This window comes from Mytilus californianus, unplaced genomic scaffold, assembly GCF_021869535.1.
Source record: "Mytilus californianus isolate M0D057914Y unplaced genomic scaffold, xbMytCali1.0.p SCAF_11, whole genome shotgun sequence".
Lineage (NCBI taxonomy): Eukaryota > Metazoa > Mollusca > Bivalvia > Mytilida > Mytilidae > Mytilus > Mytilus californianus.
The window spans coordinates 13,018,991-13,226,715 of NW_026262593.1; the positions used below are offsets into that span (position 1 = coordinate 13,018,991).

At 32.2% G+C, this 207,725-nt stretch overlaps 4 protein-coding genes and 2 long non-coding RNA genes across 10 annotated transcripts; 1 reads left to right on the top strand and 5 right to left on the bottom strand.

Annotated features, from left to right (window-relative positions):
* Nucleotides 1-29,469: 29,469 nt before the first annotated feature.
* LOC127719586 (phospholipid scramblase 1-like) lies at nt 29,470-52,511 on the top strand. Its single transcript, XM_052225806.1, has 10 exons — nt 29,470-29,610; nt 33,400-33,474; nt 37,074-37,199; nt 38,178-38,255; nt 42,040-42,116; nt 42,484-42,614; nt 45,037-45,151; nt 45,888-45,984; nt 46,803-46,861; nt 49,471-52,511. The coding sequence occupies exons 1-10, from the start codon at nt 29,592-29,594 to the stop codon at nt 49,516-49,518; spliced, it is 825 nt and encodes a 274-aa protein (XP_052081766.1). The 5' UTR covers nt 29,470-29,591; the 3' UTR covers nt 49,519-52,511.
* A 19,113-nt stretch (nt 52,512-71,624) lies between these two features.
* LOC127720959 (uncharacterized) lies at nt 71,625-75,993 on the bottom strand. Its single transcript, XM_052227686.1, has 2 exons — nt 75,947-75,993; nt 71,625-73,347 (listed from the first exon to the last, which is right to left on the bottom strand). Exon 2 carries the CDS (start codon nt 73,340-73,342, stop codon nt 71,654-71,656), a length of 1,689 nt encoding a protein of 562 aa, XP_052083646.1. The 5' UTR covers nt 73,343-73,347; nt 75,947-75,993; the 3' UTR covers nt 71,625-71,653.
* A 6,230-nt stretch (nt 75,994-82,223) lies between these two features.
* On the bottom strand, nt 82,224-170,768 carry LOC127719589 (uncharacterized). Of its 2 annotated transcripts, XM_052225809.1 has the most exons (11): nt 170,393-170,768; nt 154,285-154,365; nt 153,316-153,390; nt 150,998-151,144; nt 139,730-140,026; nt 137,821-137,847; nt 130,322-131,143; nt 123,680-124,131; nt 90,383-90,469; nt 87,448-87,619; nt 82,224-85,406 (listed from the first exon to the last, which is right to left on the bottom strand). In XM_052225809.1, the coding sequence occupies exons 1-11, from the start codon at nt 170,657-170,659 to the stop codon at nt 85,203-85,205; spliced, it is 2,631 nt and encodes an 876-aa protein (XP_052081769.1). In that variant the 5' UTR covers nt 170,660-170,768; the 3' UTR covers nt 82,224-85,202. The 2 variants fall into 2 exon arrangements, with proteins under 2 accessions (XP_052081769.1, XP_052081770.1); XM_052225810.1 differs by lacking the exon at nt 137,821-137,847.
* Nucleotides 109,445-112,308, bottom strand: LOC127719604 (uncharacterized). Its single transcript, XR_007990425.1, has 2 exons — nt 110,876-112,308; nt 109,445-109,723 (listed from the first exon to the last, which is right to left on the bottom strand). It is a non-coding gene; the product is annotated as an uncharacterized LOC127719604 (long non-coding RNA).
* On the bottom strand, nt 131,983-135,770 carry LOC127719602 (uncharacterized). 4 transcript variants are annotated; one of them, XR_007990423.1, is made up of 3 exons: nt 135,308-135,770; nt 132,525-132,627; nt 131,983-132,009 (listed from the first exon to the last, which is right to left on the bottom strand). It is a non-coding gene; the product is annotated as an uncharacterized LOC127719602 (long non-coding RNA). The 4 variants fall into 4 exon arrangements; XR_007990421.1 differs by lacking the exon at nt 131,983-132,009 and adding an exon at nt 132,018-132,112; XR_007990420.1 differs by lacking the exon at nt 131,983-132,009 and adding an exon at nt 132,018-132,215.
* A 9,923-nt stretch (nt 170,769-180,691) lies between the features above and the next one.
* On the bottom strand, nt 180,692-188,562 carry LOC127719593 (histamine H2 receptor-like). The gene is made up of 2 exons (XM_052225817.1): nt 187,783-188,562; nt 180,692-182,934 (listed from the first exon to the last, which is right to left on the bottom strand). Exons 1-2 carry the CDS (start codon nt 188,021-188,023, stop codon nt 181,424-181,426), a joined length of 1,752 nt encoding a protein of 583 aa, XP_052081777.1. The 5' UTR covers nt 188,024-188,562; the 3' UTR covers nt 180,692-181,423.
* Between the last annotated feature and the right edge of the window lie 19,163 nt (nt 188,563-207,725).

A 207,725-nucleotide genomic window follows, 5' to 3' on the forward strand; every position in this document is an offset into this window, starting at 1 on the left:
AGTAGTCAGTGCTCCGATACCAGTAAGATCGAAATGAACCATGTTTTGTGTCAAAAATTATGAACCATGTACTTAAACTAACGTGACAATTCCTTGGTGTAAAATTGACACAAGATTGTTTAGGCCCTGTTGCAGAGAAGCTCACAAACAAACTTAAATTTCATTAAAATATCATTCGTCTTGGTAAGATTTTCCGGAGTCAAAATATGGGTTTTATGCCTGTTACTACCTAACTAGTGTAAATAATGCTTGTATGACCCATTGTGGGAATAAAGGCTGAAGACCTCAACCAACATCAACCATACTGACTGTTTTATGCCTATAAATAAAAAACTAACTATTGTATATCTTATTTTTATGAACCTTTCAACTAAAATGTACTGAATGAATATTCCTTTTGAAGAAATGATTTCAAAATTGAATTCCCACATGTAACGAACAATATATGTATTTAGTTTCCCAAACTTATAGTTAGATTTGATTAGACATGTTTTATTTCGTGTCTCATATGTATGACTTTAAGTGTGTTATCAATGTTTTTAAGGAATTCGAACCTGAAGAGTAATATAGTTGATCTATATATGTGTACATTTAAATAAATGTTATAACCCCGTTATTAGACGAACCAAGATGCCAGATGACCTTGCCTTGATGATAACAAACCAATTGGTTTTTTTATATTACTTAAGAAACCAGGAACGTAAGGAAGACGTATACAAGATCATCAATTGTCATACAATAAACTTATGATATAGACCATCAGTACCTCACCATGTGCCTGTAGTACAGAACTTCCAGTATAAACATCACCGTTTATGGATCACACCACATAATCACCAAACAATTCTTAATTACTATTTATCCTGATGCATTTGTAGTTTTAGGCAGATTATTCTTATGCGCGCACTCGTATGCACATAGACATTTAAGCTTCGTATTATTTTAATGCGTTGCATTAAATGATTATCAAATAACAAGAGGATTTGCAATGAAATATTCAGATTTTATTTCATACTATTTTAATGACGTTTGTTGATATTTTGTTTCTCTTCATACGAGTCTTTCTACTGTATTAATGGTTACACTGTAATTCAATAATTCAGAATGGTCCTATTTAAATGTTGAATGGGGTTTCCCTAAAGATTATCTTTGTGTTGGCCGAAAAAAAGAGGACCAGATCATTCTATCTCCAACATCCTGCCCATCGTGATATTGTTTCTGTTCATTTTTTGTCCACATTTATTCAATGTCTTTTTTCGACTTTCCTTTGCAATTAGCTGTGTTGGGAATATAAAATAGATAATTTCCCTTTTTCGTGATATGATATATCGGATTAAACTGCATTGATTTAAAAATAGATTTTTATATGTTGACTATAGGACCTAACTATGATAAAATAGAACAGTCGAAGACCAGGGCAAACTTCAAAGGAACCAAAACTTACTTTTAAATGCAGAATTTTTTTGTTCACATGGAAGTATTATTTTAGAACACATGACTTCCACTGACCTAGTTATATCAACGTTTGGCGGCGTTGAAACTGAAATAGCAATTTAATTGCTGATTAAGCTTTTGGGAATTCGAAATCTTTGTTTTGAAAAAAGGGAATAACCATCCCATATGCCTTGAAGTGAGGTCACCAATTATACTTAAATGCTTCGCGACCATGCTTGTACATTTTTTCGTGTGCCGTCAAAACATTTTGTCGTTATAATCTAATTGATATATATAAGCTAAGTAATATACTTCAATCCTTATATAATTAAGTGTTTAGAAATAAGATCCAGGTGGATACAAAATATATAAAATAATATTTAATTATTATGAAATTATTGTTATAGTTATGTAAGACACATGATGTGTTAGGCTCTGATCCTGTCCATAATATGATAGTATTATATTAGGATCTAGTTTTCTTTTTTCCAATCATATTGTGCTTAATATTGTTGTAAATGATGCCCTTTATGGGTTCTTGATTAGATTAATAAAATTCTTATAGTTATAAATTAATTAATAGATAAGCTAACTGATATATTTCCAAACATAAAGACACCTACATAAAATTCATTGCATGTAAATCAGTTGATCTGAAATATATTTAATAATAGTACGGAAGCACATGTATATGTTTTGGTAAAACACGTATGTTTGTTTACATCAACACATGTTTTTAGAATACCTGTAATGTTTACAATGTATTCCATTGGATGAAATTCGTCGCATTGCGAATTTAAAACAGGTATTCTATGTATCGTATGATTTTGGCTCGTGTTTCTCGTGCTTGCTGTTTGATATAAATTAAATGTAATTTATAATGTTATTATTCGAAGTTCTGCCTTACGCTGAGTAGCATACGCCGTACTACTGCCTTGCCTGTATTAAGCCCCCCCTCACCCCCACCATCATCAAGACCATCTATTGTTTTTATGTGGAAAGTAATGTTTTACTTATAATGATTTATTTAAGTTGTATTTCTTGTTTTGTAGATTGGTGTATATTTGTATGTATTAATGGTTGGCTGACTGTGATCGAGCCTGTATGACTGTTTTTATACCTAATTAATAACGACTGAGATTAAGCGATAAGGGGTCAACAGCTAATCATCGCTGGGGACGTCATCGCTGAGCACGTTAGTCCACGGAGAGGACGCCAAGGAGAGATAACTGTGTCTGTATTGTATATTTGAGATGTGTCATAGTTATCTCGCTTTAGATAAGTTTAAGGTTGACGGCTTATAACAAGAGATTTTAACATGTGTGAAGTAACATGAGGTTTTATAACATTTTTTAAATAACTCTCTAAATAAAGTTTCCATGAGACAGCAACCAAAATGTAATCGAAAAAGATGTTATGTAATATTTAAAATTACAAAGAAAGAAAACAAATATATACTGTACTTACACTTGACAGCGATTTCAGCATAAATATGCAAGCCTTTGTAAATCTTCTTCTTCTTCTAAAACAATTATAAATCTCAATATAATTTTTAAATGTATATTTTGAAATCGTCCTTTGGCAAAAATATCTGAACAATCTTATAGTATGTCCTCATATACCATATACAATGTACAAACAACTATACCTTCTCGATCATCTATTTTCTATGCCAAAAAAATCAATCAGGGTAGACAAAATTATGACTTTTTTCTACAAGTATTTGAAACATTCCTGAGCTTGATTTCTTTTTTTTTTAAATTTCGACTGAAAGGTCAATACCGCTAATAGAAGGTATAACCAACGTCTTCAGCATAGATTTATTTTGATTTTCACTAAACACTCCATAAATGTTCATCATATGTATACTATTCAAACGTCCTGAGGGTGGGTTTATTGAGAGGACTACTGTTTTTTTGTTATAATTTTAAGTAATAGAATGTTCATAGCAGGGATGCATATTCAACATCCTGAGTTCTGATTTTTCTGATGTCCACTGAAAAGTCCTGTTATGACCATAAAAGGTGCGCCTTTCCAACGTCATGAGCGTGGATTTATTCTGATGTACTTTAAAAATTGACTATAAAGTCATATACTGTGAATATAAAAAAGAAGATGTGGTATGATTGCCAATGAGAAAACTCTCCACAAGAGACCAAATGACATAGAAATAGGTCATCGTAAAGCCTTAAACAATGACAAAAAGCCCATACATTAATTCTGATGTCCACTAAAAAGTCATATAATGGTCATAGAAGATTGCCACATCCAACGTCCTGAGCGTGGATTAATTCTGATGGCCTCTGAAAATTCATATAATGGTCATAGAAGATTGGCACATCCGACGTCCTGAGCGTGGATTAATTCTGATGTCCAATAAAAAGTCATATAATTATCATTGAAGTATGGCACATCCAACGTCTTGAGCGTGGATTAATTCTAATGGCCACTAAAAAGTCATATAATGGTTATAGCAGATTGGCACATCCAACGTCCTGAGCGTGGATTAATTCTGATGGCCTCTGAAAATTCATATAATGGTCATAGAAGATTGGCACATCCAACGTCCTGAGCGTGGATTAATTCTGGTGTCCAATAAAAAGTCATAAAATGGTCATAGAAGATTGGCACATCCAACGTCCTGAGCGTGGATTAATTCTGGTGTCCACTAAAAAGTCATATAATGGTCATAGAACATTGGCACATCCAACGTCCGGAGCGTGGATTAATTCTGGTGTCCACTAAAAAGTCATATAATGGTCATAGAACATTGGCACATCCAACGTCCTGAGCGTGGATTAATTCTGATGGCCACTAAAAAGTCATATAATGGTCAGAGAAGATTGGCACATCCAACGTCCTGAGCGTGGATTAATTCTGATGGCCTCTGAAAATTCATATAATGGTCATAGAAGATTGGCACATCCAACGTCCTGAGCGTGGATTAATTCTGGTGTCCAATAAAAAGTCATAAAATGGTCATAGAAGATTGGCACATCCAACGTCCTGAGCGTGGATTAATTCTGGTGTCCACTAAAAAGTCATATAATGGTTATAGCAGATTGGCACATCCAACGTCCTGAGTGTGGATTAATTCTGATGGCCACCAAAAAGTCATGTAATTGTCATAGAAGATTGGCACATCCAACGTCCTGAGCGTGGATTTATTTTGTTATCGAAAAGTCGTATTAATATGCTCATAGAAGGTATGTATATCCAACGTCCTAAGCTTGGATTGATTCTGATGTCCACTAAAAAGTCATATAATGGTCATAGAAGATTGGTACATCTAACGTCCTGGGCGTATATTATTTCTGATGTCCAATAAAAGTCATATGGTGGTCATAAAAGATTGGCAAATCCAACGTCCTGAGCGTGGATTAATTCTGATGTCCACTAAAAAGTCATATAATAGTCATAGAAGATTGGCACATCCAACGTTCTGAGCGTGGATTAATTCTAATGGCCACTAAAAAGTCATATAATGGTCATAGAAGATTGGCACATCCAACGTCCTGAGCGTGGATTAATTCTGGTGGCCTCTGAAAATTCATATAATGGTCATAGAACATTGGCACATCCAACGTCCTGAGCGTGGATTAATTCTGATGGCCACTAAAAAGTCATATAATGGTCATAGAAGATTGGCACATCCAACGTCCTGAGCGTGGATTAATTCTGGTGGCCTCTGAAAATTCATATAATGGTCATAGAACAATGGCACATCCAACGTCCTGAGCGTGGATGAATTCTGGTGTCCACTAAAAAGTCATATACTGGTCATAGAAGATTGGCACATCCAACGTCCTGAGCGTGGATTAATTCTGATGGCCACTAAAAAGTCATATAATGGTCATAGAAGATTGCCACATCCAACGTCCTGAGCCTGGATTAATTCTGATGGCCTCTGAAAATTCATATAATGGTCATAGAAGATTGGCACATCCAACGTCCTGAGCGTGGATTAATTCTGGTGTCCACTAAAAAGTCATACAATGGTCATAGAACATTGGCACATCCAGCGTCCTGAGCGTGGATTAATTCTGATGTCCAATAAAAAGTCATATAATTATCATTGAAGTATGGCACATCCAACGTCTTGAGCGTGGATTAATTCTAATGGCCACTAAAAAGTCATATAATGGTTATAGCAGATTGGCACATCCAACGTCCTGAGCGTAGATTAATTCTGATGGCCTCTGAAAATTCATATAATGGTCATAGAATATTGGCACATCCAACGTCCTGAGCGTGGATTAATTCTGGTGTCCAATAAAAAGTCATAAAATGGTCATAGAAGATTGGCACATCCAACGTCCTGAGCGTGGATTAATTCTGGTGTCCACTAAAAAGTCATATAATGGTCATAGAACATTGGCACATCCAACGTCCGGAGCGTGGATTAATTCTGATGTCCACTAAAAAGTCATATAATGGTCATAGAACATTGGCACATCCAACGTCCTGAGCGTGGATTAATTCTGATGGCCACTAAAAAGTCATATAATGGTCATAGAAGATTGGCACATCCAACGTCCTGAGCGTGGATTAATTCTGATGGCCTCTGAAAATTCATATAATGGTCATAGAAGATTGGCACATCCAACGTCCTGAGCGTGGATTAATTCTGGTGGCCTCTGAAAATTCATATAATGGTCATAGAACATTGGCACATCCAACGTCCTGAGCGTGGATTAATTCTGGTGTCCACTAAAAAGTCATATAATGGTCATAGAACATTGGCACATCCAACGTCCTGAGCGTGGATTAATTCTGGTGTCCACTAAAAAGTCATATAATGGTCATAGAACATTGGCACATCCAACGTCCTGAGCGTGGATTAATTCTAATGGCTACTAAAAAGTCATATAATGGTCATAGAAGATTGGCACATCCAACGTCCTGAGCGTGGATTAATTCTGATGGTCACTAAAAAGTCATATAATGGTTATAGCAGATTGGCACAACCAACGTCCTGAGCGAGGATTAATTCTGATGGCCACTAAAAAGTCATATAATGGTTATAGAAGATTGGCAAATCCAACGTCCTGAGCGTGGATTAATTCTGGTGGCCTCTGAAAATTCATATAATGGTCATAGAAGATTGGCACATCTAACGTCCTGAGCGTGGATTAATTCTGGTGTCCACTAAAAAGTCATATAATGGTCATAGAACATTGGCACATCCAACGTCCTGAGCGTGGATTAATTCTGATGGCCACTAAAAAATCATATAATGGTCATAGAAGATTGGCACATCCAACGTCCTGAGCGTGGATTAATTCTAATGGCCACTAAAAAGTCATATAATGGTCATAGAAGATTGACACATCCAACGTCCTGACCGTGGATTAATTCTGATGGTCACTAAAAAGTCATATAATGGTCATAGAACATTGGCACATCCAACGTCCTGAGCGTGGAATAATTCTGATGGCCTCTGAAAATTCATATAATGGTCATAGAAGATTGGCACATCCAACGTCCTGAGCGTGGATTAATTCTGGTGTCCACTAAAAAGTCATATAATGGTCATAGAACATTGGCACATCCAACGTCCTGAACGTGGATTAATTCTGATGTCCACTAAAAAGTCATGTAATTATCATAGAAGATTGGCACATCCAACGTCCTGAGCGTGGATTAATTCTGGTGGCCTCTGAAAATTCATATAATGGTCATAGAAGATTGGCACATCTAACGTCCTGAGCGTGGATTAATTCTGGTGTTCACTAAAAAGTCATATAATGGTCATAGAACATTGGCACATCCAACGTCCTGAGCGTGGATTAATTCTGATGGCCACTAAAAAATCATATAATGGTCATAGAAGATTGGCACATCCAACGTCCTGAGCGTGGATTAATTCTAATGGCCACTAAAAAGTCATATAATGGTCATAGAAGATTGACACATCCAACGTCCTGAGCTTGGATTAATTCTGATGGTCACTAAAAAGTCATATAATGGTCATAGAACATTGGCACATCCAACGTCCTGAGCGTGGAATAATTCTGATGGCCTCTGAAAATTCATATAATGGTCATAGAAGATTGGCACATCCAACGTCCTGAGCGTGGATTAATTCTGGTGTCCACTAAAAAGTCATATAATGGTCATAGAACATTGGCACATCCAACGTCCTGAACATGGATTAATTCTGATGGCCACTAAAAAGTCATGTAATTATCATAGAAGATTGGCACATCCAACGTCCTGAGCGTGGATTAATTCTAATGGCCACTAAAAAGTCATATAATGGTTATAGCAGATTGGCACAACCAACGTCCTGAGCGAGGATTAATTCTGATGGCCACTAAAAAGTCATATAATGGTCATAGAACATTGGCACATCCAACGTCCTGAGCGTGGATTAATTCTGATGGCCACTAAAAAATCATATAATGGTCATAGAAGATTGGCACATCCAACGTCCTGAGCGTGGATTAATTCTAATGGCCACTAAAAAGTCATATAATGGTCATAGAAGATTGACACATCCAACGTCCTGAGCTTGGATTAATTCTGATGGTCACTAAAAAGTCATATAATGGTCATAGAACATTGGCACATCCAACGTCCTGAGCGTGGAATAATTCTGATGGCCTCTGAAAATTCATATAATGGTCATAGAAGATTGTCACATCCAACGTCCTGAGCGTGGATTAATTCTGGTGTCCACTAAAAAGTCATATAATGGTCATAGAACATTGGCACATCCAACGTCCTGAACATGGATTAATTCTGATGGCCACTAAAAAGTCATGTAATTATCATAGAAGATTGGCACATCCAACGTCCTGAGCGTGGATTAATTCTAATGGCCACTAAAAAGTCATATAATGGTTATAGCAGATTGGCACAACCAACGTCCTGAGCGAGGATTAATTCTGATGGCCACTAAAAAGTCATATAATGGTCATAGAAGATTGGCACATCCAACGTCCTGAGCGTGGATTAATTCTGGTGGCCTCTGAAAATTCATATAATGGTCATTGACGATTGGCACATCTAACGTCCTGAGCGTGGATTAATTCTGGTGTCCACTTAAACGTCATATAATGGTCATAGAACATTGGCACATCCAACGTCCTGAGCGTGGATTAATTCTGATGGCCACTAAAAAATCATATAATGGTCATAGAAGATTGGCACATCCAACGTCCTCAGCGTGGATTAATTCTAATGGCCACTAAAAAGTGTTATAATGGTTATAGCAGATTGGAACATCCAACGTCCTGAGCGTGGATTAATTCTGATGGCCACTAAAAGGTCATATAATGGTCATAGAAGATTGGCACATCCAACGTCCTGAGCGTGGATTAATTCTGGTGGCCTCTGAAAATTCATATTATGGTCATAGAAGATTGGCACATCCAACGTCCTGAGCGTGGATTAATTCTGGTGTCCACTAAAAAGTCATATAATAGTCATAGAACATTGGCACATCCAACGTCCTGAGCGTGGATTAATTCTGAAGACCACTACAAAGTACAAAGTCATATAATTATCATTGAAGATTGGCACATCCAACGTCCTGAGCATGGATTAATTCTAATGGCCACTAAAAAGTGATATAATGTTATAGCAGATTGGCACATCCAACGTCCTGAGCGTGGATTAATTCTGATGGCCACTGAAAATTCATATAATAGTCATAGAACATTGGCACATCCAACGTCCTCAGCGTGGATTAATTCTGATGGCCACTTAAAAATCATATAATGGTCAGAGAAGATTGGCACATCCAACGTTTTGAGCGTGGATTAATTCTAATGGCCACTAAAAAGTCATATAATGGTTATAGCAGATTGGCACATCTAACGTCTTGAGCGTGGTTTAATTCTGATGGTCACTAAAAATTCATATAATTATCATTGAAGATTGGCACATCCAACGTCCTGAGCGTGGACTAATTCTGATGGCCTCTGAAAATTCATATAACGGTCATAGAAGATTGGCACTTCCAACGTCCTGAGCGTGGATTAATTCTGGTGTCCACAAAAAAGTCATATAATGGTCATAGAACATTGGCACATCCAACGTCCTGAGCGTGGATTAATTCTGATGGCCACTAAAAAATCATATAATGGTCAGAGAAGATTGGCACATCCAACGTTTTGAGCGTGGATTAATTCTAATGGCCACTAAAAAGTCATATAATGGTTATAGCAGATTGGCACATCTAACGTCCTGAGCGTGGATTAATTCTGATGGTCACTAAAAAGTCATATAATGGTCATAGAAGATTGGCACATCTAACGTCCTGAGCGTGGACTAATTCTGATGGCCTCTGAAAATTCATATAATGGTCATAGAAGATTGGCACATCCAACGTCCTGAGCGTGGATTAATTCTGGTGTCCACTAAAAAGTCATAAAATGGTCATAGAACATTGGCACATCTAACGTCCTGAGCGTGGATTAATTCTGATGTCCACTAAAAAGTCATGTAATTATCATAGAAGATTGGAACATCCAACGTCCTGAGCGTGGATTAATTCTGATGTCCACTAAAAAGTCATATAATGGTCATAGAAGATTGGCACATCCAACGTCCTGGGCGTGGATTAATTCTGGTGGCCTCTGAAAATTCATATAATGGTCAAAGAAGATTGTCACATCCAACGTCCTGAGCGTGGATTAATTCTGGTGTCCACTAAAAAGTCATATAATGGTCATAGATCATTGGCACATCCAACGTCCTGAGCGTGGATTAATTCTGATGGCCTCTGAAAATTCATATAATGGTCATAGAAGATTGGCACATCCAACGTCCTGAGCGTGGATTAATTCTGGTGTCCACTAAAAAGTCATATAATGGTCATAGAACATTGGCACATCCAACGTCCTGAACATGGATTAATTCTGATGGCCACTAAAAAATCATATAATGGTCATAGAAGATTGGCACATCCAACGTCCTCAGCGTGGATTAATTCTAATGGCCACTAAAAAGTGTTATAATGGTTATAGCAGATTGGAACATCCAACGTCCTGAGCGTGGATTAATTCTGATGGCCACTAAAAGGTCATATAATGGTCATAGAAGATTGGCACATCCAACGTCCTGAGCGTGGATTAATTCTGGTGGCCTCTGAAAATTCATATTATGGTCATAGAAGATTGGCACATCCAACGTCCTGAGCGTGGATTAATTCTGGTGTCCACTAAAAAGTCATATAATAGTCATAGAACATTGGCACATCCAACGTCCTGAGCGTGGATTAATTCTGAAGACCACTACAAAGTACAAAGTCATATAATTATCATTGAAGATTGGCACATCCAACGTCCTGAGCATGGATTAATTCTAATGGCCACTAAAAAGTGATATAATGTTATAGCAGATTGGCACATCCAACGTCCTGAGCGTGGATTAATTCTGATGGCCACTGAAAATTCATATAATAGTCATAGAACATTGGCACATCCAACGTCCTCAGCGTGGATTAATTCTGATGGCCACTTAAAAATCATATAATGGTCAGAGAAGATTGGCACATCCAACGTTTTGAGCGTGGATTAATTCTAATGGCCACTAAAAAGTCATATAATGGTTATAGCAGATTGGCACATCTAACGTCTTGAGCGTGGTTTAATTCTGATGGTCACTAAAAATTCATATAATTATCATTGAAGATTGGCACATCCAACGTCCTGAGCGTGGACTAATTCTGATGGCCTCTGAAAATTCATATAACGGTCATAGAAGATTGGCACTTCCAACGTCCTGAGCGTGGATTAATTCTGGTGTCCACAAAAAAGTCATATAATGGTCATAGAACATTGGCACATCCAACGTCCTGAGCGTGGATTAATTCTGATGGCCACTAAAAAATCATATAATGGTCAGAGAAGATTGGCACATCCAACGTTTTGAGCGTGGATTAATTCTAATGGCCACTAAAAAGTCATATAATGGTTATAGCAGATTGGCACATCTAACGTCCTGAGCGTGGATTAATTCTGATGGTCACTAAAAAGTCATATAATGGTCATAGAAGATTGGCACATCTAACGTCCTGAGCGTGGACTAATTCTGATGGCCTCTGAAAATTCATATAATGGTCATAGAAGATTGGCACATCCAACGTCCTGAGCGTGGATTAATTCTGGTGTCCACTAAAAAGTCATAAAATGGTCATAGAACATTGGCACATCTAACGTCCTGAGCGTGGATTAATTCTGATGTCCACTAAAAAAGTCATGTAATTATCATAGAAGATTGGAACATCCAACGTCCTGAGCGTGGATTAATTCTGATGTCCACTAAAAAGTCATATAATGGTCATAGAAGATTGGCACATCCAACGTCCTGGGCGTGGATTAATTCTGGTGGCCTCTGAAAATTCATATAATGGTCATAGAAGATTGTCACATCCAACGTCCTGAGCGTGGATTAATTCTGGTGTCCACTAAAAAGTCATATAATGGTCATAGATCATTGGCACATCCAACGTCCTGAGCGTGGATTAATTCTGATGTCCACTAAAAAGTCATATAATTATCATTGAAGATTGGCACATCCAACGTCCTGAGCGTGGATTAATTCTAATGGTCACTAAAAAGTGATATAATGGTTATAGCAGATTGGCACATCCAACGTCCTGAGCGTGGATTAATTCTGATGGCCACTGAAAATTCATATTATGGTCATAAAACATTGGCACATCCTACGTCCTGAGCGTGGATTAATTCTGGTGTCCACTTAAAAGTCATATAATGGTCATACAACATTGGCACATCAAACGTCCTGAGCGTGGATTAATTCTAATGGCCACTAAAAAGTCATATAATGGTTATAGCAGATTGGCACAACTAACGTCCTGAGCGAGGATTAATTCTGATGGCCACTGAAAATTCATATAATAGTCATAGAACATTGGCACATCCAACGTCCTGAGCGTGGATTAATTCTGATGGCCACTAAAAAATCATATAATGGTCAGAGAAGATTGGCACATCCAACGTTTTGAGCGTGGATTAATTCTAATGGCCACTAAAAAGTCATGTAATTATCATAGAAGATTGGCACATTCAACGTCCTGAGCGTGGATTAATTATAATGGCCACTAAAAAGTCATATAATGGTTATAGCAGATTGGCACAACCAACGTCCTGAGCGAGGATTAATTCTGATGGCCACTAAAAAGTCATATAATGGTCATAGAAGATTGGCACATCCAACTTCCTGAGCGTGGATTAATTCTGGTGGCCTCTGAAAATTCATATAATGGTCATAGAAGATTGGCACATCCAACGTCCTGAGCGTGGATTAATTCTGATGTCCACTAAAAAGTCATATAATGGTCATAGAACATTGGCACATCCAACGTCCTGAGCGTGGATTAATTCTGATGGCCACTAAAAATCATATAATGGTCATAGAAGATTGGCACATCCAACGTCCTGAGCGTGGATTAATTCTAATGGCCACTAAAAAGTCATATAATGGTCATAGAAGATTGACACATCCAACGTCCTGAGCTTGGATTAATTCTGATGGTCACTAAAAAGTCATATAATGGTCATAGAAGATTGGCACATCCAACGTCCTGAGCGTGGAATAATTCTGATGGCCTCTGAAAATTCATATAATGGTCATAGAAGATTGGCACATCCAACGTCCTGAACGTGGATTAATTCTGGTGTCCACTAAAAAGTCATATAATGGTCATAGAACATTGGCACATCCAACATCCTGAACGTGGATTAATTCTGATGTCCACTAAAAAGTCATGTAATTATCATAGAAGATTGGCACATCCAACGTCCTGAGCGTGGATTAATTCTAATGGCCACTAAAAAGTCATATAATGGTTATAGCAGATTGGCACAACCAACGTCCTGAGCGAGGATTAATTCTGATGGCCACTGAAAATTCATATAATAGTCATAGAACATTGGCACATCCAACGTCCTGAGCGTGGATTAATTCTGATGGCAACTAAAAAATCATATAATGGTCAGAGAAGATTGGCACATCCAACGTTTTGAGCGTGGATTAATTCTAATGGCCACTAAAAAGTCATGTAATTATCATAGAAGATTGGCACATTCAACGTCCTGAGAGTTGATTAATTATAATGGCCACTAAAAAGTCATATAATGGTTATAGCAGATTGGCACAACCAACGTCCTGAGCGAGGATTAATTCTGATGGCCACTAAAAAGTCATATAATTATCATTGAAGATTGGCACATCCAACGTCCTGAGCGTGGATTAATTCTAATGGTCACTAAAAAGTGATATAATGGTTATAGCAGATTGGCACATCCAACGTCCTGAGCGTGGATTAATTCTGATGGCCACTGAAAATTCATATTATGGTCATAAAACATTGGCACATCCAACGTCCTGATCGTGGATTAATTCTGGTGTCCACTAAAAAGTCATATAATGGTCATAGAACATTGGCACATCAAACGTCCTGAGCGTGGATTAATTCTGATGGCCACTAAAAAGTCATATAATGGTCATAGAAGATTGGCACATCCAACGTCCTGAGCGTGGATATATTCTGATGTTCCATGAGAAGTAATGCGTATTGATCCTCAATTTTTTATCCAAACTCATAGACAAGGTAATTTCTGCTCAAAATGGTCTAAAATATATATTTCTCCTTCGTCAAAAGTTTCATTTCTGCAAATTTGTTGGTCAGTTTAAGTAAACAATAACATCAAAAGCACTATTTTGTGTCAGAGTAGGGCTACTTTTACATACGTTCTAAATTGGAGCGTGAATTGGCGGTTTATCAGAAGTCTTTTGTTTTTCTTTATTATTAATCCTTGGTCATTTTGTAAAAAAAAACTATCTGAGCATAATTCGACTTGACAGCTCAATTTAAACTGGCTGTAATGTTTGACTTTAATAGAAAATACACGAAATTAATATCAGACTACAGCAATAGAAACTTTCAATCAAGATCAATTTTGGTTGATTTTTCCTTGTTTGTTTTACTGATTTAAAGACTTTACACAACCTTAACAATGACTTTAGTAAAAAAAAATAAAGGTATTTAAGTGTCAAGGAATTTTGACCCCCCTTTTTTCATCAGGTGTCAGTAAAGGACTTTTAATGTATCATTAATTCAGTTATGACAATGAAACAATTTTTATTACATATCGGTCAATAATTTTAAGTAGAAAACTTTCATTTAAGACAATTTATGGGATTGGGGTGTTTATGCACTATTTACATTAGGCTATGGTATTTACCACATACATGGAATGATGCAAAGATAAAACGGGTAAAAATCAAATAATTTCATTAAATCTTCATTGCGACAATTTTTTGGGGGTAGTACACAAGCTTTGTTTTAATGTTTAATACCACAGAAACAACTTTGGAGGGAGTGAATTTGGGGGTCTGACACCTAAACAGTCAAAATGAATAAAACACAATCGGTAACAATCATTATATATTTTTGAGTGAGTTTAATTCGAAATGTCACGGTTTTATATTTTACAGAGTTCAAAGGCAAATCTCGTGCATCTTTCATAAAAAAAATGGAATACATAAATTATTTCATTACGGATCACATCTGCTATGAGAATGGACCCCTTTTTCTGAACTTTTTTTTAAAGTAAATATTCTTTAACATTTAACAATTTCCATTTATTTAATGTGTTTTATATATATATATATATATATATATATATGTTAGCGGCAATAAGTGAAATTAGGCATTAGGCTTAAATCCTAGGCAATAAGCTAACGCCTAGGCAGAAAGCCTATTGCCTAAAAATGTTAGGTATTAGTCTTAAATCCGAGGATTTAAACTTAAATCCTGAAAATGATTTCCAGGCATTAATGTTAAATTTATTGAAAGTTAAAATTCATTTGGTACATGATAAAATAATAAGAACTAAAGTTTTTAAATGTCAATTACTTGAAATAAAATCATCAGTAAAATATTGATAACAAAAGTCATTGAATAAATCTCTTAAAATATATGTAAACTTGTTGGAAAGTTGTTTCATTGGCAATCATACCACATCTCTTTATTTTAATATGGATAGAAAATTGTCTGGGAATTTATTTGTTATTAGCATTAATTCGGATATAGCCAAAGCTGTAAATTCACGACCTTAATTAATGACTTTGTTGTTTATGTTGCACATCAAATATTGTGGAAACATCAATTAAAGAAAATAGAAGCTCCCTTTGAAAAGCACATTTTGACGTTTAAGAGCTCTTACAATATAAAATTTTGTTATGTGATCTTTGTTCACTATAAAACAATATAGTTTCCATATGACTTTGATTGAAAATCCATTAAATCAACCCATCCTCTTTTGTATAACTCCGGTGCTTTGCTTTTGCGCCAATTGGCATTTCATTTGCGCCAAAATATTATTTCATTTGCGGCACAAACCATATTTTATATGCGCCAAAATAAAAACATTTCATTTGCGCCAATAATAAAGGTAAATACAGGTAAATAGTAGAAAAAATAGTTTTATTCAAAAGAGAATTTTAAGAATAACTTTAAAACACAGTTTTTGATTGCATAATAAAACATATTCATCCGAAATCAGTTATAGTAACCATAATGAAAACAATATAAAATGAAACGTTCTTATAAAAGACTTTTCATAATAATGTTAGAACACAAATTCACGAGATCATAAAACCTAAAAGAAAGCACTATTTACACTGGGATAAAACCAAAAGTTTGTTCTGACACAAGACTTGTTAGAAACGGCTCGGATGTACTCCTTTACGTTGGATAACCGATATGTGTGGTTATAAAAATGTGTTTTCTCTTGATGATTGCCAATGAGACAACTATCCACCAAAGTTAAAATGAAGTTGATGAAAGCAACGATAGGCAACCGTATGGCCTTCAAAAATGAAAAAAAACATACCGTATAGTCGGCTAGAAACAGCCCCGACATGAAAAAAATGAAACAATCCAATTGAGAAAACTAACGGCCTTCTTGTCTCAGAATTGGCAATGTCCATCTTGACACCTAGCTTAAACACGTGAACACTATATAGTTTTAAACCTAAGTTACTCTCAGTTTCATATTAGAAATGAGTATGAACTTACTTAGTTACACAGGGGGAATACTCTAAAAAAAATCTGTTTTACATACTTTAAACTTTACCTGTATATGTTACCTGTAAAATGGCGCAAATGTAATCTATATTTTTTTGGCGCAAATGAAATATAACCTTGTGGCGCAAATGAAAGATTGGATTTTGTAAAAATTGGCGCAAATGCAATGCGCTCGTATAACTCTTTAGATAAAATGGGTTTTACTACTACCCCCTTCCCTTTGCACTTTTAATCGTGTTACAATTTTAACAAAATGGAAGAAATAGTACAATGGAATCATGGCAATGGTTTACAAAGCAATTATTAGCGGTTTTCTTTACCTTTTTCTTTGTGTGTTTTCCCAAAATACCATACAGCTCCTTTAGAAAAAACATATCTTATATAGTTTAAAAGATATCTCATATAATTTATAAGATAACTTATAAAGAAAATTATATGAGATATCTTATAAACTATATAAGATTTCTTATAAAATATATAAGATATCTTATAAACTATATAATATATATCATAAATTATATTAGATATCTTATAAATTATATAAGATATCTAATAAAGTTTATGAGGTATCTTGAAGTTAGAATAAATAGTAAAACGGCTTGCCATAAGTATGTCTATTGTATTAAGGATGATGGGAAAAACTGTGATTGTTCACTTTTGGAAAATGGAAATACAAAATAATTGATTTGAAAGTATATTTTAACACAATTTTTTTTTGAATTTAACTTTTAATGTATAATCACAGGATCACAGTCCTAAAATTAATTAAAGCAACTGAATCCATAATATTGATTACTGAAGGCGATTCATTTTAACTATAAATGCGATCATTTTTGGAGATGCAATGAATTTTCATTGTTATTTTGTATGATAATTCGACATGCAACAACTGAAAATAGTTTTTTAATGACTTTAATATTGATGATATTTACAATTTGAAATGCAATCTAGTCGTAGATGCTTACTTGAATATACACGGGTAAAACCAACGTAAGGTTTGGTTGTCTTGATTGCTTTGTTTGTATAAATATTTGCTCAATCTTAATTACAATGTTTAAGCAAACATTTATACAAACAAAGCTAGCAAGCCAATCACACCTTTAAACTACAAGCATTAGGAAAATAGCTCTGATGGCGTTTTATTAGTATGTGATGTAGATTAAGACTGGAACCGAAAACTTTGTTTTTTAGGTGACGTTGATTAGCTTAACTGTCCAAGATATATGTATTTAATGACATCAATGATGGTGTGTCATAGGAAAGGATAAATTTTATCCTACATATAGATCTAGATCTGGACAAATTATTAGAGAAAATAGAATTCACTACTAGTATATGAGCAATAAATGCTATTTTTATAAACTACCTCAGACTTTCACTCACAAAGTATGCATATATAATCAATCCTTCTAAATTCATAAATTTTGTTAGACAGTCGGCTGAATTAAGACTTTATATGATGAAAATTAATTAATTTCCTTCTGTGAAAATGCATCGCATGTACAATAGAAATGAATCGCCCCTACAATGAAAATGAAAATCTAGTATCATTATTCGACAGTTTACATGAATCGCATAAAGACACAGCATAGTGGAATTTAATTAAATATCAACAAGGTGAATAACAAAATCTGTTTTAAGTTATATCAATTATGCGGTATGGTTTTTGTTCATTTTTGAAGACCATATGGTGACCTATAGTTGTTAACTTCTATGTCATTTGATCTCTGGTGGAGAATTATCTCATTGACAATTATACCACATCTCCTTATTCATATTGTCAACATAAACTACTCATATAGTTAAATATTATAAGATAACAGTAACAGTATTTGAGATACATATAATCTTGGACTGTTATACTAGTACATTGTATTATAATAGTCCTAAATATAATCGTTAAAATCATTTATTAGTCAAAGTGAAAATAAAGACGATTTTTTTTTAAAGACCTGACTACCCATGAGGGTCTTGCACGATCGGCTTGAAATAAGGAAATTGTTAAAAGAAATAAAAATAAAATTATTGAGCATCGATTTGTATCAGTGAAATCGTATAAAAACATGTAGTTCATGTCTAAATAACTTCTAAAATCAGTCACTGTCTAATGATACATGTATGCATAAAAATAAAATCTCAGATTTTTTAACAGTATATTGTAAAAATAAAATAGAAGTTAAAAATCGCATTGCATATAAATTTGATAACACATGATACAATCTAACAAAATTAGTCAAAAATATTTCAATTAAAGTAGATTTTGAAATAAGAATCAGTTCTTTGAATTGCATATCTGTAAACTAAATCATTTTTAGTGCTTGTCCGACTATTAGTGTCCCCACAAATAAAACTTATTCCTTTTGTTGAGTAATTTTCTAAGACGGATTCAAGATCTTCAAACAAATCATTTACATCGTACTGTTTGTAGAAAATCGATTTATACGGCGGAATATATACAAATACTAGGTATCTATCTTCATCATTTTTCAAAAAAATTGATTTGTCGATTTTTATAACTATTATAGAGTCTTGTATAATTTCACATACAGAGATTTTCAGTTCTAAATGTTTCTTATACAGGAAAACCATTCCCCCACCTTGAGTACTTTTCGAACGCATACGCGGTACAATTACTGGACAACTGAATTGGTCCATAGTAAAATTGAATTGTTTCTTCACCCAACATTCACTTAAAAACACTTAGTGTTTTGATATAATATATCATATGTATTCAGAAAGTTAACAAATTGTTCGTTTTCAAGTTTTTCACCTAGACCACCGTTTATGTTCCAAGATAAGATTTTGGTGGAGGAAACAGTTTTGTCATTCCCTAGTCGTTCCTAGTTCCATACGCCTTTGACTTCAGTGTTGCCCCCGATGTCATTCACGGTTTCTTCCGCAAAAACTCTTTCCCCGTCAATGTAAAGTTTATCATTAATAAGGACGGCTTTCTTTTTTGCAATTTCGCTTCCTTTTTATCCACATAGCACCATTACGATCCTTATATGCCAGTTGTATTTTAAAAGACAAATGTATCTACTATCTATTGGGCATCATTTAATGTACTTTTCTGCATTCAGTCAACTTAAAATTATTGTCTGATCGGAATAACCCTAGATAACACACACAAAAAATGAAGTTTTTTGAAGTTATGCATTTTTAAGATCCAGTTGTAAAGTCTGTCGTCAAGTACTTTTAGTAAAAATTTGTAATACGAACCCACCTACTCTGTTGTTATGACTCATTAGAAAGGTATTTCACTTGACCCATATATTTCATTCTTTAGTACTGTGAATTTTAAATTTTATTAAATCAACCTGTAGCTTAAATATATAAAAATAATAGAATATGAAGCGAGATGATGTAGCAAATATTTTTGCTTCAAACGTTTTCAAGACAGTTGAATCAAACATGCCCAAACATAAAAAGATGCAATCGACTTTCTCTTTTTAATGCAACTACTGTCCATTTTGGGGATTTTCCCCCAAACAACTATCGCCGGGGGCAGAGATGCAAATTAATGCTTTAAAAAGATGAATCTATTATCTATTTATGGATTTTTTTTCGGCGGAATTTAATATGCTTATGCACAAAAAGGATCCACTTGGATTTGAACCTACCATAATCGACTGTTTTATGAAAATTTGTCTATAATTTAAAAGTTTACAACTATCTCGAAGCTCCATACTATAATTTAAGTCAAAACATGTATATAAGATGCAAAAAATCCTAAATTATGCACTTTTATTTAACTTTTAAAGCCCATAGAAACAGACGTAAACAATTCAAATAAACCAATTTGGCTTTTTTCTCCTTCTCTAACAAAGAGTTCCATTTCTTTTGTTTGATTTCAACTGGATTTCCTCCTGGTCAGCAATTGAATACACCAAATCAGGCAGGATTCTACTTCGTCAAAATTATCTCCCCATTACGCCAGTCAATTTTTATACGCCCGTCAAATTTTTGACGGGACGTATTATGGTATACAAATGTCCGGCGTCCGTCCGTCTGTCTGTCCGTCTGTCTGTCCGTCTGTCTGTCTGTCCGTCTGTCTGTCCGGCGTAAACATGTCGCACCGTAACTTGAGAATGACTTATCCAAATTTCATGAAACTTAATATAGTTGTTTCTTATGATGGTCAAACGATCTGTATACTTTTTGGTGAAAATAAGATTAAAACTTTGTGAGTTACGGGACTTAGTAACTAAAACAGGTGTGTGTGTTTTTTTTTCACATGTCGCGCCGTATCTCAAAAACAATTTATGATTATTGCTTAAAACTTTACACACTTCTTAGTTATATTAATTTTAAGATCTGTATACTTTTTGGTGATGATTCAAAATTTTATTTTAGAGATATTGAGTATTTTGTTAAAAAAGGGGGAGGGGTTTTTCACATGTCGCGCTGTATCTCAAAAACAGTTTATGCTTATTGCTTAAAACTTTACACACTTTTAGTTATATTAACCTTAAGATCTGTATACTTTTTGGTGATGATTCAAAATTTTATTTTTGAGTTATTGAGTATTTTGTAAAAAAAAGGGGGAGGGGTTTTTCACATGTCGCGCCGTAATTCAAAAACGATTTATGGTTATTGCTTAAAACTTTACACACTTCTTAGTTATATTAATCTAAAGATCTGTATACTTTTTGGTTTTGATTCAAAATTTTATTTTAGAGATATTGAGTTTTTTGTAAAAAAAAAGGGGGGTTTTCGCATGTCACGCCGTATGTCAGAAACTATTTATGCTTATTGCATAAAAATTCACACACAAGACGACGGGCGTATCATGCGCTCATGGCGCAGCTGTTTATTACAATCGTAAAACTGGCAGCCATTGTACGGATGACGCGCTGTCAATTTAGCTCTTGATAATTGATAAATTTATCCACATAGCACCATTACGATCCTTGTATGCCAGTTGTATTTTATAAGACAAATGTATCTACTAGCTATTGAGTATCATTTTATGTACTTTTCTGCATTCAATCTATTTAAAACTATTGTCTGAACGGTTGTCTGGTGGAATTTTCGAAAGTTCAAAAACATTTAAAAAAATTCTAATTAAATATTTCGTGGAAGGCAGACTAAAAAAAATCAGAGATTGAAGACAAATAACCGTAGAAAACACACACATAAAATGAAGTTTTTTTGAAGTTATGCATTTTTAAGATCCAGTTGAAAAGTCCAACGTCAAGTACTTTTAGTAAAAAATTGTTATTCGAACACACCTACTCTGTTTTTATGACTCTTCACTTGACCCATATATTTTATTTTTTATTACTGGGAATTTTTAATGTTATTTAATCAATCTGTAGCCTAAATATATAACAATAATAGAATCTGAAGCGAGATGATGTTTCAATTGCATTATACGTTTTCAAGAAAGAAGCCCGAACATGAAAAGGTGCACCCGACTTTCTTTTTTTCGATGCAATTATTGCCCATTTTGGGGATTTTTTTCCAAAAAAAATCTATCGCCGGGGGCAGAGATGCAAATTAATGCTTTAGAAAGATCAATCTATAATCTCTCTGTGGATTTTTTTTCGACGAAATTTATGCTTATGCACAAAATAGATCCACTTCGTTTTGAACCTGCCAAAATCGCCTGTTTAATTAAAATTTGTCAATGATATAAAACTTTAGGGAGCAACCATTTAACTTCAAAAGGGGGGGTTATGGTTTTTTTTTTATTAATCAGAAATAAATATATTTAGTTTTTCGACGAGATCAATCAGATTATTTTTTTTCAAAATTTAACACTATAAGATATGGGGGAATTTGCATTCAGAATCAATTTTTTTTGTCATCTGCTTGACCAGAATATTTTTTTCACCGAATTAGGGATCAGAATATTTTTTTTTAGAAAAAAACCATAACCTAATTTCAGAGGCAGATTCAAGGGGGTCATGCAATACTACTGGGATACCAATATCCAAATGATTTGTCACTCGTTCTGATTATTATAAGCATCTTAAAATATTTAGCCACCCATATGAATTTTATTCAAATTTTGATTTCTTATCCGTTTTAAACTCTTATCTTCATGAAAAAAACCCCACAAAAACAGCTTCAATCTGAAGAACCCATGACTCTTAATAGCCTAACATTATAATGGGCTTTGTTCTCTAGGATGTGGATATCAAGAACCCCGACAAATTCAGTATTTCTTGATTTTTGTTAGCCGAACTTGTTTAGTCCGAGTGAACTATCATTCAAAAATAAAGTGTGGTTGTATTTGTGGTGAAATACAAATTCAATGTTACAACAGTTAGCAACTACAAGCATTTAGAAACACAAAAAGTGACTTTCCAAACATTTGCCATTTTTAAAGTTGTCAGCAAGATAAGAATGTTCGCATTTAAATAGGAAGCTCAAGTTCCTGCATATTTTTTTAACTTAAAAAATAGGACAGAAATGACTAAATGGACTGACTGATGCACGTGCAATATGATTAATTGTTGGTTTCCTAGCGTCATATGGCAAATATTTCATGCATGTACATTATTAATTAATTAACAATAAATACAATATGTAGGTCCTATGATAAAGGTTGATCGGGTTGAGCTGGGAACAGTATATCTAATGTCAATATATATGTTCCTGGGATGAGATGGTGGTGGTGGTTGGGGAGGATTAAAACTGGCATTGAAAAATAAAATTAAGCCTTGCAAAATGCCACCTGTGGGCCCCTCAAAGAGTTGTTGCAATGGTTCATAACGTGCAGACGGCATGGCATTCTATACACGAGGCATCGGAGTGAACGTCCAAAATCTGACCGGCATGACCGCTAATTAAGACACTCAACACAACCAAACGGACGCGACACTTGAGCGGGAGTCTTACTACCGATATCCATGTTCCCCAGTTACCCTTGGGGTCATCGGTACATAATGCGGTTGGGTAAACCATCAATCATCTGCCTAATCGTAGACATTTGGTTTGTTGATGCTATCATGTCTTTATAATTATCAATAAAATATGAAACGTTTTCAAAGTTCGTATTGGTGAAAATTTTCTGGAGCCCTCTTTGTCAATGACACCGGTACGTAATGGTTAAATGTTGGTTGCTTAACGTCCACATGAGCACAATTTAACAATGTATACACTAGGTATAGGTTCTGTAATGGTGGGCTGTCCAGAATTACGTCGGGGAAGTTTGGACTGCCACTGGATAAAAGGAGGGTATTTTGGATAGAGACACACATTTTGCCTTGCAACAGGCCACTTCGGACCTCTCATAGAGTTGTTGTAAGGGTTCTTTAAGTACAGAGAGCGTGGCACTCTCTCTACACGAGGCATTATATATAACATTCCCATTCTGACTAGACGATGCTGCGTACTTGTACATCTCGCACAGGTTTCCCTGCCGGTCGGAAGAAGACCAAAGTGACCATATCTGTATTCCCAATTCATTATTTGGGGTCATCAGTACATTATGCGGTTGGTTTAACATGTTTGCAAGTCAATCATCTGCTTAAACTAAGACAGTGGTGTTAAAATACAAGAAGAAAATAGACCTTACCAAATTCTTTCATATATAATAAAGATTTGGTAAGAAAGTTTGGTTGTACCTGTCGAATACTTCTTAAAAAACGAAATATCATACCCCAATTTTTACGGAGATGTTGTTTAAATAGCCCGTAAATTTAGACAAGATCCGAGTAAACTAATTAATCTTTAGAATATTCTTAAAGGAAAGTTTATCAACAGTAGTAAACTCTTTACATATAGTTTTATCGGTACTAACATTGAATTTGTGTTTGAAAAATCAAAGCATAACTAAATAAATATTACTAAATATGCACACTTATGAGAACTCATGAGCTCGTACATCCTCTCGATACTGTTTACTTTTTTTTTTGGCATTGCAAAAGTTTATGCGTTGCTATGACGTCTTTGGTCTAAATCCATTGGACATATACTGATTGATACTTTAGTCTTGAACATGATTGATCTTTTAGTTGTAATTGGCTCCGAAATAACTATCAGTAACTACAAGTACTCTTATTTCGGTTCTTCATGTGTATTGTTTTATATTAGATGTTTTTGTGCCTCGTATCGAATTTTGAGTCAAACCAATTGCAACTGATTTGTGCAGTGTTTTTTTTTATCATTTTGTGAAGTTACACCAGTGTCCCAGGTTAGAATGAGGGTTGAGAGTTCACATGTATAACCCCGCCGCATTATTTATTTACCTCTCCAAAGTTAGGAGCCTGTGGTACAAAGGTATGTCTGTCATATTTGTTTTTCGTTAACTGTTTAGCTATACATTAGGCCGTTAGTTGTCTCATTTTAATTGTTTCACTTTTTTTTTTATATCGGAGCCTTTTATAGCCGACTATCAGTCGGAAAGCTGACCCCGGTTTGACCCCATTTCTTAAAGCAACAATGGAAGTCATGTGATTACCATATATGGGCATTTTTTTACCAAAAAAAGTGAAGCCCGTTTTTTGGAATTTGTAGTTTTTTGCATGAATTAAAACTAATTTGCTTTTAAGTGAACATTCTTGAGTATATAAGAAATATATTGATCCACTCAATTATGGATTAAACTATTTTTTTCTCTCAAAATGTGTCTTCAAAGTCTAGGTGTTGACCAAAAAAATCGGTCACTGGAAATTAAAATCATAATTTTCTTTCTTAACTTCTCGGGAAGCTATGCTGAATTTAAATTATGTTATGTAACATAACTTTGACTATGATATGTCAAATTTGTGCCACTTAATACGCTGTAATACGCAAATGTGCCACTTCGATGTGTCGATATTTCTGACGAAGCGGGGCCGATAGTAATTTACGAGTTACGTCCCTTTGTTTGACACTGTGCAAAAAAATTAGCGAAACACATTTTATCACTTTTCAGAACTCAGTCTCAGTGAAAGACTCAACTAGGCCCTATATGTCAGTATGTGCCATAATATTATTATTACAAGAGTTAATTTAATATTTATATTTTGGTAAGTATTTATACTGCTGTAACCAAATTATTTCAACACAGAAATAAATTTCTACTTTAATCATACAAGGGTTAGCCAAAGTATTCATGAATAATGGATCAAGACAGGATTAAAATGATCAAATACAGGAACTCCTTTTCATTACTGATACCTGATCCTACCTTTTTCATTTAAACTTAAACGAGACCATAATGAAAGTATTCTGTATGTAAATTCTTCATTATTTGAAACAAAAGGAAATTAGTTTGCAATTCTTGTATGAACAAACTAAATATAACAATAAATTTTGTCTCACTGATTCCATGCAGATTCTAATGAATGGACTCAAATTATAAAAAAAAAACACTAAACCAATAAATAAATGGTTCTAATCATGAACTTGAAAATAGATAAGAACAAAAAAAGACTGGGTCTAATATTTTTCTTCTTCTATTTATTTTTTTTTTAACAATTATGCATTTTTATATTTATATAAAAGTATTTCAGAGCAGATTCTGAGTGCTAAGTCAACAATATTATATTTTAGATCACAAGTCATAAGTCAGTATGAACATGCTTTGAATAAGAGTGATTAAAATGCTAGTCTGAAAGAGATTGTTTTAAGTTCATATTTAGGACAAGACTTTTTCATTTACCTTTGGCAGTTTTGGCTTTTGCAGGATTACTTCATCACAAATTTTTTTATAATATTATAAACGATGAATGAGTTTTGGTTAAAGTTGTGTAAAGACAGTATACGATTTCCTTACCTTGTTTTAGTTAAGTCAAACAATTCACTGACTTATAGAGAATAATTAATCCAGTCAAATATTCACAGCTCGCCATTGCTTTTTCAAACAAACACACTAAATGTGTGTACATTGTGTAAAGATGCAAGTTGACATCGATGTGTAAGATAAAAAAAAACTACAATGTCAAAAAATGTCTTTCGTTTGGAATAAACGGGGTTTCCTAAGGGGTGATAGAACGTTAGACTTGATTTTTGTTTTAACTTTGAGATACTTATTATTAATTTTTTATATAGTTTGTATATTCTTTGTTTATCTGGGGAAAAAAAGAAGAAAAAAATAACAGACAATTTCGCATAATTCTTAAACGACGATCAAAGGCATTACGTTATTTTTAAAAGACGGACAATTTATAACATGTTTAAGTATTATTTTCTTTGATAATAAGAACCATGCTTGAAAAATCGAAAGAAATCTATTTCTGACCCTAATGGCAAGTAAGAAACAGAAAAAAGAAAAAATTCCAAATTGGAGCCAAATTATTTTTCCCGCGAAATTAACGCAATTTCAGAATGGCGGGTTTTAATATCAGTTCCATTGTTGTCTTAAGAAAGTAGCAACAACGGTCGTTTCTAAGGGCTTGCTTTCCGACTGTATACGGTATAGGGTTTCTCATTGTTGAATGCCGTACGATGGACTATGATTGCTTACATCCACTTCATTTTAACTTTGGTGGATAGTTGTCTCATTGGCCATCACACCACATCTACATTTTTATATATATATATAAAAATAAAACAGTTGGAATATGATCTAATTCATTTGACATACAATATTCATCGAGATCCTATGGCTGCTTTCGTTTTTTTAGCTAACTTTGACCAAAATCTGCATTTGAAAGGGCCTCAAATTGTGAAAAGTAAGAGTTATAGAACTTTTATTGGCTATTATATATTTCTTGAAACTTTTTTTTCATCTGGAATAACATTGAAATTCCTAGTTCTTCATTTGAAAAATTGCCGTCAGATGTGTGCTTTTCAATGTTGGCCTTGAAAGACTGATAATTTTATTGTCTACTATTTCGACAAAGTTAACAAATAAAATTTACAATAAAACACAGAAAAAGGGTCGCTGATGCCATCTCGAATACCTTAAAAAGTAAGGGATTTGTGACGGTTTTTGTCAACGAATTGTACATTGATTATTTATAAAAGAGCAACGAACATGACACACTCGGTGAAACGAATGATACAGTAAGAGGAAACTTTAGTATGATATCGTTTATATTATGTGTGTATATACAACAGTTGAATGCACCTAGTAATTTAACGTGTAGTTATTTATTATTGCTTAAAGTATTGCTACGCAAAAGTTTATGTAAGAACAGATATTCAACATTGTTTTCCTCATAAAGCTTAGAAAATTGCACCATGTCTGTGCGTTTTGCGTCTAGCAGTTTTATCAAACGTTCTATACACAATCTGAAACATGCAACAACTGTATAATTGATAAGATAAACTACCATGTACATAGACACATTGAGAGATTCCCACATAAGTTCTAGAAAGGCATTCGAAATTGTTGTCATCCCAATTGTTGTACTGATTATCACTTCGAACGCATCAACGTCCGGATTCATTTGTATCGGGGTAGACTGGTTCCCGATCGCAATATTCAGTATGTTACACATATACCAATATTATGTGGTATGAGTGCCAAAGACAAATCAAGTGACCCTGGTAAATGGCTATTGTAAAATTTTGGGCTACCATCCCTTCCCCCAGATGAATCTATTCGCACCACCCTAACATATATGTCTTTATGGATGTCATCAAGAAAATCCAGACCGTTACTAATGTCAACAGTAGAACTTTTGAAATGCCCACGTCTGTACGCAAACCAGAGAAAGAAAAGATGGATTTCGTCAACAGTTGGCAATTACAACAAATAGAAGAGATGACATTTCAAGGAAGGAATACATCAGATGTGTAGCATATAAGTACTTGGCAAGACCAGATATATACCGGTAATTCATTGTATTCCGTTCTTAAGGATTTTAATGTTGTGCTTTTGAAACCTGTGAATAGATTTTTGAACCATGATTTGAGTGGATGTAGCAGGGTGCTTTCATCTTTGAAATTTACTTATCCTGCTCGAAATCCTAATTTTGCCGAAGTATGCATAAACGGTCAAGGCCCCCGACCCGTACTACCGCGCGCGTATTACATGGGATCCCAAGAAAATTAATATATTTGATTGACTAATATGAATGTAATACCAGTTTTCCCAGCAACTGTTGACATAACATTCGCTTGATTTCTTTTTTAATATGGAGGGTCAGCTTGTGTACACTAGATAGAGATCTGTCTCTGTTCTACTTGTTTTCGTGTTCAATCTCGTTTTCTTGTGAATTATGGTGATTGTAGATTGTTGTCAGGGTGGATTTAGGCGGTTTTAGCTACTTTTACCACAAAATATTTCTCGCCACGCTTCGCTTGGCGAGATATCTACATTACACCCACTCAAGAAGAATATTTCGATAACCCCACCCCCTCCAACGTAAAAGAATCCGCCTCTGTTCTATCGTTTTGATATTTAAAATCCTGGATATTTTAAGCAAATAAAGACACATTTATGTCATGTTTGGTTTAGGTTTACATAGAAAGATAGTTTCTATTTCACTTTTAATTATTAAAACGTTAATTACTAGCTTTTTTGATATTACAATGTTCAAGTAGAATTTCTGTAATCAAACAAAATTATATTCACAAGTTTTTTTCTTTTGGTTTTTTTTTTGGTTTTTATTTTTTCTCGCCCAATGCCCAATTAAATAATTAAATGCTTCCCTCAATTGTTTTGATATTTATATATATGTATATATATAATTTGTTTTAGATAGGAACTAAGATTTGTTTTTACAGAAGCGAACTATCAAGATTGTGGTAGGCGAGATAACTCGACCTATAAACACGATGATAAATGTATTTATAGTAGCAAATCATTAATTTCTTTATTGAATAGAGTTAGTCACGGACCAATCAAATAATGTTTTATTGAACGTGCCCAATGTGCTGAAAATGAACTTTGAAACGAACTGTTTGATTTATATTATACATTGGTTAATAAAAAGTATGCTACCCTCACAAGGAGAGCTCATTTCTGATACATGTGTTGAGTTTTATTGCATAAATAATTTATGTTCGTTTAAGTCTGGCGAATTAGAACATAAATGGTGTGACACGCAAAAATAATCTTATTTATATGTACACGTACTGTCCACAGGTAATACAATGGAAATCCAATAATTCGCATTTGGTTTCTAACGTAAACAGCGGTAAATAGCTACAATAAATGACTTTACGGTACAGGTAAAAAGGGCGACACATAAAGGTTGTTTATAAAATGTCTCAACAAAATAAAGGTAAGGAAGCCTGTTAATGATATGTATAAACAAATGGATTTATTTGCTTCAGTATTTAGTCGACGAATCGAAACTTTCAATTCTTTTCAAATGTCAACTCTACTATGCCCTAATGACTTAAACGGTTTTGAATTCATAATGACACATATAAAGATCATAAACTTTAAAATGTCATTCGAATGGGCATTGCTTACAATTCATAACTTTCCAATTGTGCATGGCATGCATTTAACTTGCATATTATATATCCTTCATTACAGTGACATGTTTGATAGTGTTTTTAAATGATCTTTGATGTGTTATGCACAATTATTTCATTAGGGCAAATGCATACAGCCAGTGCAGTTTTTTTTAAAAAGGGGGGGGGGGGGGGGGTAGAGGGCGTACGCACCTTCTTTTGTCGGTTAAAACCGTTTTCAGCTCCGCCCTGCTTTATATTTTTTTAAATTTTAATTACGCCACTTTTCCTCTCTCTGATAAACCCCTGCAGTGTATCTATTTATGTTGGCTCATTAGGCTAGAACCTATACTTTCCTCGGTTTGCCTTCTCATTGATGTATACATATCTTTCATCTCATTTTATTTACATGTCAGGAATATAATGCACAAAACCAAATCATTATATAGCATTAAATACATCATTAAAATGTTATATGCAAACATGCCATATGAGTAACTATGCTGGGGATAAAGTAAATCGTCTTATTGTCTTCAATATGATGTAAACTCATCATAGATAACAGGATTAAAATTTTGTACGCCAGAAGCGCGATTCATCTACAAAAGTACGAAATTGAAGACCATTAAGGACCCAATTCTAGTTTTATTTTATCAAATAAAATGATTGCATGAGAGTTTTACCGTTGTTTTATTGACATTTTATGAATTTTGCTTTTTTTTACTATAACTTGTTAACTGATGGTCCGAAACAGATTGCCAATTTATGTGCACACGGCCGATTCTGCATAGTAATTGTATGCATGAGGAGTCAACCTTTTAAATTAAAGACAAATGAAAATAAGCATGACCTTTGTTTCACTCTACCAGTGTCTATACTAAATTCTAAGTAAACACGCAGTGTGAATAAAAGTGAAAAGCTTTTATTTCCTCGACCTTTCGAAAAAAACGTTCCTTCGGTGTTTGTTGTTTGACTTTCAAATATTTTGGCCACGAGCATCACTAAGAAGACATTATAAATTGTCAAAATGCGCAGCTGGTTAATTAAAACTGGTACCGTTAATGTTATTAAACATTTTGTAAAAAAAGTCGTATTTGTGCTGATTTTTTTTAAAATGTGTCACATGTTAAACTGTTCGCCAAGATAAAAAAAAGTCGTCTCTCTGAAAAATTAAGTAATATTGTATTTATAGTGTTTACGTTAGTTGGAAACAGCTTTATTGCTATCACCCTCAATTAAGTTTTCAAACGTAAATTTTTAAATCATGTTGACGTATTATATTACACAAAATTTGCATCGTCATTTTTCCTGCGAAATATCTATTTTACCATAATATATTTTCAAAACAATGAAAGATTTTAATCAATCTGTCCTCATATCCGGGCCGCGAAATATCTTTCTTTACCATATATATGAAAAATAATAAATTTGTCCAATCTTTTTTCTATTTATTCCACATCCAGCATAAAAACCATGAATTTCTATTTGTAACTATACTATGTAGTCTGTAACATGAATTAAAACCTTATTCATTTTTGTATGTATAATGCAAATGTTTGTGAAGCTTCCTTATAATTCCAACCGGTATCCTTGATAAGTCTTGGAATCAGGTTTACGACCCCTTTATTTCCTTACAATTTAATATCAATAGATGATTTATCAAGGGTGTTGATAGTGATCAACCCAAGCAAAATATCCGCTTATTTATTGTTCAAACCGGTATTGTTTTTTTTTTCTGTAAGGAATGTACAGGAGCATGCTATTTATACTAGATATATAATAAAGTGGGAAATATATCATCGTGAAAAATGAAGAGATGTGTTACGTTGGTGTGTGGTACCTCATGGAAAAGATAAAATGTATGTCACGTGTCTTTAATAGGTTTGTTACGCGCACGTGTGGCTCTTGAAGGATATCATTAAAATTTTTGGCTTCATCATTGAACATGATCGTTTTACATATTTTTGTCATTCTTAAGTTAAGCACATCTGATCATTCCAGTATTTAACTTTGGTGATTAAATCATAGTTAAATATATAGGTCTTGTATTTTATGAATAGGTATATTCACAGTGATTTTTATTTGAACAAGGTATTTAATAGTCAATTCGTTGAATAGGGAGTATTTGGAAATAGACCACATGCCGGAATACTGTAATAGATTAAATCAAATTGCACCGCTTCGAGATTTTGAATCTTCAAAAATATAATAATCTGATTCAGACTAATTTTTCTTAAAAAAAATCGGACCTTGGAAAAAAAACTAAACAAAAAATAAAATATATCAATAAAACTGAATGATAGCCTTTACATCTGTTGTTGAAATCCAGTTAGTGACTTTGAATTGACTTTGTTTTTGTTCTGTATGTTTATATAAAAATAAGAAGATGTGGTATGATTGACAATGAGACAACTCTCCACAAGAAACGAAATGACACAGAAATTAACAACTATAGGTCACCGTACGACCTTCAACAATTAGTAAAACCTTTACTTCATTTTGTTTTCTCAACGAATACACATAAACGAGTTACATGATTACATTGAAACTTCTGCAGATATCCTAAGACTCCTAAGTACTTATAGGTTTTGCCCATCTGAATATATGCATTTTATCTAAAATATCTTAAAGTGTGTTTCCAATGGTAAATCGCGGATCCTTTAAAAAGGATATTCGTTCTGTATTCGTCAACCCCTCCAAAACAACTGCTTTGATTTCAGCGACTTACACAAATCTCGTTTACATAGTGCCATGGTGTAACTCCTCCTATTCGGTATTTTATTTGAATGATTTCTACAGTTCCGAAACCAAAACGTGAATTGTACAAATTGGCAGAGTATACGAATTTTACGACCTGTTTTAAAATTGTTTTTGAGTAAGAATCATGGATCTTTATTTTTTTGTATTATAATTTTTATACGTCGTATATATTTCAATCGTTGTAACTACAATCCCGTCCTCCGTCTCTCCCATGCAGAATGAGACCTACCGAATTAGACTTATCACCGGATTTGTACTTACATGAGCAACACGACGGGTGCCACATGTGGAGCAAGATATGCTTACCATTCCGGAGCAAATGAGATCACCTCCGGTTTTTGGTTAGGGTTCGTGTTGCTCAGTCTTTAGTTTTCTATTTTGTGTTTTGAATACTGTTGTTGGTCTTTTGGTCTTTGTTTTTTTTTTGTCATGGCATTATCAGTTTATTTTTTCGACTTATGAGTTTGAATGTCCCTTTGGTATCTTTCGCCTCTCTTTTAAGACATCCTGGTAATGTTGGGATAATTCAAATTTATTAAAGATGTAGTCTGATTCATGCACAATGTTCCTAAATAATGCATCACACGATGTATGATGCAAATGTCCATAGTTATTTACTGTGAATAAATTATGAATATGAAAATAAGCAGATGTGGTATGATAATGAATACATTACTATGAAGATAATTGTTTTACATTTTAAAATCTTGAAGCCCGATTGTCATAAAACGGCATCACGATTTAGTTATATATTATACTGATAAATTATGATGACGACGACAACGACGCTGATGATGATGATAAGGTTGGACATTCAGTAATATTTTTTTCTTCCTTTCTTTTTTTTTTAGTAAATCCTGTGGATGGACAACCGCCAGCCTATGGAATGCAACCAGGCTATGGAAACCAACCTGGCCCTCCACCAGGTAATTGTTTTGTGAGAAGGAAATTTTATTTGACATCAAGGTCAAAGACGCATATACAACTACCTTTTTTAAAATGTTTGTTACGTTCTGTTAAAAAATTAAACTTTTCAATAGGTAATCAAAGCATACTCAGTGCACGCAAACCTGCCGATTGCCATTCTGAAAATTCGTAGATAGATTTCATCAAAATCAAAGAGCGTGACATTGTTTCAAAGTGTTCCATGTAATATCTTTTTTTATAAAAATAATTCATCAATATAATGTGTGGAATAGTTATACATAGAAAACCTGAATATTCCCTGTTTAGATGTTTGTATTTGTGATTTTCATGTGATTCTATAGTATGTACCAAACCAGGAATATAACAGTTGTTTTCCATTCGTTTAATGTGTTTGAGTTTTTGATTTTGCTATTTGATAAGGGACTTCCCGTTTTGAATTTTCCTTGGAGTTCGGTATTTTTGTTATTTTACTTTTTGTTTCGAAATAGTAATGTACTGCAAATTCTATTGATTGATGAACTAATTTAACAGTGTCATATTTGATTTGTTGAATTTTGTCTCGTCAAAGAAGCACGAAATATATGTAACGCATACATGTACTATATATTTCCCCTTAAATCTATTGACCGAAATTTGTTTAATACATTTTTAGTATTGCGAAACAGGAATATAATAATCAGACCGATGCATATTTTTTTCTGAGTCTCTTTAAATATATCGATTTCCGATAAAAAAATACGGCAAATAAAGCACTTTAGACGTCACAATGTAACAAATTATACATGTATTGGCAAATTGTAAGAATTTGACAGACTGAGCGCATTTAAATTTTTAAAAAGTTGATTAAATACCGTATTGTTTGTATTAAATGTATTGTACTACAAACAGGTAATGCAATGATAGAGGTAATTTGAAGAGAAAGGCCAGATATAGTATTGGTCTTGTGTCAACAGTGAACGTTAAATATATTATACCTATAGAGGTCACTTGATTGACAACATGATATATACATTACAGAATGTTTGAACTTAAACGAAATAATAATATAATAGCAGTAAAGGTAATTTGAAGAAGTTTATCGAGGTGTTAACTCGGTCAACTCATTCGTGAGATTAATATAAAACGAAGTACTTAATATAGATTTGTCAGTGAAAGGATGAGTTTGAACATAAATAAGCTCTTTTGATTAAAACAAACACAATTTTTAAACAAACAAAAAATAATACGAAGAGCCTAGTAAGCTAAGTATAGTCAGAGATCGAAAGTGTTTTACACCCGTGAAATAACATGCATTGCTTACAATTCCATTTCATCTTGTTGTATATTTTCATGTTTTATCAGCATCGCAGCATAAATGTTAAGAAATCTAAATATGCTGTGTTCATCAAAATGATAATTTGTCAATACTGCGATTGTTATCTTGTAAAAAATAATGTTAGATCTGTGAGTCAAGCCATAGTTGACCTTACTAGGCAATAGCTGTGGCTATCTCAGCTAGCTTCCTGTAGTATTTTGACCCTATTTTTTGCTGTTATTATATTTTTGTTTGTACGGCAATTTCTTTTCGGGAGAGTCGGGTATTGGTGGTTGTACTGTCTGTTTTTCTGTCAAATATTTTTAGCAATTCCTTTTTATCCGTTTTATGTATTACTGTCGTAATTCAAACAATTTATAACTTCTGTATAGATATAGGAAGATGTGGTATGAGTGCCAATGAGACAACTCTCCATCCAAGTTACAATTTATAAAAGTAAACCATTATAGGTCAAGGTGCGGCCTTCAACACGGAGCATTGGCTCACACCGAACAGCAAGCTATAAAGGGACCCAAAAAATTACTAGTATAAAACCATTCAAACGGAAAAATCAACGGTCTAATCTATATAAAAACGAGAAAAGAGAAACGCGTATGAACTACATAAACAGACGACAACTACTGTAATCAGATTCCTGACTTAGGACAGGTACAAACATTTGCAGCGGGATTAAACGTTTTAATGGTACCAAACCTTCTCCCTTTTCTGAAACAATAGTATAACATCACAACATAGAAAAACACACTATAAAATATCAATTGGAAGGCTGAACTCAATCAAAAAACGTAAATTAACACACAATGAACTAATAAATTTGACCTGTGACACCTGAATGCAAATACACAGTTAATAAAAAATTACAAGGGATAAATAATTAAAGTCAAAAGTAAATAAACAGGTTTAAACAAAGTTAAAGTATGATATCACTGTGAAATTTCAAACAATTTTTAGAAAATCATCACTTTTGAAGAAACCTGCGTCATATTATACACAGGTAAATGAAAATAATTTTGTTGTTAAGTATATAGTCTACATTTTTAACAATGCAAGAAAAATAAAGAAATTTGCCGACTTGGTAACCTACCCACATAAAGGTTTTTCCAGAGAACCGTTTAATATAAACTGTATGCAATGATTTTTAATAACGCTTCAATGAAACAATATTTGACTAAAACAAACAAGTAATGTTTAAACAAACACAAAATAACACGAAAAGCCTAGTAAGTTAAATATAGTCAGAGATCAAAAGTTTTTAACACCTGTCGGATATTGCGCTATTTATATCCTTTAGAAATGTCAAAAACTTCAGGTTCGATTTTGATAACAGTTTAACCGTTAAACTCATAATTTTTTGCAGTTTTGATGAAATATCATTATGACGTGTCATTACAGAGAAAACATGATTTAATAACCAATTTTCGACCGGGATGAATGGCGGGAAAAGAGGGTATATTGGATCGGGACAAAAATGTAGCGTTAACACTTGCCACATACGGACTCCTCAAAGTGTTGTTGCTAGGTTAACGTACAGAGAGCCTGACACTCTATCGGATTTAAATGCTCCATTCTGACCGGATGTGATTGCGAATTTATACATCCCGCACAGAAAACGGAAGACCCACTCTTGCAAGCTTTTTACTGTCGGTCGGAAGAAGGATGACCATATTTCTATTCCCCAGTCAAACCTTGCTGTATGTTTTTATCTGAAATATATAAAGTGTAATTTTCGAGGTGTGAAATACGTTTGACCTCTGACTGCTGAACTAATATGAATATCACACCCTTTCCCTTGCCTTTTCCTGTTTCAAACAATCTAACTTTCAGAAATGAATCATGCATCATATATATTGGTTCTATTAATTTACAACTGCATAAAGTTAATATCAACTTTACAAAAGAAAAGAGTTTTCATTTAAATTTGATTGATTACGCCAACATAAAACCTTTGTAAATTTCTTTTTTAATAATGTGAAAAGAGGCGGAATTATTCAATCCATATATAGTTTTATTTGAGAGAGCTCGAAAATTCCAGATTCACAATTTTATAAAAAAGGAATAATTTAAATTATTTTAAAAGTAAAAACATACTTTTGGAACACAATTGCAGCGATTCTTCTTTGGTTCTCTATTTACATATAACCAGGCAGTACTGTTGCCTATAATTGCTTACATCCGAACTTACATTTGATTTGAAATCAGGTGGATAGTTGTTTCATTGGTAATCATATTATATCTCCTTATTTTTATATTCTTAGAAAACATATGAGTTAAACTTGTTTTTAGGTTTAGCGAACGTTCAACAGCAATGGGCTCCAGCTGTACAAAGTATGCCAGGATGTCCTCCAGGTTTAGAATACCTGACAACATTAGATCAAGTTTTAATCAAACAACAAATTGAGCTTTTAGAAGGTAAATCTCTCTCTCTTTCTCTTTCTCAAGACTTTTGAATATGTACGGTAACCTTTAGTTGTTAACTTCTATGTCACTTGGTCTCTGGTGGAGAGTTGTCTCATTGGCAATTATACCACATCTCCTTATTTTTATATTGAAACTACAATGAAATTTGATAGATTTGTTATTTTCTTTTTCTTATTTCCATTAATAAAAAATCCAGTTCAATTTAGACCTAGTTACGCTGTCAGCATGACTGTTTCTTAAAAATTTGGCAAAAAACTTATGGAAATTAAACTGTAGATATTTCTGGGTATGAACATCGTATACTTATCTTTTAAAAACTTAAACTTGAATACGTAAAGCATAAAATGTCTACTACCAGTAATAAACCTCACATAGCTCGTTATGTAGAATGATTTTCCTAATTCAATTTAACCACGCTATTATAATGTAAAGGGTGCACGAAAACAATTTCTTATTCAATAAAAGAATCGACTGTAGAACTCTTCAAACAATTGATTCTGTTAATACTGGAGTTTAGAGTTAATTCCAGCGATAGAAAAATAAGATGTGGTATGATTGCTAATAAGACAAAGCTGCACCAGAGACCATATGACGTAATCAGCAAATAGGTCACCGTACGGTCTTCAATAATGAGCAAAACCAACACAGCATAGCAAGCTATAAAAAGTCCCGAAATAACAATGTAAAACAATTCAAACTACAAAACTAACATCCTGATGTATGTACAAAACAATAAACGAAAACAAATATTATATACAGCAACAAACGACAACTACTATACAGGCTCCTGACTAGGGACAGGCACATGCAGAATATGGCGGGGTAAACTTGTTAGTAAGCGTCCAACCCTCCCCTAGACATGGAAAAGTGGTGCAACAGAACAACACAAGAGCAAACTGTACAAAACAATAAACGAAAAACAAATATGATAAACAGTATGTATATATAGTTCTTTTCTTTTTATTGTAGCATTTACAGGCTGGGAACAAAACAACAAATACAAAATAATGAACAATCAAGGACAACAGGTTTATTTTGCAGCGGAAGGTAAGCTATAAAATGTCTTAGATATTGTGTTTGATATTGAACTGGGGAAAAAGACTGTATACAATATGCAAAGATAAAAACAGACGGTGCATACAATAAGCAAGGATGAAAAAAGACCGCGCATACAATATGCAAAGATAAAAACAGACTGTGCATACAATATGCAAAGATAAAAACAGACTGTGCATACAATATGCAAAGATAAAAACAGACTGTGCATACAATATGCAAAGATAAAAACAGACTGTGCATACAATATGTAAAGATAAACACAGACTGTGCATACAATATGCAAGGGTGAAAGAAGACTGTGCATACAATATGCAAAGATAAAAACAGACTGTGCATACAATATGCAAGGGTGAAAAAAGACTGTGTATACAATATGCAAAGATAAAAACAGACTGTGCATACAATATGCAAAGATAAAAACATACTGTGCATACAATATGCAAAGATAAAAAAGACTGTGCATACAATATGCAAAGATAAAAACAGACTGTGCATACAATATGCAAAGGTTTAAGTTCAAAGTTTATGTTTTCCTTTGTATTATTTATATACATGATCTATCACAAATAGATACACGAATATGAAGTAAGCTTCTGGGGAAAACAATCAATACGTACCTGTATTACTCCCGAGTTATTACGATTATATAATAGGATGTTTGATTTGTCCTTTACTTTTGGCTTCCGCTATTAGTATAATGAGCTTTCTTTAAGAAATGACAGTTTAGTTTTCTCCCAAAGACTTAGACGTTAAAGACGCTCTTGAAACAACATCTAATCTGATAGAGCTTATACATTTTCTGTATTGCCACAAAAGACATTTTGATCTATCGAATGGTTATGTTTTGTTTGCCAATAGTAAAAGTGTATTCGATTATGTTGGATTTATAATGTAGTTTTGGTGTTATGGAAGAACAGATATTTAATTACCAACACTTTTGCATAAATAAGTTAACATATTCAACATGGTTGTCTGTACACTCGTCTTAAAAATTATTAAAATATGTGAATCATATATAGTTTGAAATGGTAAGGACAGCAAACAAAGAGTTTTATAAAAAAAAATGATATTGAAAATATTTGTTAGACATGTTTTCGTAGTACGAAATTTGCATACAAAACCGCTACATTATCTGTATTTTTGTAAAATTTATATTGATAACAGGAATTTTATAAAATCAGCACTTATTTTACAATATTCGGAATCAGTTATTCAACTGATTTGGTGCAGCTAGTATTTTGGTTTTGAAAGTAAAATACAATGACTTTCACTTTTTTTTTTTCATAAAAGCAAACATTTACGTTAATTATTGAAATATATATATGATGTATGTATGTCTATTATCTCTAAATGTTTACATAGCTAAGAACTGTCCAAAACAAACAACGCATCTTTAAACAAATCTCACTTTATTACCGTCATTACAACGTTTACAGCACGGACATTTGAATGGGTCAAAAATTTACTACATTTTATCACAAATATACAGATTTATCGTGGAAGTATGATTCCACATACAGGAATTTTATTTAAAAAAAGAGGGGTTGTACAGTCTTTTTATTTATAAAACTAGCAATTTTAGGAATTGTCCTACACAACTGTCTCATTAATAAACTTATTATTAGATAGTTATGATACTGTTGATCAATCCCTATGTCCCATTAATGTTAGGATAAATATCAAGTCGCTAATTATAGTTTGAAGCAATACTAATTTTTTTTTCTGTAAATTTTGTTTTTAGCATTAAACAATATCCTGGCCTCATGGAACCTTGCTGTGTGAAAAGGAAAAGCATCTTGCCAAGTTAATTTCACGTTTAGATATATACTGATGATGTCCTGTCACTCAATGACATTTAAGCGAATGCTTGCACCTCATCTATTCCCTTGAACTTCAAATTAAAGATACGTCTGAAACTAGAAGGTCTGTTTCATATCTGTTCCTGAAATTGACTTAGATTGCAACTTCAAAGTATGATCAATGACAAAAGTGACTATTCAAGGTTTTACATTGTGATCTTCCCATTTCTAAGTAGTAACATGCCCTCTGTCCTATGGTATTGTCTAAACCTATCCCAATTGATACTTTTCGTACGTGCATGTTCACATTATATGGACTTCATTAAGGATGTTCGCTCCTCTTGTTTTTGACTTTTTTGTCAGATATTCGGAATCCTCTAGTTTTATCCATGTAGTACCAATGAAAAAAATTCCCACTAACCCTCACTTTTCTGTTCATATTTTTATTACATATAGTTTAACTTGTAATTTATGAAAATCTTATAAAATCCTTGTTATTTTTTCATAGTGTTTGAAAGAAAAAAGGTGCCAATGTTAAATGTATGAACAATCTAGAGAGAATCATTTCCCGCCAAATTTTCAATTGATTATATCTCAAAAACAAAATCTCGGACCTATCATTTTTTTCTGCTTTTTAAGTTCAGTTATTTATATACTATCGATTTATAACAGTCGATTAAAAAGTTAGTTATTTTTAAAAGCGAACATCCTTAAGAGGACGTGCTTTGGTCAACACTTATGTTTTTGTTTTTTTTAACAAATTTAAACATCGGACAACTACTGTTAATTTAAACCCATATATTTTCGGTTGGTATTCAATTCATACAAATACCGATTTTTTATTGGCGTATGCGAATTACTTCATGCCTTCATAAATTTCCAATTCTGTATGGAAGCAGCCCAAGAATTATAAACCTAACCCTTCTAATTAACAGCACTACTTTTACTCATTGTTCGTGTACTTTGTATTAATGGTAATGTCTGAACAAACATGGTTGTAAATTTGAAATTGACATTATATATTGTAAATATAAATGATCAATTGAAATTTGTAACAATAATAAGTTAGTATCCTATTATATACACGACTTATAATTATTGACATTGATTAATATTTTATAAGATATCAACTTTGAAACCAACCTTTTCCTTTTGCAAATTTCAGCTTTATGACGTATTATTGATTTCACGTGGTACCGTATTATATTGCTCTCATCTCTCTAGACAATGTCTGCCGAAGATTTGTGTTTAAAGTTTTACTTTAAGATTCAAAATGTTAATAACATATTATATATTTCATTTCAAAGGTCTGTATGTATAAGAATTGCATGCTCTTTTTTAATAGGCGAAATGAAAGCAAGTGACGATCACATTTTAGCGCTTCATGCAAAATGTGAAAGTCACTTGCTTTCATTTTGTTATAAATTTTCCAAAATAACAGCATTCAATTTTATAATGAAACAACGAAGAGAAGCATTCAATACTTCAAGCTACAAAAATCTTTAATGATTTATATACATTTTATATTTTAAGTATACTCTGTTGTTGTATATCAAGAATTGAACCACTCTATTGCCTATGTTGTAAATTAGTGTCAAAATTTGGGGTTTACTTTGCAAATACAACTTCACAATATTGTAAATAACTAAATGATGTAATGAATATCAATAATTATAGAAAATATTGAAGAATCTATTTGGTGTTTTGCATTCTAATTTCAAGAATTTCTTACCAGAGATCAGCCCTGATTTTTGGTGGGGTTCGTGTAGCTTTCTATGTTTTGTTTTGTATACTGTTGTTTGTCTTTTGGTCGTTTTTCGGTTTTTGCCATGGCATTGTCAGTTTATTTTCGACTTATGAGTTTGAATGTCCCTTCGGTATCTTTTGCCTCTTTTTTACAACTCCCCCTTTTAATGATTTGAATAAAAGAAGTTTATGTTCACAGATTAAGTTAATATTGTATATGTTTTCAGATACAGACATGTGTATGAGACAATGTTGTGGGCCTCAAAGAAGTTTTGTGATACACATCACAGACAACATGAATCAGGTAAGAAGTACCAAAAGCAGACCGACGTAAAGCCTTTGTTAATGTCAAACACCTGAAAGCTTTATATCCGCCATTAATGGATAATAGACGTTCCTTTAAATTTTGACGTCACAAGTCTAAATATTTGACGACACAGGACAAGAGTGTTTCATGTGTGACGTCAATGGTTTTAGTGTCGCAAAATCTCTGCACAAATATATCAGGTCAAGTGTCACAAAATGCTTTATTAATAGATCGTAATCTATGACTTTGCGGTTGATTGTCACTAGACGCAAAGCAAGCAAAAATCAATCATTACGTTCTTAGCAATAAAAGAAAAGCTCCACATTTGGTGGTTTATGACTTTAAAAAAAATTTTTTTTGACAGGAAGTTATTCGTCTGTCAAGGGACTTTAAATGTTGTGCAGGATGTTGCTGGTGTGCAAACGCTGAGGCATGCGCACACGAGGTAATGATAGAAGCTCCTGTTGGACAGGTAGTTGGATACGCAAGACAAGAGTAAGTAAAGTAATATACGTTGCATGCTGAACCCGGACAAGGAGTCTTCAGCCTCCGTAAATCTTCAACCACAATCTTTACAATTTAAAAAAAACGTATGGTTTTTCTACGCTTTAAACTATTATTCCCCATACCAAATGTAAAGATCGGCTGCATCGTCTTATTAAACAGTTTTTTTCGACAAAAATGGAAACGTACCTACAAATTCCTTGTTTTAGGTCAAGAAACTTACTTTTTGAAAAACCACACTGATTTCCACATCAAATACACCGAAGATGATATCATTAAAACCCTAGACTTTTTGATCGATTTATGAGTTTATATTCAGCAGACAGTCGGTATTCCAATCACATTACTCAGTCACGTCTCAGTCATTACAACTGAACGGACGTGCTGGGTCAGCTCTCCTTTACCCGCTATCTTCGATGAGGGTTTACTGTTAGATGGATCAACGACTTACTACTTTCGATGACAGAAACCAATCCAACGCTGTACAGACTACGTTAGGCTATAATCCGTGTAGGGCTAATTCCCGCGTCAACATACACTCCAAAACCCATTATGGATGGGGGAGTGGTATGCCGAGTGACGTCCGAGGGCTGTATCCTAGGTGTTAGATGATGGACCACCATTTCACTGTCTCACAACTTTGGTCCTGATAATGCTTCCTGTCATCGTTAATACTACGTCCGAGACTCATCTACCAGTACTCCATCATCGAGGTTAGCGGGCTGCCAAGCTGACCAATCTGGCCCTGAAAGCAGCCGTTGTGAAGACATAACATCAAAATAGTCAACAAAAGAAAAACCAAAACAACTCACAAAACCAAGATGGCGGCCTACCAAAATGGCGTCCTCCACCTGTTCCTGACCGATGGCACAAAATTATTTAAACGCTCACCAAACGCCTTCGGGCACCGAGCCGACCGTGCGAGGGATGTATATCCAGTCAAGGTCGTTAAAAACTTCCATTTGTTTGTATTCCAATAGGCACTCATTGTGCACCATTACCGGCCGACTTGTTTTTCTACTCATATGAAGCAGATTTTATACAGAACCTTTCTGACTCTCGTACATGTTCACACTATTCGAACTTCATCAAGAGGGTTGTGCTCCTTACACAAATACTGCCCCAACAGAGTAATTAGGAGGAAAAACTGAAATAGCAACTGCATACGTTTTACGATTAACATCACGATTGTTTCACTGATACGATTTGATAATGTCTCAACTCACTAGCGACATGATTTCGCAGTCTCGGACCTATAGACACTAGTATAGTTGTCTGATCTGTATTTTTTTCGAAAGTGTCCTATTCCGGATTGTGACATTTTGCATGGCAAGTGATGCGTACACATGTAGAAGGAGATGCTAACCCTAGCGAAGCGCCCAGTCTCGGTCCGTTGGTAGTTCATGCGATTCCCTCAGTTTTGGTTTGTTACCTTGGTTTGTCTCTCTCTCAAACTAGTAGTCAGCACTGTCATCAATTTTCATTGATATGATCATATTTATAAATTAACTGTTCACAAAATTTGAATTGTTCGAAATACTAAGGCTTTTCTATCCCAGGAATATATTACCATAACAGTATTTTTGGCGAAACCATTCGTTTTCTCAATGCTCTTCAACTTTATACTTTATTTGGAATTCTAACTTATTTGATTCGAGCGTCACTGGTTTGTCTTTAATAGACGGAATGCGCGTTTGGTGTTCACAAAATTATAAACCTGGCATCTGTGATGAGTTTTTTCCATCGATTTACGCCTTATTTTTGCATGCAAGTATAAAAGTATAAAACCCGATGCAAACACTAAAAAGATATCATAAACGTACAGAACTCAAAACAATAACCTGGACAATATCCAGATATGTGCACGAGGAAGATAAATTCCTTTTTTCTAAGATTTATCTTCCTCCAACTATGTTATAATGTTTATCTCAGGGAAAAAATCTATTATTGCATCGTTATTGTTAATACATTTTCTAGATTGTATATGCATCTGTCTTTATTTTATTGATCAGCCATTGAGCTGCAAAACAAAAATGAAAATAACACCTTCTAAATTTCATTCGTCCGAAGCGCTTTTCAAAGTTAGACTATAGATAAATTCTAACAATTTCATCACATTTAATCCGCAGAATATTTTGACCAAAATGACATTATTGAAACTATTCATATATAAATTGAATCACCACACAATGGACAAACTCAACTGTGATGTGAACGAAACAAAACCAAATGTATGATGCTGATTACATTTCTAAATCTGTTTCAAATATTTAAAGCTAATACCACCCTAAAATCGTTCTTAAACGCACGTGGGTTCTTATTGATGATGATATAACTGAGATACTTTATATAATCTAATATTTTGATCTTATTTGATTTGTATTATCTACATGTTCTTTTTGTTTATAAATAGGTACAGTAGTTGGTCGCCGAATTTCACGTTGAGAGATGCTGAACGAAATCCAATTTTAAGAATTCATGGTCCATGTTGTGTTCTCAATATGCCATGCTGTGAAGATACATTTAATGTAAGCTGACTGTACACATTGTTTATTGGAATAACCTTAGAATTTAAATGTGTTTACCAAGAAATAGGAAACAATATCTAAAGTAAAGGCGCGTATACTAAATGGCACTAGTTCTATTTGGTTTACTTCTACAAAAAATTTCATATATGAAAAACCATCAATTCATTTAAATTTTTTTTTTAATATTAATAGAATTAGACAAATACATGTTTTTCTTTTGACAAATCTTTATCAGTTTATGATTAAAAAAAAGATACAGGCTGGCAATTAAAAACTACAAGTCGACTACAAACAGGCAAAATCATAGCCAAAAGAAAAAGACTGACAACAGCCCACAAATGACATACAACAGCCCACAAAAGACGTGCAACAGCCCACAAAAGAAATACAACAGCCCACAAACATACGACACAGATTACCAAAGATGTAATTTTAATACCGAAAGTGAACGCAGTATAAGTAAGCAGTTCCTGCTCCACTAGTGACACCCGTTGCATTACTCAAATTCCTATGTTATGTAACGGATAACCGATGAATTGTTCTGAATAGCTAATCGTTTAATCGTTGTATGAATAATGTCAGTATTCTTGATCTTTTCCTTCAACAATTAATTAATGTGAAATGTAGATTATTGATCTGTATTAAAACAATTCGTAGTGGTTGCAAACGTAAATGTTTTCAATACATAATATTGATTATTGTGCACCTTTGATAAAAATTGCAATAATTCATTCAGGTATGGTCAAATGATGACACAAAAGAAGTTGGAACAATCTGCAAACAAAGAGGTTTACAAGAATTTTTTGTGGATGCTAACACATTTGGAGCAACATGTAAGCATTATATTATTGCCATTAACAAATGTACTCAAACTAATAAAATATAATAGAAGAATGGCTATTTTAGGTTGATTGCAATAGCAGTACTACATGTACAGTTTATTTCATTAAAATGTCCATGTGCAAAGTCATAAAATTGTAGAACAAATCCCAAAGGATATGATAATCGTGAAACAAGACGTGTATTCTGAATAATCTTTGTCAGGCACGCTCATGACTAAACGTATGGAAAGAAAAAATATACAAAATGTTGACAGCAGAAAGGAGATTCATTCCCTGTCGAGGCACATGGTCTCATTGAAAAAAAAAATGTTTGATTGCGTTGAACTTTTTCACTGCCACCTTCGTCTGGTCGTATCCGACTATATTAGAATCGATCCGACTAAGATGTTCTTCCTAATATGCTATCCATTCTAAACCGACAACTGATAAAAATAATTAATTCTTTACTGTTTCAAACGGATACAAATCTAACAACAATATCTGAATGATTTCGACATTTTAACAAATTAAGGCTACAGTAGTTTATCGATGTTCAAATCTCGTAAATCGACAAAGGGGAGACAAATCAAGGTAAAAACAAAAACAAACAAAAAACGGAGGGATTCACATGACCTCGAAAAAGAGCAAGATCAGGTGCGTCCACATGTCAAATCATAGTCGATGTAAAAAAAAAAAATGCGAAATCGTTCTGTTCTCTTCTATTATGTAAGATCGGATCTTAAATTTTGACCAGACAGGATTTTTGCTACATGTTTGCAAAAGTGTTTCACCTAAAGCATGGGCCTAATCGTATTTATTCTATATTGTAGTTCCACAAGACCTTGATGTGAAGGTGAAAGCAGCAATGCTTGGAGCAGTATTTTTAATTGTAAGTAAACCGACATTGCTTGTTAATTCTCTTAATTGTTTGGTTTATGTTTTTTTATCGAAATTTGATAAAGTCTCTGAAGGTAAATCGATTCATATAAAAGAAAAATTAAAAACATGCCGTTAGTTTTCTCGTTTGAATAGTTTCATATTTTTCATGTCGGGGCTTTTTTAGCTTACTATACTGCATGGATTTTTCTCACAGTTGAATGCCGTACGGTGACATATAACTGCTTACTTCAAAGTCATTTGAACTCTAATGACTAATTGTCTCATTGGTGATCATACTAAATAGCCTTAGTACAATTGAATTTATTTAATGCGCGTCTGGTGTACAAAATTATAAGTTGGGTATCTTAGATGATTTTTTTTTTCTAATCATTCCATTGTATTTAATCATACTATATAAGCTAGTACGCTTTTCTGTGGAAATAGATAAAACTGTATCGAAAGATACTTTAAAAATACAATTCCTATTCCGGAAATTGTTTTAGAGATAGGAACATACATATCTGAAACCCCATACTTATCCACAAGAATGCACAGCTATATTAGAAAACTAAAAACTTTGTGTACTCTATGTATCACGTTTGATATGAAGACCATTTGCTAATATCAATGTTTTTGCAGGACTTTATGTACTTCGAGAAATCAGGAGGACAACGTTAATATGTATATATACATTTATATCACATAATTGTATTTGAGTAAATCCATTTATCCTACACACCTATATGTGCTTTGTGTATTATGTTGGGATATTTGTATATGAGCATTTATAATTTATCATTACAAAGTTATTTCATTTTTTTAACCATCTGTATATATTTTATTTTTCTATTTGGGCTGCTTTCGTAAATTTTTTGTTTTAAAATCAGCATTTACGTGCACAATGTTATGTTTATAGTCAATTGCATTTAACGTTCGCATGTTTCATTTGATATATGTTCCTTATTATTGTATATGTGCTTGTATTGTGTTTGTAGCTAGTCAGCAGGAAACCTTACCAATTCGACCATGTGAAGCCATTTCAGTTGGTCTCACTTTATTAATATCTATGCTGCTACGGTCCGCTTATTTTCATTATTGTTTAACATCCGTTAACATGAATCAGAAATCAGTGCATGATCATTTAAGAATCCTGGTGGTTTATCTCGATATGCGGAATACTGATACTTTTGATTTAAGAGAGCTTTTTCAAATAAAATACGGAAAAAATTACGATTTGTTTGTGAAGAACACTAGCATGTGTATGCTACAGTACACATTGGAGTTCAGGAAAACCCAGAATCCTTCAAGTATAAATTGGAATACATTAAGATCCAGAACACTCCTAGTACAAATGCAATTGTAATATTTACTAGTAAAAGAAATTGAAATTATGATTTATTCTAATTAAAATTCTGAAATTTACTGGTAAAAACTTGTGATATCCAGATTTGAACTAAGATGATCCTGGATTGTACCAGAGGAATACTAAAAAAGTCACCATAAAAGAATTTTTTGATTTTCTTCACAATAAAACTTATAATCAAAAAGAAAAGAGGTAGGACTAAATTCCTATAAATCTATTTCCAAGCAGGGCATTTTTCTTAACGTCCTCATTACTAAAATTCACAGTATCATAAGTATATATCAGGTACGTTAATGTATTGATATTGAAATTCCAATTTTTACTTGGATAGTTCGGGATCCTACTGAATTCTTATTTGTACTGTAACGTGTATGTTACTTGATGTGGTTTAAAGAGAGCAACACTATGAGAATTTGCAATAGAACAAAGGGTAAAGACATTAAGATAACAAAAGTAGAGTCATTGCAATTAATGAGATAGAAACTGTTGCATTGATTAAAAGGTACTAATATCATCATCAACCTAAACAAAAAGGCGATTATGCAACACTTAGTTAATAAATGTTTTTAGATAAATGATATTTTTTATTGCTTTCATACCTTAAAACGTTTTTTTCATCAGAAACTATACAGAAATTCAAATATTTATTCTGACATTGCACATTATTCATGTTATACACACACATATATATATATATCTGTATTTTTATCTCTAAAATATTATTTTTTTATAAAACAAAATTCTGTCAATAGGTTTTTAAAGATAATGATAACTCTTCGGCGTTCCTTTGAATTTTGTAACAGCTTAATGACAAATGCATTTTCATTATATCAGATGAGATATATAAGAAACTTATCATACAAAGGTTGGCATATTGGCAAATGTTTGATATAACTTTGGCACTGTATAAAATTATCTGACGGATCTAAGTAGCAATGTTGCAAATGTAAATCAATTATGACAAATGTATTGCCTAATTGCCTAGCTTAGTAAACGAGTAAGGGTGAACATACCTTCGTTTGAATACTGTTGATTCAGAATCTTCAACACATTATGGTTATTAAATGTTGGCGATGACACATTCGTTAGCAAAATATATACCAAAACATAATTTAGTTTATTATGGAAAGAATTTACTAATCATACATATTCGATGAAGAAAAAATCATGCAGATAAAAAATTGAATATGTAGCAGCATTGTACTAGTGTTATAAAAGTTTAATTCTAACTAATTTTGAATATGTCATGTTTTCAGGACTTCATGTACTTTGAAAAATCATCAGGAGGGGGCGCAGGCTATTGAACTTATATACCTATGTGTTACAGAAGAAGAATATAGGAACTCTTCAAAAACATCTTAGCATTATATATTTTTACGGTATCATTATCTTCCATTTCTAGTCTGACTTGTTATCTTCGTGATTTTTGTTTTACAACGGACTTAGTTGTAAAATTGTTACCAGTGAATGGTTTTAATTTGCAGTCATTCCTAGTATACTTAATGTACAATTTTTTTATTTAAAGCAGATCAATTGATCTTATTTCTATTTTGTGCATAATTTCAATATTTTTAGTGCTGTGAATTATGAAGTTGCAAACGGTTTGTATGTCAAACTTATTTTTTTTACTCCTAAATGACAAGGAACCAATATCAGTGGTGCCACCCGGTAATTTTATTTTGGGGATAAATATTTGAACCAGCAGCTCATTTACAAGACTTCCATCTCTGGCAATATGTTTATGAATTTTATGAAATATCTAAGTCTGATAAATAATGTTAACGAAGATTTTAGTGTCTCATTATATGAACACAAAGCTATATATTTCTACAAGAAAATAAAATAAACATGTATGTATGTTCTCCTTTTTAAGATTGCTTTAAACGGTACAATTATAAATATCGTTTATCAGTTTTTCCGCGATGGCTTTATTTCGCGATTTATTGACGAAATGGGAATGTTAAATTTTCGCTGTGTATTATTTTTGCAAATTGATAAATTACTCGCAATACACCACTGTAGTATATATAGATGTGAAGATAACGTAAATAACATAAACTTTATTGATGGACAGAGTATCGATAACCAATAAATACGAGTATTGGAAACATTCGAGGAACGTAAATTATGTACAATACTGCATGCTTAAACTTGAAGGTTTGGATCATTTTTATGATAGTATAACAAAACATATATAAAAGCATATTAATACAAAAATCCAAGCAAAAGTGATTTATTTTATATATTTTACATTATGGATAAGCTAATCTAATTTTTATGAAAACAGAAATCAGAATAAATGTACACATTCTTGTGATCTGTCTATCATTACAAAAGACTGAATATATATTTTATTTTATTTATCTTTAAATGGAAAAGAGTTTACATTATTGAACTTGAAGACTTGATAATTAACTGTATAATGTATCAAAGGTAAAAACAGTGAACAATCTTAGAATATGGGGCAAAATTGCATTTTATTTAGCTGCCTTGAACAAAGCGAAATTTAAAGTAAATATAGTATCTTATATAGATTTTACTAGTGTAGAAGATTGGAATTTGACATTTTTAACTTGAGATAAACAATTAATAATTGAAAAGTCCAGGGTTCGGGAACATTAGGCCATTCAATGCACTATAAGATTGCTGATCTATCAGGATCGTAAGACAATGTTAATTTTTTCTTTTAAGAAGCTAAAAATTTAACCAATTTTAGATGAAGTATTTACACAAACCAAGGTGGGCACAGGAATTTTGGATATGAAATAATAAAAAAAAAACAGCCAATGAAGAGCTGAGAAAATTGATATCTTGTGAATCATAGAAATGAAAAAAAACGTACGTTGAAAATTAAAAATCTGTCAGAAATTGTTAACATGTAGAACATAGTATATGTATGCAAATTAAAGTCAACTTGTATTCAGTGTCAATTGTGCGTTCGTTACTTTGGTTGCACCTTTCTTTATACAAGAAAAGACCACACTTGGACAGTCGATTGAAAGTTAAAATGATAATAAACGCATCTTTTTTCAATACTTAAGTCATCATTTTTAATTGGTTCGTTGTTTATTTTACCTCTATGTCGTGTTTCATCTTATTAATCTGGTTCTGTATAAACTACTAAACCGTCAGATTAAGTTCATTAATATCGTTAAGTCAGGAATTACAAGAAACGTAAGTGCGTATTTCTCCACAAATTACTAAAAATAAGCTGTAACTAATTTGTTTACTTCCAAGTCAATATATGGAGACAAGTGCCATGTTCTTGAAAATGTAGAAGTGCTAGTCGAGTCAGTATTGTATACTATATGTGCCATGAGTTAACCTAACGTCTGTAAATAGTATTGTTTTCATCATTTATGATATGCATTTTTTCATGTAAGCAAACAACAAAGAGATAAGATAGACATTTATATATTTTGAATTCTATTTTTAACTAAATATTTCACTATTAAAACATAAAAAATCTAACAAGCCCTGTATAAAACCGAATCACTATTATTATAACAAACGTTGTCTCATAGCTGGAATTGCAAGAATTTCCCAAAAAGAGATATTTAGTGTAATGAAATGGAATTGACATGAAGGAACTATAACGTAAAAGTACGAGGACTATCTTGATTCGTCGTCTGGTCTCTAATTGTAACAAACCTCTGTAAATCAAATATACAATATATAACGTAGACGTTGTAATACCATTTGATCTAATATTGCATAACATTGTTGTCAATGAACAACGGTGTACACTACTTAAGTTTTACAATAAAGCAGTATTTGTTGACTTGAAAAAACTTTTTATTTGGAAATATGGGAATATCGAACATACCAACAGCCGTATGGTAAAATAAAACAATATGAATATTAGAAATGAGATATCAATATAGATAAGAAACATGGCATGTCCTTAATAACTACTACCATGAAAAGTGCGTGACTAAAACAGACTATGAGGATTATTTAATATTTATTACACTAATTATATTTTCCTTTAACAACAAAGACATACACTAAAAGTCGGAATAAAAACAATCTAATGAAATATATTATAGAAATGTATATTTACATGACATGTACATTATTTAATCCAGTTATATCATTTTTAAATTGTGAATATTAAGATGTAGCATTGTAGTATGTGTACCTTTTGTAGAAGTATTTTTTTATTAATCAGGAAAAAATTTGAAAATGAACATAAATTACAATTTTTCTTTGTGTATTGTTGAATTGTGCTCTTAACATCTGTGATAAATTTATAGTATCTTTACATGTTTTTCTAAATAAATATTTTCCTTTTTTATGCTTTATTCATTTGTGCTGTATCTCTAAAATACTCATACCATGTTGCTTTGGTCTAGGTACCTCAGCAACATTGTCATTTCGGGGCCTTTTATAGCTGACTGTGCGGTATGGGCTTTGCTCATTTTGAAGGCCGTACGGTGACCTATAGTTGTTATACCCCCGCCGTAGCGGTGGGGGCATTAAGTTTTACATTTGTTCGTCTGTACGTATGTACGTACGTCCCAACATTGGTTTCCGTTCTCTAACGTGAGTTTGCCTCAACCAAATGTTATGAAAATTATACACAGTGCTTATTACTACAAAACACAGATCAAGTTTGAATTTTGGTGGCGTCACTTTAACCGTTCTAGAGTTATTCCCCTTTATAAATGGAAAAATTGCAAAATTTTAGTTTCCGTTCTCTAACTTAAGTTTGCCTCAACTAAATGTTATGAAACTTATACACAATGATTATTACTACAAAACACAGATAAAATTTGAATTTTGGTGGCGTCACTTTAACCGTTCTAGAGTTATGTCCCTTTATAAATGGAAAAATTGCAAAATTTTTATTTTCTTCTAAATATCAAGTTATTTTTAGAATTGGAGTTATCTTCTTTTGTCCATGATTATAGTTGAATCAACTACAATCAATGCTTTATACAATGCAATGTTTAATTTTGACTTCCACTGATAAAACACAGATCAATTTGAATTTGGGTAGTGTCACTTTAACCATTATTGAGTTATGCCCCTTTATAAATCGAAAGATTGCAAAATTTTTAGTTTCCATTCTGTAACTTAAGTTTGCCCCAACCAAACATTATGAAACCTATACACAATATTCATTACCACAAAACTAAGATCAAGTACAGTTTTTTTGTTTCCGTTTTCTAACTTTAGTTTGCCTCAACCAAATGTTATGAAACTTATACACAATGCTTATTACTACATAATACAGATTAAGTACGAAATTTGGTGGCGACACTTTTACCATTCGTGAGTTATGCCTCTTTATAAACATAAAAATTGCGGAATTTTTCGTTTCCATTCTCTAACTTTAGTTTGTCTCAACCAAATGTTAAAAAACTTATACACAACCGTTCTAGAGTTATGCGTCTTTACAAATAGAAAAAATTGCTGAATTTTTAGTTTCTGTTCTCTACTTAAGTTAGCCTCAACCAAATGTTATGAGACTTAAACACAATGCTTATTACCACAAAACTCAAGTTCAAATTTGGGTAGCGTCACTTTTACCGTTCTTCAGTTATGTCCCTTCATAACTATTTGATATGCAAGCGGGGGCATCATCTGTGTCCACATGTGGACACTATCCACATTTATTAGTTTCTGTGTCATTTGTTCTCTTGTGCATGGAGAGTTGTCTCATTGGCAATCATACCACATCTTCTTTTTTATATGACAAAGTAAACTGTCTCTCTCGACTGTGTGACATTGCATCTCGAAACAAGTATATCTTGAAGAGTTCTGGATGAAGATTAAAACAAGAAATACCTGTTGTGTGCAATAAGATAGATTTTATACCTTTTCTATGTAGCACCTACGTATATATCTTAACAGTTTTCCACATTTGTAAGTTATTCAAAAATATTCACGGGTTTTTTTTTCTGATCAAAGAAGGGACTAAAGGAAGAAGTCCTGCATGAAACTATATCACTTCAAAGATTTTGAATTGCGTCGCTTTCCATCATGTGCATGCAATACATATTTATTAAAGGTATGTAAACCGGTATGTAAACATTACCAAGTGTACTTGTTTATAATTGATACATGTGTTGAATGTATATAATGATTTAAATGGTTTTCATTGGTTGAAATGAGCACATTTGGTTCATACATATTGTTACCGTTAATGTTATTTAGTTAGAACTGGCCACGGTATTTGAATAATGTTATTTCCCATATTTCGTGCTATAGTTTTGGCGGTTGTGTGATTTTAAGATATTGTCATTCGAGGCTCGCTTTCAGTTCAACAAAGTTGTCCAACCCTCCCACCCGAAAAAAGTTATGTTTTTATGTAATTTTTTTATTTTATCTCATTTAGAATTTATGTTTGAATTGAATCTTTATTTTTTTTCATGAATTATTTGCGTGCATAATGATTTTTTTTGTATTATTGTTGATTGGTTTTGTGTTTGTTACCTACATTTACCTTTACCTTTGTTTTCTTCGGCGTATTCTGGAACTTTTATTGTCTTTTTATTTGTATTTCGTATCGATTCCTATATTTTTAAACAAATCCATTAATTCTTTTTACAGTGGTGTGATCATTTTAATTATAGCAAATACTTAATTTGCATTTAGCTAAAACAAAACGAGTTCAGTTGTTGTCGTTTGTTGCTGTTTATCATATCTGTCTTTCTTTTATCGCTTTATACATAAGTCAGATGGTTAGTGTACTCGTTTGAATTGTTTTACATTTGTCATTTCTGCTGGAGAGTTGTCTCATTGACAATCATACCGCATTTTCTCATTTAGTTATTTCGGAAACAGAATGAAAAATACAAAACGCAAAATTGAAAATTATTAAGAATGTTTTATGTAGAAACGTTACCATATTAATCCGCTCATTACAGATAGTATGTTGTTCACAGAATACTACATCTACCGAAATAAGCTATTGTTAAAAAACTGTTGAACCTACAGTAGAGGTTGAATTTGCATAGGAATGAACAATTGTTCTTAGTAGGACAATTAACCTCCCTCTGTTTTGTAAAAACATAACTGTATGGTCATGCTGCTAAATCTAAGTTTTCTTTGTATTGCATTTCCTGTGGATCATTGATGGTCTGTGTGTGTGTGTGTTTATTCTGTTTTGCTTTTTATCCATTCGAATTCTGACGGGATTGAAAGACCTAGTATTTGTTCATTGTTTTTATTGGAAAAGATTACGATAAACAATATAATCTACACTTATATTTCACAGTGATAATGTCAAAATTAAAATAAAAAAGTCCTTTTTTTAGACTACTTTTAATCATTGAAAACTATTTGAAAGTCTGCAAATACACATTGTATAATATACAAATATACACACTTACTTGGTATATATTAATATTTTAGTATCTGATTAAAACGGTGCTTTTGTGAATGGACAATATAGTCTGGACCCTTTGTCATACTTCACCAGTTAAACGGGTGTACTTTTGAGAACATATTTTCAGTTCTCTCAATTTACAATTACATTAACCGTGTTCTCCAAAAAATAACCCCATTCGTCATTAAAATGATTCTGGATAATGTGGGTATAAATGTCTTGTCACAAATCATTGTGCAAAATGTTTTTATAGTATCCATAAGCGATATATTCATAGCATCTTCATTGATAAATAATATGCAAATTAAAAAAATATCGGCTTTAATGCCTGAAAAATACTAAACATTTAGAGCAATTTTTCTATTTATTAAAAAATTGTTTATATGTATTTTAAAGCGAAAAAGGAATTAATATAAAACAATGCTGTTTTACTCGAGAGAAAAAAAACACTGTTGAATGTGCTCGAATTTTAAGTTCGATATAGAAAAGTGTTATTTCAATTCATAGTCACAAATAGTACTCAAAAATAAATGTTTAAGTTCGTTTAATATTCAAGTTGTTATTTGTTTTTATTTGAAATCCTCTAAACGTGTCCAGTCGACGTTATTGTATGCTCAAAACATTTATAGACGTAGTTGGGCGTTGAAATGTGTTCTTTTACTAACGCAAAAATCATGCTAGTTATCATGTAAAAGGGTTTAAAACATGTTCTGACAAGTAGATTTAATGAGACCTAAGACATGGTTTCAGTGTCTGCGTAATTTGCGGTTTTTATCAAATCCTCAATTTAAATAAAAAGAGTTTAAAGGATTTTGTTTTGTCAATGAATTGATGATAGTTTGCGAAGATACTAAAATTTTAGATTTTTTTTATGAAAGTTGCACAAGGTCGTTGGTTTGTTGAAACAACAGACATGATTTTAAATGTAGCATCCAACAGTTGAGACAATTTAATGTCAATGGGGAGGACGCAGTTGATGCTTGAATAAATTTCAAAAGGAGTTAAAAAAAACTTATAATAAGGCTTATGATTTGTTACGCCGGACATGGGTTTCGTCTTCATTAGACTCATCAGTGCGCTCGAATAAAAAAAGTTGGAAGGCCAAACCAAATATGAAGCTGAAAAGCATTAAAAATCAAATATTTCACCTAATTGCCACCTAAAGGAGAAGGTGTGTCGTACTGATCAGCAAAGAAATAAAACTTTAAGGAAATATTTTTTTATTAAACCACTCTTTACTTTATCTGATATCCCGTTATATCATCATTATTGCTCCGCATCACGGTGCGAAGCTATTAGTTTTATTCGATATTCACGCTATCTTGAAATTGTTACTTAACAATAACTAGTTCTGATTTTGGCTAGAATGAGATATAAAATTGGGTGTATGTTCCGGACAGGAGAGATATTGAATTACAGTAAGTGTATTCAAGACCCAATCGACAATGATCACTTCATGTTGACGTAGTCTATGAAGATACTGCGAAGCACTCTGTACCTTTTTAGAAAGGTTAAACTTGTAAAAAAGTTATTCACTCTTTATCAAGGTAATGCATGTGCACCGTCAATTCTTTTCCTTTGAATATCTTTCAGAAAAAGACTAATAAGATCCAACAATTTTCGAATGCTGCACTAAGTAATCATTTCAACAAACCTTCGTCCCTTCTGTCACCCTGTGTGTAATATATATCAATCAACTTAAAGATGAACGACTGAAATAAAATAATCTGACCATAATAACCGCAAAGAATAACGTTACCATAATTATTAGCATTATACACTGTTTATTTTCAATTGTACCATACACAGCAGATGTGAACACTTCCTATGTTGATTGTCATAGGAAAAATGCTGCTCGGATAGGCCCACTTTTTATTGTGATAAGGTGTTAAATTTAGATAATCTATATAATATAATATTGATATAACTTACTTTATTGATATAAATATCCACAACTGATTAGATGAATTGTCAGAACACATTAAATGATCCGCATTTGTCTAATTTTGTCATTTAATTTCTTCTCATTATAGTTCATCTTTTTAAAAATTGATAAGGTTTTTTTTTCATATAATAGAGTGTATATCTAGAAAAGGTGTCGTTATCTTTTTTTAGTTTTTTTTAAAGTTAAATTAATAAATGAAAAAGTTCGATTATTCCAGCAGCACATTCCTATTGCAAACACGCACTATTGTTCAACTAATGTGAATCAATTATTAGAGAAAACTATCAATTTGTTTTATATATGTATCATTTCTAATTTCAAATGAAAACCATAATATATAGTTCATGTTCTGAAGCTTATATTTCAGAATCGAAATAAAAAGTTGTTTCTTTAACTAGTAGCATGTATTAGGTTTAAAACAAAATATCTTGTTCAACAAGTCTCTTTAAAACTGCTTAATTTAAATGATTCTAAGTTATATTTTCGTAAGTTCAGACCAAAACGTCGTTGTTGTCATTGGATAGTTATTATACGACGAGAGGTTATCTTGATTATTGGCTAACAAACAATATAATACGTATAGTTTGTAGATTCTAATAAGGCATATGTTATCGTAAAACCCCAAGGGGGACTGGGGAATAGAAATATGGTCACTCTTGGTGTTCGTCCGACCGGCAGTAAAAACCCTTGCCAAAGTGAGGCGTCAGAGACATCTCTGCAAATAGTGTGTTACTACCTAGTGTGCAAAGTTAATGAAGAACATTATATAAGAATACCTTACCATCAAATTGATTATAAAATAACAACTGATCCTTTTCATCACTGAAATAAATGCAGAAAGGACGAATCAGTTCACTGGTTTTGTCTAGGATGCTTTTTCTTTGTTGTCCGTCTGATGATATCACGACGATGCCACTCAATCTATCAGCAGCAAATACTACATCGTTCAATCCACGTGTGATACCAAATACTTTCGTAAGTAAATCATGTGCTACTGTCCGTTGAATGTTTCCTTGTCTATCACAACAGATTACACTTTTCTCTCGCATGATCGGATAATAAATCAGACCAGAACTTCCTATGCACAGATGAGATGTTGAATTGCTATCGAATTTAATGTCTGATATCAATGATCCCGATACTATTATAATTATGATACCTATAGTTCCATAACGTAGGAATAATGTGTCGTCTTTTTATGCAATTCCAAAGACCTTTTCAGGAGACATATATATATGATATATGAAAGTTCCCTTTCGACATCATTTTCGATATCACGAAAACATATAGAGCAAAACATATTTGTAAATCTGATTAATGTTGTGAATCGCTTTCTCAACGTTTTTTACTGTACTACATGTATCTATTATAGATATAAAACCTTCAACTGTTGTCTTGACCTCCTGCTGTTTGTCTCTTAAGTTATTGTTCATTTCAAATTCCAAAGAGTCTAGATGACAGTTGATCTGTTTCCTAAGATATGCTATTTCCTTCTGGTAGGTTGTAGTTTTCTCGTCAATATGTTTCAAGTTTCTTCTTTTTTCGTCCCTTATCTTTTGAAAAATGCTTTGAATTTCAGATAAATTTTGCTCAATGTTTGTTACAGATGACGACGTTTTCATATTTTATACAATATCCCGAAGAGAATCGATCTCACACTTTTAATGAGCTACTTTCACACACTTGACAGAGTAAGGAGAAACATGGTTGGTACAATGAAATTCATACTTCTTTTCGTGTACACTGCAGTAATGTTTTATTTCCAGTGCAGATTGAGGCAGTTTTTGGTAGTCCCTTATCGATTTTGTTTTATGATTCTTTGTTAGTGTCCTACGACTGTGGTGGTCATCGCAGTCGACACAAATAGCTTATTCACATTCGGAATACCACACTACTGCTGGTTTAGAGATATTCTGGAGTTGACAAACATCACATAAGGATTCTGCTGTCGCCATCTGGCCTGCTTAAAAGATATTCAATGTATATCAAAGGAAATGTAAAAAAAACTATTTTATAAGACACTTTTCAAAACTAACAACATAATGGAGTGCTAACTATGATTTGATAGCAAAGACATGTGCTGTAGCTGTACATTTCTTTAGGGACCAGTAGAATCACAAGTGCAAGACTATTTTGCCCTGTATAATATGACTATAGTATGTATGTCAATATTATATAATACAGTTGTTGGTAAACTTGTCTTTTTACTGTGGGTAGACCTGATCTGCAGGTTAATACTAAATGAAAATAACACTTCATAAATATCGTGCGTCCGAGGTGTTTTTCTGGATTTACTTTCAGCAGCAATACTCAAAAGTTAATATTTTTTAAAGCCAGGTATGTGTATATACATAGACATTCGGAGCTGTTTGAACAAAAAGGAACTAAAATAAGTGGGAGAAAAGAACTATCACATTTTTTATAAGCACTTGCTGTTCGCACGCAAATCATATATCATTGGTTGTATTTTACTTATACAGGATCACTACTACTGCTGGTGACACTCAGTTCATAATGGCAAATTTTTCATTGATTACATACTTGAATTGATCTATTTTATTTGTAAAATTTTAATTCGTGATATTATTGTGCTAAATCTACATTTTTGGAACTTTCTATGGCAAAATTTATCCATTGAAGACAATCTTGGTTGTTCTACATAGAGCATTTTGGTTTTTAAGCTCTAAAACGTTCTCATATGTTTGTGGATTTGTGAACTTTAAGTTTTATTCCTAAAACAAGTATTGTGTTCACTGAAATTTTATTAATTTTTGATTTCTATGTAGGTAAAATCAAACTAAACATAGATCTGTATAGTAACTGATAAAACTAGTAATGAAAGATAATTGATAAATTATTTTAGAATTATGCATATTCTATAACAAATATATATCTTATGCTTCTTTTACAATTCACATAGCAAAATCCTTGTCTTGTTCAAAGCATAGATTGGATTTCGTTACCATGTATTACTTAAACACATTGTAAAAAACGGGATATCACATCTTAATTTTAACGGTAATGTTGTTTGTGAAACACGTAAATTGATATACGGTCAATGTAAACTTATTGATCCTTCAATGTAGATAAACTGTACACTGCCATCTTAGATTGTAAAATAGCAGTGCACAATCGGTCTACTTCTTTGCTTAAATCTGCAAGTTTTGAGACAGATTGGCAATTAATGTGTAAGACTGCTATTTAAATAAAGAAAAATAAGTGATTTATTGCATTATTAAGACTGTTTTTAACAAATACCAAATATTTGTATTTGTTCAATTCAATTTTTGAACTTAGCTATATAAGGGGAGATGACTCTTTTTTTCATAAAGGAATATTAATAAAATTTTCATTTTTAACTTGCAATAAGAACACAATTTCTGTGACACCATTTTTACTTTTTATTTTCTGAAAGCATATTATAAAACCTATTTTATTTCAAATTTGATATCATAGATTTCTTTTTATTCACAAAAAAAAGTGTTTTTTCATGAATAATCTATGCAAATTTGAGGTATTTGCACGTCATGTAGCTTAAAAAATAGCACGGGGACACTTATTTCTTATTATATTTTTGAAAAAAAAAGCATAGTTTAATGTACATTTTGGCAAAGTATAAGAAAATTCTATCTAAGGAAACATATACTGAAGATCCACCTTATATAAACTTAATGTTAAAAGATATTATTTTTACATCGTAATTAGATCTTTGAATATTGTTTTTATCGGTAAAAACATTGATTTTGTTTTTGACAAATTAAAAGATAACTAAATATGTATTGCTTTACATTTATGAAAACTTATGCTCCTACATCCTGTCGATATTATGAACTTATACTTTGGCATTGTAGATGGTCATGCTTTTCTCAGACTGTTTATGACGTCTTTCCACTCGATCCGTTGGATGTGTACCGATGTATACTTTAGTCTGTGTTGGCCTTGAACTAGCGTTTAGTAACTGCGAATACTCTTAAATCAGAACTTTGCGTCATTTGTCTTTGTGAAAGTTTTTCGGTGTGCTTCGTGTCAACTTATTTCTACAGTTTGTTCTTATGTTGTGCTGTTGAAATATTGTCTCAGGTCGTCAGTTATTTCAAAATGGATTTAATTTTGTCACATTTTTGGACGATCAGAAATAAGAAATCAGAGTCAAAGTGACTGCTATCAAGTCAAAACTATTCATTTCAGTTGCGAAACGGATCTGTTCAATAACTAATTTTTTTTCAGATCTGCTTTCAGGTAAACAATTGACATATTCATATTTCTAGTATGAAGGCTTTATTCAGTGTCTATGTACTAAGCTATGTTTCATGAATGGATACGTTAAGAAAGTGAATTGGTGGGCTTTGATTTTACCAATTTTTATATTTGTACAGGTAGTTAGCATCTCCATTATTTATTTTCGTGTACTATCTAGAGGACTTGCACTTAGACTTGCACATCCAATTAAAAGAGAGAATAAACTATGAGGCAATCGAAAATAAGAAAAACAGAAAAACACCATTGACAAAAATAACAACAATAAAAAGACAAAAAAAAAACAACAATAACAAAACATTACATAGAAAACTGAACACTAAGCTACACGAACACCAAAACAAAAACCAGGATGCCCATCGGATTTTTCTCATTCCGAGAGTTTTCGTCTCGTTAAAAAAAGCGATGACAAAGCTGATGATAGATGCTACTGTTACTAGAAACTTAATTCTTTTTACAGGTGTTGTACAGCTTGTTTTCTTTTATTTTGCTTATTTCATAATATCACTTATGTAATCAGACAAGAAGTATTATTTGTGGGACAAAATGCCTTTATTAACAAAGTTGGGGTTTTCACAAAACAGAATTTACCACTTGTTTTATTGAAATAAACTTTTGACACAAAGGTATGTCTCGCCTTTTTTGTAATTTTGATAGTACAATGCAAATATTGAATCCAAATGGCAATATTTTATCATGTAAGCTATGCAAAACATTCAGAGTCACTGAACCAAGACTTAAGGGGCAGGACCAAATAATCTCCATGGAAATTAAAAATGCTAATGCTTATAAAACTGTATAACAAGAACCACTGACTTATCTTAAGTGGTTGCCTTAACACTAATCTAAATACTGTAAAAATTTCAAAGTCAATGAACCCTGATGAGACTGGGCCAAACATTCTCCATTGAAAAGAAGACTTGCAATGCTTATAGTGGCATTTAAAAATTAAACTTACCTAATCACAAACTAATACATGTTAAGTAAACAAAAGATTCAAAGGCAATAGACCGCGACTGAGGGGATAAGGACAAATTATCTCCATGAACATGAGATGTGCCAATGCTAATACAACTACATACCAAATATCATTGACCTACCACTTGTGGTTCCCCATAAACTGACCTAATCACAAATTAATACATTGCAGACGCCGCCATCGCCGACGCCGCCGTCGGAAACAGCATACCTGGGTCTCGCTTTTAGACTCCGTCAAGGCGAGACAAAAATGAATATAGTCAAATTCATCTTCATTTAAGGTCGATAGGTTAGAACCTTTCATCATTTCGCAAAGACTTCCGTTTTTTTCAACTTATATCTACGATTCTATGGTTTAAAAGTCTTCTTCGTCCCAAATCTGGCTCGTGATGGTTTTAATATAATTGTGCAATGAATATCTGGTCATTCCTTTATGATGCTATAATTTTGTGAAACTTGTTTTCACCTGTTTGAAAGTTTGGCTTCAACAAGTAACTCGTATTTGTTTTTATATTTAAAGCTTAAAGTTTTTTTCTGAAGCATGAATCAGTTTTTACTTACGTATTTCTTCTGTTTTCAATTTAATCGGAGCAGTCCAATAAAAATATCCTCATTTTAGTTTAAATCTCATTCTATTTATGATCACATTGTGTTTTTAAAAAATCAAAAACGTTATAATTTGTCAAAATAAATCAACGACAAAGACTTCCGAAATGGTCACATAAATTCTTTCATAGATACAAAGATTTGATCTGGTAAATTTGGCTGTACTTGTAGAAAACTTATTAAAAACGGTATTTTACATCCTAATTTATACCGTAATATTGTGCTAAAAGCGCGGAAATTACTTTGTGATTCGTGTAAACTCATCGAACCTTTAACAAACTTATTAGTAAAGGGTCTTATTAATGTTGTAATAAGATCTTCGAATATTGTTTACAGTGGCACTAATATCGATTTTGTCATCAACAAATTAAAACATAACTACATTTGTATTCTTTTCGAATAGTTTTTGGGATGTACAAATACACATCCACGTTAATTTTCTATTTAGAGATTGCTTTATCTATATATAACATGATACATATTTATTATGTCATGTCTTCTTTGACTGTCCATGGCGTTAAAAAACTAAATCCCTGGGATGTGTTTTAATTGATTTTAGTCTCTGATGCATGATTTTTATTGTTAATTGTTTTTGATTTAAACTAGCTTTCAGTAACTGCGATTACTCTTAAATCGTACTTTCGTGTTAATTTGACCTGTTGACACAATTTGTAATGCATTTCTGTAATTCTATGTTTACTTATTTTGTATCATATACCGTCTCACTATTTTTTATATGTACCACTTTTATTTAGTATGGCGTGTCAAACGTTGCAATATTCATAAAATAAAACAACATATGTTCATGAAATTAAATAATTGTTCGTAAAAACGAATATGTGTTCATAAAAACAAAATATATATTAAAAAAATCAAAATCTGTGTTCATAAATATATATGCATAAAACATAAACAATTGTTCATAAACAAAATATTTGTTCTTAAAAGAATTATAAATGTTTCTAAAAACAAATAATTGTTTATAAAAAAACAAATAATTGTGAAACAAATAATTGTTCATAAAAAAACAAATAATTGTTTATAAAAACGAAATATTTGTAAATAGAATTAAATAGTTGTTCATAAAAGTTAAATATATATTCATAAAAAGTTAAATATATATTCATTGAAAGTTCAATATATATTCATTGAAAGTTCAATATATATTCATACAAACAAAATTTTCATTGAAAAAAAATAAAAATATTTGTTCATAAAATAAATAAATGTTCTTAAAAATTGATAAATACGTTCAATAATTTGCATTATGGGATACCTCGTTGCTTTTGTAACAGTGTATTTGATTGGATACGCACTGAAACCGTACCGGACGGTACTCCCGAACCGGACTTTGGTCTAAAACCCGGAAGCGGACCAGATGCCGAACCAGTACTTAGAAAGTTAGGGGTATAAGTGTTTAAATATACTAGCATTATGTTCTCCTTTTGTGTACCCAACTGAGGGGAAGGAAGTTATTTTTTGGAGCACTGATATTGGATGTATGTTAATATATAGATATAAATGTTTTATTTTATTTATGGTAAATTGAAGATTGTCAAGATTGTATTCTTTCTTTCTTTCTTTCTTTCTACAGGTATGAATCGCCGTTCCATATCAGCGCACTCCTACATAGTAGGATGGCTAATGTGCTATATACAAATATACACCCGCACCCACTAAAAATCATTTCAACACAAAAGAGAACGTACCTCTTAACATCTAGATAGAGATATGTTCTATATATTTATATAAGCACTTTTCAAGCGGATTGTCGTTATTTTAGAAAAGATAAAATGCTTCTATGATGAAGACATAATCTTTCAATCAGTTTAATTGAAGTCTGGAGCTGGCATGTCAGTTAACTGCTAGTAGTCTGTTGTTATTTATGTATTATTGTCATTTTGTTTATTTTCTTTGGTTACATCTTCTGACATCAGACTCGGACTTCTCTTGAACTGAATTTTAATGTGCGTATTGTTATGCGTTTACTTTTCTACATTGGCTAGAGGTATAGGGGGAGGGTTGAGATCTCATAAACATGTTTAACCCCGCCGCATTTTTGCGCCTGTCCCAAGTCAGGAGCCTCTAGCCTTTGTTAGTCTTGTATTATTTTTAATTTTAGTTTCTTGTGTACAATTTGGAGTTTAGTATGGCGTTCATTATCACTGAACTAGTATATATATTTGTTTAGGGGCCAGCTGAAGGACGCCTCCGGGTGCGGGAATTTCTCGCTGCATTGAAGACCTGTTGGTGGCCTTCTGCTGTTGTCTGTTCTGTGGTCGGGTTGTTGTCTCTTTGACACATTCCCCATTTCCATTCTCAATTTTATTCTAGATATTCCTTCACTACGCCCTCACCCTTACCCTGCCATCCGTCTCATTCTACTGGTATGCATATAGAGCAGAACAGCCGTGTGAGGTTTTCTAGCTCTATGTAGTGTTGTTGTTTCATATGGAATCCATAGTTAATTCTTTTGTGAGTACATTCCTTCACACAATTTGTATAAGCATGTCACAGTCAACCAAGTTCTGATAGAGCCCATTCATTGAGTTGTCCGGGTATGATTTTAATTTTTGGAGGTGCCTTTCACGTGTATGCTTATGTCTACTGCATGAAAGTATGAAGTGTTCTAGATATTCATCTACTGCATTAGACACTGTACATATTGGGGATATATTCTTATTGTGTTTAGATCTAACTGTCTGTAGCATATATGTTTGTGTTACTAGCTCTTTATTTCTCCTGTTTTCACATTTGTTGGGTTGTTCCTATACACTGCCAGATATTATGCGGCATAACGGATGGGTTGTCCTGTATTTGAATAAATAAATCTTTTATGCAAAAACCTTGAAGTCCGGGGTCATTTTAGGTCACAAATCGGACTCACTTATTCAATATTAGATAATTTCGTTTATACAGAAAGAAATGTTTTAATCAAATAATTATTTTCATTTATGGAAACTCGGTGGTGTCTTCGGAAAATTCTCCTAACATTTTAATGTGCTTTTAAAATATATCTTGCAATTATGTATACAATTTCTATTTACCATAAATAAAATAATATATATATATATATTATAAAAAAAATAAAAATTATTGACACTGACGAAGGCTATTTGTTCAGCCGGACTATTCGTCAACGCGATTTTATAACATCATCTTCGTATATTACAATCTTATATTAGTACCTTTGCACAAATCTTTAGACTTTTATAATTTTTTCCATATCTGCGCAGTATCGTCTTTTCTAGACGATCCGGTACATATCAAATTAGCTGGTTGTTCCTTTTTATAGACTTCCATATACATATATTATCATACATCCAATTATAGTGCTCCAGAAATTAACTCCCATTCCTCAGTAGGGTACACACAGGAGAACCTGATGCTAGTAAATTTAAACGCTTTTTCCCCATAATTTTTTCAGTTTTGGTACTGCATCTAGTCCGCGTCAGAGTTCAGACCAAAGTCCGGGTCCGGAGTCCCGTCCGGTCTGGTTTCAGTGCGTACCCAATCAAATACACTGTTACAAAAGCAACGAGGTATCCCATTGGGCAAATTATTGAACGTATTTATAAATTTTTAAGAACATATATTTTATTTTATGAACACATATCTTTATTTTTTTGAAACAAAATTTTGTGTGTATGAATATATATTGAACTTTTCATGAATATATATTTAACGTTTCATGAATATATATATATAACTTTTATGAACAATTGTCTAATATTATGAACAAAGATTTCGTTTGAATGAACAAGTATTTGTATATATATATATATGAAAAATCATTTGTTTTTATGAACATTTATAATTTTTTTAAGCACAATTATTTTTTTATGAATAATTATTTATGTTTTATGCATATATATTTTATTATATGAACACAGATTTTGATTTTTTGAATATATATTTTGTTTTTTTGAACACATATTCGTTTTTACGAACAATTATTTAATTCTATGAACATATATTTTATTTTTTGTGAATATTGCAACGTTTGACACGCCATAATTTAGTATGACGATAAATTTTCACTTCTGTACTCGTACTCTGAACAACAAATTTATTAATTTTGTAAAAAATGTTTACTTGCGTACTCCTAACAACAAAATTATTATATTTAAATTTACCTGTGTATGTTGTTTTATTTAACATTTTGTACTACTTGTAACGTTTATGTAATATAGGCACCTACGTTTTAATATTGTATTTATATTGTGTCATAGATCAAAGTTATTCGTTCAGTGTTTGTTTACTCGTCTTTGTTTAAATGTCGTTTTGATCGAGTTAAGCCATTTCAATTCATATTTTATAGTGTGTTTTTTTATATTGTAATGTTACACTATTGTCTCAGGTTGGGGTGAAGGTTGACGCCTGTTAAAACATTTAAACCCGCTGCATTTTATGCACCTGTCCTAAGTCAGGAGCCTGTTGTTCAGTGGTTGTCGTTTGTTGGTGTGGTTCATAGGCGTTTCTCGTTTCTCGTTTTTTATATAGATAAGACCGTTGGTTTTTTCTGTTTGAATTGTTTTACACCAGTCAATTTGGGACCTATTATAGCTTGCTGTTCGGTGTGAGCCAAGGCTCCGTGTTGAACGCCGTACTTTGACCTATAATTGTTAACATTTTATACATTGTGACTTGGATGGAGAGTTGTCTCATTTGCACGCATACCCCATCTTCTAATTTATACAAACTATGTTTAATGTCACAGATCCTTAAATTTTTTTACATTACCGAAAGCGAATTATCACCGGATTTTTACTTGCTTTGCAACACAACAGCTGCTACATGTTGAGAAGGATCTGTGCTTACTCTTCCGTAGCACCTGAATATAAGTGTTTGGTGGGATCGTATTGCTCAGTCTCTATTTTTTCAACATGAGGTTTTCTTATTGTTGTTCGTCTTTTCGTCCTTTTATTGTTTTGGCCATAGTATTGCCTTTTATTTAACACAATTTCTGAAGGCCCCTTTGGTATAGTTTCTCCTTTTTTAATAGTATACAGAAATGTTAAAACAATATTCATTTTAACAATGCATTTTAAAAGGTCATATTTATTTATCTAAACCTTTTGTGCTATGTTAGAAATAAAGCTCTCTTCCAGAGCACCAGGGTTCACCCAAGTGTGGGGTTCATTTTGCACTATCATTAGTTTTCTGTATAATGTGTTTGTGTTATTGTTTGTCTTTCCGTCGTTTTTTTTTTTGTCACATTATATATGAAAAGGATATTGGGTGTAAAGAAAGGTCACATATGATATATGAGATTATCAGTTTATATATTGAATTCCTTATTAAAATCTCTCAAATATGGATAATCATCAAAAAAGTTTTGTAAAAATAACTCTGTGAACAAGGGCCAATCAATCATAAAAGTTGGAAATATTTACCTCACTTTCCGTTTCGGCAATGCAAATATGACGTCACATGGTCATATCCATTTTTTTATAAGAAATACTGAAATCAGAATATAAACTTATGTTTAACTGTTGGGCATTCAATATTATTTTAAAAGATTTGTGTGATCCAATGAACAATAAAAAAAGCGTATAGTACTCGGGGTACATTATATGTCTTTGGGACAAGGATATTAGAATATTACAGAGACAATAATGTCTGCTCAGTATTTATTTCTTTCAAAGGTCGTAACACCTACTTAGATGGACGATTCAAATATAGATTATATTGCTAACGTGATAGTAACCTATCCTCAAACCATGTCTTCACAATATGGTTTACATTCTAAGTTGATGCCATGTGCAAGCCTGAAAGCTCTCTCCTTATGGGGATCAGGTATTATTATGTACATCATGTCCCAGTGGGAAATAAACAAATAGAAAGATCTTTTAACTATTCGGAGACCTACATCTAGAATACATAGTACAAAAAATGCAAAAGAGAGATGTGATAAACAAAGGTGATACTAGAATACGTAGCATCATATAAATGGAACTATTGAGCACTTTCACAGTTGCCGTTAAATAAGGCAACAGTAGTATACCGCTGTTCAAAAGTCATAAATCGTTAAGCGTCTTTACCACCTGGCTCTAAATGTGACAATTAGAAATTAGAATGCAGGTCAGAGTAATTGATGGCCTAGTTATATCCGTGATATATTCATTGATGGGAAGATGAATACTATCAACATAATCAAATGTTATCATTATTAATTATAAAGCAAAAAAACATCATATGAATCGAGGACCATCAAATAAAATTTATCTGGCTAACTTTTATTTGTTTTGATTGGCCTCTATTAATCTTGGTGCAAGTAGTCAGTGTTTCGGTACTGGCATGAGTTTTACAAACATGACATGAGTTTACTGGCATGAGTTTTACACATGACATGAGTTTACTGGCATGAGTTTTACAAACATGACATGAGTTTACTGGCATGAGTTTTACAAACATGACATGAGTTTACTGACATGAGTTTTACAAACATGACATGAGTTTACTGACATAAGTTTTACAAACATGACATGAGTTTACTGACATGAGTTTTACAAACATGGCATGAGTTTACTGACATGAGTTTTACTATTGTAAAATTCCCGGGGGCAAATTATAAAAATATTTTAACAAACTAAGGTTCCAACTTCATCAGGCAAAGTTGACCTTAGAGAATTTAGCTATACATTCTAGACCAATATTGGTCTGATAACTCCACAGTTTTGACATGTTTATAAATCCTTATTTCTCAAATATTTGATTTGAACATTCCTGGTGTAGATAACTCCAGAAAATGGCATCGAACAAACCAAATTTATCAGGTGTCATTTTCATAACGGATACTAGAAGGTTAGAGAAAGGAGCACAGCTGCTATCTACCGGAATGCCAAATGACTGTTGAAAAATATTACTTTTAATCAATACAAATATGGTGTCACTCAAAACTCAAAAAAAGCTACTCCATGAAGAAAGTCGCACACTTTATGTACCAGCGTTCATGTAGTTAACTGATATTTATCGAAATTTCTGATATTGTTCTTAGTTTTATTTCAATGAGTAGTGAAAGTAGATTTGATTTTATGTTTTCTTGTGAAGAATATGACATATGAATGATAAATGTTAATGGCATAAGTGAGATGTATACTTACAGAAACAACATTAACAATCATGCATGAGCTATGTAATTCACAAGTAAGGTTTTATATGAATAACTGTTTCCTTTAAATTACCTAGTATATTACTAAATATATAATAGAGGTAAGCAGCATTTTTTTCTTTTTTATCACTTTTCAAGGTGTCTGATCTGATCTGATCTGATCTGATCTGATTATCTTATCTTATCTTATCTTATCTTATCTTATCTTATCTTATCTTATCTTATTACATATCTTTTCATAATATTTCACCGTGATAAAGCCAACATTGAAAATACAAATCCTTCATTTTATACTACTTTAAATGATTGAAAATTACACATTGTATGTAACATAAATTATGAAAATAAAATGAAGTATGATTGCCAATGAGACAACTCACCACCAGAGACCAAATGACGGAGATGTGAGCAACTATAAACCACTGAATTACAGGACCCTGACTGGGGATAGACACATACAGAATGTGGTGGGGTAGACATTTGTGTGAGCACTCATTCAACACTCCCCTTAACCTGATGCAGTAGTGGAACAGCACAGAATAGAAAAAGAAATTAAATAGAAATCAGATGAAAAGACTTTAAAAGACAAAATTTACTGATCAAAGAGAACTTGTAGTTCAGAAAGCTAGTTGCTTCTTTGTTTACACGCCATTAGTTCACAATAGTCACTGAGTGCATTTTGTTTCTTTAATTTTCAATAGGCTTAAAAGAAAACATCTTTTTATTCCAGTACTTTGTGTTCATTCTCGTCAACATTGCTTAATTTAAATGATTCTATGTAATAATTGCAATAGTTCAGACCAAAAGTTTAACGTTGTCATTAAATAGTTTATAAATGATGCGACGCTATCTTCTGTATTGACTTACAAACAATCTAATACTTATAGTTTTTTAGATTCTAATACGGTACATCTAATCGTTAATTACTTATGTTATGATTATGGTGATTATTTCATAACTATGAGTATAAGGTCACCTTAAAAATAAAGTTATCTTTCAATTTTATTTGACTAAAATGCAGTATCTAACGAAGAAAAAATAAATGTAAAAAAATCACTCTTCTGCTAATTTTGCTGAATAATAGAATACACAACGAACATTCAATTTACTGCATTAACACAGTAAAATATATTTTCATTGAATTTATAACTAATCAATATTCCAATAGAACAACCAATGTGAATATAAGGATGTGGCAAGTTATTAATGAACATCATATAAGAATGCTTGACCATCAACCTGGTTACAAACTAACAACTGATTCCTTCTATCACTGAAATGAATGCAATACGGATCCCTCGGTCCACTGCTTTTGTCTAGGATACGTTTACTTTGTTGCCCGTCTGCTGATATCACCGTGACACCACCAGCATTATCTGCAGCAAACACTATACCATTCAATCCACATGTAATACCACGCACTGCCGACAGTAAATAAGATGTTACTGTCCACTGAATGTTGCCTTGTCTATCACAACAATTAACGCTTCTCTCTTCTGACTTCGGATAATAAATCTGACCGGAGTTTCCTACGCATAGATATAATGTTGAATGGCTATCAAATTTAATGTCTGATATCAATGTTCCCGATAATGTTATAATTCTAATACCTATATTTCCACAACGTAGGAATAATTTGTCGTGTTTGTATGCTATTCCATATACTTTTTCAGAAGACGTGTAAAAGGTGTCTAATTGCTCGTTCTTGGTATTGAAGGTGCAAACTTTCTTTTCTGCAATAAACGAAATTGCAACAATATCATTACATATATATGTTATGTCGTAAGGTTTCCATGGCATTTTAAATTCTTTAATTCGACCCCCACTTTGATTGTACATTAGAATTATGTTGTATGTCTGATTTACCAACAATATATCACCATCTGGTACAATCTCACACCCAGCCAATTTGCAATTCTCACTTTGAACTTTGAACGAAGTATTTTTCTTCAATGTAATTGAGTGTATATCTGAAACGCATTTTCTACTTTTGCAAGGTAATATTATCTGAGCCTGTTTTTCTGTAGTAACTTCTGTGCACACGGTACTGTCAAATGTTTTGATGGAAATTTCACCCCAAACTTTGACGTTCTGCAACGATTTAAGACCATTTGATACTTGTAATTGTACATCAACTGTTTTCAATTCAGGATTAGTTTTTAGCTCTTTGATATATGAATGTTCCTTTTTGACATCCTTTTCGATCTCACGAAGAGCTAAAAATATTTGTAAATCTGTAGAATGACTTTTCATCTGATTAATGTTGTTAATTGCTTTTTCAACGTTTTTTATTTTACTATCTATTATAGACATAAAACCTTCAGCTTTTGTCTTGACCTCCTGCTGTTTGTCTCTTATATTTTTGTTCATTTCTAATTCCAAAGAGTCTAGATGACAGTTGATCTGTTTTCTAAGATCTGGTATTTCTTTCTGGTAGGTTTTAGTTTTCTCGTCCATATGCTTTAAGTTACTTCTTTTTTCGTCCATTATCTTTTGAAAAATGCTTTGAATTTCAGATAAATTTTGCTCAATATTTGTTACAGATGACGATGTTTTTATATTTTGTACAACATTTCGAAGGGAATCGATCTCACACTTTTTGTGATCTTCTTTCGCACATTTGACACAGCAAGGAGAAACATGGTTGGTACAATACAATTCATACTTCTCTTCGTGTACACTGCAGTGGTGTTTGATTTCAAGTGCAGATTGCGGCAGCTTTTGGTAGTCCCTAATCGATATTTTTTTATGATTCTTTGTTAGTTTCCTACGGCTGTGAAGATCGTCGCACTCAATACAAAAAGCTTCTTCACATTCGGAACACCACAATGCTGCTGGTTTAGAGATATTCTGGAGTTGACAGACATCACATAAGGATTCTGCTGTCGCCATCTGGCCTGTTATTAAGAAAATACCAATGTGTATCAAAGAAAATGTCAAAAGAAAAACTATTTCATAAGACACTTTTTCAAAACTAACAACATAATGGAATGCTTACTATAATTTGATATATAAGGCTTGAACTGTAGGTGTGCATTTCCAGTAAACTCACAAGCGCCTGGCTACTTTACGTTAAGAATGTGAATTGGTGGGCTTTCCGTTTTACAGAATTTGGAAGTCCTTCGGTTTATGGTCAATATGTCATGCCAGTTTTTTTTTCACATTTTTACCGTTGGTTAGCTTTGCCTTTATTTATTTTCTTGTACTATCTGCATGACTTGCATTCTGACATGCATGTCCATTAAAAAGAGAGAGAATAAACCATGGGACAACAGAAAATCTAATAAACAACAGCGAAAAGACAAAAAACAATAACAAAACATTATATCTTTGTTGACATATTTGTTTGTTTTTATAGTAATTGAGATTATAACACAATGTTGGCTGTTGTACCCCTATTTTTGATATTGGAGTTCGGTATTTTTGTTGTTTTACTTTTTACATAGAAAACTAAAGATTGAGCAACACGAACATCACCTAAACAGGATGCCTATCGAAATTTTTTCTTTCCGGGCATTTTAGTCTGATAGAAGTAGCGATTACAAAGGTGATGATAGTTGATCCAGTAACTATTAAGAGAAACGTAAGTCTTTTAACATGTGGTGTACGGTATCGTGTTTTTTAATTTTTTCTTATTTTTGCATATTTCATAATGTGTCAAATTTACCCAGACGAGAAGTTTTATTTGTGGGACAAAAGGCCTTTATGTAGATGCAAGAAGATGTGGTATGAGTGCCAATGAGACAACTCTCCATCTAAGTCTCAATTTGTAAAAGTAAACCATTATAGGTCAAAGTACGGCCTTCAACACGGAGTCTTGGCTCACACCAAACAGCAAGCTATAAAAGGCCCCCAAAAATGACTAGTATAAAACCATTCAAACAGGAAAACCTACGGTCTAATCTATATAAATAACGAGAAACGAGAAACACTTATGAACCACATCAACAAACGACAACCACTGAACATCAGCAAACAAATGCAGCGGATTTAAACGTTTTAATAGGCGCCAACCTTCACCCTACCTTAAACAGTAGTGTAACATCACAACATAGAAAGACACACTATAAAATATCAATTGAAATGGCTTAACTCAATCAAAAGACATATTAACAAAAACAAGTGAACATACACTAAACGAATAAATTTGATCTATGACAAAATGTAAATACAAAATTAATAAAACAAGGGGGTTAGATGTAAAACAATATCAGAAAGACAACTATAACCTTGGACAAAATAAATAACGTACACAGGTAAATAAAAATAATTTTGTTGTAAGGTATACATGGAGTACGGAAATAATTTTTTGTTCCTAGTACGAGAACAAAAGTGAAAATGTATCGTCATACTAAACACTTATCAAAGGTGGTATATATTAAAAATAGTGAGACTAGATATAACACTGAATAAGTAAACATTAAATAACAAAAATAATATTATATCAACAGGTCAAATTAACACGAAAGTGCGATTTGAGAGTACTCGCAGTTACTGAAAGCTAGTTAAAAGCCAAAATTAATTATTAATAAAAACCATGCATCAGAGACTAAAATAAACTAAAACACATCCCAGGGATTTAGCGTTTTAAAGTTATGGACAGTCAAAGAAGACATGACTTGTGCAATGCCAAAATAAAAGTATCGCCAGGCAGTAGGATAGTTAGGAGTTAACCTGTTAATAAATATGTATAATGTAATATATAGATAGAGTAATCTCTATATAGAAAATGAACGTGGATGTGTATTTATACATCCTAAAAAACCGTTTGAAAAGAATACAATTTTAGTTATGTTTTAATTTGCTGATGACAAAATCGATATTTGTGCCAATGTAAACTATATTCAAAGATCTAATTACAACATTGGTAAGATAACCTTTACTAATAAGTTTGTTTAAAGGTTCGATGAGTTTACACGGATCACATAGTGATTTCCGCGCTTTTAGTACAATATTACCGTAAAATTTAGGATGTGAAATACCGTTTTTAATACGTTTTCTACAGGTACAGACAAATTTACTAATCAAATCTTTGTATCTATGAAAGAATTTAGTAAAAGTTTATGAACAAAGTTCATACTTTTTTAAAAGAAATTTAAATTAGAATTTACAAATAAAAGAATTTTCCCAATGTTTTATTGAAAAAATTAATATAGTCAAGTTCATATTCATCTACGGTCGATAGTTTGAAACCTTTTATCATTAATCTTTATCCAATAGAAACGTTCGGGGTTTTTTTTACTTGTTTTTACGATTCTGAGGGTTCAAATTCTTCTTCAACCTATAGGTAGCTCGTAGTGGTTTTAATACAATTGTTTAATGGAGCATTCCTCTTTTTTTTTCTTTTTTTTTATGCTATAATTTGGTTAAACGTTTTTTTGAAGCTTGAAAAAGAGAGGAGAAAGATTTTATATTGAATTCCTCATTAAAATCATTCATATCTTGAAAGTGATGCAATACCATGCATATATAATTTTATAAAGAAAATGTTCTTACCCAACAGATGGTATTCATAAAGCCGACGAAATAATCGAAAATGTCTAGCCTAGTTATTCTTTTTAAGCCTAACAAGGAAGTTCAATATTCAAAGAGGTTATGTTATCGCATTTGTTAGCTGTACATTTACCTTTATCTATTCTGCTTGCCGCTTATCTCAGATTAACCACTGTGATTGGTGTCGTTGTTTAACGTCGAGATTCAAGAATTTAAACCTTCCTTTTTACGACTGCACCTTAAAATCATCACATTCATATGTTGTCCATATCACAAAACTATTAAATGCTTTATATCAAAATCAAATAAAGTCCAGCACTAATCTTCTTGCAGTGCCCAAGTTCTACTAGCATGATTAAATTTTATGATACATTGTTAAGCGGCAAATTGGTCTATATTACAATAAACCGAGTATTATTTATTTGCAAAAGATTGGATTTCGATTTTAAGAAATTTTAAAGTTGATTTTCCTTCATCTTCAGTTTTTAGGTTTTCCTGCCAAAAGAAGTTAATGGTGTTTGGGATCAACTTTTTCAATTTATTTTTGCAAGGATGATTGTCTACTTTTTTTAGGAATTTTTATTAACCAGCTTATGGAGTATTTGGTTTTATGGCTAATTAATTACATGCAAAGTCATATTCGATCGAGATTTTGTTCCCTATAACGTTTCTGAAAGACTAGTGTCAAGCTATCCAGCAATTCTCATCCTGCGATTCTCTTTATAAAAAACTATCCTGCAATTCGTCATCCTGCAATTGCGTTTGGCAAACTACTTGAGCGACAATTTTCTTTTTCTTTAAAATCATAGTTTTTGACTTTTTTGTTCGAAAACAAGATTTATATAGAAAATCAAAGATTTTTATATCCCATTAACAAAATTCTAACTTTAGTTTACAGATTTCTAAATCATATTTACGGTTTTGAAATTAGCATTTACAATTAAAAAAATCATGATGACGATTCATTCAAAGTATTATCTGTTAAGTCCAGGGTGTGATTCGTATTTACGAATGTTTAACCCACATTCGCGATTTTCACAACTCATATTAACGACTAAAAATATAGAATTTTGAGGTAAAATAATTTTTTGCATGGTATACCGACAATACAACTTCTATTTGAAACTTCATAACTCACATTTCCGACCCATTGCCTCGGCAGTTCTAGATCTGTATGGCTAGGGATTATGGACTCTGCTCTCATAAATAGCTATTGGCATGTACTTCAACGGGAGGGTGAAGAATTTCTGGGGTAAGCATTTTTAAAGGCCGAAAATTTCGTCCGAAACATGGAAATAAAGCCAAATTTGATAAAATACGCATTCGGGACACCTACTTTCCGACCCATTGTCTCGGTAGTTCTTTATGGCTAGGGATTATAGACGCTGTCCTAATGAACTATTGGATAGTACTACAACGTGATGGTAAAGAATTTCTGGGGTAAGCATTCTTAAAGGCCGAAAGTTTCGTCCGTAACACGGAAAAAAAGTCAAATTTGATAAAATATTCATTGGGGTCACCCACTTTCCAACCCATTGCCTCGGCAGTTCTGTATGGCTAGGGATTATAGACTCTGCTCTCATAAATAGCTATTGGATAGTACTACAACCTGAGGGTAAAGAATTTCTGGGGTAAGCATTCTTAAAGGCCGAAAATTTCGTCCGAACATGGAAATAAAGCCAAATTCGATAAAATACGCATTCGGGACACCCACTTTCCGACCCATTGTCTCGGCAGTTCTGTATGGCTAGGGATTATAGACTCTACTCTCATAAATAGTTATTGGATATTACTACAGCTGGAGGGTAAAGAATTTCTGGGGTAAGCATTCTTAAAGGCCGAAAATTTCGTCCGAAACATGGAAATAAAGCCAAATTCGAGTGTCTTTTGAATTTTGTCATTACGGGGCCTTTAATAGCTGACTATGCGGTATGGGCTTTGCTCATTATTGAAAGCCGTACGGTGACCTATAGTTGTCAATTTCTGTGTCATTTGGTCTATTGTGGAGAGTTGTCTCATTGGCAATCATACCACATCTTCTTTTTTATATTAAAATGTAGCACTCGGGAGCATTGGAAATCAAAATTTCCATAGTTACCAGGTTCTTTTTTCAGATTGGACAAAAAAATTAAGCCCTGTTTCAGTATCACTGGATAAGTTACTTTTCATCATAGATATCATTAGTATTTATGTGTGGCTTTGCAGAATGAAAGAGGATGTTGGTTATTCGTATATAAAGCAAACATCTCTACGTGTTCTTTGACAATTGACAAATGCGTATATGAAAATAAGGAGATGTGGTATGATTGCCAATGAGACAACTATCCATCAAAGTTCAAATGTTACATGTTTTAACTAAGGAACTCGTTTTACTCATTATACGCAAATTTTGAGAAAACTATCTAGATGGACTACTCAAATATAGATTATATGGGAAGCGTGATGGGTTCCGATTTTTTTTTTAAATTTCAACATCATTTTTTAATATCCTCTGACCCTATCTTCACAATTGGGTTTAAGTTCTAAGCATAAGATAATATGCAAGCCTGAAGATTATCTTCTTTTTGGGGATTTAACAAATAAACGAATGAAGATCTCTCAACTATACGGAGACCAACCTTTTGCAAAAGAGAGAGATGTAATACAAATACAGGTGATGCATGAATACACAGCTACATATAAATGGAACTATTGAGTGCACTCTCAATTGTCATTAAGCGGATTTTGCACCTTGCTCTCACTGTGACATTTTAAGTGTAGGTCAAGGTAATTAATTGCCTTATTGTGTCCGTGAAATACTTCCTTAATGTCATATATTACTATCAACATAACCACAATTTGTCCTTTCTAATTATCAAGTTAAAGTACATCATTTGAATCGAACCAAGGAACATCAAATACAATTTGGCTGGTTCATTTGTATTCATTTAAAAGACCCTCTCTTAATCTTGCTGCAAACAGATACGGAATACTGGTATGTTAGCGAGCGACACAAGCACAGCCAATTGGCTATTGAAAAATATGCCCTTTAATATCAACAAATTTGGTGTCACTCACAGCAAAACTGTTCCACGAAAAAGTCATAGACTTTATGTACCAGTTTCCATGTTATTAAAAAAACTGATGTCAAAACGTATTCAGATGTATTAACTGAATCTTTTTTTCATTCTAGCTTTAATGTTTAAAACGTGTTTTAAAAGATATATTAACTGAATATTTTTATTTTACCGTGGGGCATTCTAGCTTTAAACACAAAGATATCAGATAATCAATACAGACTATGGTAATCTGTAATAAAACAGAAAAACATTTCTTTATAGCTTACAAACCTGAATACGTTTTTTTTTCACATCAGTTAACTACTGTTGCCTCTAATTAGACGTTATTGTCATCTGTTGATACAATTATCAAGTCATCAGGAAGTACATCCTGCATTTAATGCTGCACCTAATGTTTCGATCAATAAATCAAAGCCAGTCAATTGAAAAATCAAGTAAAATCGAATCTATTGAGAGAACGAGAAACACTTGGTAAATATTTCACCAAATAATGGCACTAAAGTCAACATTCTTGACCCTCAGAGATGATATCAAATAAGGCAGTATATTCTTCTTGACATACCCTCAGAGATGATATCAAATAAGGCAGTATATTCTTCTTGACATACCCTCAGAGATGATATCAAATAAGGCAGTATATTCTTCTTGACATACCCTCAGAGATGATATCAAATAAGGCAGTATATTCTTCTTGACATACCCTCAGAGATGATATCAAATAAGGCAGTATATTCTTCTTGACATACCCTCAGAGATGATATCAAATAAGGCAGTATATTCTTCTTGACATACCCTCAGAGATGATATCAAATAAGGCAGTATATTCTTCTTGACATACCCTCAGAGATGATATCAAATAAGGCAGTATATTCTTCTTGACATACCCTCAGAGATGATATCAAATAAGGCAGTATATTCTTCTTGACATACCCTCACAGATGATATCAAATAAGGCAGTATATTCTTCTTGACATACCCTCACAGATGATATCAAATAAGGCAGTATATTCTTCTTGACATACCCTCACAGATGATATCAAATAAGGCAGTATATTCTTCTTGACATACCCTCACAGATGATATCAAATAAGGCAGTATATTCTTCTTGACATACCCTCACAGATGATATCAAATAAGGCAGTATATTCTTCTTGACATACCCTCACAGATGATATCAAATAAGGCAGTATATTCTTCTTGACATACCCTCACAGATGATATCAAATAAGGCAGTATATTCTTCTTGACATACCCTCAGAGATGATATCAAATAAGGCAGTATATTCTTCTTGACATACCCTCAGAGATGATATCAAATAAGGCAGTATATTCTTCTTGACACCCTCAGAGATGATATCAAATAAGGCAGTATATTCTTCTTGACATACCCTCAGAGATGATATCAAATAAGGCAGTATATTCTTCTTGACATACCCTCAGAGATGATATCAAATAAGGCAGTATATTCTTCTTGACATACCCTCAGAGATGATATCAAATAAGGCAGTATATTCTTCTTGACATACCCTCAGAGATGATATCAAATAAGGCAGTATATTCTTCTTGACATACCCTCAGAGATGATATCAAATAAGGCAGTATATTCTTCTTGACATACCCTCAGAGATGATATCAAATAAGGCAGTATATTCTTCTTGACATACCCTCAGAGATGATATCAAATAAGGCAGTATATTCTTCTTGACATACCCTCAGAGATGATATCAAATAAGGCAGTATATTCTTCTTGACATACCCTCAGAGATGATATCAAATAAGGCAGTATATTCTTCTTGACATACCCTCAGAGATGATATCAAATAAGGCAGTATATTCTTCTTGACATACCCTCAGAGATGATATCAAATAAGGCAGTATATTCTTCTTGACATACCCTCAGAGATGATATCAAATAAGGCAGTATATTCTTCTTGACATACCCTCAGAGATGATATCAAATAAGGCAGTATATTCTTCTTGACATACCCTCAGAGATGATATCAAATAAGGCAGTATATTCTTCTTGACATACCCTCAGAGATGATATCAAATAAGGCAGTATATTCTTCTTCCTAAAGCATTTTTCTATTACTAAGCTGTAAGTGCAAGTTCAGTTCTTTGCTTTGCATGTGTTTAATATTTGTATATTACGATGGCAAACCGAATATTTAAAGGAGGGAACCAACCTAGATGTGATGTGACTTACATCAAGCAACATATGACAACAGTGTATGCACAGAGACATGAAAATCTGCCACCTTCCTACTTAAATAGTCAAATAGACTTGGAAACATTATTTTTTTATTAGTTGTTATTGACTTTGAACTAGCTGTCAGTAACTGTTCAGATCTGCACTTTGTTTTTGTTTTTAGGGATGTATGAAAATCTGCCACGTATGGTCCGTGATTTTGTTAGAGATGTTTTTCTGTTTTGTATTGATTTGATGAGTTAAGCCCTTTTCAACTGATTTTTATTGTTTGTTCTTATGTTGTACTGTTACACCACTGTTCCAGGTTAGGGGAGGGTTGGCGCTTCAAACTAGTTTAACCCCGCCACATTCTATATGTACCTGTCCCAAGTCAGGAGCCTATAGTTCAGTGGTTGTCGTTGTTTCATATGTGTAATATTTGTTTTTCTCATATTGTTTTGGTTTAAATTGGGCGGTAAGTTTTCTCAATTGAATTGTTTCATAATTTCCATGTCAGAGCCTTTTATAGCTGACTATATGGCATGGGTTTTTCTCATTGTTGAAGGCCGTATGGTTGCCTATAATTGCTTACATCCACTTCATTTGAACTTTGGTGGATAGTTGGCAATCATACCACATGTCCTTTTTTTTATATATAGACTATATTTCATGGTTCACTGTCAATTTTCAAGCATTTGGTTTGCACAACCAAGGATCGACCCCACTATCTGTTTTCATTATGACAAATTCTGTATAGCACTTTCAAGTTCTTAGCAAAGTCAGCAAACTGTGAAATGCCTGTCATATAAACTCTATTTAAGAAGTGTTCAGGAAGTATCAGAACTATTAATCGTAAAATATGTTATCTCTAGTCCAACTTGATATCTCACAGGAAATGTATTGCTTCTGTTTTTTCTTTTTTTTCAACTTATAAACAGCAGGGGACCAGATATATACTGGTGTAAGTCAATTGAAACCAATCATGGAAATAAAAGCAAACATAGTTTGGTTCAGAAAATGTAAAACAAAGAAAGATAATTCATGAAATTTTTATTCAGGCAAGATGACTTTTTGATAATACTTAAAAATTTTAAGTTGAATTCTCTTTTCAACAAACAAAACAATAACTAGATTGTAGAATAGAAATATAACAACACACATTGAAGATAAATAATTACAAAGGCTTAACTTAAACTTCCTTTAGAAAAAAGGGAAGTAATTTGTCTGAAATATAGCTTTTGGAAATAAAACCATTAAAAAAATCTTTTAACTTTTAATCTTCATTGCCTGTAAGATTCTTTAAATGCTGCATTATCTATAAAAAAAAAGAAAAAAGAAAACAAAAATGTCTTAATGTGGAAAGGATCCAAAATACCATTTGTTTTATTTTTAAGTATACTATTCAAAAGCTATCTTAAATAGTTAAATAATATTAAAAAAATATATCACTATATTTTTTAATTGAAGACCAATTTATATTCCAATGGGAATAACTACAACTGTTAACATATGTCAATTTTGTATTTGTGACAGAACTTACAATACTTCATAGATTAAAAACAATCTTTTCATGCTAAAAATTATGTACTATTCTTGTACCTTTCATTTTAACTATTTGCTATGAAAACCAATTACTATTGAAAACAAAAAGAAAACTACTTTCTTTGTTAATTTAAACATTTACTTTAGGCACAAATCTGTCAAATATTTAACAACCTATAGTACACATAACTCACAAACAATTGGATGTAAACAGCTTTATTATCACACATTATTTCTTTGTAAGAAATACGAAAACAAAAATAACAGTTTTATTTCTACATTATACCCATTCTCCTATGTATTGACTACTGTATTTGAAGGTACAACAAAATCACAAATTTAAAAGTTTTGGTTCATTCATGGTTAGGATATTACAAAAATAACATAAAATTTTCATTTGAAATGAAGAAAAAATATTAATTAAATGAACCAAGATTGGTATTGTAACTTTGAGTCATATATATATATAGGATGGTTTGTACAGATGAAAAACTTTCTACTTTCATAAATAAAATAATTATATTTATAACATTTTCTATTTTTTTAAGTTTAGTCCCAAATAAGCCTCAGTATGTCAAATTTGTGTTTAGTATTATGCAGCATGCTCCTTTGAATAAAATTCAATTAACAAAGAACTTTTCACAGCATTTTAACATGACTAGGATTTCCAGTGTGTGAATTCTTTATAATCATTCTCAGGAAGCCATAACATTTACAAATAAACAAGTGTATTATATAAATAATAACTTAGTCATACACAACTATACATATGTACAACCTTGTATAATTCGTTTACAATTAAAGTGTTATCAGGTCATTTTAATGCAAATTTGTAAAATAACAACCTTGACAATTAGTGGGAGACTATTTTTCAATTATTGTACCTTGTACAGGCTATTGAAAATAATTCCTTGAATGAAATCAAAACGTCTGAGTTACCTCCCTTAGCACATCTTTTTTTTAAAACTTTTAAAAAAGTGAAATCCTTCCATTACATCATTCGAAAATCTCAAAAGAGACATTAGCTGTCAAAATGAGCATCTGGTGCAGTTAAAATGGTATCATTTATATTATTAATCCCTATACAAAAATAATTGACACAAATCTATTTGAGTAGTATAGCAACAGTAACAGTTTTAAATGTACACTTTAAAAAATTCTACTCCTGTTTTTTGTTGGTCTAAAACAAATTACAGAAAATGATTTTTCCAAGATTGTGTGTCAGATATGACAATAGTACTCTTTTAACAGGAATTCATGAGGTCAACTCTTACACAAATTTATTACCCAGATTGCAACAAATCTTAACCATTGCATTCCTACAATTCCTTAATATATATATAACATATGTACACTTATATCACATAGAACCACACATATCCAGTTGGCACATTTGTAATCTGATTAAAGACTGATTCAGTGGATTACAATCAATCAAATTGTCATAACACTAACAACCAACCATATAATTGGTCAGAAATATAGATAAAGTAGATACCTATCCAATCATATCACAGAATACAAGAACAATGTCAGATATTTCTCTTTTCTAGATGAAAATTGTTTAATTTTAGACAGTACTTTCTGATAGTAATAGAACTATTTTATTTCCATTCTTACCCCAATCTACCAGGTTAGAAATATCCTTTATTCTCCAAAAAGAAAATTTAAAGACTAGACTTTAGGTCAACTAACAGGTCTGCCAATTTTCAGCCAAAATGTTTTTACTACATCATGACTAGGAGTTAAAACTAGTACACACACAACCATACACAATGTCTCATGTTTGTAGTTCTTTTTTTTAATCCAATGGATTTACATTTATGTATACATCAATGGGTATAATACATGAACTATTGGTAAACATTTTACATTGTACAACAAAACAAGCACTATATTGTGACTATAATGAATGGATTTTCAATTTAGCACAGTGGTTTCATTAAGACTTTGCAAATATAAAATGTGACCTTTTAGAGTAGTTTATCTAAATCTGTAATACAATAGATACATTAAAGATAAAATTTGCAAAAATATAAATGTCAAATTTTGGAACAAAGATTACAGTATTGACAATAACAACCTAATCTTATATCTGATAGAATATTGCTGTTTTTTCTTCATGACTTTGCTGTTAATGATCTGTACTTTCCACATGATGCTTCAGTTTGATCTCTAAGATGATCATTGCAGTAGCTATATATGTTTACTATGATGAAAAGGTTTACTGACATATAACTTCTACCTCCAAACTTTACACATGTCAAAGTGTACACATAAGTTTTTCGGTAATCTGTTCGGTCCTCACCCTTGTACAACACAAACAACAAGTGACTGGTAAAATGTTTGATTTCTTTTTTCCATTCTAATTGTGTATCAGTAGATACCAGTTCAGGAATTAATGCACATTTTGGTTTGTACACCGAAGCAAGGACTACATTCAACAATAGCACAAATGCATGTTAAATCATCATTTTTTAAGAGCTTCCATCATTGATGTAAAGTCTGATAATCTCTGATAGTCGGGATCCTCGTCCTTTTCATCTTTATCATTGTCTTTGTACGTAGGATTTTTAGATTTATGTGGCAGTCTTAAGGTACACGGTAACATCTCGGGCATAACTGTATGATGAGTGACTAGAGCTAATAAATCTGGCCATTCTTTATCTAAACCCTGAAAAATAAATTAATTTAATATAAAACGCTACTAAAGAGTTATGTCTTGTTATTCTTTTAACTCAGACATTATTTTTCTTTTTTTCAAGATACGTACTCTTTCTTTTCTGCTTTGTTTGGATGAAATAACCTTTTCACATCCTTTATGTGCCGGTCCCAAGTCAGGAGTCTGTAGCTCGTTCTTGGTTCATGTCTGTCATATTTGTTTTTCACATATTGTTTTGATATAAATTAGGCTGTTTTTTTTCTTGGTTGGATTCTTTCACATATTTCATGTCTGGGCCTTTTAAAGCTTACTATACAGTATGTGTTTTCCTCATTGTTGAAGGTTGTATAGTGGCCTATATCTTCTTATATCCACTTCATTTGAACTGTGGTGGATAGCTGTCTCATTAGCAATAATACCACATCTCCTTAATTTTATATTTATAATGAATAAAAGGTTTCAAAATTTTCATATATTATAATTTGTATTAATATCTATAATATTTTTTTATCGTTTCAATTTTAATAATAACAAAATTCCTACAGCATCTGTTGAATCACTTATTTCCATGTTCAAATAATTTATCCCTTGATATCACAAAATGTAATCCAATAATTTTAATTTCTTCTCCATTTATTAAATATTCTAGTCTGTCAAAGGAATTACATGACCTACAGGTCAAGCCAAACCACAAAGAATGAAATAAGCTGAATTTTTAACAATTTGTTCCTTTAGTATGATTAAATAGCGAGGTAAATCAATATCCATATTCAATATGACACCTTGCAGGTAACAAAATAGTAGATAAGAATCTATTATTTCCATGGTGACAATCCTACAAGCAGTTTTACTGAATATTTGATAAGTTATTCCATATACAACAGTAAGGGTATAATACCAGTTTAAGGTAACACTACAAATTTTTATGAAGTAGGGAGGGTCTTTTGGTCAAAATAATTTTTAATGAATTATTAATTATATAAAACACATGAACATTAGAATCTATTTTGTGAAGAAAAAAAATGATTACGAAGTTGCTATAAAAAAAGTTCGGTATGGCAAACCTTAACAAATAACTATGAATTCTCATCATCTATTTTTGGTTTCAATTAAATAGGGAATTTTTGAAATGCTACAATTATAAAAACACATCAGGAAATTTTCACATTTTAACGGAACAATAGGCATAGATGATTGGCATTCAGAATGTGTGGTTATATCTTATTGAAATGCAATCTTGTTATAAATTGTGATCTGTCAGAATTGTTTTTCTCGGAATTTGTCATATTTTTTTTCTTTAATATTATCTCAAATAACACTGAACTGCTTGAATGTAATTCCATATTTTACTTGTATTGTGACTTGTTCCTTTGATTTTAAATATTTTTGAAATATAGTTAGTTTCAATGTTGTTTTAATTTTTTTTTAATTCATATAAACTTAAAGCTAAAGAAAATGCCTAATTCTATTGCAAAAGGAAACATTTTTAGCTGCTTTATTTATTCCTGTTTAGTCTGATTGGCCCTTAGGTTTCAAAGATGAAATCTTGATTTTGTATATGATTCCATGGGAATGTCACCATGTTTGCCAACAAATCATTACAAAATGAGGACTCTCTGTAAGGGTGGAAACAATTTGCTTATCTATTTTTTAATTGGATCAAACAGAAATAAGGTTGTTCTTAGATGTGTGTGGATTCAAAGGAGGAATTTTTATAGAGCCTTCTATTCATTATTCTCGCAAAGATTGGTTAAGTCTTGGTCCATGTACTTATGACATGAAAATATGATTTTTATTCTAGTTATACAAACTTCAGTTGTTGTGCCAGGGACTTTAAACAGTATAGGCTTTGCTCATTGTTGAAGGTCATACAATGGGTGACTTATAATTGCTTGAATCCACGTTTTTTTTTTTAATCTATTGGAAAATTGTCTCATTGGCAATCATACCACATCTCCTTAATTTATATTCATGACTTTCACATATGATTTTGGATATGATGCCATATGATTATATGTAATTGTCTATGGAGCCAATTACTCCTGATACTTACTTTTAACTTGACTCCTCTCTGTGTCTTTAATATAAGATAATGTGAGATTCCTGTTGGGTTGTCATATTTAGGTACTCTGACCGACAGAGCGTAACATCCTGGATGTGTCGTACTATCACGTACTATGAAAGAACCAATATCTTCTTGCTGTAGTATCTCTAAGGCGATTTCTCTACAAAAGAATAAAATTTAGGTAAAAATTAGTCCTACTCTAACATGACCTTTGAGGTCGTTCTCTAAGGAGATTTGATTTCTCTAGAAAAGACTAAAATATAAATACAAACTAGTCCTCCTCTAACATGACCTTTGCTGTCGTATCTCTAAAGTAATTTCTATACAAAAATAAATTAAGTACACAAGTCCTCCCCTAACAAAGTCTTTTTTCAGTAACAGTTTCAATGCAGCGCATTTCTTTGTAATTAAACCCCTTGTCATGTGGTATTCAGAAAAGTGTCCCTCCAGTAAAGTTGTCCTTTAAAACAGTTTAATATCTGAGTATGTTAGTTGACATCAATTGACCATTTTACTGTTGCAAATTCAGTCTCATGGCGGACTTGAGGGGTTAACTTATACAATATGTCTGTGTTACAAATAAACAGAAATATGTTAAGAGCCTTCCAATACAGTTACAGGGGAGGTAATAATGTTGCTAATGTAAAATGTTATTTTTCGCGACGTCAAAACTGTAAAATATTGGGAAAAGATGCATTTTTCGACTGATTTTAATCAATAGCTTGGAAACGAGTACATGGACCCCTCTTTTTTAAAATGACATTTGGTTTGATTATGTATGACGAATATGTGTATCATTTTTTATGAAGAAACGCTGATGAATTTTAAAAAAATTGGATAAATATACAGCAAAAAATGCCAGTTTTTTCTAAAATCATGAAAAAAATAATGAAAACAAATTATTTCCAAAGAATTGTTACACAAACTTAGGGTATACTTATGTAAAAATGATATTCCAAATGTTTTTACAAAAATCCGCTTGTGATTACCTTTTGAAACAAAAAAGTTAGGTATGTCTGTTCAAAGGATAAAAATGTTCAAGAAACCGAAATTTTGAGTAAATGTCTAAAATTTCGACCCCATTTATCACTAAAAGTAGTACATGAAGGTATATTTTTTATAAAATATTTGGATTGACTAGGTTAAAAATAGCTTGTATGCACATTTTCGTCAAAAAAATCACCGTGGGATCAAAAACTGTATCGTATGCCCTTAAGTTTGTTTAATGTATTGCTGGGCAAAATTTTTTTTTCTATCCTTCATAAATAACAATACAAGTATTGCCCCACTGTGCCACACTGCCTACCAGGCATTCTGGAACAACCTGACTCATTCTTAGTTCTTACAAGAACATTTTCATATTAGTTCATTATTTGTCAGTGTGTTTTCCATTGGTCAATATAGTGTGTTTTCATTATTTGTCACTGTGTGTTTTCCATTGGTCAATATAGTGTGTTTTCATTATTTGTCTCTGTGTGTTTTCCTTTGGTCGAAATAGTGTGTTTTCATTATTTGTCACTTTTCATATTATTTCATTATTTGTCAGTGTGTTTTCCATTGGTCAATAGTGTGTTTTCATTATTTGTCACTGTGTGTTTTCCTTTGGTCAATATAGTGTGTTTTCATTATGATTGACAGTAAGTTCAAGGTTTTGACTGTTGGACAAAAATTTCATCCAAACTTCACCCATAAATTTCTAGTTCATTCTCACAGAAGTTATATATATTTTCTCCCTAAAGCTGATGAGTTTGTATTATTCATATAAATGAAATGTTTATCCCCATTATATAAAGATGTGTCATTTTCTAGAGGTCATTTATTCAAGATGAAAGTAACACATCTATAAATCAACAGAATGTTTCCCTTCTAGACATGCCTGTATCATTTGCTTTTTCCAGTAATTCAACCAGAAAAAAAATAAAGGGAAAAGCTCAGATTTTAGCATTACTCTTTTATGTATCTGCAAACATTTTAATCTCTGCATCACAATTGACATTTGTTTACCCTTTTTTGGACCCCTTTAATAATAATTCATCATTGAATTTTACAGTTATTTTTTAAAACTTTTGGCTCAAAGTATTTCTGATGAAAAGTAATGCTGAAGAGTGCTTCTCATGTAAAAATTTCTATCTATTTAATATATCTAAATATCTATTTAGTTACATTTTTAAACAGGTGTTGTAATCTGTATGAAAGTCTGAACAACATACAAGGTTTTGTGTGGTCTGGAAGTTTTAACTAGTGAAAAATAACCTTAATACATGAGGACAAAAAAGCTATGCATTATAAGACAAGAGTATTGTAGTCTTTAAAAATATTGGAACCTTTTATAGCTTACTAAGCAGTATGCGTTTTGCTTATTGTTGAAGGCCATATGGTGACCTATAGTTGTTAACTTCTCTGACATCATTTGGTCTCTGGTGAAGAGTTTTCTCATTGGCAATCATATCACAGCTTCTTATTTTTTTTATTTAACATGTTTCATGTAATATCATGATGTAGTATTAAAACCTGGTATGTTAGCATATCTTTTATAGACCCTGTTAAATTTATCGAATACTTTCATAAACACATATATATCATAGAATGAAACAAATATTAATTACAGATGTATCAATTCATGACACAAAATCATTAAGCACACATGAAAAAGAAACACCAAAAGCAAAGGAAAAGTGCTATTATTGCTGTTCTTTGTCGCAAAGTCACAGTGAGACCTTTAACATGGAGCAAACACTATCAACTCCCTTCAATTTCAAGACGGCTTTAAGCACTGGTCTGAGTCATATATTTTACTAGATGTATATTGCCTGTTGTTTAATCTAGATGTCTTTTTTTTTGTATTGTTGGGTTGCTGTCTCATTAATGTAAACCCAGTATCCCCTTTAATTAACACTACAATAACTAATTTGGCCAATATTACCTTGGTATTCCTGCTTGATACCAGGAGGCATGGCGTAATGTTTCATCTTGTATATGACTTCTGTCTAGTCCCATCAAAGCTTCCAGCCTGAAATATAAAGGTAACATATTAAACTGTGAAAACTTCTATCCATGATAACCTGGATCATCCTTTTCACATAAAAGGTTTTGTGAAACTGTCTTGACATCTCAGTCAGGTAGCTAATACAATATATGTATAAACATTTTATTATGAGAAACCTGTAAATCATCACAAATAAAAGTAGGACCTTAGAAGGAGCACAATGTTGTTATCTACATCTCAGTCTGTTGTTTACAAGAAATTGTGGAGTGCTTTTAAACTATCAACGGACACAAAGATCATTATACCCATGTTTCATTATAAGGGGACTAAAACAGTAAAATTTTTAATGTAAAACCTAGCACGACAATGAAGAGTGAACTTATAGCTCTCTCATAGTTTTCACTCTATTTTCGTAGAATTTTCTTCATATATAATACAAATGCTCAACTTAATAAAAGGATCACTTTATATATACCCTACAACCCAGTAGATATAATTGATTATTGCCTTGAAGTTGCCAACTTCCCTTCAAAAGCAACATTTATATATAGGCTTCAATGATAAATGAGATGACAAGAGAATTTCATCAGATTTATAATTATACCATGCTTGGGTAAAATGTTAATTGATTTATGAACACCACACATACATTATATATGCTGATGAAGAACAATTGTTCTCCTAGAAATGTAAGCAAATGTTCAAATAAGCACAAGGCAAAAGACTGTGAGTCGGATTGAGGACTTGGTAAATATACACTGCTGCATGATATTGCATAGAGGCAGTTTACCATATATCCGACGACCTCTACGCAATAAGGAACATGTATTATGGAGGAAACTGCCCACACAGTGTGCACTAAAGGTCAAAGGTCAAGAAAAGGACATATTAGCAAGTTTTGACCAATGTTTGGACAGTAATGACTGGAGTTATTATTCAGACAAAGACATAAAAAATTCATTCATAATCTCCTAAAAAATAAGTTTATAAGTCAGAATAAAAGTTACAAGAAGACTAACCTGCTTTTAGGGTTTTTATATTGTGATCTCCTTTGCATAGATCTAGCATTGTGTGGTTCATTTCTCACAAAAAAATAGGCCATAGGAATATACATTATCCTACATGTCACTTGAAATAAAACACAGAAAAGTTTGGTACTTTGTCAACAACTTATACTTCCACACCTGTTTCTAATGCAAAATAATATAACTTTGTAATTAATCCTTTATCATCTCTCTAAGGTGGCATTGTTCAATTAACAATATTTTGTTAATTAATAATCAGATGTAACATTCCACAGATAAAATACTTCCAGTTTTACATAATCATAGAGAGATAATACTGCTAAGGAATGTCCAATAACATAATATTTCTCCTCTACCACTCCTCACTTGGAAAATGAAAATATAATATGTCAAGAAATATCAGGGCACCAGTATAACTGAAGCTTTATAAATATAAACACTACTTATGTGCAAAAATGGTCAAAATTTAATTTTTTTATTTGATTTAAAATCTTCCACTTTTACACAGGTCAAAGTAACGTTGCGGTGAGAGAATGACCAGTTTTTTTCTTAACATTGATAAAAATTATAATTATTCATATGATATATCCTTGGAAAAATAAAAGTCACATTATAATCTTAATGTTTTGTAAAGTTAAAATTTCCATTTAAGTATAAAATTCCCGAAAATCCAACTGACGCTGTGTGTGATGTATTTTTTTCCTTAAGTATGCAGAATGACGAAACATTGGCGTTATCTCTAGACAGTAACATCCGTTAGGTATGTGCAGATTTGACAATCCAGGTAAGTCACAGGTAATTAATGAGGGTATAGGTAAATATAATTACATCTGACTCAATGTTCATACATCATCAACCAGACTTCTAAAGATGTTCTCTGTCAAACTTTAACCATAGATACAACACTGATATCATCATAGGTCAAACTTTTAACATTATAACAACATTAATATTGTACGTGCATTACATTGTGCAATGAAAGAAATATTTGTACATAGACTGCAGAGGAATGATGTATTAAATAAGGCTAAAATACATTAAAAAAAAACATCGGTTTTCCTTACACTTTGAAAGTATGCTGTTCTTGAGGAATATTCTCAATTTAGCAAACTTCAGAGGAAATACATAAAACAATAACAAGTTTAAGGTCTATTACAAATCCAACATCCTACTAACCTTGATGATAAGTACCAAACAATACCATTTTTTTCAATGTTTTATCAATTGATTCCATTTTACCATGTAAACATGAAACAGAGGGACATAAAAGTATGATGTCATTATTTAGATAATGAGACTTTTATGTAAATATTTTCCCTTAGTAGACAACCATAACATTGAACATCAAATAATTAATTGATGTACTAAAAAGGAAAGTCAACTTCCGTCTTTCATTATACTTCATGTTACAGAAAACATTAATAAATGATCAAACTTCTAAAATTTCGTTAGCTGTTCAGCTTCAACCATATTTTTCTGACTTATTATACATCATATGTATCAATTGAGGGCTTCAAAATTGTTTTCAGCCTTAAGATGTTTATTACTTTTGGAATTTTACAAATCAAATGTCAACTGTTGAAAAAGTGAAATGTCAAGTGTTCAAAAATATTCTCTGAAATGAAAATTAAAGTCCAGGACTTTTGGATTTTAGAAATTAAAGATCCACCTTTCAGCTTTTACTTTGGAATAAAAGGTCATATCTGACACTCCATTGATTTGGTCACCTGATAATAATATCATGTATCTTATATATGCATATGAAAAATCATATATTATTCAAGAAGCCAAACAGTCACTGTTATTATTTTTGTTTCATTTAGAAACAAAATACCGAAATACCGGTAGTGAATTATTAAAGGTTCTTTTCCTGATATTTTTTTCCTACTAAATATTACATGTGAAATAAGATACATTCCTTTAAGCTAAATGTCAATTTATGTTTTTACTTTTTAAATATAATATTGATTTTGAAGTCTATGTTAAAATTGACACTCGGGACAATATAAATAATATCTGAAAGTCACTACTGCTAATTCCAGAATCTAGAAATCTAGTTAATGCTCCAAAATATATATGAAACTTGAAAAACTTAGGATGTTTTATTCTCCTTCAAATATGGTGTTGTAATGCAGTTATAATTAAGCAGGAATTCATAACACAGAAACTCACTTCCTTATCTTTAGAATTCTAATTATTATATTTTATGAATGGGTAAATTATGATTTACAATCATTGAAGTATTCCAGGGTTATCTTATAAAACAAAGTCTTTATTCCCAAGGTTTAATGAGATAATATGGGTACAACACTAAATAATGAAATTCCTGTATTACTAATTTCAAGCAATATTGGATAAACTGATTGTTTTATCTGGGTGTATATGAGAACTTATAATTGTGTATCTATTCAGGGCAGATATAATCATTATCATGCAATAGAATATTCCTTCCTATAGATTTTACTAATCAACTTTGAAGCCTGGTTTGATAAATTCAAAGATTTCAGAAGAATTTTAATATGCAAAAGTACATCTTGCTTCTAAATAGAGCCAACATCCCCATCTAAAACCTATTAGGAAAGTTACAACAGTTAACTGTTCCCTACTGATTCACAAAATAAATAATCAGACCACAGAGGTAGTTATATCCAACTTTTGTTTTTAGTACATGATTTCCTCTGAGCTAAGATTCTAACACACATAAAAATAAGGAGATGTGTGATAAGGAGATTGTGGTGACATGGATGTAAGCAAATATTATAAAATGTCACCTTAAAACCTTGAACAATGAGGGAAAACCCATACCATATAGTAAGCTATTAAAAAGGCCCGAACATGACAAAATAAAAATCAATTTAAACAAGAAAACCAAAAGCCATATTTATGATACAACCATTAATGAGAAACAAAATAACAGACAGAAATCAGTGATCCACTGAGTTACAGGCTCCTGACTAAGTGGGAAAGGCACATACAGAACGTTGCTTCAAGCATTCATTTCTTATGTGCTGCTAACATGCATCATTTACAGCAGAATATCATCTTGAAAGTTCAACATCTTTGCAAACAGTAAAATAATAACTAAAATTTCGAAAATTATGATATATTTGACTCCAATACAAAAGGGGGTAATGACTGTAATAATAATACCACATTTCACAACAAATAATATAAAAGGAAATATTCATCAATGGAAATCAATTTCTGTACAATTTATCTTATTGAGCATTACCATTCCACCACGCTTCACATATTCACTTCAAACAAATGTCAAAATTAAAGGAACTTTTTTTTTATATTTTAACACTTAAAACCTCAGTACCATAACATTATCAATTATAACATAAATGATCGAAAAAACTCAAAACTGCTCCTAGGTTAAATTGAATGGAAATTTTAATTGTTGAGTATTTAATTAACATAATGTTCTAGTTACATTGTGAGGTGAGATGTTTGGTATGATGAATGGAATAACACACATCAAAGACCTCAAAGTCTCTTCAAAGTAAAAGAAAATTGTTTGAAAGTGAAATAAAACAAAGAATTTTGTTCCATGAGAAATTCTTGTACAATGTAGTACTTTGGTCTAAATAAACATAATGCTGAACACCTGATTTCAAAAGTTTACTATACAAATTCCAGCACAAAAAAAATACACCAAAAAAAGCAAAAAAGCACAAATCTAATTAGGCTCAGTCTCAACGGTTATTTAAACAAGCATTCTGTGAGTATTGCATGGCAATACATAGTCCCCTACCGGTTAAAAATTCATTGTAATGGAACGAAATTCTAACTTGATCTATAACTTGTCGTGGTGTAAACTACATAAAATAACAAACAAACCTACCACTAAATTCTTCAAACAATTTACTAAAGAAAAGGAAAAAAATCCAAAATGTCATTTATCTTAATACAATGTCTTTTACAAATCTTTTAGAAAAATGAGTTATTTCCCTTTGAACAGAAATCTAATAAGTATTTCATCAAAAATTTTATTCTAGGGGAAGTTAAAAAATGAGTTATTTCCCTTTGAACAGAAATCTAGTAATTAATAAGTATTTCATCAAAAATTTAATTCTAGGGAAAGGGCTTTAACTGAACAAGGAGAAAAGCTAATATCCTGAAAATCGAACTTGACCTGTAACTAGTCATGATAAAACAATACACCAAATATCAAATCAATATCTTCAAGCATGAAGAAAAAAAGTCTGGAAAACTGATTTGCCGGACTGACAGATGGACAGACGGATAGACAGACTGAGACAGACGGACAGAGTGCAAACCTAAAGTCCCCTTCGACTTGGTCGGTAGGGGACTAAAAAGAGTCTTTGCTTAATCACAACAAAACTATATAAAGTCAAGTATATATCACATTAAAATAGCTATTTTATATACTGAAAAAATGTAGAGAAATAAATACTTATTATTCTTTCATTAAAATTATTCTATGTTTTGATAAAATTTATTACGATTGAGTTAATCTCTAATAGCCAGAAACTCTATGATACTATATTTCATAAGCAATAAAAAAAAAAAAATAAAAATTTTAGTTTTAAGGATTCTTTTTTACTGTATTATACTTTCAGTGGAATAAACAAACCTTAGAAATAACCTTGGAGTGTTGATACATATTTTTCCAATATACCAAAACTGTTCATTTGTTAGATAAGATCTTGTCATACACATTTTTTTCCTTGTCATGTAACACAGCATTGTTTTTATTTAATATACAGATCTTTTTCCAGGATCAGATTCCTGTGCAATGAATAGGTACGTGTCAGATTTGTTATACCTGCATTTTACAACAATATCTGATCGATATCACTATTAAATATTAAAATTCTAGTTAATGTCTGCAAATGTCGCAACATAAGTATAGAAAATAGCAGTCAGCGACTCTTTTCACAAAAATTATTACTATTAAAATTGATCGTAAGTTAAACTGAAATGTTCATGACTTACAAGTATTTTTTACTCCTAATATTTTTTGTATGATCGTAAGTTAAACTGAAATGTTTATGACTTACGAGTATTTTTACCCATAATATTTTTTGTGAAAACTTGAGACACTGGACTTGTTCAACCAATTAAGAATTTTGAAAAGTTAAATGTTTGTTAGTCTTGCACTATTATAGAGAAACAAATGTCAGAAAACAAAAAGAACAAAAATATTTTTGAACAAAGTTTAAACAATAGGCACCGTTCGGAACATAAAAGGAGAATTTTTTGAACAACCCTAACTAACAATGATTCTGATTAAATGGTTGATAGAAATCCTGGAAATAATCAAATATGCAGAATTAATTACTAAAATTAGATAGCGCATGGAACATTCAAAAAGTGTGCAGGAACTAATGTAATTTTCCTGTTAATGTTGATAAAGAGTATCAAAATAACAGTTATTGACCCACAGATAACAAACTAAATGATTTTATTCTTCTTCTAACCCAAAGTAAAATTGTAAAAATTACTTTAATGTAAGATGAAGACATCACAACATCTAATAACTTTATAAACTTGAATTAAGAGGTGACCTACATTTCAGTATAAACATTACTCTGTCGGCGGGTCTCTTCTGTAACATGCTGCACAACATCTAATGCTGCGGTTGCCATTTCATATACTGCATATTATAAAATATATCAACTTTATTCAAAGGTCACTTTTCAGCAGTTTTAACCAACATCTTGTGTTTGCCATTTCTAGTCATTGCTGATGCATGTTTTTACCTCCCTTTTTTACATGAATTAAAGTCTTTCGTTCCTCACTAATAAATCGTTCTTCTTTGAGCTATGTATTAAATATTAAAATCCAAATAAAGAAATGTTTTTCCGCAATAATTACTTGACTGCTCTAAATGCCAGCATTAATAGTCTTTCCTCACTAAAAATCGTTTGTCTTTGACTTATATATTAAAAAATATTATCCAAACTAAGACATTTTTTTCTTCAATAATTACTAAACTTTAAATTTTAGCTGTAAATCAAATCCTCTGGTAAGCTAACGATTTTTTTAAATGCATCACAAATTTGTATCCTTTCCCCACTTATAAATTCACATTCCAATAAGAATAAACATTTCTTTTTGAAATATTCACGAATAATCAGATTTTGAGATCCTTAAGTTTAAGTACAAGAAAACAAAGTTGTTGACCAATTCCAAATCTCTTATGTATATTTACCTATAAATCAAAGGATACAAAACTTACCTTTAACTTTAGAAACACCACAAAAACTTGAATCATCAAATTAATGAAATCTGGCCATTTAAAAAATTCCTTTCCTTTGATCTTCTATCATAATCATTTAAATTTTAAAATATAGTTAATACTGATTTGACATAATTTAAAATGTATGATTGGAAAAAACTACTTAAGACTTTTATAAGCACCTTAACTATAGGAAATGATGATTTCATTGATCTAAGACTACTTAATGAGCTCAAAAACCTTTCAATGTTTAGTTTTTTTCCAGTCCAGCATTAAATATATAATATATCTAATCACCATAACATTTTTAAATGATGACTATTTGAAAAGTCGGATTACATTAACATGCCAGATAGAAATGGAGAGAGAATTTCATTTCTTACTTATTGCAGTCTTCACGCTGAGTGGCAGCCCAGGCAGCCCAGGCTTGTAATATTGCTCTCGGGCCTGTAAAAATCATATCTACAAGCCAACAGAATCTAACTAAAAATTTTCAAAAATTGAGCTCCGGGCCTGTAGATTTAGCAGTTCATCGTGAAGACTGTTATTATGTTAACCCACTATTACGTAATAGGTCCAGTGTAAGCTTTTCTGATTGCCTTTCTACTAGTGTCGCTTGGTGGTCAACAAATTAAAATCTTGACCACGACCCTCAAAATGATGTCCAAGCCATATGTTACAATGCAATACAGTTATGATCCTGTCTGCATGCTTCTTATATTTTACCAAAATAATACCAGTAATAGAAGTCCAAACAAAATAAGACAAATAATGTTGGAGAAATAATAGCTAGTCAGACAATCAATGGACAATAAAATAAAAACCTTTCTGAGACACAACACTGTCGTACTTATATAATTCAAATTCCTATTAACTTAGCCATTGTACAGTTTACTCTACCTAATAGAATGTGCATAGAAATAACACTTTAGAATACCAGTATTTGGTGATTTTTAATAAAAATATGTCATAATAACGTCTTAATACTGACATAGAATTAGATGATTACATAGGCATGTGAACTTTGCAGCGTATACATAAAAGTCAGACCTAGGCTCTTGGTCAAAAACTTTACTCAGTAATAGGAGTACAAAATTTGTACTCAAAACACTAAATCTAGTATTTTCATTGGTTAATTTCCGAGTCTGAGTACCAGTAGACAATGTAATCAAAATTTGTTTGACTGAAAGATCTATACTTTGACTGAGAAATAACAAGAGAAGATAATCCTCTAAACCCGCAGTGACATATAAAATAAGTCAGATTTAGTCACATAAAATTCCATTCCTTCATTAGGTACTTTATTTTAAACATTTTAATCCAAACATATGATCTAACTATTGTTTATTTTTCCAAAGGTAAATCAACTAGCTTTAAATATTTTGACAGACATTTACCTATTTATGAAGATATAAAATCTCTCCAGATTAAACTGGCATTCCTTGTTCTTATGTCATGTCTAAATTCTAAACAATAACAACATTTTATAAAGTCAAGTTAAACCTCTAGATTTGTTGAATTTCAATAAAGGGAAAAAAGCCTCTATTTATGTCTGAAATAATTCTCACTTAACCAGCAAAATGAAAAAGTATCTAATAAATGTAAAAAGTCTTATGTTGCTAACTTTAATACATATATTTGTAGGACTATTAAAATAATATCCTCGAAATAGTGTTATGACAATGAAAAAGTAGTAACTGTTAAATGCATACCTGTTTAAAAATTCAATACAGAGATCCATCAGAACTCAAAATTACATACATACTTTAATTTAAACCAGAGCTTTGCAGACTCTCTGATAAAATGGCTTTTATTTGCTTGCATCTGACTAAGGTACTAAATTTTGCAGTTTAAAATTTTCAATTATTCTGATTTTTTTTTTGTGAAGATAAATAATTGCCCAGTTATGTGTGTTACAATATCCTTCTTTAACCCCTACTCAATCTGAAAATACAATGATCTTTAACCTAAGCCTTCAATAGGGCAATGTATTACTTCTAACCCAAACCATATTTAAACCATGTTTAAACAAAAAAAAATATTTCCTTATCACTTCTCTATTGAAAAACAAATTATTTTTTCTTGAAAATTCTTGAAAATTATGAAACAAGTACTGAAAGTAATGAAGTTAATGTAACAACCGAATTCCCCCAGAGGACATTCCTGTCCAGACTTATAATCAGACATAGGTCTTCAACTAAAGAGTCATAGAAATCTTCATTCTGACCAACAATTTCCTATTAAGGGCAACACAGCAGAGAATGTTCAGAGAGTGTCAACAGACTTTTATGTCAAATAGACCACAAACAAAACTTATCAAGTCGTTTTCATAACAGGAATTTTAGACTACCAACAATACAGGTCACTTAGATCATTTCAAATTATCTACTTTTATACAAAGAAAGTTTTTCTTCTGAAGTTGTACTTAAATTTCCCATAAACTTTTTGTAATTTCAAGTCGATTTACTCAACAAATTATTGACTCAGCTGATCTTCCTATCTTTCTTTAATGTGAAGTTTGGAATTTAATAATAATCCTGTCAATCATTATGATGCAACTCTCTAACTTTTCCACCATATAAAAAGCCACTTTATATGTTTTGAACACTAAGTGTATGTTTGAGCAGTTGGTTTCCCTTCAGGAGAGGTATTTATTGATCTCAGATCAAAACAGTAGTTCAGATTTCTCTTTAGATGTACACGCTCTCCTAATATTTCAAATAATTCATGATTAAACTTTTAACATTATCCATTATCAAATAGAGAAAATGTCAAAAACATTGGAGAATTCTGTAAATTTGTTTTCATTCAATACTAGACAGATGGTCACCTTTACATGATTTCAAATAACAAACAGTATCAACAAAAACAAACAAACTTAAACTTGTTGCATAGTTCTGTTATGAAATCAAATTTCAGATAATCATTGTTTCATTATAAAAATAGTTTGAGCAGAAACTAGGTTTATCAGTACAATACAATGGGAGTTAGCTTAATATGGGTGGAGGAAGCTGGAATGCCAAACCTGGAGAGTACATTATGAATGGCTCAACCTCAGCCTGACTTATTAATTATCACATAAAGTCAGCTTTAGTATCATATTTCACAAAATTTCATAAACCATTTTGAACAAAACACAAATTAAATCTGTAAGTAATCATTATGCACAAATGTACCAGAAAATGAACTTCTTTGTGATCTACAGGGGCATTACAAGAAAGTCTGGACAAGTATAATTTTCATGGGATTTTCTATGTTAAAGAGGCATGTTATTCTGCGAAAGGTCAAGCAATTGGAATGAAATACTAACTTAATACGTAGGTCATCAATATCAAAATCACCAGGCATTAATCTAAAAAAGTCTGGACAACTATTTTTAATTTCATCAGGACTGGAAAACAGTATGACAGAAGGACAAAATGACAGACATGGTTTTACTTTATGGCCAAGCCATCACTTTTTTCTGTATTCCCTCTCTCTCTCTCTCTAATATGTAATGTAATTTCAAGCATGGAGGTTTTTATGTTTTGGATATTATTCTGGGGTTTTTTGGAGGAAGGGTGGAGCATCATTTAACCTGCTACCTTCCATCTAACAGTGTTTACACTGAGAATGAGTCATACGATTGTGGACAATAGGATTATGTTCTATCCTTTGGGTAAGTGGTCTGGTCACTCTATTACATTTAAATTTTATTGTAACATATAACAAGATTGTCTACAATTCAAACACTACAAATTATATAGTTAAATGTACCTCAACTTCAATAAAACTTAAAACTCTATAAAATCTAATGAACTAAATTGTACAGCTTATTTCACAATAACTGTGTTTGTTTAAAATTATAAACCCTAAAAGATCTGAAAAATTCAAAGCTATGAAGCTGTATCAGTAATGCAGTACTTCTTTCTATAAGCTTGTAGAAGTTTCTATCCAACTACATGTATTTAAATATAGAAATTCCCTATATCCAAATTCACGCTTAATCTCATCTTTGCAACCATGGAATATCAAATACACTCACAGTGTCATTTGTTGAAAAATTCAAAGATCCTGGAATAACAGACCCATGATTGAAAAAAAAAAAATTCAATTCTACCTTAACATAAACACTAAGTCATACTGCAGCTTTGACGCTGTAGTACTTTATAGAATTATCATATGGAATTTGTTCATAGTTTTTCAGATTTGTTGATTTTTGCTCATTTTAAGTCCAGTGGCAACTATTTCATGCATCGTTCAGGAAAATTGTTACTAACAAATTCAGGAATTATAAGTATAAATAGTGTATCCTCAATCTATCATACAATCGAGGATATCTTTTATATATAGTTAGATAAAAAGCGGAACAATTCAGGTGAAAACACTTTGATCATTCAGGTATTTCAAGATAAAAAGCGCATAAAAATACAAGTGAGGGAGGAATGTCATCATTGGACAATGACTTTTAGTGAAATTCATTTAAAATCAGACTCAAGTTTTAAAATAAAAGTTCATCATTTTGATCAAAATCATCTGTAATTAATATCCCAGAGAACAAGTCAAAACCGGATTTACCTTTAAGTCAAGCAATTCTAAGGCTTGTTATATGTTTGAAAATGAAAAACAAACAACATTTAATATTCTGAACAGGAAGTATGATGGTTTCATGGACATAAAATTACAAATTAAAAATTTATTCAAAGAGAAAATTGTTAGGTTTTCCAAATCATTACACCATTTGTTTGTAGATATGGCATAGAATGTTGTAATAATTGTTTCTATTCTATGGCCTCAGATCATGACAAAGTACAAATGGTATCCAAGGAAATACTTATGTTTGGCTGTAAGTTAACAAACATAAATGGTTACACTAGAGTTATAACCTTTGACATTATAGCATTGTAATTATTAAAGATGTATGCTTATAATGTACTGTGTTTATATATACAATTTATAAAAATATTTTTGCCTAATTTGCTGTTTTTTTTATAAATAAAATGTAGAAGTAAATATCAATGAGGCAGCAACCCAAAGACACAAATAACACAATGACATCTAGAGGTCAACATTTGATCTTCAATAATGACAAATGTCTATAGAATATGTCCAGCTCTTTTAAATAGTCTAAAATAAAGGAAGAATGTGTCTGATGATACAAATACCCCCGCTCAAGCTTCAAACAAATGAATATGGAATGGACGGAACGACTAAATAAGGGAAGGATGGAAAGATGGAATGAAGATAAGACGGAAGGTCAAGGGTATCACTTAATGCCTCTGTCACCTATAGTGGGGACATAAAAAGTTGTGAGTAAAAGCAGAGAAACTCAAGGATCTGCCATCAACACCAAATCCTATAATAACATATATATATATTATAACACATTAAGATAAAACAGACGACAACCTCTGAACTTATTCATGTCTTAAATCCAAGGTGGGGTTATAGAAGGCACATTTAACATAAAATAATAAATAAATAAGGACCCAGAGCAATTTCAACAAGAAACATTACATAGTCAGGTAACTGTGACAGTGAAGCCTTATATTCTACAATTTAATTGAACTTATTCTGTAAGAATATGGATAAAACATAGTTAAGACAATTCCATCCTTCAAAATTATCTCCCTTATAGCTTGTCTGTCAAAACTTAAAAAATCCTGTAGTTATAAATTACCTGTACTTGACCCTTGTTTTTCTCTTCATCTCTGTATATGTATAATTCCTTAGGATATAATTCCCTCGCAGCCTTTCCATTTAGTACAATCTTAATCATGAATGCATATCAAAATCATTTTTCTTTGCACAACAAATATTTCAGAATTTGTTACTAAAAACAAAATGTATTCCATCTGCACATAGCTGTTTATTAAGCAAAGGAATCTAGTTTTTTTTTCCACTGATCGGATAAAACTTTCACATATAAATCAAACTACTATATTTACATGCATTGCAACACCTTGAATTAATTTAATCTCATAAAAAGTGAATAAAAGTGAATCGTTGAAGTGTTACTGAGAAATAAGTTATTCACAAAACATCGTCAAAGAAGAAAGACAAGTTCGGTTATGTAATCATAATTTATACATATTCCACACTTGAAAGAGTTGCATAGATACACCACTATGGGACCACAAAATATTACACAATGTCTATAAAAGGTATAAATCTATCTTCTGCATTGAAATATAAACCCCCTCTTTTGTTTCCTATTTTGACATATGAAGGACTTTCTTTCACTTTTATTCAGTGATATAAATCTTGCAGAGGTTATATGATTGGTGATATATTAGACGATACATGTAGGAATTCAGACAATTGTATCTGGTTCCTTACATGTTAATGAAATTCTGACTGCACGATATACATATGTATTTCATGAAAATATTTGTAAGGTTAAAACAATAACCATCTTGAAGAGTAATTTACCTGTGATTACCTATATGATAGGGTAGGAAATCATTTTCAGGATAACATTTATGTAATGGGTTACTTAACATAATGTTAACCTATACTGTTATTCAGATAACTCACATTCTTGTGTCACCTTTAAGATCTGATTGGGAAATCTCAAGTCTTTAAAACTGTAACTTTTAACATCCAACAGTTGCCTTAATCTCAAAGCAACAACAGTAACCTGTAACAACCATTCTTCTGTCAGGTCTTAACAATACTTTGTACCTAACTTTCAACATGGGCCAAGTTGTCAGTCAGGTATGAATGGCTGCATGCTTTATTAACCAATAGGGACCTAACATCCCAAAGAAACAACAAAAACTTATATAAACCTCAATATTGTAACATTTATCTGTGAGGTTTGAACAATACTTTGTATCAACTTAATTCATGGTCCATTTTATGTGCGAGGTTTGAACAATACTTTTTATCAACTTAATTCATGGTCCATTTTATCTGTGAGGTTTGAACAATACTTTTTATCAACTTAATTCATGGTCCATTTTATGTGTGAGGTTTGAACAATACTTTTTATCAACTTAATTCATGGTCCATTTTATGTGTGAGGTTTGAACAATACTTTTTATCAACTTAATTCATGGTCCATTTTATGTGTGAGGTTTGAACAATACATTTTATCAACTTAATTCATGGTCCATTTTATCTGTGAGGTTTGAACAATACTTTGTATCAACTTAATGCATGGTTCATTTTATGTGTGAGGTTTGAACAATACTTTGTATCAACTTAATTCATGGTCCATTTTATCTGTGAGGTTTGAACAATACTTTGTATCAAATTAATTCATGGTCCATTTTATGTGTGACACAGTTCCCTGTATCAACATTCCATATATGTACTTGTACACATTTGTTGAGAGGTCTAAACAAGACTTTGTATCAAATTTTGTTCTATATACATGCATACCTTTACATATGTCAGGTCTATAAACAGTTACTTGTATCAGCCTTAAATATGGGCCATTTGTCTGTTAGGTATCAACAATACTAAGTACAACCTTCACTATGGGTCAGTTTGTTTGTCAGATCTACATTGTAACTTGTATCAACCTTGTATCAACCTTCAGCATTTCTCATATTATATCCACCAGTGTAACATTCATCGAACAATTTGTAACTGTTGTTGATAATATATTCCCCAAAAATGTATTTTACAAAAGTTAGAAGGGTGTTGTTTCTTCAACAGCAAAACCTCTATTTCTACAGTACAAAATATCATACATTTCTAATGAAAATTTACAATGACAGAACCCCCCCCCTCCCCCACTAGAAAAAAAGTAACTAAAAAGAAATACTAGATCACTTACTTCATTTGGTTAATCCACTTATTTTTCCTTTTTCGTTCATACCATCGATAGAATATACTCATGTCATAATAATAGTTATTTTTGTGCATGTTATTCAGCAAACATGATGTTAAAGACGGATCTTCAAAATGATCTGATGGGTAGGCTGATCCATCAGGGACCCCTCGGTCACTCTGGCCTATCATATTGCTTTAAACAAACTCTCTAATTACCAAATTGTTTTATCAACAGAAAGTTGGAAAACTGTTTTTTGCAGTTACACAATTCACAAGTTTGAATGTAATCTCTAATTAACAAAACAGTAATTAAAAACAAACACCAATTGTCCTTGGTGTTGCAAGATTTAAAATGATATCCGAATTATAATTGAGTTTCTTTTGTCAGGAATTGCAGTTTATTGTCTGTGTGTATAAAACAGCAGATCAACATGAAATGATAACATTCCTTCCACGTAAACTTATACAGATTGATTTCTCATTTCACAAACGATGAAAAAACGATTTTTTTCATCCACATTATTAATAAAGGCAATCCTTAGATTTGTATGATGGTTTCTAGTTTCAGAATATTATATATTTTTCCTGTTTGCTTGGCTTTGATCAGCAGAATTCTTGTTTGTTCTATTTACAACTTCCAGGTAAATCCCCAATTAATATTTACCAAGTATCAGAAAACTAATAAGGTCTGTTTTCTAATTAAAATGTCATTTAAAGTCAAGACTCTTCCAACTAATTAATGTCCAATAATGTATACAATTTTTTTTTTTAAATCACGATATTTTGTTGATGGTTTTTTAAAAACACAAAACTACAATATATCAACGATAGATTTAACCACACATGCCATAGTACACATGGGTAAACACATAATTCACATTCTTCATTTATTGAAATGTGACGTTTACTGTTCACTGACAATTTAACCTGGTCACAGGTAAACACTTATCCCCTCGCTCGTCACTGACTCATTTGTCTTTGATGTGGTATATCTCAGGTGTTATAATAAGTTATAATGTCAATTTAGTTATGTTCTGTTATTTCATTATCTGACCAATCATATCTGCTTAATTCACTTTTAATGTATTTTTCAGCAGCATTAGAAGTTTTACAGTAAAACCCAATCCTTAAAAGATAGGGTATGCCATAGAGTTTAATCCTAATTATTCAACACAGACAGGTACAACAGTAGAGATAAAATTGTCTCCGATATGTATTAAGTTCTAAGCAATTATAACTATGAATGGGACTCATTAATTATCAATTAAAGAATTAAATTTCCATTATACAGAGTATCCCTGAGGGCCATTAGTAATGATTAGTTCCTATTGTCAACAGATTCTATAATTGGTCCAAAATATTTCTTCATGTTTGGCTAGAATTCCACTGGAATTAATTGTCCAGACATGATGAAAATATAATGATAATAAGATGTTTTATTCACAAATAAGGCCCCACAAGGGACATACAAACACAGTAATATGATTGTAACAAACATTTACATAACTATCTAGTATATTGTGTAACAATTAGCCAAATATTAAAAGTGGATGTTCAGTGCACAATATTTTATAATATAAATGTCCAAGTTTTACATGTTTATAATTATCAAAGAAAAGAGTGAGGCCAACACTTTCTATACTTATAGTTTTCAATCTAGTTTGAGATATAAGAGTTTTAAATTTAACACAAAGAACCAACTATTTCTCAATATAATAGCAACATAAACTATTTTCAAACAAGTTAAACTGTGAAAAATAGCTCACTTATGATACCCTCTCTGTAAGTATTCTATAAACAGGAAGTTGATGGGTGATGGGATGTAAAAACACAGTTCAGGGTGAAGCAATGCACATTCAAAGCTTGATACCAAATTTCAGGAAGCTCTGATTCATACTTATTATAGTTCCTGAGACAAAAATTAAATGGGACGGATAGACTTAAACCACAGTATTCTATACCCTCCTTCTTTAGAATAGGGTTGATGATATGAAATTAAGAAATATATGCAGTGTGTATCTGAATAACATATATTTCTATTCTAATACCTGTGAGATTTTTATTCACACTAATTCAGCATGTACCCCCTCCTGTCAAATCATGTAACAATATTTATATTAGTTTATAACATCACAGCAAAACTTCCGACTCAAATAAAACATCATAAGCTACGACTCAAATAAAACATCATAAGCTACGTGAAATCCACATAAATCATATCATTATTATGCAATTTATGAACATGTACATGAAATATTACACAGTTCATAAATAATCAACAATTTCAGTAGAAATAATCAAGATTTTATGCAAATGACAAACAATAAGTACAAAGGTATAATTTTTGTAACATAAGGAATAGCTATAAAGATTGATTTTAGATCAAATTTCTACAAACTTTGTAACTTCTGCAGGTAAACTTATGTTGCACAATTGATTTGTAATTTGCATGTTTTCAAAGTAAAGGTAATAAGCCTGACAGAAAATTGTTTGATCCTACAAAATACATGACTAACAGTTAAAGCAAAAACTTCATTACAGCTTGTATACAAAGAAAAACCTTCAGCAATGAAAGTCATAACATGAAAATAGTTTCCTATTTTTTCCTTTTGACTCAACCAATCGTGAATAATGAAGGGTGTGAATTAATATAATTTTTTCCCTTTCACTGTTTTGAGTTTTTGTCTGTACATTTATTTTCTCAGAGGAGTTTGTGGTAGGTGAATTTGACAGGAAAACTGGCAATCCTAAGAGTCAATAAAGATGGTATTCAACTGCACCTTGTGACAAGTTAGGTTTCACTCACAACAGCAGTGTTGGCAGTCAACTGCTGTTGTGAGTGAAACCTAACTTGTCACAAGGTTCATTTGAATACCATCTTTATTGACTCTTAGGATTGCCAGTTTTCCTGTCAAATTGATTGATTAATCACCAGCCACCAAAGACAACTGGCTGCAAGTGGCATTTATAAAAACTAATAATCAATCACATAACAAGTTTTGAAAAACTTTTATACAAACAAAGATGTATTCCAACCTGTATGGCCTTTACTTTAAGAGATTCATACATGAATTACAGCAACAAAACATTTCTCTGCTCGACAAATGCTTCAATATACTAAACAGAGAATATTCTGTGCTTTTGAAGTACAAAATGAGAAGTAAAGAAAGCTTTCAAAAAGGGCATTAATTCCCCATTTTATGTTTGGACAAGACTACAATAAACAAACATTGTCTTTGTAGCCTACATAATCATTATAGTCAGATCTATTATTTCCCCATTTTATGCTTACTTTATAATGTTGATCTTGCCTTGAAATCATGTTAATACCAGCTGTTAATAGAACTAAGTTAATTAACAATTATACCAACAAAAACATTCTTTCTTTGAAAGACACAATAACTGTTAGAGTGATTCTCTAATCTGTTATATAATGTATTTCTTCAAATTTTCATCTCCTTCTGAGTTTACATCTTTCTGTTTTGTGCTCAAGGAAGATGTGGTATGATAATGCCAGAGTGAGTTAGACAAATGTCCATCAAAGATCAAAGATGTAAACTATTACAGGTTACCAGATATAGATATAAGAAGATGTGGTATGAGTGCCAATGAGACAGCTCTCCATCCAAGTCACAATTTGTAAAAGTAAACCATTATGACCTTCATCAATGAGCAAAAGTCATACTGTATTGTAAATATCAAAGGCCCTCAGATGACAAAATGTAAAACAAATCAAAAAGAAAACCCCAAACACAATTTTGACAGGCAGTAATCAATTAACTACAAGGCTCTTGGCATACATACAGTTCAATATCTTCAGTACAGTGAATTGGAAATGTAAAGATATTATATAATAAAATGCTTCGCTGGGCGCAGCTTGATACGACCGCAGAGGTCGAACCCTGAACAGTTGGGGCAAGTATGGACACAACATTCAAGCTTGATACAGCTCTGAATTTAGATTGTGATTAAATATTTGACACAGCATAGGTTTCTGACACAGAAAGAATGTGGTCTAAGAACTTCAATTTTTTTAATTTACCTATTATGGTCCAATGTCCAAAATCAAAATACATGGTTAGATTCAGCATATCAAAGAACCCCATATATTCAATTTTTGTTGAAATCAAACAAAGTTTAATTTTGGACCCCAACTTGGACAAACTTGAAAACTAGTCCCATAATCAAAAATCTAAACACATGTTTAGATTCAGCATATCAAAGTACCCCAAGAATTCAATTTTTGTTAAAATCAAACTAAGTTTAATTTTGGACCCTTTGGACCTTAATGTAGACAAATTTAAAAAACGGGACCTAAAATTAAAAATCTAAAAACACTGTTAGATTTGGCATATCAAAGAACCCCAATAATTCAATTTTTGATGGGTGCAGGAATTTCTCGCTGCATTGAAGACCTGTTGGTGACCTTCTGCTGTTGTCTGTTCTATGGTCCGGTTGTTGTCTCTTTGACACATTCCCCATTTCCATTCTCAATTTTAAAGTTTAATTTTGGACCCTTTTGACCTCAATATGAACCAATTTGATAGCGGGCCCACAAAATAAAAAATCTAAATACATGGTAAGATTCAGCATATCAAAGAACCCCATATATTCAATTTTTGTTGAAATCAAACAAAGTTTAATTTTGGACCCCAATTTGGACCAACTTGAAAACTGGGCCAAAAATCTAAAATCTAAATACATGTTTAGATTCAGCATATCAAAGAACCCCATATATTCAATTTTTGTTGAAATCAAACAAAGTTTAATTTTGGACCCCAACTTGGACAAACTTGAAAACTGGTCCCATAATCAAAAATCTAAACACATGTTTAGATTCAGCATATCAAAAAACCCCAAAAATTCAATTTTTGTTAAAATCAAACTAAGTTTAATTTTGGACCCTTTGGACCTTAATGTAGACCAATTGAAAAAAAACGGGACCCAAAATTAAAAATCTAAATGCACGGTTAGATTTGGCATATCAAAGAACCCCAATAATTAAATTTTTGATGAAATCAAACAAAGTTTAATTTTGGACCCTTTTGACCTCAATATGAACCAATTTGATAGCGGGCCCACAAATAAAAAATCTAAATACATGGTTAGATTCAGCATATCAAAGAACCCCATATATTCAATTTTTGTTGAAATCAAACAAAGTTTAATTTTGGACCCCAATTTGGACCAACTTGAAAACTGGGCCAAAAATCTAAAATCTAAATACATGTTTAGATTCAGCATATCAAAGAACCCCATATATTCAATTTTTGTTGAAATCAAACAAAGTTTAATTTTGGACCCCAACTTGGACCAACTTGAAAACTGGGCCCATAATCAAAAATCTAAACACATGTTTAGATTCAGCATATCAAAGAACCCCAAGAATTCAATTTTTGTTAAAATCAAACTAAGTTTAATTTGGACCCTTTGGACCTTAATGTAGACCAATTTAAAAACGGGACCCAAAATTAAAAATCTAAATACACGGTTAGATTTGGCATATCAAAGAACCCCAATAATTAAATTTTTGATGAAATCAAACAAAGTTTAATTTTGGACCCTTTTGACCTCAATATGAACCAATTTGATAGCGGGCCCACAAATAAAAAATCTAAATACATGGTTAGATTCAGCATATCAAAGAACCCCATATATTCAATTTTTGTTGAAATCAAACAAAGTTTAATTTTGGACCCCAATTTGGACCAACTTGAAAACTGGGCCAAAAATCTAAAATCTAAATACATGTTTAGATTCAGCATATCAAAGAACCCCATATATTCAATTTTTGTTGAAATCAAACAAAGTTTAATTTTGGACCCCAACTTGGACCAACTTGAAAACTGGGCCCATAATCAAAAATCTAAACACATGTTTAGATTCAGCATATCAAAGAACCCCAAGAATTCAATTTTTGTTAAAATCAAACTAAGTTTAATTTGGACCCTTTGGACCTTAATGTAGACCAATTTAAAAACGGGACCCAAAATTAAAAATCTAAATACACGGTTAGATTTGGCATATCAAAGAACCCCAATAATTCAATTTTTGATGAAATCAAACAAAGTTTAATTTTGGACCCTTTTGACCTCAATATGAACCAATTTGATAGCGGGTCCACAAATAAAAAATCTAAATACATGGTTAGATTCAGCATATCAAAGAACCCCAAGAATTCAATTTTTGATGAAATCAAACAAAGTTTAATTTTGGACCCTTTTGACCTCAATGTGGACAAAGTTGATAACGGGGCCCAAAAATCAAAAATCTAAATACATGGTTAGATTCAGCATGTCAAAGAACCCCATATATTCAATTTTTGTTGAAATCAAACAAAGTTTAATTTTGGACCCCGATTTGGACCAACTTGAAAACTGGGCCCATAATCAAAAATCTAAATACATGTTTAGATTCAGCATATCAAAGAACCCTAAAAATTCAATTTTTGTTAAAATCAAACTCAGTTTAATTTTGGACCCTTTTGACCTTAATGTAGACCAATTTGAAAACGGAACCAATAATTAAGAATCTAAATACACGGTTAGATTCGGCATATCAAAGAACCCCAATAATTCAATTTTTGATGAAATCAAACAAAGTTAAATTTTGGACCCTTTGGACCTCAATGTGGACCAATTTAAAAATGGGGCCCAAAATCCAAAAACTTAATACACGGTTAGATTCAGCATATTAAAGAACCCCAAAAATTCAAGAATAAAACCCCATTGAAATTGATCAAGAAATAAGCAATTTATACGAAGTATCTTCTTTTGCACAATACTGTGCAATTGAATATTTCTTGCTATTGTGCAATACTGTACAATTGACAATTTCTTGCTACTGCGCAATATTGTGCTATTGGATATTTCTTGTTATTGTACCTCACTATATTTTTTCTATATAAAAAATAATGAAATAATTGTGCTATTTCATTCCACAGACTATTTGCCAGTCAATAGTTTCAAAGACTATTACCCCGGTTAATAGTTTTATAATCATATTTCCCGTACTTTTTCATGCTTATTTTTCATTGGACAATAATGACGTCATTAACCATTCTGCTGGGATTTTGTGTGCTTGGCAACGTCAAACTCTAATATCGTAAACGGTATAATACATGTGTCGATCGTAATTTCACTTACAAGACGCAATTATAAAAGAGAGAAAATCTTTGCGACACATTTTTTAAAGATCTAAAATATAGTACTTAATTTATAAGATGGGTTTGTCGTCGTCTTCTAGACCTGTATTTGCGTTTGGTGTACTTTAACTTGAATTTATTTTATGCACGGAAAGTTTAACACAAGTATTTCTAGTCTTGATTGCAATTAATGAAATATTTACAAATACAACACAGACTATAAAAAACAAACGTATCGTTCATCTTGTGCATGTCAAGTTATGTGACATTTTTCTTTTCTTTCAGATGATATAAGTACACTTTTAGAAAGTTAGTTAGCTTGGTATAATAAACACTTAATGATTGTGTTGTTCAGTATAATAAAACACCTAATGACTGGTTGTGCGGGTAATAGCAAGTTTGTTGTCCCTTGGCATACCAACTATTGCCCTCGGCTTTGCCTCGTGCAATAGTTGGTATCTCAGGGACAACAAACTTGCTATTACCCTCACACCCAGTCAATAGGTGTATACTATTGCGCAATACTGTGCAATTGAAGATTTCTTGCTATTGCGCAATACTGTGCAATTGAAGATTTCTTGCAATTGTGCAATACTGTGCAATTGAAAATTTCTTGCTATTGCACAATACTTATTATATAATAATTTACACATCCTGTTTGGTGTGTATCTCCTACCATATCATTATTATTTGCTTTTAAATATTAATCAGAAATAACCAACTTAAAATGGAAAATTTTAAAAGAAAAAAACAAGGAAAAAAAGAAAAAAAAAGAAAAAAAAAAATCCCCCCCCCAAATTTTTTGAACCCCCTTATGATTCATCACCCCCAAACTCAATCCCAGCCTTCCCTTTATGGTATGGTACCTTGCAGTACAATTTCAGAGAGATCCATACACTTGAACACAAGTTATTGTCTGGAAACTAGAAAAATGCTTATTTTTGGCCCCTTTTTGGCCCCCAATTCCTAAACGTTTCGGGCAATTACCCACAAACTAAATTCCAGCTTTCCCTTTGTGATATGGAACCTTGAAGTACAATTTCAGGAATATCCAAACACTTACACACAAGTTATTGTCATGAAACTAGAAAAATGCTTGTTTTTTGCCCCTTTTTTGGCCCCTAATTCCTAAAATTTTGAGGCAATTACCCCCAAAATCAATTACAGCCTTCCCTTTGTGATATGGAACCTTGTGGTACAATGTCAGAGAGATCCATACACTTACACACAAGTTATTGTCTGGAAGTTACAAAAATGCTTATTTTTGGCCCCTTTTTGGCCCCTAATTCCTTAACTGTTGGTACCATAACCCCCAAAATCAATCCCAACCTTCCTTTCGTGGTATTGAACCTTATGGTAAAATTTCATGGAGATCCATTCACTTAAACTAAAGTTAGAGTGCGAAAACCAATGTGTCTTCGGACGACGCCGGACGACGCCAGACGACGACGACGACGACGCCAACGTCATACCAATATACGACCAAAAAATTTTCAATTTTTGCGGTCGTATAAAAATGTTTTTCTGTTACAAATCATGATGTATTGTTTTATGTGTACATGTTATGTTGCCCGTCAAGGGCCCTTGATTGGAATAATAAATATTCTTATTCTTATTAGAGGTGTACTATAGGATCATTGCTTGAATATTGGTGAATATTGTCCAGAGGAGCAATATTTATTCTAGAGGGCTAAATGATTCATCAATGTTGATGCAATAAACCATTGATTGTAAATCTGCTTAAAACATATTTCTGACACTGATGACATCACTTATTTGAAACTTTATTTGCATTATTGCAATATGATTTATTATTGCACCCTAAATTTAAGTTACGTTCAATATGACATAATTATGTTGTTGCTATACATTAAGTAACTTCCGGCAGAAGTATCTGTGTTTCTTCAGAAGCAATCTACAGCATTGACATTCCAAACTGTTTTTATAGTATTTATGATGTTTTCCAGATAATTTAAATGCATAACCAATACTTAATATCTCTCTGCATGTATTTTCTGTAATAGTTTTGTTACCAGAAATAACTTTCTGTATAAAATCATTTATATAGAGAATCTATCAGAAAGTTATTATGTTAGAATACTATATCTGATTGGGATGACAGAAACTGAGCATTTTATTTTTATCCAAGAAAATTCTAATGTAGAACAACTTTCAGGATTAGTAGAAATGAAGTGCATTGATAAATCTAAAAAGTTTTAAAAGTTTTTAATAACAATTTTAAATAGATGCCATTTTTATTAATGCAAGTTCAGATCTACAATATAAATTCCTCATTTTTGTTTTTATCCAAAAAAATTCTAATGTAGAACAACTTTCAGGATTAGTAGAAATGAAGTGCATTGATAAATCTAAAAATTTTAAAACCTTTTATCAACAATTTTAAATAGATGCCATTTTTATTAATGCAAGTTCAGATCTACAATATAAATTCCTCATTTTTGTTTTTATCCAAAAAAATTCTAATGTAGAACAACTTTCAGGATTAGTAGAAATGAAGTGCATTGATAAATCTAAAAAGTTTTAAAAGTTTTTAATAACAATTTTAAATAGATGCCATTTTTATTAATGCAAGTTCAGATCTACAATATAAATTCCTCATTTTTGTTTTTATCCAAAAAAATTCTAATGTAGAACAACTTTCAGGATTAGTAGAAATGAAGTGCATTGATAAATCTAAAAATTTTAAAACCTTTTATCAACAATTTTAAATAGATGCCATTTTTATTAATGCAAGTTCAGATCTACAATATAAATTCCTCATTTTTGTTTTTATCCAAAAAAATTCTAATGTAGAACAACTTTCAGGATTAGTAGAAATGAAGTGCATTGATAAATCTAAAAAGTTTTAAAAGTTTTTATCAACAATTTTAAATAGATGCCATTTTTATTAATGCAAGTTCAGATCTACAATATAAATTCCTTATTTTTGTTCTCAAAGTCCCCATTTTTTATTGAAAACATACTTAGAACTGATGAGGTCTATCTCACAGTCTACTTGTATAAAAAAGGAAGATGTTGTATGATTGCCAATGAGACAACTCTCCAGGCAGAGACCAAATGATGTAGAAGCTAGCAACTATATAATGGTAACTGTACGGCCTTCATCAATGAGCATACACTTCATATTGTATGTAGTTCATAAAGAAAATTAAAATTTCACAATATGAAGGCAGCATTTTTTCTCTGCTGCTTCTACAACATTATCTACAGAATCGGAACTTCCTGTAATTATAATCAAATGGTAATATGTTTCATCCATTAATTTTACACAACATTTTTATTATGGTAATTATCATTTCCTGTTTAGATTAACCTGTCTCACACCTTATAATTATTGTCCTTATTTTTATATTTCTTAAGGGTGTAACAAGAAACAAGTCTTTTTTTAATACACATCACTTACCCTGGGGGTGGGGCCATTTATTTACAAAGATTACCTCATAATGGATAGCTATAATAACCCCCTGGGTATAAGATGTTGAGACGAAAACCAATATTTACTGAAATTTCGTAACCCCTACTTTATGTTCATTGATGGACAATGATTTGAACACAATGAATAGTTTTTATATTGACTACTGAACACCACCTTTATAGCTTGTAACACTGATCCCTGGTCAGCGGAATAGCATTTTGACATGTCCGCAGGTTGTCTCTCTGATGGTCTATCTTTTATATTTTCCCTGATTTTGACACAACAGAATTTATTGTCCATTGAGATGACTAACCCACTGTGGTATTTGACACAGAAATTTGAACAATAACATCAACATTTTCTTCCAATTTATGAAAATGACTTCATTGTTCACTAAGTATGGAAAGTAATATCTTTCGTTAATTTATGAAAATTGGTCCATTGTTGGTCTTAAGGACTCAGAAGATATTGTAGTTCACCCGTCTACCTATTGTGCAGGTATTATACAGGTGTAATAATTAGAAAATGAAACAATGCTGCCTATCTTATGGGTAAAAACCTAGCATAATACATGTGTTATCTGAAGGTTATTGTAATTATTTTGTCATTATTCTATACCAGACACAGAATATTGCAGTTTTGTCCACATTGCAATGTATTTCTTTCATAAATACTGCGAAAATAATAATCACAATTTCTCATTTAAAATTTGTGTTGACACAGATTTTTTTGGGTTCTTTTTGTAACTACTAGAAAAAACCCATACACCCAAAGAATTTTCTTTCACAAACTTGATTGAGCTCAACAAAATGTGGTGGATAGTTGACTAGATCTGATCGAGTCCTGAAAATTTGTAATTTTTTACAACAAAAATTAAATTTGCAGCAGCAACACAGATGAATGTGTTGATGTTCTAAGTTATAGATTGAAATAAACAATTAATTTCCCCATAGGCGACAATGATAGCCTTTTTCGAGATACAGACTTCAGAAAGTTGATTTTTTTAACGAAACCTTGCTAGAATTAAAGAAAAGTTATTAGGACAGTATTTTTTGGTCCAAAAAATATAGGTTCGCGTTGCTTTTCTTAGCGTAATTTGTACTTATCTCCCATGCCTATCAATTTTGCACTTAAAAATACGTGTCTCATCTTAGCGTTTAAAAGACATCTCAGTTCCGTTAGGGCTAATGAAAATAATTTATTTGGCCTTTGGTATAATGCAGAATGCACGAAGTCTCTAATAACAAAAAATAACGGGCGCACATATCAACCAATCAGGATTAGCTATACTCTTAATTCTGAATACCATGTTATGCTCATAAAATGGCTGCGCCCATAAAATCTAATGGTATATTGTAACCTATACGGTATTTAATACTTTCTAGAATCATGCAATTCATAGTTCGTTAGATGCACAAATATATATGCCACACAAAAATCATCTTCAAAACGTTCTGGCATTACTCTCTGAATTTTCACAATTTTTTATCAGAGGTGACCCCAGTCAAAAAATGGGGAAAAAAAATTTCTGATTTTTTGAGTAAATGCGGTACTGCTAAAAAGGGCCTGAAGATAATGTCCACTTTCTCCAATGATTCTTTGTATGTCATCAAGTACTGATTATATTGATACCAAAACCGATCCAATATGTAACTACTACGGTGAATTTTGAACAACAGTTTTAAATGAAACCATTTTCGTATAAAAGTACATTTTTGAAACAGACTATAGCATTTCAAAATATGAAAAATGTGTAAATATTTGTGTTTAAACATCGAAAACTATTCGTTAACTACAAAATGTCATGCCTATTCTATTTTTTATAGTCTGTCATTCGAGTGAACATTTCAATGTTCGAAGGGGATCATTTCTGTACATTTTCACTGAATTTGGTAATTTCGATAACAGCACTTGGATCGAGATTGTCATGTTTAAAAATCGATTTGTATATCCATACTCTAGACGTGTACATGCTTTTTTCAAACAAATCAGCAGAAGTTCAGAAAATGACATATTCTCTCCACAGTAAGTCAAAAGTCGAACCCACCCTTGTTTCTAAGGTAAAACGCAATACAAAAATGAAACAGACTATAGCTTAAAAACTAGTTAATCAATAATTCATTTGTCACCAAAAAATACGGTTTCACATCAAATATCAAGTAAAATTACTGTTTTTGAAACTTTTTGAACACTATGATAAAGAAATGTCGACGCTGTATAGATTGAAATAAACAATTAATTTCCCATAGGTGACAATGATAGCCTTTTTCGAGATACAGACTTCAGAAAGTTGATTTTTTTAACGAAACCTTGCTAGAATTAAAGAAAAGTTATTAGGACAGTATTTTTTGGTCCAAAAAATATAGGTTCGCGTTGCTTTTCTTAGCGTAATTTGTACTTATCTCCCATGCCTATCAATTTTGCACTTAAAAATACGTGTCTCATCTTAGCGTTTAAAAGACATCTCAGTTCCGTTAGGGCTAATGAAAATAATTTATTTGGCCTTTGGTATAATGCAGAATGCACGAAGTCTCTAATAACAAAAAATAACGGGCGCACATATCAACCAATCAGGATTAGCTATACTCTTAATTCTGAATACCATGTTATGCTCATAAAATGGCTGCGCCCATAAAATCTAATGGTGTATTGTAACCATTAACCCCACTCTTCATTCAAAATATCAGAAAACAGGAAGTAAGTGTGTAACAGATTCAAAAGAGGCACACAATATACAACTCATCCCCACAAAGCTTCAGATCAAATGAATGAATTCATTCTGTTCAATAATTTTAGAGAAAAATGTGACGAAAATATTTGTTGGACAAGCTAAAGGTGAATGCAAATTATATAGTGCCCAATCCTCAAAAAAATATAGTTCATATGTAATTCATGATACAAAAATCAAGTTCCAACAAATTCCAGTATTTTTTCAGTAAAACAATTTGAAAACCATTGGAAGAGGGATTTGTAAGTTATTGAACGGCATCGACATAAAGTGCCATTTTCCAATATATCAAGGACTGAAAATCATCAATATGAAACTTGACTTCCATTTTGTCATTAGTATCAACTTATTAAAATTTAAAAAGCATTGGTTTAACAGTTCATAAGTTATTGCAGGGAAACTGTTGGCAGCTGCCCGTCCACCCACCTGCTGTATTTCACCAAATTAATAGCTGGACTTTTCCTTCATAAAACCCAGTTAAAAACTAGGTACAGGACTTTCTAATGTGAAACTTAATACACTTCTCCATGTTGGTAGATAATGTTATAAAAGAAAATGTAACATTAGATTAATGTTCTAAGGTCTACATGACTTATTATAGTCTCTACCACCCCTTGAATCACTGTACACCATTAATGACAGATGTAGGCCTGTGTACATTTTAATTATGATTTATACATGCACAATTGATATCAGGACACATACAGATCACATGTCAGTCAAATGTCACAAAATTTAATTTGTAAATTTATCAGGGAAAATGTCTGAGATGTTTGACTTAAATATAGGTATGGGTCATATACCTACACTTCTATAGTTCATTTAAAGTTTATCAAAATATGTGTAAGTATCAACCTTGAAGCTTAAAGCAAGGACTAATAAAAGAATGGAAATATACTGAGGGGAAAGTAATAAGGAGGGGGAAAGAATGAAAGAGGATAGAGTAAACCAGAAAGGGAAGCAAAGTTGTACAATTTCAATTATATAATACCAGTACTTATAACCTAACAGTAAACAGGTGCTCATTCAATTAGTTCTGCACTTTATAGTCAATATGTAATGGCCATATATCTTGTGTAGCAAATAAAAGACTATTATAAAGAATACTTAAAATGAACATTAACTTGGTAAGACAATTAATTCAACAGGGAAAACCATAGAATATCGTAAGAAATTTTAAAAATAAATAAATATTATACTTGGAAACAATATCAATTCAAGGGAAAACCATAAAAAAATCATGAGGAATTCTTTTAAAAAAGTACATTTCTTAAGTTAAACTAAATGAGAAATATATGAAATCAAATTTTCTTATAAAATAAATTAAAAAGTCTTTGAATGTCACATCTTGTTTGGAAAAAGTTTTCAAATGGCGGGAGAAAGTCAAATATCTTGTTTTTTTAACAGAATTGTTATATAGATCAATCCTATTTGAAAAGTGATATCCTAAATGTATTAGGTTTGTGGTCAAGATTTCATAAGACCTACAATGTCAGACCTAGTTACAGAACGATTACCCCATGTCACATTCATGTCAAATAATGAAAACTATATACCACTTGTAATTATAATAATGAAGTATTTACAAAACTCTGATCAAATTTGCCACTTAATGGGTTTTAATTCTCAAGTCTCAGTGTGTCACATAAAGGCAGAAAATTTGTTCTTTCAATACTACAACTCTCTCATTACACTGTAAACAAAATATTTATCACCTCACAATTACATTTAATTACACACTAAAACCACTCTTTTTGTTATCGTTTACTTAGCGGGAACAAATTACCCATTTACAAATATTTGAGTTTTATTTTTCAATTTAACTTACAAATCAGCATTAAAATCTGAAATTGAACCACTAATTGAATCTTTTACTACCAATAAATGATTAAAATTTTACTAAATGAGTCATCCACTTCAGAAATACCCCTATACAGCATTTGAAAAGACTAAAATATATAATCCAAAATTATCCAAAGTGGGAAAGTCCACAAGACATACTGGTATTTCAGAAACACCTTTAATGTTCTCAAAATATGCTATTTTTAGTTCCAGATTTGTCACTAAAACATATCAAAATCATAACTCAATCAAAATGTACCAAAAATATTTTTTTTTCTTTCTCTTAAAATTTTCTTTCATAGATATTGGTAATAAAAAGTAAAAATATTTATAGCAACAGTAACCACCAACCATGACAGTTACTACATAGTGGTGCTCCCTTTAACCTAGTATAACTCTTCCCCAATAGCTTATGAGAGGTTAGTACCCCTTCAGTTGGTAGAAAGCTCAACTGCTATTTGATGCCCCAACTAAAACAATGATGGACAAAGTGATTCAATTAGTTTAGATTGTGTTTCTTGTTTGGGATAGTCATGATTGTTTTATGAGTCGTGAGTTAAGGAAGTATGTGGAACTTATCAGCTGCTTTAGTGGAGTAGTTAATCAGCTGCTTTAGTGGAGTAGTTCATCAGCTGCTCTAGTATACTGTACTATGTGGATTCATTTTTTTACGTGGATACCAATTTTCGTGGATTGAGGGAAAATCGCATTTTTTTAGATACTTGATTTCGTGGTTTTGCCAAATTCTGTATAAATGCCAATAGAAAATTTGTTTTTCGTTGAGCATTTAATTTCGTGGTTTACCTAGATACCAACAAAATCCACCAAAATTGGTATCCACTATCCAACGAATAATAATGAATCTACAGTAGTAGTTTAGATGATAGAATGCTGGTTCACATTGTGTCAAAGGGTCTGTGGTTTTATTCCTTAAAGTACAACGGTAAATTTTTGGAAGAAAATAGTGCTTTACTGTTACAGTTTAAACAGATCCATAGACACCTGTGAATTAACTTTACTTCATTCATCAATAAAAAAAAGAATGTTTCCATGGGACACAGATGCCCCCTCTTGTACATCATAAAACAGCAAATTTGCAATTTTTATATTTATAAAAGGACATAACTCGAGAACCGTGAAAGTCACGACACCAAAATTGGAACTTGATCTGTTTCCCTTTTCCCAATTGATTTCCATATAGCTGAGGACTAGAGAAATAACTACATGTTCATAGTACCTACTAAAACTTCCAAATAACCTTTTCTAAAGCTAACATTTGATATTCAACACATTCGAAATCTATCACATTCATAAAAGACTTGAAATAAGTCAATATTTCATACTTAGATATCAATTAAGTACCAATCTGCCTAAGAATCAGGCAGTGGTGAAAACATGACAAACAAAAACACACTCAACTTTACATTAATTTATGTTCAAAATGTATTATGGTGCATGAATATAACATACATTTCCTTTTCTTGTTCTGGAATTTCAAGATATAATTTGGTTGAAATGCACTAGAAACAAGAAATGATTGTAACAGGATGCTGTTACGAAGTCTCCCAAACGAAGCTCCCATAATTCGTAATTCCCAGGGTCGCCTGACATTGGGCAACAACCAGTGAAAATTGGTTTGGTCCAGTAAAGTTATATGCATTAGTGATGCCTGGGGACTAACCTTGTATATCATTCAAATCATCTTGGCATGACAAACCAGAATATATATGGTTTAGGGGTGGGGATCTTGACCACTTAGAAGATATTAGAACTTTCTTAAATGGCAGGGTGTGGGGGTGACCCCTGGGGACTAACCCTGTATAACATTTGATGTGCTTTATCATGACAAACCAGAATATATATGGTTTAGGGGTGGGGATCTCGACCATTTACAAGATATTAGAACTTTCTCAAATGGCAGGGGGTCGGGATGACCCCTGGGGACTAACCCTGTATATCATTCAAACCATCTTAGCATGACAAACCAGAATATATATGGTTTAGGGGTGGGGATCTTGACCACTTAGAAGATATTAGAACTTTCTTAAATGACAGGGGGTGGGGGTGACCCCTGGGGACTAACCCTGTATTTCATTTAATGGGCTTTATCATTTAGAACATTTTCAATTAAAAAGATTGTGTCTATCACAAACGGTTTTCAATTTATAATCATTTGAAAATTTTAAAAAATAAAATCCCATAGGGTTCTATAATCCCTCTTTTCTTTTTGCCCCTCAAAGTACCCCTTTATAAAACCCATTGCACAAACAATACCCTGATTGCACCACTAGACATGTTAGTCTAACATATTGTGAAACCCTAAGTTAATCTGACAAGCGGTTTTGGAGAACAGGTGCGGACAAGTTCAAATTTAAAAGCGGCGGAAGAAGAAGAAGAAGAAGAAGAAGAAGAAGAAGAAGAAGAAGAAGAAGAAGAAGAAGAAGAAGAAGAAGAAGAAGAAGAATAAGAACTGAGCAAAAACAATAAGTAAGTCTTAACAGTAATTAACAGTTAAGGGGAGCTAACTCCATAATTTGCTATTATTCTAACCAAAAGTTATCTAGAGATTTCTCGAATTACCAGTGGGTTTTTTTTCGGGCATGTTTTGATATTCTTCTAAATTGCCTGATTCTTACAAAGACTGGAACTTAAAATGATATCACTTTCAACAGAATTAAATATCAAAGACAAAGTCTATCAATTATTTATATAACAATCCTGTCTCATTTTAACCTATACACCAAATATGACAACATATTAATATCTATCTTTGCTAGCCAAGGGCTACAATCAAGAGGAGGGGACTAGATCCTGACCCTTGGCTATATGATGATTAATATCAAGTCAGACCATTTAAAAATTCTATTATTTATGATTAACAGGAGATGTCAACAATACAGCAACCTAACAACATGAAGAACCAAACTAAATCTGAAGGTCAAAAACTATTTACAACAATATACAATGTCAGGCTATAAATCGTCCAAAAAAGATGAGAATAAATGTAAGAGAGACTTTTTGCTTCTTCTACCTAACAAAACATTACTTAATTCACTTATCTTTAAAACTATAAATGCCCTTACGACTTACCCTGGACGGTTTTTATCATACATGGCACCTTCATCAGCATACTCATATGAACTTTCACCTCCATTCTGGTATTTCATTTGACTAGACAGGGGACCAGATTGATACTGCATCTGTAGCTGTAGACCATAGTTCTGCAGTTTCTGTTGCTGACCTTCACTTGATTTTGACCTTGCAACTTGTTGATGAACTTGTGACCTTGATCCATACATATAACAACCAGGTCCGTCTAGGTCCACAAATTTATGATCAGCAAAAACTTCACTGTGTGGTCTTGGTTGACGTCGTCTTGGGGAATCCCTCAGATTATCTCTTCTCATTTGTACTCTGTGTTGTGGGGTGAGGACATCATCGTCCAGGCTTGTCCAGTTTTTGTTCTTACCACTATGACCATTTTGTACACCGGTTTCTTTAGGTATGGCAGGTAAAGGACGGTTCACCAGGTTTGGATTCATCTGTTAATCACATACAAAACAACATTTTATAGTTTCTCCAAAGTTAAATTTATGCATTGTTCCTTAATTGAAATCTCAGAAATTTTTAGGACTGATAGGTGGAAAAAATATTTTGGCCATACCTTGCTGATTTAAAAATAAAATATCATTTTTAGAATATAAAGGACAGACATTGATTTTAACTACTAGTATATAACTTGTAACAAAGGTATATTTTATTTACACATTTTGTTCATATCAAAATGTTTGTACTAAAATTTTGTTTAGTAACTTGTTAGCTTTTGTTCCTCATTACAAAGACTGATGTAACTGCACAATGCATAATCCTGAGGTGGAATTTTTATTAAGTACAGCTATTTATAAGAACCAGGCAGAGTGTGATATATGAGAGTTTCAGATTTTTTTCTGAAAATTGCCTGGTAGAAGCAGTAAATGAATAATGCTCAAAAATTAAATTTGAGTGGGAAAATATGAGTGGTTGCCATGGTAACAGACACTCTATTTTTTGGTAGTTGGTCAATATAATAGGTATATATTAGGTTCAGATTGTTAAAAAACTTTTCCATCTTTTTTATAGTAGTACTACCTTTAGGAAATTCTTGAGCAATAATACATTCCTAAAATATATAAATGTTTCCCCTGAGTTGAGAACTCTCTTTGTTCCCTCAGCACTAATTATCTAAGATAAAATACAATCTAAGGCATAATCTTGTTTCATTGTTAGAAAAGTTAGTTACTGCATCTACATACAAGATTCAAAAGCTGGCATAGAAGTGTAAAATAAATTTTATTGCAGAAGATAAAAAGTGCCATAAATGATGTCTCAAACAAGAGGCTGTCAGAGTGACAGCAAACCGGATTTCCTGCAGAGGTCGAACTCTGAACAGTTGAGCAAGTAAGGACACTACATTTAGCTTAAAACAGCTCTGAATTTGGATTGTGATTGAATATTTGACACAGCGTAGGTTTGTGACACAAAATGAATGTGGTCAAAGAACTGAAAAATTTGAAAATGGACATTTCCCTATCATGGTCCAATATCCAAAATCTAATTACATTGTTAGAATCAGCATATCAAGAAACCCAAGAATTTAATTTTTGATGAAATAAAACAAAAGTTTAATTTAGGACCCTTTGGACCAATGTGGACCAATTTGATAAAGGAGCCCACAATCCAAAACCTCTAAATACATGGTTAGATTCAGCATTTCAAAGAACCCCATAAATTCAATCGACTGTTTGGCAGTCGCCCGCCTGCCCGCCCGCCATACATACCCAAATCAATAACCGATTTTTCCTTTGAAAATCCGGTTAATGAAATGAAATCACTCCAAACTTGTGGTGCATGTAATGATTTCAGTTCTTTTCAAATTTCAGACGTTTAGAAAGAAATTTGAAGTCCTAGAAATTAGCAACTTAATGCAGACTGGTTTAATACATTATTTATTAATTTGACTTAATATTTTGAACTTCCTGATGTCAGCAAATGTTTGCTTTATTAATATTCATTAAACTGAAATATCAATGTATAAATATCTTTCACAGGTTAATTATGCCATAAAGATTGTAATTTTAACATAAATGCACTTCCATGTTTGTTCAAATGTACAAACAATACACCTCCATTATGTCAAATATGTCACAAACATTATTAGATTTTATTTGTATCAAAAATACTTAAATTGACTCTGATATTACAGGTGAATTTTATTATTTTTAGTGTAATTAAATTAACTGCAAATGCTTTCTTAACAGAAACAGACTATTAAAACGAGTTTAAGCAAAACTTTGACAATATCATTACTATGAAGCTATGACACGGGTCTCAAGATATTAAATTGGCAAGTGGTAGAAAAACTGTTTTGTTCGTTTAAATTTGCTATTTCGAATGAGATAGGATATCAATCTTTAGCCCCAAATTTAGGCCTTTCTGGCTAATAACTTCCTTCTATTTATAAAAATAAGAAGATGTGGTATGATTGCCAATGAGAGAACTCTCCACCAGAGACCAAATGACATAGAAGATAACAGCTTTAGGTCACCGTACGACCTTTAACAATGAGCAAAACCCTTACTGCATAGTCAGCTATAAAAGGCCCCAAAATGACAAATGTAAAACAATTCCAAAGAGAAAACTAACAGTCTGATTTATCTACAAAACAATGAAAGAAATAAAAAATTAAAAATAAACAGCAACAAACGACAACCACTGAATTACAGGCTCTTGACTTGGGACAGGCACAAACAGAATGTAGCAGCGTTAAACACTGATGTGAGCGGGCACCTAACCCTCCCCCTATCCTGGGATAGTGGTGTATCAGTACAACATAAGAACTGTCCTCCTGAGTGGTTTCTGTACATGTGTGGAGAGGGTCTAAATTTAACAAGAAGACAAAAGTGTACCCCTGCCTGGCTACATCCCTAATCATTATATTTTCAAAATTGAAGTGTTTGTTTACTGCTTAGGAATGATACTCAGATTTTAACAATCCAAATAAGGCCTGTCTCTTTTTTAGACTTTTCTGACGATGTATGACACATAGTATTTACCCCCAGTCATTAAATGTAAATCTGACACAACCTATACATCTCCTAAATGTGGACATTGACAGGATACAAATGACCCAAATCTCTACCCTGTTATTAGAAAATACCAGACATCAAATGTTTCTGACACTACCATGTACTTATTATCAATAACAGTATATTTTTTTTCCTTTTGTTAGTACTGTAAGCTTTTTGAATTTTTCAGTCTTGTACATTTTCCCATTATAAGGTTTTGAAGCATAAAATTGTGTTTATTTTTTTGGTTCAGTCCTATTTCTATGAAAAGCCTGCAGTTTGGAAACCTGATGTGTCTCAAATAAAAAAGTCCATTTGATATGGATAAGCTTAACAACCAATCCACTCCATCCCCACTACCAAAGGAAAATTGCACTTAATAATTTGGGGTGTCAGAATAACCTTAAACCAAAATGTTTGAACCCCATTATTTGAAAGCCAAAAAATTATAATTACTTGAGGAGCTACATGACTAAAATGGACATAAAAGGAATATAAAATCTACCTCAGTAAGGTCAACTTAAATTTGCCCGTGGGAGTTCAATCTTTGAAGTTTCTTAATAATTTCTATTTTATCAACAGAGATTTTTGAAAGATTTTTTTATGTTATAAATAATGTCAGTACCAAAGCACTGACTACTGAATTGATGATACTCTCAGGGACTAGAAGTCCACCAGCAGTAACAACTCAGTACTACAAAACAAAAATAACACTTTCTATATTTGGTGCATAAGAACATGTGTATAAAATAAAATTGAGAATGGAAATAAGGAATGTGTCAAAGAGACAACAACCCGACCAAAGAGCAGAAAACAGTCCAAGGCCACCAATGGGTCTTCAACACATTGAGAAAATTCCACACACGGCCCTTAAACAAAAATGTGTACTAGTTCAGTGAAAATGGACGTCACGCTAAACTTCGAAACATACAATAGAACTAAAATTCAAAAAAAAAGCATACAAGACTAACAAAGGCAAGAGACTCCTGACTTAGGACAGGTGCAAAAAGGCGGCGGGGTTAAACATGTTTTGTGAGATCTCAACCCTCCCCCTATACCTCAAGCCAAAGTAGAATAAATAAACACACATCAATATGCACTCCCATATCTGTAACGAATATGGAAAAGTAATCTGCTTCATCCCTATTTCTATCTTTGATCATAAATAATTATTTATGTTTGTATTGTTGTTTGTTTTAAATATAAGACCAAAAACTCCTTTTTCCAAAGAATCATTCCTTTCAATTTGTGTTTTATTCCAATAAAAATGCCAGATTCAAAGGAATAGAAAACAATAAGATTTATTTATTTCGTCCATGATGATTCAAATATATTTTTGAAATTCACGAACCTTTATTAACATTTTTTTAAATCTACATTTCACAGAAGCCAAAGAATGCCTTAATGTCAAACTTGTTTGATAAAATTAATTTCTTTTTAAGCCATTAGATTGAGTAAATGAGACCTTTAAGTGATGGTAAATGGCCCTGAACTAAACATATGGCTATAACAGTACCACAAAGGCAGGACTTTAAACAGTAGGTATGGGGATATATAATGTAGAATGTCAAAGATATGTTGTGATAACAACTAGTTATAGATCACTTTTTAATTCCATTTCAGTAATATGGCCATTAGCTAAAATTAAATAGTTCTAAATGTAGATCAGAGGAAACAAATAAAAGTCTGGCTCATAGGAACAATGATTGAAGATTTGAAAAAAAAATCTATAGCTTCTTTGAAATGGCATCTTTCATGATATACAAAATGTCATGCATGTTCAGAACTTCAGGTGCACCTCCCCAGTCAGGAACCCAGACAGTGGATGTTAATATTTGTTATATCTTAATTGTTTCGCCTTTCAGAGAAATAGGTGTAAAGATGGTGGATATCCGTCAGACTCTATTTAATTCGATCCAAACTTGGAGCTTGACATATTATACAGACTTCTGACTATTGACATTTATTGTTTTGAGTGTCATCGGGTTGCTGTCTCAATACAGTATACATCAAATCTCCTTTTATACATCTACAGATGTCATAATTGAGTTATCCAGCATTGTTTTGGATCAGTTTCAAATGACAATCTCCTATTGTAGACATGACAATCTCCTATTGTAGACATATTAATTTATACATTCTTTTTAAATATATTACAAACAAGAAAAGAGTGGGAGTTGTAATAAGCTAATTATAAGCCATTGACATGTAATTTTCTATATTGACTTTTTATAAGAGGTAACAAATAGTTACAAAACCTTTCAGAATAGAGACAGAGAGACATTATTTAAAACAACTTTTTATCCAAAAAAAAAGAGAAAACTCATTACTTGATTAGCTTTATTCAAAATCTTATTTTCTTATTGATTAAGTTCAGAAAATAAGGGGGGTATAAAAACCCATATATATAAATGTATATTACAGAATTGCAACATTTGTTGTTTTTTTTCATTTCATTCTTTTTGAATACATCAGTTGTTTGATATGAAATATCATTGTGCAATTTAGTCTCAAATGGTATGATATGTTTTTGTTGATTAGAACTATATTCCACACTCCCGCACCAGAGTCTTTCTCATAATCGAAAGAAGAAGAATCTTATTCAGAACAAAAAATTTATCTGAAAAAGAGATAACCATATTATTTCTTCTTTTTAATTCAACATTGCAGAAAATTTAAATCTTTTCCCAGAGGGCAATTGGAGTTATCTCCCATATTACAATATAGGGTATATTTAAATTACAAACAACTTCTGCAGGAAAATAACTCAACATGTTCCAGAATATGTCAATTATTACACTAGAAACAACAACTTTAAAGAAAAACAGTGAGGGATACAGTTTTTAAAATATGACCTGGCAGTTTATCTTTTGAAGTCAGAATGGTGACCTTTAGAGAGTAATTTCTATCTAACATTTTTCTGTTGCTATCTCATTTATGTTTAGCACATCAAAGGGGTGTAAAACCGTTACTCGTGCCCATATTTATTTTTATGAGGTGCTTCCTTTTAAAAAATGTACCAAATGTGCTTTAGATATATTTTACACCCCAAGAAAATTATGAAAAGAATCATTCAATTCTTAAATTAAACTACATTCCTGAACATGTAGACCACAGGAAAAATTGTATTTTTCCTCTATCTGCGAAAATAAATGATTCCACAGTATTTTTGAAAAGTCTTTTACTATATATATGCTGAGCATCTTGACATAAGGCTAAAAATCAATCTTTGGGATATTACAGGACTTTTAATTGAAGAGAGTTTTCAATGTGAGAAAATGTCTATATCAATATGCTTTCATACAAGTGAGAGGTTGGTTACATTACATTTGGTTTTATTTTCCATTCTTTCTTGGAAAGATCATATACAAAGTCAGAAATATAAGATATGTTAATTGTTTGTTCAAATAGATGATATGCTGTGTTTTCCTGTTATTGTCAATGATTTGGGGATTTCTAAATAAATTTCAAATCAAGTGTTTGTTAAATGATTGATAAATGCAGTGTCTGCACAAAATGGCAATGTCTCATATTTTACTGCATGTCATAAATAATAACCAACACATATGTATAAATATTTTCAAAGGCTACATGAATATGGTTAGAATATTACTTCTCTATTAATTACCTTATCTTCTTCTTTACTGTTCTTTGGTTGTAGATAACCATTAGGATCCTGGATACAGATTCCATGTGATTGGGCAATGTCACGGGCAATAGCATGACCGTCATTTAAAAATCCACGATCAATGGCTTCCTTTAGAGCTGTCACCGGTGAACCTTTTCCTTTATTGGAATTGTTTGATTGGTCAAACCGTAACTGAGCTAATGAATCCACTGGCGAATTACGTGAGTTGGCAGTCTGAGATCGTGAGGAAGTACTTACATTATCGTATGAACTACGAACAGATCCTGTGGATCTTGTCGGAGAATTTCTCCTTGGTGAGCATACTCTCTTGTGAACTGGTGAGCTTTTCATAGTTCGTTCACTCTGACCATTTGATACTCTCCCCGGTGAACAGATCCTTTGATGGGGTGGTGACCTGGAATTATTTGAGTTCGCGTATGAGCTCCTTTTACTTGATGTTGTACTTTGATGTATAGGTGACGTCTGTGGTGTACCCTTATGTTTTGGTCCACTTTGATCAATATATCGTGAATTATTTGGGTAAGCCTCAGACTGAGGCCTTCCAGTTGGTGTTGAATTGATAAATGCGTCTGACTGAGGCCTTCCAGTTGGTGTTGAATTTATATATGCTTCCGACTGAGGTCTTCCGGTTGGTGTAGAATTAACAAAAACTTCGGACTGAGGCCTCGACAAGTGTGATGATGGTGCATCTGAGAGTGGCCTTGGTGGTGGTGATGTGGTGGGTGCTGGGCATGATTGTTGACCCTGGGGATTATCTAATCCAGGGGTTCTATGCTTTACTCTGTCAACTTGGTGTTTGGCCTATAAAATGATAGGAAAGTGATGTCAAAGGAAGGTATTTAAACAAAATAAACAAAACAGCAATATTTCCACAAGAAAGCAACATTAGCATGCAAAGGTTTGGAATAAATAAAGTCACATGGTGATTTTTGGCAAAAATGGCATGTAACGTGTTCACCTCCACTAATGGGCACATAGTGATAGTAAACAACACATAGAGCAAATTATAAAACTCCTGCATGTTCTATGCTGGGTACCAATACTTTAAATAAATAAAGATAATTTTTAAAATTATATAAAGGCCTTTTTCCTTGTCATTAATATCAACATTTTCAAAGCAACACAATACCTGATCATCAAAGCAATGTTGGTCAACTATATCAAGTTATCAACTAAATTAATATAATTTTATAATCATCTTTGAGCATTCACTCACCATGCATATAAAGGTTAGCTGTAGATATTTGTTTAGAAATAAATACATAATGCAAACATTGGTAAAATGGTTATTACATACAGCATTCAGTAGTTCAGAATTGGAGATATTTATACATGGGGTTAAAGATATCACACAGTTGCAGATCAGGAAATGTATGTAGATACTTGTTACAAAAAGAGAGCTTCTAAAGAACATCCATGATTCATGCTGACAACTTTTCTGATATCTAAAGTTTTTTCCTAATTAAAGGTAATTTAGTTTGCAGTTTCCACAAAAGATAAGTTGAAGCACTGACTGAATTCACTAATAAAGACGGCATCTGTATAATTGAATTAACCAGAGATTTGATGACAACGTGAGCTATGTAAATCTTGAAAATAATCTTTCTTCTTTGATTGATATTTGATTAGAATATAAGCTACCAGTATATAACTTCTCATTTCTCTACCTATTTCAGTGGCTCAATCCTACCACTCTTTACATAGTAAGTATTCCCCCTGGAGGTTTGATTAGAATATAAGCAACCAGTATATAACTTCTCATTTCTCTACCTATTCCAGTGGCTCAATCCTACCACTCTTTACATAGTAAGTATTCCCCCTGGAGGTTTGATTAGAATATAAACAACCAGTATATAACTTCTCATTTCTCTACCTATTCTAGTGGCTCAATCCTACCACTCTTTACACAGTAAGTATTCCCCCTGGAGGTTTGATTAGAATATAAGCAACCAGTATATAACTTCTCATTTCTCTACCTATTCCAGTGGCTCAATCCTACCACTCTTTACATAGTGAGTGTTCCCCCTGGAGGTTTGATTAGAATATAAGCAACCAGTATATAACTTCTCATTTCTCTACCTATTCCAGTGGCTCATCCCTACCACTCTTTACATAGTAAGTGTTCCCCCTGGAGGTTTGATTAGAATATAAGCAACCAGTATATAGCTTCTTATTTCTCTACCTATTCCAGTGGCTCATCCCTACCACTCTTTACATAGTAAGTGTTCCCCCTGGAGGTTTGATTAGAATATAAACAACCAGTATATAACTTCTCATTTCTCTACCTATTACAGTGGCTCATCCCTACCACTCTTTACATAGTAAGTGTTCCCCCTGGTGGTTTGATTAGAATATAAACAACCAGTATATAACTTCTCATTTCTCTACCTATTCCAGTGGCTCATCCCTACCACTCTTTACATAGTAAGTGTTCCCCATGGTGGTTTGATTAGAATATAAACAACCAGTATATAACTTCTCATTTCTCTACCTATTCCAGTGGCTCATCCCTACCACTCTTTACATAGTAAGTGTTCCCCCTGGTGGTTTGATTAGAATATAAGCAACCAGTATATAACTTTTCATTTCTCTACCTATTCCAGTGGCTCATCCCTACCACTCTTTACATAGTAAGTGTTCCCCCTGGAGGTTTGATTAGAATATAAACAACCAGTATATAACTTCTCATTTCTCTACCTATTCCAGTGGCTCAATCCTACCACTCATTACATAGTAAGTGTTCCCCCTGGAGGTTTGATTAGAATATAAGCAACCAGTATATAACTTCTCATTTCTCTACCTATTCCAGTGGCTCAATCCTACCACTCTTTACATAGTAAGTGTTCCCCCTGGAGGTTTGATTAGAATATAAACAACCAGTATATAACTTCTCATTTCTCTACCTATTCCAGTGCACTGAAAATTTAAATTAGTCACTATGACTATTCATTTAGTCAAATATTAGCCGAAAGGTAGTCAACAGCATATATGACTACCCATCAAGTCATTGTGACTACCTGCACGGTCAATTTGACTATGTTAGTGGTCACAGCACCACGTGGTGTAGAGTATCAGTTTTCACGCGCACCCTTTCGCGTTCCCTTTGTTCTCTAGATCGTGTAGATGTAAACAAACAAGGAGGCATGAAACTGTCATTTTGTCAATTAAACCAATTGTTTAAAGTAAGTATTATGTATATTTGTTTAAATTATAACTTACAAAAATTAGATTTAAGAAAAAGTGTAATGAATGTAAAATCGGCACATGTTGACGTAATGACAATAAAAAAGGGGGAGATATGTATACGGGATATCAATTCTGATACACATACAACGTATTGTCGATTGAAAAGAGTATTTAGCGATATCTTTTTTTCACCTGACCAAAAACTGTTGAAAATAAATTTAACACTGCAATCGATATTCACAACAAAAATTAAAAAAAACCTCAGGTTGGCTGTCAAGATCCTGGTGCTTACATTACAATGCTGTAATATAGGATGGGTGGATGTCAAGATCCTGGTGCTTACATTACAATGTTGTGTTATAAGATGGGTGGCTGTCAAGATCCTGGTGCTTACATTACAATGTTGTGTTATAAGATGGGTGGCTGTCAAGATCCTGGTGCTTACATCACAATGTTGTGGTAGAAGATGGGTGGCTGTCAAGATCCCGGTGCTTACATTACAATGTTGTGGTATAAGATGGGTGGCTGTCAAGATCCCGGTGCTTACATTACAATGTTGTGGTATAAGATGGGTGGCTGTCAAGATCCCGGTGCTTACATTACAATGTTGTGGTATAAGATGGGTGGCTGTCAAGATCCTGGTGCTTACATTACAATGTTGTGGTATAAGATGGTTGGCTGTCAAGATCCCGGTGCTTACATTACAAAATAATAGTATAAGATGAGTGACTAAATCACTAGATCAACGATTTTAAAATTTGTTTTATTCTTTTAACTTTTAACATGACTGATATACTTGTTTATTGTAATATTTTAGCTTTTAAAATGAAATAATTTTATTTTTCAGCAAATGAAGACATTGCTATATTTGTATGAACACAGCTGAGAGATTTTTTACCAGAGAGAATATTACACTGACACATGCAGAGTTGATACCGACAAAATATCTAAAATAAACACTTCAAATTCTGACATACTGAAAATGTATAAAATATATATTGAAGTTGGGATATAATAATGTATGTAACAATGAGTTTATAATAAATATATTTTCTTTATTTGATTTTTAGACTTTAATATATGTCACTGAGTAATGGTTACACATGGAAACTTAAGATATAGGAAGGTTTTGAACATTGAGCACTTTGTGGTCCTATACTGTTGTCATTGTTAGTATTGCTGCTGTGGTATTTTTAATGATATTATATTCCAAATGTATTTGTCAATCCTATGGAAGAGAAACAACATAAAGTAGAATAACAGAAGAAATGAAACATAAAAGTACAAAACGGATGGAAACACACACAAAGTAAAATGGTAGAACAAAAAACACAACACAAATTAAAATAACAGTCTAACAGTCGTGACTATTCACAGTAATCATGTTGACTAACCAACATGGTCATTTTCGACCATTTCAATAAGTCATATGGACTGCATTCAATTGTCAAACTGACAAATGTGCATAGTCAATTGAACAATCCAATTCGTCATAACGAGTATAACATATAGTCATTTTGACTTCCTAACATAGTCATAGATACCAGCCTACTCAGTCAAATGTGACTAACCATCTAGTCAAACGACTAAGAGCATAGTCAAAATGATTAAAATGCATTGTCATCTAGAGGACAGTCAAAATGACCAATTAAATTGGTCAAATTGACTAATTTAGGTTTTCAGTGTGGCTCAATCCTACCAGTCTTTACATAGTAAGTGTTCCCCCTGGAGGTTTGATTAGAATATAAGCAACCAGTATATAACTTCTCATTTCTCTACCTATTCCAGTGGCTCAATCCTACCACTCTTTACATAGTAAGTGTTCCCCCTGGAGGTTTGATTAGAATATAAACAACCAGTATATAACTTCTCATTTCTCTACCTATTCCAGTGGCTCATCCCTACCACTCTTTACATAGTAAGTGTTCCCCCTGGAGGTTTGATTAGAATATAAGCAACCAGTATATAACTTCTCATTTCTCTACCTATTCCAGTGGCTCATCCCTACCACTCTTTACATAGTAAGTGTTCCCCCTGGAGGTTTGATCATAATATAAGCAACCAGTATATAACTTCTCATTTCTCTACCTATTCCAGTGGCTCAATCCTACCACTCTTTACATAGTAAGTGTTCCCCCTGGAGGTTTGATTAGAATATAAGCAACCAGTATATAACTTCTCTTTATTCTACCTATTTCAGTGGCTCCTCCCTACCACTCTTTACATAGTAAGTGTTCCCCCTGAGGTTTGATTAGAATATAAGCAACCAGTACATAACCTCTCATTTCAGTTCAATACCATGCATTTTTTTCAGGCAAGCATTTATAAAAGCAACAGCTCTTTTCACCAAAAATCTTACAAGTAAAATTTTTCATTTTTTTTTTCATAAATCATATTGCTGAAAGACACTTTGTGTCACAAATCATAATACAAGATTTATAAAATCCCTTAAAAAAAAGCTTTCTGAATTGATTGGCCAGATTTTATAAACAAAAAAGAAGTAAAAAAGCCAAAACTAGTGACCAGAAAAACTTCTATTATAAATCTTCTATAACCACCACTAGCAAGATCAAAGTACATTTGTCAATGTTTCCTTTATAAACTTAAAACTTCATACCACCTTGTATTCTTTTTTTTGTCTCATAAGTTTCAACTGATGAAAACTTTCAGGACTACATAGAATGTTGATTTGATACTATAAAATATAGTTTATGCAATCTCTAAGAAAGATGACTGTAATTTTTCATTTGTTATTAGTTGATTTGTTTTCTGTAATTATGGACACATTAAGTCAGGATTAGAACAGTTGTTTTCCATTAGATTAATTAGTTGATAAAGTCCAACATTTCATTTTGTTAGTTTTTATGGACTTCCCCTTTTGATTTACCTTTGAGTTTGGTATTTTTGATATTCTTTTTTGTATTATGTTTGCTGAAATAACCTTGGAATTCTGAACATTTCTTATTCTGAAAGAAACTGGAACTGTCTTGGTGGTTTTGTGATAGCATGTTGGCCTCACAGGCAGGAGAACTTGGTTTTGATCCATGGCTTGGCCAAACCAAAGACCTTAAAATTGGTATTCGTTGCTTCTCTGCTAAGCACACTGCATTTAGTTGTAGCAGATGGGTCGGCTCGGAGTCAGAATATTGTGGAATGTTACCTTGTGATCTAGCATGATTAAAATCCAGCTAAGCATGTGGGTCCAGTACACAGCAAGGTTCATGTTCTAAACCTGATATGCATGTATATTTGCCAATGGATGTTAAACACCTATCCATCATTTTCTATCCACAACTTGGATAACTATCAGTTCAATTGGAAAATCCTTCATTTGTTGGTAATGTGAAACTACTTTAGATAGTCTCATGGTTCATTTCTGATAATTATTCCATATTTGCTTATACTTAATAACCTTATATGTAGGCATCTTCAAGGTGATGAATATTGTATTATGACTGAATAATATCTATCATTTTGTTTTATAACAAATAGAATGATATTCAATTGCTTTAACTTTTTAGATTTGTCTGATTTCAATTTAACTTTCAAATTTAGGCAACCTTATGTTCATGTGGTTGGGAAATAAGAATTTGGCAACTTTCTGTATATTAAAAAGGCTTCTTTCAGAAAACTCAACTATTATTCATCATGCATCAAAAACTTGTTCATCAGTTTGATTTTTCCCATCTACTGACATGACTGAAAGATTATAGAATAGATATATTTGTTTATTATTGTCACAGAGACAAATTGGTTGCTATTTTTGGAAAGATGTTGTGCTGAGTCAGAAGAGGAGATATAGCGTTATTAGTTAAGCATTATACAGCAGACATATTTAGTATTCTGATTCTACCTGCATTGAAAATCTTTAATAGAATCATTTTCAAAAGTTGGGTCATGCCTCTCCCAAGGTAAATAATCCATAAATTAGAATACAGCAAACCATGCTACTATGGGCTAGAAAAGCTAAAATATACTTTATCAGCCTTGGAAGTTCTTAATCAAGAATAAATAAACCATTAAATTTAAAAAAAAAAAAAAAAGCAGAGGCAACAGATTTAAACTTTACAAAAAGTAAATTCATGTTAATCACTCATATGAAGGCAGTTTCACAAGTTAAATGCTAAAAGTCTAGAGTTAGGTCCCATATTTGAAAACTAATACCCTATTTCGAAAAATAACCTAGGTGCACTCTACTAAATAAGTTATTTAAAACTCTACAAATCACCATGATCTTAAATGGAAACTTTTTATTGTACAATAGGACCAGAATACTATTATATATATAATACCTGTGTAGGGTACTGGTTCGTGGTAGACTGTAAATTAAGCAGGATAATCAATTATATTATATCTGCTAAAAATATCTTATACAGAATATTTCCCTCAACTTCTACATGGCAAAGTTTGTTATAAAAAAGAAAATGTTCCAAGGGAGATAATCCAAATCATAAAAACAACATTGGTAATTTTTTATTTAAAAGCCATTAATGTTCCCAAATTTTACTGTTTTCTCAATTTTTTAAATCAATTTTTATGTTTTGAATTATTTACTTATATATTTTTTCATAGGTCGCGGGTAAACCAAAGGTTACTGAGATCTAAACTTTTAAAACATTTTGAAAGGTTTAAATATTCCTTGTGTTATCATTAATAGTATTAACTCATAGCATTCATAGCAGCCTACATTTTATGTTATCTAGAGGAACAACAGGACAGCTAAAAATTAAGTCAATTACAGCTGTATCTCATGCACAACTAAAGAATTCGCAAAAAAACTTTTTCTGACATGTTCAATTTCAGACAATTGAAAAATTTCTAATAGACAAAAATAAATGACTTACATATCACTAAACTGTATTTATTAAAGCATGTGGATTTTTCAAAGAGGATCATTATGTGTCATCAAAATCTTATTTAACATTGTACTTCAAACAGAACAGGAAACACCGGATCTACTTAATTAGGAACAATCGTAAACTCATTATATTTCTAAAGTGACAAAAAGAATGCTAAGAATGTGTATTGTTGCAAATTTAGCCTTTGGTTGACAAAGTGTAAATACACACATTAAAGTTCTATTTCTGCATTTCTTTATTATATATAATTTGTTATAATTTACCGAATTTTTGCTAGTAGATTTATAACAATAAAAGAATGCAGACAATTTAGACTCAACAGTTAGAACATGCATGCAGACGTCAAACTTATTTATTAAATAGTTATAAAATTATTCAAATAGATTTGTTGAAAGGGGGATAACTCTACATTTAACATTGTTCCTACGCAAGTATTGTATCAGGATAATTAATACATTATTCCAGAAATATTCCCACTTGTCAAGCATGTCAGTCCTAGCAGGTATACTGACTGGTGTATACAGTCCTGTATGAATATCAGGAATGAAATTATTATCCACTACAAAACTAAGTAATGTTATAGTCTGTTAAATAACTCCAAAAATTTATAAAAATGTAAAAATTGCTATCACAATAAATATAAATGCAACCTCAAACTCCCATGACATGTTTTCTTATAATATTGGTATGATTATTATAATGAAGTGTTACTGTCCCCTTATGACAGTCAGTGCATACACCATTGTCGTATTCATAAATTAACATCTTTGAATGTCATTATTTTTGGGGTAATTTTTTTTAGGTTTATTGTTTTGTTTCTGAGAAGATTTTGTATTCAGAGGACACAAAACCCTTTCATCTCCTAATTTCTAAATAATATAAAACAGGCTAGTCCTAATTTATTTCTCTCTAAATTTTTCTTTCACATCATTCCAATGCCAACATATACACAAATAACTAATGATTTCTTCACATAAAGAGGTCTATGTCAAGTGTTTTTGTTGTCAAGCAGGACTATTTTTGTGAGGTAGAATTGATATACATGTATTGATGCATTTAATGAATAACCCAAATATTCACACCAAGACTATGGCATATATGTATATTTCCTTCAAGTGTCAGGGTAACATAACTTACTACTATTGCATTGCTGTATAATTTCAATCGGTACTATTTTATCTCTGATGTTTTTCTCTATTAAACCTATGTGAGTGATTTAGAGCTTTACATATTGAATAGAGACACAAGTCTATTGTTGAAGACTGTATGTTGACCACCAGATGCCGTTGCTGTCTCCTTTCTTATTCATATAAGATACTTGTTTTCCTTTTTAACAACCTACCCATAATTTATTATTTTTTCCTGAGATTATGTCCCTATTGTCAGATGTATCATCACTACTTGACTGTCGTCTCATTTCCATGTGTTGTTGAGCTTTTTCAGAAAATGGCGTAGGTGTTGCTATCTCTTGCAGTCGTTGTTGAAACATTTTCTGAGCATGTTCCTGGTATTCTTGATACTTTTGTTTCTGTTCGACAAGTTGTTTCTCAATGAGTTCGTTAAATGTTGGTTGTTTAACCCGCTGTTGTGCATATGCCATTTTAAATGCATTACCAATCAAAGTGTTTAGTTCTTCTGCCTGTAAAATATATACATAAAATTTTAAATTAGATAAAAATAAAAGTCCATGTGAGCAGTGAAGGGTAATTATATAAAGACTGCATTCATTTTGCAGTGGGAACTAAAAAATAAACATTGCATTGGACAAATGTTGGAAGGCAATACTATGAATTGGTTCAACCACAAATTATGGACAAAGGAAGATAACTCATATTTAAATATTACTTTAACAATGACATCATTGATATTTTAGAACAAATACAAGATTCATGCACCATGTACAATTTAGGTACTTTTACACATAAACCACATTTTGCAACTTGAATATCTGAGTATAGGATATATAGAGTGTTGTGATCAATGCACTTTGTTTTGTTTATCTCAAAAGTAGGGATACAGTCTGGTAAATTGAAAACAGTCAAGCCAGCCACATCACATAAGGGTTTTGACTGCATGAATGCAATCCTAACCCCACAAACTAAGTCTTCTTTTCACATATTTCTTCTACATTGTGACAGTAACCAAACACAATCCACTTACTACCACATATATAAGACAATCAGAGTGCCAGTGAACAGGGTACAGGTGAACCACGAATTTAAATGTTCAACAAATGACAAATTTTCTATAGGCTTGTTCACATGCTTAGGCAATACCACAAAATTAAATGTCTGGTTACGAACATGTTAGTTTTCCCTAATCCATGAAAATTGGTACCCATGAAAATAAATGAATCCACAGTAAGCAATATTTTGAATAGGAGTTATCTTATTTTATCTATAATAATTATTGTAGTTTAACTTCACAAGTATGGTTGAACACATACACATTAATTTGCAACTTCAATGTCCAAGTATGTATTATTTTAATTGCTTAACAAAGACGTAATTAAGATCTAAAGAATGTTCACCACACTGCACTATGTTGTTTGAACTCTCAAGGGTAGAGGTCTAAATGATATAGCTATAATTAGCCAGTGACATTATAGAGTTTGGAATGCACTTCAAGCAAACCTTACTCCCCCAAAAAAGTATTTCTACATTTTAAAAGGTTCCTGCAACTCTTTTCACAATAATAGATTTCTGGGTGAAATCTTTAAAGTCATGCAGATACACAATACAACTTACAATCAACTTTAATTGTCAGATTTGTTGGTCAAGAGAGTCACAGATCTACCAAGATTTTAAAAGAAGGACAATAACTTTATGCATAATTATTATGTCTAAAAATTGCTGAAAATCTTTAAGTTTTGTAATGTGGTGTGCTAACTTTGGTTCAACAGTTCTTACTAAACAATTTTGAAAAAAATACATTATAAAATCCCCTGGTCAGTAACCAGTGAAATTATAGGACATTCTATAAAAATGTCTACAACAGGAAAGAGGCATTTAACAAAGGACTTTAGAAGTGTTTAAAATTTAAGCAAACTATAATGTACAAAAACAAATGTACTATAAACTAGCCCAACATTAATGGCTGATCATGCAAATATTGTTGTAACATTAATTCTGATTGGACAACATTGCATGACATCAGTTCCAAAATATTTAATGACAGCGAGGTTTATGTGAAAATTAGAATTAACTTTATTAGTTTTATAGCTGCTTTGAAACTGAGATACTACAGTATTGTACTTCAATATCTAAAAGCATCAATTTATTATTTGAGAGTTCCTAATAAATCAGTCTAAGTTTGCAAAATACTTTCATACAATGCAATTTGTATTTCCTAAGTATTTATTTCCTTTGTCTAATGTTTTTTTTTAATAAAATGAAAAAGGCAAAAAAGTCCTTTGTACTTATTACAAAATAAGATAAGTTTCTAATTAACCGACCGACCGACTTAAAGCATTGAGTTGTTGTGTAGGATGTAACACCCCCAATTAACTAACCTATGTACGAAGTATGATAGTCATATACATTTCTGTTGGTTCTGAGAAGATCCCCACCAATTTGTTTTACATGATGTGCATGTGAACAGACAATTAAATCTGTTTTACCCTAACATAATGACATGTGTCTCATATTGATCTTACAACTAAATGAAATTTTAAGTGATTTAATAGATTCTACTCTTTGTTTAATTGATTCTTAAGTCATTTAAAGACTAAAGATTTCACATTAAGAAACACTTAACTTTTAATTACTAAACATTCCTTGGATGTACAAAATATTTGGTCAAATAAATGTGGAAATTGATTGTTTTTACACTTTTGATATTTGGCTTTATGCATCAAGCAAGCAGTGTCTGGGTATTCCCACAGTTCCTTATAATCAAGTTTTAATTTCCCATAATTTCCTGGAGCAGATAGATAAATATATATATATATATTTCTCTAATTCTTCATCAATTTATCCCTTTCTGCACCCATTGTATAAAAAAAATTTAATCAACGTGTGGTTCGTTTGATCTCAGTTCTTCATTGGTTAAAATCCGATTATGACGTCGAATTTTCTTGCTTTCCTCTGGATTTCCTATTGTGACGGCATGAAAAAAGGCGACCATGCCTGATGACGTCACATAGAAAGAACACATCTTTTTGCAGATCATTCAAAAAGAAGGAATAAGTTTGCCTGCATATTGTTTGAAAATCATTAGAGAAACAGATTCCACCACCAAATCTCGTGTAATACGATATTTATCCACTCTCGACAGTTAAATTTTAAATATTTAAAACGCTCGGCGAGCCTCGCGTTTTAAATTTGAAAATTTAACTGTCTCGAGTGGATAAATATCGTATCACGATGCAGTGGTAGAATCTATATATATAATACTTATCAGAACATATCAAGCTGAAAACTTATATTTCCATCTTCTGGGAATATGTAACAAGATCTAAGTTGTAAATCTTTCCTTGTTGATATGCCAGCACCCACCACCATACAATTCATATATTTCTCATATTATTACAGGATTGCAAGAAACATATACATTTCTTTGGTTAATTTACAGTATAATGAATTAATTTGTTTCCTGCATGTTACATAAGAGATCTTCAAAACATTCCTTTCATTTTAATTAAAAATCTTCATTATTTTGTTTAATACAGAAATTTATTAATGCTCCAAATACTGGAAAGTAAAGAAAATTGCCCAAAATATTGGGAATATAATCAGTGGGGGTCCAAGGGGGCATACAGGTCACCCTCTCCCCACCCTTTTGATTGCCAAAACTTTTTTAAATATGTTTTACCTGATAAATATAGATTTTTAGTATATAATAAGCAAAAAAATATTTCGCCACAATTCGCTCACCACTATGATCTTCAATTATTGCAAATTATACCCTCTTTTACAAAAATCCTGTCCCTGTCCCTGATCTTTAATGGACAGTAAACATTTGTTCTACAGTTGAAGGTTTATATCATATTTAATCTGTTGTAGAAATAATAACAAGACTGACTACAAGTATGCAGACACGTTTATTTGGCCTTTTTAACTTTTGTGATTCAAGCATCACAGATGAGAATCTTTTATACACAAAACACCCATCTGGCATACAAAATGTTAAGCCTGGTATTTATGATGAGTTTATTTCAAACATGTACAATAACAAAGCAGTATGGTAGATCAAAGTAATGTGTTACATTATCTAATATATATATAAGTACTATATATGTACACTTTAAAGCATTCTGTGGAATGATCTACTTGGCAATATTATCAGAACTTACTTTTTTCTTTATTTATATTTCCTTCTTATCAAACTCCAAATTCCATTCAACTAAACACTTTATCACTTACAAAAATAGACCTTTACAATCTAATATTTACTTTTTCTCTTTTCAAAAATAAATGAATAATTTCTACATTATCTGGATAAACCATCATAGCTTGATTAATCTTTAAATAAATATTAGATATAAATTATAATTCATTGCTTAATCAACCTTTCCTCTATAAACATATTTGTGGGACAAATCACTGTGATAGAGATCAAGTTATTCATTTTATTTTTTAAAATTTTTGTTATTTGTATTTCACTTATAGAATTAAATCTCTCTACAATGCATGTTATTCCTAATCCATTGTCTGAACGAGTTTATCTCCCTTTATTGAGGGTGACTGGGGAAAAGAAATATGGTCACTTTGGTCTCCTTCTGACATTAAAACCCTTGCCAAAGTGGGGTGTCTTCTGTTCTGTGCTGGATGTACAAGTACAGAGCCACGTCTGGTCGGAATGGGGACGTTAAATCTGATGCCTCCTGTAAAGAGAGTGTCAAACTCTCTGCATGTTAAGAACCCTTGCAACAACTGTTTGAGGGGTCTGTAGGTGGCCTGTTGCAAGACATAATTTCTGTCCCTATCTAATATATCCTTATTTTCTTTAGTTGCAGTCCAAATTTCCCTGACTTTCATCCCGGACGGCCTCTAATACAGGACCTACCTTTTGCATTTATTTATTCTTGTCCTGAAAATGCATGAAATATTTTCCACTGGACGTTAAACAAGACACAATCAATCATCATTATTGGCAGCAATATTTACAAACAACAGACAAATGTAAACATTGACATTGAATTCTAAACAATGCATATATTTTATAGCATTTTAATAAAGACTCACCACAAACTGTTCCTGCAAAAAGTCAAATCCACCAAAATTGTTTCAAATTGACAATTAATTCACCTGTAACTTCCTGTGCAGGTAAACTTTACAGGTAAAACTGGGTATGATAAATGACATATGATATAGGTAAAACATTATTTTATGTCAAAAAAATTGTGTGCATACTGTGTCATGCTGAGAGTTATTATGGTGGATCAGACAGAATAGGAGGTTGGAATGTAATTAATCCATAGACTGTATGGTATATACACCTGTATTGGGTGTATTTGTGACCATGCTAAGTCAGCTATGTATCAAGATTTTTTCATTAAGTCTAATGTATTGCAGGTGGGTATTAGACGAATTTTAATTTCATGTTAATAAAAACTAGAGGCTCTAAAGAGCCTGTGTCGCTCACCTTGGTCTATGTGCATATTAAACAAAGGACACAGATGGATTCATGACAAAATTGTGTTTTGGTGATGGTGATGTGTTTGTAGACCTTACTTTACTGAACATTCTTGCTCCTTACTATTATCTCTATCTATAATGAACTTGGCCCGGTAGTTACAGTGGAAAATATTTTGTAAAAATTTACAAAAATTTACAAAATTTATGAAAATTGTAAAAAATTGATATAAAGGGCAATAACTCCTTAAGGGGTCAATTGACAATTTTGGTCATGTTGACTTATTTGTAGATCTTACTTTGCTGAACATTATTGCTGTTTACAGTTTATCTCTATCTATAATAATATTCAAGATAATAACCAAAAACGGCAAAATTTCCTTAAAATTACCAATTCAGGGGGAGCAACCCAACAACGGGTTGTCTGATTCATCTGAAAATTTCAGGGCAGATAGATCTTGACCTGATAAACTATTTTACCCCTGTCAGATTTGCTCTAAATGCTTTGGTTTCAGAGATATAAGCCAAAATCTACATTTTACCCCTATGTTCTATTTTTAGCCATGGCGGCCATCTTGGTTGGTTGGCCGGGTCACCGGACATATTTTTTAAACTAGATACCCCAATGATGACTGTGGCCAAGTTTGGTCAAATTTGGCCATGTAGTTTCAGAGGAGAAGATTTTTGTAAAAGTTTACGGACGACGGACGACAGACGCAGGACGACGGACGCAGGACGACGGACGATGGACGCAAAGTGATGAGAAAAGCTCACTTGACCTTTCAGGTCAGGTGAGCTAAAAATCAACATCATCAACCTTGAGCTTAAACAGCTGATACAATTACATATCAATTAAGAGTCGTAAAAGTTATAAAAATACAACTATTAAAACCATGTCAAAAACCGAGTGTCACATTATAAGTACCGATATCTTAATCATTATATGCCTATATAGATAGAGTGCTCAAATATTGTCCACTAAAACATTGATATAACAATAATTAAAATAATCATATATAATATACTGATATATCAATTTTTTTATGAAAGATAAACTCCACTCAAAAGAATTACATCACAAAATCTTAACACTGTGCATGTAATAAGCTAGAGGATTTTTCTTCAGTCCTAGAATTTAATTACAGTTGATTTAGAAGATAAGAATTAGGAATATAATGTCAATATAAATGGGTTAATGGTGGCAGAAATGTAAATCTTCAAAAAGATTTAGAACAATGATCCTATACATGTATAAATAATTAAAATTTAGATTGTCCTAAATTTCCAGTTTTCTGAAATTCAGGTCTAGTTTATACACCAATAAACTCCAGACACAATATGTTTAATCCTATAATAACATGCCCATCAGATAAAAGGTGGGCATTGGGTCTCTTATGACCAAAATATGGCCGGAGACACATGTATTTAGTTTGTACATCATTAATTTTTCCATCTGACCCTCTAATATTATTAAGATAATAATGACACATCTGCAAAATTTTAATCTGACAAAGGATTTTGACAGATAGGATGTTCTTCTAGATATCTGTAGTTTCTTAAAATCTCTTCGTTTGTAAGATAAAATCAATTGTCTTATCCATTTAATTGTTTATTAACTTATTAACATATACATGTACATGTATTTACACTACTGAGATGTTCCCTTTTTATACCAGTTGAACTTCTACCGATATATTTCAAGGTAAAACTGCCTTAAGTTAGGATAGTCCAATGAATATTAATTCAGTTTCTCACAGTGAAGATCCAAATCATACTTTTTATATTTTTCATTGATCCATATAGCTATTTGTATTTTATGATTAACATGTATTCACTGCACTGGAGATGATGTACCTTTCTAACGAATCAGTTATAGATACAAAATATAAAATTAATCTAACTATCAGCTGTTTAGACAAGCCTCTATCACTTTGTTCATCAGGTACGCTTAAAACTTATGAATAAATGCTTTTGTGATTTTTTATTAATGTTCATTTCATTTGATTTTACTGCTTTAAAATTTGTTAGAAAAAATGTATATTTTCTTATGAACATAGAAATGTATCAGTTTGTTTCTTTAAGTTAAAAGTTATTTCAAAGAACTATTCATATCATTAATAAATGCAAAATAACAATTATTTACTTTTGATGTGCTTCTTCAATGACAACTTCCTACCAAAAATATCATTACATACTTGTGTGTACTTCGGAATAAACTTCCTTGTGTATATCAAAGGTGAAAGACTATACCTCAAGTATGGTAATATGGTATACCACAACTCAATATGCTAGTACTACTCACTGAACAAATTAATAAGCATTGCAATTCCTTTTGCCTGAAGAAATTTAATGCCACAAAAATTTTACAAATCTTTGGTCAATTCATGGCTTAAAAAATGTTAGTGTCAACCCAAGGATGTTATTACACATTGTTATCAAACATGTAACCACCTTGACCACAAATCAATATTTTGCAGCAACAATGCACTTTATGAAATTAATAACTATTGCTTTGGTGATTTAAAGCTACTTAACACTTCCAGGTAAAAAGTCTGGGCTTATTATATGTAACAATATTGATGAAATGTATCATTGCTCATCCTGCACATGGTTGATACAATACAATTTTTATAGATATTTTTTCTTCAATTCCATCTACAGGATTCCATGTAGGTATGAACACATTAAACATGACCAATACCAGGTCTGGACCTGTGTCGCTGCATGCATGTAGGTATGAACACATTAAACAAGACCAATACCAGGTCTGGACCTGTGTCGCTGCATGCATGTAGGTATGAACACATTAAACAAGACCAATACCAGGTCTGAACCTGTGTCGCTGCATGCATGAAGGTATGAACACATTAAACATGACCAATACCAGGTCTGGACCTGTGTCGCTGCATGCAATTGATCGACTAAGTATAACTGATCATTCTCTTTCACTAATGCCAAGAAAACTTTGACAAAGATTTTCCTTGTACAATGAGTATTGTTAATTTCATTCTGATATCATTACAGGTTGCATATATTTATATATACCTGGCATGTTAAATTTTACCTATTCATGCAATGATCATTAAACACTTTTCACTGTCGAGTATCTAAATCCCTAAAACATACCTACATTTTCACAAGCCATTATGATTCCTATCTGATATTACTACAGTTACCCACCCCTCTGAACCTCTAATATAGGATGTGATACACCTACTGAATGCACTCATATAAGCACCCTAACTGTCAAGTTTCTGTACCCCTCACTAAACCTTCAGTTAGCTTCCCCTATATGAAATGGATGCATTGAAAGCTACAATTCTCAATCTTTCATTAAATACATACTTTTTCACAAGGTATTATAATTCCTCTCTAATATCACTACTTATCCCTGGAATTTTTAAACCAGGTAGTAAATACATGGTCCATTACATCAAATTACAGAGCCTTCAGGCCAAAAACATCTCACTAAATACAGCAAGTCAAATGACCCAACAAATTATACAAATCATTTATTTTAAAATTATACCATCATTAACATGATGTGAAGTGACCCAAAATACTATAAACAAATAATTTAACCTAACTTCCGGCTTGAAAACTAGAGTTAATATGACCCAATAAATTATAAAATTAATTCATTTCATCCTACTTTATGTTGTGCTTGAGTTTAATTACACAAATATATTTCATCAATTAAGTCCAAAAACAAAATCTTTCATTTAAACTCATTTAATGACCAAATATAATTATACAAAAAAATATTTTTATAGGGTCCCAATCCATTGGAAAAGCCCAAAATGTTGAAACCTCAATACTTTGGAATAATTTTTAAATTCAGATTTAATGTATTGTATTCTTTACCTTAATTGCTGAAGTTTAAGTGTTTAGCTAAAGACAATGAAGTGACCAAAAACTGTCCAAGTATATATAATCAAAGAGGAACCTAATCAATCATCAACTCATTTTTCACCCTCATCTAATCCTCAGATATAATATTGTGAAATTGATTTTTAAACTCAATTTTTCTTCAAATTTATTTATCAAATTGTAGGACTTGTGTACTCCCTCACAGTTCATTCCACAATCACTTACATTTTATATTAGATTATGTAACCCACTAATAAATATTAAACAGTCACTAGTCCTCCCTTATAGTTCAACTTTCCATTGTAAGTATCTTATAATAGTTTTATTGTTCTACCCGTAACAGTGGTATAAGGACTAATTGTACCTACTTGAGTACTATACCTATGATGTATAACATCTCACCTGGGCGTACCTGTCTCGTATAGTCTAGGTGACAATCTTAACACACTATAAATCTCTTGATTATCACAAGTTTAATTCATACCTTGAATTTATGAATGATAGATTATATACCATGTCTTTATTACTGAGATAGTGCAATAATTGAGATAAAATATCACTGTCAAAATTTATGTAAGACAGATTATCTACTTGCAGCCATAAAATTGTCAACAATTTTAATTAAAATTTATAGGATGAAAATCAGAATATATTCATCAAAAATAAATAATCACAATCAAAGAGATAACATATTGGATAAATATGTTTCATAATATTCTCATAATTTTACAAAAACATTTTTGTAAATTGTACATAAAAAATGAATAAGGAATTACTAAAGATATTGGACAATTGGAGGCTCCCATTTCCATAAAAACCTATAGCTACATGTAAAGTTTACTGAATAACTTAAAATTCAACCACACCTTCTTGTAACTCCAAATTCTTTTTTTTTTCAGACATATTCCCAAAATGCAAAACACAATAAATATCATTATCATGTGCCCCCTACCCCCCTTTCGGTTTTAAAATTCAGATCCTACCCCAACAAAAGGCATTTGCAGTTAAAACAATACATTTTTAGTTTAGCTGTGGAATATTAAAGTCAACATGGTAATTTTAAAAGCATCAACCTAAAGTGAAATAATTTCAATGTGCAAGGACCCACCCATCCACCCCCTCGTCCATATTTGTGCATGAGGGTTATTTCTAAAAGTGAATAAAAGGATGTATCTAAGGAAAACATCAATTTGGGCAGAATATATTACATAAAATGAAATTAACATTATAAATTTCAGATATGCACCTCAAATAAGTGAAATTGTTTTACAAAGTGAATATAAATATATTATATAACGATTATATTAAGTTTAAGTTTGGATAACTGTATAAATAACACTAATGCTTAATCCCATTATATAATAAACATACCTGCACATTATATAATACTTCCATCCATTTGAATTTATAAAAAAAACAATTTTAAAGAAATAACTACAAGTTTTGTGTTGTGTGAGGTTATTACAGGTAACCGACAGGTGAGATGTCCCTTCAGACAGGAAGTTAATGACATTCTTGTTAGTCTTGTCAAAATTTTTATAAATACCGTCTCTACTTAGTTCCATTATCTATCTTGTATAATTAATTACAATTACATTACTGCAACACTTGCATAAGCATCAATCTTAAATTATAATTAATCTGATTAATTCCTAAAACAACTACTTTTTGGCAAGTTTATGTATTTCTCCATTTCAACAATACTTTATGTTAACAAAGAACTATAATTTTATAGAAAGTTGAAATTGTGAGCAGAGCTTACTAATTCCTACCTCCAGCCCATTTTTTTGTTTAGATATATAATGAATAGCTGTTGTTCTGCTTAAAGAAAAAAATTGGGAAAAGTGCTAATTGTGATGCACAATACCATAAGGTACTAACATGTGATTAACAACTCCATTAGGTACTACCATGTGACTAACAACTCCATAAGATACTAACATGTGATTAACAACTCCATTAGGTACTAATTATTATGTAAAAGTTTCACCGAGATTTACGCGTTAGAGGAGGTCTTGCATATCTTTGCCACCAAAAATCATATAAATATTGTTATTCACAAGACATCCAAAATTACGCATTTACTGTTAAAGTTCAGGAACGGACTCATCTCAAGAAATTTAAGAATGGTAGTTATTAATAAAAAGTAATAATATTTTTCTAACCTCTTCAGGACTTTTTGTCAAAAATACATGACAAAACTGGCTGTCAATGTGTCCCTTTGGTTCTCTGGCAAGGAAGGAAAACTGACGAAACTCTGGTTCACAAGTAGCATAAGAAATTCTCTTCAAAGCATGAGCCATATACACACTCTGTAAAAAAAGTTAATTCTCTTGATTCATACTCATATTATGTAACAAAGAAAATTTTCTTCAAAGCACATCCAGATATATATACTCAGTCAAAAAGTAAACTCTAGTTTACATGAAGCACAAAAACTATATTCTATATAAGGCATGGAGCATATAAAAGAAGAAAATAAAATTAAAGCATGAGTATGTACAAACCTGTAAAAAAGATGAAACTATAAAGAGCACAGGAAATTTTTTTTGGTGTATGGGCACTACAAAAAGTTTCACCACTGGTATATTTTGTGAAAATTGGGGAGTGTACCAGCATGCACACACGTAAGTATATTTACAAATGTTCCACAAAATAAAACAATTCTTTTGAACTGTACGAGAAGTTTATAACTATACCTACATATGTGATAGAATGTATTGATAGACAGACAAACCAACAGACAGACTTGATAGGATGTATTGATAGACAGACAAACCAACAGACAGACTTGAAGTTTGGATGGAAGAACAGGCAGGGTTAGATTATTATCATCACTTTCCCTTGTGGGGTATATAAATTTTAGACAAAACCCTAGCTCACATCAACCCTCAAATCCCATTAACCTCTTCCAAAATAAAATTTAAAAAAATTATCAACCAGAATGAGTACCCATATATATATATATATATATATATTAAAGTTTGTGTTTTTAAGGATTATGAAGTCTTGACTTAGTTTTTACAAGTATGCAGAATCATGTTAAAGCACATAGAATGCAAGATAAAGGTAAGAATTATGCAATAAAGTACTTTAGTACCACATATCAGTAAACACTCTTGTCCTCATCTGACCTGTCATGACACCAGATAACCTCCACATACTTAACATGACCTGATGACAAATCAGTTCAAATATTTAAACTATGACCTTGAAATAATGAAGTTGTAAGGGCAAGCAGGGGTGGTTTCAGAATTTTTGAAAGAGGGGGCGTAATTTTAGAAAAGGGTATACTGCTGAGAAGAGTCTACTTATACCTTTTTTATTTCTTACTTCATTCAATGTTAAGGCAATTCCATATTTCCCAATCATGTCAATTTTAAGTTTACTTAAATTGAACTATGTAAGTTTACTTAAATTTAACTATGTAAGTTTACTTAAATTGAACTATGTAAGTTTACTTAAATTTAACTATGTAAGTTTACTTAAATTGAACTATGTAAGTTTACTTAAATTTAACTATGTAAGTTTACTTAAATTTTACAAGAAATTGAATGATTTGTAGCCTTAACAAACAACAAATCATAACTGACCAAAATCTTCAAGTTTTTATTATTATCATAAACAAAAGTGAACCAACGCCTGGTGATTCTGTAGTACAATAGAATCCCTTTTATATAGTTTTTATTACTATTTAATTTCATTAGAACAATAGAGTGCTATCAACACAGGTTTTTCTAGCAAACAGAGAAGAAAATATTGCATAACTTATAACCATTTACTACTGTATTCTGATATCCTGGATCATTATTACAATTAATTATTTCAAGATTTAATTCAGATTTTATCTATAGGAAAACTAGCATATCACAGTAAAACATACAACTGTCAACTTATAGAAATAAGCAAATAACATCACTTGTCAGTGTCGAGTGGTCTCAAGTACTGATGTAATCTTACCACTGATGTACTGGCATGGTATACCTCATACAACCAGTAATTTGTGGGTCCATGTCTCATTATTTCAAATATTTTCATTACAGTCTTCCAAAACTAGACAAATCTAAATCTAATTTTAGCTCATCATTAATAATTAACAAAAATTCAAAAAGCTATAAGTTTATCAAATTTATGTCTTAATTTTTATTACTATTATGCTATTTATTGTGAAACTTTTGATCTTATTTTATCTAGAACTAAAAAAAACACCCAGGAAAGTAGATCACAAATAACTTTACAATTTATAAGACTTTTAATACAATCTATAAAGATTAAATCTTGGAAAATGGCAAATGGATTTAAAGAAATACTGAAATGTGTTGGTGCCACTTTGTAAACATACCAAGTTACTTAAGAGAAAAATTTCTGGCATGATTTATATAACACATGGAATGATCAAGGAACTCATTGGTTCTCATTTTCTTAATGTAATGAATTTTACAAAATTGTGTCCATTTGAGAAGAACTAATAAAATATAGTTACCTCCCCATTACTGCTACAGACTTTCACACCAGTCAATGAAATCACCAACATGATGTTTTTACTCTTATCTGGTTGCTGTAAAATAATAAATCTAATTATAAAATATCTTAAAATTTTATTTTAAAACATGGTTTATATATATCAAATTGTATTTTGAGATGATAAGAGTATAGTATGACATTATCACTGTCATGTCCATGTATTTATACCTTTAATCGATATAAAACATGTAGCCCTCATTGTTAAATGAATTGGATACCCTGCATTTATCATGCTCTTCCATAACATATGGTCAAATCGCTTAAAGAACATGCCCTAAACCATTGAAAACTATCATTCTGCTTTGACAATAATATCTTGGTGATAATTAGATACACCCATTCTGGTTAACCCCCTCAAAGTGTATCTAATATGAAAAGTCACTACCTTCTGGCTACAGACCCAAATTATAGTTAGAAATCCTTGAAACATGTACAATAATGATTAATAAACTGTTGACTCAGAGATATGTCTTGCCTGTATGCAATTTTAGATGTGCAAAAGCTTATACAATAGCATACCAAATATCATTAACTTATCATTAATTTAGTGGTTCTCCTAAACTGACCTAAACACAAACTTTTACATGCTTCCTATGCAACAGTTTCAAATTCAATAGACCATGACTGAGGGAGCAGTGCCAAATAATCTCCATAGAAATGCGACGTGCCAATGCTTGTACAACTGCATACCAAATATCTTTGACTTATCATAAGTGGTTCCCCTTCAACTGACCTAATCTCAAACTTTTAACAAATTGTCGAAGCTGCTGACGCGTTGACATCTCGGAAGCATATTTTCATTCGTGACTGGAACTGACTCTCTGTATTGGTGTATATGTGTGCATTGTTACAACTTTTTTTATTTGAAATAAATCTATAGATGAAATTTTTTGGCTTCTAGGTTTTTTGGTTTTCATTTTAATCCTACCCTCATTTTTTCCATTTCTTTTTGTACAAACTCCGTCCTGGCATTTTGATCACTTCCTGACACAGAAAACGAACCAATATACTGAAAAATAAAATCATAAGTTACCAACCAACCAATATACTGGAAATTAAAATCATAAGCTACCAACCAACCAATATACTGAATATATAGTTTACTTTTGTATGTAGCTGTCCCTTCAACTTTACACTGATTTTCAATGAAACTGCGCAACTAGAATTTTCATCACAAGAAGAAGACTTTATAGAGGAAAAAAACTTTCTATGTTCTTTTTAATTAAAAATTATGTATGTAACACTACCAGAATCTCAGTTTACCTCAAACTGATGTGCTTTATATCTATTTATACTTTTGAATGGTGTCTTGTATAAAAAATCATAATTATTACATAATTTCAGTTTTTTCATTGTAACTTGATACCCCATGATTTTTTTTTCTTAAAAAGTCCTTAAATCATGATGTTTTGTCATTCTGGGCACACAAAAGTCCACATGAACTACTTCCTTGCAGTGAAGATAGGAAAAAATTACCCTATGCAGGTTGCAGTCTTGTAATTGACTGCTCCATAGGCTTACATGCAAAACAGCTGATCTTTGAAAATAAAAAAATAAAAAATGCTACATAGAAAAAAAATTTCATGTTCATATCATGTATGTACTAATGTGAAATTGTGATTTAATCGAAAAAAAAGTGGGTCATGCCACGAAGAATAAAAAGTTACGTAACCCTGAAGTCAAAACAATTTTTTTCTACTTTCTGTTTGTTGTTTTTACTAGGCCGCACCACTTCCAGTAAACATGATATCCTTCCACTTTCTTGGATTGATATCCTCAAAAAGATGCAAGATTTTTTTAAATCTATATATATGTTTCAATTCAGCATAAACTTTTTAATCAAACAGAAAAAGTTGAGTCCAGAAAAAAATTCAGAAAAAATGGACTGTTTTATTTACCTCCATGTTTTGACATGCACCGGAAACTAGAGTTGTAATACAAGACTGGTACCTTAATGCCCCCTCTGCCATGGCAGGGGCATAAAAAAAAAACCTTCCATTTTAATGTGTATAAAATTTGTTATCAAGGAAGGTTTTACTTCCTAGGAATTTGAAATTTCTAGATCTATAAAAGATGCAATTGCAAACTGCATGGTATTTATACATGCAACTTCTTTTAGATTAATTTCTTCAAATCAGGAAAAAAATAGGTCATTTAGGAAAATGAGGAAATAAAGACTAAATTCTCAGATTTTAAATGTCATAAAAAGACTGATGATGTGAGAAAAATATGCTGGCTAGTATTTACTATATCTCATACTAAATTATGTTGAGTTAAGAGACAGAAAAATTGAGGGAATGATCAAAATTACCAAATTTCACCAGCATATACTGCGAAAACTTTCAATGAGTATGAATGTAAATGTCAGACCAAAATCTTTTTGTGGTTATATAGTTATATCGTTATTTCATCAGAACCAAGATATACTTTTCTGATGCCCTTTATGGGTTCTTGATTATACTTGTATATTAACCCAAAAACTTTCAATGCTATTTACATTTCATAATTGTACCTCCCCAACTATCTTTATCTTAAAAATAATCATAACAATGTTTTTGCTAGCATTTCTTAAATAATTATCATAATACAGTTTTTTCTAACAAAAAATCTGATCATAAAATGATTATCAGTGCCTGGCAGGGACCTCATATTTACCTGTAAGAACAATTTATTAACTTTTTTGTTCCATAAATAAAACATTTTACATCACAACACAGCAGGGGAAACCTTTATGTCTGATGATTCTGATAATTGTTGATAGTTTACTGTATAAGTACCAATTGGGCTGTGAAACTTTCACCCCTGACTTTAAGATAAGTTACTGGTTAGCATATTTCTAGTAGATAAATAAAGTAGAGGTAGAGATCAATAAGACAGCATTCAAACAACATAATTTAACAAAAAAATTAAAATATTATTGTTAACAAGTGTCTGTTTATTATTTTACACACTTTGCTTTACTATTTCAATAAAAGAACAAAGTTCCAATGTTCCCGGCATTGCACATATTTTATCTATCCAAGGGCATAAACTAAATATCTAATTTACACCAAGATATTATTGTCAATGCAGAATGATAGTTTTTTAATAATTTAGGAGGAGGGTCTTTCAGCGATTTGACCATATGTTATTGAAAAGCATGATAAATACAGGGCATCCCATTTCAAATTACGACATCTTGGTGTAAAAATATATATACGTTGTACCAGTATAGTACTGTATGACAAATATTTGGGTATAAATTATAAAAACTTTTTGCATAAGATTTTGTTTTAAATATTCAAAGTTGTTACTATAAGAAGAAGATTATTATAAAGAGGATTTCTAAATATTTAGTCACTGTCTGAGATATATATTAATATATATAATTATGCAGACCTCTTTAATTAAACTTGCGATAATTTTTCGTAGGAAGCAATATATGACAATGGATTCAGCAGCGGTTGAGTACTTTTCTCCTTCCATCACATAATGGCAGAAAATCAGAAAACAATTGACTTAATAATTAATTTAATCATCAAATAGTTTGTCCTGAAGGTAATCATATCAAATTACTATAAATAGGTAATAAAGATGATAGTTGTTAACTGATTTTTTCATTGTATGTTTTGAAATGCCCCCTCAAATTTTTTATCTGACAGCATGCAGACAGTTTTTTTCTGCTGATATTTGATTTTCTGACATTATGCCACATTGATAAGGGTACAACAGGCGAGAAGAAAGCACTACTGGGGAAAATTATCTTAATTAATAAGACCCCCTTCTCCTGTGTATATATGAAACAGACAATTGACATAAATAGTTCTCACATACATTTTATAGTTCAGGTTATCTTGTCTGATATGTCATGTAGGCAGGCATATCTATTTTCATTAAAGATTTCATGGGAATATTTTTTTTCTTCATGATCTGCAAAATTTCATTTTATTTGAGAAAATCTTTATAAACAATATTTTCTATTTTTAAATTAATTCAAAAAATACAACTAAATTGCTCAGACAGCAAATTTGATAACCACTGTTACAGAGGATATTCAACATTTAATTTAGAAAACAATATCCCTTTATTCATTGCAAATGCTACATAGTATAGAAGTCAAATTTGTATTTCTGTTATGTCTATGTACACTCAGTTGAACAATTTCACCAGTGATATAAATACCTATATACCTTTACCTATCTCTGACTTTTATCTGACATGTTTATGAATATTTGTGATACTATTTAACATTTCAATGTAAGCCAAGCATGACAATTTATTTCTACCTCTTTACTTTAACATCAATGTCAAAACACTGATATAAGTTTTGTCTTGTAATATAAATACAAATATTACAGGTTTATTGCACTAATATTGAAATATTATATTGCCAAATCTTCTAGTGTATAATCCTGGCATCAAAATTTTGGAGAAAAAAAATCAATTTTAGACATCATAGAGGTCTGCATAGATATATATATATATATTTATGGACTAACATACAATAGTTGAATACACAAAATTCATACAAAACATTGTGTATCAAGCTCTTAATCAGTAAGTCAAGAAAAGTTGTGAATACATGTAACACTCATAAGGGACATAAGTAAATCATAAAGATACGACTTACAGCAACCACTGACTCTGTGTTGTAAGTATATTGTAAAACGCATTTGTGACCTTCTAATCCCCAAAAGACAAAGGAAACTATTCAAAAATAGTACTGTTATTCCTAAATACACTAGATCAGGTACGAGGTGACCAATAAATCAGGCTCTTTGTGATAAATTAAAGACATATAGCTACCAATTTGTACAAGATTTTTTTCTCTGGTGTTTTGAACTTTAATGAAGTCAAACTCCTGTACTACCAAAGACTTAAATTTCAGATTCTTTTTCAAACGGGAAAAAGAAACAAATATGCCAGCTCAGACCATGGCATTAGATTATTAAACTAATATTTTTCCATGATACATCATGATACATGTACATGTAAAATTGAGAATGGAAATGGGGAATGTGTCAAAGAGACAACAACCCGACCATAGAACAGACAACAGCAGAAGGTCACCAACAGGTCTTCAATGCAGCGAGAAATTCCCGCACCCGGAGGCGTCATTCAGCTGGCCCCTAAACAAATATATATACTAGTTCAGTGATAATGAACGCCATACTAAACTCCAAATTGTACACAAGAAACTAAAATTAAAAATAATACAAGACTAACAAAGGCTAGAGGCTCCTGACTTGGGACAGGCGCAAAAATGCGGCGGGGTTAAACATGTACATCTATTATCATAATTAACAAATTATATATACATGTACATGTATTAACAAAGTCAACTAAAGGACAAACTATACAATAAAACATACATAAAATTCAATGACAAGAAGTTACAAATTAATAAGACCACTAATTTGTAGTACAAAACCTATGCATGCTTATCAGAGAAGCAGCAATATAAGTTTTAAGAGACATTGGTTTGACCGTAGGTCGGATATTGAACCTGGCAGAACATCATCTACTGTGGATTCATTATTACTCGTGGGATACTAATTTTCTATTTCATGGGTAAAGATAACCCACGAGTATAAATGTCCATGAAGTACAATTTTTCTATAGATCTGAAAGGAGACTTTGGGCAAAACCATGATAAACTAGAGGATTCCGAAAATCTGGCAAAAATTCAAAAACAAGAGGAGCAAACATCCGTAAACACCCAAACAAGAGATTATGATTTATACGGTCATATGTACATTTATTATCAGGATCACTTCTGGAAGTTTTACAAACATTTCCCAATTTGAACTATTATCTGCAAACTGATACCATAACTACAAGACTAGAGCAACCTGATCCAAGTTCATTGTTTTCTCTGAAAGGTTAAAATCCTCTAACATTCAGAGTAATTGACATATTTATGTCATTTCTTGATGGTCATTGTACCTTAAATATTTCTACTTCCTTATTTACAACTCATGGGACATATTTTCTACTTCCTTATTTACAACTCATGGGACATATTTTCTACTTCCTTATTTACAACTCATGGGACATATTCCCTTGTAATGCAAGTACAATCATTATTTCTGTGAACTACAAAATTAATACAATTTCAGCAAGATATCATCATAAGATCATATTTATATTATCCCCAGCCTTTCTATGCAGCAATGTTCCTCACTGCTTTCTCCAAAGAAGATAACTATGTCATTTAATTGTCAAACTATGAACAGGGTATGCCTCACTCCGAGATGTAGGTATTCAAAAACTAAACAATTATTATACATATATATGTTTGCATTATATATGTATTTATATATGTATAATAATTGTTCCTCCTCCCTCCCCCCCCCTGAGAATTAAACTTTTTTTTTTAACCTGATTTTTGGGTTTATATGACTGTAAGAAAGTAACTGATGAAGAAAAAATCATATGGTGGTGCGCTTCTTTTTTTGCTACAGCCACTTGAAAGTCCCATTTTTTATGATTTTCCCATTTTCATCAATTCTTACCCATTTTTGGGCTATTATCATGAAAAAAAATCACAATTTCACAATTGAACTTTTTTTCATACTTTCACTAAAGATGAAGTGGACCAATCTGAATAAATTTAACTAAAATAAACTATATTAGGTTGGTGTTAATATTAGAAAGTTTTATAAAATTTTGTTGCTTTTTTGTATCAAATTGACCATGCTGTCAATTTTGTAAATTTGGGATTTTTCTCTTTTTTTTCAGAACAAAAAGCAGTATTATTTCAACTTCTTTGTTGTTGAAACAATACATATCTAAGAATTTTGAAAAGAAAAAATTGATACGGGTTGTACATATCTTTGGTAAAATCATTTCTTTGTACCCTCACCTATTTTCTCAACATTTTGGCTGATGACACTTACCAGATTGTTTATAAAATTTGAAAATTTTATTACTCAAAAACTACTTATTGTAAGTACACAATTTTTTCACAGAGTCTAGTTTGATTATATAATATTTTCCACTTGTATCACATGCTTTGGAAATAATTCCCGAACAAGATTTCAACGAGACTGAAACCGCAGAAGAATACATCCTTAAGCATTGCCTGCAAACATTTGGCCGCAAACTAACACCATAATTACAAGTCTATAGACCTATAATGGTCTGAACAATTTAACCAACAAGATTTACTTGAAATTCGGAAGGGATTATTAGACATTATTGGATAATAAGCTGTATATTCAAGAAACACAAAAGTGTACAAATTTTATCCAAAAACAAAGGTTTTTACTGACCAACATTGATCAAGCAACCAGATATTCAGTAACAAATTAATGGCAGAGAAGATTCACTATAAGCCATCATTTATACAGATCAGATAATTAGAGAGAAACAAAAATTGTTTTTGATGATTAACATTCTGTTAGTGTTAACATGCAGATCAATTTCATTGGTGTCATTATCAAGTTAAAGAGCAATTGATTGGCTTTAGACAAGAGTTTGACAACCTATGGACTGAGAATTTTTGTCCCTGTTTTATATCCTATTAAATCCATAAGGGGGAGTGTTGTCAAACTCTGCCTTGTTGTTTCTGAAGTACATCAATGTTGGGACTTGTGTCACTGTACAAAATGTATACTGATGCTATCATAACGAATTCTCAGTGGTTTTACTGAATTTTTATCCAACGGTTTGCAAATCTCTTAAGTCAATTTACTGATGGTATCATTACATATAGGATTATGAATGGTTTGATGTATTTTGTCCAAGGGTTGCCAACCTCTTGGTCAGTATACTGATGGTATTACCAGGAGTCAGTGGTTGGCAATTAATCGAAGTGGTTGTCAACCTTTTGGTAGGGTCCTGATAAGGAATTTGTGCCACTGTACTATACTGATGGTATCATAAGATTGTTAATGATATGGTATTTATTGAGAGGTTGTGGACCTTCTGATACAGACATTGTGTCAATGTGTACTGATTGTATCATGAAGATTGTATTAAGATCTATTGATCAGAGACATTGCCAACCTCTGTGTCTGATGGTAATTTATGTCATCATTACCAGACACATATAACCTACCAATCAAAAGGAAAGGTTGCCAAACTCAGGTCTGGTGGTCTGGATATTATAACTAATATATAATTTGTCACTGTAAGGGTATTATGGCCTGCCAAATGATTGCTATTGATTAGAGAAGAGGTAAGTTTTACTTTGCAATCTTGGAAAATATTTGACAACCAGACTGTGTCACAGCCAGTCCACAATATATATTTAGAGGTCTTGTCATACAACATGTATACATGATGTATTGTATTTGCATAATAATTAAGTTCATTCAACAAATTGTGAAATAGTTTTATGACTAACTTTTGTTTTTAGAAACAACATGAAATCAATATTCTTCCTAAATTGTAGGAGCCCAGTGAGGGGGCTATTACACTTAAGATTGGGAAATGAGTTGATCAAGTATCTTTCTGCTTAATCTGTGTTGTTAGGTTGCTGTCTCAATGATATTTACCTCATCATATCTTTAAATCTTAGGTGTATGAAATAAAAACATTATCCAACAAACCACTTTTAAAGTGTTTGTACAATTATATTTGTTACTGACTTATAATTACAAGTTATTCTAAATTACATGAACCATGGATAGTTCAAAATCAACCAGTAACTACAGAAAGAGAAAATAATACTTTGCAAGGTAGTTTATGTATTGATGATAGTTTGTAATTAACTGATTGATTTGAATGAATCACTTTTGACTTCCTAACTATTGTGAGTCAGATCTGTATGTCAATAGACAGGTGTATACTGCTATTCAGGTTAATTACAACTGACTAGGTACAAAACCTATAATACAAAGGTGATATTATTAGTAGAAATCTGCTTCAACTAATTCTACAGTGCTACTAACAAGCAAATTTATAAATCATCAACAAACTAGAGGCTCCTTGCAGCCAATGAATTATGATCACTTTAATTACAATTTTTCTTGGATGCATTCAAAGGTATCATACTTATTAAATGTAATTGGATAACTGCATCTTTCATGCTTATCATAAAATTAAACTGCTGAAAGACACCCCCAATCTACCAAGATAATAATTATATTATATTCAGTAGTAACAGACAGAATGTAAATTGCATTTTCATATCTTTTTTATTTTTCTAATTGATCTACTTTAAGTAATATATATACATTATGTACATGTATACCATAGATAATTTTGTATTGCTATTCAGAAAAAAGATTTCAATTTCAAAAGACATAATTTATTCATCAATCCTATGAGTATGTAAAAGTTACAGGTCTGACTACATTCTGTAACATGTACATTATAATTTATAACCTGCTGGAAATTTATTTCAATGTTCTAGCTACTCACAGCTCAACAATAACCAGATGCTCCGCAGGACGCAGCTTGATACGACCGCAGGGGGCGACCCCTGAACAGTTGGGGCAAGTATGGACACAAGATTCAAGCTTGATACAGCTCTGAATTTGGATTGTGATTAAATAGTTGACACAGATTAATAGGTTTCTGACACAGAATGAATGTGGTCTAAGAACTTAAAAAATTTAAATTGGACATTCAATATCCAAAATCTAAATACATGGTTAGATTCAGCATATCAAAGAACCCCAAGAATTAAATTTTTGATGAAATCAAATAAAGTTCAATATTTGACCCTTTAGAACTCAATGTGGACCAATTTGATAAAGGGGCCCAAATATCAAAAATCTAAATACATGTTTAGATTCAGCATATCAAAGAACCCCAAGAATTCAATTTTTGTTAAAATCATACTAAGTTTAATTTTGGACCCTTTGGACCTTAATGTAGACCAATTTGAAAACGGGACCAAAAATTAAGAATCTAAATACACGGTTAGATTCGACATATCAAAGAACCCCAATAATTCAATTTTTAATGAAATCGAACAAAGTTTAATTTTGGACCCTTTTGGCCTCTATATATATCTATAATTCCTAAACTGTTGGGACCAAAACTCCAAAAATCAATCCCAACCTTCCTTTTGTGGTCATAAACCTCGTGTTTAAATTTCATAGATTTCTCTTCACTTATACTAAAGTTATTGTGCGAAAACCAAGAAAAATGCTTATTTGTGCCCCTTTTTAGCCCCTTATTCCTAAACTTCTGGGACCAAAACCCCCAAAATCAATTCCAACCTTCCTTTTGTGGTTATAAACCTTGTGTTAAAATTTGATTGATTTCTATTTACTTATACTAAAGTTATTATCCGGAAATCATCCGTCTTCGGACAACGCTGACGACGACGTGATACCAATATACGACCAAAAATTTTTTATTTTTGAGGTCGTATAAAAAAGTATAAACAAAACACCAAACTCCAAGGAAAACTCAAAAAAAGGGAAATCCTTAAAACCTGACAAAAATGAAACGCTATATCAACCAACAAAAAGAATGAAAAACAACTATCCGACTTGGTACAGGCATTTTCCAAAGGCAATGGTGGGTTTAACCTGGTTTTATAGCTAGCAAAACCTTCCACTTGTATGAGAGTTGTTTACATATCCTTTATATTGACATAAATGACTACAACAAAGTGTTACCAGAATGTACATTCATCAACATAATTTTATTTGATAGTTTGCAATAAGCTATTATTCCCATTTACAAAAACAGAAACTAAATAAAGCAACCACAAAAAAATAAATATATATACCAGGGATGCTTCAAATTTAATTTTGGGTTAGCAATTCCTAACTCTCTAGTAACATGCCATGAAAGCATGAAAACAAGATCCCAGACTGTAGGACCCCATTCACACTTGGACATTTAGATCGATTTAAACTAGATCGGTTCACTTTAGATTGATTTAAGCCAAATGTGAACCATTGAATCGATCTTTAATCGGTCTTAACTAAAACACCAAAAGAGGTTTTGAATCGATCTAAAGGTAAATGTGAACGCTGAGAAATCGTTAGGATTAAAGATAATGTGGACGCTAACTGGTTTTATTTAGATCAGTTCAAATTTAGATTGATTCAAAAAATGCTAGTGTGAACAGGGTCTAACTGTACATGTAAATTCCATGGCTATTTATAATGGCATCTGTAGATTGTTCAACATGGTTGTACTGGCAATCATACAAAAGCCATAACCATAAAACCTTAACAGATATATGTATGTGCAATGTGTAACATTAAAACAATGTCAGAACATATCAGATCCATGTATGTACAATGTGTAACATTAAAACAATGTCAGAACATATCAGATCCATGTATGTACAATGTGTAACATTAAAACAATGTCAGAACATATCAGATCCATGTATGCACAATGTGTAATATTAAAACAATGTCAGAGACATGTCAGATCCATGTGTGTACAATGTGTAACATTAAAACAATGTCAGAGACATGTCAGATCCATGTATGTACAATGTGTAATACTAAAACAATGTCAGAACATATCAGATCCATGTATGCACAATGTGCAATATTAAAACAATGTCAGAACATATCAGATCCATGTATGCACAATGTGTAATATTAAAGCAATGTCAGAATATATCAGATCCATGTGTGTACAATGTGCAACATTAAAACAATGTCAGAACATATCAGATCCATGTGTGTACAATGTGCAACATTAAAACAATGTCAGAGACATGTCAGATCCATGTATGCACAATGTGTAATATTAAAACAATGTCAGAACATATCAGATCAATGTGTGTACAATGTGCAACATTAAAACAATGTCAGAACTTAACAAAATACAAATGTTCATCAGTAATGCAAGGATAAACAAAGGATAAAGATTTTTTGTTTTGATTTCTCAGACAGATAAAGCATAAAGTTCTATTAAAACTAGCTTTTTCCATTGAAAAAACGGAAAAGTTGGAGATTTTTTACTTTGACATTGACAGTGAAATCAATAACAACTGCAATCAATTACCTTACAGCACTAATTATAGCTATATATAGTGTTATACAGCAGAAACATTTTTAATGGATACCGACTGATCAAATTATAAACAAAACCTGTCTAAATCAAAATCAATTTACAAATGCATTAATGGAAAACCATTATTTGCAAGTGTCTATTTTTTTAAACATACATGTAAGAGAATATGGAGTATATTTCACACTCCCTTTAAAAAAAAAAAAAAAAGAGAATAGAGTTTCTTTCACACTGTTATTTTTTAAACCTACTAGCTAGAGAACCACGGCTATATAATCATATATATATGCATATACATATACATATAAATGATGTCTGTTTGAATAAACTAAAACAATACACTTCATGGAGTTGTCTGAAACTTTACAGACTACTCTACAGCTGTGTTTTTACATATTATAAAAGCATGACCATGATCAAAGAAGTAGCACTTCAACAAGTCAATTACATGCATGTGAAGCTGTACAAAATGTATGTGCTGATTTTAAATGTTTTTGCAAGTAAATGTAGGGGTACTTATAAAATCAAAGCGTGAATGCGCTGTAAAGTGAGTTACAAATTATACCTACAGGTTTCGTGATTTTTATATACCAGATTCATTTTAATCAAACATACTGTAAATTCAGAAATTATTGCGAGGTTTTTATTAATGCGAATAACATGACTACTTGAGTATCGCAATAATAAGAGCTCGCATTCTGATATCAAATACACATATCTGTTTGTAGCTTTTCCAAAATTTGTAATAATTCTTCAAAAATAGCAATAATTTCTGGATTACTTTTCAGGAAAGGCTAACAATATCAAGATATTTAGACATTTTTCAATTATTACGGCATGGAAATGGAAATGCTACATTGCATTTCAAAAGTACATATTATTTGTACCTGCCAACCCTCCCGTTTTGAGCGGTAGTCTCCCGCGCAAATGACGAAATTACGGAAATATCCAGCTTGCCGGTCCACTCCTGCTTTCTGATATTTTGACCTGATATAACCCGCATTCGTAATTCTCTGACTTTTTCATTACTTTCAATAGAAATAAATACACAATCGGCATTCATTAGAAAACTTTGGTCAGTAGTTTTTATGTTCGATTTATCAGTAATCGAAATTCAGTTCTAATATGCAACTCCAACAAGATAAAGGTCTTTGTCTCGACCAAGCGGCAGTGTAAAAAAGAAGAAATAGTTAACTGCAAATCGAAATGTCAAGCACTGAAGCAGATTTGAATGAAAGATTTTCAATTTTTACAAGCAATTTCACTTGGCAATGAATCTTTTTGCACATCATGTTCAATCAACTTTTCGATTTCTTCTGGTGGTCTGTACGATGTCTGAAAGCATGCTTAGTCATAGTGTGAGACTCACAACAAAATCAAAATATGGATTGTTACGAGTTATGACTTGGAGGTACAATGAATATTTTAACAGGTCATATATATTTAACTTGAAAATGTCGATCAAATATGATCTGTATTTTGTGGTAATAAACATTGTGTATAAGTCTCATAACATTTGGTTGAGGCAAACTAAAGTTAGAGAACGGAAAGGAAAAATTCAGTAATTTTTCCATTTGTAAAGGGGCATAACTTTAGAAGGGTAAAACTTAATGCCACCTCCGCTACGGCAGGGGCATAAAAAAAACATTCCAGTTCATCGTGATGGCTTGGTGAGAAACTTATCTCAAAAACACTCAAAAACATTGAGTTATATATTGCATCTCAAGTGTGTCCACTCTTTCCAAGAAAGTCACTCTTTTTTCAAAAAATTACTCTGATCAAAAAAATTACTGACCATGGCAGGTCACCAATTATTGTTTGTGATTGTCAATGTCCAACTCCAAGAAAAAATTATTCCCCCCACATAGAAACAAAATGGCTATTGCCTGATGCCATTAAAGGCATTTAGACACTGCCTTTAAAAATAATAAAGTAGTTATCCAATTTGAGGGTATAAAAAAATTTGTTGTGACTTTTTATTCAGTTAATCAAGAGATACAATTTTGGAAGAAATTAATTTGCAAGGTTAAACTATATCAACATGCTTCACTGTTACTAATTATATATCATAAAATATACACACATATTTGCATTTACTCAACTTTAAAAGTGGATAACTATAAATGTGAGACTGTGTTCCTACATACATGTAAGCAATAAAAGTAAATTTAATTAAAGTTTCATGATCAGTTGACCATTAAACAGTTCTGTGATATAAATTATGTCACAAAGGCATCTAGATTTAAGTAGTTTGAGTATGTGTTTAAAAATTTAAAACTTTTAAATTAGGGGCAACTACTCCTGTAAGCAGTCTATTCAAAATGTCATTCATACTAAGTTATTTTTAGATCTTGTTTTTCAGATAAGTTTTAATGTTCAAAGTTTTAGTCCAACTATTATAGTTTTTAAGACATTAAGTATTAAAAACAATAAAGTTAGTCAACAGTCTTCATCTAAGGGCAATAACCAGGGTTCTCACTAAGGAGAGTCCATGAGTCCTGGACTCAGGAACATGACTCAGGACTCATCATCAAAACAGAAGAGTCCAAAGATGCATCAAGATTGTAAAATGTTGTATCATCTGAGCACAAATATCAAAACTTGATGTCAAATCCTTGTTCTAATTTGTCATGGGGACTGAAATAATAATGATATAGCAATAAAATTTCAAAATTATCAATTTTATAAATAAATTAGTTTGAGAAAAGTGACAGCAATGGTTTCAAGGGCAATAACTGATAATTAATTGATAATTTTTGCTGTGCAGACTTATTTGCAGATCTTGTCTTGCTGATCATTTTTACATCGGATGACCGTGAGGGCATTCCGGTGTATTGCTGTCGTCTAGATTTCCGTTACGTAACTTTCGTGTTGGAATTGTAACCGATCTATAAACATGATAAATACGCGGACATTATCGAGTGCAAAATAACATTCCTTATCGCTTGTTATAAATTCATTTTTTCAATGGATACTCCTAAAAATATTTTTTTCAGAACATAAATAAATAATATGAAATTTTGTCGTTAGAAATGTATATATAAGTAAAAAATCTTTAGTATCTATGCACACGTACAGAAAATGTGTGTTAACGCATGCGGAAGAATATCTCAAGAACGTTTACAATCTCCCATGCAGAGTTATCGGTCCTCGCTCTCTCTCAAGGACCGATAACTCTGCATGGGAGATTGAAAGTTTGGCAGGAAAATATGAATGCCTACTGAAATCCAATCTATTAGAAAAATCGAATTATTACAGAAGAGTGTCCACCATGCACTTGCACTGCACTATTATTAATATAGTAGAATAGAATGATGTACAAATGGATGAAAATTATATATACATGTAACTGTAATATACAAATATTAATATAATATATAACAACAAACCAGAGTATACTGATTTGTATCACTTCAATATCATATTTATTACGGTGAGGTTGAATTCCCTGTCATTTATTTATCATCCACGCACAAACTTGTCTAAGAAAAAAAATTATATCTGCACATTAACCTCACTTTCAGGTATAGAGATGTGTTTTTTTTTCTGAGACAAGTGCTTGTGACCATCCACAAGAACTTGCAGTCATCCGATGTTCAGTACTTCAGTACTTTGATTTTGCTAGTTACAGTTTCACTCCTATACAAGGTAGTTTCAGACAAAATTGGCTAAAATTGTCAAGGGCTAATTGAAGAACAATATCTTCTATAAGGAATGACCAATAACTTTTTTTCAAGATAGTAGACAATACTTGCATTTTACAGAATTTTAAACCCTAAAGTAAATGTTCTATTTTAGGCTTAAACGGCTATGTTGGCCATTAATGTCACTGCAGACACTGACATAATTTGGGATTTTTAAACAATACAATGAAAAATCAACCCTTTTGTCATAGATTTTAAATTCTTTTAAATAAATTAAAAAAGTCCACAGCATGGACAAAAATTACCAAGTTTTAGGTTCAAGGCAAGTATACCTAATTAATGTCCAGACATGCACAGTAAGAGTTTTTTTTAAATAAATATTTGTCAATGAGTGTGTACATGTATATATTCTACAGTCATGACAGTAGAAAGATATATAAGACATTAATTTATAATGTCAAATATTGAAATAAATAATTTTATGAAATCAAATGTTACATTCATTTGACATTGTACAATGTACATTACATTCTAATAATTATCAGATTTAAAATGTTTGCCTATTTTTCATACATGTATGTAAGAAAAATACATATCCAGTATCATGCATAAATGAGTTGTTAATGGCTACATGTAGTTACTTCAAATCTAAATAAAACAGGAACTTCATCAACATCTTTTACTGGTCAAGCTGAAAGTCCAAACTAAATCCAAAGGTCACAATATGATCATGTTGATGAGCTAAGGGCAGGAAACTATTGGGAATTTGTCTCATGATTGTTTAAATTATAAATTATTCTTTTTGTAATGTTTGAGATGAATGAAAATGTATTGTTTGCAGTTTCACGTGATGATTAAAATATATCCCATTTCAGAATTGTCCTAAACTCTTTATTTGAAACTACATGTCGAAAGATATTTCTTAAATTTGTCTTTATCATCATGAAAATTACCTATAGGGACATTTCAGGGGAGATAACTGATCACAATAATGAACATTTTCAACAATAGAGGACTTTCACATTTGTGATTTCCCCTAAATTTCAAATGTCATAGTACGAGTTGAATGTTCAATGATGTCATTCATGCCGATTGAACTAAGGTCAATCGGCGTAACCCATTCATAGAAAAAAAATTTGATTCATAGAACAAGATGTTGAATTGGTCTATTGACTCAGTACAATGTTAATCTATGAATGGCAGAATCAAAGTCTATACTTTTTTCTGACAGGCATAAGAACATTTACATCTTGACTATTAAGTCTTCTACATGCATCACTTTATAGTACATGTAAAAAGAGTATGAGGGCTCTCATCATCTCTCTTTTTAAAATAATGAAATTCTGTAATAACAACTTATTATTCACAAAAGTTCTGAACTGTACATTAAAGACTATAGTCTATAGTATAGTCTAGATTGACTGAATTAGCGACTAAAAGGCATCCCCTCTTTTTCCCTTCATTTACACATACCTCGGCTGATCTGACAGCGGATACGTCATTTTCATTGTTTACTTCTGTTTCAACAACTTTAGGTCGAAAGCATGCTCCGTCTGGCAGTTCGTCCTCCAGAAAACCATTGCTGTCACTTTTCTCGTTTTTGCCTCTTTTTGTGGGGCTGGATACGGCTGCTGAACTCTTCCCATCTTTTTGTTGTCGTTCAGCTATTTTCTCCTTTTTTGCTTGAAGTTCTTTGCATTCTTGTTGGTCAAATTGTTTCTTTGTTTTCACAAAATACATACTTCATTCAGCCTCTGAAATATGTTGAGTTGTAAAGGTCCCATCTCTTTGTTTTGATTTTCATCCTCCGAAACGACTGCTCGTGCTTGCTTTACTACTTCCGGGTTAAAACTTTTAACCTCATAAGTGGGGGAATTTCTCAAAATGGAAATTTTAGAAAAAAAAAATCATTATAATATAGCGATTTATATTTGTTGTTTATCAGATTTGTTGCAGTTAACTATAAAGTTTTAACATAACAAAATTAAATCTGGGACCGATATATATATATATATATAATTATGTAAAGAACTTGTGAGATGTTATAAGGTAACTGAAAATTTAAGAATATCATGATCATGAAGTGCAAAATTATTTCTCTACACAATTCATTTCTTTGCTCCAAAGATAGACAAATATAGCATAAACATTGTAGTAAATAACAAAAGTTTAAAAAATACTTGCAAGTATTTTTAATTTATCCAGTCTGAGAGATACATGTCATGATACTACATACATATGCCGGTCTCCTATTTATCACAATTTATTTTAAAGAAACTCGGAAAACATTTTCAAAACATTAGCTGTAGAATCATCTCCCTAAATACTCAACAGGATGTACGTTTTCTGTGTGTCACGATTCCTGCAAAATCGTTAACAAGTTTTGAGTAACTGGATAGTAACAGTAAGTTAAGTCTGAGACTACTATATCAGGTTCAGTGCAAACGTTTTAGTATAGTCACTCAAACTTATTAATTAATCTGGTTTTCTTTTTATATTTCTTCTCCGAGTTTATATTTTATTATTGCTATAATATTGTCTTTTTAAACCTTCAGTAAATGCAAAACAATTTAATAAAAAGTCGAAAATAGTCATCGTGCATTGTTCATCATCTTCCTTGGTGTACAGCGGCGAGTCATACTGTGAGTATAGAAAATACCAAAAATTTCCATATTGCTAATTGTATAATAGAATTTGAGACATTTTCATATGTCTCTGATAGAATTTATAATATGATTTTCAGTGAATGTCTACGTCCGGATTTGTAAAAGAAAACTTCGGCCGTAAACACTTTTGTTTGTTCTTACCAAACTTCTTTGGTTCAGAAAAACTTCAAAGATCAGGCGTCATCCATTTAAGGAAAATCATTAACAATTAATAGAATATGCATGCACTTGCAATTGTATATGGTCATCAATCATCGGATAAAAATAGATTTTTTAATCTTAATAAGAGGAATACCAATTGTTTTTCCTGACTCAAACATATTAAAACCCAGGTCAGAAACAAGATTCCCGTGCGCACAATACGTGTTTTAAAGAAATAAAATTCATTATGTACAACCGTAAATAAAAGTTGTGAAAGCCAAAATCATAATTAAATATAAGTCATTCGAGGACATATAAAAAAAACAGTCATAACAGTACAGCCAAAATTGTCGAAGGTCAACTTTGGCTTAGTGAATTGCGGCCTTGTCATTTAGCCCAATAACATAATTTCACAACTGTAAATTCAACTGCAATATACGGAAATAATAGACTTACAAAGTACACTGTTCAAAGAATGATCACAGTGACCAAAAACAAGCACAATGTAATTGACCGTTAAATCATGCTGTAATGCCCAAATATCCTCATATGTTCTTTATTACTTTCCTTGTTCACAGAGAAAGGATTCTTCCAGAATATCTCTCTCTCTCTCTCTCTCTCTCTCTCTCTCTCTCTCTCTCTCTCTCGATCGAGTCATTTGATGGTCTATTGTATCACCCCTTAGTTCCTTATGCAGTTGACTTTCATTACATGGCTCTTATTTAAATAGCAAGTTTATTATTAACTGTTTTTTTTTACAACAATGGGAACATAGATTACAATTCATGCTGGTAGTAAACTATGTTCTTATGTATGCTTTATAAAAGTAACTGTCCCAGATGATCAAGCTCTGAAGTTGAAGATGAATTATATTTTCTTCTTAATCGCACCTGACTAAATAACGAGAGAAGCAGCCTATTACTGTGTGCTAGAAAATATTGTGCAAACTTTGATAAGTTGACTATACAAAGAATGAATTTCTTTGGTTAATGAATAAGGAAAATAAGGTTATTTTGTTTGAAATGTGTGTCGCAAAAAAAATATGGTTATTATTTATGTTTTTTTTTTCTCAGAGCATTGGGACAAGTTGTACTACAGGCTTCATCCAAATCCAAATGCAAATCATATTTATACTAAATTTTTACATTACATATTAGAATGTCCTTTGGAGTACCTGTCCTTGGTCACTCTGGCATTTGGATGACTGTTTAATATTCTTATCCATGTGCATTAGCCACGAGGAGGAGGAGATAATAAATGTTTAAACATTTGTTCATAAGTGTTTTTTGTGAAATGATATGTTAATTTGGTTGAGTGTCCTGTGAACACCGACCTTTTGTGAATGGATATGATGCTGGTTCTGGTGCATGGTCAACGAACACTGAACATTATAGTTCATATGGTTTTATTATTAACTCGTGTTACATTCCATATTTGAGCTAATTTTCTTTTGTATTATCTATATATTGTAAGTGTTATTGTACTGATTTTGTCCATAATGGAATCTTTATTGGAAATAAAATTTATCTTATCTTATCTTATCTCATATTATATACAACTTTACTACTAAAAACAGAATCTAGACGAGGAAGAACCAGTTTTAAGCATGTCAGTTGTTAAATCGTCACAGCTATATAATGTGGCATTTGAATAAAGATCATATTTAATTATTATAAGAACAAAACAAAAAATTCTCCTACTTCCAACTGAGTAACTGTGCAACGGGAAAAATACCGAACTCCACGGAAAATTCAAAACGGAAAGTCCCTTATCAAATGGCAAAATCAAAAGCTCAAATACATCAAACGAATGGAGAACAACTGTCATATTCCTGACTTGGTTCATGCATTTCCTTATGTAGAAAGGGAGATAACTAAAAGTTATTTTAGATTTTAATTGATTATCACAAGCATAATTTAAACAGTATTTTCTTCAAATAAATTGAATTGGATTGGGCAACAGGCAAAGCCTTTGTAAGCCCTCTCTACAATATATTACATTCAAACAAAACAACACATTCACAAACATAATGACAACACAAAATCATTTATTTAAAAAAACTACCTCATAGCTGACTAGAAGGATGCTTCAAATAGTTGATTCAAAAATAAATCTATTAATATGCTAAGTAACGAACTCCAATGTTGATTAAGAAGCATTACATTAAATTAAACTACGTATGTACCTCTAGCCAGCTATTAAATATTATTATTATAATAAGTGACTTTTCCAAAACAACATGTTTGATATAATGTACTTGTTTTTACTAACTTATAAAGAATAACGACAGTGAGTAAGTAACCATATTGATACATTAAAAAATCATAAATAATAAGAAAAAATTATCACAAGTATAGTGTTGTTCATCATGTTCATGTTATATAATGTATGTACTGTTATGTTTACTTATTGGTGTACTTTCATGTTATCCCCTCAATGGAGCCATAAGTTGGTACAAAAAATCCCGTCTTATTTCTGTCCAGAAGAGAAAAAAATCAACTCGGAAACATTGGGTACAGACAATTCGTAAATCCTGTTTATTATGTCTAAAATAAAAACTTCTTTTTAATCTTAACTGCGTGTGTTATACCAGCATCCTTGCCAAATTGACATGAACAGCAAAAACAATCTAATGTCAACTTTTTCTGGGAGAGTTCCGTACATTCTATACATAAAGATCTATTTCCTAAATATTCAATTGATTCTAGAACATAATATATTGTGTATACTATTTCCAGATTGATTGTATCTCTAAATGAATAAATGCTGCATAAATGAATTTGTCGATATTCAGATGCAGTTTAAGGAGCTCTAAATGCATACAAAATTTAATAAAGTACTGAAATAATGTTCAATTGCTAATTATACATCGCCTTAAAATGTATTATCCAAATCATCCAAGTATCGGAACGGATATGAAGTGACCACGTGCACTTTTTATCCAAAATTACCCATTCCATATGCAGTACTTTTTGAAGTTATTGAGGTTAAGAAGTCAAAAGTAAGACTAAGTACTAACGATTTTCAATAAATATTTCAATAATTTAACCTCTTCCGTGACACCTTTATCCTTTAGGTATTCTTGTGAAACGTTCCTTCAGCTCAACGAGAACTTCTCTGGCTTAGAATTTTACAAAAATACGTACTCCTGAAATGTTCATGTGAAATATACAAAAAATCTAAATAGAAGATACCAAGGAATCAGGTGACATAGAAGTGTAATCATTTCAATTTCTATTAGTAGTACAAGGTATGGTGATGTAATAACGGGGGTTGCAGTAACAAGTGGAACATACCAATGTCATTTGTGGCAAAGATATTAAATAAATGGTCAATTAAGGTAGATGGGGTGTTTTAATTTAAATCCACAGAATTGTTTGATGATTTGTCAAAATGTAGTTTATATCATGCTTTTTTAAAAAATGTAATCAAAAGTATGGGTCACCCTGCTTTTTTTCACATATGAATTACATACTACTCTCGAAATTTGCAAATTTCATTAAAGATCTAGACCGACTGTTATCTGCTTTTTCAAAATCCAAGATGGAGGAAGACACCCGATCTACCTTAAATCATGCTGTCGTCTGTAATACTTTCGCAGATATGGTTTTTATTTTACCATGAATAGTAAATGTAAATGAGACCAACAGAGAGATTTATAACAAGTAATAAATAAACCAAGTCGTCTCTAACCCTGTTTAATTGATATATTATGTTATTCGGGATCTTCACAGGGCTGTGGGCTCATATTCCATGTCAGTGTCTTATATCTCCTAAGCCGCCAGGAAGCCCGAATATCAGTTCTTATATACGACGTTCTTCTTTCGCTTAAATATGGGCTGCACGTGATTGACGTAACAATCGAAATTGCAACGTACGTTGTATTTTGAATAAGCCGGAGATCAAAATAATGAACATGTGTGTTGGTGTTGCTCGGTATGAAAATTATTCTAAAACTAAGTTTACATCATCTGTTCATTTTTATCGTGAAACTGCTGATGTTCTACAACGTTTTGGCTTCATCAAATCAAAATGGCTCTTTATCGAACGTGTATTATAGGTCCGCTTCGAAGTACAAAAGTTCTAAATTTTCTTTAGAATATGCTCGGTTTAAAGATATTGTCAAATATAATGCTTACCCATAATAAAATGAGCATAGAGCATGGCATGAAAGAACAAGAAATACAATGGCATTATGTTTATCAGTACAAGAATAAATACAAAACATATTTACAACATAAAATATATATACATATGTTTAACAGCCGGGAGATGACTGGGTAAAAAGAAAGGTTACTTATTACTTGTTGTAAATCCTCTGAATTTTTAGTCAGTTATTTTGTATGTCGGTGATTTATCTATACACAGTTTTGGCTGCTGGATCCCAATTAATGTCACATTAGTCTATTATATCTGTTTGGGGTTTTCACCCAATTTTGTCAATATAACGGAACTATAAACAACTTCCATATACAATTTGGAGGTTTTGACAGCTATAAAAACAGGCTTAACCCCCATTTTCCTCGGTAAAATGCCTGTACCAAGTCAGGAATATGACAGTTGTTTTCCATTCGTTCCCTGCGTGGTTGATAAAGTCTAACGTTTGATTTGTCAGTTTTTATGGACTCTTTTTTCAATTTACATTGGAGTTCGATATTTTTGTTATACATTTTTATATCATTTTCATTTACACGCCATATTTAGCCATTGGAAGCACTGCTTCTCATATACATTATTGGATTTGAAATGACTGGCATGCAATCGAGATCTGTGTTGCGCTGTAAAACATAATTCAACCAATCAGAAAAGCGGTTAAGACGCATAACATTTACATAGTGTTATTTTCAATTTTTAGATATATCGCAGTTAATACGATACTCAAGGGCAATACGATACTCAAGGGCTTTGAATTTTTGTCATGATTCCAATGATATCTGGTTGCTGTTTACAAGGAACCTATTCAACCAAAGGTTATTCATGGTAAATAAAAGTCATATCAGCGAAAGTTTTACAGACGACATCATGCATTTATTTGACCATTATGAAATATCTGTGCCATAAATGACTACGGGTACGTTCATGTTTTAGCCGCAACACCACAGTGTCTGGTACCACTTGTATAGCGGAAAGTGAAATGATTGTCCTTCTAGAGCACATGATACCTCATCCGATTTTTGGTGAGGTTACTTTTGTCTGTTTGTCTGTTCATCTTTTTTTTTAACCATTTTGCTGTCTGTTTTTCTCCGACGTGCGCCCTTGATGTCTTCTCTTTAGTTTTCTGAATATTTCACATAAACATTTCAATATTACTTATGTTTGTGCAATTCTAGGCCAGAGAAGTTCTCGTTCATTACTTATGTAAATCGAAGGGATAAACGTGTTAAAAGGTTCAGTTATAGAACAAATTACTGAAAATCGTAATGATTAAGTTTTACTTCTTACTTGTTAATAAATAAACTCATCATAGATACCAGGATTGAAATTTTGTATTTGCGCCAGACGCGCGTTTCGTCTTAACCGCAATAACTTCAAAAAGTATTGCATTTGGAGTAAGCAGTTTTTGATGGTTAGTACACGTGGTTCGTTTCAATACTTGGATGATTTGAATAATCAGTTTTAAGGCGAAGTATGGTAAGTAATTGGACGTTATTTCAAAACTTTATGAAATTTTGTATGCATTTATTAAGAGCTCGTTAACTGCACATGAATAATGTATTTATGTAGCATTTATTCTTTCAGACATACACTCAATTGAAAATTTATAAAAGAGATCTATATTTATATAATGTACATGAAGCGGTGTTAATTTTATTTTGTCACATAAAATTACAGTAAAATCGTGATTATTCGCAACTCTCTCAGTTAAAGTTGACATTAAATTATTTTTGCTGTTTTGTTCAGGTCAATTTGACAATTATGCTCTTATAACACACTGAAGAGAAGATACCAAGTGCGCACTTAGGAGAAAAACAGACAGCAAAATGATTAAAATAAAAACCTTCAAATTTTGGGCATACTAAACAGGATTTACGAATTGTCTATACCCAAGGTTTCAGACGGACTGGATTTTAACCTTCTGGATAGAAAAAAGACGAGAACTGTTTGCACCATCTTAAGGCCCATTGGGAGTATGATTACAAAACACGAAAGTACACCATGAGTGAACATAACAGTACATACATTATATAACATGGACATGACAAAGAAAACAAACATTCACTATACTTGTGATAATCAAATAAAATCCGAGATAAAATTTTGTTATCTCCCTTTGCATACGAACCCGGATGTAAGTAGTATTTTTTTTAATTATAAATATGATCTTTATTCAAATACTAGTACCACATTATATAACTGTAACGATTCCTTAATTGACGGATTTGAAACTTGAGCAACACGACGGATGCCACTTGTGGAGCAGGATCTGCTTACCCTTCCGGAGCACCTGAGGTAAATCACAAATTTTGGTTGGGTTCGTGTTGCTCAGTCTTTAGTTTTCTATGCTGTGTTTTGTATGCTGTTGTTTGTCTTTTTGTCATTTTTCGTTTTTTGCCATGGCATTGTCAGTTTGTTTTCGACTTATGAGTTTGAATATCTTTTTGGTATCTTTCGCCTCTCTTCTTCTTCGTCTACATTCTGGTTTAGTACAATTGCATACGATAAGATAAATTTTATTTCCAATATAATAGGATCCATTATTTGCAAATCAGTACAATGATTAGCGCATTAAACATTTACAATATAGATAATTATAGACCATAATGTTAAGTATCCGTTGACAATACACCAGAAGCAGCATCATATCTATTATGGAATGAGCTTTAACGAGTAAAGTCCGCTCCTCGTGGCTAATGCAGATGAACACATACAGTTATCCAAATGCAGTAGTCACCTAAGGCAGGTGCTTAAAGGACATTCAACCAAATAAACATAGATACTAAAATATTTCAGCACTAAGAAATGAATGGAATTATACGATTAAATGTCTAGATGCTAGACGAAATGTGAATTATTGTACTTAATTACGATGATTATTGTAACTGAGTTTATGGTTCTGATCCTGCCTGGAATAAAATATACATGATTTATACAAGAAGAAGAAATATATGGAGTTTAATGATTATATGAACATAAATATCTTATTTCAATGTAATAAATGTTTTAAGAAATCGTAGTCTTATGTGTTGTATTTGAATGTAATGCTACCCATCAATGGTCCTTAATTGGAACACTAAATATTCTTATTCGTATTCTTATTCTTTTAAGCACTTTACAATATATTTATAAACAGTTGTTTTAAAATTTATCATTAATCCTCTTCGTGGCTGATGCACATAGACAAGAACACCAAATTGACACCCAAATGCAAGCCACCAAGGGCAGGTATTTAAAAGACATTCTAATATGTAATGTAAAATTTAGCGCAATATTTATTTGGATTTGGGTGCAGCCTCTTGCATAGCTTTCCTCAATGCCCTGAGAAAACAAAATCATAAAAAGACAATTAAAGACAATGGAATAAATTATGAGGGTTTTTCATTATTTTTAATGAAAGCGCACATTTCAAACAAGATATCCTTATTTGCATTATTCATTAACCAAATAAACTGATCCTTGTTAGTCAACTCAAAGTTAGCACAACATTTTTTAGCAGACAGTAATAGTTTACTTTTGTCATTTTTAGCGGAAGTGCAATTAAGAAGAAAATACAATTCATCTTCAACATCAGACCTTGAGCATCTGAAACACAGTTGGAATAGAAGGCGAACCAATTTTCGAACATATAATACCACAATCTAAAACAAACTGTGTGCCAATCCGGCTAAAATCAATTAATGGTAGACATACCTTAAATTGGTTGATTGTTGTTGTTTAACGACACTATCAACACTCTTGGCTATATCGTGGCGAACAGTTAGTTTTGGGTCCGGAGTGCTGAACTTTGGTAGGAAAACTGGAATTCATAGGGATTTAAGATTGGAGTCGAACGCACCTGCCACGTGTGGTAGTCGAACTCACAACCTCAGTATTGACAGGTTAGTGATACAGTAAATAAAAGATAGACCACTTGGCCGCGATACTCCCTAGAGAAAAATTAATAACCCTACGTGTTTCAAATTATTGCAACATTTTAAACCAGTAAATGTTTAGAAAATTACTGCATGAATGATATTGCATTTCGAGAGTGTTGAGTGATGGTGATACCATCGGGAATGAAACGTCCACCGGCAGAGGTATGGACCCAATGGTTATTAGTCTTCAAAAATTATTAGGCTTGTATATCCTTGTGATTCATTTATTTCCGTGGTCACCAATGTTCGTGGATTGAGGAAAAGTTGTGTTTTCTTGGATATTTCAATTCGTGGTTTTGTTAAAGTCTGTATGGAAGCCTTTAGAAATTTGTACCTCGATGAATATTAAGACTCGTGGTTAACCTTTACCCACTAAATCATTGAAAATTGGTATCCCACGAATAATTATGAATCAACAGTATAGTGTACCGAAAGCGCATGTCGGCTACATAGAACTGATAGTAGTGCTCGAATGAAAACAGTTGGAACTACGATCTTCGAAGAGATGTCTTCAACTTTACATAACCTTCAGTTGCTTCCTTGTAGCAGCAATCGTCTACTAAAGAAATTCCAACAGTAAACGTAAGCACTAGAATATTTAGATGGATGGGAGATGAACACCCAATGTGCCTCACTGGAACTTTTTTTACTGGTCGAGATTAAAAGAGGAGGGCAGAATGCTAAAATGACCAGTGTTACTCGCCATAAGTTCATTAGCGTGTTCAAATCCAGGAATCTCATAAAGTTTTTTACGTTATGTTTTAATGATCTTATCCTTTAAAGAAATTGGTGTTAGTGGCAGGTCTTCCAAATATTTAGGACCAATTTCTTCTAAATTCATTTCATACTAGGTCCATTTTTCATCAATTTACAAATATCTACAGTATCTCAGCTTTGTATGTGTTCTTTCACTCTTTTTTAAATTAGTTTTGGGGGTTGTCTTAGTCTTTTATTGTATCTTGAACAATATTTCCGGTACTTACACATATCTGGTCATTACGTTTGAGCGGTATTTGAATGTAGTTTTAATAAATTTTTCGGATTTTCAAATATCTTGGCCTCGAGCATCACTGAAGAGACATTAATTGTCGAAATACGCATCTGGTGTAGAAAAGTTTGTAACGTTAATATTATTCTTACCACTGGGACGATACATCTGCTAGTGGAGTGTTAGTCCCCGAGGGTATCCCTAGCCCAGTATTTGGTTCTGGCATGAACATACGGATATTGTATAACCACAATTAAAAACATATTGAAACATTTTGGAAATTATCTCCCTCGTGCAAAGCTCTGATGCCTTTTCCGGCTTTCGCTATAATGTTGGTCCTTTTTGGTTTATGAGCTCTTCAATCTTTTAATATTTTTTTATTTATTTTTAAATATTTTAGCCTCGAATATCACTAAAGAGACATAAATTGTCGAAATGCGCATCTGGTCCATAAAAATGTGTACCGTTAATGTTATTCAACAAAATGATTAAAACCACACAAACTTGCAGAAATGGTAAGGAAACCCATCTAGGAAATATTAGCTAACCAGAATGATATTTGCTCATAAATGTTTTGGGGTTGAAAATCTGTATTGATATATTCAAACAATAACAAATTTTGTTTTTTTACAATAAACTAAGCTGACAAACAATTCCGTCCTCCCCGAGATCCAGAAACAACTTTATCTTTCGTCTCTTTTCTCTTTCGGCGAACATCTATTGAAAGTTCTGCAACTATATCAAGGTCCTGAAGATTCAAGTCTGATTCATTCTGGATAAAAGTTGACGAGGTCAAGGTCGTCTTACCACAAACAGTTTCGATACGAGTTTGCTTAGTACTACTGTTAGTTAGAGAACATCTAAATCTGCTGTATTGATGATTATTTTTCTTGTCATCTCCGAGTTTAAAAAACAAAAAAGATTCTTGTTCGGAAACCAAAGACTTATCGCTTCTAGTCCATACTTCTGAATGTGATCTTTTTGGTTTTGAAGGTGGTATCTGCGATGACGGAACCGAAACTCTATCTTTCGAGTGTATTTCTATCGTTGCCTTTTTCCTTTTCGAGGCTGACGGTATATTAGACATTTTACTCTCTTGATGAAGGTCTACTGGAGTCAAAACTATTTCTTTTCTAGTTAAACATACAGTACTATTTGCTTTTTGGGATTCTGATGTAGGTTCAATTTCCTCTTGAATCGGGTTCATTTCTACTCTTCCTGGCGCACTTCCTTTCATACTGCGTGATTTGACAGAACTCGTGCGACTCGCGCGTGAGGTAGAATGTGTATGTGACATATTCGTTGAAGAAACACCATCATCACTTTCGTCATACGAGGAAGTCTTACCCGCTACCTTACTCAATGAATCACAATAAAATTTATAGATTTCAAAACGCATGATTCTGTTCATGAATGCGTATATTAATGGATCTACAGCTGTGTTGAAGAAGATCATTACAATGGTAAAACTACCAAGATCGTAGGTTATACTGAGACCTACAAGTCTATAAACTGCGCATACCATATACGGTACCCAACAGATTGCGTATGAACATGCTATAAATAGAATCGTACGCATAGCTTTACATTCCATGCTTTTATAACTAACTTGTATTACATGTGTTGATAATTCGACACTTTCTGAAGAGTCACTAAGCGTGTCTCTTGTCCCAACTGTAGAAGATCGGGACGGAAACACTCGAGTGTTCCTTTTTGTATGGTTCATCGCCGCATGGAATATAGTTAGGTAACACCATGATTGAATTAGCAACGGAAATATAAAACAAATGCTCAAAAACATTACTGAGAATTCAAGTGAACAATTCCAATCCAGTGTACAAGTATTTTCATCAGGAGAATAGCTGTATGCACTGAGGCCAGCAAGCGGAGGAATACTGATAGCTACACTCGTTGCCCAGGAAACAGCAATAGCAATGTGTCCTCTCTTTATAGTGAACACATTCGGGTATCTGAGAGAGTTTATGATGGCATAGTTCCTGTCAACTGCTATAATAGTGAGAGAAAACTGTGTTTCTGCAATACAGAAGGTTAGGATAAAACCTTCAATGTGGCACCAAATGTCATTAAAGATCCACTTGGATGAGAATATGGACGCAAGACTAAACGGCAAGACAATGACACATATAGCTGCAAAAGAAAATTGATTCTTAAAGAAACCATAAAAAATTAAGAAACATATTTCTTTATAACCAAAAATAATTAGTTCCGTGCGAACAACTAAATATGTAGGAATTTGCTTACATGCAAGGGAGTAAATGGGAATTTTTGTGATCAAAAATGATTTCTCTAAATAATTTGTCACTTCAATGTATGAAACTTGGTGTTGATTACAACTTGACTAGAGAACGTTCTGATTCATAAAGCAAGAAAACAAAAATCAGCAACCAAAGATTAAAACAAAACCTAAACTAACCTTGTATTTTTAGCTTTAACACATATAATTTTTATCATTATATGTATCCATAGACAACTTATCCATATTTGTTACAAAAGTTTCCTTTCTGAGGAGTAGACCGATGTACTCAAAATATTTCTATGATGTAGAGCTGACCGGTGTAACTTTCGCATTCCAATCCGTTTACATATCCTTTTGGAGAGATGTAATATTCTTTTAAATGTTTACCGTTTTATAACAATTCCTTTGGTTGTGAACGGCCAACATGGTTTTTTGGCAGACAGTAAAATCGCCTTTACAGGCTTTATACATAATCTTAGAAGTTTTATCCGTGTCTTTATAAAATTGAATAAATGAAAATAAACAATTTACGTAAAGTTGACACGGCGATATCGAATTCTGATTTTAAACCTGTGTAACCATGAGAATGCATTGATATCCATCTGCTGTGATGCATTAAATAATCCTGTTTAATTGCTATATTTCAACAGAAAAAAATGTTTACATTCAAACTAAATTTTACTTTGCAGATGTAAGTTCTAAGTTATCTGTGACTGTGAATAACCATTAGACTTACAAATTACTTTTACTACTGGCGTCTCTAATGGAGCAAGAACGGCTTACCATTGGATATTACCACGAGACCAGCAAGACATGTATCATTATTGGCACAGGAACAACTTACCATTGAACGTTCGCTTGACTAGTACGAATGGTGTCAGTAGTGGAGGAGGAATTGCTAACAATTTGAATTTAACATGATTAGCACCTTTTGCGTCAGTAGTGGATCAGAAACTACTTACCATTGGATTTTAACATGCCCAGCATGACTGGTGTCAGTGGTGGCGCAGGAACTGCTTATCATTGGACTTTCACTTACTAACACGACTCGTGTCATTGTGGAACAGGAACTACGTACCATTGGACTTTAACATGACTAACACGACTTGTGTCAGTAGTGGCGTAGTATTTTAACCATTGGACTTAAACATAACAAGCTCGACTGGTTTAACGACTGGAGCAGGAATTGCCTACCATTAGACTTTAACATGACTAGCACCACTGGTGGCAGGAGTGGCACAGAAACTACTTACCATTGAACTTTAACATGACTAGCACCACTGGTGGCAGGAGTGGCACAGAAACTACTTACCATTGAACTTTAACATGACTAGCACGACTGGTGTCAGTAGTGGCGCAGAATCTGCTTACCATTGGATTTTAACATGAATTGCACAATGGTGTCAGTGGAGAGGCAGAAACTACTTACCATTGGAGTCACATGACTAGCACGACTGATGTAATTAGTGGGGCAGGAAATCCCCTTATCATTGGACTTCTACATTCCTAGCACTACTGGTGTAACTAGTGGGGCAAGGATTGCTTACCACCGGTGTTCACATGACTAGCACGACTGGTGAAATTAGTGGGGCAGGAAATCCTTACCTTTGATTTTTATCATTCCTAGCACCACTGGTGTAACTAGCGGAGCATGATTTACTTACCATTGGGATTTCACATGACTAGTACGACTGGTGTAACTAGTGGGGCAGGAAATCCTTACCATTGGACTTTTACATTCCTAGCACGACTGGTATAAATAGTGAGGGAGGGATTGCTTACCATTGGATTTTCACATGACCAGCACGACTGGTATAAATAGTGAGGGATGGATTGCTTACCATTGGATTTTCACATGACCAGCACGACTGCTGTAACTAGTGGAACAGAAACCACTTACCATTGGACTTTTACATTCCTAGCACCACTGGTATAAATAGTGAGGGAGGGATTGCTTACCATTGGATTTTCACATGACCAGTACGACTGGTATAAATAGTGAGGGAGGAATTGCTTACCATTGGATTTTCACATGGCCAGCACGATTGGTATAAATAGTGAGGGAGGGATTGCTTACCATTGGATTTTCACATGACCAGCACGACTGGTATAAATAGTGAGGGAGGGATTGCTTACCATTGGATTTTGGCATGACCAGCACGACTGGTATAAATAGTGAGGGAGGGATTGCTTACCATTGGATTTTCACATGACCAGCACGACTGGTATAAATAGTGAGGGAGGGATTGCTTACCATTGGATTTTCACATGACCAGTACGACTGGTATAAATAGTGAGGGAGGGATTGCTTACCACTGGATTTTCACATGACCAGTACGAATGGTATAAATAGTGAGGGAGGGATTGCTTACCATTGGATTTTCACATGACCAGCACGACTGGTATAAATAGTGAGGGAGGGATTGCTTACCATTGGATTTTCACATGACCAGCACGACTGGTATAACTAGTGAGGGAGGGATTGCTTACCATTGGATTTTCACATGACCAGTACGACTGCTGTGACTAGTGGAACAGAAACCACTTACCATTGGACTTTTACATTCCTAGCACCACTGGTATAAATAGTGAGGGAGGGATTGCTTACCATTGGATTTTCACATGGCCAGCACGACTGGTGTAATTAGTGGGGCAGGAAATCCCCTTATCTTTGGACTTCTACATTCCTAGCTCTACTGGTGTAACTAGTGGGGCAGGAATTGCTTACCACCGGATGTTCACATGACTAGCACGACTGGTGTAATTAGTGGGACAGGAAATCCTTACCTTTGATTTTTATCATTCCTAGCACCACTGGTGTAACCATTGGGGCATGATTTACTTACCATTGGGATTTTACATTGACCAGTACGACTGGTGTAACTAGTGGGGCAGGAAATCCTTACCATTGGACTTTTACATTCCTAGCACCACTGGTATAAATAGTGAGGGAGGGATTGCTTTCCATTGGATTTTCACATGACCAGCACGACTGGTATAAATAATGAGGGAGGGATTGCTTACCATTGTATTTTCACATGACCAGCACGACTGGTATAAATAGTAAGGGAGGGATTGCTTACCATTGGATTTTCACATGACCAGCACGACTGCTGTAACTAGTGGAACAGAAACCACTTACCATTGGACTTTTACATTCCTAGCACCACTGGTATAAATAGTTAGGGAGGGATTGCTTACCATTGGATTTTCACATGACCAGTACGACTGGTATAAATAGTGAGGGAGGAATTGCTTACCATTGGATTTTCACATGGCCAGCACGACTGGTATAAATAGTGAGGGAGGGATTGCTTACCATTTGATTTTCACATGACCAGCACGACTGGTATAAATAGTGAGGGAGGGATTGCTTTCCATTGGATTTTCACATGACCAGCACGACTGGTATAAATAGTGAGGGAGGGATTGCTTACCATTGGATTTTTCACATGACCAGCACGACTGGTATAACTAGTGAGGGAGGGATTGCTTACCATTGGATTTTCACATGACCAGCACGACTGGTATAAATAGTGAGGGAGGGATTGCTTACCATTGTTTTTCACATGACCAGCACGACTGGTATAAATAGTGAGGGAGGGATTGCTTACCATTGGATTTTCACAAGACTAGCACGACTGGTATAAATAGTGAGGGAGGGATTGCTTACCATTGGATTTTCACATGACCAGCACGACTGGTATAACTAGTAAGGGAGGGATTGCTTACCATTGGATTTTCACAAGATTAGCACGACTGGTATAACTAGTGAGGGAGGGATTGCTTACCATTGGATTTTCACATGACCAGCACGACTGGTATAAATAGTGAGGGAGGGATTGCTTACCATTGTTTTTCACATGACCAGCACGACTGGTATAAATAGTGTTGGAGGGATTGCTTACCATTGGATTTTCACAAGACTAGCACGACTGGTATAAATAGTGAGGGAGGGATTGCTTACCATTGGATTTTCACATGACCAGCACGACTGGTATAACTAGTAAGGGAGGGATTGCTTACCATTGGATTTTCACAAGACGAGCACGACTGGTATAAATAGTGAGGGAGGGATTGCTTACCATTGGATTTTCACAAGACTAGCACGACTGGTATAAATAGTGAGGGAGGGATTGCTTACCATTGGATTTTCACATGACCAGCACGACTGGTATAAATAGTGAGGGAGGGATTGCTTACCATTGGATTTTCACATGACCAGCACGACTGCTGTAACTAGTGGAACAGAAACCACTTACCATTGGACTTTCACATGATTAGCACGACTGGTATCAGTTGCGGAGTAGGAATGACTTACCATTATATTTTAACATGACAAGAACGACTGGTATCAGTTGTGGAGCATGAAACTACTTACTATCTCGGAGCAAATCAGTTCAACCCGGTTATTGTTCTGTTACTCAATTTTTAGTTTTCTGTGTTTTATTATGGACCATAAACATCTTTTTCATGTTTCTGGTGTTTTCTATCTTTTTTTTAGACATTTGTTGATTTTTTTTTATAATGTGCTTTAGTATCGCCTTCTTTTTAATTTTTTTTAGATAACGAAAAATCAATAAAATTATTCCTTGGACTGAATTATTTGTTTACTTTGGTAAAAAAAATTGCATGTATGGTATACTAATACTAGTATTTAAAACTGAAATGTTTAGACATAAACATACCGAGTTGACAACATATCAGATTGAGAACGAATGTGTTAGAGATAAACATACCGAGTTGACAACATATCAGGTTGAGAACGAATGTGTTGGATACACTCAGTAGCTGAGTCTTCTTATAGAATACCAAACATACTGTTCCATTCATCACCATAGAGACAATAAATATTATTCCAAGAGAAAGTGCTTTCAGTGAGAGTCCTACAGAATGCACGTCTTCCCCACATGGTGAAGAGTTTGGATCCGAGTTGTTACAATTTGTTTCAGTCTCTGTCATCAAATGGCGAAGGATCATTACAGTTGTCTTGAATAAACTGGATACACTGAAAATTAATTGTATTTAACGCTACCCTCAATGACCAAAGTGTAGTGGTCAGCCGAGAACAAGCTAGTGGCTATAACAACGTTCTCCAATTGTCGTCAAATGGCAATTCATGGAAAATATAGCACTTAAATTCCTTGCCTGTTATTAATTGGCCGAGAATTATATAGTACGTCCAAGGTATTCATCAAAAGGTAAGAAATATAGGCATTATTGTACGGCCTTTTCCAGATGATTGTTATCTATTACCTGGCAGACAATGAAACACATCGTGACACTAATCTTTTCCACATTGTAATCGAATGACGGAGAATTTAACAACCTGTGATGTTGAACTTTCCAACGTTGTCATCAAATGCAGAGAAAATATAGTGTGGAAATTTTTTTTCAGATTATCATCAAATTGAGATTAACTGACGAAGATGGCTGCACTTATCGTCAAAGGTTGTTATAAGATGTTTTTGAATTAGATAAGGAATTGTATTTGTCACTCATTCTCCGTCAATTTGTAGGTGTTTTGTATTTCGTAGTGTTTCAATCTTCGTCATATTTTATATATTTTTGTGATTTTAAAATTCTGTCTGGTCTGTATAGTTTATATTGCCTGAAATGTATTCCATAGTATTGGCAATAAAATCATCACATATAAATATCATATGAATTTTATTAGATAGACAGCTCTGTAAGGTTGACGGATCGCCCACGATGCTTTTCGTTTTCTAAAAATTGACACTAATAAAACAATCAACTACATCTTAATGAAAACTAAGTCAATACTTTTGTCTATCGCCACAATTCCGTGATTCTGAAATGAATCAATTAAACTAAATACTGATGAATCTGCTTATTATCCCATATTCATAATTATTTCCTGAATTTTAATCAAATATCCGCAAATGTAATTGTTGAATCGTGTCTCCACTCTTTAGTATCAATTAACTAATGAGAGCAATTCCATTCACTCAAGCTTTTCCTTTTTTCACCTATAGGTTATTCTGGACAAATGTGTTCACCATTTAGAACCTTATTATCACTGATAACGGACACCTGTTAGCTTCCGTTAATCTGTCTTTTATTCAGCGTTATATTACCTGCAAATTGAATAAAATATATAAAATCGATTTAACCTCCGTGTTTGACAGAAATTTGACCGAAGATTTAGAGGAGTTGGGTTTAGTGATGAAATAATAGTTGTTTCAAGTCAAGTGTCATGAAGTGACGGATTTGTTGGATTAATCGATTAAGTTCTTATCAGTTAATCGAACGTCTTTAGCATCATCAATACTGGAGCTTAATTAGATTTTTTTCTCAAATGTTTAATTAGTTTTATTCTTAAATGGACAAAGTCATTCCCACTTAGAATCGGTATTCAATGAAACGTCTAAAATAATCAAAATTTCATGATAAAAACTGCTGAAAGTCACCGTGATCCCCCAGTTATTATTATTGTCACATTAAATACATACATTTATTGGTACTTAGACTGATGTTATTCAAATTAGTTAAATAAATCCATAAATCTAAGTTTCATGATCTTGCATCTTATCGGCAATATTTGTGCATTGCACAAGGCCATGCTTTCCCCCAGACTCCTTATGACGGCCATTATTGTTTGTCATCTAGTAATTAACTAGGTTAAATCAAGCAGCTTGTTTTTTTTCTTTTGAAATATTGTTTTGAATTATTTCGCATGAGCTGCGTCGGATAAAAATCGACCTTAAGCAAGTGCACGTAAACATGTACATGTATAAGAATTTGATTGATTTTGGAACACTTTAATACGAAATAAAAGGTGAATTTTGGTCTGTTTCGTAGGGTTCTTATAACAACTTAATTTTCAAACAGTTGCATACTTTCCGTAGAGATTTTTTCAACCCGAAATAGGTTAAAAAATGTATTGATATTCATTAGCATGAGGTCGATATCTATCCGACGCAGCCCACATTTTGGGTTTAAGCTTACTTTAATTGTGTATGTTCTACTCTTTATTGGAAACCGAACGTTGACCTGTGTTTGTTTACATCCTGGTCCTTTGGTTGCATTATTAGCAATCCCAAAAACACATGCCCACCATTCTTTCTAAATGCAAAACTCGTCGTAACTATATTTTTCTTCATTTTGATTTATTTCATGAAATAAACATCGAAATTTTTACAAATTCCATGGCAATATAAATGAGTATGATTCAATACTGCACGCCAATACTGTTGTGTTTAGTTTTCGTAGGTCAAAAACAGCATATTGCCCAGGGCATACAGCATGTTACTAAAAATACATTCTAGAAATCCCCATTATTGCATTGTTCATGCAATAGTTGTTGATAAATAATATAACAATTGTAGCCTTTTAAGGTCAATATGATGTAATATCGATCTAGAAAAGCATATCGACCTCGGACTTCGTCCTCAGTCAATATGCTTCTCTTAGGTCGATATAACATCGTATCGACCTCATACAAAGGCTATAATTGTATAATATCGACCTAAGAGAAACATATTGACTGAGGACGAAGTCAGAGGTCGATATGCTACTCTGGGTCGATATAACATCGTATTGACCTCAACCAAAGGCTACAATTGTTATATTATTAATCAACAACTATTGCATGAACAATGTAAAATTGGGGATATCTACTATGTATTTTAGTAACATGCTGTATGCCCTGTGCAATATGCTGTTTTTGACCTACGAAAAGCTAATCACAACAGTATGGCGTGCAAACTGAGTAAATACAAATGTACATGTGATAAAGTTTTAACGAATCACAAATCCTTAAAAATGTTCGATCAATAATATAATGATTTATCAACACCACAGATATGATATTCACCGAGGCCAACGGCCGATGATGAATTTCATGTCTCTGGGTTTGATAAATAGAGAATATTATATGGCTTTTTCAATATCACATCCGTATCAACCCGAGACACCAATATAATCCCAAGAGCTCTGCATTATACTTAACATCCAATAACATTTAAGTATAATGTATACAATCTTAATTACAATGTTTGAGCAAACATTTATACAAACAAAGCAAGCAAGCCAACCAAACCTTTAAACTACCAGCATTAGGAAAATAGCTCTAACGAAATATATTGTCAAATCTATGGTTTATGAAATCTTTGGTCAAATCTATGGTTTACGAAAGCTATCGTCAATCGAGGGTTAACGAACACTATAGTTAATCTATGGTTAACGAAAGCTGTTATAAAATCTATGATTAACGAAAGACATTGTCAAATCTGTGGTTAAAGAAAATTATATTGTAAAATCTATTGTTTACTGAAGCTATTGTCGAATCTGTGGTTAACGAAAGTAATTTTTCAAATCTATGGTTTACGAAAGATATTGTAAAATGTATGGTTTATGAAATCTATTGTCCAAACTACGATTTATGAAATCTATGGTCAAATCTATGGTTAACAAAAGCTATTGTCAATTCTAGGGTTAACGAACACTATTGTTAATCGTTGGCTAACAAAAGTTTTATTATCTATGGTTAAAGGAAGCTATTGTAAAATCAATGGTTTACTAAAGCTATTGTAAAATCTATGGTTTACTAAAGCTATTGTAAAATCTATGGTTTACTAAAGATATGGTCAAATTTATGGTGAACGAAAGCTATTTTAAATTTTATGGTTTATGAAAGTTATTGTCCAATCTATATGATTTACGAAATATATTGTCAAATCTATCGTTAACGAAATCTAGTGTCAAATCTATGATTTACGAAGGTAGTTTTCAAATCTATAGTTGACAGTGACCTATATTTGTAAACGTTTTTGTCATGTGGTCTCTGGTGGAGAGTTGTCTCATTGGCAAACATACTACACTTTCTTGGTTTTATATTAACGGCAGGTATTGTCAAAATCTATGGTTTTCGGAAGTTGTTATCCAATCTAGGATTTAAGACAGCTAAGTCTAATTTATGGTTTATGAAAGCTTTTGTCAAATTTATTGTCTGTTGAATATAAAATTAAAGTGTCATTTTAATAAAAACATCTTCGTGACAACCGGAACCCGGTTGAACGAACCACATATAAAACTTAAGATTGAGCAACACGAACCATACCAAAACAACCAGCGATGAACTCACGAGTTCTTCGGAAGGATAAACTGTTCCGGCTCCACTTGTGATGTTGATAATGGTAACATTTAACATTTGAATATACCGAAAAGAGATAAACCCTGATAGTAAAATCTTAAATTGATAATGTTAGCTAAGGAATAGGGTCGATTTCCCCTGTATTTGTCAGTCACAGGGTCAAAATCATAGTTGTCTGTATGTAAAGATTGAAAGACTTTTGAAAAATGGCTTTTGGGGGAAATAAATTCAGGGCAAATTGGCCTTATTTACTTATAATACTAGTAAGTGATTTTGACTGTTGACATCAAAATAAGAAGATTTGGTATGATTCAACAATGAGCAAAACCCATACCGCATAGAGGTTTTTAAGGCCCTGAAATGAAAAATGTTAAACAATTCAAACAAGAAAGATAACGGTCTGATTTCTGTACATAACAACAAACGAAAAACAAATATGATATACAACAACAAACGTCAACCATTGAATTACAGACTCCTGACTTGGAACAGGCACATACAGCCGAGAATGTAGCGGAGTTTAACATATTTCCGGGAGCCCAACCCTCCCCTAACTTGGGACAGTGGTGAAGAACAAAATCAGTTGAAAAGCGATTAACCCATTAGATCTATACAAAGCACAAAATCAACTTACAAAAGCACAAAAGACACATGTTCAATAAATAACACAACGGCTCGGGGAAACAGTTGATGAATTGTATTTATCCAAAAAATCGAATACCTACATGTATACACTAATTATAATCATAACTTAGTTTAATAACTAACTTACATTGTAATAGTTTTATCAAACATTAAATGCTATTTGATAGGTTTACAACATATAGGGCTGAATGATACATAAAACGCTTTTGAAAGAGTACATAGGTCTCTAAACACAGTGCTGGCGGAATACCACGATGTTACATAAGCATGGGTTAAAATCTAACATTATTGGTCAAAATTACAGACGAAGAATATATATTAACACCTGACTAAATTCAATTCCATGAAGGTTATGTTATGCGAGTAATATCATTATGTCTGCGAAGATAGCGAAAATAACAAAGTATGGTACTTGTTTTTTTTTAATCCCAAAGTGAACATGAATAATATATTTTTTTACAATTCAATTTAGTTAAACTATATTTATAAATAAATATAAATAAATAAATATATATTTAAACTTTCGATTTATAAAAACGGACAAAAATCAATGCTTTTTATTAATTTTCCTCAGAAAATGGGGACGTTTCACAACAAAAATATCAGCACATAAACAAATATATTTCAGACATTACTGCTTCTATTAATACTAAGTGCATTAAATAAATCCAACCAGAAATGACCTCACAATCATTATTTTGAAGAAAAAGAAAAACGTAGTTTTAAATTAAAATATAGTAAAAATTTGAAGGTGAAGAATACTTGTTAAATAACGCTGTACTCACTTTGGTCAGACCTTTTTTTACGAATTTTTAAAAAGTATCAATGAAAACAAAATTAGGATAAATGTCAAACACACATTTTTTTTTAAATCTTTTAATCATTCGATCATCATATTTAACAGTTTGTTGGAAAAATAATGAGTTGATATATAAAACTGTTACAATATATAAAGACAGTATTATAAGAATTACCTTTTAAGTAGATTTATCCTGAAAGTTCATCCGGTGTGCTTCGTAGGATAGAAGATAAGATAAACTAGAGCTGTTATAACATACTTTCACTGAAATTCCATTGATTTTGCAAATTGTTTGCCTTTCCGTTGACAGATTATTATATTATATTTAGATTTTTATCAGTGGTGTTAGCTACAAAATCAACAGTTCTATTATAGATATTTATATAAAGGGGAAATATTGCAACTTCATAGGCCTACACATGCCTTCTATTGGCCAATCAGATAAGACTGCATATTAATCAATTAACCCAAATTTACCATAAACATTAAAATAAAAATAAGGATGGATGAATGGATGGCTGTGGACGCTGTGTAACGTTCAGTGGCAAATTAAATGCATACTAGAATTCAATACGAGAATATGTTGATGCGAAATGAATATGAACTCTGCTTTATACTAGACAAATATGCTGAGTCGGATTTTTAACGTGCTAGTTCACACGGTAACAATCAGCATGAAAACCTGTTATCTTAACCGGACACATTTTTCCGACTCCGTGCCGACCAATCTTTACTCTTATTCCTTAATGCCGCGTGCAGCAAATACAAATTTTCAATGACGGATGTTTTATGCATGAAAAAGATGAATATCGACAGGGTTTATCACCATTATGTTAATAACTGGATAGCTATAGATATTTATTATGTTATCAATCTATAAAAATAATACAATGTTAGTATCGATAAAGGCAATATTTAAAGAAATACTAGATAATTCTTGACATTGGACGTACGTTATATGTTTTTGTATATGTTACAGTACAAATTGGTATTCATCAGTATCCAGATTCCTCCCAGTGCAAATCGGAATTCCAATATCTACCAGTAGAAATTGAAATTCTGATTTATACTAATAAAAATCCAGTACTTTGTGTTTTTTGTTTGTTTGTTTATGAAATCCCTGACAATGTAATCTACGTAAAACATCACTACAGACACGGGCATAGCGAACAAGTTTGGAACTATACATACCGTAAGAAGTGACAAAAGGGACATCACCGTGCAAAAAGGACAAATTAACATTAAATAGGGAACGAAAAATATATTTTTTCATAAAATTTTGTATAGAATTTACGGTCTAACGCTGAAATATACAAACCAAGAAAAGGAACAGATAGTACTGTTTAAATAAGGTTTATTTAGTTAGTTTCCTTGGGTAAATTTCCGCAGTATGATTATAGAAGTCTCTTTAAAGCAATACTAACAACAAGGTAATGTTAAGTTTCTATTTTAAAAATGGAATGTAGGCGGATCTTGACTGAGTTTGGCCATTAACTGTTGTTCATAGGAGTACAGGAACAAGTTTGTCATAAAATGGCACATAAGAATACAGGAACAAGTTTGTCGTAAAATGGCACATAAGATTAGATACAATTTGTCGTTACATTTTATTGCTGAAACGTTCACCATTGTCATTATATTTTATTGCTGAAACGTACACCATTCATGTTGTCAAGGAAAAATCGACAATTTTAATCAGCTTTAATCATTTCATCAGATTTCTAGAAAGTACATCTAGCTTATTTACCTTTTTTTTCATTTCAAAAGAAGGCTTTGCTTACTATAATATGATATGGTCGTTGTTCATTGTTGAAGGCCGTTCACTGACCTATAGTTGCTTACATCAACGTCCTTATGTGTCTGGTGGATACTTGTCTGATTGGCAATCATATTCTATTTCAAAGTACGTAAAGAGCTCGAAAAGCTGTATACACGGTTAATTAATAAGAAAGGAATTTCGTTACCACAAGTTACTTTAAAGAAAAGGAGTGGTTGAGATGCACAAACTTCACTAATTTAAGACGTTAACTAAAACAGGACTTTTGTAATATTCGAAATCAGTTTAATAAACTGAATCGAAATACTAAACGTAACTTTCAACGAGAGGAGCAGGATAATTTACTAATTTGTATGAAAGTCACAACACTCAGGACTTTTGGAAATATATTGGTAATATTGGTATTGCGAATGAACGTCGCCCGCCAAAACATACCTTTCAAAATAAAAAACTGATGACGGCTTTAGTAGTGATGTTGATGTTGTCCTTGACAAATGGAAAACAGATTATGAAAAACTATTCAATTCTTGTGATAATGGTAACTTTGATAAAAATCATTTAGACTGGTTAAAGAGAAACAATCATGTTTTCACGACTAGGAACTGTGACATTTTGTGATAGTGGCCAAATTGAAGATGAGAAGCACTTTCTTTTTAATTGCTGTTTTTACTCTGATATCAGACATGAATTATATGCCAAAGCTTGTCTTTTAAATGTTGATTTTGATTATTTTTGCGATATTGAAAAACTCCGTTATCTTATGTGCAATGAGTATATGGTTCCTCTTTTAGATAGTTTCCTTTACTGTAATGGATGGTGACACTTTAACAAAATAAATTATCTTATCTTATTATCTTATCTTATCTTAAAACCTTTACTAGATTCTTTCATTGATGCAAACTTTTGGTTTGGAAGTTTTGCTGTACCTGAATAAATCTTATTACACACTGGACATCACATCCTAGTTTTTGACTGTGATTTTGTGAATAGAGATCTTATATCTACATACGATCAATGTGAACTTATTTATCCTCTAAATAAACTTACTCTGAAAGGTTATCTTTGTAGTAAGATACTTGAATACTGTCTTCATCGGTACTAACATTGAATTTGTTTTTGATCAATTAAATCATCTTCATCTGTTCTTACATTGACTTTGTTTTTGATCAATTAAATATCTTCATCTATAATTACATTGACTTTCTTTTTTATTAATTAAATCATCTTCATCTGTTCTTACATTGACTTTGTTTTTGATCAATTAAATCATCTTCATCTGTTCTTACATTGTCTTTGTTTTTGATCAATTAAATCATCTTCATCTGTACGAACATTGACTTTGTTTTTGATCAATTAAATCATCTTCATCTGTACGAACATTGACTTTGTTTTTGATCAATTAAATCATCTTCATCTGTACGAACATTGACTTTTTGATCAATTAAATCATCTTCATCGGTACTTACATTGTCATTGACTTTGATTTTGATGAATCAAGACATATCTAAATATCTATGGCACTACAGTTATGAAAACTTTGTTTTGTCTTTCGTCCTGTCGACATTTATATTTTATCATTGCACAAGGCCGTGCTTTTCTCAGATTACTTATGACGTCTTTACACTAAATCCATTGGTTGTGTACTGATTGAAATTCTGGGAAAATATTGCTTTTGTAGTTGTAGTTGACTTAGAATTAGCTTTCAGTAACTTCGATTATTCTGTTTAACCCCGTTTATTTATTTTTGTCCGCGTCCCAAGTGAGGGTCCTGTAATTCAATGGTTGTAGTTGTTTATGTCTGTCCGCGTCCCAAGTGAGGGTCCTGTAATTCAGTGGTTGTAGTTGCTTATGTCTGTCCTCGTCCCAAGTGAGGGTCCTGTAATTCAGTGGTTGTAGTTGCTTATGTCTGTCCGCGTCCCAAGTGAGGGTCCTGTAATTCAGTGGTTGGAGTTGCTTATGTCTGTCCTCGTCCCAAGTGAGGGTCCTGTAATTTAGTGGTTGTAGTTGCTTATGTCTGTCCGCGTCCCAAGTGAGGGTCCTGTAATTCAGTGGTTGTAGTTGCTTATGTCTGTCCTCGTCCCAAGTGAGGGTCCTGTAATTCAGTGGTTGGAGTTGCTTATGTCTGTCCTCGTCCCAAGTGAGGGTCCTGTAATTCAGTGGTTGTAGTTGCTTATGTCTGTCCGCGTCCCAAGTGAGGGTCCTGTAATTCAGTGGTTGTAGTTGCTTATGCCTGTCCTCGTCCCAAGTGAGGGTCCTGTAATTCAGTGGTTGGAGTTGCTTATTTCTGTCCTCGTCCCAAGTGAGGGTCCTATAATTCAGTGGTTGTAGTTGCTTATGTCCCAAGTGAGGGTCCTGTAATTCAGTGGTTGGAGTTGCTTATTTCTGTCCTCGTCCCAAGTGAGGGTCCTGTAATTCAGTGGTTGGAGTTGCTTATTTCTGTCCTCGTCCCAAGTGAGGGTCCTATAATTCAGTGGTAGTAGTTGCTTATGTCTGTCATCGTCCCAAGTGAGGTCCTGTAATTCAGTGGTTGTAGTTGCTTATGTCTGTCCGCGTTCCAAGTAAGGGTCCTGTAATTCAGAGGTTGTAGTTGAATGTAATTATTTCTGTCCTCGTTCCAAGTGAGGGTCCTGAAATTCAGTAGTTGTAGTTGGATGTAATAATTTCTGTCCTCGTCCCAAGTGAGGGTCCTGAAATTCAGTGGTTGTAGTTGGATGTAATTATTTCTGTCCTTGTCCCAGGTGAGGGTCCTGAAATTCAGTAGTTGTAGTTGCTTATATCAGTCCTCGTCTGTAGTTGGATGCTGATTGCCATATTTGTTTTTCCTTTGTTTTTTATTTTGTATAATCAGGCTCTTGTTTTTCTCTTTTGAATTAGTTCACGTTTTGTTATGGTGGGGCCCTTTATAGTCTACCATACAATATGGGTTTTGCTCATTGTTGAACATAGAGCCCTATAGTTTTTTTTATATCCTCGTCCTACGGTCTTTCTTGAGATAGTTGTCTCATTGGCCACCATACTACATCTCCTTATTTTTATATTAAGCTGATATATAGGAATGATATTATCGTTTACTATTAGTGGAGCGCACGGCCTTGAAAGTAGAAGAGTTTATAATTAATTCTTACGAACATCTGTGTTGTATTTACGTCATCCTCACCACATTGTTGGCTACTTTGTCGATTGGTTCGAACACAAAACGTTTACAATTACTTGGAGTGTATTACTAATCGTAGGATTAGGAGTATTATATACCTTTTTATTTATATCTAAATCGTTTTCGAAATGTCATATGTGAATACCCACAATATTCATAAGTCTGTTTTTGATAATTCACAAGTGTTTTACCTTGGACTACTAGTATCTATTGGTCCATCGATTGGTTCCTAAATTTAACAAAAATGATAAGACAAAATCCGATAAACTACGTGTTAAATTGATTTGATTAATTTCTGAACACATAGTGTTACCCGGGTGACCGACATAGAAAGAAAATATAGTTCAAAAGGATAGGTATTTGTATTGCCTTAATAAAAGAAAACTCTATATTTATTTCTATTTTTAAAGTCATTCGTATCACTATTGTGATGTTATCCAAATACAATCTGTTACGTAAGTAAATATTTCATTTCCTTTTTTTTCTAACTATTTTTTTCTTTTTTTATCTTTTAATATGTCATTAGAATCCGCCGTTTCAGAATCTAAAGAGTATATGAGATTTCATTGTTTGTACCCAAAAATGAAAATAACGTTAGGTCATAAGTTGAATTTCCATTGTTTAGGACGTTGTTACCAATCACAACGTTAAAAAATATTACCCAGAATGCATTAGAATCTGGAACAACGAACTGTCTTGCGATGTGAAATTCTAAACTTAAAATAATTCTTATCACTGAATTTATTGTTTAAATTTTTTTATATATAAAACAAAAATAAAAACGATGCACAGTGGTCAACATATATGTTTATTTTATTTGCATTTGCGGCTCTAGAAGGAGTTGTAGATATTTTAAATTAAACTAATAGTACTAAGAGAAATCACTGTCTAGGTTAGTCTATGGAAAGGTATATACTATGAAATTTAGAGCGAGGGGCTTGCCCCAAGCTCTTAATTTCATAGTATATACCTTTTCATAGACTATCCAATTTAGCACATATTTACAACTCGAGTAATCTTTTAATTGGTCTATTGATAGTTTATTTTGGCTGACTACTTGTATCACAAGTGTTTGTAAAACGGAGCTCATTAACGAAGTTTTGTAAATCTACTCACTAGTATCATTGTAAAATATGTTATTTCAAAAGGCCCTTGACTCCAGAATGAAAAGATGGTAGCTGCTGGTGTAAGTATGTATATTGGTATAAAGCGGTGTGTTACTATACATGTTCTTCTTACATGGTAAGATGACCAAATAAATTGACCAAAAGCAGGCAATAATTAAATTGCAGTGGAAGCTTTACATGTTTTGAAAACATTTTTTAATTTCACAGTAAAACTAAAGCTATAATAAATTTGAAACATATAAATAGTTTGTCCCCATAGATATAGTCTAGCAGATAGGCATTAAAATAGATCAGAGATTTTAGGTTTTGTATTTTTTTTTTCTTATTTCAAAGTAAAAACTAAAAGATTTATCAGAATATGTTTATATATATATATATATAGGTGGCACATTATCTTCAGACATAATCACAGTTTTTCAATTCATGACATCGTCCTGAACATGCATGAAATATTTGCCACTGGAAATTAAGCAAACAATAATCAATAAATCAATCAATTCATGACGAAATAGATCACCTTCCTTAAGAAAGTTTAAAAAATTATCACCAAGTTGCTTTAATTTCCCTTCACAAGGTTTCATAGTACACACTTTTTTGTGTACAAAGTAATTGCATGGATGATACATTATCATAATTTTAAGATATCGTTGTACTCTAATCAAGGTATAAAGAACCATATGTATTACCCTTTATTTAAATGAAAGAAATTTGCAATTGTCATTCAAAAACATTTTTTAGATCCAAAGATTTTAATAGCAGGATATTTAAAAATCAACGTGAAAACTAATTACAAACTATTTAATTTAATTTGGAACACAGCATTTTATTTCAAAATAGCCAGTGGCAATTTTTGTTTTAAATATCTTGATTACGATACAATGAAATCTTACCCTTGTGGTCATTCATGCGTAGTTACTTAGTACACGGGAAAAGTATGTGCTATGAAAATTAGAAGGCAAATATAAGCAATTTGATTGGACGAGAAGTTGTAAGTATGTGCTAAATGTTAATAATATCGAAAAAGGTAATCAGAACTTTAATTTGTACAATACAAATATGACAAGAGGACGTTCATTCGCTTATTGGTATATTTATCTCTCCTGCAAAACAAATGTGTAGACAATGAAGAGAGTCGCTGTTAATTTTAGAAGTAGAGTGATTTTTAAGGTCAATTATTAGCCTGAGCTATTGTCATCACACGGCGTTCATCCGTTTATTTTCTTGTTAAAATAATTGACACCGAAGAAGGCTATTTGTTAAGCCGAAATATTTGTCAACACGATTTATTAACAACATCTTCGTATAATACCATCTTATATTAGTATCGTTGTGCAAATCTCTAGACTTATATATATATAAAAAAATTATATATATATATATATATATATAACATTTAAAAATGTTTTGTAAAAACACCATATGTAGTAAAAAAATTACATAAAGATGGAGGTGCATTATCATTACTTCGCGACGTCAAGTCTCTATCAGAAGAATGATCGTGTACCAAGTAAGAAATAACGTCACATAAAGACAATCAGTACGGATCAACAACCGCTTCATATAAGTGTCTCTTGGATTATAATTTGTTCTTCTAAACTAATGTACTACGGAGCAATATTAAATCATTATCCTGTCTGAAAAAGTGTTACTTTCAGATTATTATTTTCTACGGATGATATGAGATCCTATACATTTATAACTTATTTTTTTAATCAGTGTGGGGTTAACGTCAATGAAACAACTCAACGACAATTAAAGGACATCTTTAATAATGGACAGGTGTATATACAATATTTCAAAGAGTCTATAAAAGTTTTGAATACATTCAATAGAAACATTATTTTAAAAAATCTGCCATTAAAATCGGATTGTCCGAATAACGATAAACATTTATTGTTCACATATTCGAGCAGAATATGCGTGAAATATTTGCTGCTGCACATTAAGGCAAAAAGTAACTATCAATCTGCTGCATAATCAGTCAAAAATAAACTATCAATTAACAGAGCATTACAGAAAGTCATATAAAATATATAAAATTATGTTTTCAATGGCACGCGTTCAGAATACATTTAAGAAACTCACATTTCGTGTACAATAGTACCTATTTAAGTTTTCATTTGATCATTTGCAAAATAAAATGGTTTGTTTGATATAATAAAAGGAGATGTGAGATTAAAGAAACTTAGGTAGCAACCCAACAAAACAAAACAAACATCAAAAAGACATCTTGACGTTTGGTGCTTAATAACCATTATATTTTCCTTACTCCGTGGTTTCCTTTTATCATTCTTATTGAAGATCGTGAATTGGTACGAATATTTTAAAACTGTTTTTGATTCGCGTCGAAATACCAAACATAAACCTAAAAAGCGTATAGCCGTTGTAACAGTAATTTACTTGGGAAATCGACAAATTGGATCCGTAACTTCGGGAAAAGGATTGGCTCTAATGGCTTGGCCGGTCGGGCTGTTTTACTTCTTTGTTAAAGACATAAATTGATGTATGTTGCAATAGAAACACGTATCTTCTTGTCTTTTGTTACTCGGGATTCTCGTCAAACTGTTCAGTTAGCAGTCCATGTACCCCATCAACACCTCCTAACTGTAAAGATAAGATGTTTCAATTGTAAACCAGATCTTGCAAGCTTGTTTAACATTGACTTTGAACAAATATTTAATGGAACAGTTATAAATGTTTCCAGTCTAGATTTCGTGAGCTACAACTTTACCATCGTTCTTACTGTGTACGAAACAGAAAAGCTTTGGTTGTAGCGTGTAAATTAGCTGTTTCAAGGATTGTACATTGCCAATGGCATTATGTGCATTGTTAGATATACCGACAATATACTTAACTAGTGCATCCTGGTTGTATGATTGCTTGTTTGTCTTTCATTCTGGTAGAAGTCAAGGATAAGCCTAAAGGTGTCAATAAATCCACCGCATTTCAATCAAAATCTCTCGGGACATTTTTCATTTTTGTAAAGCTTTTTTATCAAAATTCTAGAATCAAATATCTTTTTTAATTATGACCAATCAAAACGCATTTCTTGGGATGCCTGCTGTATTCAAAACCGTTAGTATTGAGCTTTGCATGGAACACTGAATCAACTACATATATATATATATACTGTATGTCCCAATTTTATATTTTAATTAGTTCAACCTCTATCAAGCTGATTAACAGCTGAAGCTGTCATGATGAGACCGTCTTGTTGGTTGAAATGGATTTAAAGAATATATAAAGTAAAAAGTACGTTTTCATAGAATATGTCGAAAATCTGATAGAGTTTGACAAGTGTAAATTACAACAGTATGTGTGACGTAATTACAAAAGTCCAATTGGCCCATTTGTACTTCTTGTAATACAAGTAAAGGACTTCTAAAGCAATCTCCCATACAGACAGAGTTGTCGTCCTTTCCTCCAGGAGGAAAGGTTGTCGTCCTTTCCTCCAGGAGGAAAGGCCGACAACTCTGTCTGTATGGGAGATTGCTTCTAAAGGACACAACACATCATTTTCCAATCCGCCGTTTGTGACGTCCCTATCTGAATGACAATGTAAAAATATTCTTTCAATGCATTCCTCAAAGATGTGATTACATATTGCTTTAACAGTTAAGTTTCGCATACAGTTTTTTTTAATTTCGATTAGTCATAAAGAAGAGAGCAAAATCAAAACATAAACTTTCTTCCAAATCAGATCATACTTGTCAAAATGCAGGACGTTGCGCACGGTATTGATACCACTGAGCGTTACACGACGTCCCAATAAAACAAGGATGTTGACGTTGTTCCAAAGAACGTTTCAAGCATACAAGCTTTTTACTTATGTGAAAATGCCACTTAAAGTTACCGTAGAATTTACATTCATTTAAGAAGTCTTCATTTTGCAGAGATTTTCGAAGTCGCTTCATTATGTATTTTCATTTTTCCATGCCGGGGTTGGCATTAATAAATGCAAACATTGGTATCCAAATTTCCATAAAATTAAAAAATATTTAAAACACTCATGGAAAATTGCCTCCAACAGCAATGTTTAGCACTGAATAACAATTTGACGTTTTGAATCATTTGTATGTGAGAAGATTTAACATCATTTTTTGTATATTATTTAGCGTCTTTCATTTTCAAAATCCAGAATGTTTTGAAACTTCAAAACTGATTTTGATACAATGAGCGTAACAAATGCAGGGAAAAACTGACAGTACCGTTTTTCTCTTATGAAGAGTGTGTTTCCTAAATATTATGTGCATATATATCTGTATTATCAGTTTCTTCTTTTTCTAAAAATTTAGTAATGTTCTTTGTGCCGCAAGACTTCTTCAATCTTGGCTAGTAAAATTGTTAATACTTTGTTTCTTGTTTCTGTTTCTTCCCTTCTATTATTAATTTCTTTTTGTCACGTTGTTGATGTTGGTATTTTCTCTCCCTCAATTTGTCTTTTTAAAATTCAGCTAATATTCAAATGCTTCTTAATTTGATTATTTGAAAGATGTTGATAGACGATAGCCTGATATTTTTCTTTTCATAATCTCATTTTATCTCCACTTTATTCATAAGAGGTCCGTTGTATATATTTTTTTCTAAAAATAAAAGTCGCTTATACTAGTGTTATAATTCATATTTCATATATTATCGGTTTAACTCGAAGAATCATCATCATATGCGTATTAGTTCACGATTTTGACATCAATAACGATTTTGTGGAAATTGTTTAAATTAAATTGGCAATATTTTTTAATAAATCCCTTACGAAAAACTTTATAAAATATGCATCACGTTTGAAATAGAAATACGTGTTCTTGTGCTGCCATTGTTGATTTTCAATATTTGAAGGTAGAACAGGGTCAAAATTATTAATTTTTTATTGCAGAAAGTTGCAAATAATCGATTAAAATTTTTACTATTATTGTTAGCAAGATATAATGATGAATAAATGAAATTAATCTGTGAAATTTTCATTAAAAAAGAATAAATAATGAGCTTATCTTATGGTTACATCTTTTTCATTTAAGAAAAAAAGATTTCATTGATTAAAATTTTAAAATCATGATTGTTTTATCCGGCAAATAATCCAGAATGTTTATAATTTATTTCATAAAGGAATTTACAATACATTTACCTATTTTGTGATGAAGTAAGAAGACGAGAATTGGGATTCCGTTTTGTTTTGTTGTTATTTTTTTGCTTTCGGAGAGCACATTATAAGAGCTGTCTTCTCATATATATATGTATTATTTAAAACTCTTATCTTTTAATTTTCTTTATATTCGCATAAATTTACATTTCCCGTGTATAATCCTTACAAAATCTGAACATTTTTTCACAAACTTTTAAAAGCTCTAAAAAAAGGTCGGCGATCCATACTTTTTACTATGTTTTTGAAATTATAGCATTTTGGCAAAGTATGAAAAACTCTACCCCTTTTTATATAGACCCAAATAAAGCTACATCAACTGATATTTGACCAACAGCAGACTGAAACCGATTTTAAAAAATATATTCATTTAGTTGTGACAAGATATATATTATTTAAGGAACTGCTTTCGTAAATGTACATGGATCAATGTTTTCTGAAAGGAAGTACTATGGACCAGGAGTGCATTTCATGTACGTTTTCTACAATGAATTGTATTTTTAGCGCTTCCAATTTTAAAATATATCTGGGTATCGGTTAACACTAAATTTTCTTTGACATTTTTAGACCGTTTTCAAACTGGTTATTTACGGGTTTCGGGTTTCGGTTTTGAGTGTTTTTGATTGATTTTTTAACAAGTATAAAAAGCAATATTCCAGCCATTTTTGTGACGTTCTGCGAAGAGAAAAAATAAATCTAATATACACAAAAATTAACTTTTCCACGCAGCAGATTGGTTGATTGATTTATTTGTGTTTAACGCCAAATTTAGCACGATTGGCTATTTCGTGGCGGTCAATTTTTATTGTTGAAGGAAGCCAAAGTGCTCAGAGAGAACCGCCGATACACACAGCAGACATTTTGTAGTTGATTTAGTGGTAAAAAAGGAAACTATGGTGTCAATTTGTTACACATACAGCGTGTTCAATGCAGTATATTTATTATGTCTTTCCACTTTTCCGTGGAAAGACCTATTGCTTTTGTTCTGATTATTATTTTTATTTCTTCTTCCGCCTAAATTTTGTTCACGCGCAGTATTGTTATTTCACAAGATGTCGCTTAGATATTTGGTATATGATATCGAATAGTTTATACGCTTTTGAGACTGACACTGCTTAACCGAACACTTTACGTTGTATGAGTTATCTCCCCAAACACTGTTTTTCTTGTGGCCACTTGTAAAAGATTACGACAAATTTATTTTACCAAATTGCTCGATACGTCTTCAGGATAAGGGTGGCCGTTTGAACCGAAGCTATACGGAGACTCCATATGAGAGTTTTTTCCCCTTATGCATTTGATATAAGTGATATGCATATGAACTCATAAACCGTAAGCCGTATAAACCTGGAGTTGTTTTATTTGAGTTCCTTGGGTTCCAACTTAGAAAATGAGGTCAAGGTCAAAGGTCAAGGTCATGTTCTAAATTTTGACATTCACTTCAAGCTGCTTTTACTCAGAAAAAAGTTAGGGGTAAAGTTTTAAAAAATGTGATCAAAATGTTAGTCACGACATGATTTAACTGGAGAGTTTTTGTCGAAATAGTACGCGTCATTTTTGGGGGTTTTCATGCCACTGAAATGGAAAAATGAACAAATTAACTAACTATAGCTTCAAACTTTACAGCTTTCATGATGCGTACATGCAATTTATCTTTGTTAATCATCCAAGGCCCACGACCACCCCTTTAGCCCCTCCCCCCCTTTTTTTTTAGAAAATCCCATTTCTATTTTATTTTAAAAATGCTAATCCTTCTTTTTTTATGAATTAACTTCTTTCTGAAGTGCAAATCCATTCCTGCAAAAATCTGCTCCATTTCATGTATTTCTGAAAATTAATCGATAAATGTTTTGTTATAGTACAATAAAATCAGCCTTATTTTTGTGTGCATGCAATGAATGTAGACCAGTGGTCAGCGATTGGACAATAGTTTAGCTGTAAAATGAATCGAGAAAATTTATTTCCGTTAGCAGTATAAATCACGTGAAGTCCGCTTGACGTTCCAATCTGGATTGAGAAATTAAAATCAATGACGTAGAAATCTCTCCAAAGCTCGTAAAGATTAGTTAAATTTCTAAACATGCATTAAAATACAATTCTGTGCTCCCGGAAATATGTGTACGAAAAGAAACATGCATGATCTGACTGCAATGTGACCTGTAAATGAAAGAAAATTAAATCCGTTAGCACAATTTTATACACAGGTGTGGTCCAGACGACGTTTCCTCGCAAGTGTTTAAACACGGGCACTAGGCTCTCAATTCCTTTTTCACGTGTTCCTAGAAGCTAGGTCTCAAGTGTTTAAACAAGGGAACTACGCTATCAGTTCCTTTTCCGCGTGTTCCTAGAAGCTAGGTTGCAAGTGTTTAAACACGGGAACCACGCTATCAATTCCTTTTCCGCGTGTTCCATGAGGCTATCAATCAATCAATCGATCAATCAATCAATTAACCAACCAACAAACCAACCAGCCAACCAATCAATCGATCAATAAAAATCAATCAATCATGTTTCAGAGGGAAAAGACCGTTTAACAATTGTTTTTAAAACAATTGATTTATATTTGTATTTAATATTCTTTCTTTAGTTTTTCTATAAATTGGTTATGCATGCAACCAATGATGTACTTCCCACAAAATATACGCTTTCAAGAAATATGGATAGAATTTTTTTTTTTGGAAGATATGGGGTAGACGTTTTTCTAAAGGGAGCTTAAACTAGGTTAAAATGTACTGGGATTGTCTTTAAATTATTACACTGGACCTGCTACATACATAGTTGCGTGCAATTCATCATATTTATCGGAAAATTATTACCCTAACACTCAAATTAATGTAAAAGACAAGTTTCAATTAACATTTTAATACTCGTCCATCGCATGCCTATGTAGCAGTAAATTCTGTTGGAGATTCGAGACAACAAACTCCA

What these genes read in the sequence shown, in the direction of transcription:
- LOC127719593 (XM_052225817.1), bottom strand. Translation starts at nt 188,023, where the DNA reads ATGATCCTTCGCCATTTGATGACAGAGACTGAAACAAATTGTAACAAC. An exon ending in CCTGATATGTTGTCAACTCG is followed by an intron (nt 182,935 to 187,782) that starts GTATGTTTATCT and finishes TTTCTTTTGCAG; the next exon opens with CTATATGTGTCATTGTCTTG.
- LOC127719586 (XM_052225806.1), top strand. An exon ending in ACAAATTGAGCTTTTAGAAG is followed by an intron (nt 37,200 to 38,177) that starts GTAAATCTCTCT and finishes TTTTTATTGTAG; the next exon opens with CATTTACAGGCTGGGAACAA. An exon ending in TAACACATTTGGAGCAACAT is followed by an intron (nt 45,985 to 46,802) that starts GTAAGCATTATA and finishes TCTATATTGTAG; the next exon opens with TTCCACAAGACCTTGATGTG.
- LOC127720959 (XM_052227686.1), bottom strand. Translation starts at nt 73,342, where the DNA reads ATGGCGACAGCAGAATCCTTATGTGATGTCTGTCAACTCCAGAATATC.
- LOC127719589 (XM_052225809.1), bottom strand. Translation starts at nt 170,659, where the DNA reads ATGTATTTTGTGAAAACAAAGAAACAATTTGACCAACAAGAATGCAAA. An exon ending in TATGATAAAAACCGTCCAGG is followed by an intron (nt 90,470 to 123,679) that starts GTAAGTCGTAAG and finishes TTTATATTTCAG; the next exon opens with GCTGGAAGCTTTGATGGGAC. An exon ending in AGAGAGGAGTCAAGTTAAAA is followed by an intron (nt 85,407 to 87,447) that starts GTAAGTATCAGG and finishes TTTATTTTTCAG; the next exon opens with GGTTTAGATAAAGAATGGCC.